Source organism: Mercenaria mercenaria, chromosome 7 (genome assembly GCF_021730395.1).
Source record: "Mercenaria mercenaria strain notata chromosome 7, MADL_Memer_1, whole genome shotgun sequence".
Lineage (NCBI taxonomy): Eukaryota > Metazoa > Mollusca > Bivalvia > Venerida > Veneridae > Mercenaria > Mercenaria mercenaria.
Genome location: NC_069367.1, coordinates 33,653,525 through 33,926,638, shown reverse-complemented (window position 1 = coordinate 33,926,638; position 273,114 = coordinate 33,653,525). Strand labels below are relative to the sequence as shown.

General features: G+C 34.2%; 11 protein-coding genes across 23 annotated transcripts; 7 read left to right on the top strand and 4 right to left on the bottom strand.

Moving 5' to 3' along the window:
• Window positions 1–2,642: 2,642 nt before the first annotated feature.
• On the top strand, window positions 2,643–3,323 carry LOC123555949 (tripartite motif-containing protein 16-like). Its single transcript, XM_045346536.2, has one exon. The coding sequence runs from the start codon at window positions 2,643–2,645 to the stop codon at window positions 3,321–3,323; it is 681 nt and encodes a 226-aa protein (XP_045202471.2).
• Window positions 3,324–11,056: 7,733 nt separating this feature from the next.
• On the top strand, window positions 11,057–11,968 carry LOC123555950 (uncharacterized). Its single transcript, XM_045346537.2, has one exon. The coding sequence runs from the start codon at window positions 11,057–11,059 to the stop codon at window positions 11,966–11,968; it is 912 nt and encodes a 303-aa protein (XP_045202472.2).
• Window positions 11,969–22,880: 10,912 nt separating this feature from the next.
• LOC123554459 (sperm axonemal maintenance protein CFAP97D1-like) lies at window positions 22,881–37,448 on the top strand. Of its 2 annotated transcripts, XM_045344631.2 has the most exons (8): window positions 22,881–23,101; window positions 24,119–24,199; window positions 29,011–29,129; window positions 30,967–31,156; window positions 32,303–32,401; window positions 33,547–33,606; window positions 33,939–34,061; window positions 36,248–36,386. In XM_045344631.2, exons 1-7 carry the CDS (start codon window positions 22,985–22,987, stop codon window positions 34,026–34,028), a joined length of 756 nt encoding a protein of 251 aa, XP_045200566.2. In that variant the 5' UTR covers window positions 22,881–22,984; the 3' UTR covers window positions 34,029–34,061; window positions 36,248–36,386. The 2 variants fall into 2 exon arrangements, with proteins under 2 accessions (XP_045200566.2, XP_045200568.2); XM_045344633.2 differs by lacking the exons at window positions 32,303–32,401; window positions 33,547–33,606; window positions 33,939–34,061 and having other exon boundaries at window positions 22,883–23,101; window positions 36,248–37,448.
• Window positions 37,449–46,963: 9,515 nt separating this feature from the next.
• On the bottom strand, window positions 46,964–56,728 carry LOC123554460 (A-kinase anchor protein 14-like). 3 transcript variants are annotated; one of them, XM_045344637.2, is made up of 6 exons: window positions 56,577–56,728; window positions 54,750–55,027; window positions 53,793–53,972; window positions 53,178–53,230; window positions 52,432–52,443; window positions 46,964–47,080 (listed from the first exon to the last, which is right to left on the bottom strand). In XM_045344637.2, the coding sequence occupies exons 2-6, from the start codon at window positions 55,011–55,013 to the stop codon at window positions 46,996–46,998; spliced, it is 594 nt and encodes a 197-aa protein (XP_045200572.2). In that variant the 5' UTR covers window positions 55,014–55,027; window positions 56,577–56,728; the 3' UTR covers window positions 46,964–46,995. The 3 variants fall into 3 exon arrangements, with proteins under 3 accessions (XP_045200572.2, XP_045200571.2, XP_045200573.2); XM_045344636.2 differs by lacking the exon at window positions 52,432–52,443 and adding an exon at window positions 50,200–50,217; XM_045344638.2 differs by lacking the exon at window positions 52,432–52,443.
• Window positions 56,729–56,815: 87 nt separating this feature from the next.
• LOC123554461 (cell division cycle protein 16 homolog) lies at window positions 56,816–74,587 on the top strand. Its single transcript, XM_053548079.1, has 17 exons — window positions 56,816–56,962; window positions 59,409–59,463; window positions 60,171–60,268; window positions 61,071–61,109; window positions 61,523–61,663; window positions 62,603–62,762; window positions 63,210–63,304; window positions 64,430–64,563; window positions 65,180–65,259; window positions 67,545–67,594; window positions 67,988–68,058; window positions 68,474–68,599; window positions 69,212–69,364; window positions 70,388–70,516; window positions 71,744–71,879; window positions 73,243–73,333; window positions 73,661–74,587. The coding sequence occupies exons 1-17, from the start codon at window positions 56,840–56,842 to the stop codon at window positions 73,861–73,863; spliced, it is 1,884 nt and encodes a 627-aa protein (XP_053404054.1). The 5' UTR covers window positions 56,816–56,839; the 3' UTR covers window positions 73,864–74,587.
• Window positions 74,588–89,755: 15,168 nt separating this feature from the next.
• On the bottom strand, window positions 89,756–93,345 carry LOC123554462 (toll-like receptor 4). Its single transcript, XM_053548078.1, has one exon. It carries the CDS (start codon window positions 93,218–93,220, stop codon window positions 90,677–90,679), a length of 2,544 nt encoding a protein of 847 aa, XP_053404053.1. The 5' UTR covers window positions 93,221–93,345; the 3' UTR covers window positions 89,756–90,676.
• Window positions 93,346–102,686: 9,341 nt separating this feature from the next.
• On the bottom strand, window positions 102,687–119,697 carry LOC123554463 (uncharacterized). Its single transcript, XM_053547093.1, has 3 exons — window positions 119,417–119,697; window positions 114,888–117,514; window positions 102,687–107,529 (listed from the first exon to the last, which is right to left on the bottom strand). The coding sequence occupies exons 2-3, from the start codon at window positions 117,441–117,443 to the stop codon at window positions 104,959–104,961; spliced, it is 5,127 nt and encodes a 1,708-aa protein (XP_053403068.1). The 5' UTR covers window positions 117,444–117,514; window positions 119,417–119,697; the 3' UTR covers window positions 102,687–104,958.
• A 6,950-nt stretch (window positions 119,698–126,647) lies between these two features.
• LOC123554464 (toll-like receptor 4) lies at window positions 126,648–138,053 on the bottom strand. 3 transcript variants are annotated; one of them, XM_045344640.2, is made up of 2 exons: window positions 137,913–138,053; window positions 126,648–130,797 (listed from the first exon to the last, which is right to left on the bottom strand). In XM_045344640.2, the coding sequence occupies exon 2, from the start codon at window positions 130,724–130,726 to the stop codon at window positions 128,162–128,164; it is 2,565 nt and encodes an 854-aa protein (XP_045200575.2). In that variant the 5' UTR covers window positions 130,727–130,797; window positions 137,913–138,053; the 3' UTR covers window positions 126,648–128,161. The 3 variants fall into 3 exon arrangements, with proteins under 3 accessions (XP_045200575.2, XP_045200577.2, XP_053404041.1); XM_045344642.2 differs by lacking the exon at window positions 137,913–138,053 and adding an exon at window positions 137,160–137,271; XM_053548066.1 differs by lacking the exon at window positions 137,913–138,053 and adding an exon at window positions 131,233–131,379.
• On the top strand, window positions 137,676–194,156 carry LOC123555951 (annulin-like). 6 transcript variants are annotated; one of them, XM_053548071.1, is made up of 19 exons: window positions 137,676–137,842; window positions 154,865–155,049; window positions 167,001–167,073; window positions 171,807–171,916; window positions 175,077–175,205; window positions 176,428–176,643; window positions 177,068–177,328; window positions 181,712–181,830; window positions 181,992–182,102; window positions 182,276–182,459; window positions 184,119–184,257; window positions 185,500–185,603; window positions 186,099–186,261; window positions 188,025–188,140; window positions 188,436–188,515; window positions 189,008–189,215; window positions 189,971–190,134; window positions 190,977–191,119; window positions 193,313–194,156. In XM_053548071.1, the coding sequence occupies exons 4-19, from the start codon at window positions 171,811–171,813 to the stop codon at window positions 193,452–193,454; spliced, it is 2,385 nt and encodes a 794-aa protein (XP_053404046.1). In that variant the 5' UTR covers window positions 137,676–137,842; window positions 154,865–155,049; window positions 167,001–167,073; window positions 171,807–171,810; the 3' UTR covers window positions 193,455–194,156. The 6 variants fall into 6 exon arrangements, with proteins under 6 accessions (XP_053404046.1, XP_053404045.1, XP_053404049.1 ...); XM_053548070.1 differs by lacking the exon at window positions 137,676–137,842 and adding an exon at window positions 151,942–152,178; XM_053548072.1 differs by lacking the exon at window positions 137,676–137,842 and adding an exon at window positions 152,548–152,783.
• A 7,883-nt stretch (window positions 194,157–202,039) lies between these two features.
• Window positions 202,040–225,610, top strand: LOC123554466 (annulin-like). Its single transcript, XM_045344643.2, has 16 exons — window positions 202,040–202,102; window positions 209,836–209,956; window positions 210,382–210,609; window positions 210,791–211,048; window positions 211,303–211,415; window positions 211,861–211,971; window positions 212,175–212,358; window positions 212,793–212,928; window positions 218,092–218,195; window positions 218,726–218,888; window positions 219,895–220,010; window positions 221,332–221,411; window positions 221,980–222,187; window positions 222,472–222,632; window positions 223,017–223,153; window positions 223,460–225,610. Exons 2-16 carry the CDS (start codon window positions 209,860–209,862, stop codon window positions 223,599–223,601), a joined length of 2,238 nt encoding a protein of 745 aa, XP_045200578.2. The 5' UTR covers window positions 202,040–202,102; window positions 209,836–209,859; the 3' UTR covers window positions 223,602–225,610.
• An 8,813-nt stretch (window positions 225,611–234,423) lies between these two features.
• On the top strand, window positions 234,424–270,468 carry LOC123554467 (hemocyte protein-glutamine gamma-glutamyltransferase-like). 3 transcript variants are annotated; one of them, XM_053548067.1, is made up of 16 exons: window positions 234,424–234,579; window positions 247,867–248,015; window positions 248,819–249,031; window positions 250,135–250,401; window positions 250,900–251,018; window positions 251,485–251,595; window positions 252,068–252,242; window positions 253,853–254,003; window positions 256,040–256,143; window positions 260,511–260,673; window positions 260,950–261,065; window positions 261,607–261,686; window positions 264,064–264,268; window positions 265,848–266,008; window positions 267,952–268,088; window positions 269,009–270,468. In XM_053548067.1, exons 1-16 carry the CDS (start codon window positions 234,455–234,457, stop codon window positions 269,148–269,150), a joined length of 2,418 nt encoding a protein of 805 aa, XP_053404042.1. In that variant the 5' UTR covers window positions 234,424–234,454; the 3' UTR covers window positions 269,151–270,468. The 3 variants fall into 3 exon arrangements, with proteins under 3 accessions (XP_053404042.1, XP_053404044.1, XP_053404043.1); XM_053548069.1 differs by lacking the exon at window positions 234,424–234,579 and adding an exon at window positions 236,417–236,438; XM_053548068.1 differs by lacking the exon at window positions 234,424–234,579 and adding an exon at window positions 243,323–243,471.
• The last annotated feature ends 2,646 nt before the right edge of the window (window positions 270,469–273,114 follow it).

Here is a 273,114-nt window from a genome sequence, read left to right as displayed (position 1 = left end):
GCTAACCCTAAATCATGGGTACACATAATATCGAAGTTATTTCATGCATGCTGTCTTAATATTTTCCACATAGTCTCCGGGTACTCACTAAAATGTAGACGCCTGTTGTAAGTTGGTTTCTTCATCATTCTGGACAGACCACCTGGTAATCGAGTGAGTTCTGATTATGTTTGTCCATTCGTTAAAGATCAAGCGGAGGCATGTCTCTGGTATAGCATAGCTTGGCACAATAAACTCAAATTTTGAAAAAAGGCAAGGCCAGGCCCAGCAATGCAAGGCCTGATTTTGCGAAAATTAACAAATACAGAAATTAATATTTCATTTCTCAGAAAGCTATGTATTGAAATATGTAATGACTGTAAACTGATTATAATCCAACACTGTACCATCTTGGTGTGTTTTAAAATTCCCTCACGTCAAACAGACAATGTTATGGGTCAGTCACACTACACCTTATAGCGTTAACGGACGTCCAACGTATAACAAAGTTTTCAATTCGTGTCCGTTCACATGCGTTTCTTTTCCGTTTCTCATGCGGCGCCTGCAGTCCTTGTCCGGCGATGTTCGTTCTATTCGGTGGAAGGTTTTGAGCGTGTTCAAAATTTGGAACGTACACCATCGGACAAAAATGTTCGTTAGATGTACGGTAGCAATGCGCTGGTATGCGTTTTGTTCGTTATTCGTGCGTTCCTTATTCTGTATTGGTCTGGTTCGCATCCGTTCTTATCCGATGGACCTGATTCACGGCCGGACTACTATCGGACATGCAACGGATGTAACGTATGTTCAACGGAAGTTCTATCAGTTTCTCATGCATTGCGCTTACTTTTTACGCGGTACAAGTCCGTTGCTAGTACGGTGATATTCATTAATTGAACGTTGTTCGTCCTTTTTACTACCCGACATGCAACGGATGTAACGTATGTTCAACGGACGATAACTGACAATACATCATTCGAACGTTCGAAGAACGTGTTGTCATTTTCCCATGCGTTTTGCTTACGTTTTACGTGTTGCAAGTCCGTTACTAGTGCGGTGATGTCTGTTCATGGAACGTTGTTCGTCCTGTATATGTGCGTTGATCTTGCGGTCATTGTGCGTTTTGTCCGCTTTACGTGCCCCATACAACGATCGCGAGAGCACCGAGCAGCAGCGTGGGATGCCTTTCATCACCGGATAACTTTCTGCTCGCAATTTTTCTATACGTTGGAGTCCGTTAACACTATACGGTGTAGTGTAACTGACACATTAACAGCTATTACTGGTCATTAGTATACAATAGGTATACAATATAAACATGCATCTCAGTGATTTTGGAAAATTATGTAATTAAATGAAATATTGCTGAAAATGTACCGAAACGTTTCCTGCAGTAATGCTGTGCCATAACTTTATAAATCAATTAACAAGCAGTAAATGCATGGACATAGGGACAGAGTAAGACTGCGTCAGTCCGATCTAAAGATAAATGACAATTGTTTACCCCTCTGCTGACAATGAATCCCTCTTGGATCAATATAGGAGTTAATATTTTGGGTCAGATTTACTACCAAAAGTGCAATATATTAAATCAGATAGACACTTTGGTTTACTGAATGAGAAATTAACTCGGGTCCAAGTGCCGCACTCTTGTAGCTCATGTGTCAAAGCTAAAAGGAAGGCAAGGTATGTTACCGTATTTTAGAAAGAAGTACATGTATCTGCAACTTCTAAAAGTGTCTTTGGACGAGTACCGCCACCCCCCCCCCCCCCACACACACACACATTCCCTGACCCTCTTTCCAAGTATATCAGTCTTAATATGATTATATGTCAGAAAGTCAGACCGTTTAGCTTACATATCAACGTTGAAACAAATATATTATACATTGTTCCGTTAGAACCATCGATATTTTTATTCTTGAACACCATACTTCGAAAGTTAAACTTAATTGTATAACAATCATACATGATAACTAATTCAAACGACTAAAATGATCATGAGAGATTCAGCAGAAAACGAAGAATCAGTGAGTCAGAATCATATCTTTCAGAGAGAAATTTAACAAAAATCATTTTGATACAGATAACTACAATTTTAACACTGATTGCTAACTAAGACTAGATTGAGATATTGCCCGAACGACGGTGTCTGTCATTTTTGAGAATTCGCAAAATGCGAATTGATAAATGTATTAGCTAAGTAAATCGCTCACATAAGTTAATTATCTAAAACATTTGTTTCAAACTGCACATGTGACATTATTATTCTGACATGAACTTCCGCAATTTGACCCCGCTAGGGTAGAAATATTTTGAAAGCAGTATAAAAATTCCTTCAAAACTGATACAGGGTAAATTAAGGAAAATAATTCATCATCACTAAAAAATGATTTCTAACAATACAAGTTACAGATAAAAATCATCTATCTTCTCAGTATCAGTTTAGACGCGGATACAAATATGTAAAAACCCTCCAAACAGCCTGCGTAAAATATTGATAGTGTAAACATATACGCATAGAAGTTACAGATATCTTAAAAACCGTCTAGACAACCTGTGTAAAATATAAATGGGTTATTCATATACATTTAGAAGGGTAGGAATATAGCTGAAGAATTTTACCATCAATCTACGTTTTAGTTTAGATTTGACAGGAAAAAATGACTGAAAATGACTTTTACTGTGATCTGTGCCTTAGGGAAGACCTTAAAAAACGGGGGATTGTATATTGCTATAATTGTTTAGAAATACTGTGTAAAGAATGTGAACGACATCATAAGAAAAACAAAGCGTCAATAAGCCATAAATTGATTGATATCAGCCGAGATGCCATTGAATGGAATACAACAGACTATGATTATTATGAACAACATTCGAAGTGTCTAAATCATGGATTGAAATATGTGAAATTTCTTTGTAAAACGCATGGCGAGTTTTGTTGTGAGAAATGCGCCAAAATAGAGGATAAGAAATGCAGACTTGTAGATGAAGTGGAACTAAATACTGAACTCAAAAAGACGTTAGAATATATGAAACAAACCGCAGACAAATTAATAGAGCACGAATCCAACTACCGAACCAAATTGGACGCGGAGAAAAAAGAAGCGCAAACGTGTTTAGAAAATCTAAAGGCGCATATTGACTATTCATATGAAAAAATTAAAAACAAAATTTTGACAGATATGTTAGCGCGACGGAGAGATCTGTCATCGGCCAGTTTGCTACAGACTGCTTCTGTAGAGAAGCTTAAAGCCGAGATCAGGAGCTCACGTGAGGTCGTTGAAGACGCTACGATTCAACACAAACTACCCTGTTTTCTTCTGCTCAGAGAAGTACAATAAGAACTACAAACGTATGAGGAAAAGCTGATCCAACATAAACAGAAAACCAGTTCAGTTACTGTCTCCGTGGTGGAAAGAGCATCAGTTCTAGATATGTATGAAGAGATCAACAAGTTTGTATGTATCGAAGATGATCCCGGGGAAAGAAGAGTTGTATGTGAAGAACAACTATTCATAGATGAATGGAAGATAGAAAAATGCTCTCCAAGATATTGCTTATGGATAAACAATTACCTTGTCGTTTCCATGCAAGAAGAACAGGCACTGAAATTGTTCAATGCTATGACCGGGACAATCATATCAACATATCAGTGTAACAGTCAACCCTGGGCAATGACTAAAATGGACAATTTAGGTTTTGCTGTTGCCTACCCATACAGGAAGACAATATCTACAATGACTGTTTTCAAACGTTATCTAAAAGATAATGATTCCCCAATACGAACATCTTTGGAAGTATGGGCATTGTCATATATGAAGACTGACAAGACTTTGCTTGCGGCATCAAGGGAAGGTGGGTTTGTCCAAAAATACAAAATCGACGGCGAAGATGCAGGAACAATTCAACTAGAGAGCGATGGTGACGGTATATATAACCTTACATATGACGACATTTCCGGATATTTGTACATTTCGTACAATACATCTAATAAAGTAGTCTGTGTTGACAAGACCGGTGCGGAAATCTTTCAGTACAGTCCGCCGAATATCAGAAATCCTTGGTCAGTTGTTCCAGATAAAGAGGACAATGTTTGTATAACATACTACAATGGAAACTGTATTCAGCAACTGAACAAGAAAGGTCGTCTTTTAAACGAAATTGTTCCATCAGACGGTGAAGAAATCGTACATCCTTTAGGCATGTGTTTCAATGAACGCAAAAACAGGTTTGCTTTGTTGTGTGCTAAATTAAAATGCATAAAAATATTCAAATTCTGACATACATGTAATCTATAAAAGCCAGTAAATTCAAAAACAGTTTCATTGGATGTATATGTTTATAGAAAGATGGCAATGACATCAAAAATGAGAGTTTTTAGATATCAGAAAATAGTTGATATTTTTCTTTAGAAGGCTCTGAAATTTAGTTAGTGACATATTATATGATACGGAAACACAAAAGAATACAATTTTTACCGTTCAAAAATGAAAAGGGTCAGAAACAGGGTACCGGAGGTAAACTGCATTAATTATAAAACATTTGATTTAACGACCGTGCAGTAGGTAATTCTCCTTGGTGTATTAGTCAAGATTGCCGGAAAGCTTCTACTTTCATGGCGGTCCTGGTTCGATTCCCGACTCGGCCATGCTTTTTGTCTTCATTTCTGTTGCAGTAATTTTGTTTACATGGCAACGTTTAGAAACAAATGGTGGTTCAATATTTTTAAAGACTGATTTTACTTTTATATCCGTATTCAGAAACAAATATTTCTTTACTTTTAGTATTTCGTTTATATTTTGTGCTTTTTTCTTTTTTTCTGTACAATTAACATTTGCTTCGCGAGCCTTCCCTTTTAAGCAACATCACCATGTAAATGATTTAGTCTACACAGTGTGTTGTAATCTGCTCTTTATGTATACCATAGTCGCTTATCATAATCATGAAGTTATTTGACAATTCATTGTTTTAAAACATTTGATATCCTTGTTCACATTTTGAGGTGCGTCCCTTTCATTACTTCTCTGGCGGCAGTAATCAGACATTATTTTAACATACTCGTACTGTATATATATTTAGCTTAATTGCAAGAAGCATGAAAGATCTGATTTTGTTATTGTGACAAACCGCTCATATAAATTACGTCTTTTTCTAATACATTTTAATTGAATTTTTTTTTATTTTCATCTGAAACAAATTACTCTTTTTTAATATATCATCCTTGTGTCTTTGGGTCAATTAATCTTTGAGACAATACATGGAAAAAACATTCAGTGTGAAAGAAAGTGGCCATAGCTTATTGTCAGACTCATTTGCTTTGATTATCATGACGATCATTTATTTCAATACCTGTATTATATTTATCAAGTTTATTGTTTGACATGTGAGTATATTAATTTGAAAAAAAAAGACAGCAGCACTTAACAATAAAATTATATATACTTTAATCCCTTTCATAATATCCAAACGTTATATATGTTCACTACCAGTTACCTGAGGTTAGTCTTTGATACGAATTATTTTTCATTAATCTTCACCCTGTTAAATGTCTAAAATGGACTGGTCTTTCTTTCAATTTGGGAAGTACCATTTATTTTTCAATTGGGTGTTTACTGGCTGAATAGCAAACAGTGCAGTCCATGATCGTGTTAACAGATAATTGTAATGAATATACCTTAGCAGTCCCGTCAAAACAAGAGTTTCTTTTTGTACTGTGATAAGATATGGAAATACATCACCTTGAAAAGATGATAAGTATTTTTCACAACAACAGAAAATTTGATTTTCAACCTTTCTCATTTCGTAATCGAAGTAACAACATTTATTCTAAAGTGGCACGGATACAGATAGGGATTGGCCTACTTGTTAAGATGTCCCATCCAGCTGTTGGTGATACGACGTCCTAAGAAAGACTAATTTCACACATGCACTTAGGGTCAGGGCCCACTTCTTTCCTCCGCCCCTGTCAACAGTTAACAAAATTTCTTCAGCATTTTAACACAAACTCGGCGTAGGTTACGACCATGAAGCATGTTTTGTTACAATTTCAGCATGTATTAAAAATGTATTTTTTACCATCAAATTTCTTAACGAGCAAGGAAAGACCGGTAAGAGTAAAATTGACACTTTGAATAAATAGTCGATTTAACTTTTAAGATAGCACTTGCCTATATGTTTTGGTCTGTAACCATTCCATCCAATGGCATTGGTCCTGACAACTTATATTCGAGTGTTGACAAGGAACCAATCTTTCTCTTTTTTTCTTAAAAGTTTATTTATAGTCGCGAACGGTTATCATTTAGGCGAATCCTCTATAAGTCTCATATTAATGTTACTATACCGGAGACGCTCCAGTTCCAGACAAGTCCCTGGTTGTTTAGCGTGCCAGATGTAAAACACCCATTCACGGGAACTCATGTACCCCTGGTTTCGTAGTCAGAGAAGGATACCATTGAACCACTGCGTTCGCTCTTCCATTTCTGTGCAAATGGATATCTGCAATATATTGGCTTATGAGCCGCGTATTAAACTTGTTTATCAACTTTTCGACTTCATTGAACTGGATGATTACAATATGAGTTAAGTTTGGTACCCAGTGTTCGTTAAGTGTTGTTAAATTGGGTACCGCGTGTCCGTTGGGCGTTGTTAAGTTGGGTACCCAGTGTTTGTTAGGTGTTGTTAAGTTTGGTTCCCAGTGTCCGTTAGGTGTTGTTAAGTTTGGTACCCAGTGTTCGTTAGGTGTTGTTAAGTTTGGTACCCAGGTTCGTAAGGTGTTACCTCACTTTGACTCAAATCCTCACGCACCGTCGGGTTGAGCGACCGACGCCTTGATCACTGGACCATCGATCCTTTCCGTAAATCAATTAGTGCAACGATATTTAAACTGAGGTGAAAAGAAAAACGAGTTTAAAGCTTTGTGAGTATATGTATGACATGCCATCAAAATAGAATATCGCACATACGTACGCGCGTTCTTACGCAATCTTTCATTTGATATGACCAGCGTGGGTGGTAGCCAAATACAGAAATGGACATAGTGCTTGTTATAGAGAACTTTGTATTTTCATTGGACCAAAGACCAGGCGGATCAATTTGGTAATCTGCTTGCATTCCCCGTGGTCTGGGCTTAACAAAGATAAAAACAAACGTTTCGTTAAACAGAAATTCACCGAACGAGCGAGGCGAGCGAATTATTATTTGTCTACCCCTCTGCTGCCAATAAATTCCTCTTGCATCAATATCGGAAATAATATTTTGGGTCAGAGTTTCTACCAAGAGTGCAATTTTAGATCTGATAGACAGATTGGTTTACTGAATGAGAAATCAAACCAGATCCAAGTTGTAGCTCCTGGTGTCAAAGCTAGAAGGAAAAGAAATGCATGCTATCGGTTTTTTGACAGAAGTATCTACGTCAACAACATACGAGTCCTATCGCAGATGATCGACCTCTGTCCCCTCAATTGAAGTTTCAGCTCTATATGATTGCTCTGACTCCTGGATGCTCAGTGCCTATACGCTATTACATGTAGCATTCAACTACCATATAGGTGTATTCTGCCTTGGCTGTACTTCGCCAATAAAACTGAACCGTCTTTAAGCCGGTAGTCTCCTACTATCTTAGTAGATTTCCAAACTCTGGGTCTCAGTCTCAGCTTTCCGATGCTCAGTCTATAGTTGCTATCTTCTATAGCATTAAACTACCATTGAGGTAGAACTCCTATGCGCTGGCCTATAACTCGAAACCTTGTTGAAATTCTGCAACTCTTCTTTAGTCTATGAACTCCAAACGACTTCTTATTAATAATTTATCCGCCCTAAAAGTGTACATGTAGTTGCAATAACTTCCTTATCAAGGTACTGGGATAAATTATTAGTCGAATCATCGATGTTTCTTCTTCAATCGCTGGATACAGAATGATCTTTCTGTCATCCATCTACCTATTTATACTTTTAGAACTTGTTTCTGATTGGTTAATATTTATACATAGTATTTTACAACGAGTACTCGCTCTAACAAATATCTGGTTCCCTTTAACTATCTTATATCGAGGGCTTGGCGCAAAACTATTGTATCTTGTTCTTTATTTATATACACTTACAATAGTTTTGCACCAAGCCCTCGATATGATATGATATGTGATGCTGGGTGGGATCCAGCTATCGATATAATGAACCCAAATCAGCCACAAAAGATCCAAATCCTATTATTAACAGCAATTCAACAATAAGTATAGCAATGATGGCATGAAAAGAGAGTCGGTTATTCTGACAAAGCACATGTATCAGGTAACTTTAATTTACCATAACGTTTTAGCAAGTTACTGTAATAGATTCAAGCATATTTTGAAACTTTTCCAAAAAATGGTTATGGTATTGAAATAAATAAAATGAACTGATTGCATGATCCTATTCGCTGTAATGTTGAAAAAACAAAACCTACATTTCCTGAAGGAACTTTGAATACATCAGAGACAGTATTTCTCCTATACTTCTCTCTGTTCTTCCGCCCTTCATTTACTTTTCTCTTTAATACAAAACACTGTTCTATTTTTCAAATTGTCTCTTCTGTCTTAAAATAAACGGAGACTTGTTTATGACCACTTCCCACCACGAGTATAATATAACCCTCTCTTATATTTACATACAAACCGTATTATCCGCTTAAGAAGAAGAATTCTGTAAGACATGTCTTTCATTCTTATCCTTTCTTTAATATCATGTTTATTTGTTGTAATTGTTTAAATGTATGTTATGAACTCTTGGGAATACATATGTTTAAACTAATTGAAAGAGTGTTCATGAGTTCCATGTAATTTGTAAGATATTTTCGTTAGAGTATTTGTTCAATGTTTACCTTCCCTTGCGCAATTTATTTCGATTTTAAGTTGAAAGTGAAACACGTTTTTTCTTAACCCTTACCATGCTAAACAAGATTGATTCTGCTTATGCGACCAATGTAGATCATGATCAGCCTGTACATCAGAGAAGTGTGATCATGATATGCACTATTCGCCATTCAGTCAGTATAAGCTTTGTTTGTTTCCCTTTTCAGAATATCTAATATACACTCTCGTGGTTCATAATTTGTAATTTGTTGTGAATACATACTCATGACAAGTAAAATTTTGATGCACAGCATCAAGTCGCTGGAGAACTTAATTGTGCCTAACACGGAGTGCATCAAGAGTTACTTGTGCTGCTTCAGACAATCTGTTATAAATCGTTTATCCTAGTTTGACGATGAAAGGCTGTAAAATGTCGCATCCTTCATGAAAGTTACCCCAAAACCCCTTACCATTTTCATCTTTTTTTCTTTGTTCACAAAAACCTAGCACCAGCATCTTCACGAATAACAACTGAAATGAACTGAAATCTACGACAGCATATATTTTGACATTTTCAAACAAATAATGCAAAAGATTTCTTGTAGCCGAAACATTTCGACAACGAAATGCCCATAGTTTGACAATAAAGTACTTGTAGTGGAAAATGTATAAACAATGCTTAAAACATTTGTTTTTCACAAATTAAATTTCGCAGTTATCTTTGTTCTGGCGCAGTTTCATTAAAGTTATAAAAATCGGATCACATGGTTTCAGTTTGCAGTTCTTATTAAGGTGATTAGCCGCAGGTCTCAGTACGTATAAAACATCATAAAGTGCTGGCAATCGTCAAAACAAGTGTAATATTTCATAGAAGTAGGATTTTATCAAATTATTACGGAAGAGCATTAGTGCCAAGTGCATTTTATTTATAATTAACTCGAAATTTCAAGATACCCACTCGAAATTTCGAGATAATTCGAGTAGAGTAAAGTAACTCAAAATTTCGAATTGATAACAGAATATTTTGATTTCGTATCATGCCATTTGATCTGCAAAATTTGAGCGTCTGTCCGTCTGTCAAAGGCCAAAAAATTAATGGATGACTTTTGACTCTTCGAAGTGGAATCATCTACACATGTAGCCACTTGGATATATTCTACCATACATCAATGTATTACCTATCCCATAGCCTTTAGGCCTACTCCAGATTTAAAACTATATACCTTCATTTACATGTATAGTATGTTCAGATGGTAGAGCTCAAATTAGGTCGAAAAACCTCCCAGATATGGTCAAAATAGTGAAATATTCTAAGTTAGAATACTTCCCGGTCACATTCTATGACCTCTCCTCAAAATCTAAATCTATCGAGGTACCCAATCTTGGCAAGACTTATTACTACACGTTCATGTAGGACATGTCTGTGTTTCCTCACCATATGGGCTCAAAGTAGGTAGGTCATCTTAAGTAATTATATGATGGATACACCAGGTACCTACTATACATCAACGTAAACTACTGTAGTTAGTAATTGATAACTCGAAATTTCGACATAATAACTCGAAATTTCAATTTGGTAAGCCAAAATTTCAATTTAGTAATTCAACTCAAAATTTCTGTATATTAACAAGATATATCGACTTAGTAACTCGAAATTTCGATTTAATAGATAACATACGCCTAGCACTAATGCTCTTCCGTAAATTATGCTATAACGCAATGAATTCAGAAAATGTGAACTTATTTCTTTCACTTGTTGTTTAGTGTTCTGGTTTGAAATGTCTATAATAAGATATTAATGGGATTTAGACGTACCATATTTTGAATCATATCTTACAGTTTTAAAGAGAAATTCAAACAAAAATTATTAAGACAGAGACGACTTCAAGTTAACTACAACTAGACGGACATATCACCCGAACAACGTTTCTAAGAACTTGCAAAAAACGAACTGATATATAATTTGTATTTAGCTGAATAACTGGCGCATATTTTACTTATCTATTTCATGTACATTTGTTTCAAACTGCATATTTGACAGTAGCATGCGACATAGTTATTATGACAGTAACTTCCGCAATCTGACCCCACTAAGGTAAAACTATTTAGAAATAAAAACCTGCTTAAGTGTAACTGTAGACAACCTGCGTAAAATGTTAGCTGTTAATTCATATTCGCTAGGAAGAGTCGGAATATAGCTGAAGAATTTGACCATTAATCTACGTTTTTGATAAGATTTGAGAGACAGAATGACTGAAAATGACTTTTACTGTGATCTGTGCCTTAGGGAAGACGTTAAAAAACGAGGGATTGTATATTGCTATAATTGTTTAGAAATACTGTGTAAAGAATGTGAACGACATCATAAGAAAAACAAAGCGTCAATAAGCCATAAATTGATTGATATCAGCCGAGATGCCATTGAATGGAATACAAAAGACTATGATTATTATGAGCGGCATTCGAAGTGTACAAAACATAGATTAAAATATGTGAAATTTCTTTGTAAAACGCACGATGAGTTCTGTTGTGAAAAGTGTGTCCAAACAGAGCATAAGAAATGCAAACTTGTAGACGAAGTGTATCTTAATGCTGAAATCAAACAGACGTTAGAAAATATGGAACAAACCGCAGACAAATTAATAAAGCATGAATCCAACTACCGATCTAAACTGGACGCGGAGGAAGAAGAAGGGCGATGGCGCTTAGAAAATCTAAAGGAGCATATTGACTATTCATACGAAAAATTTAAAAGCATTATTTTGACAGAAACGTTAGTGCGACGGAGATATTTGTCATCGGCCAGTTTGCTACAGACTGCTTCTGTAGAGAAGCTTAAAGCCGAGATCAGGAGCTCAAGTGAAGTCGTTGAAAACGCTACGATTCAAAACAAACTACCCAGTTTTCTTCTGCTCAGAGAAGTACAACAAGAACTACAAGAGTATGAGGAAAAGCTGATCCAATTTAAACGAAAAGCCAGTTCAGTTACTGTCCCTGTGGTGGAAACAGCATCAGTTCAAGATATATTTAAAGAGGTTGACAAGTTTGTACGTGTCGAAGAAACACCTCTGGAACCTACATGTTTTGAAATGTTGTTGCCCCATAATCCTCAAAAAGATACTGTAGAAAAAACACTGTATGTGAGAAAAGAATATCCATAAAGATCCATAAAGAAAGGGAAGCGCTCTTCAAGACATTTCTTATGAATAAACAACTACCTTGTCATTTCCATGCAAGAAGAACGGGCACTGAAATTGTTCAATGCTATGACCGGAACAATTATATCAACATATCAGTGCAACAGACAACCTTTGGCAATAACTAGAGTGGACAATTTACGTTTTGCTGTTGCTTTCCAGTACAGGAAGACAATAATTATATGCAATGACTGTTTTCAAACGATATCTAAAAGCTATAGGTTCACCAATGCAAACATCTTCAGAAGTATGGGCGTTGTCATACATGAAGAATGACAAGACTTTGCTTGCAGCATCAAGGAAATGTGGATTTGTCCAAAAATACGAAACTGATGGCAAAGATGCAGGAACAATTCAACTAAAGAGCGATGGTGATGGTATATATAACCTTACGTATGACGACATTTCCAGATATGTGTACATCTCTTATAATACATCTAATAAAATTGTCTGTATTGACAGGACCAGTGCGAAAATATTTCATTCCGAACATCAGAAATCCTTGGTCATTTGTATCAGATGAAGAAGAGAACGTTTGCATAACATACTTTAGTGGAAATTGTATTCAGCAACTGAACAAGGAAGGCTGTCTTTTAAAGAAAATTGTTCCATCGGATGGTAAAGAGATTGTAAAACCTTTAGGCCTGTGTTTTAATGAATGCAGAAACAGAGTTGCTTTGTTGTTCAGGGAAATTGGGATGCATACAAATATTCAAATTCTGACATACATGTAAACCACGAAAGAACTGTTGCATTGGCTTTATCTGTTTATGACATCAAGAAAAAAAGGGAAAGTTTTCAGATGTCAGAAAATAATTGCTATATTTCGTTAAAAGGCTCTGAAACTTAGTTATTGCATATGATATAATATTACAATATGATATGCAAACTCATAAAAATAATTTGTGTTTGCTAATTTTTCAACTGAAAAATGAAAAGCGTCGGAAAAAAGAGTACCGGAGGTAAACTGTCTTAATCGTAAAACTTTAACGACCATGCAGGAGGTATTACTCCATTGTCTTTTAGTCAAGAATGCTTGGAAGCCTCTATTGTCGCGGCGGTCCGGGTTCGATTCCAACATCGGTCATGCATTAATTTTCTTAATTTGGTATTTTGAAGATAGTTAAGAAATAAAAGGTCATATTCTAATGTTCGTAATATGACAAAATTTCAATTTTAAAGAAAGGTAATTTTAGCCAAAATCTTCAGTTCAGTGCCTTAAAAAAAGCAACATTGCTTAAAATTGTTCTTTTTTTAAAGCAGTTAAAACATTTTCAAAATCGGATTAAAATGAGAAAGTTATTAACATTTCAACTGATTGGTCATAATTGCAGTACATATATTCAAACTCTGAGATAAAATATAAAAAAGCAAGTACAAATGTATGTTCCGAAACTGTTTCGCTGTCTGTATTATTATGGATTCAATTGCGCTTATATGGTAAGGCGACATTTTGTATTAATTTTGTTTGCATGGTAACGTTAGACAAAATGGTGGTAGTTTTAAGACTGATTTTACTTATATTTCCGTATTCAGAAAAAAGTATTTCTTTACCTATTTTTTGCTATAGTTTTCATATACAATCAACTTTTGCTTCCCTTTTAAGCAACATCACCACGTAAATGTTTAGTCTGCCGTTGTTTTATAATCTGCTCTTTATGTATAATAATATAATAGTTGCTTATTATAATCATGAAGATATTTGACAATTAATTCTGTTTTAAAACATTTGACATTCTAGTTTATATATAGAGATGTGTCCCTTTCAATACATCTCTGAGGCAATAGTTAGTCATTATTTCAATTTTTTTTTCTGTATATATTAATAGTTTAGATTAATTGAAACAAGCTATAAAAACCTGATTTTGCTAGAGTGACAAGCCGCTCATATAAATTGCGTCTTTTTCTAATGCATTTAAAATTCAGAAATTGATTCTTTTATTTTCATCTGAAACAAGTTATTTTCTTTGAATATATCATTCTTTTGTCTTCGGTACTTTAATTACCTTTGAGGTATTACATGGAAGTAAAGAAAATTCTTTTTCTTTTTTTTTTAGTTTAAAAAACAGGGCAAATCTCATTGTCAGACTCATTTGCTTCTATTATCATGATGATCATTTATTCTAATACCTGTATTATATTTATAAAGTTTATTTCATGAAATGTGAGTTTGTAAATTTTAAGAAGAGAGAAACTGCATAATGTTATACTTTACAATGAAATTATATATACATTAATCCCTTTCACAATAGTCAAACGTTTTATATGTTTTTGACATGTATTAAAATCAGTTACCTGAGATTAGTCTTTATGAATTCTTTTTCTTCAACCTTCACCCTGTTAAATGTCTAAAATTGACTGGTCTTTTATTACCTGCGGCCGGTATATTGGAATGCAACAAGTAGTGTAGCACATTGGGACTGGGTGATTTCACGTGACTTTTTACCGATAAGCGATTGGCTTATTGCATTTATGGAACGCCGTTTTTGCAATATAGCTGGCACTCTATATGATATATAGAGAAATGTTTGTGACCTGAATTCCTCATTCATTATTTCATGTAATTTATTCAAACTTTCAACAATGATCAATATTGATACCTTGTTGTGCATAAGGGTTTTTGTGTTAATTGCTTTTCAATTTCCTGGATTAAGGTCCTGTGTTTTCAAATAAGTCCAGGTGAAGGCATGAATCACATTTGTGAAAACTCTGTAAAGTATTTCAATAGTCAAAGAATATGACCAGCTGAGGTAAAAGTTATGTTGTACATGGAAGGGAAATATAGTTATTTTTGCTCAAAACAGTAACTTTCATAATTAAGAAATACATATTTCATAGATCTACTTGTAAATCATGTAGAATAGAGTAATATTTCCTACATTAAAGCGTAATGGTATAATAAAAAAGAACAAATACGTTATTCACCCAAGTTACTGTCAATTTCTGGTCTGTATAACTTCTGGCCGAAGGAAATCTTTCGACTTGTTCAATTTGGGAAGTAACATTTATTTTTCAAAAGCATGTTTACTGACTGAATAGCGAACGGTGCAGACCATGATCTAGCAGTCCCGTCAAAACAAGTGTTTTTATGTAATGTGATAAGATATAGAAATGCATCACTTTGAAAAGATAATAAGTATTATATTACAAAAACAGGACATTTAAGGATTAACCTTTCACATTTCGTGCAGAAGAAGAAATACCGATGTTTTGTTTGTAAAACTGGATGCCTACGGGTAACATGTCGAGCCCGCCCTTTGTCCATATCTGTGACCTTTGAGATAGAGTCAGTGATTAAACATTCATGCAAAATATTATCAATATTCCTAAATGCAGGTCAAAGTTATGGGCCGGATAGGATCTAACATGACCTTTGACCTCCAACTGTGATCTTGAACTTTGAGATAATAACCTGGGGTTTGCGCAAGACACTCTGTCTCACAAAGGTTAACATTCATGCCAAATATGAACAAGATTTCTCAATGCATGTCAAAGTTATTGGCCGAACAAGATCTGACATGACTTTTGACCTCTAACTGTGACCTTGACTTTGAGACAGGAACCTGTGGTTTGCGCATGACACTCCGTCTCTCTGAGGTTAACATTCATGCCAAATATAAAAAAGATTGCTCCATGAATGTCAAAGTTATGGTCCGGACAGACAAATCCGGTCCGGGCGGACGCACGAACGCACGGACGCACGCACGCACGCACATAGATCTAACAGCCATTTGGACAACTATGCTTTGGCATCCGCAAGCGGGCTCGACAAAAATGAGTAAATTTTAAAAAATATATACACATAATTCTATTTTAAATCACAATATGTATTACAAATCGACACGGATACAGATAGGCATTGGCCTACTTGTTAAGATGTCCCATCCAGTTGCTGGTGATAATACGTCCCAAGAAAAACTAATTGCACACGTGCACTCAGGGTCAGGGCCAACCCCTTTTCTCTGCCCCTGTCAACAGTTAGCCAATGTTTTAATTAGCATTTTAACACAAAATGAGCATAGGTTACGATCATGGAGCATGTTTTGTTACAATTTCAGCATGTATTAAAAAATATACTTTTTACCATAAAATTTCTTAACAAGCAGGTAAAGACAGGTAAGTGTAAAATTAACACTTGGAACCAATAGTCGATTTAACTTTTAAGATATCACTTGCCTATTAGATCTGGTCTGAAACCATTCCATCAAATGACATTGGTCCTGACAACTGATATTCATTCGAGTTTCGATAAGGAACCAATAGCTTTCATAAATCTGTCCCTTTTTAGCTCACCTGAGCAATGCTCAGGTGAGTTTTTCTGATCTCTCGATATCCGGCGTCCGTCGTCTGTCGTCTGTCTGTCGTCCGTCAACATTTAGCTTGTGTATGCGATAGAGGCTGTATTTTTCAATTGATCTTCATGAATTTTGGTCAGAATGATTACCTTGATGAAATCTAGGCTGAGTTTGAAAATGGGTCATCTCGGGTCAAAAACTAGGTCACTAGGTCAAATAAAGGAAAAACCTTGTGTATGCGATAGAGGCTGTATTTTTCAATTGATCTTCATGAAATTTTGTCAGAATGATTGCCTTGATGAAATCTAGGCCGAATTCGAAAATGGGTTATCTGGGATCAAAAACTAGGTCATAAGGTCAAATCAAAGAAAAACCTTGTGTATGCGATAGAGGCTGTATTTTTCAATTGATCTTCATGAATTTTGGTCAGGATAATTACCTTCATGAAATCTAGGTTGAGTTCGAAAATGGGTTATCTGGGGTCAAAAACTAGGTCACTAGGTCAAATCAAGGAAAAACCTTGTGTATGCGATAGAGGCTGTATTTTTCAATTGAACTTCATGAAATTTTGTCAGATTGATTACCTTGATGAAATCTAGGTCGAATTCGAAAATGGGTCATCCGGGATCAAGAACTAGGTCACTAGGTCAAATCAAGGAAAATCCTTGTGTATGCGATAGAGGCTGTATTTTTCACTTTATCTTCATGAATTTTGGTCAGAATGATTACCTTGATGAAATCTAGGTCGAGTTTGAAAATGGGTTATCTGGGGTTAAAAAGTAGGTCACTAGGTCAAATCAAAGAAAACCCTTGTGTATGCGATAGAGGCTGTATTTTTCAACTGATCTTCATGAAATTTTGTCAGAATGATAACCTTGATGAAATCTAGATCAATTTTGAAAATGGATCATCTGGGGTCGAAAACTAGGTCACTAGGTCAAATCAAAGAAAAATGTTTTGTATGCGATAGAGGCTGTATTTTTTAATCGAGGTTGATGAAATTTAGTCAGAATGATTGTCTTGATCAAATCTAAGTCAAATTCGAATATAGGTCATCTTAGCTCAAAAACTAGGTCACTAGGTCAAATTGAAGAAAATGCTTGTTTACACTTAAGAGACCACATTTTTGATCGAATCTTAATGAAAATTGGTCAGAATATTTGTTTCCATGAAATCACTATGTCAAACATGTTTACACTGTTATGGTGTGTTTATCAGGTGAGCGACCTAGGGCCATCTTGGCCCTCTTGTTTCCATGGAACACGTCTGTGCTGTTTTTGTTTGGAAGTTTCTTTATAGTCGCAAACGGTTACCCTTTAGGAGAGTCCTCTAAAAGTCTCTTAGTAATGTTAATATTCAGGAGACACTCCAATCCCAGAAACTTCACTGGTTGTTTAGCGTGCCAGATGTAAAGCACCCATACACGGGAACTCGTGTACACCTGGTTTCGTAGTCAGAGAAGGTTACCACTGGACCACTGCGTTCGGTCTTCCATTTCTGTGCGAATACATATCTGCGTTATATAGGCTTATGAGCCGCGTATCAAACTTGATTATTAAGTTTTCAACTTCATTGAACTGGGTGATTACTACATGAGTTAAGATCGTTAGGTGTTACCTCACTTTGACTCAAACCCTCACGAACCTCCGGATGGAGCGACCGACGCCTTGATATCTAGAGCACCGACCCCTTTCGTAAATTAATTAGTGCTACAGTATTTTAAATTGAGGTAAAAAGAAATGACTGTTTTCAAACGATATCTGAAAAATATGTGTTCCCCAGTACGAACATCTTTGGAAGTATGGGCGTTGTCATACATGAAGACTGACAAGACTTTGCTTGCAGCACCAAGGATAGGTGAGTTTGTCCAAAAATACGAAATTGATGGCAAAGATGCAGGAACAATTCAACTAGAGAGCGATGGTGACGGTATATATTACCTTACATATCACAACATTTCTGGATATTACTCGTACCATACATCTAATAAAGTAGTCTGTGTTGACAAGACCGATGCGGAATATTTCAGTACAGTCCGCCAAATATCAGAAATCCTTGGTCAGTTATTCCAGATAGATGGGACAACGTTTGTATAACATACTACTATGGAAATTGTATTCAGCAACTGAACAAGACTGGTCGTCTTTTAAAGAAAATTGTTCCATCGGACGGTGAAGAGATCATACATCCTTTAGGCATGTGTTTCAATGAATGCAGAGACAGATTTGCTTTGTTGTGTGCGAACTTGGGATGCATACAAATATTCAAACTCTGACATAAACTATAAAAGCAAATATATTCAAAAACTGTTTCACTGCCTGTATTTGGATAGATTCAAATGCGCCTAAAGATAGAGTATGGCAACATTGTTTTTTTTTATGTTCATCTCTTTAAGGCACTGAAAACATTTTCAAAATCGGCTTAAAATGAAAAAGTTATAAACATTTCAAAAGTTTGGTCAACATTGCAGTAATTTTGTCAATCTGACGAAAGTACATCTCCATTTACACTACATTATGAAGATCAAGTACTTTAGTCAGACTGGTAATTTTGTTTGCATAGCAATGTGAGACAACATGGTGGTTTAATATCTTTTTAGAGACTGATTTTACTTATATTTCCTTATTCTGAAAACAAAAAAAAATCTTTACTTTTAGCTAGAATGAAAGAAATGACCATGTTTAATCTTTTAAACTAAAAAAAAACAACTACAGAAATTAATCCATATAAAAGCATTAGCTGAAACAGATAATGCAACCATCGTGTTAATGGCGTCATCAAAACTAAACTCACTATGCTTTCAGCCAAGTCGCCTTATCCTTTTCAGTAATCGTCGTTTGAAAAACGGCATTAAGCCCAAAACAAACAAGCAAACAAACAATAAACGTCGTACTTCAAAAATTATTTCTGTGTTACGAATGTCTGGACGACGGTTTTTATATACAATCAACATTTGCTTCGCGAGTCTTTCCTTTAACGCTGCACCACCATGTAAGTGGTTTAGTTTTCCCGTTGTGTTGTAATCTGCTCTTTATGTATATACCATTTTCACTAATCATAAACACGAATACATTTCATTTATGATATTTGACAATTCATTCTTTTTTTTTCAGTGACTTTGCATCTTATTTTGTTTCTATCATCATAATGATCATTTATTTTACATACATGTGTTATATTTTTGAAGTTTATGGTATGGAATATGAGTATGTGAATTTCAAAAAGAAAGCAAATGAATATAATTAAACTTCACAATAATATTATATATATACATTGTATACAGGTACTTTTAAGTTTAACAGCTTCCATAATATTCAAACGTTTTACATGTGTATGTTCACGTCACGTGATTAAAACCAGTTATCTAGGGTTAGTGTTTATGCGTGAAATCATTTTCTTTAATATTTACCCTACTAAATTTCTAAAATGGACTCGTCTATCATTCAATTTGGGAAGTACCATCTGTTTTTCAAAGGGGTGTTCACTGAAAATTTACTTATGCTGCGTTTACACTTAGCCACGATATCCACGATGTCCACGATTTAAAGAAAAGCTCGGAGCTCCACGATTTATTGCACGAATTTTGTATTACTACGCTTTCTTACGCTTTCTTACGCTCTCAGTACGTTTTGTTACTACCTGCAGCGTTTTATTACGAAACCAACACGATTCTAGTCGAGATCTTCCACGATTTCCATCACGTTCTCTCAAGTTCTCTTACGATTACCACGATATGCTATCACGCTTTGTCACGTTCTGTTTAGATCCCTCACGTTATCAAGTTTTGTTAAGCTCTCCTACGATTTATGGCCACGATTTGATCAAGACTGCCACGTTTTGAGCACGATTGGAGTATAAATAGGAGTTATGGGTCATCCTCTCATTTTCTCCAGAAATTCCAAAGAGGAACGAGCTATACATCAAAGAGCTGAACAAGATGCTGAATTTGCATTTTTCGTGTATGCCTATAATAGTTTCTCGTCGGCCGTAGCAACAAGGGAAGGAATAGGGCAGGATATAAAAGAGAGAAATGAGAAGAAGAAATAGAAAGCCCAAGACCTGGTGGGTGAGACCATGGTTAAGTGGCAACCGAGGGCACCGACTGGGACAATACTCTCAACTTTTCAACACAGAACTCGGCGTGAAGATGTTTGCTCCAACGTCAATATTATATAGGACGCCTCCAGATCTAGTCGAACTTGGAATCGTGTTTCCAAGTTCATCAAGATTCCCATACGATGGAGCATCAAGGTCTGATGCGCTACGTTAAGGTCTGTTAAGCTGCACTACGCTCTACAACGATTTCCACGTTCCATCACGCTCTCTCAAGATTTAAGATAAATCGGGATAATCGTGGCAAATTTTTTGACTGTCAAAAATTTTGTCACGATCCTTACGATCATCCCGATTCCACCAAGTTCTCTCAAGATCACCACGATTCGATCCCACGAGCCCCCACGCTCACCATGCTTCTCTCAAATCGTGGACATCGTGGACATCGTGGCTAAGTGTAAACGCAGCATTATACTGAATAGCGAACAGTGCAGACTATGATTAGCCTGCGCGGATGCGCAGGCTGATGGCCGCAAATAAAAAATCGGCGAAAGGTTAATAGATACATTGTAATTGTAATTGTTATAAATATACACTATCAGTCCCGTCAAAACAAGTGTTTTTATGTAATGTAATAAAATACAGATATATATTACATGAGAAGTTAAAAGGTATTATATTACAAAAACAGGAAATTTAATTTTCAACTTTTCGCATTTCGTGCAGAAGAAGAAACACCAAATACTTATTACAAATCGTCATGGATACAGATGGTAAGATGTCCCATCCAGTTGTTGGTGATCCCACGTCCCAAACAGACACGAATTTACACACATTTGGGTATGGGCTCAACCGCTTCATTCACATAGCCAATATCTTTTAGCATTATAACACGGACTGAGCTTATTACAATTTCAGCATGTTTTAATAATGCACTTTTTACCACCAATAAGCAGGATATGACAGGTAAGTGTAAAATTGACACTTGAAAACAATACTTGATTAAACTTTTTAACATTAGTCTGTGACCATTCCATCAAATGACATCGATCCTGACAACTGATATTCGAGTTTCGACAAGGAACCAATAACTTTCATAAATCAATCATTTTTTCTTCCGTGGAACACTTCTGTACTGTTTTTGTTTTTAACTTTATTTTAGTTACCCATATGGGTGACTCCTCCAGAAGACTGTTAGTTGTGATAGTGGGGAGGATAATTTAGGATACAGGGGACGCTACAGTTCCAGAAATCTCCCTGCGTGTTTAGCGTGCAAGGAGTAAAGCACCCAAAACACGGGACTTTTATTCCAGTGTTAGTAATTTTAGTTGGGGGAGCGCGGGGCTCGAGCTCGCAAACTCTGGTTTCGTAGTCAGACAGTGTTACAAATTGCTATCCACTTAGGTTTGTTTGTCTGTACGTTTATCTATAGCCGCCGCCAGTAACCAATACGGTCGACTCATCCAGAAGACTATTAATAACTTTAGTGGAAGGATAGTGCAAGATGCAGAAGACGCTCCAATTCCAGAAGCTCCTCTCGTTCTTTAGCGTGCCAGGTGTAAAGCACCCAAACACGGTACTCTTATCGCAATGTTAATATTTTTAGTTGGAAGAAGAGGGGGATGGGGGTCTCGAACTCGTATAGCCTTGGTTTCGTAGTCAAACAGGGTTACCACTAGATCACTGCGTGTGCTCTTCCACTTCTGTGCGAATGGCTATCTGCATTTTGTATGTTATAAGCAGACGGAGCCACACTGTCACTTAGCTTTCAACTTCATTGAACCGGATGATTACTACACGAGTTAACTATGGTACCCAGTTAATACGCGATGAAAAGCGTCCATTCAGTTCCCAGTGTCAGTTTAATACTTGCCAGACTTCTAATAGAGCATGGATGGTAAAAAGTCCATTTTTACACCTTAAATCGGCAGGGGCGGTGGATTGTTGGGCGGGGTATGTCCTGACCCCAAATCTGTCTGTGAATTTATAAGCAAAACTTAATTTATTCTAATCTATTTTACTACGCGCTCAGCAAAAGTGTTACGAGCACAGAACTTCTTCCAGCTAAGAGATCGTAGTGTTCGTGTATAATGTGTATGTTCTCCGAAGTCATTTTGTTTATGTGGCTACTCGATGTGTTGGATTAACTGTCTTCTTAATCGTATCGGCATACAATTTACGTGCAGCAAAGTCATCGTGAACCCATATCAGAATATATAATTGCAGTGATTCGCTCCTTTACAATTTCCTTTGTACTTAGTACCTTAGTATTACACTTGAAAATATGTATAATTAATAACTTGCGCAGTCAAATATCCTGTTTACATGCCTTTAAAGAAAAACAGGTTATGCATAAGTCACATATTAAAATCAAATAACATATTTTAAAATTCCAGACCGCACAGTAAATTATTTCACTCAGTACGCCCCTGTATCATTTTTGGCGGGAACGTTGCTTAGCGGACATTGACGAAACAATCCGATTTAGCTTCCGTATACACTCGGAACGTCGTTATGGAGATCCGTCGCGCTTGATCACGTGATTCAGTTACCTGTACAATAATATACACAGGTGTCTCGTTTATATTGATAGGAAAAAAAAAGGACAGTTGTGAATACAACTTCAGGAAATATGCATAGCCAAGGGAATACAAAGATGTTTCGCTCTTATCAGAGCATTTTACCGTCAACTAATAAACTTTTACAAATGAAATGGGACCAAACATACTACAAAGAACACCGCAGACTGGTAAGTTACCCCACCTACCGTATTGCTACTGTTTAGCTGTTCAAATATTTGCTGTTTATATTATTGAATACTTATGAGTTTATGATTATGTTGTGTTATCAAAGCAGTATTTAAAGTAGCAACGATAATATATGCATATAAATATATTTAAATTTGAGAACTTGTATATAATTTTGATTTAGATCAATTATTTTCAGTGACAAAATTCTCTGTTCAGTAATTTTGTCTGTCACCTCCTAATTAACATGGGATAGGACCAGCTAATTCATAGGTGTTATGTTCAGTCTCTGGCTGAGATATTTATAAAATGTTCCCTGTCACTTTCTGATGGGAAGACTTAATTAGGCCCATAATTAGGCCCATAAACAGTTTATAGAGAAACAGTCTTGTAGCAGAATAGGGTGCAATTTGAGCCACATTTAATCTGTTCAGTAAATATTTCTTTAATCTTATAACAAAGATTGAAGTGTTTAAGATGCCTGTTTGGTTTCTATTTTTATAAATCATTTATTATACTTTGGTCTTATTTAGTTTACATCAATTATATTAAAAGTGCTCACAATTTTATTAGTTACACTCAGTGACAGATTCCTGAATGTCAGACTTTGATTTTGGAAGTTCAGAGAAGGAATTGTAGATACCATTGTCAAATTCTGTGCGAACAATTGTCAGGGATTCAAACCCAACACTCCGATATATGTTTGGTTTAACATTCATTTCCTCAAACAAGTCAATTTTATGGGGAGTAGTTACTCCTAGCAAACCCCTGTAATCCAAACTCCCTGCTCTGCTTCTGTGCAGTCCTTCTAAAATAATTCAGCCTTTTCAGTGGTGGATGTGTCAGATAGGGGGTGCCTGAAGCAGAAAAATGGTCAAAATTAGATCAGAGGAATACCAAACCTAGAAATTGACAGTATTGTCAACTGCAAGACAGACCACATAATTTTTCTTTTATGTAAACATTCCTGTACAGAAACATATGTGTATATTTATGGAAAGTTTCTTTACAATGAACAGGTGAAGGAAGCCCAGCCAATGGTTGACACAAAGGCACCAGCAACATATATGCATCTTCATCTTAAACTCAAGAAATTGCAGGTACAGTTATTTTCACTTTTGTGAACATGTCCAAATAGAATATGGTATGTATATACACGTAGAAATCTTAAGACTAGTATATAGTTACACTGACATGTAAAGAATAATTAAATGCTTTTAGTCTTCTCAAAATTGATATAAAAAATATAGCCAATCATTCTATAATGAAGAGAAGGATCGAGCTGAATTCTGAAAAGGTAAGTGACGAAGAAATGAACAAGGAAACAATCTATTTCCTTTGATAGCGAATATAAATGGCTGGCGGAAAAAAACATACGTATTATAAATGAAATAACTTTTTTCACAACCCTCTGCATTATGGGTGTCATTTGGTATGATAAACTTTGAAATTATATACTGTAAAGTTTTTCATATGATCATATGAAGGTGCATTGATATAAAATTAAATGATATTTAGGTAAATTGGTCCTATTGAATATGTTCATAATGCGTAACTATTCAATCAATTAATAACATTCTATTAATCAAGGCCAAGTTATTTAAAAGAAATTTATTGGTCAATCAATGCCTGCATGAAGATTGTTTTATCAGATTATGTATTGATTGTTGGTCTAGAAAATGATCATCATGTCCTGAAAATCTTTAGATTCTTTGACAAATCAGTTTTGTTCATTAATACCTGGGTAGATGAATAGCAGCTAAATGTTTAAACTATTGGTGATAATTGAAATTTGTTGTTTGATCAATAAATTGCTTTTGACTTTATTGGAAAAACCACAGATCAGGTTAAACTCTTTTAAGTCATAAAAATAAAAAATCCATAGTACTTTAGATACATATCATTATCTAAGATAATTTATAACTTTTTTCTCTCTTGGATTTGTAAATAGTTTGACTGGCACATTCAATTAACAGCCATGAACTCCTAAAAAAACTGGAGAAATTATCGGGCAGTGAAAGATAACAGATCTACAGTTATTTAGATACATATCATTATTTAATGCAAATGGAAACTACAAAAATGAGATAGTGTTTATTACAGTTTTTGACGATGATAGTTTTCTTACATTTGAAATTTGTTTCGTCTGAAGTTTTTAAATCCCTTTCATTGATAGTGAAAACAAAAACTGAGAAATGAGCCGTGCCATGAGAAAACCAACATAGTGGGTTTGCGACCAGCATGGATCCAGACCAGCCTGCGCATCTGCGCAGTCTGGTCAGGATCCATGCTGTTCGCTTTTAAAGCCTATTGGAATTGGAGAAACAGTTAGCGAACAGCATGGATCCTGACCAGACTGCGCGGATGCGCAGGCTGGTCTGGATCCATGCTGGTCGCAAACCCATTATGTTGGTTTTTCTCATGGCACGGCTCAAATTCTTCCTTTGATATTTATTAAACTTACTCTAAGCTACAATTCTACCTATCATTGTTTGCAGTTGTTGATATCATTCATGTACAATATACAGTACGGTAAATGTCATGATAAGTTTTACAGCACAAATACTAAAACAACAACTTTTCTAGATGTAACATAAAAAGTCCATCCATATTATCAAAAAATAAAATAACTTATTAATGCAATCACTGATAAAACATTTCTGAATTTTAATCAGCTTATTTATAAATAAATTACCAACATTAACCCTTACTATGTTGGACATATCATTAATTGGTTCTGCCTTTGCGACCAGTGTAGATCATGATCAGCCTGCACATCTGTGCAGTCTGATCATGGTCTACACTGTTAGCTGAGTATTCAGTCAGTAAATTTTCAGTGAACACCCCTTCGAATGGTAAATGGTACTGCCCAAATTGAATGATGGACCAGTCCATTTTAGAAATTTAGCAGGCTAAAGGTTAAGTCATACTATTTTCTGCTGACTGGATAAATTCTTGTCTTACTTTATTGATGAATTAAGTATCTCAGCTGACATATCAATGTAAGCTTAATGCCAAGAATGTTTCCTAGGTGACATTTAAGTGTTACATTTAATTACTTAAGGTATTCAAAAGGTACAATATCTTGTGCTGGATTTAATAGAGACTTTAAAGCCCTTTTCAGGAAAATTTATGACTTCGATACTTTCTAAATGATTCTCAATTTTCAAATAAAGGCTTGATTTAAATCAATAAAACAAACATAAAACTTATTATATTGATTATTGGGGGTGATTTGAAGTACTAGAAAGTGTCTGGGTATTCAGATTTATCACCAAAGTGGAAAACTTTCATGATTCCATTATTTGTTGTTTGCACAATACATATCAGTTAATTCATTCATGCAGAAAGTTTATATGGGAAGCAATTATATATAGAAAGAAGGTTGATATATCTGGTCAAGTGCAGAGAACTATATAAAAAATGGCCTACTATTAAATTTATTTTTTGAGCCCACATGATATTTTTTTCACAGATAGTTTAGTTAATAAATTTCTTTCTGTATATTTATAAAAATCTAAATTAATTCCCATGGATGAGGGAATTGGGGAGGGACTGTTGACCATTTAAAGAAAGTTCAAGTGGAATTATGTGCATTTTTCTTGTAAAAATCCAGCTGAAATAGATGTGTGTGTAAAAAGGGTGGACAAAATTATAGTTTTTTACCCAATATACCAAACTCTTCCTGTTACCAAATCAGAATAATAATTTTCCAAATATGACTTTTCTTATTTTGACTGGGGCAATCATTTTAAGAAAAGTCAAACTGCATGCAAGAGTTGCTTCCCTTCAACTTCTTAAGGGAAATCACTGCCTAGAAGATTTAAGAAAAGAACTATTATTTTATTAGTCCAATTTCTTTATTTCTTTAGCATCAACTTCAAATACTTATGCGGCATTATCGTTAATTTAACACAATTTAAATGCACAGCAACAGAAAAAAGCTTTTATAAAACATTCAGCAAAAACACACTATGTGCAGTAAGATGGGCTATGGTAATGCCACTCTCAGAAATATCTATAATAACTTTAAATAACAACTAAATCTTTAACATCAACATAGTTATTATTTGGATTTGTAAGAACTAACTTTATAAAAGTTTGTTTTTGGAATCACTTGATTAAGTACACAGTCTCCTTATTCGAGTTTCTTTTACATCATAACGAAAGCCATTTAAAGAATTACACTTGTATAAAGTTGATGATTTTGATCGCCATTAAATGACATTTGGTAGGACAGTATTGATCAGAACAGTTTAAATATGTATTACAGCCATTACTTAAATTAAAAACCTTTTACCCTGCAGGAGGTGTCGTGTTTGTGGACTGTTCAAATAGATGACATTTTTACCAATACCTTCCTATCAAGCTATTCAATTATCCTCTATAATGGCATAATTTTGAAAGCCGTTTCGGGCCATTCAAGTGTTTGCATGCTATTTGTTATTGATATTTAAACGTCAGCATGTGATAAGAAAGAACATACCTATATCAATAAGAATATACTGTACTGATCAATTTTTGTTTTGTTTTTATTGGGTCATCATAGTACATGTACAGACATATATTGATTAAAAGATTTTTTAATTAAAACTTTGTAAAATCTAAAAGTAAATCATTTAAATTTCTTCTTCATAGTAACATACACTTTATAAAAGGCAGATTTGATACAGTAAGGATTTTTTTTATACAAACAAAAACTTCAATTTATTAAACAGATTATTATTTTTTTAAAGTCTGATATGCAGCAACTATCAAAAATACTGCTTAATCCCCACTATCCGAATTAACAACTTATTATTCAATTCGTTATCATTTTGGGTATATGTGTAGGTAGCAATGGCCAGATGAGGAGTGGGGTAAAACTAATGTCCTTTTTAAAATCTGTCATGCATTTTATTCTGTAGAAATACAACATACATTCACCAGTTTAAAGTTTCCTAAAGCATCCCTATAAAATACTGAAAAAAGAACATAAAGGAGTAAAATCCTTGAAAATTGTGTTCATTTGTAGTAAAATCCTTGAAAAATGTGCATTTGTAGTAAAATCCTTGAAAATCATTGTTTGTAGTAAAATCCTTGAAAATTGTATTCATTTGTAGTGAAATCCTTGAAAATCATATTTGTTTGTAGTAAAATCCTTGAAAATTGTATTCATTTGTAGTAAAATCCTTGAAAATTGTGTTCATTTGTAGTAAAATCCTTGGAAAAAGTGCATTTGTAGTGAAATCCTTGAAAATCATATTTGTTTGTAGTAAAATCCTTTAAAGTTGAATTTTATAAAATCTGTTATGGATTGTACTTTGTAGTTATCTTTTATGATTTAATAAAATATGTACTAATTAAGGTCAGTAAAAGCATCATGGAGACTTTTAAAAGGCTGATAAATTAGATTTTTACAGTGGCTTTTACAAGCCTTTCCCTCACTCTTACATTATTTGCAATATCTAATCAAACTTCTTTTGTGCAAAAAGGATATTGTCACATTTTTACCTGTCATCTAATTTAGTGGGCAAGTTTCTTGGTTTTGGTCAAAATGACTGTTTTGTAGGGATATGAATTTGTGGATTTCAACCTTTGAGGATGATTTAAAAATGAATGAGAATTTGTTTGGGATTTAATTTTGTGGATTGACAAAACCAAGAAATCAACAAAAATAAGTTCCCCACGAATATTTTGCAGTACCATTGAGTAGCTATAAGAATTATTGTACAAAACTGACGAAATGTCATGCGGTACTGTCGGTCTTTCGACAAGTTTGATCCATCACCCTTTCTTATAACAGACTGAAATGTAAAACTATACAAATGTAACATTTTGGAACTGGACTTATGTTTAATAAAGTATATATGTTAATTGAAATTAAAAATGTTGTTGCAGAAATGTTTATGTCGTATGCTTTATTTTACAGCTAGAGGAAGAAAGATTAGCTACTATAGAACGTGACAACCGTATATTGCTGGAAAAAATGTCTTATATAATGAGAACTAGGGGACGTGTAGATAATAGAAATAATTATGAATATAAGAGGTGAGTCTGTGTCATTCATTTACTGAGCATTCAAATATGGCCTGATTATTTTGTCAGTTAGACAAAGAAGGAAGTCAAGCATTGTATATTCTGAGATAAACAATGGTTGACACATGGACTGGTTAGAGAGTAACATCAGTTACGATGTCAACAGCCGCATGTTTGTCCAGTTCATTACTACTGCAAAGAATGAAGTTCAGCCTAATAGTTATCATCAGGTTTAACGAGCATGTTAGAATGAAAATAAACAATGCCTTTTTGTGACTAATTGTCTGATTTTTAATGGCTCATCATTCTTACTCAGGCTGATTATCTGGTGGTTCAATTCCTATGTATCTGAACTCTGAACCATGGTAAATCAGGTAATAAACAACATGATAGCCTTGATAATTGACCATATAACAGCATCAGAGAGGCATAAGCATAACATTGTACCAAAAGAGAACAATTCTGTTATTTGAAAAGACTTAAGGGATAATAAAATCAATATTTGTCTTGATGCCCTGAAACTGTTTATTTTGTCCACCGGTTCAGGGCAGCGACAGTGACATACTGTAATCAATGACAATACCTGTTATTGTAAGCTTTGATAATTGTTTAGATATTACTGTAATGGAGATCACAAATATTTGGAAACTGTATCAATATTTAATGCAGTAACTTTTATGAGACTTTTGAATGTATATAGGACTCATCCGTTATGTAAATTCATTGGAATAAGGCCACCTCATAATTGTGTAAAAAGAATAGAGTCATATATTGCCATGTACATTTGAATTATTGATACATTATCATTTTGAGAAATATCCATGAATTCTGAGACAGAAATATGCCTAAGTTATACAGTAGACTTTGGGAGTGCAGTGTTACTGCATGAAGGTGTAGTGCAAATTCCTTGATGCAGGTTTTAGCTTCTTTAAATATTATTTTATATCTATATTGCATTCTGATCTACATTTATAAAGTTAGTGTCTAGATTTGTTCTATATCAGTAATAATGAACTTTTTTTATGAACTGATGTTTTGGAGTAAGATTGAAATATCTTTCACCGTGTGAACATCATGCAGATGCATGTTTTCATGAGTTGCATAGAATATCAAAATTCTTGGGGTTCACGAGTGACAGATATTTTAATCTCCTCTTTCTATATCATTTCTGTATAAAGTGGTATTTTCTGAATTATACAAAGTCTACCCCATAACATTTGGTGTATATGACAATTTCACGCTCCAAATCATAACACCATACACAATGTAAATAATGAGAAAAAAAATTGATAGTTTTAGATTTTGTTAACATTTTCATAGTTTTAGATTCTGTTAACATTTTGATATGGTGGAATGCATATCTTTATGTTTTTGTAGTAATTACTGTAATTTATATGCTTCTATGGGTCTTTTTAGATGTATATTTTGGAAAGTATTATAGATTATTTATAATTCATGTTATTTCATGTTGAAATGTTACTATATATTGTTCAGTAACAGTGAAAATTCTACAGTGAAAATCCCAGTGAATAGTGACAAATTTAAACATGATCCACCATTATTTTCATTTAACTACAGAAAAACATGAAATAAAATGACATTATTTTAATTTAACTAGTAGTAGACAGAAAAACGTGAAATAAAATGGCATTATTTTATTTTAACCAGTAGTAGACAGAAAAACATGAAATAAAATGGCATCATATGTCAGATGTGAAATTTACAAGTCTGACTGGAAAAATATAAATATTTAAATTTGCTATAGTCAGCTTAACAAAGTTAAAAAAATTGTAGGTATTAAAAAATACATAATGTGCTTCTTTATCATTTTATATAATTTTGTTTACAGTCTCAACAGAGAAAAACGGCAACGTGAGCTGTTACGAGTAACAAAGGAGAACCAGGCAATATTGAAGCGCATAATGATGAGAAAGCCGGAATACAGCGCACACAAATGGCAGCGTGAATGGGAGGAAAATCAGACATTTATGGATAATATCTCACACTTCCCAAAGGACTGGTGGATAGAGGAGAAACAAGTAAGTATCTGGGGTACATGTATATACAGTGAAACTTTGTTCACTTGAACTCAGATAATTCATACAGCACCCTTTGCTCGGGTTCATTGTCACGTCCCGGCAAAATATGTATAAAATGTTTATTTTTCGATGGCTCAAACTACCAATAACTCGGAACAAATTTTGCCATTCGAGTTCGTGAGAACGAAGCTTGGCTGTACGTTGATATAGTAGTAAGAGAGTTTACATACCAAGGTAAATTTTATCTATGTGCATATGTATGTGTCTGACTCATATACATTGAAACATATGCTGTTAAATCAGATATTTTCATGAGGCTAAAAGTTTGCTACTATACATCTACACCCAAATGTGAAATGGTTAGTGTGGTAGGGAATTATGGGGATCCGGACAAAATCCCCTGCGGACAAAACCCCCTTCACTCATTTTTGCATAGACGGACAAAACCCACCATCTTTTTTACAAAGAGGACAAAACCCCCTTCGCTGAATTTTACAAGGCGGACAAAACCCCCTTTGTGTTTTTTACAAGGAGGACAAATCCCCCTTTGCGTTTTTTTGTCCCCCTTGTGAAAAAAACGAAGGGGATTTTGTCCTCATTGTTAAAAACATGAAGGGGTTTTTGTCCGCCTTGTAAAATTCAGTGAAGGGGATTTTGTCCTCTTTGTAAAATCGATGAAGGGGGTTTTGTCCACCTATGCAAAAATGAGCGAAGGGGGTTTTGTCCGCAGGGGATTTTGTCCTACACTCAGAATTATGATATGTTAATCCCTGCATTCATGGGAACCAGGGAACTTCTTTCAAGGAAAAAATAGGTAGTCCTTGTATAATTAACCTTTAGCCTGCTAAATTTCTGAAATGGACTGATCCATCATTGAATTTGGGCAGTACCATTTTTTATTCAAAGGGGTGTTCAATGAAAATGTTCTGACTGAATAGCGAACAGTGCAGACCATCGCAAAGGCAGAATCACTTGCCGGCAGCAGGCTAAAGGTTAAAAGGATGGTTTGGGTGAATTTTTTAGATATCATTTTTTTATCAGAGTTTTACCGAAATTGTAAGGTCTAGGTTTATATATAATGGTAACTTTTTGTTAAAGCTTGTAGATCGGTTGATTATTTTATTTTTAATCTGCTAAATTCTATAGAACACAACTATGAGCAGAACGTCTTTGAACCGATCAAAGACCTTCGCAAATGGTGATCGCCAGAGGACTATGTCAGTTGAAAACTCACCATACGGAAAGGTAGCGTTCAGTGTCCTTGACACACATTGTGAAAACACTCTTGCACAACTAATTGACAGCAAGAGAAAACTGTGTGTTGTGATAAACATATTTGTCTTCTTATTTGAAAAAAGTGTTTGTATTCACATTGATTTACACATTTCACCACATCTATAATGTCACATGTATTGTTACACTTTAATGTTTCACAAAAATGAAATTTGAAAAAGTCTGAGCTAATTTAATTTTGTTGACATAAAATTGCATAGTTTCAGGTCCAGATAGCACTTTTTTTTTCTTAGGGGACATGAATTTTGGAAGATTATTGGATCAAAGTAGCTGACCTTTTCCTGGTTTCTTCTTTTTCTAATTTGCTTTAGATAGAATTTACCTTTTTAAACAGAGGCAGTTAAAAAATCCTTTAAAAAACTGTTTCCCTGAATTATCTAATAATTAAATTAAAGTACCCACAAAGGACAATCAAAGTATTTAAAATTACGCACAGAATAGTATGCTGGTTTGTAAAATTAGAGTACTGTAAGTCTTTTTACATATACTATCTTTTTACTAATAAACCAGTCCACTTGAGTTTTTCCAACAGCTGGTGGTTAAAAGGTGCACACAGTTGTTTTTCTTTTGCATTCGCATTCAAACGTTAAGGTCATTTATTGGCATCTCTTGCTTAATTTATATCAGATTTCAATATTGTAGTAAGGACATTACCTCTGTTGAGGTGAAATTGTCAGCGGTTAGATTCATACATGTTAAGAAAGCACGGTTAACGGGTTTGCATTGCAGCATTTTTCAATTGTTTTATAGAACAGTGATGAATACTCTTCATGTGGGTATCATGGTTAAACAGTTTGTATTGCAGCACTCTTTCAAGTGTTTGGTGTGGCATGATTTTTTTCTAAGTTTTAAAAAAAAATTCAGTAAGATATTTTTACATATCGAAAAGTCATTTATATTTTACTCAGGTATTATCATTTTTATTGTAAAATACCAATTTCAGTGCTGCATAATGTTTGAGAATAAGTTATAATTACCTATGTATAATTACTTTTAATTGACTTAATTTAGAAAGACTTTTTAGAGTATAAAGGACATTTTACCATTTGTCAATTCTCATTCTTAACATTAATTATGTGAACTGCTGCAATTTTTAGCAACTTCCCGGTTTCTCAAGGGGAGGAACTCTGTATGATAGTGGACTAACAAGATCTCAGGTACTCTCCCTTTAAATCAAAAATTTAAATAGTATACCGTACATTATTTGGAAAAAAAGCAGTTTCTGACTGTCTTGAAATATATTAATACAGATTTAAAAGATGCTAGTCTTTAAAATGCATATTTGTAAACATTTAATTCAAGTATCAGGTGTTAAAGTAAAATTAAAGCTAATAATTATGCAATTGTAAGTGGTGCTATATGTTCTATAGAGCCTTAGTAGTAAGTTGGACTCAAATTTTAGAGATACTAAGTCTTTGAAATGATTTAGCTATTTTAAAAGAATTGCATGACTGTTGATTTTGAAAATTTGCATGATTATTGTTTTAAGAAATCTGGGAGTTCAAAGAAATCTAAAAGCGAGAAATCTCAGACCAAGGAAAAAGCAGAGAGTAACGAAGAAGGGGAAGAAACTGCATAACTTATATATCAGTTCATTATTTCATTGTGAAAGGTTTGAACATGCACCGTTTTCAGTCTTTAAAAGCCTCACCATAAGGAAAAGGGTGCACAGTGTAGCACTAAATCTCAGGCCAGAGAGAGAAGAGAGAGCATTTGCATACCTCCATGTTAGCACAGTAGACGCAAGCCTGCCAATGGTCTTTTCAAAACAATTTTTTTGTGTTTTACGTATGCTGGAAAACACTCCTATGTGCATTCTAGATAAAAAAAAATTGCATCCGACCCCACTAACATTTTAGTGTGACCTGTAAATATAAATTTTGGTAAAGCTACCCTCTGGAGAGTTAGGGAAGTAGCTTATTGGGACCTGTATATCAGTTCACTACTTAATTGTAAAAAATGTTTCAAACATGCACTTTTTTCAGTTTTAAAAACATCACTATGTGTTGAAGGTTGCACAAAAATTCCAGTACATGTGTATACTTTGAAAAAATATATAGAGCTGTTACGCATCATTTGAACTGAACTTCTGTTTTCAATATCATTTTATAAAGGCCTAAAATGAAAACTTGCATTCAAGGTGATACAAACTGACACTCAAAGTTTGGGTTTAAGAAAACTAAATATCTTCATTATGAAAGAAGTGTTTCTGAATTAGAAAAACAGAAACCGTTTTTCTGTTGACTCAACATAAACATTCTATAGGGTCTTTTTGAGTGATTATTTTGTCCGTGTTTCAATTTCATATACATGTTGCATATCAGTGATTGATGCACGTCACATACAAAAGGTGGGAAAAATTGCTATCATATTTCGATATATCATAATTATATAAAAGCCATTTCAGAATCTTTTTTCTTTTTCCAATTTTATTTCATCAGTCTCAGTTTGTACACACAAAAACATGAGTAAATTATAATCATATGAATATAATATTAATTTTTCCTTGTTCACAGCTGTGTTTCTTTTACAAAATACAGTTTCTAATACATTTTGTTTAGCCTGTGTTCAGACCCCATGTTTTGTTCAAGGGAGATAACTTCAGAGCCTACCAGTATTCAAATTTATTATAATTATGCCCCTTTTCTTCTCCAAAAACATTTGTTTATTTATTTATTTGGGTTTTATGGCGCACCAACACAGTATAGGTTATATGGCGCCAAACAGGACTACAAATTTTGGTTTCACATCTCATTTACATCGAAATAAAAACATGAGGTATGGAATCAAAATTTGCATACCTGCTGGAATCACAGAGTTACAGCAAAACCAAGTGCTAAGACCCTATAGGAGAGATCGTGTTTGTATACAAATCCTTTGTATTTTCTATTCTTAGCACTGATAAGACAGAGATCGGGTGGGCAGATGCCGAGCGTCCATGTTTTTTGTAAATAGTGATGTTTTTCTAACGGCTTAAACTTCCTTAAAACTCAAATTATATCAATAATTATTTGATCAATAGAAAGGTTATAAAACAAGCAATTTATTAATAACTTTTAATTATTATTTCGAAGTAAAATGGATTAATTATGAACGCTTAACTTACAGTGTTTTTCTAAAAGTTTTGAACATCGCTACGCCGCTATTAAAATCATATGTCATTTAAAATGGTAATTCATTTTAAAAAGATAATTGCATAAGAAAATATGAAAATCGTAAGCATTTCAAAACTTTTTGAATTTTCAAAATCCTTAAATAAACGAAAAAGTTATTAAAAATTAAAAATTCAGATCCCATACACAAACAATGTAAAAACAATTGTTTTGCCAACCACCAGATAAACAGGTGTTAATGCGTGACGTCACGGCGATCAGTCCTATTAGTCGCCTCTTACGATCATGCAAGGGTAAGGCAGTGGTTCCAATTCTTTTCATACATAGATCATCCCAGAACCACATGGGGCAAAACATAGATAATCAGAGAGAAATGATTAAAAAAAAAAGTAGAAAAAATTATCTAGTTGGTAACCAGACTACATTTTGATAAGAATTTAGTTTTTACCCAAAAAATGTGAAAGTCTTCAGTATCTTTAAAAGACACACATTTATTTGCAGTATTTTCCAGGTTATGGTTCCCAGTATATTTGTAGTGATAGCATATGATTGCACTGCCAGGGAAACCAGTAATAGAGCATTTTTACAATTTTATTTTGCCCAGGGAAAGTGTTCAGATTAAAAAAACAACACTAAAAAGCTGTTTTTTTATGCATGTAAACATGTATAATGATTTTTTTTCCAGGATGAGGGAAAAGGCAGTCCTGTACAAAAAGAAGAACAGAAACAAGCAGACGATAGACAACAAGAAGAGGAACCACAATCCCAAATTAAAGATCGTCAGGACGATGACCAGCAACAAGTAGAAAATGCCTGAAAAAACATGATAATAAACATTCTAGAACCAGTCTACTTCATTCTGTTGCGTCTGCTGTTGGTAAAATTACCGTAATTGTCAAATTAATTTTTACCTCATACTAAATGTAAAATAGAGGTGACCTTCCATGCAGATGAGTAGTTTGAACAAATAATTGTATATAAATATAAAACATAAATTATTCAAAATATTTGGCATCAGTTTTGGACGTTTCAAATCACTGCCTGACCTATACACATGCAAAGTTCCATGCTTTCAATTCGGGTTTTCATTCATGGCATTAGATCAATAACAGACATCCCTAAATTATGCTGTCTCAGCATTTTTTACTGTTCAGTGTTGTGATCATTTCTGATCTTTTTGGTCTGAAAATTGAATTCTGCTTAAGCTAGTGCTAGAGTGTTTAAGCATGTTGCAAAGAACAGACTTGGTAAAAAAAAGTATGTTTTTTTATCTTGGCTGCATTTTGTGCCATCAAAGGGCCTTCTTTATGAGTACGGTAATAGTGGTAAATTGGGCAACATTGGCACATTTTGGTCAACTTTTAAAATGTTTACGAGAAGTTGTTCTATAATTAAAACTTTTGGTATAATTCGATAATGCATGGAATTCACTGATTTCTGTTACTGGTCTTATACATGATTAACTCTTCATAAGGGCGTGGTTCACATTAATATAATATATTGAATTGAATGAATCCATGAAATGTAGGTTTAATAGGATAATAAAGGTGCTAATTCAATTGACTCAAAATAAGACAAAAACTGACCTGTTTTGAAATTATAATTCTATTATATAATTCATTGGATTTGAATAACAAATCTTATGTCAGGCAGAAAAGTTTAGGATGTGCTTTTTCATTACATCACATATAAAAAATTAATGAAATATGAAACTTGCTATATTACAATGTATATGAATCTCTACCAATTGCCAACCATTAGTTTTGGTATGAACAGAATCAAACCAATTCTGCTGGTTGCTCTCTATTCTTCCATAGAAATTTGGTTTTCTTATAGATCTGACCAAGAAGTTTTACTGTACTGAAAATTTACATTATATTTTTTTTTATATAAAATCAGTTCTCCAACATACCGTATTTGACTTAAAGCAATATTTAGGTGTAAATAGATCATTAATACTGAAATTGTAAGCTCGAGACATGTTAGCGAATCCCTTTTGATCTGATTATTAATGAACACGATCAAAGACATATTGATTTAGGTAGTTCTGCATGTTTGATAAGCTTGAAGTAATGGCATTACTAAACTTCTTTGATCCAGGTATTTAATATAGAATGATTCCTCGATTCAGTATACAGAAATGAAAATTGTTTCATGATTTAATGGCAACCCATGAGTAAATTTATTTAAACAGCAATGTTACTATCTTTCTAAAGAAAAAATATGATATCAAAATGTTTGACATGTTAAATAATTCTAAATGATGCCTTAAAATCAGTGTCTAATGTGCAAATCCCTTTAATCATGGGCAGATTTCTAAAAAAAAAGAAGCACACAGACCTATACATTTTATTTCACCTTATTATAGAACATAATGTTTATTTACAACTGTTAGGAGTTTCATTAAAATCTACATTGAAGTTTTAAGTGTATTCTAAAGTTTTGAAAACTCAGGATTGAATCAAATTCTACATTGATCTGAATGTGCAGAACTACCTTAAAGGTGAACATTACCAGTACCCTAGAAATAATTAAAGTAGCGGGTTGCTTGTACTTCATTGTAAATAATTTGAACATAAAGGTAACATAATGTTCTCAAACTGTTTACTAGAACATCTAGGTACTCTTTAAAATTTGGTGTTGTGTTATTTTTCAAACCTCACAGCCAAACATTTATATATACATATATGTCAAAATAATGGACGAATGCTTTCATACTTTGTTATTATCATTGTTACTGCATATAGATGTTATATCATTAAGGTGAAAATATATTATGTGTTTTTAATATTTCTTACATATGTCTAAATATATCAGTATTTCATTTTCTGTATTATTTTGATAGATCTGTTTATTTGTGATAGTGTATGTTTTACTTATTTGTTATGAGATTTACATGTTAAAGAGAAAATTTATCATTTTTTATTGAAGCCAATCATTCCTGTGGTACAAAATGGTCAATTGTGATAAATTCTGAAATGATACAGCTATTTTTGGTAGCATGCATACATGTTTACCTTAATCTGTATTAGGAGAGCTTAAGTTTATTTTTCTTTAATTTGCTGACTTTTCTTGCTCAATTACTATTAGCCAGTCCAATAGATGTAGTAACTTTTGTGATACAAGTCTTTTTTCAGCCTTTACCATCCCTTTGTCATCAATGACAGAAAAAAACATTTATCTTTAAGCCTGGCCTCATTGCTAATGAATAATGCTATTTTGCTTTAACAAGTTTAGAGAATTCCTTGTAGTAGAACATTGTTATTTAACTTACAGAGAGAGATCTGATGCACCCGTGAATGATCTGACCGGTATCTACATACTGTTTATTATAGAGCCTTTTATACAAACCAAAGAATCACTACACTGTTTCCAGTATTATTGTTACACACCTGTATTATTTTGTTTTTCACAGGAATAAATCTGACCAGATCATGTAATTGGCAGTGTATATACCTAAAAGGTTCTGTTATTGAAATTATATAATTTTATTCAAGCTTTTTTCAAGGTTTCAGCATTTCTGATTGTAAGCGGACATCACATTCTGGCCTGGTATATCTATACAGGATTAATAAATCCATACTTGTGTGATTATAATGGTCTGATATGGATTTTATAGTTTATTTAGTAATGTCTTTGCAATATAATTAAATCAGGAAATATTGTTGTACAAGGTAATCTGTAAGATATAAGATTTACATGGATCTTTTAATGGTATTTATATGGATTTTTAATGGTATTACTAGGTAAATGCTATGTATGTTGTCTCTCCTGATACGGACTTTGCAGAATAGCATGTTTTCAGATATCAAGAAAACACAATGTATCTAAATGAATTATGGTCAGATTTATTTCTGTGAAGTTTTTGAAATTGTAGAGTTATTATATTAAAGAGATATATATTTCCGTTTGTACATAATTATATTTATGTCCTATGAATTTAATTCTAAGTACTTTGCTTCAAAACCTTTCTAAAATACTAAATATGATCTGACAAAGAAGTAGTAACATATTAAATGAAGTTTTTCTATGTTTTATTTTAGTTTAATACCACTTTAGTTGCGTGCACATTTAAGACTGAAAGCATTTATTTTCAGAACTTAGAGCATATTGCTTATTTGTGTGTACCAAGTCACTAACAGTATAAGAATACATGTCAGTAATGTAAATATTGTTTCTTCTCTGTCATATAGCTAGATATTAGATATTGAAAAGTACATTGTAGATAGGAAAAGTAGATCTGAATTTAATCAAGCCTTACGAACAAAAAAAAATACATTTAGATGTGTTACTCTACTTTTGATGTTATCTGATGTCACAAGGGGCTGCAGGAGTCTCAAACTTATATTGATGATCTCAAAGTGGAAACTTCACATATATCTGTGCTACTGAAACTTTGTATCTATAAATTATTTGAAAAAAAAGAAAAAGTTGTTTAAAAATGTTAATTGCAAAATTTAGATTATATAGTTATGTGTAGTAGGTGCTTATTTACAGTCTAAAGATTTGAAAAATCATACTGTTGAATACCATATGAGCCGCGCCATGAGAAAACCAACATAGTGGCTTTGCGACCAGCATTGCGCATCTGCGCAGTCTGGTCAGGATCCATGCCGTTCCCTTTCAAAGCCTATTGCAATTAGAGAAACTGTGAGCAAACAGCATGGATCTTGAGCAGACTGCACGGATGCGCAGGCTGGTCTGGATCCATGCTGGTCGCAAAGCCACTATGTTGGTTTTCTCGTGGCATGCATGGCTCACATACATGTATATTTGGGTGGCAGTCCCTTGTGATTTGTATCATCAAACTTTACTGTGATCATATGCCTTTTTTTCATATTGAAGATGCATGTTTCCTTTCTCGATGTACCACTATTTTACATTGAATAAATTTTTATGGACTGAAAACTTATTTCTTTATCTCCTCCAACATGATGAAAAACCTTGCTTGTGTGTAAAATTCTTTCATGTGAGGAAGTCATCCATCTGGCTTACAGATGGGTGGTTATGCCCAGGTACCTAAATGTGGCTAAAATAATACCAAGAGGGGCACTCGAGGTCTTACTCCACCATCAAAAGCTTGAAAGTCGACATATGATCTCACCCGTGTCACAAAAATATGATAGAGGCCATAAAGGTTCACTACAGATCAGCTTAAGCAGTATGAACATTTGGGGGCATCCCTCGCAGAGTAGTTAGTGTAGCTGACTTGAAATCACTTGCCCCTCACCAATGTGGGTTCAAAACTTCACTTTGGTAGAGAATTCTCCATGAGAGAAAGCCATCAGGCTGGCTTACTGAATGTCGGTGGTTCAACCTTAAAGTGCCTGCCCACGCCTGAAATACTGCCCAAAGGGGCACCTCGAGTTTTCTTCCACCATCAAAAGCTGGAAATGTTGCCATATGACCTAAATTGTGTCTGCCCGACTCTTAAACCTAGCAAAAAGATATATATACTTAATGCAGAATCCATCTATCTATCACCAAAGACTTTTGCAAGCAATGGATTTTTACACTAACAAGCAAATTCAGTGAACTGATACCCCCCCACCCCCCGCCGAACGTGAAACAGGTTTCACCCTTGTAGAGGCATTCTCTGCCTATAAAAAGCACTGAGTACATGCAACTGAATTTCAGCTACTCATTATAAATTATTGATCAAAAACTACTTTTCTATACTTTGTATTTAGTGATAGTGACCATGCTACTTAAACTGAAACAAAAAAATCTATGAAAGCTACCTATTTACCAGGTTTGGTCTGCTTACATCATTCCTAACTGAAGTTATCGTTATAAAACCAATTTTCTATTTTTAGTAACAATATTGACCTTGACCTAAGCAACCCAAAATACATCTTAAACAATGGCCTGCATGCAAGCTTTCTAAATTCCAAGTCTGGACGTAATACTCTGTTCCTTACTGAAGTTATTGATTAGAAACAATTTTCTATTTTTATTAACAGTGACCTTGACCTTGACCCAAGTGTCCAGAACACATACCATACATCAGTTTCTAAGAAAGCTATGTGTTTTAAGCTTGGTCACAATATCCCATAGCCTAAATGGACCTTAGAATGACATCAAAGACTAATAATGGCCTATATAGTAAACTTATAATTACTAAGGACCATAACTCATGTGTTCCTGAAGCAATTTTACTGTATCTTGCAGGGCCACATTTCCTAATTACAGTTTACATTAGCATGATGTTTTATTGAAATCCTTCAAACCATGTCTGAGATATGACTTAGACAAATAGAAAATGCAATAAAAATGTTACTTATGTAATATTTATATAAGTACAAAGGACTTAAATGTTGCTATCTTCAAGTCATCTGTCTGAAACTTGCAAAACTGCATTTCCCTAGACCATTTAACATTTCTACCATATTTTATTGAAATCCATTCAACTTTGTCTAAGATAGGACCCTGGACGGACAGAAAAGGAACTTTTTATGTACTATATATATATATATATGTACAAAGGGCTATAAATCTTGCCTTCCTCTAGTAAGCCAAATACAACTTGCAGGGCCTTCCTTATAGCAGTTAAGATTTCCCCAATGTGCCCCCAGTTCTGAGGTACAAACAAGAGGGCCATGAAGGCCCTGTATTGCTCACCTGACCTACTGATCTAAAGATCATCAAGATTAACATTCTGACCAAGTTTCATAAATATATGGTCATAAATGTGATCTGTAAAGTGTTAACCAGCTTTTCCTTTGATTTGACCCGGTGCCCTAGTTTTTGACCCCACATGACCCAGATTCGAACTTGACCTAAAGATCATAAAAATTAACATTCTGACCAAGTTTCATGAAGATAGTCATAAATGTGGCCTCTAGAGTGTTGACAAGCTTTTCCTTTGATTTGACCTTGTGACCTAGTTTTTGACCCCATCTGACCCAGATTTGAACTTGACCTATAGATCATAAAGATCAACATTCTGACCAAGATTCATTAAGATATGGTCGTAAATGTGACCTCTACAGTGTTAACTAGCTTTTCCTTTGATTTGACCTGGTGACCTAGTTTTTGAAACTACATAACCCAAATTCAACCTGGACCTTGAGACCATCAAGATTAACATTCTGACCAAAATTCATGAAGATACAGTCATAAATGTGGCCTCTACAGTGTTGAAAAGCTTTTCCTTTGATTTGACCAGGTGAACTAGTTTTTGACCCCAGATGACCCAATATTAAGCTCGTCTAAGATTTTATTGAGAGTAATATTCTGACCAAGTTTCATTAAGATTGGGCTGAAATTATGACCTCTAGAGTGTTAACAAGCTTTTCCTTTGATTTGACCTGGTGACCTAGTTTTTGACCCCAGATGACCCAGTGTCGAATTCGTCCAAGATTTTATTGAGAGTAATATTCAAACCAAGTTTCATTAGGATTGAGCCAAAATTGTGACCTCTAGAGTGTTAACAAGCTTTTACTTCGATTTGACCTGGTGACATAGTTTTTGACCCCAGATGACCCTATATCGAACTCCCCCAAGATTTTATTGAGAGTAATATTCTGACCAAGTTTCATTAAGATTGGGCCAAAATTGTGACCTCTAGAGTGTTAACAAGATTTTCCTATGATTTGACCCGGGGACTTAGTTTTTGATCCCAGATGACCCAATATTAAATTCGTCCAATATTTTATTGAGATTAACATTCTGACCAAGTTTCATTAAGATTGGGCCAAAATTGTGACCTCTGGAGTGTTAACAAGCTTTTACTTTGATTTGACCTGGTGACCTAGTTTTTGACCCCCAGATGACCCAATATTAAACTCGTCCAAGATTTTATTGAGGGTAACATTCTGACCAAGTTTCATTAAGATTGGACCAAAATTGTGACCTCTAGAGTGTTAACAAGCTTTTCCTTTGATTTGACCTGGTGACCTAGTTTTTGACCCCAGATGACCCAATATCGAACTCGTCCAAGATTTTATTGAGGGTAACATTCTGACCAAGTTTCATTAAGATTGGGCCAAAATTGTGACCTCTAGAGTGTTAACAGTCAAATTGTTGACGATGGACGACAGACACAGGGCGATCACAAAAGCTCACCTTTGAGCACGAAGCTCAGGTGAGCTAAAAATCGAATAAAAACTATATATATAATTGCAAAGGGCCAAATCTTGTCTTCCTCCACCAATCTAAACGGAACTTCAGGAGCTGCATTGCCATAATATAATTACCAGTTAAAATTTCTATCATGTTTTATCAAAATCGTTCCAACCATGTTCAAGATATGACTCCAAATTGACAGAAAATGGAATAAAACACTATAATGTATGTACAAAGGACCGTAACTATTCTCCTACTCATGCAATCTGATCAAAACTTGCAGCGTGGCAGTTACAGCAGTTAAGATTTCTACCATGTTTTATTTAAATACATAGGTATGGTTTTGGACGGACGGACCATGCCAAATCATTTAATTTCGTGGTTTTGGTCAAAACAGCAATTTTGTGGGGAAATGAATTCATTGACTTAAACTTTTGAACATAAAATGAATGGGAATTTTATTTGTTTGTAACAGGGGATTGAATTTCGTGGATTGACTCAACCACAAAATCCACGAAAATTAGTCCCTCTGCCTATGGTGGGGGATAACAAGAGCTGTCTCATGACAGCATGCTTGAGTATTCAAAAGGATGTCAGTAAAATGGATTTTCTATCTAAAAATAGGTATACATGTATTGTCTAAATTCATGATTGTAAGAGTTATAGGTTTGATGCTGTAATCTTGTTCAATTGCACACAACATCCGTGTAATTTAGTTTGGACCAAGTAACTGTGTTAGTTTTGTAGATAGTAATCTTCAAGCAAAACTTTAACCTGCACTTTCCAAGTCAAGACAGGGGCATAACTTACAAAATACAATCAGAGTTTTGGGACATGCACCTTTCACAATTTTATCCACCACAACAATTTGTATAAAGTTTCAGTTCAATATCTGCATTATCTTTGGAGCAAAACTTTCAACTTAGATTTTCTGAAGTCCAAGAAAGGAGATAATTTTGTAACCTAACAGTATTTTTACCTAAAAGATAAGCGTGAAGTTTAAACCTTGTATCTGCAAGGTATTCTACTCTAAAAAACTTTAAGCAATATTTCTATGTTAAATAATGTAGACTTACGAATCTTGTCTGTTACGAAAATAAGTTTCAACTGATTATCTTCAGTAATAAAGAAGATTTTGAAATTTGTAAAAACTTAAAGTTAAAACGGGGCATATTTTATTCTGGAAATGTTGCAGGTTAGAGTTACTTCACTTGTCACATTAATGAACAAGTACGAGGGCTGTTCAAAAATAACATAGACTTTTGCTGTCAAATATGGCATACTGTGTAAATAGCAATGTAAAATATATCGTAATTTGCAATCTTTCTGTAATAATTTATGGTCATGCATTTTTTGTAACATTTTTGCTGATAGGCGAAGTGCGTCGGACGTTTTTATTACCATAGCTACACATAACCGGCACAGTCACTTTTTGATCTGTCATGATTTGAATTTGATCGCTGATGTTCACATTAACAGTATACTTGTTTGCCCAAAAATATGTCAAAGTGCAGCAGCACGTCAGGGAGGCATGCACCTAGAGTTACGATAATGGCGTAGTGTGGGAGGTAGAAGAAAACAATATTTTAAATGAGTATTACTGTTTATAATGCATGTAAAGTTGTCATCAACTCGCATAGATAATAAGACAGTTGCTTAGTTATGGAGACTTTTTGGCAAACAGCAACTGAAATTCATAAACTAAAGAAGCAGACGCCACAACAATATTCAGTCATCTGTGTCTTTATCTTCAAGTGGTACAAACAATTCTCAAATGATCCAGAATTGCTTAAAGACAGCGAAGATGGAGGGAGAAAACGGAAAATATGCGAATGGACGTTGACGCCAATGTATGATGCCTGGATTGAGTACCCTGTCCGAGATGCAGGTCATAAGTGTTCATACAGTTTTAGTATTCTAACCAAACAACTTACTATGACTTAAGTATTGCTCATGAAAATTTATAGATGAAACTTACAAATATGAATTAATGCAAACTTAATGAAATAATCACAATGAAGGCATGACGTTGTTAACGTCGTTGAAATATGATCGTCATGCGCCAGGTCTGTATAAATGACTGTTTACGAGGAAGTGTAACTCCTAATTGCATGGTCATAATCACGTCAAATTTGCAGTGCAGTTAGTAGAAAGATTGCAAATCATGATGGTATATTTCTTGTTTTGCTTCATTAAAGTATATAAAAACTGGAGAAAAAGTCTATGCTATTTTTGAAGGGCCCTCGTATATGTCTGTCATATATATGACTGTGTAGGTAACTTCAGTCAAGAGTCTCCGAATTCATAACATTGCAAGTTATTCAAACAATTTAGCAATGCATGTTTATAATGGAATAAAGTTTACAATCCTAATAGATTTACATGAAGCAAGCAAATCAATTACATAAAAATCTTTAGTCAGACAATTTCAGCATAGCCATATATGTACTTTGTTGTATAATGTATAAAACAAACACTGTATCAAAATATATTGAAATTTATTCAACTCAAGTTTGTTGTGTCTATAACAATAGAAGACAATTCTTTTCATCAACATTACTATTATTATATATTCAGGAAACAATCCTTATATTGTAAAGTTTAAAAAACTGATGCATTTTTAGCAGTAAATAACTTCATCAAAACAGACAAAAACAACACCCAATCGTTAGTAATTGACAACAATATTACAAAGCAAATGCTACAGCCTTTTTAATGCAATGTTTTCTGATGTTACAAAATTCAAAGCATTTATGCCATGAGTTTAAAACCAAAATACACACAGTTCTGGTTACTAAAAAGACTTCTTTTTTTTTAAAGTAAACAAATCCCTCTCTTAAAACAATTCAAGTTGGTAGAAAATGTCAACATCAATCATTTCTGAAACTATGATCAAACATCAGAAGTAAGTATAGCTGTTACATAATTTTAAACAAGAGCTGTCACTAAATGGTGACAAATGCCCCCGCAGCACCTTGACCTTTGACCTGGTGACCTTGACCTTTGACCCCAAAGTCAGTAGGGGTCGTGTACTCAATAAGTACTATCAGCATGTGAAGTCTGAAAGTCCTGGGTGCAGTGGTTCGTGAGTAAAGTGCCTTCATGCAAAATGTTAACGTGACGAACTAACGAACGGACGGACAGTTGAAAACTAATATGCCTCCCTTCGGGGGCATAAAAATGAAAGTAAAAAAAGAACACATAATTATGTATTCATTTTTTTTTCTAAATTTAATATATATATACAAGCTTGATGTAATAAATAAATAAATATCTTGTTCGTGTTAAAGATATTTTAACAGTAGGTGTAGAATAAGAAGTATCACATATTTCGTATATATTTTCAAGTCTATATCATCCTTTGCTTCAGAATGCCACTGCCTGCATCATCAAAACTTTGCTCTCAATAACGTCTTTGAGCCACTTCTCTCGGAATCTAGATTCCCCAGGTCTAAAAGATATAAAATACATGTTGTTATATTCCTGCATACATATTTCTCAAGAATTTCATTTAAAGTAAAAACACATATAAATTTTGTGTCCAGTAAAGAAATTAAAAATGTTTTAAAAAGAATTGTATAAGAAATCAATTTTGATAAAAACAGTGTTGGTCTACATCATTTTTGACATGCTTATGGAAGGACTGATGAAAGAAATATTCACAGTTCTAAAATTGAAAGTATTTTTTTTTTCAAACTGAACTTTGGTATAATTATATTCACAAGGAAAACATAACAAAACAAGAAGCTGCTTTCAATAAACGCTTGATGCCCCCGGTGGCATCCTTGTCGATACAAAGCAACCTAAGTCCAAAACGAGGTCAAGTTCAAGGTCAAACTGAGGTCAGGTGATGTATGAAGATGAGGAATGGTCACAGGTTACATCTGCATTAGTATCAAGTCATTCTAGTAAGGGGTATTGATGCTAGACAAAACGGTCCCATTTGGTTAACCAAGAGATGGCCCATATAAAGCAATCTAAGTCCAAAATGAGGTCAAGGTCAAGGTCAAACTGAGGTTAGGTGATGTGTGAAGATGAGGAATGGTCACAGGTTACATCTGCATTAGTATCAAGTCATTCTAGTAAGGGGTACTGATGCTAGACAAAACGGTCCCATTTAGTTAACCAAGAGATGGCCCATATAAAGCAATCCAAGTCCAAAATGAGGTCAAGGTCAAACTGAGGTCAGGTGATGTGTGAAAATGAGGAATGGTCACAGGTTACATCTGCGTTAGTATCAAGTCCTTCTAGTAAATGGTATTGATGCTAGACGAAACGGTCCCATTTGGTTAACCGGACGGACGGACGAACGAATGAACAAACGGACGAACGAACGAACAGACAGGACAATCACTATATACATCCCGCATCAGTAGATGCCGGGGGCATAAAAACTGGCACATGTCTATAATAAAATCTCTGCATAAATCATTTAAGCATACTGTACAATCATTACACTGTTAAGAGTAAGTATTGCCTTTCCACATCTTTTCATCCAATTTTTTAAACTCAATACAAAGCACAAAGTCTTGATTCTCACAAATTATTTTTCCTCCTTGCACATCTGTTTCACGTTGTTTTAATTCTTTGAAATACAACGAAACGTAGATAGTATGCATCATAAGAGCATTTACTAGAGGTTTTCCCAGTTTTGTTTGTGTTGTCTCCCTTTGTCTTATTACAACTTAAGACTTACTTGTTGCAACATAGTTAATATGACTGAGGTACCTGATCTACATTTATACATCATATCATTACTGTATGTATTTTAAAATTCTCTACAAATACTTTTAAGAAAACAAAACTATTCACTAATTCTAGATTTCAATCTATTCTATTACATTAACATTGTTATCAAAATGAATTTCGACTATGATGATGATGATGATGATATGATTTCATTTGTAATTGTACTCAAAGATTACAAAGATGTAAAATCACTTGAAACTAGTATCATTTTGATAATGGCCATTAATCTGAAACATTAATGAAAAGAAAAAAAAAACAGAGTGAAATCTACAGTCTTTAAACATTTGATCAGGTTCCAGAAAAGTCACAAATTAGCTATATAGCTAAATCTAGCCATATATAGCAAGAAATAGCTATAAAACTAATAACAATTGTTCAAAATAAGTCAATATCAAATATAAAACAGTTATTATCCCATTCAAATGGTTTATGAGACAAAAAGACAATTACAAAGAATGGAGATCTATGCAGTCTCAGTCTGAATACATGTTGTGAGTTTCTGTGGTAAGTCATTTTGTCTTATACTATGATGATTATCACAAGTGAAAAATTCAGTAATGATTTATCGCAAAATCCTGCTGCATTTATTGAAAATGTGACTACAAAGATCTTAATTTTGTGTTACTGTCTTTCATCTTAAAAACCATTTGGACGTGATTATGACCATTTTGCATTTTATTTTGACATATTTTGAACAATTTTTTATTGGTTTTATAGCTATTTCTAGCTAGCTAATTTGTGACTTTCTTGGGACCTGTTGATATCTCTTTGAATAAAAAAGTGTTATTCACTAACTACCAATAATTTGGCTATGTTAAAATAACAAAAAAGACAAACTAATGAATTACATATTTATATCACGAAGACAGCTAATATATGTAAAGCATTAAATATTGAAATGTCAAAATCAAAAATTGTTTCACAAGTTTTTGGTGCTAAATACTAAAAGCAGTATATTGTTTTAAATGTGATTTTTTTAAAATAAATATTACTGGTATTAACTCTCTATTTCTATTAAGAAAGTAAAATGTCAAAAGCGTTTGATGTTAAAATTAATATCATACAAATAAAGCTATTTCTATAAAGCGTGTTAATTAAATGACAAAAAAGCATTTAATGTTAAAAAATTTTCTAGCTATTTCTTAACAAAAGTACCAAATACGATAAGGCTATTATGAAGAAGAGAGTTCTTTGAAAAAAAGAACTACGTTAACAACTGAAGAATGCCGAGATAGCATAATTGAGCCGTGTCATGAGAAAACCAACATAGTGCATTTGTGACCAGCATGGATCCAGACCAGCCTGTGCATCCGCGCAGCCTGGTCAGTATCCATGCTGTTCGCTTTCAAAGCCTAATGCAATTAGAGAAACCATCAGTGAACAGCATGGATCCTGACCAGACTGCACGGATTCGCAGGCTGGTCTGGATCCATGCTGGTCGCAAATACACTATGTTGGTTTTCTCATGGTGCGGCTCATATAAGAATACATAGTTGTACAGAAATTGCCAACTGTCATGATGAGACCATTACCTTAAAAAGTTATTTAAAGTTTCTCACACATACTAGGCTTCCAAATGGCAAAAACAGATTTGTTTCAAATGTTTCTTTTTTTCTCCAGTTTTCTTAAGAAAATCTGAGGTTTCAGGTTCATAATAGCCTTAAAATAATAAGGTACTCAAAGCTGTGGACTCAACAGACAGAAAATACATGTTTGGTGTAAATAAATTGTCACTGAAAATAAATCTAGTTTTAGTAATATAGATCTAATGCTGATTTTTAACAGATATTTGATTACAAAAAAGAAAATATCTTGTCTTACTTTTGGTCTTCATTTGCGCTAAATAAATTCAGATGTATAAAGCAACTCTTATAAACAAATATTGAAAGCATTTGATCCCAGCTGAGAAAATGTAATTTCTACTGATCAGGTAGAGCTCTCATCCTACACATTTTTTAACCATGCTATCTCTCTGCATTAAGTATTTTGTTGGGTTTAATATCAATTTTTCCATAGCATTTCTGTTTTTGTTTGGCATTCAGGGAACATATATGTTTCTGGATTCTTTACCAATATAACCTGTACCCTGCCAGTATCTAATAACTTCCTCACATGAACCAGACAGTTAGAGGGGCCTCCGCGACCAAGTGGTTAAAGTCGCTGACTTTGAATCACTTGCCCCTCACAAATGTGGCTTTCAAGCCTCGCTCGGGGCGTTGAATTCTTCATGTCAGGGTGCCATCCAGCCATCTTATGGAAGGTCGGTTCTACCGAGGTGCCAACTAGTAATGAAATAATGCACAGAGGGGCACCTGGGGTTTTTGTCCACCATCAAAAGCTGGAAAATTGCCATATGACCTATAGTTGTGTTGGTGTGACTTTAAACCCAACTAACAGAGGATGAATGAGAATAGATGTTCTCTCCTCAGTCAATCATGATGTAAGATGTTTGCAGAATTTAAACCTACCAACTTCTCAATGGAAATCTTGCAGTCTACCCAGTTGAGCTAATAGGACAGGCTCACATTTGTACAACTGAATTTTTTCAACCAGAAATTAATGATGCAAGTTCTGAGACAAGTAAACTGACAGCCAAAGAAGTTTGGAAAAAGATTTTATAACATCAGCCGAGTACTGTAAAAGCAGAAATTTTCGCGAGGGTTTAATTTTCTTATATTCGCTAGGCCCTTCTTCTCGCGAAAATTAATCCTAACGTAAATATTCACCATTAGTATAATTCAAATTCAAGCTGGATACCATTATTACAATTTCGCGAATATTAAACCTCGCGAACATACTCAAAATTTCATGTTCACGAAATTCTGACCAAGCGAAAATATGTGCTTTTACAGTATTTACATTTGAGCTCTATCTATCATCTTTTTGCATTACTATATTATACAAAATCATTATACCATTAACTACCAATTACCATTTATCATATAAGTTGAACATATGTTAATATAGAACACATGTTTTACCTTTACAGAACAAACATAAAATAAACCCAAGAACACAATTATAGCTTTAAAAGTTTTAAAAACCAATCCAGTGTCTACACATAATTCTAACATGGCTCGATTTGATTTCCAGTTAAACAAAGAAGAAAATCAAGCTCTATATATTCTGCGATAAACAACGGTTGACGCGTGAGAGCATTATGACGTCAATTATGACGTCAAATTGCCGCATGACGTCTGATACATTACTCCTCGCGTAAATGAAGTCCAGCATAATATTTATTAAAATATATCTATAAGCATGTCAGAATGAAAACAATCAAGGCCTTCTTGTGATTTATCGTCTAATTTACCATGGTTCATCGTTCAGATGCTTCAGTATTTAACCACTCGGGCTAACGCCCTCGTGGTTCAATTCCTACGCATCTGAACTCTGAACCGTGGTAAATCAGACGATAAACCACTCGAAGACCTTGATTATTTGTTAAGTAAAAACTGAATGAAAAATTTTTGATGAAGGAGTGTCAAAGTCCCAAATACCTTGAAATGGAAAAGAAGCTTATTATGTTACGTTCTAATTTAAAGACTTTAACTTTTAAATATATGTACCTAGATAGGTATCATAATATAAATAAATTTCTATTAAATTAGCACTTTTATATAGTAAGATTTAACGACAAATCAACTAATATCTATCAAGAATGTTGCTAGCATCAAAATTTTAAACTTACAGATGATTTTCCTTGGTTTTGTGGTTGTACCAATCAACAAAATTAAGAACCAGTGAACAAAAAGTTTCATATAATCTTTTGTGTAAAATTTAAAAGCAAAAATCGGTGTCCCATGAAACAGCCACTTTTGTCAAAACTACAAAATTTCATGCAAGCGAAATTCAACAACTTTACAGCACCATACACATGTATTTTACAACTGTATTACAATAACCTGGTAGTATAACTCACAATGCACCAAAATACAACAAGTTAAGTTGAAACATCACTCCGACTGAAAATTATCTAGCCATACAAACATGTAATTTTAGCATATGAATGCAACACATAGTTATGTATCTTTTCCGATCATCCATACATACCCATTCCTAATCCTGAATCAGTTACAACAAAGTAATTGACTAAAGGTGCATTTTTGTACCCAATGAAATCAAAACGAAGTTCAAATGTAGTTGATTATTAACTAAATATTGACACCATTACAAGCAATGTGGTTATTCTTGGAATAATCTGACCACAGTAAAAAACATGGCAGAAAATGGCAAACCAGTAACTATAAAATTATCGTAAAGTTTTATTTTGGTTATAACACTAGGAAACTAATTGTAATGTTATTAATTACATTCACTGTTTAAAGTAAAGAAGTAGTTGTAACAATTTAATCAAGCACATTCTTATGTAATCATGTACTGGCCTTTTTTTAAATAAATGTACACCCATATTTCTTATGTATTAGAAATTCAAACTTTCTGATTGATACAAACATTTATTCATATACTGATCTCTCAAATTATCATGCTACTGGTTACTTAATAGCTGAATAACAGACTTCCTGAAACACATTATAATTTTAAAAGTTTAGAAAAGGACAAACAAAATGTTTATGGGGATATAACGATGTACCAACCTCTATATAATACATTATGAAGCTAGATTTTTTTCATCATTCAAAATTTGAACAACATCACCAATAAATGAAAGTCTAGTAGACTATATCTACAGTAATAATGACCAGAAACCTGAGGGCTGGAGAATCCCTTACCCTAGTGAATTAAAACATTTTTGACCCAAGTATGTAGTTACTTAGCTGAGCATGTTGGATTCTTACCTGTGAACTAATCTGTTTGTTTCAAAAACGTAAAAGACTTCAACTGGATGGGACTGAAATAACACAGGAAATTATATAAATAATGTGCAGTTATTTAAAGTGTATGAATATGACAACATAACAGTGTATGCAAACCATCATTACCAGACAAAATTTAAACTGAAACAAATTGAAGATTTAACTTTAATTTTAGTATATAAGGCATTCTCTTATCAAACTCTATATATACTTAAAAATATGATTTTCTTATAAAGTGTGTTTGATTCACTCGTCCTGTCAAGAAATACAACAAAAAGTATTGTACCAGGTACGCTTCTCTAAAATTAAAAATTTATATCAGAATCTTCTGCACTTAATGTTTGACTATTTGAAACAAAAAAGATTCATAGAAAATAGGAAATTTTAAAGTTCTTATTTGTTGCTTAAAATCATAACTGAAATTTAAAATTATCTAGTAAAATCTTAAATGACCTTGAGGAAGGTACATTTAATTAGTCTTTTACTTCCATGATCTAGGAAACACTGCAGATGTAACTTCTATTACAATGCTTTTTAATTGACTGATTGTTGTTGTTAAAAAATACAGATAAGACAATTTGCAAAAACAAAAAATACCTTTGGTTTTATCTTTGAGACTTGGAATGTGAAGTAGACGCAGGCAGTTGCCCTTGGTATAGGTTTTCTACGTGTTGGAACACTCCAGCGGACACGGAATCTGTGTCGTATATCAAACTCATGCTCGTCTTGACCCAGATAGTCAATGCAGTATAACCAACTATTGTCATATTTCCATGTCTGTAAAAGAAGGAATAAGTGCAATCTTTATTTTATTTAAATATTTAATATTTTCAAAAATTTTACTTACAGAAAATACATTTCATTTTCATAATATTATATATGTGATAGAATAAAAGATGCATTTGATTTGATCATATTTTGAGAGTCACAATTGAAAATGGCTTTATCCCTTACCACACTGGACATGACTGGTTCTGCCAAATGTTGCGACCAATGTAGATCATGATCAGCCTGCACATCTGTGCACTCTGATCATGATCTGCACTGTTGGCTATTCAGCCAGTATCTTTTTTGGTAAGCACCCCTTTTAATAGTTAATGGTACTGTCCAAATTGGAAGATGGACAAGTTCATTATAGAAATTTAGCAGGGTAAGGGTTATTTACAGTAATTACTGAAGTTGAGCGAGCAAATAATAGCCCAACAATCCTAAAGTCAATATCCTCCGTTAGTCTCTAATGGTATTTACAGTACAGTGGATTTCAGATAATTATTTGAATAACCTATTTGTCAGCACAAAATATTCAAATAACAGAAAAACATGATGTGATAACAAAGTTTTCATATTTCATCTGGTGATGAGGATATGGTAAACTAACTGTTACTGAAAAGAATGACAGCACAAATTGCTACAACAATTAAATTCATTCCATTAGACTTGAATGGGGAACTTGTCTTATAACACATAATTTCCCATAAGAAATTATGCTAGAAGTGTGTATCTTTTTTTTTTTCTTAATACAAATCTTAAAAGAAAAAATAAAGATTAGTTTACCTGAACAAATTCATCAATCTTCTTTTCAGCAAGCTGTACAGTGAAGTCACCAATGGACAACCAGACAATGTTATCAATAACATAATCATCTTCTCTAATTAATGTTGATTCTCTAGACATCTCACTAAATTTCAGAGATTCAAAAGTCCTTTCCTTCTCTGACATTATAGATACATTTGTTTCAAGTCTTTTTATAGCTGTTTCGATAACATCATCTACAAGTTTTTTTGCCTGTTCGGCATATACATCTGGATCGTTTTCCATGGTTATTGTTTATGCTGAAAATGAAAGATTTAAACAACTGTGTTAACTGTTAAAGCATCATAGTAGGCTAGAAAAAAAAATTGTTGAATTAAAGGAATTGCCTCCAGACTTATGAGTAATGAAATGTGTAATCTGATAGATTTTTCAAATCAATTAATTACTTTTCCATGGATATAACTGGACTGAATCAACACTTTTCAAGAAAGTATCATGAGTTTCAGTACTAGCTGCTGAGTACAGTGTAAATTTTATGCATTGGGACCAGTATTCATCTATGTTTAATGTCTTAAATTAGCCTTAGACTTTGAACCTCTACAAATTCTAATTGCCATAACTTCCTTTGATATAAATCTATACTGTGAAAACTTTGCAGAGACTTTGTTGAACATATCATATTTAAGCCAAGTTTAGTTAAAACCTATATAAAATTTACAAATAAACCAGAGCTCCAGATAAGATTTTAGGTTAAAGGGTATTTTACTCCCAGATATTTTTTCAAAAGGGTATTTTAGAATTTCTAAATGGTATTTCAGTCTTCAAACTCATTTAAAGGGTAATAATAATAACTGTTTGTTAGTTTATTTTTCCGGAACTCATGTGCTCCGCTGACGTGACTTTGTCGACCAAATTATGCTGTTTTCTTGAATATTTTTTGAGTCTTCATTTGGATAGTTTTAACATTTTGTTTACTGCATACACTACATCTTACAGTTAGACTACATCTTAATTTCAGTTACTGACCACTGCAGTCTATCAACAGCAAGTGATATTTTGACTGCAAGTGATATCTTTGACTTTCAATGTTTTTTTTTCAGAAACACCCACATGGTGCTTCGGCTTTTTCTCGGCTGTTTCAACAGTTACCCATAAAATGTCATAGATAACAGACAGAGCGATCTGACAGGCATTATCACACACTTTAATATTCTTGAAGAAGAAAATGGCATTTCTTTGCGATATTGTCAACGTTTGCTTTATGAGACGCCATTTTTGTTTGTTGTACTCGATTACAAAAAGGATGTGCTTGATTTACGATAAAACTGGATTACGCACTTTAATCCAGTAAAATACGTATCCCATTTTTTTCAATGCATACCAGTACGCGTAGGTTTTAATACTTATATTTTAAATGCGTTTTTCGTAAATTTCAAAACGTATTTACGCAAATACGCATCTTATCTGGACTTCTGTAAAAAAAAGTAGTTTTGTAACTTCCAAGTCAAAGTTTAAGACTTAAAATTAAAAGTTACATTGATGCATATGCCTTAAGGTGATTTGCAAAAGAACACCTCATAGACAAACACCTTTTATGATGGGCACAAAATCTGTCCCGTTCATTTATCGAAAAGATATTGATTTAGCAAATATTCAGAAAAATCATTTTTATATTTCTGTATCAATAATTGTTCTTAAACTTAAAAGAGCTGTCTTAAAAAAAATACTAAAAAAGAAAAGTTCTTGGGAATGATATTGTCCAAAAGTTTACCCAAAATTCGGCCAGACAGGGCTAATGATAATGATACTAATTGAAAATAGGTACTTGAAAATACAGTCCTGACTTACATATTTAAGATTATGTTTAAACTTTACAGTAGTCTATTTTGTTGTTGTTGTCAATTTCTTTCCATCTCGTCCACCATATTTATTTACTTCCGTTTCCATGAACCTTATTGTTTTAGACCAATCAAAATTTACGAAACATAATGATCATTACAGATTGGTTTCCCACTACGAATGGTGCTGAATGAAATGAGCAGAGAGCCAATAAATTCTACCAATGCTTGCCCATAGCACAATTTTAAGGGATTCGATTGGATAAAGTTTTGATGAAAACAAATATGGCGGGCGAAGGGGACCGGAATGAAAATCTTGATTTTACAACACCTCATTCGGCTTGTAATTTCAATCTAGCTCGTTTGAGAGAACGCGTAAAAGAATATATTGATAAGGTGCGAAGCAGTCAAATTATATAAAGTATTATTTCCTTTCCTCTATGTATAAATTTGCAACAACCGCCGGCACAGGTCAACGTCACACAACGACATGGTTAAATCAAAGCCTTCAGATGTCTAGTGGTTGCGGGTTTTGCTAGGTTTATTTTCATTTTAAATGCCAATCTATAAATATACATGTATAAGAAACAAATACTAATATGCCTTGATCTAAGATAAACTCTGCCTGACCTTACATGAACAGCTGGAAGTCAGTGAGGTAACCATGGGCTGGAATACATAATCATTGACAAGTCTTATAATATGAATTAAGCCTTTTAAGGCACTGCCTAGCATAGGGATTTATCTTTTATATATCTACTTACGAAGAAATATTCAACACTCAAAAGAAAGTGAAACTTCGCTCTAAACAGTGAAGTTTACATTTAGTGTCATCATACCTTTAACAGCGAATATCATACTTTGCAAAATTTATGGGAAGCCGTTTTGTACATAAACCGGAACCGGAAAACATCGAAAAAATTGTCTCAGTATATGCAGACAACAAAGACGAATAACTATATACGGACGTTACCGTCTTGGGGATTTTCATCCTCGGCGCTTCGCACCGTGGATAAATCCCCTATAATCTAAATGGCCAGTGTGAATGGAAAGAGGATGAATAAGAAATGCTTGATCATTGATAATTCATCCGCATTGTTCATGAATGGGACTACTTTGTGTAGCACATGAACAAATTCCTTTAGTTGTGATTTGGAATCAAATAAAGATGCTACATGATTGCCAGAAATACACTTAACTTTGTTTGCGGGATAAACCCGCAACCCAAAATGGCAAAAGGTCTAGGTGGCTGGCTCTATACATACCAGTGCTCGCGCTGCTAATCGACATTATCACCAAATGGCGAATATTTTATTAAAATCTTGATTAAAACGCAATTTTAGCGATAGAAAATGACGATTAATTTATAAAAATGCTTCAAAAAAAATATTGCAAAAAATTGTGACACCCGCCGAGGGCCTCTCGATTTCTGCAGTTTTGGGAAAACCATACTGCGTCCAAATTTAGCATCTCTTTTTCTGGGTTCTGACTGGTTCCCTGTCGCGGGCTCTTGTGATTTTGCACACGGTAACTCGGCAAATAGAAACCGGAAACGTAAACATTTATCACAAAAATTGGAGAAATATTTTGTTACAACTTCGTCTGCCAAAAAAATGAAAGTCAATAGTCAAAGCACAAAGAGCTCGCTTGTACGAGTCAGAAAGTTTCATGTTTTCAAACAGTCAGAAAGTTTCATGTTTTCTCACATGGCTTCGCATGGCATGATGGGCAGTCTTTTAGGCATTTCTGTTATCAATAAATATTTGACTGCCTTGCGGACGAACACAAGCAACAGTGTCGGAAGCTTATTTTTTGAAACAGCTACAATATTACACTTAATTATGTTTGCTTTTGTTACTACCTGTAGATTATTGTCCAAAATATTGAATTATTTGCAAGCTTAAATGTTGAAAATCTGGACAAGTAAGTTTTGACTGCGGACAAGTAGATTTTTAAGTCTCATTTATCCGTGGACATGTGAAAAATATTGGGATTTCCACACCCATGTCGCGGACTCGGATCTATCTTCTTTAAAGAGTTGGCTCTATTATAATTATTTATAATGATTTTGTTTACGTTACTCATGTAATAACTGATGCTTTTGACTCTAATTTTCTTCTTACTTTCGTCCCAAAAAGTAATGATCATTCTTGACCAGAATTCACAATGGGTCATGTCACATACTAAAATGGTATTTTCAGTGACATTTGAATTTAAACAACTGAAGATATGCATAAATGTGTGATTATTCTAAGCCTATGATAAACATGAATAATGATATTTGACAAAAAAAGTGTGTTTAAGTGTTTCATGAAAAAAAAAGGTTAAATTTTGTAAATACCCTGTTTTTTGTTTTTTATTGAAATGCGAAAGCGCATGGGTATAACGCGCGCGCCAAGTTTGTCTGTTAATTTTTTCAAAGAAACAATAAGCAATAGATAAGGTGTCGGCCACTCAGTCTAGGGGTCGTGGGTTCGAGCCCCGTTGGGGTCACGACCATGACCTCATATGACACCATAACTGGTTTTTCCAGGAAGTGGACACGAGAGTGGTTCCAGTAAGCTTTCACCAAACTGCACGGATGCGCAGGCTGGTCTGGATCCATGCTGGCCGCAAAGCCTCATGGCATGGCTCAGATACACTTACTGTTTTTCATACATTTTAAATTTTGACGTCTGTAGCAGGTTCCTTGCATACAAAGAACTTGCAAGTGTCAGTGGTGATGTGATTCATGGTCCAAAAATAAAATAATCTGTGTAATACAGGAGGGGTTTGAAAATAGGGTAGCTGATGATACTGTTTGTTTTTACCAAAAACATAGTATGGTTTTATATATTTACAGCATCACTATGACTCGGCATTGTTTTGGGCAGACAAATTGGTGTCACTGTCAAATGGTAAGTAACATTTTAGAGAGAAGTCATGTTTTCCTTTCCTAGTAGTCCTAGTATAGAGAAGTGGATATACAGTTCAGCCCTTTTTTTGTAAATTTGGGGAAGGGTACCAGGTCCCTTTTGGAGGGGAAATTTACGTCGCGAAATCATTGTTTGGAGGAATATATTTGCTGAAAAGTTGTTAAAATCAGGACTGAAAATCAAAACTAATTTCATTTTATTTTGCATGGGGAATTTTTGGCCAAGGTGGGGAAAAAAGTATACTTTTTAGATTGGGGAATGGGGCCGAATTTCGGCCCTAAAATCAGCATAAAAAAAGGCCTGCAGTTATACCTGCGAGAGTGATCACCTGCATTTTACAGCCACTTGCCTTATTAGCCAGGCAGCTTATGAAATAAATCATATAAGCAGGTATGACAGGCTTCGTGTTTGTTTTCATTGAAGCTAAGGTACAATAAAAAAAAAATTGACGTAGTTACCCTGCAAGAAATTTGCAAAAAAATCAAAAAGAAATATGAAAATAATCCAAGTGAATTTCCAAGTTTGTAGTTTATCTAGACCATAGCAAAATACATGGTGTAATGTCCTCCTGAATTATAACAAAGGAATATTAAAACTTTAGAAATGTAATAGTCATTGTTTTTGAAAAAAAAGAAATGAATTTATATTAAACAGATTTTAACAATACTACATGTATGTATGATTTTCAGGTGCTATGGAGGATGTATATTGGTATGCTCAGACCTTGTACAGTACTGGCCAGTACCATAGAGCTGCAAATTGTATTCTCAACAGAAAACTACACAAAGTAATGTAATTTTATATAGTGTACATGTATTTTGGTCAAATGGGGTAATGTTAATATGTTTGAGAAATTTAAAATATTCTTTGTATTTTCTGTTGAATCAGCTTGAATTCTAAAGCACTGGTGTGTTATGGCAAGGAAAGTTTCAATTTTGTAAGTAGCTATACTGAAAATTGCTTGTCACATGATCTTTTGTGGTATTCTGATGGACTAAATCACTTGCATTACAACACTGTGGGTGAAGAATTCTTTCTTGCTGAGAAACTATACAGCTGTCTTATTAAAGGTCGGAAGTTTTACGCATGTTCCTGCCCTGGAATATTGCTCAGAGGGACACCTGGGATCTTCCTCCATCAAAAGGCTGGAAAATTGCCATATGACCTAAACTGTGTCGATGTGACTTAAAATCCAACAGAACAAACAGACATAAGCCTGACATTCCTTATCTTGTAAAGATTAAATCAGGGTTTTTTTTCCCTTCATAATAGGGGCTGTTAATAAGCCCTTCTCCTCAGAAAATTTCTTTTAAATCATGCAGTTTTCCCCAAAAATTGACTTTACATCGGGTTTTTATTCTCCTTTGCCAAATACTGAGCGATTTTTTTCCCCAAATCACAGGCCTGGGCCCCTTCACCTCCTGGTAATAAACCGCTGTAAATGTTTCATTTTCAAACAAACTCGAGGTACAAATGTCTGTTAGTGTTACTACAGACTCAACATTTTTGTACAACTAGTCTGACACATTTTGTCTTGTCTGGCTTATATCTGGTGTTTGAAAATTTGTTTATAATATTTTCTTTTGTAGAGCCATACGTGTTGCAGATACCTAGCTGCCAAATGTCACGTAAGTATAAGTTTGTCATTGCACATGCTGTGATTCTCAAGTCAAAGTGTAATTTTGAGTAGAGGGTTTGGTGACATCCTTTTCACAGATTAAAAAAAGATATTTGTGATTCTACTTGGTTTTTGGGTCTATAGAATTGCACTCACAATTAAATCAATAAATGTCATTGTAACTGAAATGCATTATCTGTAAATTAGAAAAGGTTGAAAAAAGATGGGCTAGTTCATTCCACTTTGGTAACCCCTCCCCCCACTCTCTTCCACCACCTCCAAATTAAAAGGAATGGGAGGAAGGGTACAGATGTTGAGGGACATGGAGGTCGGGGATTTTTTTCCCATCATTCTGTAAAAGTGACTGTGTTATGTAAGCTATTACTACTATAAATGCCATAGAAATTTACTTTTTGTTTTCAGTATGAGTGCAAGGAGTACCAAGAAGCCCTGGCTATATTAGATTTTGTTGAACCATGTTCTATACAGCCGATCAACAAGAGAATGTCATTTAACATTAACCAAAGTATATCTGAACCAGAAACCTCAACTTCTAACAAAAGTGTAAGTAATTTGTCAAGTATTTGGGATGTAATAAGTGGCTATCCATGTGAGCAAATATGCTGTCATATATTTATTTGGGATGTATGGTAAAATTATGCCAGAAAATATGCGGCTATTATGTATTTGGAATACAATGAGCGGCTTCAACATGACATTAAATATGCTGTCATTTATTTAGCAGGATGCAGTGAGAATCAAGGATTCAAGGAGTGGCTAAACGAAGGCAGAAAATATGCTTTATTTATGTTTGTGGGATGCATTGAGAAAATATGCTGTCATTTATTCAGGGTGCAATGGGTGGCTACAAAATACCAGAAAATATGTAGTCATTTATATTATGTGGGATGCATTTAGTGGCTACAGCATGCCAGTAAATATGCTGTCCTTTATAAATGTGGAATGCAATCACTGGTAACCTTACCATAAAATATGCTGGCATTTATGTATTTTGATGCAGAGAGGGGTAATGCCATGCCAGAATTATGGATGTTTTTCAGAATAATGATGTGCTCTCTTTTCTCTCAATTTAACTTTAATTCAATTAAGTTTTAGAAAACACAGAGTCGGTGATACAAGATACTGTATCAACTTGTATGTTAAAGCCTGTTTTTTAAGCGCAGTATGTATAAATAGGTAATAAAAGTATTTGTCATATTATAAAATTGATCAGTAGGCAATATTTGTTAAGTAGCCTCAGACCTGTCATGCCAATTTTCTTGAACATTAGCATCCAAAATATTTTCTTTACCAAATGTGTGACAGTTTCGTTACAACAGAAAGTAGATATTGGTATTACAGCAGAGATGTCTTGGTGTATATTTTGATGCTTTCATTGAGCTGAAATTAGTGTAATGATTTAGCAGGTACTACATGTGTCAGTGTGTCATAGAAATCAATCATTCAATTAGTTATTGATATTACAATATATTTATCATGCAGATGGAAAGTTCTATGAATGTTCTACGAGGTCAGATCTACGAGGCAATGGATAACAGAACCCTTGCTATGGAATGTTTTAGAGAGGCTCTTAGACAAGATGTGTATTGTTATGAAGCTTTCGACCTTCTAGTCAATCATCATATGTTGTCAGCACAAGAAGGTATCTAACTCAACTTATGCTGGAAGTTTTCGAAATAATAATGTATAAATAAAACTTTATTGATTTTATGAAAATGCTTGATTTATGGCCCATGTCCTTTTTAGAGCATCCATTGGCGATTTGTAAAGGTTGCTGACTTTGGTACACTTGCCTGCCCATCCCCACTGATGTGGGTTCAAAACCTCACTTATTGTGTAGAACTCGTGTGAGGAAGCCATCCAGCTGGCTGCAGATGGTTAGTGGTTTTACCTCGGTGCCCGCACGTGCCTGAAATAATGCTTAGAGAGGCACCTTGGGTCTTGTTCCACCATCAAAAGCTGGAAAAACTTATCATATATATATATATAATTATATATATAGCATATATATATATATTATGGAGAACTTTTGACTGTATATAATATTTGATAAAAAAATGATATGAAGAAATTTGATCTCATGTTTCAGAGAGGGAGTTGATAGACAGTTTACCATTTAGCTTACAGTGTCCAGGTGAAGAGGAGGAATTAGTCAAATATCTTTATGAAAATAAACTTAAAAAGGTATGTTCTATTAAACATGTTAGCTTACTGTCATTCACTGTTTATTTCATTTTAGCCATTAGTTATACTAAATTTTAAGTATTTTTATAGATTGATGATCTGGCATCCTTTGCCAGCATCAAAATCTTTCTTATCATAAAGCACTTGACAGATCTTCACCAGACTTTGTCTCTAGAATCATGTTACGTTTCACTGCCCCACACACAGAAGTAACCAGGAATAAAAATAGAATTAAAAAGCCTTTATCTTTGTCAGATCTTAACCAAACTTTGTCAGTGCCAACCTTACCTATAACTCTCCTAATTAATTAGATAGTTTTATCACATATTTGACGTCACGGGAGTGTAATAAAGCCATGTAATAAAGCTTTGACATCGACAAAGTTTATAATGTAGTAGATGTTGATCAAATTGACTTGTTTATATAGTAAAAGAAAGTAAAATTGTTGATGTTTCGACAGGAAAGGCTGACGTGATAAAAAGAATATTACATTTGTGACTTTCCGCATTGAATTTATTAAACTCGTTGAATAAAATTGATAAAATGCTTTTCAGAGCCTCACATTTTATTATTTTATTCAACTCGTTTAATAAATTCAATATGAAAAGACACTCGTAATATCCTCTATCTACTGCACAGCTACACAGTTGCTCCAAGAAATAGAAAAGAGAAAGAACATTAAAATAACTTATTTATGAAAAGTATGATAAATCCTCGCAAAACTCAACCTGTGGGATCAGTTTGGACCTCTCAACCTACTTCATACAAGGGTCACTGCAGCTAAAAATTGAAAAAAATTAACCTTTTAAACAATATGTTCAGTCTAATGAACAGCTTTGTCAAATTCTACAACATTTGGTCTGTATTATCATGACATTAACCTCGGAAAATTGTTTTGCTTGACTGGACACATAGGTCAACCTATTTGAGTGATCAGTTTCAGTCATAGTTAGCCTTACTACTAGTAATAGTTATTATTATGTTATACCTATAAAAGTAGAATAAACATTCCAATCACATGATCGCTTTTTGTAATCCTCGTGTACTTTGTGCATTTACTTAACTTGATAATAAAGATTAATGTGGGCTGAGAATATATTATAAATATTAAATATTCTATTTCAGTATGACAGACCGCAGGAAGCTAAAGTACCAGAGAGTTTAGAGGTCCTCAGTGATAACCTAGACATTATATGTAATCTAGCAGAGAGATATTACTATAACTGTGATTTTAGGGAATGTTATAAACTTACTACAAGGTATATATACAGTGTCTTGTGAAACTGACATAGGACATGATACATTCCATTATTTTACTTATCATGTTGAGAAACTGTCGGTTTGTTACAGAAGGCTGTACCGTGATATATGATTACACATGTAGAACTGCTGAGCTATCTTCTGTTAGAGATTATTAAACAGCTGTTCTAACGTTACCTGATTTGTTTTCATTAGAAGACTCGAGGTGTGATTGCATTATCCAACAGAATCACTGTATGTCATATGTACGTCATGATAATGTTAAACGTCATGATATGGTGAAAGTCAGTAAGACATAAAGCAATTGTTAGATATGTCAAGAATGTAGATAGTAATCTTTGATGTTGACATTGTGTTAGGATCAAAGTAATGTATCCCAGAGATGTTTCTGAAATAAAATCATTGTTGTTCAGATGCATATTATTATATCACTTGGACTGCACCCTCATGATATTATTCCTTTACCTCTTAACTTGATTGATCTTTATTAAATAACAAATTATTTTTTATATGGGATATATTATTTTTTAAACATATGGCACTGAGGTCATTTTGTTATATTGATCAAACCATGGTGTGTTTTCAGGCTTTTTATAATTTACTTCCATATTTCAGAATTTTGAACACAGACCCATACAATAGTACATGTTTGCCGCTCCATATAGCTGTGATGGTAGAACTTAAGAAAGCTAACAGTACGTACACACATTCTGTTGATCTGAATAATTCTTTTAGTTATTGAAAGGAAATTGAGTTAACAATAGCTTTTTAAATGAGCCGTGCCATGAGAAAACCCAACATAGTGGCTTTGCGACCAGCATGGATCCAGACCAGCCTGCGCATCCGCGCAGTCTGGTCAGGCTCCATGCTGTTCGCTTTTAAAGCCTATTGGAATTGAAGAAACTGTTAGCGAACAGCATGGATCCTGACCAGACTGCGCGGATGCGCAGGCTGGTCTGGATCCATGCTGGTCGCAAAGCCACTATGTTGGTTTTCTCATGGCACGGCTCAAATTAAGAAACGTGTCTGTGCTATATTTGTATCATTTCAGTAAGTTGAGAAAAAAAATCAAAATGAAAGTCATTACTAGTATCTTACAAAATGTTTAAGTCTGATATTCAAAATTTTATATGATTTAGTGGAAAGTAAATAAGAACTGTGAAAATTATAGCAATTGTCAGACAGTATTTTAATCTCACATTCAAAGATTAGGTTTATAGCAAAGATATGCTATTAAATTCTTCAGGTAATCAAAAAAAAAAAAAAAAAATATACTTGTATATTACTTGAAATACATCTTAGACATAGTAGAAAGCTTATATGATACCACTGTTTTTAGCTCGACTATTCGAAGAATAAGTAGAGCTATCCTACTCACCACGGCGTCACACCCTGGTTAAGTTTTTCGTACCAGTCCACATTTTGACAAAGTCTTTTGAGATAAAGCTTTGAAACTTTCAACACTTGTTTACCATCACCATGTGCAGTTATAGGCAAGAGTACATAACTCTGTCAAGCATTTTGATTGAATTATGGCCCCTTTTGACTTAGAAATCTTGGTTAAGTTTTTCGTACCAATTCATATTTTGACAAAGTCTTTTGAGATAAAGCTTTGAAACTTTCAACACTTGTTTACCATCACCATGTCCAGTTGTAGGCAAGAGTACATAACTCCATCAAGCATTTTGGTTGAATTATTGCCCCTTTTTGACTTAGAAATCTTGGTTAAGTTTTTTGTACCAGTCTACATTTTGACAAAGTCTTTTGAGATAAAGCTTTGAAACTTTCAACACTTGTTTACCATCACCATGTGCAGTTGTAGGCAAGAGTACATAACTCCATCAAGCATTTTGGCTGAATTATGGCCCCTTCTGACTTAGAAATCTTGGTTAAGTTTTTCGTACAGTTGACATATGGCTTTGAAACTTTTATATCTTGTTCAGTATTATAGTCTCTATCAATAGGCAAGAGTACATAACTCTGTCGTCTTTTTTGGCTGAATTATGGCCCTTTTTGAACTTGGAAATTGGTTCTGTTTTCGTATATGTCCATGTTTTGTCAAGACTATTTGACATATGGCTTTTAAACTTTAAACACTTGTTTATCATTATGATTTCCATCTGTAGGCAAGAGTACATAACTCTGATGACAATTTTGGCAGAATTATGGCCCTTTTTGGACTTTGAAATTTTTGTCAAAACTATTTGAACTGTGGCTTTGAAACTTTTAACACTAGTATATCAACATGATTTCCATTTGTAGACAAGTGTACATAACTCTGTCAACTATTTTGACTGAATTATGTCCCTTTTTGGACTTGGAAATTAGTTAAATTTTTTATACAAGTCCATATTTTGCCTAACATATAACTTAACATATTTGCCATCATGGTCACACATTGCCATTTACTGCAAGACTAATCGAAATCCACAAATACAGGAACATTTTTTGTTTAATCCATTTTTTTCTTTTGTCTGAAAATCTATGGAAATATTTTGACCCCATTCTTCAATCAATTCTTTGAATAGTTGAGCGCGCTTTCATCCGACAGCTCTTGTTGTCATTATTCAATAACTGTTCATGTTGAAAAAAAGAGCAGTTTCAAGTGGTAAATGTTACACTTTGAATTATAATTCGTCTATTAAATAAACAAGGATTTTGCATGATCTATTGTCTGATTTACCATGATTCAAAGTTCAGAGGCAAGTTATATAATCCTTTGGAAGTTAGTCCAAGCAGTTTAATCTCTAGGCATGTAAATGGTGAACCATGATTTATTAGACAATAAACCACAAGAAGACCTTGTTTAGTCATTGAAATATGTTGTCATTATGGACACTGTGATGGTCTAACTGATGTGCACCACAAAACCATTGTTTATTGCAGAATATACAATGCTTTGTTTAAATGACAAACAAAATTGAGCCATTTTAGAATGTTTTTTTGTCCTGTTTCAATATCAGTATTTTCTCTTTTTCAGGTTTATTTTATCTAGCACATAAATTAGTAGATCTTTACCCAAACAAGCCAGTAAGTTATGATCAAATTCTTTTATTTTGAGATTTATTGACTATTGATCTTTCTTAATCTGTAATAAAGGATAAATTTCAGCTTTTAAGTAGTATTTTTTCCCTACTGATATTCTCATTTAGAAAGATAAGTTTAAATACAGTTGAATCTTGGTATCTCAGATTCCAAGGGATCAAGCCTTTTACCTTAAAATAAGCCAAATTCGAGTTGAAATGGTATTTTGTGCTTGTGTTTTTGGGACGGAACTTGAAATGTCTTTGAGATAGCCAGGATTTTCAGATAAGCGACTTCGAGATATGGAGTTTCAACTGATTAAATATTCCATTGAAAGATTGAACAAATTACTAGCATTTAATTTATGACACAGAATTGCCTGACACGTTATGTTTCCAGGTTTCATGGTTTGCAGTGGGATGCTACTATTTCCTGATAGACAAGAAAGATCCTGCACGTAGATATCTCAGGTAATTGGCATTCACTTAGTGAAGTTTTAGCAATATTGCATTGCACATTATGAAACAGTGAGTGTCCATTTGGAGGTGATGCATTGATTGGATGGTCTAAAAACCTTAGTTTGAGCATGGTCTTTCTTCATTTTTATTAGGTTGACAAGAATTGATTATTGTTTATAGAAGAAGGTGAATTTTTTTAAGACAAAAGTTATGTAAAAAGATGTATAGGTTGATAGGTTTGAGCAAGACAACTCTGAATTAAATCATTTTAGAATCAAATTCAGTATATTTGCTACTTTTTTAATACTTTTCAAACATTCAACATATTAAACTTTGTAGCAACATAATGCTGCATGTGATTGTCCTCCTTATGTAAATGATATTTAAAATTACCTGTGTTAGATTCTATATCTTGTTCTGTTTACAGTAAAGCAACAACTTTAGAAAGAACTTACGGACCAGCATGGCTGGCATTTGGCCATTCCTTCGCTACAGGAAATGAACATGATCAGGCAATGGCAGCTTACTTCACAGCAGCTCAGCTTATGAAAGGGTATGTTGACATTCAACTTACTAAAGCCGTTTAGAGGCTTATGTCATGAAATGCTCATCCCTGAGTTTCAGATGAAATTTGCCTCCTGTGTTAGAGTAATTGTTACCTATCTGGAAACAAGGATTATTCACTATTTTCAGACCAAACATTTTTTTGTATTGATATATCCACAAGGACCTCTGTGTATGAGTGGTTTTGATAGCTGAATTTGAATCACTTGTCCTTAACCTCTGCTTGTTTGAGACCAGCACAGGTTGTCATATATGAGGAAGCCATCCAGTTTGATTGTGGAAGGTTTGTGGTTCTACCTAGATGTCTGCCTTGCAATGAATAAAGCTGGAAGGGGCATTTTAGGTCTAAATTTGCCATTTAACGCTAGAAAATTGGCCAAATGACATTATCTGTGTCTATGTGAGTTTAGATCCAGTGAAATAAGCAAACTAATTTCTGGATTTACATAGTAAAGATTAATCACTGGTTTAGAGAACTGCAGTCTCAGAAGAAAAAAAATACATATTTATTGATTGAACACCTTTTTCTGAAAAAATCCATTAAATTTAACATATTTTTACAATGTATGTTGCCTTTAATAGCTTGTTTATATAACTACAGATGCCATCTTCCTGCGTTGTACATAGGCCTAGAGTATGGACTTACTAACAATCCTAAGTTGGCAGAGAGATTTTTCAGTCAGGCACTGAGTATAGCTCCGGAGGATCCATTTGTTTTGCATGAGATGGGTGTGATAGCCTACCAGAATGAAGAGTATGTTCTGATATTTCTTTTATTTTTGATAACAGTATAACCAAAATTAATTAGCAGTACATTATTCATCCCATTTCACATTTATGCCTATTCTTTCTTTTAAGATGATTGCCTGCTTGGCTCAATAAATAGACCACATCTGACACAAGATGGGGCCTCTATAGCCAAGTGGTTAAGGTTGCTAACTTCAAATCTTTTGTATAATTTTCCTGTAGGTTTAGAGACCTTGCTTTTTGGTATAGAATTCTTTCATGTGAGGAAGTCCTCCAGCTGGCTTATGGAAGGTCATTGGTTATACCAAGGTACCCACCCCTGCCTGAAATAATGCCCGGACATGGGTCTTCCTCCACCATCAAAAGTTGGAAAGTTGCCACAAGACATATAATTGTGTCTGTGCACTTTTAAACCGCAACAGAAAAAGCAAAAGACAAGAGTTACAACTGATAGTGTTTAGGTCCAGATCTTAGGTTTAAGTGGTTGTTAATAGAAGACAATACATATCAGGTCATTCATATTTCAAGACCACTGCATAGGGGGACTGAAGGACATATATTCAGTTGAAACTCAGTATATTGAACTGGCTTATTTCAAACTTCAGGCTTTCAAGTCAGAGTACTAGTACCTCATTTATGTATGTATTTTCACTCTTTCTGAGTCATATGAGACATACTGCAATGAACGCAAGCCCATGCATTGCAAGTATAGATATTAATGAAAACTATGAACAAAATGCTTTATAATTTGCTATGTACTCCCAAAATGTATATAAAAAATGTAAATGCCATGGTTACATGTGCATATGTCTGAGGCTACTGCAACACAATCAATATTTTAAAAAAACTCTGCACAAAGATCATTTTTTGTTGAATTTTTCTTGTTTCAGTGTAGGAATTCAAGATTCCAAATTTCACCCGTGTTAAACTGAACAAAAGAAACTTAATTTAAAAGATAGTTTAAGTTTGTGAGGTACATAGAGTGGTGTCCCTTTAATTTGTCATGAAAGTTTTGTTATGTAAATATTAGGTGGATCATGGCAGAAAAATACTTCAAGGATGCATTGGGGAGAATACAAGTGTGTGAAAGACAGACAAATGTACCAGAGAAATGGGAGCCTCTTCTTAATAACCTTGGACATACATGTAGAAAACTAAAGTAAGACATTTTTATGATTAATAAGCATTAAGCATTGTGTGAAAAAGAGAACTTGAAGAGTTACATATGTTTTATTTTATAAACTGACCATCAAGTGAAGTACTTATTTAAGGAAGTTGTCAAGTACTTTTTCTTTACGAAGGTTTCAGTTTTTGTGTGGGATTATAATTTTCACATTCATGGGAAATAATATGTGGTCGGCTGTAATCTTTAGTTGTATCTGCTTCGTATCTTCTAAACCCCTGGGAATATTTTCATAAAACTAGCATCCGTTATTTACCCCATTAAGAGGATGTGGAGAGCACACATCCCAGGTCACTAGATCCATGTTCAAACTCCACACTAAGGTCAAAGATGAAATGGCTTTGATTTGTGTCCACTCCATATTGTTTAAACAGCTTGAAAGATTTTCGTAAACATGTAGTCAATTGTTTGCCTCTTCATGGTTATGTGCAGAACACATGATCTGTGTCACTAAGTCCAAAGTCTTGGTCACACTTCGAGGTCAAAGATAAAATAACCGAAATTCTTGTCAGCTCTATATATTCTAAACTTCTGGGAAGATTTTCATAAAACTAGCATTATTTATTTATCCTGGCCAAATGATATGCAAAGAACACAATCCAGGTAACTAGGTACAAGGTTAAGGTCACAGTGGTCAAAGGTCAAAAAGCTTAACTTCATGTCCAATCTGTATCGTCTAAACCTCTTTGAAGATTTTCATAAAACTTGTTTCAGTTGTCTACTTCATCACAGTGACTTGCAGAGCACGTGACTGGGTCACTAAGGTAAAGATCAGGGCCGCACTTAGAGGTGAAAGACCAAGTAGCTTTAATTTGTGTGTTAGCTCCATATCTGTATATATTACCAGTATCAGGTGTTAGCCTCATCCAGACGACATGCAAAGTGCACAGCCCAGGTCACTAGGTCAAAGGTCAAGATCACAGCATTTTACTTAATCTGTTTCAAAGCGGCCACAGAGAGAGGGGGTGGGGGTGGGGGGGATTAATCACCGTTAGTGATAGCTCTAGTTTATTTTTAGTGCATTGCATTATTGAATCAAGTCTATTCAACATATTAATTCTTACAGCTTTCATCCGTCAAAAGTCTTACTGAAAGTTTTTCAGCAGTAAGTGATATATAGTATATAACTTCTATTAAATAATTTTCTTCACTATCATAGCATGCCTACCTATATTTCAAAGGCAATGTTTTCTTTTTATTTAGAAAGTATGATGAAGCATTAGAGTACCATCAGCAGGCTCGTACCTTAGACCCCCAGAGTCCATCTACATACTCTGCTATAGGTTATGTTTTTGCTTTAAGAGGAGATTCATTAGAAGCAGTGGATTATTTCCACAAGGTAAGTTTCAAATGAAATACAGAATTGATAATATGTGCTGTTAAGAAGATTGCATATTTTTTTCTAACAGTTTGAAGACATATTTTTAGCTATGACATCTGATTTTTTTGGGGGAAAAAGATGAGTTATTGTCATCACTTGATTGGCATTGGCGTTGCATGGTTAAGTTTCATGTTTAGGTCAGCTTTTCTCCTAAACTGTCAAAGCTATCACTTTGAAACTTGCAACACTTGTTTACCATCAATAGGTGACTCTATTCAGCAAGAAAGGTAACTCAATCCTGCTTTTTGCAAAAATTATGGCACCTTTTGGACTTAGAAAATATCAGGTTTCTTGGTTAAGTTTTATGTTTAGGTCAACTTTTCTCCTAAACTATCAAAGCTATTGCTTTAAAACTTGCCTCACTTCTTCAACATCAGTAGCTGACTCTGTACAGCAAGAAACATAACTCCATCCTGCTTTTTGCAAAAATTATGGCCCCTTCTGGACTTAGAAAATATCGGATTTCTTGGTCAAGTTTTGTGTTTAGGTAAACTTTTCTCCTTAACCGTCAAAGCTATTGCTTTAAAACTTGGAGCAGTTATTTGCCATTAAAATATGACTCTCCACAGCAAGTACCGGAACTCTACATTGCTTTTTTGCAAGAATTATGGCCCCTTTTGGACTTAGAAAATCATGGGTATGACATTATTTCTATTATACAGAAAAAAAATCAGATGGATGTCTGCACCTGCTAGGCGGTGCTCTTGTTTAAATGTACAATTACATGTTGTATAGGATGCATTTATCATTAGATAAACAGTCAGTCCTGCTTTTAGCAGTCAGAGTTACACAGTGTATGTTTTGGGCAGGTAACATGCTTAATTGTTGCTTCATAGAGGTGGTTGCTAAGGCAGTGAAACTACTGTGAAATCATTAATTTTATAGCCGTGGACTAATTAGTGTATTTTATGGTTGCATCAGTTGCTGAAATTTAATTCCAACAAAAAACTTACTATCAGTTTTGTCTTTTAAATTTAAAATCAAGAAATTTTCTTATGAAATGCTCTTATGAGCCAATAACCACAAAATTTTCTGCCCACAAAGTTAAATGGTGCTAAAACTAAAATATGACAAAGTAATAAAAAGCCTGACATATTTTATGGATTTTCGAAAACGACACTTTGCAGCTTCTTGGTGACGTGCATTGGGTCTATTATTTAAATTTTTGATATTCAGCTTTACATTTAAAGTTTCTCCATGCTTTTCATTTAAGGGGCTAAAATTTTCTGATTTGTTGCCCATATGCATCTATATGTGTAATACCTTTCTATGTTATGATTTCATTCTTTTGCAATAAATTGTTTGATTTCTCTTCCAACAGGCTCTAGCAATAAGACGAGATGATGCGTTTTCCACCACAATGTTGTCAAATCTTGTAGAATCTCTCATGTTAGAACTCTCCCCAGGAGAAGGTAAGTTTGGTGGCATTTATTTGGAAACTTTGTTGAGTTATGCATGTAACATCAGTTACATATACCTGTGCCATTTAAAATTTCATGTGTACACCAGGTGTCTTCTATGACACCCATTAAATCGGCATCAGGTTTTTTTTCATGAATTTCTTCTTTATTCAGCAAGAAGTAGATATGCCCAGATATAATATTTCATCATTATACAGATATCTAAGGATGGTAATAGGAATCTTTTGAAATCTGAAGATATTCTTTGTGGGCTTTGATGATAAGAAAATGTCTGTGTCATTAAGTTTTATTATTGTTTTGACTGACTTCTTATTTCAGACCTAGAAGACAGCCCTGTATTTATGGCCCCGACTGATGTACCAGTGTTCTCGATGGATGACCATAACGATTCCAAGGACCTACCTCCACCCCCGATTATGAGGCTGACCTCACAGCTAGATGATTCCTCAGTGGCGGAATCTTCGGCAGTAGAAAGCAGTAGTCTTATGATAGAAGAAGTAGAAATGGGGGACTGTGACTGATAAAGAATAAGTCTATAGATGCATAAACAATTACCACACAATTAGGAAATTGTGGAAATGAAATTAAATGAAATGGGTAGCATTGAAATGCTGTGATCTTATACCTTGAACCATGTATGTAAGAAAGACTAAATATATGATGCTACCAGTGGACATACTTGAAACAGGTGAAAGATCAGTTTGTATGGAACAATTTTGGACTGCCTTTTTATAGTGCTAAATTACTACAATGAACGTGTCCATTTTTCAATTTGGACGGTACCATTAACTGTTAAAAGGGGTGCATACCAAAAGGATACTGACTGAATGGCGAACAGTGCAAATCATGATCAGACTGCATGGATGTGCAGGCTGATCTTGATCTGCACTGATCGCAAAGGCAGAATCAGACGTGTTCAGCATGATAAGGGTTAAACTATTTATTTGAAGATAGCAAATGCCGATCTTTCTCCAGATGTTTTATTTATAGATATTTACTTCAAATGTAGAATGTGCTTACAAATGTATATAACTTAAAAAGTAAATGTGTATGTAGAGCTACTAGAGCTACATTCACAAGTAAATGTCATGCAGTAACAGTCGTTTGTTATAAAAACTTCCTTTTTTTAGTGGTAGTACGTATACTGAAGCTCTTTAAAAATGCAACACTTTCTTAATGTTCTGCTAAAAGTTATTGTGAATGTTTGATGCAAATTTCTTATATCAAAATAAACATAAAACCTATTGTGTATAATTTCTGGTGTTTAATTTTGAAATCATCATATGTAAATAATTTAAGGTTCATATCACAGTTTCCAGTGTGCCATAAATTCAGTGAGGTCAATAATTATTAGGTTATTAGCTTTGTATCGGGGAAATATGCACAAGTTCTGCTGCAGAAATATATACAACATTTTTATAACATTCGTATCTACAGGTATAAATGAATGTAAATATGAATTTCTTAAATAGCACCAATAAGATTGACAATACTGAACTAAATAAAAGAATTAATGCAACGACACACATTAAATTACGTCACACACCAGATATTAAATTCAGGCGTCAGTGTATGGAAAATGTACGCTGCTGGTTAGAATTTCATCAAAGTTAGTTTGTACTGTCCTGGTATTGGCCTCTTTAAGTTTGTACAAATGGTTCTGCTTTACTCAATTTTAGAGTTGGCTTGACCAAAAAGTATGAAACATTTCGAGCAACTTTTTCTATGAACCACTTGACGTATCTCCACCAAACTTGATCTGTAGCTTCATTGTATGGCCCTCTTAAAGGCACTGACCTCTAGATTTGGCTAAAAAATAATCATTCTTTTAAATTGAAGTTTGGTCATATTATGAACATTAGAATATGAATTTTTGTTTCTAAAATATTTAAAAATTCCAAATCAAGAAAAAAAGATGACCATGTCGGGAATCGAACCCCGGACCGCCACGGCAATAAAGACATTTTTTCATCGTCGTAACCAATAATGCTATAGCTGAAGTAGTGAATAATGACTTCAAAATATAGATATTTATAATTGAGACAGTTTACCTGGAGTAAAAGCGTGACAAACGCTTTTTGATTTTCATCGTAAAAGGTAGTAAGAACAGCAAATTCTCATGTGTTTCCTAGTGATGGGCCGACAATCGGCGACAATCGAATAATCGTCGGCGTTGCATTCATGAGCGCGATCGCCGACTTCAATTTTCCATGGCCGATTAATTACTTGGCACCATAAAATCGAAAATTTAGTTGTTTCTGACCATTTTAGCTCACCTGTCACATAGTGACAAGGTGAGCTTTTGTGATCACGCAGCGTCCGTCGTCCGTGCGAGCGTGCGTGCGTGCGTGCGTGCGTGCGTAAACTTTTGCTTGTGACCACTCTAGAGGTCACATTTTTCACAGGATCTTTATGAAAATTGGTCAGAATGTTCACCTTGATGATATCTAGGTCAAGTTCGAAACTGGGTCACGTGCGGTCAAAAACTAGGTCAGTAGGTCTAAAAATAGAAAAACCTTGTGACCTCTCTAGAGGCCATATATTTCAAAAGATCTTCATGAAAATTGGTCAAAATGTTTACCTTGATGATATCTAGGTCAGGTTCGAAACTGGGTCATGTGCCTTCAAAAACTAGGTCAGTAGGTCTAAAAATAGAAAAACCTTGTGACCTCTCTAGAGGCCATATATTTCACAAGATCTTCATGAAAATTGGTCAGAACGTTCACCTTGATGATATCTAGGTCAAGTTTGAAACTGGGTCACGTGCGTTCAAAAACTAGGTCAGTAGGTCTAAAAATAGAAAAACCTTGTGACCTCTCTGGAGGCCATATATTACATGAGATCTTCATGAAAATTGGTCAGAATGTTCACCTTGATGATATCTAGGTCAAGTTCGAAAGTGGGTCACGTGCCATCAAAAACTAGGTCAGTAGGTCAAATAATAGAAAAACCTTGTGACCTCTCTAAAGGCCATATTTTTCATGGGATCTGTATGAAATTTGGTCTGATTGTTCATCTTGATGATATCTAGGTCAAGTTCGAAACGGTCAGGTGCGGCCAAAAACTAGGTCAGTAGGTCTAAAAATAGAAAAACCTTGTGACCTTTCTAGAGGCCATACTTGTGAATGGATCTCCATAAAAATTGGTCAGAATGTTCATCTTGATGATATCTAGGTCAAGTTCGAAAGTGGGTCACGTGCCATCAAAAAGTAGGTCAGTAGGTCAAATAATGAAAAAACGTTGTGACCTTTCTAGAGGCCATATTTTTCATGGGATCTGTATGAAAGTTGGTCTGAATGTTTATCTTGATGATATATAGGTCAAGTTTGAAACTGGGTCACGTGCCATCAAAAAGTAGGTCAGTAGGTCAAATAATGAAAAAACGTTGTGACCTTTCTAGAGGCCATATTTTTCATGGGATCTGTATGAAAGTTGGTCTGAATGTTTATCTTGATGATATATAGGTCAAGTTTGAAACTGGGTCACGTGCCATAAAAAACTAGGTCAGTAGGTCAAATAATAAAAAAAACCTTGTGACCTCTCTAGGCCATACTTTTCATGGGATCTGTATGAAAGTTGGTCTGAATGTTCACTTGATGATATCTAGGTCAAGTTTGAAACTGGGTCAACTGCGTTCAAAAACTAGGTCAGTAGGTTTAAAATTAAAAAAATCTTTTGACCTCTCTAGAGGCCATATTTTTCAATTGATCTGAATGTTCACCTTGATGATATCTAGATCAGTTTCGAAACTGGGTCACGTGCTGTCAAAAACTAGGCCAGTAGGCATAAAAATAGAAAAACCTTGTGACCTCTCTAGAGGCCATATTTTACATGAGATCTTCATGAAAATTAGTGAGAATGTTCACCTTGATGATATCTAGGTAAAGTTCAAAACAGGGTCACGTACCTTCGAAAACTAGGTCAATAGGTCAAATAATAGAAAAACCTTGTGACCTCTCTAGAGACCATATTTTTCAATGGATCTTCATGAAAATTGGTCAGAATTTTTATCTTGATAATATCTAGGTCAAGTTCAAAACTGGGTCACATGAGCTCAAAAACTAGGTCACTATGTCAAATAATAGAAAAAACGACGTCATACTCAAAACTGGGTCATGTGGGAAGAGGTGAGCGATTCAGGACCATCATGGTCCTCTTGTTCTTTCTGCTATTTACGGTTCTTTGGGGCAATTACGCAAAGGGAAACTACTCTACGTAAAAATGGCTTCCTCCAAAGTCTCGAAGAAATTGAGGTCATCTGTGATCACCCAGATTTTGGGAGATTTATGGCTTTTCTCGGGAAAACCATCAACCTAAACTCTTTACATTAGTATGGCAGTATGCATAGCGTGCCGTCAGACTTACGCACGCATATAAGCAAAGGTATTTTCAAATTTTAATTTGTGGGATTGAAACTGTTCCAGTCGTTAACAAAGAATGAATAAATCGTTAATACATATACCTTTTTTGCTCCAAATATTTTTAATTTAATAATACAATATCACTGGATAAGTCCCTGATGAAATTAAGACGAGTACCTGATTTGAAGTTTACTATCTTCACAAATATTTTACTTTTATGATGTTAACTTTCTCGAGCTTAAGAAGGGATGCAATAGAACTAGGATATTTGATGTCTGTTTGGTTCATTTCTTAAGTAATGACATAAAACATACACTGTGAGGTGAATTTATAGATATGCAACTAGAGTAACTGATTATCCGATTATATCCGATTAATCGAATCGGTTGGCTTGTCCGATTATGCCGATTAATCGGTTGGCAAATCTAACCGATTTGCCCATCACTAGTGTTTCCCTAACGTAAAGTTTGTCAGTAATTAAGTTTTAAAGCCCTCTTAAGAAATATAGCATTTATTTCAAGATACCTAAAAAAAATTTATTTTTTGTTGTTGTCAGAGGATCTGGAGGCCAGTCGCTTTAAGTCTATTAATGTAGTTCTGCCTGATCCCTTTGAGGGGCTATTAAAGCTATCAAAAAGAAAAATCTTTAAAGTTTTTCTCATGATCCAGGTAATAGATCTTCTCCAAATCTTGTCGGTTACATCCTTGTGTGGACCTCTCATAAGTTGTATAAATAATTTAGCCTGACATCTTTTAGGGACAGCCGGAGCTTGAAAGAGAAAAAATTGCCTTACATGGATTTTCACTAAACTTGGGTCTACATCATATTTGGATTGTCTTTTTGTCAAGTTATTTCAGTGGTTCAGCTTGACTGCATTTAAGATGTGCCAATTCTAAAAAATCTTTGAAGGACTTCTTTAGGACTTTTAAACCACTTGATGGCTGTTCATCAAACTTTGTATGTAGCACCCATGGATGCAGTTTTCTCATCTTGTTCAAAGGGTTCTGCTTGACTGAATTTAGGGGACACCAAAGCCTCTAACAGAAAAAAAGAAAGATTTTCTTGTGATGAACCACTTGATGGATCTTTACCCAACTTGGACTGTAGCATCCTTAGATAAACGTTAAGATTGTTGACTTGGTTTTACTGGATTGCCCTTAGAGCATGCCAGATTGAAAAAGAAGTTTGTAAACAACTTGTTATAAAGTAGTGAGTGGATATTCACCAAACTTGTTATTACCATCCTAGCATGGAACTCTGAACTTTTTTGCTTAATTGTGCTTTAAAGTAGAAAAAGAAACCTTTAAATGACTTCTTATGAACTGCTTGATGGTATTCACCATAAAGTCTGCAGTATCCTTGTTTGAACCTTATTTAAGTTCGGTTACATAGGTCTGTTTGACTGCACTATGGAGCTTCCTGTGCTAAAATTAGTAAGAAGAACTTAATGACTTAACATTAACCCTGGATGGATGTTCATCAAACTTGATCAGAAGCAAGGTCCAAAGATACAGGTCATCTGAACGACTTAGGTCTCATGGCCTTCTAGTTTAGATTTGTCAGTTCCAATCACTGAAAACAGCAAGATAACTTCTGAAAATATGTGATACCTCAAGAGTATGAAAGTAGAATAAAATGCACATATCCATGAGCTAGTTGATTATATGTAATGAAATATTCTTGTAAATAAATTTTATTATTTGAAGGGGTGTTTACTGACAGAATAGCAAACAGTGTAGACCATGATCAGCCTGCACAGATGCGCAGGCTGATCTTGGTCTGCACTGGTGGCAAAGGCAGAATCACTTGCAGCCAGCAGGCTAAAGGTTTACATAAAATACATGGGTGTAAACAGAAAATATTTATATCTGATTTTGTGAATGAGACTGTGATAAGGGTTTTGTAAACAGATGACAGGTAGATAATCTGACATTTTAATGTGTATATAAATATACATACAATATATCCTGCGTGCGATAACACAATTCCTGATAGGGTAGTCCAATGGCAGTTTAAAAATCAATTTACCAAAAACTGGCGGCCTGAATTTGTAATAATTTCACTAAAATGTTTCTTACCCTTTACCAAAATTTGGTAAATTGTTCTGGTTTCTTAATGACCATTTCCACCAGATGGCATGGCCATTTTTCCCTTTAGGTTTATAGTGAAAAGATCAAAAACCTTCATTTCAGAAACAGCATGCATGATTTTAAAATACTGCCACAATAGGATTGTTAAGATTATTCCAGTTTCCTAAAAAATTATGGCTGCCAAAGTCAATAGCTCCTGCAGTTTCGATGTAATTGAAATGAAACTTGGTATACTTAATCCACATGAAATGACATGCACATATTTTTGGAACTTCAATGCCTGATAATACACTCTTAATTTCAAACCTAAAACATTTCTGTTACAAGAAAATATAACATAATATTGTATTTTTATGTCAATGTACATGTAACCATAAGGAGTTACGGCCCATTTGAGGACTTTATTTATTATTCTGTAATCCATTTTAATGGGTCATGTGTGATAAAATGTTGATATCAGTCTTGTTGAGGCTGAAACCATATGAAGGTATACAAAGTTTATATACATAATCCTATTGATTGCCAGTGTTGCTGTTGACAGAACGTTTTGCTCTGAATGGCAATTAAGCTTTTTATCCCCCGACAATTTAGTTAGAGGGATGTAGTTTTGGTGTTGTCAGTCTTTCTGTCCGTCTGAAGCCATATCTAGGAAGTGGTTGGGAATATTTAAAAAAAACTTCATATATATGTTCATCACTATGAGGTTATGCGGCCCGTCAAGTTTCAGTCAGATTGCCCAAGTAACACCAGAGTTATGGCCCTTAGAAGTTTCTAGTGTTAACTATATAGGGTACTATGAATAGTAACTTCAGAGTTATTGCCCTTTAGTTGTTTAAAAGTCCACAAACTTACCATTTGGTAGAATCTCAATAAACTTCTTTCATTATTTTCCATGAACATTTATTATAAACATGTGAAGTTGTGTACCCACACCTGGTCACCCCATTGCCTTGGTCACACCACCTCCCCCTCCCATCCCCACCCCCCACCCCCACTTCAAAAAAAAAAAATTCATTCCTTATTTTAGATTTTTTTCAAACCTTCCGTGAATATTTATGAACATGCAAAGTTGTACCGTTCCCCCACCTCGCTCCTCCACCCAGTCACGCCCACCAACCTGATTGATCGTGCATCCCTTCCCCCTCCAAACTTTTTTTTTTTCATTTTTAATTTTCCATCAATAGTTATAATCAACATGTGAAGTTTTGTACTCCACCCGCTCACCCTGCGCCCCCCCCCGCCCCCGCCGCGCCCCCCCCCCCCCCCTGTATTTTCTGTATTTTCAAACCTTTAACATGTGAAGTTGTAATCACACCACCCACCCAGCTGCCAGCCATGTTCAAGATATCTTACTTGATTGTGCTCTCTCTTAAGGACATCTGTTCTTTTAAGTTCAAATGTACATGTTAAACAGCAACACTTGGTGCCAAACTCGAAGACATAATTTCGTTCTAGTTACACTTCAAGCTCACATTTCAAATAACTCCATTTAATTCTAAAAGCCAAGCTTATTACAGTAAACATATTCCATTCAAAATAATTTCTTTGGTCAGGATCAACGTAACATAGATTTATTACGTACACTTTAAACATTTGTTTTCTATTAAATTGATTTTGACAAATGAAATTATTTTTTGGCCATTCCTCATCGCAAACCCTTTTGGCGGGGGATACCAATTCATCGAATTTGCTTGTTTATCCTGGGGTAGCGTTTATTTCTGCAAATTTGAAAATGACAAAAAAGATGTATATGTTTGCTAATGGGTACCAGTCAATATCAGGATTATATTACCATTATACAATAAACACAAAGACTTGTACCCACGATAAACATAGACATGGTATTAAATGTAAGTTGAGCCTTTTTAGCTCCCCTGAGCCAAAGGCTCATGGTGAGCTTTTGTGACTGCTCAATGTCCATCGTGTGTCGTCCGTTGTGCGACGCTGTCAACATTTTCTAAAGAAATCTTTTTCTTGAAAACCACTGAGCAGAATTACACCAAACTTCACAGGAATGATCCTTTGGTGGTCCCCTTTCAAAATTTTCAAAGAATTTAATTCCATGCAGAACTCTGGTTGTCATGGCAACCGAAAGGAAAAGGTTTCAAAATCTTCTTGTCTAAAACTGCAAGGCATAGAACCTTGGTATTTGGCATGTGAGATCATCTTATGGTCCTCTATCAAAATTGGTCAAATTGTACCCCTGGGGTGAAAAAAGGCCCCGCCCCGGGGGTCACAAGTTTTACATAGACTTATATTGTAAAAAACTTTAAAAATCTTCTTGTCTAAAACCACAGGACCTAGGCCTTTGATATTTTGTATGTAGCATTGCCTCGTGGTCCTCTACCAAAATTATTCAAATTACGCCCCTGTGGTGAAAAGAGGCCCTGCCCCGGGGGAGGGGGTCTCAAGTTTTACATAGACTTACACAGGAAAAAAACTTTAAAAATCTTCTTGCCTTAAACTGCAAAACCTAGGCTTTTGATATTAAGTATGTTGCCTTTCCTAGTATTTCTCTACCAAAAATGTTCTAATTATGTCCCTAGGGTGAAAAGAGACCCTGCCCTGGGGGTACCAAGTTTAACATAGACTTATATAGGAAAAAAAATAAAGATCTTGTCTGAAAGTTCAAGGCCTGGGCCTTTGATATTTGGTATGTAGCATTGCCTGGTAGATCTCTAACAAGTTTGTTCAAATTGTGCCCCTGGGGTGAAAAGAGGCCCCGCCCCGGGGGTCACTTGTTATAATTATGAGTTAAAAAGGAAAGAATACTTCAAAAATTATCAGATCATGTTTCCTAGACTGTTTAATTATAACTACCTGATGACCCCAAGCGATTAGGGATCGCTTGACTGTGACCTTGACCTACTGACCTACTTTCTTGTTTTTTAAGATACAGCCTTGAAATTTGGATGACACATCGATATTATCAGTTTTGCACACCGATATTAAAACTGACTTTCAGTTAACATAAATGTGACCTACTGACCTACCTTCTTAATATTTTAGCATCAGTTAGCTATTTGAAACATGTGGCTTATATTACTCAGGTGAGCGATTCAGGGTCATCATGACCCTCTTGTTTTATACATTGGTCAGAATTCATCTACATACAAAGTCAAGTCTCATCCTGTTTATACTAAAGACATACTTATGTGTTTTCAGAATTGTCCTATGATCTTGGAATGCAAATTACAGCTTTGTCAGAGTTTCAGCTCATTAAAATATTAAACTTTTGAAAATTTGTATTCTCAAAATATTTCTGAAGTATATATTTTTCTTTAATACATACCAGCTTTAGGCAAACTAGAATAAAATTGAACTTTGTCTCTATACAATGTTTACCAATTCAATTTTCCTTTGGAGTATTGTTATATCTGCTTCTATTTCAAGTTTGTGTGAAGAAGACCTTAGTTTAGCAAGGGAATTTCTAAATTTCATTCGATCTACGTAATTCAGATGTGACTCCTGAATAAAGTGATACTTATACTAATGGTACCATATACAGTTCTGACATGTCTGAATTTTTGATAGTATTGATCTTTTAAATGTTATGCAAATTGTGTTTTAAATACATTTAGGGGTGGTGTTATAACAGCTGTACAATTCGCCTTGTATCAGAATGAAAGGTGTATCTTTCTGTTCAATGAACTGCTAATAATTGTCTATATGATAGATATCTCAATATTTGAACATACACTTGATCATGCTTAGAAAATCATATCATCTGGAGGTCTTATTTAAGTTGTCAAATTAGCTGGAATGAACTTGTGGTCTTATACTGTACACCAATAAACTGTTTCACAGGAACAAAGAAGTTGGGTGTTGTATTGATAGAGGGAGGAAAGTTCTGGTATATTGCTTTTTCTCTGACTGTTTGATCAGCTGTTCCCATTTTAAGATCTTTAAAGATTTTATTTAAGTTTTAAACAATACTATGCTATATATAATTCTGAGGGTCTCTAAAGGTAGTAGTGGGAACTTGCAAAATTTTCAAAATACCCTTTATTGTAAAAAAGAGATTTTGATGGGGTATTTTCCAGTGTAAGTTTCAGCCATATCGGGTTTCAAACAGCTTGTTTGTGAATGGACGGTTATAAAACTTAGCATAAAAACTATATGAAACACTTGTGTCATTTCGAAATGAATAATCAGAATTTAAATTTGGCCAAAGATTTATGTGACAGAAATTAAAACTTAGGGAAAGTTATGGGGGTTTATTTTGCGGAAAATTTGATATTATGCCCCACTTTGAAGAAGAGCAATATATTGTTAGGCTCATTGTCAGTCTGTCGGTCCATAAGTTGGTAGATCATTTAGTATCCGATCAATAATTAGAGAATGCTTTGTCCCGTAATGATCAAACTGTGGTCAGTAGATGATCCATTTTATTTGGGGTCAGCAGGTCAAGGACACAGTGACCTTTTGGCTTAAGACAGTTTCAGCTTAATTACTAATTAAAGAACAGTTTACGCCTACAGTCATCAAAGTTTATGGGATGATTGTCCATGGTCAGCAGATGGTCCCTATGTTTTTTTGGTGTCAGTAGATAAAAGGTAATATTGACATCAAGACTGAAAACGGTTTCTGCACAGTAATTAAAAAACATTGACCTACAGTTGTCAAAGTTAATAGGTGATTGCCAGTTAAGAGTTCTTGACCTATAATGTTTTGAGGTCAGTAGGTCAAAGGTAAAGCTCACAGTGACCTTGAGACTGAAAACGGTTTGCTTTAAATAACTTGAAGCCTATAGCCTACAGTTTTCAGACTTCACAGGAAGATTGCCTGTGGGCAGTAGGTGACCCGTATTGACTGCCTTGATGGTCAGTAAGTGAGAGGTGAAGGTTGAAAATGATTTCTGCTGTATAATTAAAATCAAAGAAGGTTTTGGCTGTTAGTCTTCATAGGATGATTGCCTGTAGCGTCTAGATCTGAGGACATCAGTTGAAAGGCCAAGGTTACAGAATACAGAATTACAAACAAACGGCCGTAACAGGGGACTCTACTGCTTGCATATAATTACTACGGTATAATGTACTACCGTATTTTATCTACATGTCCACTTAAGTGAGCAGACTTCCTTTTCTGTATTTAAACCAATGAAATTCATTTTGTTAAGTAATAAGCACTTCAAATTATCGCAAAATAATCTTTTTGGAAGATCAATTTTCCTTGTTGGTACTGAAACCAGTTTAATATGATACATTACAGGAATGATGTAATATCTGCAGAGATGAGAACCTGAATTTTCCTTGTTTTATTTCCGGAAGTATTCATACCAGTTTGATATTATACTTCACAGGGGGTGATTTGATATCGGTAGAGATGCGCATGGTAACATTACAAGAACAAGCCGATCTACACAAGTAAAATAATTTACAAGTATACAACTCTAAATGCGATGTATTTCATAAATTTCAATAACGGTGAAACAGTTGTAATAAACAGTTTTAGAGTTCCATTACGAATGCATATAAAACTATGTTTAATCCTTTTAATTATCAGTTACATTGGCATAATACTCCAGTGCTGGTTAAAGTAAACAGGATAACCAAACTTAAAGATTAATCAACTCGACACCTCTAAAGTCCATGGCTTAACCGAACCTAGTCTGACTCCGATCTGGTCTCCATATACCAAAAAACAGCCGGGTCCTAAGAGAAATAGCCTGACTTTGTCTCGTATCTAACGTCACTGAAAAACTAACGTGTGATAAACAGAATATTACATTTGTGACTCTGTATAGAATTTATTAAACTCGAATAAAATTGATAAAATGCTCGAGCCTCGCATTTTATTATTTTATTCAACTCGTTTAATAAATTCAATATGAAAAGACACTCCTGTAATATCCTTTCTATATATAACTAAAATGACACGAGCTTGATATTTGGCACATAGTCTCCTGACATCTCCTTATTTACAAAATTACAAATGAACTGCTTGCATTTTCCAAGGTTAATCTCATTTCAGCAGCCAAAACCTATTATAAATAAAGGTTTATATAGTGCCGAGTCATACGCTGTTCTTTCCAACTTCATAGCAGTGATACACTACTACTTTTCCTTTCCTATACAATATATGGCCTGAATCTCTGATACTTCACTTATCAGGCTATTATGGGGTTTAGGCCTCTAAAACTGGTAGATAGATAGTTAATACACCAGCAACTTTTCATCCAGCTACAATAATATTTTCCCGCCTTTTCATTAACCATTGACACAGTAAGTGACAGTTGCCTGAATAGTCTCAAGTACTTAAATCATATCTACATTTATTTGAAATCAGGATGTTAGAAGACCGATTTTCCTTGTATTTGCGACAGTATTCAAACCAATTGTGTATACATGTATACACCACATGTAAAAAAGATGTGTGGCTAATTCACTTTTGCAACGTTTACAAAATTCCGAAATCACAAAATAATTGATATATTATGAGTGTTATACTAGTATACAAAAGTGCAGCCAAAGTCCTATTTTTTCTTCAAACTTACTGTGTGACTGAAGCATTGGAAATCCTTGAGACAGACTGACCGACATAATAGCTAATCACTTTTTCTTCTTACACTTAGTAGTACTTGGTGAAATTAAAAAAACCAAGAAGGCCGTGATGGCGCTAAAACACTTAACCTCCCTGATATTTTGACATTGGATATATTTCTTGCGAAAGGTAACACTGTGTTTAGTATGAAAACTTTTCAACCTAAAATATTAAAATATTTAAAAATGGGTCAAATCAGGGGCATCCATAAAATGTAGTAATATCTTACCTTCAGGTCTTGCACTTTGGAAAGGAATTTCATAAAAATTTTACGTATGTTACTCTATACATAACACGGACCCCTGCTGCGGCCCGAAAATTGGTACCAGGAATGACTTGTAAAAACTTGGTTAAGGACCACTATACAATGATGATATAAACTATTTCACCTCGAAGACTTTCACTTTTCAGAAGTTTTTAAGCTGGTGTTGCAGATTGTATTACCTTTCATGTTCAGACTTGATCAAACCGAGTCTGCTATTACTTTGCATGGTTGCTTTCTATACCTCCAAAGTTTATTCTTATAGGTTTTATTAACTATCACAACAACATTATGTAAGCCTCCCTGTAATTGGACGCAGTGTTACTATATTTTCTGGTTCTTTGAGATAGTTTACTATAATACAATTCCACGTCAGCCGGTGCCGGCAGGACCTGAGTGGTGTTGCACACTTCAATACCTCTCGTGAACAGTTTACCCATCTGATATTGGCACATATACTAGAAAGCAGAAAATACAATGAACGGAAAGGCTAAACTGTCAGTTACGTAGAAAATGCAGAAAAAAATAAATGAGACTATCCGTATAAAATATAGAAAACCTTGGAATTAAGCATATTGCTAACTCCAGTCCCTCAAAATATTTACCCTTTAATGACAGAAACGTACTTTTCCATCCGTATTTTTATTAACTGGGGGTGGGGGATGATGGTGCTTTTGCACAATGTACCAATAATCACCGGAGTAATAAAAACCAAGGATAAATATCAAACAGGGAAAACCGCGTTCCAAAAACGCAGCCTCCCCAAACACCAACCCAGCACGTGGACGTGCACACGATCAACACACACACACTATCACACAAAGCTAAGCTAACACACTAGGACAAAACGAAAAAATAAAGGAACACAGTGGGGTACCGCCTTGAAACGGTCAGTGGCAAAAGCACCAATGGGGAGCTTAAACCAGTTTATGGTGCACCTTACCTCACTCTTACCACCACCATGTTCCAAAGTCACAGTACAGTGTAAATAAATGTTATCCCAGCCAGGTGAAAACCTAACATACACAATGGCTACAGAAGGCGTGTTATGTAAAACAAAAAAAATGCTCTTTTCGGTTGCACTGTCTCCATGACATATATTGCCCCTGTATAATTGTTATGGCAATTTCTGTTATGTATTTTCATTTTCGTTCGTTTTTACAAGGCAAAATCAAATCATTTTGTCAGGGTTTTTTTTTTTTTTGTAAAAAACGAAATAAAAAAAAGTCTCTCATTACCTAAGTGGAAAAAAGTGTGTTACATGTCACTTTAGGGGCACCGTAGTTTCACATGAAAGATCAAAATAACTTTCACTCATGAATGTCATATTTTACATACATAGCACGTTCAAAGAAACAGACAGTGAAAATACAGTTACACTATCCGCGATATGTGCCCTCGCCTATCACCAATAACTTTACAAACCTTCAACTTCTGTACTATCTCAAATATGGTTTCTAAGAAATAAAAAGATTATTTGTGACAATTGTTCTTGTAAATGGCCTTTTCTAATTTGTACGCAACACAAAGCAGTTGACATGACATGACTCATGGACAGACTCAATCAAACCGAGTTTGCTATTATTCTTTTTGGGTTGCATTCTATGCTTCAAAGGGATCGTTTTACAGATTTTATTATAATATTATTTATGATCCCATTACAGATAGTCCTGTTTGAAATGTAATACTTGAGTTATAATTTGCTAACCCCTTGCAGTGGAGTACTAACTTCTTAGACAATCGTCTTCAAGCCATGATCCTGATATGTGTACGTCCAGAGCCCATAATCTCTAGGGGTCCACGCGTGTTCCTGCTCTTCCTTACATATATAAATGATCCCAAATTCAGTCTAAATTAGACTATATGCAGGGAACACAGCAACAGGCATGCCATTTTCCTCTTTCGAAAAATCAATTACCTTAAAATTCAACAAAAGTGGCAGTTTGACTGGGATATTGTATTCAATCCACCCGTTCCCCCAACTATCAAGTAACCAAGTTGGAAGAAGGAGATATCATATCCCCTCACAATAGTTCCTGCACAATTAGCTACAAGAATCTGTTAACTCATAAATTTATACATTGGCATGTATCCAGCGGTCTCGTGTGAGACGTTTAAATTAATGGATCAAGCAAACTCCAGGATTCTGTCACAGAGACATAAAGGTCGACTCAAGACCGAGTCGGATTCGAGCTGATATATCTCCAAAATCGGGGCCCCATAAACCCAGATAGAGGCGGGTCGTAAGACATGTTATGTGCATCTAGCGTCACATTACAAATTTGGATATTATCCTAAAATGTCTCGGACTAGATCTTTAGCATGTAATCTCCGGACGTTTCCAGATCTGCAGAATTACAAATGAAATTGTATTATTTCATTAGTCCAATATCCCCAACCACAGATTACTGATTATTGCTTATCCCGCCCTACGTCTACAGCACACCACCTGATACGCCCTTCCTTCCAACCCATACAGTTATGCATAGACTTCAATGCTAATACTTTTCATTCCCGAATGTATTTCTATTATCAGCCATTTGTAGATCCCTCGAAAGGTTTGGAAAGTAACGGCGGATTGACAGTTTAACCCTTAGCCTGCTGGCGGCAAGTGACTCTGCCTTTGCTGCCAGTGCAGACCAAAATCAGCCTGCACATTCGTGCAGTCTGATCATGGTCTGCAATGTTCGCTATTCAATCAGTAAATTTTCATTGAACACCCCTTCGAATAATAAATAGTATTACCCAAATTGAATGATGGGCCATTCAGTTTTAGAAATTTAGCGTGCTTCAATTATATTTTCTCCGCATTCTCGTTGTACCGGATCTATCTTCTAGCCTGTTGGCAGCATCAGCTCTCGTATATCGCCAACTCACTAATAAAATTTTGATTTTTAATAATTTATGAGATCCGTTTAACATTGTAAATTTTAAATTATTTGCACATGTCTGATGTGACTTAATGTTTTTTTTTTTTTTTTTTTTTTTTTTTTTTAATATTTAAGCCTTCGGGTGCTTGTTTATTCAAGCCGGTCAAAATATTTTACTAATTAAGTACCGTCTTTCTTTTATAAATGTCATGTTGACAAATCAAAAGTAGATACAAAGTGATCTACAATCGAGGTATGAGGAATATTTTGTTACATTGAAACTAAAATATTACAGCTATGAATAACTAGAAATAATGTTCGGAAACTGGTCCAACGAGAGATCGTATCCTACAAATAAGTAGATTTCCTTATACAATTCAATGAGTTAGATCTACACGTACAGTGGCCTGAACACTCTTAGGCACTTAATATCATATATAATTACATTTGAAATCAGGATGTTAGAAGAACGATTTTCCTTGTTATATTTCCGACATTCAAATCAAGTGTGTGGCTCATTCACAAAATTTAAAAATCCTTTTTGAATAGTATACTGAAGTGCAGCCAAATTCCTTCTATTTTGCGTCAAACTTTTAATGTGTGACAGAGGCACTTGAACGTTTTTGTATGTCCGTAATTAATTAATACAAAAATAATGATTTCGTTGCTTTTATTTTTATCTATTCTTATATTTCTATCTGTTCTTATAACTGGTTATAGTACCGAGTGAATTTGTAAAAAAATCAAGAGGGTTGTGCTGGCGCTAGCAGCTAAGACACTCGCCTAACTTCCCTGGATGGATTGGGTTGAGTTGGAGACTGTGGGTGTCCATGCAGTTAAAAGCAAAATGTGTGTATCATTTTATTTAAGTTGTATACATGTGAGTATGAGATTTCAACTGCTTTGATAAAATACTCGCTGTTAGATGGAAGGCTAATAAAAAATCTGTTATGTAACATGAATTAAAAACGATTATGATATTTGCAGCAAGGAAAAAAAAAGAGCTAACCCACCAGTTTTTGTTTTGACGAATTTGGTGGTTCATTGGTGATAAATTGTTACTTTTTGTAACGATAATGTATGTTGGTGTATTATGAAAATATGACTGACAGTCAACCTGCTATGACAGCGTAGCAATGAAACAAGGCAGTTAATGAAAATTTTGCTACCTTGCTACAAGATTTTAATACAATATAAAAAGCGCTGTTTAATGTCTAAGGCAAAGCCATTGCTCCAATTGTTCATTAAATGCATCTATAGTACGGTGATAATTTTCCGAAGACGGAAAACAAAGTACGTCTTTAGATTTGACTTTTGAGCGTATGAAAGACCGTATCTCTGGTGTCATATATATTTTGGAAAGGTCACCAATTACAACTGGCAGAATCACATTCCGTTTTGAGTAGATACCCTCATATGCAGCTATATTAAACTCAAAAGTGTTCCAGTACTCTTTGCAATATGATGGCGTCAACAATACAACAACTTTGCGACTTTTTCTAATTGTTTCTGGAATTACACGGTACAGTTTATCATAACCATCAAATTGTTCACGTATTTTTAAGGTATAGCCCCTTTCTTCGAAGAACGGATATATTTTGTCTGTAATTGCTTTGTGTAATGTGATATCATCTGTGACGTCATAGTGTTGTTCATATGAAATGTAAGCGTCTATTTCCAGTAGAGCTTGTTCTTGATCGTCCGGATGATGATACGGATCGATTTTTACCCTGCCTATGTACCAAAGGTAACGCAGTTGCCACCGTTTATGATAAAGCAATGCCACAAGAGATAGCACAAGTAACAAACCTATGAAACCTGTCACACATGACGTCATCACAATCCATGAAGTGCATTCATATTTCAATTGATCTCGTATAAATTCAAGTCCCGACAAACTTACTAAAGTCTCATTTATATACAAACAATAAAGTTTGTCTTTTTGAATAATGTTTACCTTAGTAGTTGCCAGCCAGTTGACGAAATCTTGATTATTACACATGCAAGATAAAATATTTCCTGATAAATCCAGGTCAATCTTTCCAGTAGATGCAATTTGATCAAGGGCAAGCATGTTCTCACTTGAAATGTACTCTACTGAGTTATTAGACAAATCTAATTTCCTTAGTTTAGTCAATGGTCTCAACAAGAAACTGATATTCTTCACTGAGTTTTCGGCTAACGACAGACTTTGTAAATTTGTTAGGTTGTGAAATAGCTTATAAGGCAGATCTTTTATCGCATTACTTCTAAGATCCAGTACTTCCAGTTTCTTCTGACTTGAAAATGTTAGCCCTTCGTGGTCCCTGTTCAAAGATTCACCTATCTGAGTATTTTGTAAAAGGAGGGTCTTCAGATTCCCCATATCAACAAAAGTGTTAGGACTAAAATAGGAGAATCTATTGAAAGAGAGGTTAAAAAACTGTAGATCTTTTAGACCATACCAAGGCCCTAGAAATGCTATAAGCATACAGCAGGATGCATCCAGATGTTGTAATCTGTTTGGTCCAAATATTAAAGACGGCACCGGGTACTCTAACTTTATATTATTCATAAAGATGGTTCTTACATTTTCCGGTAGATACACGGGTTTATCATCTCCTACTGTGTTCTTCAAGATTTGTAATAAAGAATTTGCCTGCAGCTTTCTGTTCCGAAACGCAGCTATGCCCATTCTATTGTGGTATTGATAGCTTACGTCGAACACTTCTAAACGGTTAAGTCTTCTTAAGTACTTAAGAAAGTTCCCAGAGTCAAGTTTGTTTTCTTTCAATGAAATATACTGAAGAGATTTTGGGAGATTATCTACACACCTGGGGTGTATGTAATTGATTTTATTCCAGCCCAAGTCCAGGGTTTTCAATGAAGTATTTGTGAGACCTTTAAACATACCTTCTGCCAGTCGTATGAAATCAGAGTGCTGCCTACACCAGTTATTGAACCGGATAGTTTCTATATTTGTTTCATTTAGCCCAACTGTAGCGTTTTCTACAGAACATAAGTGCCGGTTGTCTTCAATAATCAAGGTCGACAGGTTAAGCAAGCCCCGGAAGACGTTTGGCGCGAATTTTTCGATACTGCACCCGTCCAAATGCAGGTAATATAGAGGAGTTTGTCTGAATGGTTCAAAAGTATTTTCCGTTAGAACTGGCAAATTACAAAAACCATTCTCATCATTTATATACAATGTTTCCAGATTTCTCAACTTTGAAAATCCTGTCCCAAAATCTACATTTGGTATACCATCTAGATGAAGATATTGCAGACTGGTAGCAACTGACACAGCTTTGTCTGGATACGAACAGACAGACGTATGAACATTACAGTTGCCTTGCAGATACAACCGCCGGAGATTGCGTAATGGTTTAAACACATCGTCTGCGTAAGACTCACTACCATTTAGGTTATTGTGATTTAATGACAAATTCCCAAGCTGTGTCAATCCACTGAAAACTCCACTGTTTAGGTATCCAATTCTATTATAATCCAGTCTTAATGATTGTAATGAAGAAAATCTTCCAAATATTCCAGGTAGAATATCACTTATACTGTTATTGAATAGGTTAAGTTCCCTAGTGTTGTTAGGCACACAATTAAATATTTCGGATATATTTGTCAGACCCAGTCCAGAGCAGTCAGCAGAAAGTTTTTGAACATCCATTTTACACGCACACTGTAGAAATAATTGTCCTCTAGTAAAATGAATAAAGTTAATGATGAAACAAACAAAAAGTACTCTTGGCCGAGACATATTGTTTGGAAACACTTAATCCGTAAAACAGTAAGTATTAATATATAACACCTGTCTCTCTCACTCGACTTTAGATGCAGCGAACTGAAAAACAAAACAGAATCTAATATACATATACATCTGTATTATAAATAGAACGGCAGCTGAATGAAGTTTGCACGCTATATCGATCACTGGCGGAGCGGTAAAGTGTTCATCATATGACAATTAACGTACATGTGGTCCAGACCTGTCGTGTTTCATAGAACTGAGATTGCCTATGACTTCATTTTTGTACATATCTTTTATAGTTTAACTAGTCTAAACATCCAATTCTTAACCTAAGGCTTTCAAATGTTTGACGCAATTGCAAGGTTACATTAATCCGAAAAGAGGATCTTTTACTTGTCGTTATTAGTTATGTATAACTATAAATAGGTTATCACTAATTGACCTTCAAATGAGTTACGTTAGTGTTTTCGCTTCGCTACGCTTCGTTATTTTCATAAGGTCAATACGTGTTCTATAACATAGACATAACCTGCAAACTTACGCAAACTCTTGTTTCATAGAATTATTACAACACTTTATTACGCGACACCCTTAAATACCTTAAAAAAAGAACTGAAAGAACAATCTTTTATGGGACCTATTACTTTACATAGACTATGAACCAAATTGAAGTATCATAATCGTCTAAGCTTGTTTTGATATGTATGAGCTGTTTTGGGTTTATTCTCCGCGCTGAGTATTTGTGATGGCTTTTTGTAAGTGCAGTTTATGTCGTAAAGACCGATTTTTTTCCTTTCGATTTGCAAAATTTCAGATTTTTTTTTGATATCTGATCTGACCCATAATAATGACATAAGATTTAACACAAACGAGAAAAATAAGTCTTTTAATTTAGTTCCACTACGAAAAAGAGAAGCAGGAAAAAATCAAAGTGCAGAAAAGAAAGCAATTTGTATAGGACATCACTTTAAAAATTCCTTTCGTTTTCAGTTTGATGAATGTGCCAAAAAGAAGGTCGCCTTTTTCGTGTGTAATATTTTTTTTTATATTTTATTTTAAATATGGATTTATTATATTGTAGGCATTGTTATTTGCCACATTTATTTCATATGATGGGAGTGCGTTTAGGCCTTTTATTCCAGCCGAAAATCCGGATACTGCTTTGAAACATGCATGTAAAGTTTAATTTATGCTATTTTTAAACCCCCTTTATTGTGAGTTTTATAATACTACTGTTTCTGTATAAGCATTTGTTAAGGATTGTTGTCCATTTAAAGATTGTTGTATGTTGTATATCATGTTGTTAATATGTCGTTTGTAACTCACTATGCGACTCTTTTAAAGGTAAAGGCTACATCATCTTAATATATGCATGGCTATGCTCATTTCTCTTTCGGTAATCAACACCAAACTTACTGCACATTACGTACGACTGGAACAAACATCCAAAAACAGTGTCTTATTTTTTCAGTTTTATACTTTGATTATTTTACTTTTTTTTTAAGTTTAAGTATTTTATGTGTTTAATGTTTGTTATGCATGATTATAGTCAAATCTTTTACAAATGTCACCTAACAATAAGGCAAAAACTGGTCTTTGAACCAAGGTTTCTTACATGCTGCTTTAGCAATATCAGAACAATGGTCTTTCTTGAGAGGTGGCTGATTGCGCAACATTGACTGTTTGTCCTTCCAAAATACATTTGATCAGCATATGACTGTATTTAGTGGTAAAGGTACTGTTTAGTCAATATTCATTGCTGCGTATTCATAATTAAGCTGTTCTCCTAAGGAGGAGGAAAAGATTTAGCAAAAACAACAATACCCTCTAATAAATGCACCAACGTAATCGTCAACATAACACTTAAGTTATAATTTTTTTGTTATTTTAAACTGAGTTTCACATCCATGATGTTTGTTGTGTTTCATTCATTGTACATCGGCATTAATGCTCCCGCACTGAGAGTACGCACGCATTGAATGTACACTTCTATTAAACCTATGTTAAACCTAACCCAAACTTTAGTTAGTATGTTGTACACTCAATATGTACATACATCCAACAGGGGTGATTTAACTTGAAAGTATTATGTAGAGCCCACATTTATCATAATAATGGTCTTGATAACATCTGAGCTAAGTCTGAAACTCAGTCATTTCGAATGACTGTATGCAATACATTTCATTCCATATACCGAAACTAAGAGGTCAATTGCGCATATGGCTCATAATCATCATGATCTGTTTGCCTACAACAAAGACACCAGTATCATTATATCATCTCCCTGTTCTATCAGTACTACGTACACTGCTTTGTTTGGCACGGAGTTTCCTTTTGCTGCATCTAAGATGCAGCAACTTTCATACTTGTTTTCCTTTAGTGATAAGTTAGCAATTCGCGAATAAAGCTACGAATATTTATGTGTTATCTACCTAACGAAAAAGCATTTAAATGTTTCTTTATAAAGCTATTTTCTTTATCGCAACAACACATTAAACGAATGATCAGTATAATGACGGAAAGCTACCTTTCAGCAGGGTAAAGCTGAGTTTTTTTAGTTTAATTGCTTATGTAAATATAACATAAATTGAATTATTATACCTCCTATAAATTTGCCTGCATAAAATGCATATGTCATATCAGGTAAATTATTTCGTTACCTCTTTAATCATTATCCACCTCGAAAAGTCAGGGATAAAGTTTTGGCGTTACCCGGCATGCGTCCGTCCACCCTCCTGCAGTCATTTCTATACATTGGGTGTAGAATGTTTGTATTCACTCATATCAGCTTCCATGCAAGCTTTTTTTTAAGATGCAGTATAATTTTTTACAGAGTTATAACCCATTATTTGAATAAAAATATCATAGACTCCACCAATTAATAATTTCTGCTCTAAGATCTATAAAAAATCTGCAATTAATTTCTATCACGTGACACATTGAACTGCACGTAACATGTGCGATTGTTGTTTTGTTTGTGTCATATCAACATGTTCAAATTTTATTGCAATTTTCGGCAAATCCTTGCCTTTGGCAATACATATAAATCATAATATATACATCACTTGAAATTTGACATACATACAAATCACGTCTGTAATGCAAAAATAGTGTAAATGTAATATTACGATTCTAAAATTGTTCCTATAACACCAGATCTTAATGCAAATGCTTTATTTATAAATTTACATAATTTCAATATTTTACCTTTATTTTTCGTTGACATTATATGGCAGAACTTATTCAATGTTGGAAAAGATGCAGATTTTATAAATTATTTTCTTAGCTCTGAATATAAAGGGCAGCATAATAATAAGTGGTATTCCGATTCAACGTTCTTTTGCGTACACATTTTACAAAGTCAATCATTTCTGCTCGTCCCTGTGTATCTTCCTGTTTCGATTTCTAAAGTATGAGAACACAGTCTAAAGCAAGACATCTGTTTACGTAAATTGTCATTCTTAACAATGTTGAGATGTTTCTCGAAGCAAAATTGTGTCTTAAATTTCTTGTAATAATCAAGTTTTGGCATATTTTCAATATTGTCGTGCCACTCTTGTAAAAATTAGTCTCTTAGTCGTTGTTTAAATAACTTTTCATAATTGATATTGACAACAAAATTATCTAAAATGTATGGAAAACCCATATTCCTTCTAACTGTATGAATACATTTGGCCCGACATTTATCATTACCATTGATGCATTGATCTAAATATATATCATAAACCGGCGACTGCAGATTCATAACAATTTTATTCCAAAACTTTAATGCCTTGCACAAAACAGACAACGGAAATCTCCCTGATTCTCCATAAACTGCAATATTTGGGGTTTGCTTTTTAATACCTAATACATATTTATAGAATCTAATCTGAAGCTTACCAATGTCTTTAAGTTTATATATACCCCAAACCTCAGATCCATACAGCAGGATAGGAGCAATCATCGTATCAAAAAGGTATAATTTTGTTTTAACATCAAGTTTAACTCTATCAAATAATGCTAAAAGATTGTGATAGGCCCTGAGACCTTGATCTGAGAGAGTTTTAGCTGCTTCAACGAAGCTACCTGTATAAGAAAAGTTCACACCTAGATAAGTAAAATCATATTTTTCTACTACTTGTCCTTTTATAGTTATAATAAAATTTTGGGCTGATTTACGTTTCTCAAAAACACACACTTTAGTCTTATCAACATTTATCTTGAGACCATATTTTGATGAATATTCATAAATACTATCTACTTGCGCCTGCAAACTTACAGGATCAGTCGTAAACAGAACGATATCGTCAGCAAAAAGTAACAAATATTTGGATAATAACTCCAGGTCAGTATTTGACATTTTGTAAAGATCCATACATTGTTCAATATCATTTAAAAATAGGATAAAAAGCAAGGGAGATAATGACTCTCCCTGTTTCAAACCAACAGTTACCTCAAAAAGTCTGATAAATTCATATTTGCATTTAGTTTAACACAAGACAATACAGATGAATAAATAGATTTTATCATAGTCATTATTTTACAGCTGACACCATTTTCAATCAATTTAATCCATAAAGCATCTCTAATGACTGTATCAAATGCCTTTTCATAGTCAATGAAAATGCAGTAATGTTTAGATTTGTTAGCTGAAACCTTTTGAGTAAGAGAATGCATGAAGAATGTAAATAGCGTCAGCTGTAGATCTTGAGTCTCTAAAACCAAACTGTACATCATTAAAAACTCTCTCTGATTCACACCATTTATTAATTCTATTACGAAGTATTAAAGAACGATGATGGTTAGATTTAACAGGTACGTTTTTATTTATTTTATATAAAAATCACTCTGGAAGCGCGCCATCTTGTCGTATTCGAAATAACTATTCATGCTTGAAATAACTTACACGAAAAACCTGTTTTGCTGTGTGCCGATAGATGGTTATTAAGAATAGAGAAATTAAATTTGTTTTGCATACATATGAAAGTCTGCAGAAACCCGGTGGATTTTTGATCACCGAGATATACAACGTATATTACTCTATATACATTTAATTGTTATATCTGTGACATATTTTCACGCGGTGTAACATTTAACTGAATTGCCTAATAATCCCTATTTTCTTTTTGGTATTCATACATAGCGATCAATCACAAATACCGTGTTTTTTTTAATGAATGAGCTGGGACCTCCATCTGATTTGGATGTTTTGCCCCAATCGTTACTTTGAAAAACCGGATCAGTAACGTATGCTCTCGGATCAAATAGAGCGGTTTTGGTAAGAAAATTATCTTTTCCAGTAATTTAGAAATTATTGTCAGAGACGGCATATAGCGCAAGATGTGCTCTGAATATTATGGTATACTCTTTGCTATTTGTTTTCCAGAAAATTTAAGCACTTTTCTCAAATACTTCTGGAAACCATGCCAAAATAGCAGGTAAACAATGCCATGACTCAGAAATGCAGTACACTTTCAATGGAAGATTATGTGAAGTGTGTATTGAATAGTTTGACCTTATCTTTGTTGTAGAAGTAATTAGGTTAACCGTTTATAGATCAAATATCATTAATATTTTTACTCTTATTTCTGAGAAACAATATATGGTTAATTATTGTTGTGTACCACTTTGTAATGGGTTTGGAGGATTCTATTTTCCAAAGAACAAGGCATTAAAAGACAAATGGAGGGAAGCTGCGAAGAAAGGAGGGCAAATTATGGGATCTGTCAAAACATAGCTGTTTGCTTCAGTTCTACGGCGACTTAATGCTCTGCATCAAATTTTTATTTGTTTATCTATCAGAAACTGCGATAAGTATTGTCTCCTGATAACGTTCTAGTCTAAACAGCAAATGATTTTTTTACTTAATCATTCTTCTAATGAAACCCCGTGTATTACTATTGATTTAAGGGCAAGAATTCGGTCGAAATGTTTTGGACAGAAAAGGCATGCATGATCTAAATCCTGTTGTCGATATTTTCTATATAAAGTAAAAAAAAATATGTACAGATAGTTTACCCCATTTTAAATTATAAGCACGATGGCGAGAAGCTATTTTCGATAGATTTTTCCTGAGATCAAAATTAAAATGCTGTGACTCGGAACTACTTTTCATACAACAGTGTAATTTTATTTCTCACTTTAGCACACCTATTAATGCGTTTCTACCAAAATGTCATAAACATTCGCAATATACACGCACGTATACCTTTAAGGATTCCTCAAGTAAGAACTTGTTCCCAGTAACGTGACTATTCTTAGATGGTTCTCACCCTTGTGGTTTTACCTCCTTTAGACTAGTATGTAAATTTTCCTTTTACAGTCTAAAAGTAAGGCAAAAGCTTTTGTGTCCTTGGCGACAATCACAGACTTTTCTCTACGAACTTTATTCAATAGTAAAACTCGACAGTATCTAAACTGAAGAACAGTGTGGAATGCTTTTTTTTATTACAACCAGTATAATTGTATACCTTAAGAAACAGTACTGATTCCAAGTTCTTATGTAAGTTGAAGCCGTCCTGTTTGTTCTAATTTCATCTATTCAATTTTCATTTACTTCAATTTAGTAGCAACATATGGTGACGTGACTCTTACCAGAGTGGAGCATTAAACTTAAACATTGTTTTGATCATGTTGTTCTCTGTGTTGTCACTACCTATCACTGTTTTGATGAATAAATAAAGGAATGTTTCCCTTGTAAATTGATGAAAACGAACACAGAAGAAAACTCAGAAGCTCCTATATTACTGTATTTTCGCTCATCTTGTGTCTCATGCGTTACTGACCAGCACGGTCATGAATCGCCTTATATTTGCCTTCTAAGAAATATAATTCGTCATTTATAATAGAACATGTTACAGGAATATGTCTGTGATATCGTGGAAATGGTAATTTAGTGTTTTTGCCCAATAAATAATGCTGAAATAATGCCTTTTCTGAGTCGTGGCATTGTTTACCTGCTATTTTCGCATGGGTTTCCAAAGTAATTGAGAAAAGTGCTTAGATTTGCTGGAAAATGAACAGCAACAAGTATTTCATAATACTATGAGCACATCTTGCGCTATATGTCCTCCTTGACAAAAATTCTAAATAATAGAAAAATATAATTTTCTTACCCCAAATCACCAAATCCGCCCCATTTGATCCGAGATCATGCGTTACTAATCCGGTTTTTCAAAGTAACGATTGGATACGGTGATTCTGGAACTTATGAGCTTCACCAAAGATCGGTCATCAATAAGTGTACTGTGAGGCGAACCACAAGACGTAATGAATTTGGAAGATTTGCTCGCCCATACGGTTAGACTTACAAAGCCGAGTTGAGATTAAGAAATCTGTATTAATGTTTAGTTTTTTCTTCAAACTGACACTGACATTTTTCAAAAAAACATTTTCTCTTGGGCTCATAAAATGTTAACTATTTTGCAGGAAGTTAATTATTGTCTTTAAATTGCATCCTGAGCATAGCTTTTACATATAAATAAACTCTTCGACACTTTTACGCTCTAAACATATTTCATTTTACTCAGATATACGTTGTTTACATTTTGAATATCATACAACCTCTCCTATTGATCTGGTAATTGTAAGAGTACATATCAACAAGCACATCAATATTCAGTCTGTGAAGGCCATTATAGGGAATCTATGGGTCAACCAAGAGGTATGTTACATTACGAACACATTTGCAATGATTTCCAATTTCATGGTTTATTAACCTGACAGAATTCTGCCTGATTCTGATCGCATGTGTCCAGTCGTTAGATCAGGGATAAGAGATATTGTAATTTTATTTTCAGAAAGTGCTATTAAAGAGGATTATATGGCAGAGATATGAGCCGCGCCATGAGAAAACCAACATAGTGGGTTTGCGACCAGCATGGATCCAGACCAGTATCCATGCTGTTCGCTTTCAAAGCCTATAGCAATTACAGAAACCGTTAGCGAACAGCGCGGATGCGCAGGCTGGTCTGGATCAATGCTGGCCGCAAAGCCACTATGTTGGTTTTCCCATGACACGGCTCATATTTGTTTTAAAGGACTCTAACGGCTGATGACAGTCTATCGTACGGTTTGCTTATCTATTATACTATATTATTATCTGAAAGTGATTTGAAATATACATACTAAGATGATATGTCCATTGACAAAATTTAATAGAAGTATTTAATGTTATCCGTAAAGTTAAACTGCTAGACTGTGTTTTTCAGTACTGATTTATAGATACATGTACACATTTAACACTTATAACATAAGATCATAAGTTTACTTTAATCATCATTTATGCTTTACTGATCACGGCGTATTAGTATTAAATGCGTATGCAAGATTGAACTGGAGCAGCTACTGTATCTTTCCTCTCTCCCCAAACTAAGATTACTGACATGTTTACGTTGTCGCGTATGTTTAAAAATCAGCTTAAATATGCTTACATTTGTACATTCATACAATAAGAAAGTTAACATAAACCACTGTTAAGATCATAAAATGTTTATCAAAAGTATTAATTTTACTTCGGTTTGAATGATATTACACTACGTTTATTGCGGACGTTATTCTAAAATCATAAACAAGAATGATGACTTCGGTAGACCTTAGTTGCGCACTATTTCTGATTTCTTTTTTTTTTTTTTTTTGGTAAATCGTTCCACTTTTTAACTTTAATGTGTCCGAATATAGGACATAAAATTTTACTGGTACATCCGTTTGACTGAAAATACATCCGTCTATTTCTCTGAAACTTTTTCGCAATTGAACAGACGTGTAGTATGCATATATGTAATGATGATGTACATACTGATTTGCTTCAGTTCCGGTGAGAAATTTACATGTATTTTTGGCCTTCTTTTCTTGCACTTTCCTCCGCCAACTATACTGATTTTTGGTGTGCATGTATATGTGCATTGAACATCTACAAATACAGTCTATATTGTTTCCCGTCCGGAGGCCTCAAAAGATAATAGGTAAGGGTAGATTTCTCGGAAGCACAGAGCACCAAAAACACAGCCACAGAGCCACGCATTTTCATAGTAGCCTTACAACAAAAAGAAGCTGTAATGGAAAAATATTTCAGACGGGTTGCTTCAAACATCCAACAAGTACATATAAATTTATGCTAAATATAGATGGAGGAGAAGGAAATGGTAATGGGCAAAATAGGGCCGGGGGGGGGGGGGGTGCGAAATAGGGCACATTAGCGTATTAGAATACCGTTTGATTACGTTTTCCTCCATATGTGACTTCGGCATTCTCCGATTGTTTCGGAAACCAGTGCTCGTGAGAATTATATTTACTACCGAAGAATGCCGAAGAAAGACGAAATCGTACGGAAATTTGCGATTTTAATTACGGGTCCACTACCATAACCCATTAGTAGTACGTGAAATTGGTATAACAACAAAAAATAATTGAATAATTCACACAATTTCCTTTTAAAAGAGGAATTTGGAATATATCAAAGTATAACAACCAAAAATGTCGACAACATATTATATTTTTTATCCCTTTTATTCTATTTTATCTAATTGTTCAAGTTCTCATAAATTTGCAAATAGTTTCAATATTGATATAAAATAGCAGACGATATCATTGATTGTTTATTATTAACTCTCTTTACGGCTCTAACTGTATGAAATGATGTGCAATATTGAAAATAGTGCTTTTTCTAACAATGAAGTTATGCATAAGTTCTGAATGGACAGTTACTTTGTTTTTAACATAAACTTAAGTTTTTAGTCTTATTTGTTTCATTTGTTTTCATTTTTTGCTGATATGACTACAGAACTAGGTGGACGTATACAATAAGAGTAACATTACAACAGTATCTTAATCAACAGTGATGCATGGGGTCTTGCGCATTTTTCAATGCCGGATCACTTAAGCACCAGAACCTTGAAGAATCCAGGCTTTGCAAAGTGAGAAAACGCCCCTAAAGATTCAGCCTGGGCTGAATACAACAGTGTTGGTCAAGGGACTGTCCTTTTAATTAACCCACTACAGCACCGGGGTGGAATTTTAGTGTTACTACATAAGAGAACTTTTTGGACAGTGATGTTATATTTGACAGTTTAGTTCGTCATTTTTTTATACTTAAAATAAATATTTTCTTTTGGTATCAACAAAATAGATATATTTTTAAACTTAAAGGCAATTGATATTATACGTACGCCACCGTCAAAACCCTAGTCCTCGTGACGCTGGTTGTCTTCATTGAGTCATTTTACCGACGGTGTACTTTTGTGACGTCACCGACGCAGATACGTTTTTCCGCCATAGTACACAAATAAATGTGTTGAATATATATTTAAATTCTTTCAATGTACCTAGGACACAGTGAAAGCATAAAGAAACAACAAATATGACTACTCTGCTAATAATGTTGATGTAACTTCTTTGAATTAAGAAGACATTGTTACGTCTACGAGTAACAATTGCTTAAACAACAACAACAACAACAATAACCGGCAACGTATTACAAAGACAAAATTTATTTTGAAAAGCAACAAATAAGATACATTGAAAATGTTAACTAGCTGTAAAATCCAATTATAATATACAAGAATAGTGCTGGTCAAATTTTTATCAGAATTTTTTTCAAAATTTCTCACACAGAATTCAAAATATCCAAAGATTATAAGTCCTCTCTTTAAAGATATTTTTTATCAACAATCGTTATGTAAAGGTTAAATGTCCAAACTGGTAATATTTTGTTACTAGGAAATAAAGGATTTTATTATTAAGATCCGTCTTAGATGCTGCCCAGTTCTGAGACAGCTTCTATTTAAAGCACCATGGAAGGTTCTAGCACTGTCATGTATCACCAAGGATAAATAGAAGATTCTGGAAATAATCAAGAATAACATAGAATTCTAAACATTGTTAACACCTTATATATCAGAAGTTGTGACGGAACCGTCTGAAAAACCATATAATGTCTCAAAATTAAGACAGGCTTTCAGTAGGCAATGATATAAATACTGAAAAATGCACATAATAACATTTATTTGCACAGCCCTTTTGAGCATTTGTACTTTAATGTTTCCTTCGACCCCCCTTATCCCCCGTAATTTCTCGGCAACAAGGTTTTACAAGTCATTTTACATTCGTTACATGACGTAAGCGCTTGCAGTAAAACATTGTCCATTATTGTTCTGGAAAGTATTTTTTTCGTTTTTTTTTTCTTTACAGGGAGGGTTATTGAATATATAAAAAATAACCATGGTTTTCAGTCTTCTTTAGATTTCACTCCTACATCACTCCGCGAGGCGTGCAACCTCTTCGCTGTATAAAAACTACTTGTTTAGGTCACTCGCTTAGGTCAGTCTTCTTCTTAACGTTATTCATTTGCTTCCATATTTCCTTCATCTCTTTGCATAAAAGACATATTTAAACAGAAATAATAATAATAATGGCAGAACCATATTGTAATGTTTAAGCACTCCAAATCGATTATACACAATGCAGAACAATTCACTTGGGCTACGTCAAAACTGGTCCGAACTGCCCAAATTTTATCATTTTTCACAATAAGATAACACTATTTTTGAAATAACAGGCTAGTCAAGTTTTAATAATTATTTATGACTGAAAATCTTTCTTACGCTCACAGTTGATTTGCAATTTTGTTAATAAAATGGATATATAGAACTAGATTTAATTGATATATCCCTTCTACATCAGAGAGTTCGTCCATTTTCATAAACTTCATGACTCGTCGGCGCCGTCATTTTCGGAAACTTATCTATCATTCATTTTATTTACACTTATCATCTATTTCTTATCACATTTTCTACCTGTTCATTAAATGCAGCGATATCATTTTCAGACGAAGGAAAGCGGAGCACCTCGTTTGATTTGATTTTTGAGCGTATGAAAGAACGTATCTCTGGCGTCAAATGTTTCTCAGATACGTCACCAAGCAAAACTGGTATTATAACATTTCGCTTCGTGTAAATACCCTCATATGCAGCTATGTTAAATTCAAATGTATTCCAGTAATCTTCGCAATACGAGGGTGTTAGAAATACAATAACTTTGCGGCTCTTTCTTACAGCCTGTGGAATGACATGATATAACTTCTCGGTACCGTCAAACTCCTCGCGTATATTTAAAGTATATCCCCTTTCATCAAAAAATGGGTATAATTTTTCGGTTATCACTTGATGCAGAGAGACGTCATCTGTTAAGTCATAGTGCTGTTCATAAGAAATGTAAGCGTCAATTTTAAGAAGTACTTGTTCTTGATCTTGCGGATGGTGGTACGGATCGATCTTTACCCTGCCAATATACCAAAGGTAACGGAGTTGCCATCGTCTATAGTAGATTAATGCCACAAGAGATAGCACCAGCAACAAGCATATGAATCCTATCACACATGACGTCATCACAATCCAAGACGTACATTCATACTTTAGTTGCTCTCGTATAAATTCAAGTTCCGTTAAACTAACTAAAGTCATGTTTATGTAGAGACAATGGAGTTTGTCTTTTTGAATAATGTTAACCTTAGTTGTCGCAAGCCAGGTGACGAAAACTTGATTTCTGCACATACAATTAAGATTATTTCCAGATAAATACAGGTCTATCTTTCGATTGGTTGCCATTTGGTCTAGAAAAGCCATGTTCTGTTCAGAAATGAACCCTATATCATTATCTGACAAATCTAGGTGGCGTAGTTTAGTCATTGACTTTAACATGAAGCTAACATTCTTAAGTGAATTATCCCCTAACGAAAGATATCTTAAGTTAATCTGATTTTTAAATATATTGTATGGTAAATCTTTAATGATGCTACTTCTGAGATCTAACACTCTTAGTTTTCTCAAGCTCGAAAATGTAACACCATTGATATCTCGGTAAAGAGATTTACCAATCTCAGTGTGTTGAAGAAAAAGGGATGTAAGATTCCCCAAGTCAATTAGAGACTTCGGATGGAAAAAACTAAATTTATTGTGCGAGATGTCCAAAACTTGAAGATCTGTAAGACCATACGAAGGCCCCAAAAATGCCCATAACATGCAATTAGAGCCATTGAGATACCTTAATTTATTTGGTGCAAATGTCGCTGAAGGGACGGGATATCCCAGATGTATATTATTCATGTATAACGTTTGAAGGTTTCTTGGTAACTGCAGGCGGTTGTCACCACCTGTGTAGTTTTTGTTTGGTGCTTTTATTGTCGACTGCAATTCAATGATATTTCGGTACAATCCACTGACCCCTGTTTCTCTCCTAGCCCTTTTATTGGTTTTCATTGCCGCTTGAAAATGACTTTGAAAACTTACGTCAAGAGTGTTCAAATTATCAAATCGTGATATTTTTTTGAGAAACTCAGCGTTCCCGATACTATTTTCCTTCAATGAGAAATATTCTAGTGACTTTGGAAGGTTTTCAATTGCGCTAGGATCGATATAATAAATATAATTCCACCCTAAATCCAGAACTCTGAGTGAGGTGTTTGTAAGACCTTTGAAATTGTTTTCTGCAAGAATCGTAAAGAATGGGGGGCGCCTACACCATTTATTGAATCTTATAGTTTGAATGTTTGTTTCATTTAATCCAACAGTTGCATTCTCCAGACTGTCAACGCAGAGCTTTTTGTTTCCCGTAATAATCAAAGACGTTAGGTTGTGCAAAGAACGAAAGGTGTTAGGCGCTAGCTTTGTTATTTCACATGACTCAAGTTGTAAATTTGAAATAGGCGTGTGTCTAAAAGAATTAAATGTATTTTCTGTGAGAACTGGTATATGACAGTAACCATTATCACCACTTAAATATAATGAATTAAGATTTTTCAGCTTTGCAAACCCTGCACCAAACTCTTGATTTGGTATACCATCTATGCTTAGGTATTCCAGTGTCGTAGCAGCCGAGAGAGCTTTGTCCGGGTACAGACAGACAGACGTATGAACATCACAGTTGCCTTGCAGATACAGACGCCGGAGATTACGAAGCGGTTTAAACACATCGTCTGCGTAAGAATCATTGTGTTTGAGTAAGTTATAACTTAACGACAAATATTCCAGCTTTGACAAACCACCGAAGGAATCATTTTGTAAATGCTCAATAGTGTTATGATCCAAATTTAACATCCGTAGACCTTCCAAATGTGTGAGTATTTCCGGAGGAATAGAACTTATTTTGTTATAGCTCAAGATAAGTTTCCTAATATGTTTCGGCATACAACTCAAAATTTCTGAAATGCTTGCGAGTCCTAATGCCGAACAATCAGCAATAAGTTCCTTTTCATGAAGTTTGCATGAACATTCTTGTGGTGTAGTTCCTGCTACTGAATGAAAAATGATCAAGCACAGCCACTTCAGGTTTTCCATCATTTGCTAGTTTTAATTTAACGTATGTGTCCTGTTCAGTTCCTTTGATTTTTTCCCAATGATCAGGACACCTGAAAAGATGCAAAATTAATTTCAATTTAGTGAGACATGTTTTAACAACGTTTGATTAACAAACCTTTTCCAGGGCATGTCAGAAATGGTAAACGTTTGTTTTGTTTGTTTGTTTTGGGTTTAACGCTGTTTTTCAACAGTATTTCAGTCATATAACGGCGGGCAGTTAACCTAACCAGTGTTCCTGGATTCTGTACCAGTACAAACCTGTTCTCTGCAAGTAGCTGTCAACTTCCCCACATGAATTATCAGAGGTTGAGGACGAATAATTTCAGACACAATGTCTTTTATCAAATCGTCACGGAGAACATACGCCCCACCCGAGGATCGACTCTGCGATCAGTAGACCAACGCTCTGCCTACTGAGCTAAGCGGGCGGGCGAAGTGGTAAACGTGACATGTATTAAAAGTGCATGTGTGTAACGAATTAAGTAAATCAGCCTCTCAGGCGTTTCCGCTTATACTTAGCTTTCAGTTTCATACATTTTACATATTTAGACAGTGAACATTTCGAAAATGAAACCTCTGATTTCGGATAAATACTCTCAATTAATTTTACAGATGGCTTGTGTTTAATCAGTTTAAGTAGACTACTGAAATTCCCCGAATTAAGAGCTGTTGCTCTAACGACCTATACTGTCCACGTTGATACATTTTAAGGTCACTTTTTACAATGGAAATTTTATTTTGAAGCTCAAATCTATATTTGTCAAATATTTCTTTCCTCCATTTTTGTGACACACTCTTTTAAGAAGAGAAAACTGTAGAGCTTTAACGGGCTTTATAAACCTTCAGGCATTATACATGTAACATCGAAACCACAGGTCCAGGCATGAAGATACGTTCATGTTTCTCCTGATATGCCGAGTACTTGGCCTCAATAGCTACATAATGCTATGTTGTATAACGCTTCATGGAAAAAAATGTTTTTGTTAAAAGTTTTATCTTTTTCAATATATTTGGAAATCAATACATTTTGAAATGGTCCTTTGAAATTCTGAATAGGTAAGACACTCTGATCAAGGTCCGAATATCTACAAACAGATAAAATCGAATAGTATGTTTAATGTCCAATCAAGGTGTTGGTTCATAGCTAGGGTGACCCCCACCACCATCCCCTGTACCCATTTCTTACAATATTCCTTACTTGTGGGAATGCAAAAATGGTACACAATCATGTCCAACTTTCATTACTTATTACAGGTGATGTGACATCCATGTTACATCTGAGCCGTACGTGTGTGTTATACAGAAGCCGTAGACTCTTTCGAAGCATTGAGTTGCACATCGGGCCACAGCCGCACATGCACTGCTTCAAATATCGATCAGTAAAAAAAATTCAATTATACTCGTATAAAAATATCAAAACTGGGAAAATGTGTGAAGGTGGAAGGGTTAGCAAAAGGTGGGAGAGGCATATATATAACATATATGTACAGTCAGCAATCAAAACTATTGACCCTCTGTTCTCGGATCCTCGGGCCGCACTTTTTGCTATTGATCTGAAAGTCATTCGATAAATGTCTGCTACTTTATTTTCGGAAAGTTTGATTGGTTCTATGAAAATTTAGGATTTTATCTTTTGACTAGAAATTACGGTATGAAAGTTCTGATTTTTGTCCTTAAATGTGTCTGATTATGTGTATATAATTTAGATCTAATTGAAATAATTTGTCGCTGATTGTCGATGAGATGAATATTAAGTGTTTTCTTTATAAATTCAACTGACTGATAAAGGCTAGAAAAATAAACACCGAGCATTATCATTTTCATGTAACATCTTATCATTTCTGGTAAGACATTGAACTTTACTTATATCCGCATGTATTCTGCACATCTGCATTAATTGTTTAATAACAATAACATATCACATGTAGCAACATTCATCACTTCCTATTTGTTGCACTAAACTTAAATGTTATGATGCTACAATTAAACACCTTAAAGCAGTCCATACATTTAGAAATGATATCTAAACTTGCGTCTTTGTCCCCTGATTTAAAGAAATCTCCCTACACTTTAATTGATTTTTTATGTAAAAACAGTCAGTATTGACTTATTTTTGTGTTAAAATAACCTGAAAAAATGCGATGTTATTTTTTAAACAGCCTGGCAACTGGCAACAAAGTTTCCTTATACATGTACATGTATATACAATTAATGCATTTACTAAGATACTTATTTTATGTATTATTTCGGCCTATGTGTTTCGCTAGGATGAAGTATTTGGATGGTAATTTATTATTCTAACATTCAGTATATATATGTTATTTTTTGTTTATACAGTTTAAAATATACCTAACAGTAATAATGAAAAGAAATGTACATACCTTATGATAAAAAGCCTTTGTACACTTTCAGCGTTGTAAACACATATAGCGGTATAAGAAATGTACGTTTAATATACGTTTCATATCTGGTATGAAAGCAACATACAATGAAATATGTTACTCGACTAATGAGTTTATATTTATAGCGTATCATGAATATGTATAGGCATACGACACGCATCAGTGAAGAGCAGTAAAAAGTGTCCATGTCCTTGGATTCAGTGTTGTTATATTTTCTGGTCCTTTGGGATCACGGAGTCAATTCAACATATGTGTAATAGAGTTCCGCTTAAGCCGGTGCAAGGGGGCGTGAGAGATGTTGCACATTTCATTACCTCTCATGAACAGACTCTATCAAACCGAGTCTGCTATTATTCTTCTTGATTGCATTCTTTGCTTCCATAGGATCTTCTTACAGATTTTATTATGCTTTAATAAAGGTCATTTCATTTTTCGGAGGGGTATGCTTTATTAGGGACTGAGAGGTTTTCAGTGAAATAAGATGTCATTAAGGTTGCTAAACCACCTGAATATCAAGGGTAACCAAAGCGTGCACACTATTAGGATATTTCACAATTTGACACTAGTTATTTTTATTTTTTGAAGTACTTACAGGTAAAGTCTCATGTACAGTAGGGCTACAATTTTCACATGATATAAAGTAAAGACGATGTCCAAAATCACGTTAAAACTTATCACGTACATGCACTTATACGAACACTGGTTCTTTTATTTCATAAACTTGGGATGTTAAAAATTGAGGGTAGATTCAAACAGCTGAGACTAAATCATGATCACAATTATTGTACAAGGAGAATTAATTTCATTTTTTTCTTTGTTCCTTCCGTTGACTCTGCAGCAGCCACGACATTTTACTAAATGAACATTTTAACATGAAATTCACTACCTGAATCAATGCAGCCCATAGGTAATCACACTACGTTTATGAAAGAAGTTAAGAGGCATTTTTTAAATGCTTATGACAGTTAAATTATTGCTCGTCATCTGGTTTGTGTGATAAATTATATGTAATATTTTGATATAACTGAAATCCATCTGTGATATTCTTTTTTGGTCAAAAACATGTGTGATTTTTGCAGGTGTATTTTTTGATAGACTAGTAGGGAAATGTAATAAATATATTTAAGTATTGAAAGTATTCATAACATATTTTTCTTAAAAGTATTCTTTTATAATCTGAAGTATTATAGATTTAGGAAAGTGTTTTAGTTGCTTTGAATATAGTTCTGATCATTTCCCCTTTTTTTTCTTTAGTAGTGTGAAGGACCCCATTGGAATTAAGTCGCTAAGCCTTCTTTGAATTTCTTTTCAAAATATACTGATAAAGTACTTTTGATTTTCACTGTTGGTTATTTTAAAGCAGAGATAAGAAATAGGATTTTATTATTCTGTGATTGTTTCTGTGATGTTTAAATTACAAGTCTTATCTATTTTATTTATTTTTAAATGCAGGGTAATATATCTTTTTAATTATTGAAAATGTGTGTATTGTATAAATTACTATGAAATGGACATGTTTGCCAAATAAACCTATAACTATAAAATTAACTACGTAACTTATACTTTGAGTATTATGAAATCTACTTCACGTTACACCAAACAGTCACTTGATTTGTATTTGTCATGAACGGTATTTAGCAAAAACGCTTTAAGTTGAAATAAGTTATTACGCGAAAAACCATAGCTTTCGTATATCAATCAAATATTTTCAATGTTATTTTGAGATATTGTCTTTCAAAGACAAAACTTCCAACGGGAAAAAACACTTTCCCTAGGAATCCTATGTGAGCGATATTTTCAGATTGAAAAAAAAATCGATCCGAGTTTATGAAAGGCAAAATACTTTGAAATGTTTAGTTCAAGTAATAAATCATCGTTTTCTGCGTTTACAAAGCTAATTTTATTACGTATCTTGCAAATATTAAAGAACTAGCAATCTCCCATGGGAATCCCCGTAAAAGTTAAAACGTTTAAAAACGTGTCTAAAAATCAGTACATTCGACTTATTTCTACATCAGAAGTAAAATGTCCCTTAGTTTTGATAAGACGATTGAAAAAACTGATTTATATCAGCCTCACTGTAAAAATGTTCATTAAATTCTAAATTTTAGGAAAGACTTAGTTTTATGTCAACATTCAGTAAGCTAGATACATGAATGTAAACGTATTTCTAAATTTTTAAGTAAGTCAAAATTTGTAAAAATGGCTTTAAACTATGCATAATGATAAATAAAAATGATAATAAAAAAAGACACTGTTTCACAGATGTTATTCGAAATAAATGTCAAGGTCTAGTACGTAGCTTTCGTTATGAATAAATAAGAAATAGCCATTGTCCATCAATATAATTGTATTAAAATTCAAAATAAACTTGCACACAATAGCAAAAATTGATGCGTTTCCGGACTTCAAAATTTAACGAAAATTACTTTTTACACTACCTTCATGGTAAAGACCTTATGACTTGATATATTCTGTTTCAAATTAAACGGGTGTTCCGTTCTCCCGGTGAATGAAAGATTTTTGCTTTACGTGTAACTGACACTTCTAACCCTTATCTTACTAAATTTCTATAATGAACTCGTCCATCTTTCAATTTGGACAGTACCATTAACTGTTAAAAGGGGTGCTTACCAAAAAGATACTAACTGAATGGCGGACAGTGCAGATCATGATCAGACTGCACGGATGAAATTATGCATAAATTCTAAATGGACAGTTACTTCATTTGTTTTTAACATAAAATTAAAAGCAGCGTATATGATTCTTTGCGTTTTCTTTTGATAATTACATACTTTTATGATGGCGGGAATGCTTGCTTTAAACGGGATATCTAATATAAAGTCAAAATATTGTAATGATTGTGTGCGTGTCTCCGTTTGATACCCAAAAACATTTTACCGTTTATAATGAGTTTTTACTTTTATTGGTTTCAATTATTATCAATTTTATCTGATATGACAATAGAAAGAGGTGGAGGTATACAATAAGAGGAACATTAAAAAGTACCTTTATCAACAGTATTGCATCCGCTCTTGCGTATTTTTCAAGGCCGGATCACAACTTAAGCACCAGCACTATGAAGAAACCAGGCTTTTCAAAATGAGAAAACACCCCTTGGGATCCAACCTGGCAAAATTCACCTGAGCCGAATACAGCAATGTAGGTCAATGTACTATACTAGTAACCTACTACAGGACCAGGGTGTACTTTAATTGTTACTACATAAGGAAACTTTTAGGACAGTACGTGATGCTATTTTTGACACCTTAATTCGTCATTATTTTCTACTAAAAAAACCAGAATTCTTACCAATTAGAATTTTCTTTTGGTTTCAGTAGAATAAATACTTTTGTGACGCCACTGGCACAAGTACGTTTTACGGCGATAATACACAAAATAACGCTACGTTCAATACTTCATAAATAATTTTAATGTATACACCTAGGACACGACAAACGCATAAAGTAACAACAATTATGACTACTCTGCCAATAATGTTGATGTAACTTCCTTGAATTAAGAAGACATTGCTACATCTAAGAGTAACAATTGCTTGTTGCATAAAACACTAAAGGTAATAATAGTAATAATAATAATAATAAAAACAACAACAACAACCAACAACGTTTTACAATAACAAAATTACAATAACAAAATTTATTTTGAAAAGTAACAATTAAGATACCTTGGAAATGTTAACTAGCTGTAACATCCACACCATCAAATGTTAAATGTTAGTATTTTGTTACAATGAAATATATGAAAGTTTTTCATTAAGATCTTACTTAGGTTCTGGGATTTAAAGCATCACGAAAGGTTCCAGCACTATCATCACCAAGAATAAAAGAAGATTCTGGAAAATTCCAGAATATCACAGACGTTGAAACAATGTTAACACTCTGTTTATCAGTATTTGTGATGGAACCTTCCGGAAAACCATAGAATGTAAATACATGATGTCTCAAAACTAAGACAGGCTTTACAGTAAGCAATGAATCATCAGTATTGAAAAATGTACATAACAACATTTATTAGCTTAGCTCTTTTGAGCATTTACACTTTAATATCTTCTTAGATCCACTCACTAGCCCCCACCTACCAATTTCTCGGGAACAACGTTTTAAAAGTCATGTCACACAATTTTTCGGTACATGACGTAAACAACGCTAGTGGTAAAACCTTGACTGTTATTGTTTTGTAAAGTATTTTTTTTCTTTACAGGGAAGTTTCATGAATATATAATAAATAACTTTGGTTTCTTAAATCTTCATTACATTTTGCTTATACATGTATGTATCATTTAGACCAGACGTCTACACACTGCTACTTTACTCTGCGAGACGTGTAACCTCTTCGCCGCATTCTTGAAGTCATCATGTGCTTCCTTAGCATCCCTGTTTCATCCAACGTTTTGTATAATAGACATATTAAAATCGAAATAATAATTGTCAGAACCATGTTGAAATACATAAACACTCCAAATCGGTTATACACTGCATAGAACAATTTTCTCGAAAAACTATAAGGTGACAAGACTCGTTCGTTTACAGAATCAGTCACAATGTTAAATCGATAAGTCTGAACAGAAAAAGTCTGATCAAAAAGTGTTCCAAACAGCTGCTTTTTTGTATTTTTCATAATTAGATAACTCTCTGAGTCCGCTGCTTTTTATGTTAAAGCTGACGACAAGTCAAGTTTTAATAATTCTTTTTGATTGAAAACCTTTTTTTACGCGCAGAGGTGTGACAAGAATGGCAATTTTGTTAATGGAATAGATACTTAGCGCCAGATTTATTTTTCTTGATATATCCCTTCTACGTCAGAGAGTTCGTCCATGACATTTTTGTCGGCAAAAACATCATTAACATCATGATTCGTCGGCGCCGTCATTAGTCGGAACTTATCTATCATTCGTTTTATTTACATTTATAATCTATTTCTTATCATATTTTCTAGCTGTTCATTAAATGCAGCGATATCATTTTCAGACGAAGGAAAGCGGAGCACCTCGTTTGATTTGATTTTTGAGCGTATGAAAGAACGTATCTCTGGCATCAAATGTTTCTCAGATACGTCACCAAGCAAAACTGGTATTATAACATTTCGCTTCGTGTAAATACCCTCATATGCAGCTATGTTAAATTCAAATGTATTCCAGTAATCTTCGCAATACGAGGGTGTTAGAAATACAATAACTTTGCGGCTCTTTCTTACAGCTTGTGGGATGACATGATATAACTTCTCATTACCGTCAAACTCCTCGCGTATATTTAAAGTATATCCCCTTTCTTCAAAAAATGGGTATAATTTATCGGTTATCACTTGATGCAGAGAGACGTCATCTGTGAAGTCGTAGTGCTGCTCATAAGAAATGTAAGCGTCTATTTTTAGAAGTATATGTTGTTGATCGTGAGGATGATGGTAGGGGTCGATTTTTACCCTGCCTATGTACCAAAGGTAACGCAGTTGCCACCGTTTATAGTAAAGCAATGCCACGAGAGAGAGCACTAACAAGAAGCCTATACATCCTATCACACATGACGTCATTACAATCCATGACGTACATTCATATTTTAGTTGCTCTCGTATAAATTCAAGTCTCGATAAACTAACTAAAGTCTCGTTTATGTATAAACAATAAAGTTTGTCTTTATGAATAATGTTAACCTTAGTTGTCACCAGCCAGTGAACAAAGACTTGATTGTTGCATTTACAATTAAGATTATTCCCAGATAAATCAAAGTCTATCTTCCGATTAGTTGCAATTCGGTCTAGGAAAGCCATGTTCTGTTCAGAAACGAACCCTATTTCGTTATCAGACAAATCCAGGTGGCGTAGCTTAGTCATCGACTTTAACATGAAGCTAACATTCTTAAGTGAATTATCCCTTAACGAAAGATATCTTAAATTAATCTGATTTTTAAATATATTGTATGGTAAATCTTTAATGATGCTATTACTGAGATCTAACACTCTTAGTTTTCTCAAGCTCGAAAATGTAACACCATTGATATCTCGGTAAAGGGATTTACCAATCTCAGTGTGTTGAAGAAATAGGGATGTAAGATTCCCCATGTCAATTAGAGACTTCTGATGGAAAAAACTAAATTTATTGTTCGAGATGTCCAAAACTTGAAGATCTTTAAGGCCATACCAAGGCCCGAAAAATGCCCATAACATGCAACTAGAAGCATTGAGATACCTTAATTTATTCGATGCAAATATCACTAAAGGGACAGGATATCCCAGATGTATATTATTCATGTATAACGTTTGAAGGTTTCTTGGTAACTGTATGCGATTGTCATCATCTGTGTAGTTTTTGTGCGGTGCTTTTATTGTCGACTGTAATTTTATGATGTTTCGGTACAATCCACCGACAGCTGTTTCTCTTCTAGCCCTTTCTACTGTTTTTATTTCTGCTTGAAAATGATTTTGAAAACTTCCGTCAAACGTGTTCAAGTTATCAAATCTTGATAATTTCAGGAGAAATTCAGCGTTCCCGATATCATTTTCCTTCAATGATAAATATTCTAGTGACGTTGGAAGGTTTTCAACAACACTAGGATCGACGTAAATAATATTATTCCATCCTAAATCCAGAATTCTGAGTGATGTGTTTGTAAGACCTTTGAAATTGTCTTCTGCTAGTATTGGATAGAACGGTGGGGGTGTACACCAATAATTGAATCTTATAGTTTGAATGTTTGTTTCATTTAATCCAACAGTTGCATTTTCAATACTGTCAGCGCAGAGCTTCTTGTTTCTCGTAATTATCAAGGACGTTAGGTTGTGCAAAGAACGAAAGGTGTTAGGCGCTAGCTTTGTTATTTCACATGACGCAAGTTGTAAATTTGAAATAGGCGTGTGTTTGAATACATCAAATGTATTTTCTGTGAGAACTGGTATATGACAGTAACCATTATCGTCACTTAAATATAATGAATTCAGATTGTTTAGCTTTGAAAACCCTTTACCAAACTCATGATTGGGTATACCATCTATGCTAAGGTATTCCAGAGTGGTAGCAGCCGAGAGAGCTTTGTCCGGGTACAGACAGACAGACGTATGAACATTACAGTTGCCTTGCAGATACAGACGCCGGAGATTACGAAGCGGTTCAAACACATCGTCTGCGAAAGAATCCTTGTGTCTGAGTAAGTTATAACTTAAAGACAAATATTCCAGCTTTGACAAACCACCGAAGGAATCATTTTGTAAATGCTCAATAGTGTTATGATCCAAATTTAACTCCCGTAGACCTTCCCAGGGTGTAAGTATTTCCGGAGGAATAGAACTTATTTTGTTATAGCTCAAGATAAGTGTTCTAATATATTTTGGCACACAACTCAAAATTTCTGAAATGCTTGTGAGCCCCAATGCCGAACAGTCGGCCGTAAGTTCCTTATCGTGAAGCTTGCATGGACATTCTTGTGGTGGTGTTCCTGCTACTGAATGAAAAATGATCAAGCACAGCCACTTCAGGTTTCCCATTATTTACTCGTTTTGATTTAACGTATGCGCCCTGTTCAGTTCCTTTGATTTTTTCCCCATGTTCAGGACACCTGAAAAGATGCAAAATAGATTTCAATTTAGTGAGACATGTTTAAGCAACTTTTGACTAACCAAGCACGTATCATGTATTAAAAGTGTGTGTGAGGAATGAAGGAAATCAGTCTCTCTCGCATTTCCGCTTATACTTAGCTTTCAGTTTCATACATTTTACATATTTAGATTGTTAACATTTCGAAAATGAAACCTCTAATTTCGGATAAATGCTCTTAATTAATTTTTAAGATGGCTTGTGTTTAATCAGTTAAAGTAAACAACTGAAATTAATTTCCTCGAATTAAGAGCCGTTGCACTAATGACCTATACGGTCCACGTTGCCACATTTCAGGGTCACTTTTTTACCGTGAAAACTTCTTAAAACTTAAACCTAGGATTTATGTCAATATTTATTGATCTTTCTTTCCACGACACCTGTTTTTACACTCTGTCAAGAAGTGAAAAATGTATAGCCCGAACGGGCGTGACTATCCTTCTGGCATTATGCATGTAACATCGGAGCCACAGCGTCATGCATCTTAGATGCAGGGCTTTTATGTTTCTCCTGATATGCCAATTACTTGGTCCCAAGAGCTACATAATGCAAAGTTGTATAACACTTCATTGTTTTCGCTAAAAGTTTCTATCTTTTTCAATATATTTAAAATCAATACATCTTGAAATGGTCCTTGAAAATTCTAAACGGGTAAGCCACCCTTATCATAGTTCGTTAGCCACAAAAAGATTAAAGCGAATAGTATGTTTAATCTCCAATCAAGGTGTTGATTCATAGCTAGGGTGACCGCAATACAATGTTCTCTGCTTGCGGCAATGCAAAGATGATACACAGTCATGTCCTACTTTCATTACAAATTGCAGGAGATGCTACATCTATGTTACGTGTGTGTTATACAGAAACCGTAGACTCTTTCGAAGCATTGAATTACACTATACGCAGCTAGAGCCACGCATCATCAATCAGGAAAGGCCCATCTCGATTATATAGAAATATCAAAAATGGGATATGGTGAAAATAGGTGGAGGTGGAAGGGTTAGCAAAAGGTAGAGAGAGGCATATACTTAACATATATGTAACAGTCAATAGTCAAAACAGTTGGCCCTCAGTCCTTGAATCTTCGGGTCGTAGTTTTGGCTAATAATCTGCAAGTCATTCGATAAAAGTCTGCTACTTGTTTTCGGAAAGTTTGATTGGTTCTATAAAAATTTAGGATTTTGACTTTCGACTAGAAATTGCGAATGAAAGTTTTGATTTGTATCCTAAAATGTGTCTGATTTTGTGTATTTGATTTAGATCTAATCAAACTAATTTGTCGATGATTGTCGATGAGATGAATATGAAGTATTTTTTATAAATTTAACTGATAAAATTAGAAAAATAAACGCCGATCATAATCATTTTCATGTAACATCTTATTATTTCCGGTAAGACATTGAACTTTACTATATCCACATGTATACTGCACTTCAAACTTTGGCACTGCATTAATTGTTTAATAACATTAACATAATTAACATATCACATGTATTCAACACTTCCTATTTGTTGCACTTAACTTAAATGTTGTGATGCTACAGTGATTTAAAGAAATCTCCCTACACTTTTTGTTTTGTAAAAACAATCAGTATTGACTTATTTTTGTGTTAAAATAACCTGAAAAAAATGCGATGTTAGTATTTCAACAGCCTGGCAACTGGCAACAAAATTTACTTATATATACAGTTAATGCATTTCAGATTTAATAAGATCCTTCAAATTTTAGCCTGTTTAGTTCATGTATATATTTCGGTCTATGTGTTTTGCTAGATTGTAATTTATTATAATCTAACATTCATGAAGTTTATTTGTCTATACAGTTTAAAATAGACCTAAAAGTAATAATGAAAAGAAATGTACATACCTTATGATAAAAAGCCTATGTACACTTTCAGCGTTGTAAACTAGAAATGTACGTCTAATATACGTTTTACATTGTATATCTCGTATAAAATCAACATACAATGAAATATGCATGAGGAAGATTTGACCTCATGACCGATATTGCAGAAAATCGATATCAGGGGAGACAACAGCTATATGGTATTGGTAACAGGTGACCAGTATTGCGATGTCGATATTTATTGCCTCCGGGTATTGTCACCTGGATGTTTATTTCAATATCAAGTGTTATAAAAGAGAAGGTTTTCCATAAGATAATTAAACAAGCTTAAAGAAATGTCACTTGAGTTACAAAGGGATTTTTCATTAGAAATAAAACATGTCATTTTTACCAAAAGAACATTTAATATGTAATTTTCTGAATCATAGCATTATAGACTTGCTATTTCATAATAATTAAATTAAATTTTTATACCCAGTATAACATATCTATAAGTAATAAAAACTATATTTTCTAATAAAAATCATATTTTCTAATACACATTTTGTGTATTTATTGTTCCTTTTTTCTAAGTTTTATTTTAATACCTAATTCATCCAATTTCTGTTTGATATCATTTACTGGCAATTCATTAGCATCACACATAGAAATGACCGTTTTCTGGTACGAACAGTGTGCTTCTTTAATGTCACATCCATTTTTAAGTCACAAAAATACATGTATAAGTTGTTGTTGTTTTTTTTTTTTTTTTTTTTTTTTTTTTTAAACAGTTGTAGGCTTTGAATTTTTTACTCTGAAATGTTTGAATATTATACGTATATCAATTCAGTAATTCTTAACATATTGGCAAAATAGGAAATTTAATGAATCGAAAATTATGGTATGTTTGTAAAATAAAAAAAAATAGTGGCAATCAGCGTGGTACAGGTATTTTGCCGTATTGAAGCAGACATTACTCATTTTAATATAACTACACATGTTTCACTAATATATGAAAACTGTTTGCAAAATAAAAAATATGCAAAAGATTAAAATGGCATGATAATTATATCTTGCAATTACTAAAAAAAAAAAGAAATACCTGTAATTCATAACGCAGTTATAGCCTTATCAGTGTTGTAAACGTCTGTGTTGTTTTAACGCTCCTTATTTAGAGGTAATTAGCAAGGTTTTATTACAGGTCCAATAAAAAATGATTTACGCGTGATGCATACAACATTTTATTACTTCTATAAACTATCATTCAATAAGATTACAGTATACAAATGGGGTTCATGTAAAATTATCTACAATAAATGATGAAAGTAAGTTAATCACGACGACTTTTATGATTACTGAAAAGATCATGAAACCAGGTAAAATTTTCACGAAAACAAAAATAATTATTAAGTTTAAACCTGAAGTAAAAATCAATTCTGTTTTAAATGCAGATAGTTTATTTACACTGCAAAAACATTCTTGTACACAAAAATACTCCGGACATGTTTTCCACCTTTAATTTGATCAAGGCGGACCTTGTATTTATTTACTAAAATTTATTAATGTATGTGCTATTTGATGACACAACTGAAAGACTTCGTTCTGTTTTACCTTTCTGTACTCTAACTGAGTAGAACAAATACCGACAGTTTGCATTTGTGATCCAAGGGCCGATAGAAAAACTTTCTGTTTTAATGTTTAATTGACATAATTGGCATAATTGAAACTGATATTTAAATGTATATGAAATACGGTGAAAACAACAACATAAGAAGAAATGGGCATCTCTTTCTTTTTAGAACTGAAATATTCATTACATTATTTAATTGAATTTCGTATGTTGTTAATTTGTGATATTAACACAAAATGAATTACTCTCGAAGTAAAATTACATTAAATAAAACTTACACGAAAAAAACATTAAAACACAAATTAACTAAATTGATTAAATCATTACTTTTTATCACAATACCGCATGTTCACGCGGCAGAATAATATCGTCTGCATATGACACTACAACAACTTCGCGCTGAAGTTAATTTTTCTTCCAAATTAGTGGAAATAAACCGTCTGAGAACGAATCACAAAAATGAAATAAATATCAATCAAAAGATAATTTCAATGAGAGTAGGAAATGACTTGCACCTAAGCTTTCATATCAATGGTTTTATACAAAAAATTGCTTTTAAGAAAAGCATGCATGAGATTTTTACACATTTTATATGGAAAATAGAAGGGAAAAATGACGAAATGATGGCATTAAATATTATGTTAGGAACGAATCAAAAATAAAGATAAAATTTTATTTAAAAATAACATGTGATGAATCAAATGTTGAACTTTGGTAATATTTTTGCACCTAAGGTTTCTTATTTTTAGTAATTTTGTTATTAAGTAAAATGTGTACATGCCCTTCTTATTTCTATATAGAAAATCTGACCGCTATCGATTATTGGCCGGAGGAATATTCTTCGGTATGTTACTGCAGTAATGAGTTTATATTTATAGCGTATCATGAATATTTATAGGCATACAACACGCACCAGTGAAGAGCAGTAAAAAGTCTCCCCGTCCTTGAATTCAGTGTTGTTATATTTTCTGGTCCTTTGGGGTCATGGAGTCAATTCAACATATGTGTAATAGAGTTCTGCTTAAGCCGATGTTAGGGGGCGTGAGAGGTGTTGCATATTTCATTACCTCTTATGAACAGACTCGATCAAACCGAGTCTGCTATTATTCTTCTTGCTTGCATCCTTTGCTTCGATTGGCTCTTTTTACAGATTTTATCATGTTTTAATCAATGTCATTTCATTTTTCGGAGGGTTTTGCTTTTTTTGACAGGTTCTTAGTGAAATAAGGTTGCTAAACCACCTGAATATCAAGGGTAACCAAAGCGTGTACACTATCAGGAGATTTCACAATGTGACACTAGTTATTTTTATTTTTTGAAATATTTACATGTAAAGTCTCATGTACAGTAGGGCTACAATTTCCACATGATATAAAGTACAGACGATGTCCAAAATCACGTTAAAACTTATCACGTACATACACTTATACGAACACTGGTTCTTTTATTTCATAAACTTGGGATGTTAAAAATTGAGGGTAGATTCAAACAGCTGAGACTAAATCATGATCACAGTTATTGTACAAGGAGAATTAATTTCATTTTTTTTTTGTTCCTTCCGTTGACTCTGCAGCAACCACGACATTTTACTAAATGAACATTTTAACATGAAATTCACTACCTGAATCAATGCAGCCCACAGGTAATCACACGACGTTTATGAAAGAAGTTAAGAGGCATTTCTTAAATGCTTATGACAGTTAAATTATTGCTCGTCATCTGGTTTGTGTGATAAATTATATGTAATATTTCGATGTAACTGAAATCCATCTGTGATATTCTTTTTTGGTCAAAAACATGTGTGATTTTTGCAGGGATTTGAGATGTATTTTTTGATAGACTAGTAGGAAAATGTAATAAATATATTTAAGTATTGAAAGTATTCATGACATATTTTTCTTAAAAGTATTTTTTTATAATCTGAAGTATTAAAAAATTAACTACGTAACTTATACTTTGGGTATTATGAAATCTACTTCACGTTACACCAAACAGTCACTTGATTTGTATTTGTCATGAACGGTATTTAGCAAAAACGCTTTAAGTTGAAATAAGTTATTACGCGAAAAACCATAGCTTTCGTATATCAATCAAATATTTTCAATGTTATTTTGAGATATTGTCTTTCAAAGACAAAACTTCCAACGGGAAAAAACGCTTTCCCTAGGAATCCTATGTGAGCGATATTTTCAGATTGCAAAAAAATCGATCCGAGTTTATGAAAGGCAAAATACTTTGAAATGTTTAGTTCAAGTAATAAACCATCGTTTCCTGCGTTTACAAAGCTAATTTTATTACATATCTTGCAAATATTAAAGAACTAGCAAACTCCCATGGGAATCCCCGTAAAAGTTAAAACGTTTAAAAACGTGTCTAAAAATCAGTACATTCGACTTATTTCTACATCAGAAGTAAAATATGTCCCTTAGGTTTGATAAGACGATTGATAAAACTGATTTATATCAGCCTCACTGTAAAAATGTTCATTAAATTCAAAATTTTAGGAAAGACTTAGTTTTATGTCAACATTCAGTAAGCTAGATACATGAATGTAAACGTATTTCTAAATTTTTAAGTAAGTCAAAATTTGTAAAAATGGCTTTAAACTATGCATAATGATAAATAAAAATGATAATAAAAAAAGACACTGTTTCACAGATGTTATTCGAAATAAATGTCAAGGTCTAGTACGTAGCTTTCGTTATGAATAATTAAGAAATAGCCATTGTCCATCAATATAATTCTATTAAAATTCAAAATAAACTTGCACACAATAGCAAAAATTGATGCGTTCCCGGACTTCAAAATTTAACGAAAATTACTTTTTACACTACCTTCATGGTAAAGACCTTATGCCTTGATATATTCTATTTCAAATTAAACGGGTGTTCCGTTCTCCCGGTGAATGAAAGAGTTTTGCTTTACGTGTAACTGACACTTCTAACCCTTATCTTACTAAATTTCTATAATGAACTCGTCCATCTTTCAATTTTGACAGTACCATTAACTGTTAAAAGGGGTGCTTACCAAAAATATTCTGACTGAATGGCGGACAGTGCAGATCATGATCAGACTGCACGGATGAAATTATACATAAATTCTAAATGGACAGTTACTTCATTTGTTTTTAACATAAAATTAAAAGCAGCGTATATGATTCTTTGCGTTTTCTTTGATAATGACATACTTTTATGATGGCGGGAATGCTTGCTTTAAACGGGATATCTAATATAAAGTCAAAATATTGTAATGATTGTGTGCGTGTCTCCGTTCGATACCCAAAAACATTTTACCGTTTATAACGAGGTTTTACTTTTATTGGTTTCAATTATTGTCAATTTTATCTGATGTGACAATAGAGAGAGGTGGAGGTACACAATAAGAGGAACATTAAAAAGTACCTTTATCAACAGTATTGCATCCGCTCTTGCGTATTTTTCAAGGCCGGATCACAACTTAAGCACCAGCACTATGAAGAAACCAGGCTTTTCAAAATTAGAAAACACCCCTTGGGATCCAACCTGGCAAAATTCACCTGAGCCGAATACAGCAATGTAGGTCAAGGTAATATACTAATAACCTATTGCAGGACCAGGGTGTACTTTTATTGTTACATAAGGAAACTTTTAGAACAGTATGTGGTGTTATTTTTGACACCTTAATTCGTCATTATTTTCTACTTAAAAAATCAGAATTCTTACCAATTAGAATTTTCTTTTGGTTTCAGTAGAATAAATAATTTTGTGACGCCACTGGCACAAGTACGTTTTACGGCGATAATACACAAAATAACGCTACGTTCAATACTTCATAAATAATTTTAATGTTTACACCTAGGACACGAAAAACGCATAAAGTAACAACAATTATGACTACTCTGCCAATAATGTTGATGTAACTTCCTTGAATTAAGAAGACATTGCTACATCTAAGAGTAACAATTCTTGTTGCATAAACACTAAAGGTAATAATAATAATAATAATAATAATAATAAAAACAATAACAACAACCAACAATGTTTTACAGTAACAAAATTACAATTATAACAAAATTTATTTTGAAAAGTAACAATTAAGGCCATACTAAATTGATTTGTCGTTCGTCAGAACTACCGCATCAATGATTTTATTCCCGAGAAAAAGAAAAAAAAAATTCACCCGCCCGCACGTACGTAAAAATCTCCGAATTTTTTTTCCTGATTACGCGGTCCGGAATGATAACAGCAAAACAGGTTTTATCGCTGTTTTAATGCGTACAAGTGATATTGATCGGAATTCATGCTTTCGAATTATGATGTTGTTCATCATTTGTTTCAAATCTGGAGTGTCTGTGCTAATGCCACACTTGGCCTTCGATGTGCCGGTAGGTGATGAAGTAGTCACGTTCTACGATTGTTCAATACAGAATACAGTTTAAAGAACAGAGCCCGACTTGTAAGACGTGCACGGGAATTCAATTAAAAGTATTTGGATTAAACATAGAAATATTGTTCAGATAAAGTTTTCAAACTATTTGTTATCAGTTGTTTAGTTCAATATGTTAGATCTAGAGCCAAAGCCAAGTGATTTCTTTTAAAAAAAAGTTTGTTCACAGATCCTGACTGATCCATCACATTAAATTTCTCGGGCCCAAATCATTTTGAACGTAACTTCTTTAGTACGGCAGTCAGATATTCTATCAAAATGCATATATTCAATTTAAAAAAATGTTTAGCTTTTCAAATAAGTAGTGTAGATATAAAGATAATTTCTGTCGTATTGTAACCCCAATTTTCCCTGTTTGTATATTAATAAATTAATTGGCTGTGAATTGATTGAAAGAAAGAAACTGAAAAAAAACAGGCCTTTCCAACTCAAAATTTCTTGGTCAATCAAAGCACAACAAATAACACTTTTAAGAGTGGCCATATTGGGATCATTTTTGTCCGTCTGTTATCATTTTTGACTGAAATTAACCTCTACCGCAAAAACTTAAGCTAGCCTGATCTGTTAAGAAATTATTCCAGTGGGATTCGAACAATGTCGAAGCATTTGTGTGCCCAGCTCCGTTTGGTCTCATTGGTCAAATTATTTATTACTTTCCCCTCACCTCTACCGTTTGGAGTATATTAATAAATTAATTGGCTGTGAATTGATTGAAAGAAAGAAACTGAAAAAAACAGGCCTTTCCAACTTAAAATTTCTTGGTCAATCAAAGCACAACAAATGACACTTTTAAGAGTGGCCGTATTGGGATCATTTTTGTCCGTCTGTTATCATTTTTGACTGAAATTAACCTCTACCACAAAAACTTAAGCTAGCCTGATCTGTTAAGAAATTATTCCAGTGGGATTCGAACAATGTCGAAGCATTTGTGTGCCCAACTCCGTTTGGTCTCATTGGTCAAGTTATTTATTACTTTCCCCTCACCTCTACCGTTTGGAGTTTCACTAGGGGCACACAGTTGCTCATGTCGAAGCCATCTTTAGAACTGGGTTTCAGAAGATATGTTATTCCACTTGGGTGCCCGTTTTGTCTTAAATATTCCTCATCTTCTGTCGTTAAATGGGCACGCCTTCAGATTAATGTAGAACAATCAAAATTAAAAATAAGACACTCATCCCTTAGTAATTATAAATACAAAATAAAAACAAATTGATTCAGTGAGTTTTGGCATGAATTTATTTGCAAAACCATTCATGTAGTCTTTAAAACATATAGAAAAGCTATATACAGTGTAAGTCACACTGTAAATGTTTGATTTCTGTGTTATTCTTAAAGAAATGTTTACTTCATGTATAAACATAACTGGTTATGCCTCCTTTTAGGGTCCAAGCTGAAAAAAAAACTCGCTCGCTCCATGTAAAATCTACTCGCCTTTGAAAAGATCAAAATTGAGAAGAAAAAAAAAATTCGCTCGCTTGCACCCATTTTGTTTTGAAAATTTTTCCGAAGAACTATTAATCAATTTGGTATGGCCTAAGATACCTTGAAAATGTTAACTAGCTGTAACATCCACACCATCAAATGTTAAATGTCCAAACTGTTAGTATTTTGTTACAATGAAATATATGAACGTTTTTCATCTTACTTAGGTTTTGGGATTCAAAGCATCACGAAAGGTGCCAGCACTATCATCACTAAGAATAAAAGAAGATTCTGGAAAAATCCAGAATATCACAGACGTTGAAACAATGTTAACACTCTGTTTATCAGTATTTGTGATGGAACCTTCCGGAAAACCATAGAATGTAAATACATGATGTCTCAAAACTAAGAGAGGCTTTACAGTAAGCAATGAATCATCAGTACTGAAAAATGTACATAACATAATGTACCCACCAATTTCTCGGGAACAACGTTTTAAAAGTCATATGTCACACATTCTTTCGGTACATGACGTAAACCACGCTAGTGGTAAAACCTTGACTGTTATTCTGTAAAGTATTTTTTTTTCTTTACAGGGAAGTTTCATGAATATATAATAAATAACTTTGGTTTCTAAAATCTTCATTACATTTTGCTTATACATGTATGTATCATTTAGACCAGACGTCTACACACTGCTACTTTACTCTGCGAGGCGTGTAACCTCTTCGCCACATTCTTGCATTCTTGAAGTCTTCCTGTGCTTCCTTAGTATCCCTATTTAATCCAACGTTTTGTTTAATAGACATATTAAAATCGAAATAATAATTGTCAGAACCATGTTGAAATATATAAACACTCCAAATCGGTTATACACTGCATAGAAAAATTTTGTCGAAAAACTATAAGGTGACAAGACTCGTTCGTTTACAGAATCAGTCACAATGTTAAATCGATAAGTCTGAACAGAAAAAGTCTCATCAAAAAGTGTTCTAAACAGCTAATTTTCTGTATTTTTCCTAATAAGATAACTCTCTGAGCACGCTGCTTTTTATGTTAAAGCTGACGACAAGTCAAGGTTTATTAATTCATTTTGATTGAAAAACTTTTTTACGCGCAGAGGTGTGATAAGAATGCAAATTTTGTTAATGGAATAGATATTTAGCGCCAGATTTATTTTTCTTGATATATCCCTTCTAAGTCAGAGAGTTCTTCCATGACATTTTTGTCGGCAAAAACATCATGAACATCATGATTAGTCGGCGCCGTCATTAGTCGGAACTTTAGTCTATCATTCGTTTTATTTACACTTATAATCTATTTCTTATCATATTTTCTAGCTGTTCATTAAACGCAGCGATATCATTTTCAGACGAAGGAAAGCGAAGCACCTCGTTTGATTTTATTTTTGAGCGTATGAAAGAACGTATCTCTGGCATCAAATGTTTCTCAGATACGTCACCAAGCAAAACTGGTATTATAATATTTCGCTTCGTGTAAATACCCTCATATGCAGCTATATTAAATTCAAATGTATTCCAGTAATCTTCGCAATACGAGGGTGTTAGAAATACAACAACTTTGCGGCTCTTTCTTACAGCTTGTGGGATGACATGATATAACTTCTCATTACCGTCAAACTCCTCGCGTATATTTAAAGTATATCCCCTTTCTTCAAAAAATGGGTACAATTTATCAGTTATCACTTGATGCAGAGAGACGTCATCTGTGAAGTCGTAGTGCTGCTCATAAGAAATGTAAGCGTCTATTTTTAGAATTATATGTTCTTGATCGTGAGGATGATGGTAGGGGTCGATTTTTACCCTGCCTATGTACCAAAGGTAACGCAGTTGCCACCGTTTATAGTAAAGCAATGCCACGAGAGATAGTACTAGCAACAAGCCTATAAATCCTATCACACATGACGTCATCACAATCCATGACGTACATTCATATTTTAGTTGCTCTCGTATAAATTCAAGTCTCGATAAACTAACTAAAGTCTCGTTTATGTATAAGCAAGAAAGGTTATCTTTTTGAATAATGTTTACCCTAGTGGTCGCCAACCAGTTGACAAAGACTTGATTGTTGCACATACAATTAAGATTGTTCCCAGATAAATCGAGGTCTATCTTCCGATTAGTTGCGATCTGGTCTAGGAAAGCCATGTTCTGTTCAGAAATGAACCCTATTTCGTTATCAGATAAATCCAGGTGGCGTAGTTTAGTCATCGACTTTAACAAGAAGCTAACATTCTTAACTGAATTATCCCCTAACGAAAGATATCTTAAGTCAATCTGATTTTTAAATATACTGTATGGTAAATCTTTAATGATGCTACTTCTGAGATCTAACACTCTTAGTTTTCTCAAGCTCGAAAATGTAACACCATTGACATCTCGGTAAAGGGATTTACCAATCTCAGTATGTTGAAGAAATAGGGATGTAAGATTCCCCATGTCAATTAGAGACTTTTGATGGAAAAAACTAAATTTATTGTTTGAGATGTCCAAAATTTGAAGATCTTTTAGGCCATACCAAGGCCCGAAAAATGCCAATAACATACAACTAGAGGCATTGAGATACCTTAATTTATTCGGTGCAAATGTCACTGAAGGGACAGGATATTCCAGATGTATATTATTCATGTATAACGTTTGAAGATTTCTTGGTAACTGCAGGCGGTTGTCTGTGTAGGTTTTGTGCGGTGATTTTATTGCCGACTGTAATTTTATGATTTTTCGGTACAATCCACCGACAGCTGTTTCTCCTCTAGCCCTTTCTAATGTTTTTATTTCCGCTTGAAAATAATTCTGAAAGCTTCCGTCAAGTGTGTTCAAGTTATAAAGTCTTGATAATTTAAGGAGAAACTGAGCGTTCCCGATACTATTTTGTTTCAATGAGAAATATTCTAGTGACGTAGGAAGGTTTTCAATAACGCTAGGATCGACGTGAATGATATAATTCCATCCTAAATCCAGAACTCTGAGTGAGGTGTTTGTAAGACCTCTGAAATTGTTTTCTGCAAGTATTGGATAGAACGGAGGGTGCCTACACCAATAATTGAATCTCATAGTTTGAATATTTGTTTCATTTAATCCAACAGTTGCATTTTCAATACTGTCAGCGCAGAGCTTCCTGTTTCTCGTAATGATCAAGTACGTTAGGTTGTGCAAAGAACGAAAGACGTTGGGCGCTAGCTTTGTTATTTCACATGACTCAAGTTGTAAATTTGAAATAGGCGTGTGTTTGAATACATCAAATGTATTTTCTGTGAGAACTGGTATATGACAGTAACCATTATCGTCACTTAAATATAATGAATTAAGATTTTTTAGCTTTGAAAACCCTTTACCAAACTCATGATTTGGTATACCATCTATGCTAAGGTATTCCAGAGTAGTAGCAGCTGATAGAGCTTTGTCTGGGTACAGACAGACAGACGTATGGACATTACAGTTGCCTTGCAAATACAGACGCCGGAGATTACGAAGCGGTTTAAACACATCGTCTGCGTAAGAATCGTTGTGTCTGAGTAAGTTATAACTTAACGACAAATATTCCAGCTTTGACAAACCACTGAAGGAATCATTTTGTAAATGCTCAATAATGTTATGTTCCAAATTTAACTCCCGTAGATCTTCCAAAAGTGTGAGCATTTCCGGAGGAATAGAATTTATTTTGTTATAACTCAAGATAAGTTTTCTAACAGTATTCGGTACACAGTTGAAAATTTCTGAAATGCTTGTGAGCCCCAATGCCGAACAATCGGCCGTAAGTTCCTTATCGTGAAGTTTGCACGAACATTCTTGTGGTGGCGTTCCTGCTACTGAATGAAAAATGATCAAGCACAGCCACTTCAGGTTACCCATCATTTACTCGTTTTGATTTAACGTATGTGTCCTGTTGCAGTTCCCTTGATATTTTTTCTCATTGATCAGGAAACCTGAAAAGATGCAAAAGTTATTTCAATTTAGTAAGACATGTTTTTAACAACTTTTTACTAACCAAACTTTTTCCAGTGTATGCCTAAAGTGATAAACGCATCATGTAATAGTATTAAACGTGCACGCGTGGAATGAAGGACGTGCTCATCTTCTCTCGCGTTTCCGCTTATACTTTATACAATTAAAGATTTCAGTTTCATACATTTTACATATTTTCGAAAATGAAACCTCTGATTTCGGATAAATACTCTCAATTAATTTATAAAATGGTTTGCATTTAATCAGTTAAAGTACTGAAATTCCCCGAATTAAGAACTATTGCTCTAACGACCTATACTGTCCGCGTTGCCACATTTTAGGTCACTTTTTTACTGTGGAAACTTTTTAAAAATTAAACCTAGATTTTATGTCAATATTTATCAAATCTTTCTTACCACGACTCCTGTGTCACACACTGTTAAGAAGAGAAAACTGTATATAGTATACGGCCATTTGTAATCCCGCTCGAGAGTAGTTGAGAAATATAGCCACATATACCAAATTATTCCTTGGTCTAAGACAGAAACAATACGTATGTATCTCTTCTGACAATCTGACTAAAGTACTTGATCTTCTAAACGAAGATCTGAGAATGACCCATTCACATTCGTCTTCTGTATATTTTGGATTTTCAATATTGCTATTTTTATTTTCGTACATCTATTTTTATTTGAACCAATCAGACGACTTGTTCGAATGTGAAAAAGTAAGAAAAATTTACAGTCAGTCCAGGGCTCGAACTCGGGACCCCTCGCTTACAGAGCAATGTCTACGACTGAGTAACGGCTATCTGACAGCTGCGATATAAAATTGTATTCAAATAAACCAAGTTTTTTTTAGCTTGCAGAATGTGTAAGTAGCTTTTGATGCTAGCGAAGGGTCGTCGATAACAGGCTATAATAGCTGTGTTCAGATCTAGCGTATAGAGATGTACTTTGTCAGATTGCTCTCTGAGGACACTGATCGGATTGACGTATCATAAGGCACGATTACAAATAGTACTTTGAATAATGTCTGAAAAATGAGTCATATGCTTATATCGGATACATGTTATTAACAGCAATGGGATTCAAATATTTACGGAAAATGATATATTTATTTATTTTAACTGTTAATTTGTCCCCTCCCCTTAATTTACAAGGATTTTACAGTCGCTTCTGTCTCTGATTAATTATTTGACTTTCTAGGTGTTGAATTGAAAAAAAGATATTTTCAAAAGTTACAAGATAAACATACAATAAGGAAATATTGTTACCATATCCTTTATAAGTACTAGAAGAAAGAATTTAACGAATGCTGTCAAATCAATGTCGGAAAAGTAGTTGTCTATTGTATTAAAGATTATTGCATATTACATGCATTGTTGCAAATCATTTTGATTAGATTTAAGTTCAAGACGATTGCCAGTAGAAGTTTAACATACTTTTTACTTAAGAAAGGTTTAATTCTGAAGGCTTTAATTTCTCAGATTATGGTTAAATATATTCATTCAACTTGAATCAACATTGTAAGTGTTTACTAATTCGTCTTCAGCTTCGCGAATAACAAGGTATCTACAAAAAGGTATTATTTATTACCTGCATTAAACGTTTAAGTTTATAGGACTTTCGTAATTACGTTCAGCTATGCGGAAGGGGGCATCAGGGCAGGGATAATCATTTCATTTCTTTCCTTCATCATTCTTTCTCTACAACTGAAAATATTTCTCAACAGATCCGATTTGTTATATATTCTGATTCATGTTAATGCAACGCATCTTTAAATCGTAACACTGCAACTAGCATGTATATGTTAGAACATGATAAATACATTAACAAAGTAAAGCCTATAGACAGAAAGCTCAAAACGTAAAATAAAGGCACGTGGTGCGGCAACGCCTTGAAACGGTCAGTTGCAAAACAACGCTGTTTTGCGTAAAATAGTAGTTTGGCAACAATGCTCACACTTTATATCCCACCATATTCCAATGTTATAGAACAGTATACATAAAATAGAATTCCGCTGGTGGTAAAGGGCGTGAGGGTATTTCACCTTTCTAAACCTCTCATGAACAAATTTAGTCAAACTAATTATTTTATTATTTTGATTAGTCGAGTTCTATACTTTCAAGGGATCTTCTTAAAACTATAAACAAACCATTTGCGCATAATGTTCTCCATGCCGCTACAGAAAGCAGAGCAACAGCAGAACATTATTAAGGATCCAACGAATCAGAAAAGTAGAAATATAGCAGCTCAGTACAGGTGGCTTTTAAGAACTACCTATCATGGCGTCGTCCACCTCTTTCGTTAGATACGATCAAAGAGGAAAGTGTAGCATCCACATGACAAAGGACTGAACACCAAATATGCAATATATCTCGAAATAATAGGGTCAGAACCGCAAATGATAAAACATTTCATCATTTTATCAAATATATTTAGGAAAATTTCTATTGACTTTGATAAATAACTACGTTTTTGATACACTTAGTAACAGAAGTGTTTTTAAATTGCTATTAAAACACACACAAGTCTGAATTGCGATAGCGACATTTAGTAGTTGATAAAAGCAGTATTTCTGCAAAAGGACATATTGATAACATTCACTGAAATCTTGAAAGTCGCTCTTGCAAGTATATGACGATTATATAAAGGTAAAGGAAAAGGTATTTAGTAAACGGCACATATAACCGACAGACAACATGACCTACAGCTATTATGACAAACAGCATAGCTAGTAACAGATACTTACCTGCGCTGATATATTGCAAAAAGAGTATGAGGGGAACATCCCCATACCCCATCTAAATAGAGAAATAGTCTTTCTTTCTTTCATTTCTTCTACTTTTTGTGTTATTGTTAAATCACATGAATTGTAAATTATCCATCATACTTGTCATTATAATTATATTCAATTAAATTGTTTCTTAAGACTATATTCATTATTCCGGTACAACTAAGAGTTCAAGTATTTGCACAAATTATTTTGTCCGCAAAGGAGAAGAATTATATAAAACTAAGAGTCTTTCATTCTTATCCTTTCCTACTTATCATGTTCAAACTATGATGTATATATTTCATTTGTACATGTATTACTGGGAATAAAATGTGTTTAAATTAAATATAGAACAAACTTGAGTAAATGAACTTTGAAGTGAAAATCAATTTTAAATATTGAGATTTGTCAATCCCTAGCGATGCAGTATTGTAGTCTTTGATTTGTTAGTTTCATCAAGTAACTACACCTCCCTGGCATAAATGTCAACTATTCGAGCAACAACTGATTGTCCGTGTTTGAAAACATCATCAAGAATGCGTGAATTATTGTTGATATAGTAACCACACCTGACTGTGTATAACGTTTTCTAAATCATACGACATGCTAGGCAGAAGTAGTTCTCATGGATTACGTATTACTTCTCGAAAAACCGGACATCAATGTCGTTCAATAAAGAGAGGGTTTGACAAACTGCCTGCTAGGTTCACATGGCCATTTTTACCAATATTACAAGCGGAAAAGGCTTAACTGAAATTAAATGCACAAAAAATACGTTATATTAAAGCAGTTCCTTTGTCATTCATTAGATTATTTGGTAAATAGGTATAAAGAGTTAAGGAATCATATGAAACGACGGAACAGCACACCCTGTAATTGTTGGATTTTAATTTTTCTGGGAATGTTTTTCCAGAGTTTGCATATACCTTGTCGCAATATCTTTTCACGTGGGGTAAAATATCAGTTCGACATGAAGTTATACGATTAAATAAATTAGTAGTGGTACACGTGTAAGAGGTTAAATTATCTATGAAACGAGCTTAATGTGATTGTATATGCAGTTAACGAATCCAACATAATATTGCTGATCATATATGCGAACTTTGAAAATACAAACTTCAGGGATGTGATTAGTGACCAAATCCTGTTCACTGAAAGGACTCAAGACGTAGATTTTAGTATTATAAATTTCCTTATGAAAAACGTAAATATACTGTAGGCGTTAAACGACATCATAGAGTCCACCTAGTATGCTGGACTAAAACATTCATATAGAAATCTTCTGATGATTCCTTTCGCAGATGTCTTTAACTCAGGTTTATGGGGAAGTATATGTTACTTGATTGGATTTATCAATTTTAATAGGAGAAACTGCACTATAAAAAATAGTTTACGTTTTAAGCTGTTAATCCATTAGAAACAGCATTCTTAAAATTGCACAAAGTAACAGATTTTTTCCTATTGATTTTGAGTTCTGACCACAGTGTCGGTACATTAAGCTAATCTGACACACTCATACAGATAACAAGGGTATATAGATACTTATAATTATGCTATTTGACTATGGAAGTGATAGATTATCATACTATTTCTATTTATATTTGAACATAATATGCTCACTTAATATCGTTATTTAGTCGTTATCGTCATTTTCTGATATTTATGGATATTTTTTTTTCATTTTAAGCAAAATGAATTCCATCTTTTTTCATAAAAGTATTTAATCTGCTAGAATAAACATTACCTTCACTAAATATATCATTTTTACAATCACAACATAGTTTTCAAAGACGTTGTCACCTGTAATTATTCAGCAACCTTAGATTCTTATTTACTCTTTAGCCGCCATATTTATGACGTCATAACTTTTTCCAGTCGCGTGTCTGGAAAGAGATACATGGGAATTTACGACAACTCACTTCAATCTACAATGTGGTATAGGTCTCTATATTTCTCAATGTTTTTCTGACGGCGGCCCACATTCCCACAAATTGACATGTACTTATAGCCAAACGGGCGTGACTATCCTTCTGGCATTATGCATGTAACATCGGAGCCACAGGGTCATGCATCTTAGAGCTACATAATGGGAAATTGTATAACACTTCATGAAATTGTTTTCACTAAAAGTTCTGTATCTTTTTCAATATATTTAAAATCAATACATTTTGAATTGGTCCTTTGAATGTCTAAATAGGTAAGGCACCCTGATCATAGTCCGAATATCTACAAAAAGATAAAATCGAATAGTATGTTTAATCTCCCATCAAGGTGTTGATTCATAGCTAGGGTGGCCGCCACCCCAACCCCCTGTACTCATTTCTTAAAATATCGCCTGCTTGTGGGAATGCAAAGATGGTACAAAATCATGTCCTACTTTCATTACAAATTGCAGGTGATGTTACATTCTAGCATGAAACTGCTGTTCTTGTCACTTTTTAGGGGTGTTTTTACAGGAGAGAAAACGTGTGTTAACAGAGAAATTCTCGCGCTCGCATGCTGTTATAACACCTTTTATATATGCGCGTTCCGTGGCAAAGCGTAAACGTCACTTGGCCCCAAAACGGATAATTCAAAACGAAAAGACCTCAACGTAAAAAATTCATTTATCAGTTTTTACGCGTTTTATGCTAGAATAGCGTAAGCGCATGTTTATTTCGTGTTACAACATCTGCAGAATCCCTCGGGATACGTTGGTACCTTCGCCCTAACGGGCTCGGGCACCAACCAATCCCTCGGGATTCTGCAGATGTTATAACACGAAAAAACATGCGTTGTCCCTACATCCATGTTACATCCGAGCCGTACGTGTGTGTTATACAGAAGCAGTAAGCTCTTTCGAAGCACTGAGTTACACTATACGTAGCTAGAGCCGCACATCATAAAGCAGGAAAGGCACTGTTTATAAAAAAATATCCATCAGTAAGTAAATTTCAATTAAATAAAAATATTAAAACTGGGACATGGTGAAAATGGGTGAGGTGGAAGGGTAAGAAAAAGGTGGGGAGAGGCATATACATAACGTATATGTACAGTCAGCAATCAAAACAATTGACCCTCGGTTCTCGAATCCTCAGGCCGTAGTTTTGGCTATTGATCTGCAAGTCATTCGATAAGTGTCTGCTACTTTTTGTTCGGAAAGTTTGATTGGTTCTATGAAAATTTAGGATTTTAACTTTCGACCAGAAATTGCTGTATGGGTTGATTTTTATCCTAAAATGTGTGTAATTATGTGTATTTAATTTAGATCTAATCGAAGTAATTTGAGCCGTGCCTTGGGAAAACCAACATAGTGGGTTTGCGACCAGCATGGATCCAGACCAGCCTGCGCATCCACGCAGTCTGGTCAGGATCCATGCTGTTCGCTTTCAAAGCATATTGCAATGACAGAAACCATTAGAGAACAGCATGGATCCTGACCAGACTGCGCGAATGCGCAGGCTGGTCTGGATCCATGCTGGTCCCAAACCCACTATGTTGGTTTTCTCATGGCACGGCTCATTTGTCGATGAGATGAATATTAAGTGTTTCCTTTTAGATTCAATGGAAGTTGGCAGTTAATTACGGAGAACAGGTTTGTACTGGTACAGAATCCAGGAATTCTTGATAGGTTAACTGCCCGCCGTTACATGACTGAAATTCTGTTGAAAAACGGCGTTAAACCCAAAACAAACAAACAAACAAACAAACAAAAACTGATACAGGCTTGAAAAATAAACGCCGAACAAAATCACATTCAATTAACATTTTATTATTTCCGGTAAGACACTGATTTTTACTATATCCACAAACATACTGCACTTAAAAGTTGGCAGCTGCATTAATTGTTTAATAACATTAACATATCATATTTAGCAACATTCATCACTTCCTATTTGTTGCTTTTAACTTAAGTGCTATGTTGCTACAATAAAATAACTTCGTTTAAACCACGCCCTTAAAATAATATCTTAACTGCCTCCCTCTCCCCATATTGAAAGAAATCTTCCTACAGTTAAACTGAAACTTTATTGTTAGACTTATATTTGTGTTAAAATGACCTCAAAACTTGTGATGATACTTCCACAGCCTGTCAAATTGATATTAAGATACTTATATATACACTAAATTAATTTCGGATTTAATAAGACACGAGTTTGTGTCCATAAGCTGTAAATCTTAACCAGTTAGTTCATGTATATATTATTATGGTCTATGTGTTTTCGCTAGGAATAGTATTCGGATTGTAAACTATTATTCTTACATTCAGTAAGTTACTTTTGCTTATATACGATTAAAAACAAATGGAACAGTTATAATGAAAATAAAAGGTACATACCTTATGATAAAAGCCTATGTACTCTTTCAGGTTTGTAACACATAACGGTATATGAAATGTATGTTTAATACACATATATCTCGTATAACATCTACATACATCGTAACACGTTACTAGACCAGTTTATATTTAAAGTGTATTTTGTTTATGTCTGGGCGTACGATACGCATCGGTAAAATCACTTTCAAATGTTTAAGGGGCAAATAGTTAAAAAGTTTCGTCTTCTTGTATACATTCAGGACTTATCATATAATGCTAAGATAATGTGTACATATCAGTAATACTTCTTCCTGATATGTAAAATTAAAAAAGTTAATTATGCGTACAACAATTGATAAAGCATTAACCTCAAAAGAAAGGGAAAGAAAAACCGAAGAAAAACAGGAAACACCAAAATACAGGAATTCATTTGACAAAGAAACGTTCCGGGGGTATAGCCTATCCATTTGCCTCTTTCAATATGTTTTATGTTAAAAATGATAATTGTCGTTTGGGAAAAAAAATCAGAACAAATACAAAATGACCGTTTTAGGTGCTAGCAGCGAACTGCTAAATACGGTAGAGGACTTAATAGCACGCAACACAGTACAAATACAATATTAGACTAATAAAATCACCATCACTGGAGATAGAATTGGGCGAAAAAAATCTTAGTTCGCAGTGTTATATGCTTATTGCTATACACGACATTGAGCCGTGCCATGAGAAAACCAACATAGTGGGTTTGCGACCAGCATGGATTCAGACCAGCCTGCGCATCCGCGCAGTCTAGTCAGGATCCGTGCTGTTCGCTAACGGCTTCTCTAATTGCTATAGGTTTTGAAAGCGAACAGCATGGATCCTGACCAGACTGCGCGGATGCGCAGGCTGGTCTGGATCCATGCTGGTCGCATACCCACTATGTTGGTTTTCTCATGGCACGGTTTTTTTGACTTTCTATGTGAGATTACGAAAGCGATATGGCTTTCGGACAAACCAGAGTTTTTAACAAGTCTCGATGTGAGTTACCGGAGCTTGCCCATAAATATTTTATAAAACAGGGTTATTGTGACTTAGATAATATTGACATATTCGAAAGCATGTTGTACACTGCAGGGAATAATGACATATGAATGTCCGAAGTGAGTAATTTTGATAGTTCTAATCGCTGTGTACTTGAGGTGTGATATATTCTGCCTACAATTATTATAGAAATTATATTGACTAGATTTTTATTTGAGTATGGATAGCTTGAAGGAAATAAATAAAATACTCCATTTCAACAGGCTAATTTCATTATTGGCTAAAATATATTATTTTTCTGGACAAAAAAAAGAAAACAACAACACAACAACAACAAACAAACTAGAAATTACATTGAGCAAGCACATAGCGCATAGTACGAATATAAATTTTACCAAAATAACTATTTATCTTTTATACATTCATTTTTTCTCTGAAATACTGAACATTAAATAATAATCTGGAATATAAAATGTAACATGTTACTATAACAGTCAGTTGAGTTCATTTGTATTCAAATTCTCGGAAATTGCTTCCTTTGATTTTAGAACAAAACATTAAACGTATCTGAAAACAAAATCACATTTGTTCACATCAAGAAAATCTTCTTTTCAAAAGACAATGAAACAAGCACACTCGACAAAAACACGCCGGGTCCACCACAACTATATTCCAGAACCCCTATTAAATCATTAACAACCAGTTGGGCATCACAATTCTAGTCATTTTACTAGTCTTATTAAAACAAATTCATAAGAAATTTAAAGTCATACAGTCATACAATTCTAATATTCGTACATGCAGGAAGAATTCGAGATTTCTCTACACTACTAACAGACGCACAAACACTGAGTCAACGCCAATGTCCATATGCCAATATGTTATACTGCCAAGGACTTGTCATTGAGTTTCATAGATGTAGGGTAAAACAACAAGCGTCTGATACACGTTTTGATAGTCTCGCATTGGCATAACTAGGTTGTTGACCGGTCGGTCTTTTATCGTCAGTCCACTCACGGGAACTCTTTCGAAAATTTACACGTATCATGAGTATGCCTGTCACAAAAATCTTCAGTTTAGTTTAATCATATATATATATATATATATATATATATATATATATATATATATATATATATATATGGATCTCACGTATGGGAAAGTCAACTGTTCTGAATTTAATTATATCCCTTAATGCAAACTATCTCTATATATTCAGTGTATCCTCCAGATCTTGTTCACTTTCAAAAAGAGAAACTATAGCTTCTCTGGTCCCAAACAGTTAAAAAGACTAAAATGTCATTACTGATTTGTGAGACATGAAAACAGAGATTTGAGTATATATATGCAAAAAGTTGAACCAGTACGAATGTGTAATACAATTCGGGTTCGTATATAAAGCAGCGTCGAAACTAATCTTATTGGGTTAGTGGACTTGCTGTGGCATGTGCGTGTTCGTTTGTATGCTAGGCGCTTTGCCGTAATTGGTCTGGTATATTGTGGTGGTGATTTAGTTCGTATACATATTCTATTCACATACACACAACAAGCATACATAAATTCAATGTAAATATACAAATGGGTTGGGCAAGAAGTTATAACCACATTATCGGGGACCCTCCCCTAAAAAGCAGACTATATGTTATTCAAAAATACTGACGTTATGTGATATATGTGAACAATCACTTATCATATCAAGAACAGAAAAAAATGGACATAAAAAGAATCGTACAGAAAAGCAAAAACAATTATATTAAAATACGAGAAAAATAGATACATTTGCCGCTGATCAGTTACAGACACCACCTCCCCTGTCCAACGTATTTTCTGTGTTTAAATTGTAGCAGTGGTCCATTCTATCTTGATGTATAACATTAAAATACAGAAAACTAGACAATAAAATTGTACAAAAGTTATCAAAATCTTTGAGTTTTCTTTATATAAAAATCTTCAACAGGTCTTCTCTCAAAGTCTTGTAGGTATCAAATTATGAATCAGAACGACATCACTTTACTGTTTCTACAGTTCATTGATATAGTGCAACCATCCAGTATTTCTCTTAATAATATGTGGACTTTGAGAATATTTTGCCTGTTCTGACCAGGTACTGATTGTAGGTTCTACCTAAAAGAATTAAATATAATTGTCGCATTTATACTTAAAACAATAGGCAAAATCGAATACCGTTTAACAGTATACGCAAAACTATGCGCTTACAAATTCTTTCACTTTTTTAGAAGATATGTTACAGGATATATCTTTGTTTGCATACAGGTCGGAATACGAAGCCCGATTTTTGATATCCTATTCCAAAAATAAAATAACACAAAGAAAAAGAAATTTACCTATTTTTCGTGCGCAGATCGTCAACCGAAGTGCCGCAATTCCGTTGAAACGGAGCACCGATGATGCTCGAACTGCGCGATTAGCAGCCGGGATATTGTGTTTCCCTTTCTCTCCAAAACATAATATGAACCAATCAAAAGTTTGTTTTATAGATTTAACATATAACGTTTTTTTTTTGTCTTTTATATTAGTGTAATTATTTTCAAAAAGTTTTTTCTGCTATAAATATATGGATATATGACCCCAATATGTGTTTACGTCTTTATGCAATGCGCAATGAAATGTGGAGCCTACTTCTTTAATTAGCTGACAAACTCTTTCCCTCGTTACACGAAAAAATGATGTGTCTATATCTCAGATACATGCTACTATATATTTTCCATAGCCTGCCTTGTCTTATTGTATCGTGAACCAGTGGCTGGTTATTAAAGATGCCCAGTTTGAATCTGACTTGTATTGTGTTAATGATTAGTGACCCAATGGCAGATTATTAATAATGTTCAATTTTAGTCAAACTAGACTTACAAAGTCTGTTGAGATCAAATAATCTGTAATAATATTAATTTCTTCATACTGACTGATATTTTCTCAGTAAAAAACATCTTCTCTGTAGGCTCATCTCAACGTTAGAGACTGAGGCAAGAGATATTGTAAAAAATTTCAGAAAGTGGTATCAGAGAGGATCGATTTTATGGCCAAGTGCTTTACATTTAATGACTCTAACGACTGATGCCAGTCTAGAGTTAAACCTGTATTGCGTTAATGCTTCGTGAACCAATGAAGTTCAATTTTAATCAGACTTGCTTTGCGTTAATGCTTCGCGAACCAATGAATGGTTATTGATGATGTTTAGTTTGAATCTGACTGTATTGCGCTAGTAATAATTTAGTGTATTAATTTTGACATGCTTTATAAAGACAAAGAGTCTTCAGTGTCTGGGCAGTTTCAACCACCTGACCCGCACCACTTTGGATTAAAGATCCCCAAAGTATATAATTGTGTTGTTAAAGTTAAACTCATTTATAGCCACTAGTGGTAACCTATGTTGGCGACTCCGCTAGAGGGCTGTTACTTACACTATTATAGGATATTTCAAGATAAAGAATACGCTTCAAATCCCGAAGCATCTCTGGAATTTTAGCGTTCTAGTTGTAAGAAAATCTATCTCCAAAATGTAGTAATTTTAGACGGAAGAGTGGGTGCTCGTACTCATAATCCCAAGTTTTACAGCACCCGGTCTAAACGAAAAGATACGTCTGTTTTAATCAAAATCATTTCTTTTTTCTGAGGGTGTGTCTTACCAGGGAGAGAGAGAGCCAGAGAGAGAGAGAGAGAGAGAGAGAGAGAGAGAGAGGGATTTGGGGAAGGGAGCTCTCAGTGAATCAAGGTTTAACCATCTGAAACAAGGTTAACCAAAGCGTGAATGCTATTAGGAGATTTCACAACGTGAAACCAGTTATTTTTTATTTTGTTTAAATACTTATATGTAAAGTCGCTTGTACAATAGGTCTACAATTTTCACATGATATAAAGACGATGGCAAAAATCACGTTAAAACTTATCACGTACATACACTTATCCGAACACAAGTTCCTTATACTTTTATTTCATTAAATTTACTAAATCACTTTTACTTTGAGTATTATGAAATCTGCTTCACATTTCACCAAACATTCACCTGATTTGTATTTGTCACGAACAATATTTGGCAAAAGTGTTTTAACTGAAATAAGTTATTAAACGAAAAATCATAGCTAACGTTTTCAATGTTGTTTTTTTTGAGATATTGTCTTTCGAAGACAAAACATCCAACGGGAAAAAAACGCCTTCCCTAGGAAAACGTCTGTTTCCTTCCTATGTGAGCGATATTTTCTGATTGTAAAAATTCGATGCGAGTTTATGATAGGCAAAATACTTTAAAATGTTTAGTTCAAGTTATAAGTCATCGTTTTCAGCGTTTACAAATACATTTTTATTACGTATCTTGCAAATAGTTAAAGAACTAGCAGTTTCCCATGGGAATTCAGAGAGAAGTGTCAATTTTATCCATGGGGAGAATTTTCTATGTGCATCCTATGGTAATAGTCCGTCATGGGATATGTTTCCAGTAGGAAGGATTTGCCATTGGAAAATAAGAGAAATTGTGAACAATTACCAATTTAGTTTAGCCTTGCAGTCGAGGATTTAGTTGTTATATAATATAATTGTCAAGTTAAAACATTTAAAATGATTGTCAAGTTAAAACATTTAAAAACGTGTCTAAAAATCATTACATTCAGCTTATTTCTACATCAAAAGTAAAATATACCCTAAGTTATCAGTTTTATGACTAATTTACCTTCGATTATTTTCTAACATTCTTGAAACTGTTTGAAAAAGTTTAGCTATACCCCTAATTTCTATAAAACGGGTACCGACTCTTCTCCTTTCAAATGTTGTCATTCATTCAAGAGCTTTATATTTATAAGTCGAACCTTCATTCGAAATTTCTACCAATATCGTATGCAATCAAAATCAAGCAGACTAAACCCTGTGACTCTGGATATTGCAAGGCGTTCAGATCTACTACCAGTATATTGTTGAAACTGCGGCAGCGTAGTAAATGTTTATTCACATTTTCTCTGTATGTTGATGGAAAAAGCAACAGTGCAAGTCACAACGGCGTGCAAACTCAAGGTATTAATGATAAAATGTTACAGTTTCTTTTGTAAATTTTGGCAATGTTATTCATAATTTTCCTTAGTTTTGATAAGATTTTTGAAAGAACTGATTTATATAAACCTTACTCCTAAAATGTTCACTAATGTCAAAATTTTAAGGAAGTCTTAGTTTTATGTCGAAATTCAGTAAGCTAGATACATGGATATAAAACACATTTTCTAAATTTCTAAATATGTCAAAATTTGCAAAAATGGCTTTTAACTATGCAGAATGTCCTTGAGATGAGTTTATAGTGTTCTGAAATTTAGACTTTATTACTGCTGCTAACAGAATGTTTTTCGGATTTGGAAATGCTTCGTGGTAATAAAGACGAGATGAAAATTACATCGTCCCATCATGTTGGTGAATTTTTTTTATACGAAAATCTGTTTTAAAAAAGACTGTTTCACAAATATTATTCGAAACAAATCTCTAGGTTTAGTACGTAGATTTCATTATAAATAAATAAAATATACATTGGCCATCAATATAATATTGAGCTCCATTAAAAGTTATAATAAACTTGCACAAAATAGCAAAAATAATGAGTTTTTGGATTTCAAAATTTGACAAAAGCTACTTTTTACACTACCTTCATGGTAAACATCTTATGGCTTGATATATTCTAAATAATTCTAACTTTTCTCATTTCATAAAAAAACGGCTGTTCTGTTCTCAGTACCTAGGGCTCTCGGTGTATAAAAGATAGTTGCTGCATTTGTAACTGACTTACGCGTATATAGACTAGTTAAATCGTGTCTTATTTTTTTGATCGTTTAAAATCTTTTGATTGAAATCGTAAATGTGAAAAAGCATATTATGTGACTATTTCCGGGAAATATAAAACGCACCCAAGCAAATAATAACAGACTTTGAAAGTTTTTTAAACTGTCTTGACACACACCTCGATGTTTTGTTCTCGTTTGGCGCTACATTTTCCTGTTCAGTTCCATGAAAGACAGTTTTTTAAAGCCCTCTAGAAGAAAGATTTTACATGTGTACATGAATATTTTGCTATTTAAGAAATATTTTCACACGTGCATTTTTATATTTTATATTTCGCATATCTTTGCTTTTAACATGTGTAAGGAATTCACTTACTGGGGCTCACATTGACGAATACTTTCCTGTAACTTTTGAACATGGTTTCTTGTTTATTTGACATCACTTAAGGTGGAAACAGTAACTACTGAGTCCATGACATTGATCTATACTGATGATATAACAGCAATTGAATATGATCTTTGTATTGTTTTGATAAATAAGAAGTATATACATTGTAGTTTCTTACTGAAATCCACGGATGGGGTAAGATACTGATTATTTCCAGCCCGCCCGCTTAGTTCAATAGGGAGAGCGCAGATCTACGGAACTCGGGGTCGTGAGTTCGAGCCCTGGGTTAGGCGTATGTTCTCCGTGACGATTTGATAAAATACATTGTGTCTGAAATCATTCGTCCTCCACCTCTGATGAGGGGAAGTTGGCAGTTACTTGCGGAGAACAGGTTTGTACTGGTACAGACCCCAGAAACACTGGTAGGTTAACTGCCCGCCGTTACATAACTGAAATACCGTTAAATACGGCGTTAAACCCAAAACAAACAAACAAAACTGATTATTTCCCTTTACGTGGCTTCAATGGAAACAGATTGTTTCAAATCAAGGGGAATAACCACTCTTGTCGTATAAACTTAAGGGGACGCATACTTTGAAATTAGAAAAAAGTGGGTGGGGTATGATAAAATTTACCTGCGAAAAAGTACAAGGTTTTGGTACATGAAATGGATACTGTTTCAACTGTTATAAGTACACAAAGGGTTGCTCACTAAAATAAAAATGAGAAAAACTGAAACAAGAAAGTTATTGTTGAATTACATAAGACTTCTTGTGTACATTAAAAGTCAACAATTAATACTATTTTGTGCGAAAATAATAGTGCTTCACCTTGTCCAAACATTTATCAATCTCCTACAGATTCTAATTTAAAGAAAAAAAGTGAAATAAGTTCACTGTCTTGCTTTTCATTTTGCATATGTAAACTAAAACACATTATTTAGTTTGTTTACAAAGTAGAGCTTAAGAAAAGATACGGTGGTCAAGGAAAACTAAAAACTAAACGAGTATATTCCCCTTATTACATTAAACATTTATCGTTACAGAAGTCGAGCGGCTTACAATAAGGGCCTAGAAATGTTGCCATTATTAATTTTCAACGATGGTATTCATGAACTACAATGCACTTAAATATCAAAATACATTCAATAAATTTTTGAAAATGTATTGTCTTAAAAATCCCTAAAATATGGTATGAAATTTGGTTGAGAGGTCCAATCAATGTGTACATGTGCAAAAGTAACATTCTAATCTTGTTCACAAAACTTACTAATACACAGCAGGAATGTCAATGATCAAAACTAGAGGAATATAAAGTTATCCTCACTTTAATGTCATTTCTAATTTGTCCTTGAATTCTCCACCATACTTTTCATATCTCTGTTTGCACGAGTTGCACGAGAATGCTGCCATTCACGTAAAAAACGGTTGTAAACGCAATATCATCTAAACGTAATTAATGGATTATGCAGTTCAAGATAAATTTTATCTCATAACGTAATGAACAAGTATAATGTTACAACAACAACTATACTTACACTGATGTAAGTAGCAGTCGGTTTATAAGTGACTTTATTGATTCATTTTGTGTTTTGTTATTGTTGTCAAAAAGTATAACGGAAGTGCCTCACAACTGAAACGGACACCAGTTTGATGCGCAAAGTAGTCCACTGTAAGTAATATTTTTTGATAAATGTCCACAGAATTTAATAATTTTCTAATATTAAAGACGAATATCTGAATAGGATACATTATTTGATAAGAAATTGTAATCAGCGACATGTTTTTTTTTTAAAAAATCATACACGTGCTGACACCTAAGTTGTCTCCCGTTGTTTATTAGAGTAACCTTTCGTCCGGCGCAGTAATACATTTCGCAGTGAATCGCCGAGAAGTCGTGGGAAAATTAAAAACCATGTAAATAAACTAAAATTAACCACAATTTCAAGATGAATTTCAAGTGATGGACATTATGCATTTAACCCGCCTGACCTGTGTAGCATCTTAGATATCTGTTCTAAGGTATTCATTGTGTAGAATGTCATGTTATGCCCTTGCAATGCTAATCCCACTCTGATTTTTTTGTTTACATTTTTTTAACAATGAGAAATATGGCGTCCATCCCTGAAATGACGTGGCGTAAATTTTTACATGTTTAAGCAAACCTGGTGTGTTAGAAAGAAAATTTCATCCCTTCAACATTATTTGTAACACTGTTATTGTAAAAGACCTGTTTTTTCCTTATACAAAAGCTTAATATTTTGTGTTGAATGTACTTTCACAAAGACCTCTGTTTTCCTATTACATTCATAATACCACATCCTTATCCACAAAGTACTGAATATTACAGGTGTCCATCAGTATTATATCAGTTTAGGAATATGTTTTTTATCTTTCCACCATCGATTTCTTGAATATGCACCCCTTCCTCATTTCTGTATGAACTGTGGATGTAGCAATATGCGTCCCCTTAAATTTCTTATGTTTCACATGCTTTCAAATGTTTCATAAACTTCGTGTAAAGACACCATATGAATATTCTTATGAGCTTTTCTTTCACACATTGTATTGAAATAAAGCCTTCCCGCCGTGCTTCTATTCTAATTGTTAATATTTCTTTTTGATGTATTGCATGTTTATACAAATGGCCCCTGTGAGGTGACGATGAATTAGTAAATTACAGCTTCAAATGTCGAATCCATTCACCTGTCTTTAATCTTGAAATAAAATTGTAGTAGCAAGGATTATGGCCAATACATAACACGAAACATGTACACTGATTTCTAGTGTTGACATTTTAAACTCTTTCGTCATTTCACCCAAAAATAATTGTACTAATATTTCATTTATTAAAATACCAATTACCTGTCTCTATATTTTGCCAAACCTAATAAATAAATAATTGAAACCAAACCATGTGAAACCCCACGCACTGAATCATAGTCTACATGTTATATTCGTAAATTGTATAATTTGGAAAAAAAAAACCCAAATATACAACAACAAAAAAAAAAGAAGAAACAAAACCCTGTGAAACCCCACGCACTGAATCATAGTCTATCTTCATGTCATATTCTTAAATTGTATAATTGAAAAAAAAAAAAAAAAAAAAAAAAAAAAAAAAAAAAAAACAAAACAATCATAGTTTTTATTTTCATTCCTATCCATAAGTACTTATATACACGTGAAATTGATATTTTTTTCTTCTAAATTCAGTGGAATTTTCGGAAAACACAGGAGTGTTAAAGCAATATTTGTATGTTGCATCAATTTACATTTTAGGAATATATGACAAATATACTTCTTAATTAAGAAATACTTTTGCGAAAAGGATTTAGAGTTACACAGGATAATGTCAATCAATGACTGATTTACGTGATGAATCATTGAGATTACAATCAAATGAGCTGCGCCATGGGAAAACCAACATAGTGCATTTGCGACCAGCATGGATCCAGACCAGCAGGAGCACCCGCGCAGTCTGGTCAGGATCCATGCTGTTCGCTAACGGTTTCTCTAATTGCAATAGGCTTTGAAAGGGAACAGCATGGATCCTGACCAGACTGCGCGGATGCGCAGCCTGGTCTGGATCCATGCTGGTCACAAATGCACTATGTTGGTTTTCTCAGGGTGCGGCTCAAATATAAATAATTTCTTAATACGGCAGAGGTATCCTGCACCCTTAATTATGTAAAATGATAGATTGTTAACGTATGTTTATCATTATACCAATTTCATCTGTTGATTCAATTGAAACGACTACTTTTCGAATAATACAACACCTCATTATTATCGGTGAAAAGAAGATAAAATAGTCTATCTATTTGTAGACATAACCGAACTGTCTTTTAAATAGTTCACCGTCAGGGGAGATAATTACTTTGAGAAACATAGTCAAATTAAGCAATAATAGTGGAAAATATTAAAATTACAATAACAAGAGGTATATCAGTTAGCTGACGACAGGAAGTGTGTCGATATGCATAGGAAATGAATGAGTCACAAAACAACAGTATAAGGGGATGTAATTTGGTAACTAGTGCAGATAAGTTACGATTTTAAACGAGTTGAAACATCCTTAATATATCAAGTTAAACTTAATCTCCAGCTTCAAATTTATTTTGAGCAAGATTATGCTTAAAAATTTAGTGGAAATTTTGGAGAGGGGTATGTTGTTTTGGGGTTGGGGTGGGAAGGGGAGGGGTGAGAAACATTTAAAACCAGAGCAATGTTTCTTTCATATTCAGTCTAACAAAGGTCTATTATAAATGATATCAAATTACAATCGTAACAGCAATTCAGGATTCTTGAAAATTCATGTTGTAGCTGTATAGATACTGTCTAAATTAAATGACATGTACAAGTAAAGATAAAGTAAGATAAAAATACACAAAGGGAAGATCAATTTGTAATTATTCAAAAGAAAGTTTGAGCTCTTGCTACTTTAGTACATAAATATCCTAAAATGCACATGTGTAAGTACAAGCTGTCTTGGAAATAGGTTTTGTAATTGAAATGGCCATGTCTCATAACATGCATATCTATACAGTGTATGCAAGCTCATTTGAGCCGCACCATGAGAAAACCAACATAGTGTATTTGTGACCAGCATGGATCTAGACCAGCCTGCGCATCCGCGCAGTCTGGTCAGGATCCATGCTGTTCGCTTTCAAAGTCTATTGCAATTAGAGAAACCGTTAGCGGAAGCGCAGGCTGGTCTGGATCCATGCTGGTCGCAAATGCACTATGTTGGTTTTCCCATGGCGCGGCTCATTTAAATGCAATGACTTTCTGCAAGCTACAGCCTAGTCCCTCGAGAACTGTTGCTAGAGTTCAAAAACTGGCAATGCTAAACATATGCCTTAATATGATACGCAAATTCATTTCAAAGTGATACATTTCTATTACGTTTACATTCCAGAGCCCTGGAAAACTGTAACAGAAGGTATCCGAACAATTATTTCATTATTTACTAACATTTTTATCATAATTTCAATAGCAGGGTACAGTTATGCCCTGACAAGGTGTGCCAGTCCGGGATGGATAAGATTTTTTAAAAACTTTTGAAAAGGAATTATCCCTACAAATATGTAAATGTATTGCGCAATGCATAAAAATTAATTATGTCAAATATCAGAGGACCTCAAGTCGTAACCCTTACAGGTACATTCACGTGCTGGTAATGTGAGGATGATATATAGCTGTTATTTTGGGAGAACTCTCTATTGTTAGACAGTCAGGATGTATCGCTTTTCTGGTCAAGGGTTATATTAGTAGTACACAATACACAATATTATGTAAACGGTTATATCTGCTTAACTGGGCAAGATATATGACTAATTATAACAGAAATAAATATTCAGAAATTATATTTCTGCAAGTTTTTGACAAATCCCTTGAAAACTGTAGGATGATATATCCGGACAAAGTTTTTGGACGGACGGGCAAAGCGACAGAAGGACGACGCGGCAACTATATTGTCCCTAACCCTAAAATTGCATATTCAAAATAATCGACAATATTGTCTCGGTATTCAGTACCTTAACCGATTAGTTGAACTTCGGTACTGTGATAAACTTTCACCTACTTTAACAAAAACCCTGTTTCAAGAGACGCAGTTTTATTTTCCCTCTGTAGATAACTTTTTATGTAATAATTCTTTCGCCTTATGCTTTATACCTTTAGTTCATCAACTTTGCATACCTGTACATAGGGTAACCGCCGATTTTACACTTCGGTGGATCTACGGTTAAGATATTAACCCTTAGCCTGCTGGCGGCAAGTGATTCTGCCTTTGCGAACAGTGCAGACCAAGATCAGCCTGCATATCCGTGCAGTCTGATCATGGTCTGCACTGTTCGCTATTCAGTCAGTAAATTTTCAGTGAACACCCCTTCGAATAATAAATGGTATTGTCCAAATTGAATGATGGACCATTCCATTTGAGAAATTTAGCAGGGTAAGGGTTAAGGGAATGGTATATGAAACATGATACAGATTTGATGTTATACAATGATCAAATGCATTTGACGCATTATCTATAAATAAAACACGAGTTTCTCTTGATATAACATTATGCATGTAGCAATAAATACGTAATCCTCTTAGCTCACGGTACCCAATCGATTTAAGTCTTTAAATTTTATCACTCTCCCCCTTTTTAGATTCAGGCTAATATACAAGCAGAAAGGCATGTATCAACCGTGTTTGCAGTGTTCGTATATTTCTTCTATACGTTATATAAAACACTTTGCACATGACCTCGCCAGTTTTAATATTTTGTAAACATACCTTTTAATACAAGGAAGGTAATACGGTCCTTGCGCGACATGTCGTCACAGCCATACATATATGCAAAGACAATAGAAGGAAGTGCATTCAAGTACAGATAAAAAGCTACATAATCGAACAACAGAAAAAATGACGATCATTAGATAATACATGTCACTCATTTCTTTTTCGCAAGAAATATTAAAATGAAATTGTAGGACATGTGTGCGCATATTCAACGAAACGCTTTCATATTTTTGTAAACACTTTTGTTTTTCATAATGATATTCATTTACGCGCATTTCAGAGTTAGATCGAAATAATCCTGCGATGTACATGTAATACACTATAGTGTTTGGTGGATTATTCTATCTACCGATAGATTTTTTTTTTGATTATTGGAATACTATTCTGTTGTCAAAAATTAATGCAAAGATTCTATTTCGGCCTTTTTTTAAAATAAAATGTCAATAATTTAAGCGTCTTTATCAAAACTATTAACACGCATATATAGGAGATCGCTTATGTAAACACCAGCACTTAAAAATAAACAAGCATTTATATTATTGCGGACCATAAAAATCTTTAGGTAGTCATCAGCTAACAAAAGAAAAATTCATTTTAACATTGTTTAATAACATAATTTCGCTCAAGAAAGAGAGATCAAAGATGTTTACAATATTATTTAGTTTTTACTTTGGAGAGATGCTGCATACATGTGTTGCGTTTTAAAACGTGCAGTATTTACATATAAATCGATACTGTGTTTCGTATGGTAGGCACATACTTTATTCATTGTGTGAAAGGAAACTATATACAGCGGATAGACGTTGCAGGTAACATTGCATGTTTTTTATTTATTTTAACTTTGTGCAAGTTTTCATGTACAAGCGAATATATTCATTTATTTATTCAAACTAGAGATTCTTTCAGGTGGAATATTACAAACTATTTATTAATTCACATATGTCTTTGCCTTAACCTACATCAATTTACTTTGTAATTTGTATTGATTCTCATGAGCTGTTTTCATATCCTTGGATAGTTATTTCAATATCATATGCTCGTCACCCGATTGACTTCCTCATACGGTCACTTTATCTGGTTTGTGGTGTAACATTTCATATTTTCTTTTGTTAAGGTAATTCTGGACGTTTAATAGGAGGCAGTAAACAGTTCTCAGCTGTCAAATTTACAAATAAGAGGCAATTTACGGATTGAAGTGCATATTTGAAATTCAAAATAATAATAATTGCTAGAATTGAAGTTTCATTGGCTAGAATTGAGTTTCACTTATTTAAAAAAATTAGTTGAGTAGCCTTGATGTTGATATTATTACGTAATGACCTGCAGATGCGAATACATGCCTCCACTGAGCTAGCTTAACGTGGAGTTGTCATTTTAGCAGGAGCCTCAGGAAAACTGGAATAGTGAAAAAACGGTACGGATGGCACATATATTTGAGCTTATTTTCAGATTTTACTGTGTTACCGGAGTATGAAACCGTGTAGCAGTTGGGGCTATCATTTGCAGTTAATTTTCTACAGTGATTCTGGGTAGAAAGTCATGTACATCATAGCTAAACATCACAGTGCAGATAATTATCTTCAAATAGACACCATTTAGTGTCTTGGGATAGACAAATTAGCATGTAGTGGTATTTTGTGAAACGTTACTTATATTAAGACGGTGACATACGGTGCTCATGCATGTGTTTGTAGCTTTCTGGAGCAGGTCCAGCACAGCACCAGTGACTTAACATTGCCATAAAATTCAGCCAGCTTGGCAGCTGAACATATCTAGATACTAAAAGCATGATTGAGACCTCATTTTTGTATGCAAGGGGCCTTTAATGAAAAAATAATATTACTAGTGAATTTCGGTACTCGTTCCTGGTAGAATTTTTGCATACATGATCTATTCCAGTTGTCAAAATTTTCAACAGCATATGTTGGATATGTATGAAATTGGGTTTCTTTTGGTCTGAATTGATTAAATTACAAAATAAACAGCAAATGTCATACTATTGGGATCATTTCTGTCTCTCTTAAGGAGGCAGTTTTCAGCTGTTAGTGTCGAATTGGCCAAGGTCAAATTTACAAATAAGAAGCAGTTTACGGATTGAAGTGCATATTTGAACTTCAAAATAACAATAACTGCTAGAATTGAAGTTTCATTGGCTAGAATTGTGTTTCACTTATCTAAAAAATTCAGTTGAGTAGCCTTGATGTTGATATTATTACGTAATGACTTGCAGATGCGAATACATGCCTGCGCTGAGCTAGCTTAAAGCGGAGTTGTCATTTTAGCAGGGGCTTCAGGAAAACTGAAATAGTGAAAAAACGGTACGGATGGCACATATATTTGAGCTTATTTTCAGATTTTACAGTGTTACCGGAGAATGAAACCGTGTAGCAGTTGGGGCTATCATTTGCAGTTAATTTTCTACAGAGATTTTGGGTAGAAAGTCATGTACATCATAGCTAAACATCACAGTGCAGATAATTATCTTCAAATAGACACCATTTAGTGTCTTGGGATAGACAAATTAGCATGTAGTGGTATTTTGTGAAACGTTACTTAAATTAAGACGGTGACATACGGTGCTCATGCATGTGTTTGTAGCTTTCTGGAGCAGGTTCAGCACAGCACCAGTGACTTAACATTGCCATAAAATTCAGCCAGCTTGGCAGTTGAACATATCTAGATACTAAAAGCATGATTGAGACCTCATTTTTGTATGCAAGGGGCCTTTAATGAAACAATAATATTACTAGTGAATTTCGGTACTCGTTCCTGGTAGAATTTTTGCATACATGATCTATTCCAGTTGTCAAAATTTTCAACAGCATATGTTGGATATGTATGAAATTGGGTTTCTTTTGGTCTGAATTGATTAAATTACAAAATAAACAGCAAATGTCATACTATTGGGATCATTTTTGTCTCTCTTAAGGAGGCAGTTTTCAGCTGTTAGTGTCGAATTGGCCAAGGTCAAATTTACAAATAAGAGGCAGTTTACGGATTGAAGTGCATATTTGAACTTCAAAATAATAATAACTGCTAGAATTGAAGTTTCATTGGCTAGAATTGTGTTTCACTTATCTAAAAAATTTAGTTGAGTAGCCTTGATGTTGATATTATTACGTAATGACTTGCAGATGCGAATACATGCCTGCGCTGAGCTAGCTTAACGTGGAGTTGTCATTTTAGCAGGGGCTTCAGGAAAACTGAAATAGTGAAAAAACGGTACGGATGGCACATATATTTGAGCTTATTTTCTGATTTTACAGTGTTATCGAAGTACGAAACCGTGTAGCAGTTGGGGCTATCATTTGCAGTGAATTTTCTACAGCGATTTGAAAATTGGCAAATTTGGCTTTTTTTTTCATCAGTTTCCGCGACCGGGAGAGCACAAAATTCAGGTCTTGTAAAAAGAAAACTAGATATTAGGGATGTATTGCAGATAGTTTGTAACGATAGACATACAATCATGTTAATGTTGCAATATCTTTATTTCAGGTGTGTGGTTACAAACTTTTGTGTGAGGTTTTGAAAGTTGGGTAGGCGGCTCTAGGCCGAGAAGCTCTGAAAACTGTTTACTGCCTCCATAAACCGGAAGTGACGTCATTTATCCGGAAAACGTAGAATAAAGCCTGGATTCGGCGTACGGAAATAAAAATCCTTTTATGAATCAGTGACAACCTGTGAGTAAATTTATTACAATGGCACTGTTACTATCTTTTTAAGTTAAAATATGATCTTAAAACATCTGACAGGTTAAATAATTAAAAAAAATGTCTTAAAATTAGCGTGAAATGTGGTTCACTTTGATCATTGTCAAATATCTCAAAATAAGCGTATGGACCTATACATTTTATTTCACCACATTATAGGCCATATGTTTATTAACAGCTGTGCCAAGTTTCATTAAAATCTACATTGTAGAAAAAATACTATTCACGAAACTATTATGAAAGTTTTGATTTTACCATAGACTCCAATTATGAAAAATGCGTGAGGTCCAAATTTTCCAAATCAGTCTAGCAATAAAAAACCAAGCACACGACCCTATGATTTTTATTTGCTGAAATTTCTAAGTATATTTTAAAGTTTTGAAAAAGTTGAAAGTTTAATCAAAATAAAATTCGATGCGAACGTGCAGAAAGAATACTAGAAATGTTCTCTTACCGCACTCACCAAAATAGACCCCATGAAATAGATAAAATAAAACAATATACACGAATGTAAACTTTATTTGTTTCAATATCATAAGGTGCATACAATAACAACAGTATTGAAAGATCTTGTATATCATGGTAGTGTATTTACTTATATACATATAAAAATATAACAAATTATGCCATCACGCCATTCTGGATTTAATAATAAATTAATAAATAAATTATGCAATGAAATGAATTGACGGAAAAGCTTATTATCAACAATCCGAATCATTTCAGTCAAATTTGCATGTGCATTTGACATTTATTTCTAATTCGCATGAGGTACCCCTTTTATTATATCTTTGACATCTTTAGAAATCGTTTCATTGGTTATACTACTTTTTACAACGATCTTCAATGCAGAGTCATATGGGACAACCAGCAAAACTGAAACGTTGTCTTTTTCGCAAGATATTGGCTATTAACTCCATAAAAGATATAAAAAGTTCTTCGAGTTGTCATATCTAAGCCAACACAAAATAAACCAAACTCTAACTCGCAAATACTCATACAAAGACTATGCAAAATAAAAAGAAGTTCTCAGAGGTCATACATAGCCCATACATAATATATAAAACTCACAGAGATGTCATACGTTGCCCATACAATATATACAAAGCTCACAGAGATGTCATACGTTGCCCATACAAAATATACAAAGCTCACAGAGATGTCATACATAGCCCATATAAAATATACAAAGCTCTCAGAGATGTCATACATAGCCTATACATAATATACAAAGCTCACAGAGATGTCATACATAGCCTATACATAATATACAAAGCTCACAGAGATGTCATACATAGTCATACATAATAACAACTCACAGAGAGTATACTATCCATACAAAATATACAAGCTCTCAGAGATGTCATACATAGTCCATACGTAATATACAAAGCTCACAGAGATGGCAACATAGCCCATACATAATATACAAAGCTCACAGAGATGGCATACATAGCCCATACATAATATACAAAGCTCACAGAGATGTCATACATAGTCCATACAAAATATACAAAGCTCTCAGAGATGTCATACATAGTCCATACATAATATACAAAGCTCACAGAGATGGCATACATAGCCCATACAAAATATACAAAGCTCTCAGAGATGGCATACATAGTCTATACATAATATACAAAGCTCACAGAGATGGCATACATAGCCCATACATAATATACAAAGCTCTCAGAGATGTCATACATAGTCCATACAAAATATACAAAGCTCTCAGAGATGTCATACATAGTCTATACATAACATACAAAGCTCACAGAGATGGTATGCATAGCCCATACATAATATACAAAGCTCACAGAGATGTCATACATAGCCCATACATTATATATAAAACTCACAGAGATGGCATACAAAGCCCATACAAAATGTACAAAGCTCACAGAGATGTCATACACACATAGTCCATACAAAATATACAAAGCTCACAGAGATGTCATACACACATAGTCCATACAAAACATACAAAGCTCACAGAGATGTCATACATAGTCTAAACATAATATACAAAGCTCACAGAGATGTCATACATAGTCCATACATAATATACAAAGCTCACTGAGATGTCGTACATAGTCGATACAAAATATACAAAGCTCACAGAGATGTCATACATAATCTATACATAATATACAAAGCTCACAGAGATCTCAAACATAGTCGTTACATAATATACAAAGCTCACAGAGATGTCATACATAGCCTATACATAATAAAAAAAGCTCTCAGAGATGTCATACATAGTCCATACATAATATACAAGCTCACAGTGATGGCATACATAGCCCATACAAAATATACAAAACTCACAGAGATGTCATACATAGTCTATACATAATATACAAAGCTCACAGAGATGACATACATAGCCCATACAAAATATACAAAGCTCTCAGAGATGTCATACATAGTCTATACATAATATACAAAGCTCTCAGAGATGGCATACATAGCCCATACATAATATACAAAGCTCACGGAGATGGCATACATAGCCCATACATAATATATAAAACTCACAGAGATGTCATACGTAGTCTATACATAATATACAAAGCTCACAGAGATGTCATACATAGCCCATACATAATATATAAAACTCACAGAGATGGCATACATAGCCCATACAAAATATACAAAGCTCACAGAGTTGTCATACACACATAGTCCATACAAAATATACAAAGCTCACAAAGATGTCATACATAGTCTATACATAATATACAAAGCTCACAGAGATGTCATACATAGTCCATACATAATATACAAAGATCACAGAGATGTCATACATAGCCTATACATAATAAACAAAGCTGTCAGAGATGTCATACGTAGTCCATACAAAATATACAAAGCTCACAGAAATGTCATGATGTCATACATAGCCCATACATAATATTCAAAGCTCAGAGAGATGTCATACATAGCCAAAACAAAATATACAAAACTCAAAGAGATGTCATACATAGCCTATACATAATAAACAAAGCTCACAGACATGACATACATAGCATATACATAATATACAAAGCTCACAGAGATGGCGTACATAGCCCATACATAATATACAAATCTCACAGAGATGTCATTCATAGTCTGTACATAATATTCAAAGCTCACAGAGATGGCATAAATAGCCCATACAAAATATCCAAAGCTCACAGAGATGTCGTACATAATATACAAAGCTCACAGAGATGTCATACATAGTTCATACATAATATACAGAGCTCACAGAGATGTCATACATAGTCTGTACATAATATACAAAGGTCACAGAGATGTCAAACATAGTCCATACATAATATACAAAGCTCACAGAGATGTCATACATAGCCCATACATAATAAACAGAGCTCACAGGGATGTCATACATATTCTATACATAATATACAAAGCTCACAGAGATGTCATACATAGCCTATACATAATATACAAAGCTCTCAGAGATGTCATACATAGCCTATACATAATATACAAAGCTCTCAGAGATGTGATACATAGCCTATACTAAATATACAATGCTCACGGAGATGTCATACATAGCCTATACAAAATATACAAAGCTCACGGAGATGTCGTGCATAGCCTATACAAAATATACAAACTCACGGAGATGTCATGCATAGCCTATGTAAAATATTCAAAGCTCAAGGAGCTGTCATACATAGCCTATACATAATATACAAAACTCACAGAGATGTCATACATAGCCTATACGTAATATACAAAGCTCTCAGAGATGTGATACATAGCCTATACTAAATATACAATGCTCACGGAGATGTCATACATAGCCTATACAAAATATACAAAGCTCACGGAAATGTCATACATATCCTATACATAATATACAAAGCTCACAGTGATGTCATACATAGTCTGTACATAATATACAAAGCTCACAGAGATGTCATACATAGCCTATACATGATATACAAAGCTCTCAGAAATGTCATACATAGCCTATACATAATATTCAAAGCTCACATCTCTTTCATAATATACAAAGCATACTGAGATATCATACGTAGCCTAAACAAAGTATACAAAACTCAGACAGATGTCATACATATCCTATACAAAATATACAAAACTCAAAGAGATGTCATACATAGCCTATACATAATATACAAAGCTCACAGAGATGTCATACATAGCCTATACATAAGATACAAAGCTCACAGAGATGTCATACATAGCCTATACATAATATACAAAGCTCACAGAGATGTCATACTTAGCCCATACATAATATAGGGATATACAGGACATACGGTATACAAAAGCTCTAAAAAATGTCATTTATGACCAGTACAATGTTATCAGAGCTATCATCATAGCCTTCACAAAGTATACAAATTGAATTTTCACGGAGCTGTCTTTCATAGTCTGTTCAAAATAATCAAACCATTTAGAGCTGCCATACATAGCATATATAAAAGATACAAAGTTCTTGAAGCTATCGCACATAGCCTACACAATGTTTAAAAAAAGAGTTGCTTTATATAGCCGATGAAAATATACAAAGATCTTAGAGCTGTCGCACAAAATATTCAAACTTCTCAGGACTGTCATTCATAGCCAGTCCCAGTTAATGGTTAGACGTCCAGCGTCCAAAGTCCTATGTTGAATATTTCACTTTAACATATTGTCCTCTGAAACAACTTGTCAGAATTACACCCTCCGTCGGTAGCATCCTAACAAGGACCTCTCTCAAATTTGTTTTAATGGTTTTGCTTGGTCCCTTTTAGAGGTCGCAAAAATAGGAAACAGGACTTTTTCCCATGACCCGCTTGATAGATCTTCAGCAAACTGTGTCTGTATCATTCTTGTATGAATCTCTCTGTAGTTTAATGAAATGGGTTTGCTTGGCCCCGTTCAGGGGCTGCGAGAGGTAAAAATAGAAGAATTAAACAACTACTTCTTATGAATCTTTTCATGGGTCACAACAAAAGAGAAACAGTTGTGTTGTCACATGTCAGAAGTTGCGGTCGTGGCTCATGCCAACGACCCCTTATTTGAGCGGCCTATACTCTAATCCCAAACACTCACACGTCCTTTAGAATGTAAAACAAGTAAATTGAAATGTTGAGCAATATACATTGATGAGAAAAAAACAACCCACCTCGATAACATAACAAAGCAATGCCACCAGTTGGGGACTAATCAGTTAGTATTAGTAACTCGTAATAACCAGTTACTAGTACCTTTTAGGAGCTCGTAATAACCAGATAGTAATCAGTTACTAGTAGTATCTCGTAATAACCAGGTATTTACTCGTACTAACCAGGTTGTTAGTGGTTACTACTGAATAGTAAATGGTAATACTCTATTACCAGATGGTAACTCGAAATTACAAGGCAGTAACTCGTAATAACTAGATAGTTACTAGTAATTAGCAGTTACTAAATTACTTGGTCAGTTACTGGATATTAGCAATTACTGTCCAGGAGAGCTCATTTACTAACCGATGATAACCATTAACAAGTTAAAATGCTAAACCGGTCTTTCTAAACTTATTCAATAACGTGTTCCATATTCACAAATCAAGGCCATCAACTTAACATACATTTTGTAACCTCACAGCTGTTGTATTGGCTGTCTAGGTTTAAGATATACGTAGTATAATTACATACATATTTATTGCTACATAAAGATCATACGCATTTCATGTTGTGTGAAAGTTCCTACTTATATTATGTTATATTAAAGTTCAAAAGACTTGCATCATACGCATTTCTTGTGATATGAAAGATCATACGTATTTGATAAATTATTTTGCAAGTAATTACTTCAACTAATACAATGTGTTTCTTTTAGGGCAAAATATGTTATTCTGTTTAGCCAATGGTACACAGTATCAATAGGTTGGGAGGCAAGTAAGGGCTACTATACAGTTATCCCTGACAATTTTTTCTATGGTACCAAATAGTTTAGTAGGTCCTACTAAGTGAAACCCTTGAACTGTGTTTGATTTCACAGTTTCCATGACAACCATTCACTATTCGAAACGAAAACTATGGATATGACAAGTAGTTTTACACCGTTTTGATGATAAAACCAAAATTTATGAACTAATTTGCATTTTTGTAAATATTGATGAGAATGTTTCAATATCACAAAATTTTGATTAAAAATAAATATTTCCTACGGTTTTTTTTGTTCCTTAAATAAATCCGTAGCAGAAAATTTGTTGAAAAGTAACCTTTTCTTAGTTCTAAGTCAATTTTAATGTATAAGACAGCTTAAGTCTGTCATTCAGTGTGCAGAGAAGTCATTTTTTTTTTTAAATTTCATAAATAGGTGTGCATTAAGTAAATATACAAAGTCCGCCCAGTTAGCTAAGTAGGGAGTGGGAATATTTATGGACCGTGTGGTCGTTACCTGTATATCCCGGCAAGGCATGTGTTTGACGGGTTGATTTTAAAGAAGATATTGTGTCCGACGTAATTTAATCTCCACATTTGAATCATCTGGAGAAGGTGGCAGTAACTTGCGGAGCACAGGTTAGTACTGGTACATAGTCCAGGAACACTGGTTAGATAACATGTCCGACGTTACTTAGCCCTTGCCCTGCTAAATTTCTATAATGAACTTGTCCAGCTTTAAATTTGGACAGTACCATTAAATTTACCAAAAAGATAATGACTGAATGGCGAACAAAGCAGATCTTGATAAGACTGCACGGAGGTGCAGGCTGATCATGATCTACACTAGTCGCAAAGGCAGAATCAATCGTGTCCAGCATGATAAGGGTTAATTGAAGTATTATTACAAAGCGGCGCTAAACCAAAACTAACAAACAAATTGAGATATACATGAATTTTATGTAAGAACTTTTGATTTAAAACTCTTAAATTTTACTAGGTTGTCAAAATATTATCTGTTAGTAATAGAAAACCAATAAATAAAAATATCTATATCTTAACATGCAAGCTGACTACTTACACAATACTTGACAATACACACATGCCATTTTACATGTATTTTTAATCTCATAACTTTATGAAGAGAGACGGACAGTCTTTCTCTTTAAGAATATTGCATATGAAAAATTCATACGGTATCCAGCTCCTTAACCGTCCATCCGTAATATGACCTTTCACCTACTTGAACAAGTTACGCTATATTTCAGTTTTCTTCAATATTTCAAATAACGCTTATCATCTACTTAACATATTTAGTGCAAATCTTCAGTTGTTGTCATTGAACTTCAAAGTAGTGTAATAATATGTCATTTAGATATTATCTGAACAATTTAACTACAATAAAACACGTTGAAAGCACTCAGCATGAAAATGTGTAGTCCCTGTGATGTACAAAACAGTTTACAAAACATTTACTTGTAGTTAGTTCTTTGTGTTGTTTTTCTCATTTTGCCTCATTTAAGATTGAAGTAAATAAATAAGCTACAAGAATTTGTATGTAATTCTTTCTTTGTGTTGTTTTTCTCCTTTCGCCTCATTTAACTTTAACATAATAAACAAGCTACAAGAATTTATTAGGAAACATCAGGGTCCAAGTTAAGGACACTGTTTAGATGTTGCTGATCTCCGTCAGGATCACACAGTGCTAACTACAGGCACAGTATGTATATGCATGATGCTTTGCTTGTGACAGGATCCCAATGATTCATCCAATTTGACATGACAGATGAATGTTCCACCAACAGCAAAATACTTCTTTAACCATCAAAGCATATGACCAATAATTGTGTCTGCAAGACCTTAAACACAACAAATATAAAACAAACATATTTATTCTAACACGACCAGCAAAATAACCTACATACATGTAGAGCAAAATCTGTCTCGGGTTATTCTGCAATAAACCACTCGAGTGCAGTGACGTCATCCGATACAGGTGCGTAGTACGGTCGTAAAAAGTAGTTACTATATTTTCTAATACTTTTGACACTAGTATGTCGTGTTAGAATCGAAATAATAAGTTCCCAAGTGTGATTTATCGTAGAATAACCCGACTTTTTCGTTCTTATACGAAACAATATATCACTCAGGCCTACGGCCTTCGTGATATATTCATACGCATAAGAACTCAAAACTCGGGTTATTCTACGATAAACCACGTTTGGGAACTTATTATTTCTTAAATAAAACAACTCTAACATCATCCTGGTCCGATATGATGTTGAATTTGCATAATTTATTAGGTCATTTGAGACAAAAAATTATTTGAAATAATTTATCTTAGAATTTATTTATTTATTTATTTGGGTTTTACGGCGCACCAACACAGTATAGGTTATATGGCGCCAAACAGGACTACAAATTTTGGTTCCACATCTCATTTACATCGAAATAAAAACATGAGGTATGGAATCAAAATTTGCATACCTGCTGGGATCACAGAGTTACTGCAAAACCAAGTGTTAAGACCCTATTAGTCGCCTCTTACGATCATGCAAGGGTAAGGCAGTAGTTCCTATTCTTTTCATACACAGATCGTCCCAGAACCACATGGGGCAAATACATTTAGAAAACTTTTCAAGAGAAACACATTTTTCATTTTTTCTTAATAAGGCATCCTTGACTGCTTTTCTTTTAAATTGCAGTGGATAATTACATTATGAAACAGAACAGTTTCGAGCTGAAATCTGGTCAAATTTGTAATGTACTTTCAGTGCAAAGTTGTTCCAGGTGAAATATATATGTTATACAACTCTAATTTAGTTTAACTAATATAAATTTATGATAAGATTTTACCAACAAATTAATGAAAAAGATGCTATGTCAAGCAATGTGAAAAATATATGTCACTGAACATTGTTTCCCACTCAGAAATATCGGCAACATCGATTTCCTGAAAATGCAAAACTGTCCTAAATTTTCCAGGTTTTACATTTGTACAACAAACATTATTTAAACTTAATTTGAAACGATATAGTATATCATTGCATCGGAAATGGTCGCTTTGTAAAATTTGACCCTTAAATTCAAACTTAAAACTTGAAAGGTGAATCTGGAGTATCTGTGCTTGTGGCGTTGTTACGAACACATATGAGCCGTGCCATGGGAAAACCAACATAGTGGGTTGGCGACCAGCATGGATCCAGACCAGCCTGCGCATCCGCGCAGTCTGGTCAGGATCCATGTTGTTCGCTAACAGTTTCTCCAATTCCAATAGGCTTTAAAAGCGAACAGCATGGATCCTGACCAGACTGCGCGGATGCGCAGGCTGGTCTGGATCCATGCTGGTCGCAAACCCACTATGTTGGTTTTCCCATGGCACGGCTCATATGTTTATAACACATTAACATCCTATCCAAGCATATCAAGCCTTAGGAGGTTGACCAAAAGAAGTCTTTCACAGTGCTCTGACATAAATGTAGCAAATTATAAATTGTCGACAGAAGCTAACAGGCAGTATCTTCCACATATGATACACATATAGTTTATATACATTCTCTAGAATAAGTGTTCAATTTTTAAGTAAAATAAACTAAGAAGGAACTGTCAGTAAGCTATTACAGTGACAATAACACGAATACACAATCAGTTCCAATCTCTGAAATTATATCCTGACATCATATTGACATTACATTTTTTTATTATGACAATGACAATAAAAATGCCAACATAGCTTTAAAAATAAATCATATTGAAAGAGGCCAATAATTGCGAACTGTTTGATGACTGAAATAAATTCGATAAGCAAATCCTTCCGAAGCCGAAAAATAATTCGTTTTGATTTAGTCAGTTCATTGAGTGGCAAAGTATTATGTAACACCCCTTGCACACCCTACCACTGGTTTAAAAGAAGCTGAGTGTTCATTTATATATTACTACTTGATTTAGGTACAGAAAAACAAAATAAAATCTAATTTGAATAATGACTTTCACACTTAGGACCAGCTTTCTATTTTCATTAGAAAAAACAGTTACAACGGGAAATGGCAATAGTATATCAAATAAATTTAAAAAATGCAATAAATTGATTCTTTCCCGTCTGTTGTAGCTCCTTATGTTTCACTAAAACATCATCATAGTACTTCAGATTTACTGAAAGAACTAATGCAATCATTAAAAAGAAATAGTAGTCTATTTTCAGTTATCATATTCAAGAAGAAATTCTGAATATTTTTAAAGAAAATTTCAGCCTCTTGTGAACCAAATAAGAGTAAAAAACAAATTATTTTCAATGAATGTACATGCTTTTCCCACTGTTGTGTAAGTCATATCTCAGACCGTTGTGATATGTTTTTCTCAACATCATAAATTGATAATATCCATTACCTTGAGTCTTACAAACTTAAATTGCATTTTTATGCCCCAACATTTAGCAGCGTTGTTGCTGTCCGTACTCTTGTGTGTTTAACTCCTCAAACACTATTGAAAGGATATGCTTGAAAGTTTCACAGGTGAGGGACCTTGATGTGAAGATGACTTTAAATAATGGACTTTTAATGTGGCTATTTTTCTAAAATTATGGTACTTTATTAATTTCACAAAATAGGCCATTGTGGAGAAATTTTGTGTGTTCACTTTCTATACACTATTCAAAGTAAATCAGATGCAGAACCTTATCTGGATACAATTGCTAACATCCTTCAAGAAGATGGTCTGTACTAAAAACTAAGCTATTTAGAGGATGGCGCAGTATTTTGGGGCATCCATGGCTTATGGACATAAGTCTAAATTTATTTTTCATTTTGTCATAAATTGAACGTCAATAGTTTGAAATTTATTTTGTTCTATACCTTTGTCCAAAATATCATTATACATGATTGAGTTTTGTAACTCTCATTTTACATTCCAAATTATCTTAAAGTATACATTATTTATAAATGTTGAAAAATAGAAACGTAAAAGACCTGCAAGGTGCAAAATATTTTTATAGAAAGTGTATTATTGTCTCTAAAATAAGTTCTTGCTCCTCCTCATAAAACCAGAAATAATTATATATATATTATCTTTGATTTAAAATGATAGTCTTAAAAATTATCTAAAGTAGTTTTCACCCGAGCAATTTATTTCAAAAGATGTGCAAAATTTGTTTACTACGATATATAATCTGAATATTACTTCTTTAATTTTAGACTTGAAACATTTCTTATAATTTATGTTACTTCGAACATAAATCATTTAAGATTGTTCATTGCTAAACTGTTCCAAGTGACACATGTCTCCAAGGTAATAAAAACTGTAAAAAGATCCGTTTGAAGCAAAGAATGCAACCAAGTCGGTTTAATTGAGAATGTACATGAGAGGTACTGAAATGTGCAACACCTTTCGTGCCCCCTAGCACCGGTTTAAGCGGAACTCTATAACATATGTTGAATGGACTCCATGATCCCAAAGGACCAGAAAATATAACAATACTGAATCAAGACCTTGTAAGTTTCTTGTCTTTTCTAATTAAAACATAAAAGTACGTTTAATTATTATTACTGTTTCAAATTGAAAGCCATGAAAATTCTGAAAATTTATTTTAAAAGACTAAATACGCTTTGTGCATCGGCCAGGCTGTGCAAAACTTTATCATAATAAAAGACTCATTTTTAAAGAAAATCCTGAAAATTGCATTTCTTAATTAAATACATATTCAAAATATTGTTTTGTTTTTGATCTAGGATATGATTAAGAAAATACACACATTGTGCATGAGGATTATACTTGGAACTAAAACAAAACTTACAAATATTGATTTTTGTAGTACATGCACATATTAAATATGGAAAATTTTATGCAAAAGAGTGATTAAAAATGTCACTTGAAAATTTTTCTCTCAAGCACCTCATTACTTTGAAGAGATGGTTTAGTAATACATTTTCTCAAAACCCACGAAAAAAGACACAAATACTGGGTTTATTCAAGGTCACGTGTTGCGTTTTTTTTTCAGATTTAAGTGTAATAATAATTATACATAATTTGCTTTTGTAGGGTGGACACAAACAGTTTCATTCACCGTGTATGAAATACCGAATAAAGAGAAAATAACGGATATACGCTGCAGGTAACATCTTAAAATTTGTTATTTTTATTAATTTTGAGCAACACTCTGGTAAGTACATTTACGCCTGTTTTAAACTTTGGGTACTGTTTATTATATACTTTCTGTTGAAATATTGAAAAATACTAATAAATTTTAATACGCATTTTTACTTAATTATTTGCATTGCATTAATATGCATGTGTTTTAATTACAGGGAATATATATTTTCTGTTGTTGTTTTTTTTTTCGCTGATTTTTCCGAAACTGTTTTCGTAATCGTTGAAAGTGATTTTGCTTTCTCAAGTTTAAAGACAAAAATTCACCTTAATAGCAAAATAAACCATTTTTCTGTCACCTATAAGTTCCAACGACCGCAACCCTATGGCCATTCTATCTGTCATATGTACAAGCATTTGACATTTTGATAATTAAGAGACTTCACTTACCAAAGCTGACGCCAGGAAATGAATTCAGCAAAAAGTATAGACGAATGAGAGATGTCGGTGGTATTGTGTGTTGCGAATTGTACATATATGTACATGTTGAAATGAAACAAGTCACACCATCACGCGATCCCGGGTTTTACTGCATATTGAAACAAAATTGTGAAATTAAAGAATTTGAAAGCAATGACATAAATAACAACGACTCATGCAGTCAAAAAATTATTTTGAAATAAACTTTTGCAAGTGCATACAGCACATATTGTACGTATTTGTTATTTGCAACGGTATCCAACTCCTTAACAATCACACGAGTTCAAACACCTAGATGTATCATGTTACGCAAAATTTTATTTATCCTCAATGATTTTTATAACAACTCTATAAATAACTTAACATACAAAGACACTCCACTTACCACATTTTAAACGAAATGTTTGAAAGATCATACCCATTTGATGTATCAGCCACAAATGAAATTTCTCTTTTGACATAACATTATCTTTTGGGAAAAAGAAGTACCACACAATAACTTGCGAAGCATTATATTCTTTGCATTATTTCGCCCTGAACCAAGAAAATCTGCAAGCTACAAAAAGTGTACTTACCTTGTATGCATACAATTCTTTGCAACATTCGAAGACTTTCCCTACAGGTTATAACACCACGCCGGGAAAGGTAAATTACAACGTCAGTAGACACAGTTGATACAGTGCCGCTCCATGTAGCCCCGTTGTTTCAATTAAAAGTATTCATTGTACATTTTATTCTATGAGATAAAAAATCCTTTTGAAGTGAGAAAGCTAATATTCATTGATACCGGAAAAAAGATAATACATAAGTATGAATTTTTTGGTTTTTCTTTTGAATTTAAAAAGCGTTTTTACGGTTCATAGTGGAATACTGATGTGCATAAATAGTATTCATTTCATGATATTCTATGCTCATATTGCATTAAAATATTATTAGATATTACCTTTAAATGTAGGACATCCTCATAAAATATATATTAAATTACAGTAAAAAGATAAAGAATATGTATGACATGATTATAATGAAAATATCGAAATATAGAATAACAATGATAAACATACAGTCGAATATCGAATAATAATGATGATGTTTTAACTAACAATATCGAAATGTAGAATAACAATAAAAAATAGACTCTACATTAACAATAACGAAATATCGAATACAAATAATGACTTTTATAATAAGAATAATGAAACGTTTCAAAACAATAATGAATACACAACAACAAAACGAAGAAATGTAGAAAAAAATCACGGCTTTTGCAATAAAAATAACCAATAAATGAATAGCAATAATAAGCATACAATAACAAAACGAAATGTAGAATAACAGTCACGACTTTTGCAATAAACATAACGAAACATTAAATAGCAATAACAAACACACAATATAGAATATATAGAATAACAATAACGACTGTTGCAATAGAATAATTAAACATTGAATAGCAAAATGAACAAGCAAAAATATTAACGAAATATAGAATAACCATCACGACTTTTACCATAGGAGTAACGCAGTACTAAATATGAATATAAAGTATAAGCGATAAGCATCTCACAGAGTTTAAATTGGAAAACATATCTCATTTTCGCTTTAATTCTGTTCATTCTCCACTTTGTATGATGAATTAAGGATTAAGTTAATAACTTCTAAATACATCTTCTTTTTCAGCTCAGCACATTTGTATTGCTCTGATGGAATTATGTCTCTATTTTGTATTGCAAAAGTTTTCCATATGTGTTGTCAGAATATTAGCCAATTTCATTGTATGCGTGACCTCTAAAATTGTATTATGTAAATCATGTTTAACAATGTACCTGTAGTGTACTCGTTAATAAACTTTCTGTTCTGTTCTGTTCTGATAAAAAGAAAAACGATATATAGAATGATAATAGCAAAGTTTACAATATAAATAACAAAACATTGACGAACAAAAACGAAAACATAATAATATCAGGTAGGTATAATTTTTACACGACTTGGATATAATTTAGCAACGTTTAACAGGCCATGCTAAAGAACAGTTGTTTTCTTTAATTTCAATGCTACATGTATAAGGTTTAAAGCATGTCTGGATCGAATGTCTAAAAGTAATAAATATGTGCATTTCATATGACCTACACTGACTATATTGAGCGCACCAGTGACTTTATTTGGTTCAAGGTTATGCAAGCGTTTCAGTATATTATATCGATATTTGCATGCTTCGTCGGGTAAACATAAATAACTTCGTTCATTTTGCGTGCAATACCCAAGAAAGGAACACATAAAATATAGGAATATATGTTCAGGTTACATTACTTTTGTTATTTTAACCTTTTGTATTTTATGTATATACATGTAGGCGTATATACCAATTAAGTTAATTTTATCTAATATTATTGCCAACCTGGGAAAAGTAATACATGTATTAATATATGGCGTAGCCCGAGGATGGTATCACATTACTTAGGCTTAGCCCGTGGTTTTATTTTTACCTTTTTTCAGGTCAATAAACCCTCATATATTGGCCTTTGGCGTAGGTTGATTTAACTTGGTATACCCAGGTCGCTGACAGATCGAATAATTAATAGCGCAGATTGGTTATTTTAGAGTTATTTAAAGAATGTCAATTTATTTATTTTCAACAATAAAAAACATATTTCGTGTATTGTTGATAAAAGCTGTGGATGTAAATAAAAAGAAATACTGACTGGTGTCATTAGCTCTACACTAAATCGCACTTGTTTAGCAATCATTATAGTTCTTCTCATCGTCAACAACCCTAAGACTACCAAAATTTGTTTTTAATTGTACACTCTATATAGACACTGCACTATTTCTATTTTACCAGTGTCCGAAGCCAAAAACTGTTATTGTAAGGAATGATGCAAGGGAATAGAATCCAGCCACAGTAAATAATGGCTTGACCGGCCCCATTTTCATCTAGTTTGAGACCAACCACATGCGTCTTTTTCGTGTCCGCAAACAAGCGAAACTCAACCTTACAAAAACACTCGTGATGCATATTCTTCTGACCTCTCTCAAATAGCATACGCATCTATCATTTTCATATTTCTTCTCATATAGTGTATTATTATATATGGCTCATCAATATTTAGCATCAACTGTTTTCCTTGAAACCGCATCCAAGGGACATTTACCCCTATACTGCTAAAACAAACTTTAGTTCCTCACCCCTGTTGTATATACTGGTACTTGGAAATAAGATATGAACTTAAAGAGCTAAAGAACGGGGAACCTAGAATTCACTACAGTAACATAAAAAGACATAAAAGTAGAAAACAAACAGCAGATTGAACTTTTTCTGGTAGTTTCCATTGATTATTGATTTTTCTTTAAATAAGCTAGTCGTCATCATTTGTGTTTGGTCGCTTAGTAATCATGAAAATACGCTGTGGTATTCAGTCACCTTAATTTATATTTTAAACCACAAAACGCAAAATCTATGATCCCTTTTAGCAGCAGAAGGGCAAATAATTAACAACGAACAAGTTGATTAAAATAATTTTTATAAATGGTGTGATAAGAGTATGAATCTGCAGAAGATTAGAAGATGCATATAGTGGCTGATTTCTGCCTTTTCGTGTTTTTGTGTCTTCAGTGCTAAGGCGAAGATACGAGGACATACAAGGTTGACAAACTGCCGAGTTGTCGTGTCTTTGTGTCCTGGTGTGCTAGGGGTGGAGACAAGAGGATACAACAAAGACATGAAATTGCAGAAATCAGCCACTATAGATGCATGTGTAATTCATGATCGCAAAAGTAATACATATTTCTCTAGCAAGTTCTGTTAACAGAAATTCGAAATTGTAGTAAACACATAATATATATAAGTTTTTCAGTGGTTCTTAATTTAACTGGATCGTATGTAAATATAATTCACTACGACACTGACGTTAAAGGTGAATTTATTTCATACTATTTAATCTACATAAATGTTTATTTTATACTCACTGTCCTGTGGTTTTCTTCGCTCCTGAATAAAAATAGAAGTGCCAAGGCGTCTGATACTGTTTGTTTTGAGTTTACAAATAATTGTTATATTATAACGAAAATATTAACCTGATCTTAAGACTATGCAAAATATTGAAACGCATATGTACAGAGTCTGTCTTCGTTCATTGGCTTTTTTATAGATTAAATTTGCACAAAAATTTGCAGTTGCTTGGTTGCTCGCTAAGTGTAACGTAAATTACTTACTGAAGTTACCAGTTAGGTAAAAATAAATCCATTACTCTTCCTCATAGACATAAACGTCGTGTTTTTCAGTTAAATGCCATTACGTGCACTGATACGTGGCGCAAGATACAGTGCCTATTTATACTCAACGTGCCGGGGAAAGTGTCGTACTCAGCTACGCATTAAGAGGCATTATACAGGTACAAATGAGTGCTAAATGGAGCATTTTTTATTTATACACCACCAAAATCACTCTAGCCTTGTCCCACCCAGCCCGTCTCACGTTCCACCCTCTATGGATCCATTGTATACATGTATCGTATTACTAGTATTACACTTTGACCTTCCAGGTCCCACAAATCCGACATTTGCTTTGACAAAATTATCTGTCTTTTTTCGCTTGAAAGATTCCAAATAATTGACATTTCTTTCTATTTCCGAAAACTATTAATGCATTTGATTGTAATTTCAAACATATATATGAGATCGTTATATAAGGTTACACACCAATGATTTACCTTTTTGATTTAGAAAATATGTTTATTTGAAACAAGCGGAAGTATTGTATTGAAACCTCAAAACAGGTTGAATGGATCATGTATCAGGTCAAATGACCCTGACTTTTGTTTTGACGGAAATATTTCATTTTGAAAATGCCCAAAAATGATATTTTAATATTTCTTAATCCTATTCATGCAGATGTTGGTTTACCCGAAACTATCTTCCATAACTGCCTTTTGTTCTGACAAATTCATTTCCCATTTTCACTTAGAAAATGCAGCATTTTTTTTTGTCTTCTATAAACAAATATCTAAAACCAATAAAGGTATTGCATGGAACATTGAAACAGGATGTAAGGCTCATAAGGCAAGCTCGTGTGTCCCATAATTCTGACGTTTACTTTAACAAAATTACTTGTCTTTTTGGGCCTTGAAAATGTCGTTAAAGTGCCATTTCCTTTAGTAAAACCAACACTTCTTCACACAATGTTACATCTCGCGTCATGTTCCATTTGAATTTACTATCCCTTTATGACTTCCAAGTAGGCTATTGGCTAAATTATAGTTTTTGAATTTCTCAGAGACCTAAATGTCCTGAAAATGCCAGTTTCTCTATTTAAACCTTTGCATCTTACAGTATTGGATATTAACGGAATATACTATAACACACACCTCAAGTCAAGTTCTTTATGAACCATATGATTTATTTTGGTCCCTCCTTTGGGACTCTCAAGGTGGTTATTGACAGACCAATACAAGTATTTCATTGAAATTTAACATAAACCTTTGGCTCATGAGGAAGTTGGGAAAAAAAAGTCCCAAAACTGTTTCTGCTTTTTCATACAAAACTGTCCCACATTCTGATTATATATTATATTTCACAGTTTTGATATTTAAGAGAATGACTTTAAATCCTCTGAAGGAAATTTAGTGCACAAAGTGAAGAGGAACTGAAAGAAACAATTGCCATGTAGCTCTATGGGCTACGCACATGAATATTACCTTGACCAGGACTGGAAGCGTGATTCACACGTCTAAATTTACCTCTCTGAGTATTTCTCAGGAGAACTGTTACTTAATTAGGTAGAAGCACATGACTTGCAGGTTACACAAAACAAGGTTACACACAGACGTGCGGGGAGAGTTTTTAGGGTTTTGAGGATGGGCTAGACTAAGGCAGTTAAAGACTATTAGAGTTATGGAAGTTATTTGATTCCAGAAACGAACCTGGGATATTATAAATTAAATGCAATTATGTATATTAAAATAGAGTTACAGACAAAACATAACTCGTTATTTATCTATACGCCATTACAACATGTAAAGTGCTACATGTAGTAAATGTTTCTGCCATAAATAGTAATAAAGTCGCCAGTCTTTTTGCACAGTTTTTAAATTTAAGGAATAAATTTATTTTTACTAAAAGTAATTTGATATGACTAAACACTGTGAAAGGCAATATCTGATTTTTATATAGACATGTCTCCCTTTCCAGTTGTATTTAATGTTTGATATAACTTGATGCAGTGATACATAAAATAACCATAAATCTGCCCTGACTACTGAGAATGTTTTCACCCTTTTGTACTTCAAGGCAGTAAGTTTGAACCATTATAAGAGATTTGATGATGTGACTTTACACATTTAATTATTACACTGAACCTAAAGGAAGAACGGAAGAACAGAACAACTGTAAATCTGTCATGATTGTTTATTGCATTTTTGTTGTTGTTGTGTAAAAAAAAACTTTTTTCTATCAAATCCTTTTCAAACAGGGCTTTAGTGGGGGTATGAATCACATTTAGTGAAAGCTTGAAAGCTCTAGTTGAAAACTCAAATATTACCATTTTCAGTTGTATTTTTGCCAATCTAGATTCAGTATTATTGAAAAAATCAAAGCCTTGAGATGTCTGGTGGTTGCGGGTTTTGCTAGAGTTATTTTCATTTTAAATACCAATCTATAAATATACATGTATAAGAAACAAATACTAATGTGCCTCATATCTAAGATAAACTCTGCCTGACCGTACATGAACAGCTGGAAGTCAGTGATGTAACCATGGGCTGGAATACCTACTCATTGACAGATCTTATATAATCTAAACGGCCAGTGTGAATGGATAGAGGATGAATAAGAACTGCTTGATCATTGATAATTCATCCGCATTGTTCATGAATAGGACTACTTTGTGTAGCACATGAACATCCTTTGGATGTGATTTGGAATCAAATAAATATGCTACATGAGTGTCAGAAATACACTTAACTTTGGTAGCGGGATAAACCCGCAACCAAAAATAACAATAAAGTACACTCTGTATTTTCACAGTAAAAATATTAAAAAGTCATCGAACTTGACAAAAGTTCACCCAGAAACGATGTCTTTGCGATGCATACTGCCTTAGAATAACTTTAAACTACGGAAAAGGGACATAAGAAAAAAGGAAAAACATTCCATAGATGCACAGAGAGTATAATGAGATTATATTTTAGTGCGTTGCCACGATAAAGCATCTCCACTAATATGTGTGTGTTTTTTTTTTATATTTTCGGAAGTAAGACTGATGCGTTATATTGGGAGCATATATTCCTTCCTGTGGCAGGAAGGAATGCGTCCCTCAGTGTGTAGGTTTAAGAGGTGATACAACTTGAGATTCTATGTCAGGGGAAGACAGAGAACAGAAAATAACGAGATGCTTTGTCGTTGGAAAGGCAAAAGGATGTTCCCTACTGAGTAAAGAAAAATGTTGCATTGATAAAAAACGGTTTGTAGAAAACAAAATGTAAAATTTATACTCATTTGCACTCGTACTAAATCTGTTTAGTAAAACTTGCAAGGTTCTAAACGTCTCTATTTTAGTGTTTGGAATGGAGCACGGTACTGAAGGAGGTAGCAGCCTTGACAATGATAACAAACTGACATTATACGAGAGAAATTTAATGCCTGATTGGCGAATAGTAAATTATGATCCAAAGACAGGGACTAACGGTGAGAAATATTTCAACCCTTTTCCTGTATACTTTCTATAATGAACTTCTATCTTACTGTTTGGACAGAATCATTTACTGTTAAAAGGAATACTTACCAAAAGATATGGACTGAATGGCGAACAGTGTGGATCTTGATCAGACTGCATGGATGTACAGGCTGATCATGATCTACACTGGTTGCAAAGGCAGAATCATGCGTGTCCAACATGTTAAGAGTCGAACATTATGCGTTTTGACAAGACAAAAGTTATTTCTACATTTTAAAATTGTTAATTTGCCATTTAATACATGGATTTTTAGACAATTATGGCCAGTGACTTCAACGGATAATGCTGTGAGGGTACGAGTACTGTTTAGCTGCTTAAGCGGGAATCTAATTTTAAAGTTTTACTGGAAGTAGGAAAATAAAGGGAAAAGATAGAACGAGAAAATCCTTCGGGTACCAGTTAAATTTGAGTACCGGCATCCACAAATGTTACAATATATATAGCTGTGATATTTTACTACAGGTCCAGGTAATGGTTTTGCAACTGTGTATGTTGTAGTCATGCTCAGCCGTAAATCAGTTATAAATTTCAGTTATTTCTCATACAGCCATGCCTTACCTGTAGGCTTGATTTCTAACAACATATTCATCTGCAGAGTAGCAACGGATCTTTTGAGCAATGTTAACAATCATAATTGAGCCGCGCCATGAGACAACCAACATAGTGGCTTTGCGACCAGCATGTATCCAGACCAGCCTGCGCATCCGCGGTTTCTCTAATTACAATAGGCTTTGAAAGCGAACAGCATGGATACTGGCCATACTGCGCGGATGCGCAGGCTGGTCTGGATCCATGCTGGTCGCAAAGCCACTATGTTGGTTTTCTCATGGCGCGGCTCATATTATGAATACATACACAACACATGTATCTAACTTATTTAGCAGCCATTAATCATGGCCTCTTTGACGTGTCAGTTTTGTCAATATATTACAATTACAATTTCTTTCTTTCTAAAAATTAATGCTCGTAATAAAATATATCCATAAAAGAACATTCATATATAGACTCTTCCAGGAGATCAGTGTAACAGACTACATTCATATAGTATATCACTGTTAAACGCTGTACAGAATGGCCGTGTAGTGCAGTTAGACAAGACACAAGCATTTGAACATAATAAGTAATAGCGATATTAACTGAGGAACAGTTGTACACTTAAATATTCTTTTGCAGTACCCAGCAAAGAACTTGCGGTAACAAATGTTGACCTGAAGATCCATGAAAACACGACCGCCCATAATACTGCAGAATACGACATCGCTAAAGCTGGTGTCTATGATGATATTGAACAACTTGTTGTCAGACGTGGACAAGAGTTTGGAATGACGATAGAATTCAATAGACCGTGTGATATAACAAAAGATGACTTAAGAATTATCTTAGAATTCGGTAAGAAGTTTGAAATTCATTTTTTGAATATTGGCCATTTTTGAATAACATACTTTTAATTCATACAATAAAATAACAATATGGAGTGCATAAGATGCTTTTCGTAAAACAGACTTGTTTTATAATTATACAGTGTTGGATATTTTCGCATTCTTTCTATTACGCGATTTGAAAAATAACAGTCATATTTCCGATGTACATAGTTCGTGCTTCGTAGGTGGCTATGCTTCTCGGTGAAATGCTACTAAATTTTAAATTCATAGTTTTAAATTTGCGAGCGGTATTCGTATTGAATATTAGCGAAAATGAAACCGCCGTGAATATTATTTTTCTACAGTACTAGAGAAAATAAAGTTAACGCAGTAATAATCAGAAAGATGATGCATGTTTAACACTGATACCTTGTTGATATCTTATCTCTCAGGAGCAAATCCAAGACCATCAAAAGGGAGCCGTGTTGATTTAAAACCGTCAGAAAAAGAGCTTCAGCCTAACGAATGGGGGGCCTTTATCAAATCCAAGGATGGTAATCGGTTAAACGTAGTTATTTTGACTCCACCAAACTGCCCAGCTGCTAAATGGGTACTGAAAATTGATGTTGTGAAACAGAAGGACAGCGAAAAGACCCTTTACAGATACGTGCACACTGATCCATTGTATATTCTATTCAATCCTTGGTGCAAAGGTAAAGTTCTTTTAACAGCAGAAAAGTATAATTCCCTTTGTTTCTTTGGCATAATTAAGAATTTATATACTTTATTTCGTTCTCTGTCTTTAATTATGCCCCCCTTCGAAGAAGGAGGGGTATATTGCTTTGCAGATGTCGGTCGGTCTGTTGGTCGGTCGGAATGTAGACCAATCCGTTTCCGGATGATAACTCAAGAACGCTTGGGCCTAGGATCATGGAAGTTGATAGGGAGGTTGGTCATCACCAGCAGACGACCCCTATTGATTTTGAGGTCTGTATGTCAAAGGTCAAGGTCACAGTGACCCTGAATAGTAAAACGGTTTCCGGATAATAACTATAGAACACTTGGGCCTAAGATCATGAAAGTTGATAGGGAGGTTGGTCATGACCAGCAGATGACTCCTATTGATTTTGAGGTCAGTATGTTAAAGGTCAAGGTCACTATGACCCTGAACAGTTAAATGGTTTCCGGATGATAACTCAAGAACGTTTAGGTCTAGGGTCACGAAAGTTGATAGGGAGGTTGATCATGACCAGCAGATGACCCCTATTGATTTTAAGGTCAGTATGTCAAAGGTCAAGGTCACAGTGACCAGGAACAGTAAAATGGTTTCCGGGCAATAACTCAAGAACGCTTGGGCCTAGTGTCAGGAAAATTGATAGTTAGGTTGGCCATGACCAGCAGATGACCCCTATTGATTTTGAGGTCAGTATGTTAAAGGTCAAGGTCACTGTGACCCTGAACAGTTAAACGGTTTCCGGATGATAACTCAAGAACGTTTAGGCCTAGGGTCACGAAAGTTGATAGGGAGGTTGGTCATGACCAGCAGATGACTCCTATTGATTTTGAGGTCAGTATGTCAAAGGTTAAGGTCACAGTGACCAGGAACAGTAAAACGGTTTCCGGGCAATAACTCAAGACGCTTGGGCCTAGTGTCAGGAAAATTGATAGTTAGGTTGGCCATGACCAGCAGATGACCCCTTTTGATTTTGAGGTCATTAGGTCAAAGGTCAAGGTCACATTTGCCAGGAACAGTTAAACGGTTTCTGATCTTCTTGTCCAAAACCATACGGCCTAGGGCTCTAATATTTGGTATGTAGCAAAATCTAGTGGTCCTCTACCAAGATTGTTCAGATTACTTCCCTGGGGTCAAATATGGCTCCACCCCGGGGGTCACATGGTTTATATAGACTTATACAGATCAGCTCAAGCGGAAAACCCACTTTCCGTTTTTCCTCGAAGGAAAAATCTTGCATAGGGAGGAATTCCTCCGAGTACTGCCTAATTCTGACTCGGAGTACCGACTGTTATAGTTTTATTACTTTAGCGGAATTTCGTCGAGTCACTCCGAGAAATTACTTGACGGAACTCCGAGTCGAAATTATACAGGTAACACTATAATGATTTCCGGTATTTTATGGCCACTCCGCGCGGCTCCGAGTCTGTAATAAACAATAAATCGGTCATTTCGAGTGCCGCGAGATGATTTGACGGAACTTCGAGGCAGTATTTCCTTACTTAGACGGATTGTTTTTGTGAATTTGTATATTGAAATAGTTTCTGCATTTCTTAGATTAAGAAGTATATTTGTGTATAAAAAACTAAATTAATAATCATACGAAATTAAACAAACTTCCAAATCACCGCCGTTAAAGTCAAGTCATTTGTTAAATTTTGATATTTACATAATTTCTGACATTGCAAATTGAATTTAGGAAAAAAGTCGTGTAATTATTTATGCACTAAATTAAGAATAATTTATTAATAGATTAACGTTAAAATAACACCCGCTAAAAGTAAATTGTTTAGTATGATATTCAAAATAAATGCAAATTAGATGTAGAAGTAAATTTATGTAGAATGGACTAAATTATTAATCATATATAATTTAACAAAGTTTCAAATGAGCGCCGTTAAAGGAAACTGCTTTGTTAAATTTTGATATAGAAATAATTTCTGACTTTGCGAATTTATTTTAGAAATAAAGTCAAGAAAATGCACTAAATTATGAATAATTTATAACTAGATAAACTTTTAGAAACCGCCCGCTAGAAAAGTAAAATGTTGAGTATTAAGAATTATATAAAACAAAACACAATTTCAAATAACTGCCGTTAAAAAATAGTTATTTGTTAGATATTTTATTGAAAAAGTTTCTGACAGTGCAAATTAGATTTAGAAATAAATTGATGTAAAATGCACTAAATTAGAAACTGTATAAGACTAGATAAACGTTAAGATAATGACCGTGAAAGAAAAGTGACCTCTATTAATTAATGAAAAGTATAGGAGAAATGATTAATTTTCATGATGAAAATGGTCTTTCTTTTATTCATTTGGAAAGGAATTATAAATAGGATAAAATACTACTGCCGTATCCAATCAAAAACTGATGAAATATCATAAGTAAACAGAAAAGTTTGGTTTGTTTAAAGTACGATAAAAAATACTTCAGTATTATTTTTATTTACAAATTCTGTGTTATTTCGCTTATCACTATGTAAAATATAATCACCCTGCTCCGAGTGAATCTGTTCTCGAAGTTACTCGAAGGCCCATTTAAATTTGTATAGGTAATTAATTATTCGTCTCGGAGTCACATGAAGGAATTCCGTCAAGTGACTCGAAAACAAAAGAAACCAATACAGGTGTGTATTCCGCTAATTGGATTTCATCTCGAGTCACTTCGAGAATTTCCTTCGAGTGACTTCGCATAAATCCTCGGAGTCAGATAGCGAAATTCCTTGACGGAAAATGGCTGACTCGAAGAAACTTCGAGTCGGAGCCTTGGTACTCGTTTTGGCCATCCTCCGAGGATCGAGTAGAATGGGTTTTCCGCGTGAGCTGATCTGTATAGGAAAAAACTTTGAAAAACCTCTTGTCCAAAACCATAGGGCATAGGGCTTTGATATTTTGTATGTGACATCATCTAGTGGTCCTCTACTAAGATTGTTCAAATTATTCCCCTAGGGTCAAATATGGCTCCACCCTGGGGGTCACATGGTTTACATAGACTTAGTGAAAAACTTTGAAAATCTTCTTGTCCAAACCACAAAGACTATGGCTTTGATATTTTGTAATGTAGCATCATCTAGTGGTTCTCTACCAGGTTTGTTCAAATTATCCCTCTAGGATCAAATATGGCCCCGCCCCAGGGGTCACATGGTCATATAGACTTATATAGGGAAAATCTTCATGTCCATAACTTACATCATTCAAATTTGGACCATATGTATAGTTTTGAGTGGCAAGATGAACCTTGACATGAGTTGACCTTGATATTGACCTAGTGACCTACTTTCACATTTCTGTAGCTACAGCCTTCAAATTTGGACCACATGCATAGGTTTGTGTACTGAAAAAAACTTTGACCTTGTTATTGACCTAGTGACCTACTTTCACATTTTTGAAGGTACAGGCTTCAAATTTGGACCACATGCATAGTTTTTGTTCCAAAATAAAATTTGACCTTGATTTTGACCTAGTGACCTACTTTCACATTTCTCAAGCTACAGACTTCAAATTTGAACCACAAGCATAGTTTTGTGTACTGAAATGAACTTTGATCTTGAGATTGACCTAGTGACTTACTTTCACATTTCTGAAGGTACAGGCTTCAAATTTGGACCACATGTATAGTTTTGTGTTCCGAAATAAAATTTTACCTTGATTTTGACTTTCACATTTCTGAAGCTACAGACTTCAAATTTGGACCACATGCAGATTTTTGTGTTCTGAATTGAAATTTGACATTGATTTTTACCTATTACCTACTTTCACATTTCTCAGGCTACAGCCTCCAAATTTGAAGCACATGCATAGGTCTGTCTACCGAAATAAATTTTTACCTTGAAATTGATCTAGTGACCTTCTTTCACATTTCTCAAGCCACAGCTTTCAAATTTGGACCACATACACATTGTTTTGTACCAAAATTAAATTTGACCTTGATTTTGACCTTGAGCTAGTCTTGAAATTTGGAACATTCAAATATGGCTCAGTGGATGGTGCCAAGATCACTCTGTGATCTCTTGTTAGGTTAATAGGTTAAAGGTCAAGGTCAGATTAAACCAGAATGGTAGAACTTTTGTTTACAGTGAGCATATAATTTATGTTCCTTATGCAATTACTGAATGCATCAAGGGGGGCATTTCGTGTTCGACGAGCTCTTGTTAAGTATAAAACTACAATTCTTGAAGAAAATCCATTGATATGAATGAGTAATGTAACGTGTATGAGTGAGTATGTTTTGCTCTTTTTCAGTAACTCAAAATTTATTAACAGAACCTTACGTATCTATGCAACAATTTAAACCTTGCTACAAAATTAGAATGTATTTCCTCTAAATTCAGAAGATAGGTTTTATAAACGTATTTCAGATGATCATGTATACATGGAGGATGACGAGCTTAGAAAAGAGTATGTAATGAACGAAAATGGTGAAATCTATGTAGGAAGTTACCGGAGTATAAGACCTCGTAATTGGGAATTCGCTCAGGTAAGAGTTTGTCTGTCTTTTAGGCATCGTTTTGAAAAAATTAAAAACATATTTGACTTTCATGATATTTTTACACACTAGGAAAAATGCTTTAAAATACGTTTCTATAACAATGCTCAATTCTATGTATTATTTATATTTCTGATGTTTTGATATTTCAGTTCAGTGGGAATGTACTGGAATGTGTTATGTATCTTCTGGATGACGTCTCTAAAATCAAAGATAATTTCCGAGGAGATCCAGTGAAAATTACAAGAGAAATGTCTAGCTTGGTAAATGTATAAGAAATAAAAAAAAACAGAAATTGAGCCTGTAATTATTGTCAAATTTACATTTAATTTGCCTTCAGATGAAAGAAGTAAGTTGTTTTCGATATTGTGTGGCAGTTAAAGTTTACAACGACAGAAACGTTTTTTCTTCTTTTGATATTTGATTATTTACGTAGGTTAATAGCTGTGATAACTCGGGTGTCCTAGCTGGCAAATGGGCAAGCAAAGAAGAGCATTACAGTGCTGGAAAAGTTCCATGGTACTGGACCGGAAGTGCCGAGATTTTGGATCAATATTTAAAGAACAAGAAACCAGTGAAATATGGACAATGTTGGGTATTTTCTGGAGTTTTGACAACAGGTAAACAACCCTCTGTGAGTTGGTGGCCATAAAGCCGCCGTCGACTAAACATCCTTGTCCTTTTAACTCTTTGTACAATATAATGGCCAACTATGAAGTTTATTCGTAACACGTAACTGTCATTATCCTATCTCTTATCAAGACATACTTGATGTACCTTCAGAATGGAAGTTATATGTAAGTTATATCAACTTGAATTAACTATGGCAGACAATGAGATGAATTTGGAAGGCCACAAGATTTAATTAGTATAAAGACAGCTTACCTTTTTTGTTTACATTAAATGCTAACCACTTTGTGATTACGCTGACTTCAAATCACTTGCCCCTCGTCGATGTGGGTTCGAGCCTCACTCGGGGCTTTGAATTCTTCATATGAGGAAGCCATCCAGCTGGCTTACAGAAGGTCGGTGGTTCTACCCAGGTGCCCGCTCGTGATGAAATAATGCACGGAGGGGCACCTGGGGTCTTCCTCCACCATTAAAGCTGGAAAGCCGCCATATGACCTATCATGTGTCGGTGCGACGTTAAATCCAGTCAAAACAAAAACAAACAAAAAATTTGTGATTACTGAATATGACTCAAACTTAACATTTTATATATAGTAATATGTAGAAACAAACAAAAGTTGGTAAGAATAACGGATTTAAAAATGGAACCTTAAAACTAAAATCCTTTGAAAGCATAAAACGGAAACAAAAGTCTGTTAATTAGAGGTAAGCAAAATGATGAAATGTCCGTAGCACCGCCTTAAGCGGTTTATTTATAAATGTTTTATACCATACCATTTTCTTACCTGCATATTACCAAATAACCGGTTGTTCATTGACCGTTAATTAAAATTCATTTCCTATGTAACATTACTGACACAAATATATAAAGAATGCATATATCTATGTCAGTGTTACGGACAAAAATCTTGTGTATTTACTGAATGAAAAATAATTAATTGCAAATAAGTAAATGTCACGTGAAATCGGTATTTTAAACCAAGTACAATATGCACAAATATTGTTTATATCGTGGGAGAAAAAATACTTTCTGGTCATATTTAGATATGACACCAAGCAAAGTATATTTACAACTTGACATGGATGCCGCTTTTAGCATAGAGGACATTTGTAGAGTTGATTTTATACGTAACAGGTAAAGAAGAAGGAAATGTTGATCAGTCAACAGAAACTACCATTTGATACAAGAATATCACATTTGTGCCTTTCCACAATTGAATATATTGAATATATTGAAATTCTCGACAGATCTTTGGGTCGTGTTATTTTATTCAACTCGTTTAATATATTCCATGTGAAAAGTCCAGACCTAATGAGCCTCCGTGGCCGAGTGGCTATGGTCGCTGACTTCAAAACACTTGCCCATTACCGATCCTCGCTCGGGGCGTTGAATTCTTCATGTTAGGAAACCATCCAGCTGGCTGGCTTACAGAAGGCAGTAGTTCTGCCTAGATGTCCACCCCTGACGAAATAATGCACGAAGGGGCACCTGGGGTCTTTCTCAACCACCAACAGCTTGCAAGTTGCCATATGACATATAATTTTATTAGTGTGACATTAAAGCAAACAAAAGAAGAAAAACAAAGATAAGATCATAAATACACAGCTTAGCTGGTATTTAATAAATATATTTTATTTATATATTACAGTATGCAGATCCCTAGGTATACCAGCAAGAAGTGTGACCAACTTTGCATCAGCACACGATACTGATGGTAGTATAACCATAGATAAACACTTCAACAGTAAAGGGGAAGAAATTGAGGAGTTAAATTCAGATTCTGTTTGGTATAAAATTATAAGCTTCCTACCCGATTATAGACATATTCCGTTTTTGAGTGAACCCCTAACAAGATTATTTAAATATTTGATATTTGTCTAGAACACTTGGCCACGTGTCGTTATACCGGTATGTTAATAGTAGGTAGAAGCAGCTGACCTAATTTTGAAATAATATTACTCAAACTTTTCCAACTGCTCATAAAACATTTTGATAATAGGGCGTTGTTACTTTACAACAATAGAATGAGTCACAGCAATGTTCTTTAGGTGGTCCTTGACCAAAATCAAGGCACCTTGGTTATCTATAATCATGGCCGCAAGGGATAGGGCTAGTTTTCTCTATGTAGCTGTAAGTTTTTTCTCTTAATCTGAAATCCCTGATTTAAAGATAATTTGACAGAAGTGTTTCTTAATGACAGTCAGAGTTATCGCCTGTTATAATGTGATCAATTAAAAGCCTCGGCGACTTTGTACTTGTACATATATATAAACTGATATAGTAGCATGTGAGTGCGCTTATTCTCTGTCTGTATAGATACACGGTCCTGTCTCTGCGTTATCTGGACAGTATCACAGATCTGATAAGAATGGTAACATTAGTTTCAATAAGTCTATATGGGGCCTTCGTGGACGTATGATGAAGTTCGCTGACTCCGAATCACATTACTTTTACCGCTTTGGTTTCGAAACCTCGCTTGAAGCCTAGTTTTTTTCATGTGAGTGAGAAGTTCAGGCAGAAAGTTCGATGACTCTACTCAAGTGCTCGATCAAAATGCACGGAAGGGCACCAGTGTTCTTTCTCCAACACGAAAAACTGATAGCTGCCATATTTATAGGTTATTAGCTTTGAATCGGGGAATATGCACGAGTTTTGCAGCGGAAATATTGCGCGACTTTAGGAGCGTAGTATTCTTCCGCTGAAGAACGAGTGCATATTTCCCGATGCAAAGATAATAACCTTTTTATTACATACGTATAAAACGTATAAATGTAATGTAAATATTTTATGAATATGTTCAATAGCCTGAATAAGATTGAAAATACTTAACTAAATAAAAGAATTAATGCAACGACACATTAAATTACGTCACGCACCCGATATGAAATTGAGGCGTCAGTGTATGGAAAAATATTGGTTTCCGGTATCATTGTAACTTAACGAGGAATAGAAACGAGTATGTAATAAAACCCGTTATTTCGTCAATGTGACCTTAACAAAAGAGAAGAAAAAACATTTTTATTTTCAAGGAATTTTCATGTATGGAATGACGCCTGGATGGCTCGTCCTGATTTACCACTAGGTTATGGTGGCTGGCAGGCAATTGATGCTACACCACAGGAGGAAAGTATGGGTAGGTTTCATTTTTTATTATTGAGGAAATTGCGAGCAGTAAGAAAGACCTGAATGAAAATGTTCTTCTAAACGTCACAATGTTTTAAATGTTACTGCTAATATAAGACTCTTATTGGATACAAAATATTGTATTATTATGTTATGATTTGTTCAAAGTATGACATTACTTCATTGTCGGCGCATTGAATTAAACAGTTTAGCACTTACTCTGTACATGTATGTAGGAGTGTGTGATCGGGTAGTTCTTATTGCACACGATGTCATTGACAAGAATTTTACTATTCTAAATAATCTAAACATGAAAATTAACATAATACTTATTAGTGAAACACGAGTATTCTTTGTTGAATTTACTTGTTAGCACTTCCAGATGTTTGACTTATAAATGCGAAATAAGATTGAAATAAGGATTTGTATTTTATCTTGGTGTAAAATAAATGTTCTGTTATAACATTCAGTCAGAGTTTGTAACTAAAATGCTCAAATATTTCAGGAGTGTACCGCATGGGACCGATGCCAATAAAGGCCATAAAGCGCGGGGATTTGAATAACCAATATGACGGACCCTTTGTGTTTTCCGAAGTGAATGGCGACAGACTGACCTGGTATCCAAATGACGAGGGAATTATGACGATAACGGAAATAAACAAACACAGGCAAGTATTTATAAAGGAATGTTTAGACTCACCTAATAAAATAATAAAATAATAAAATAGAAGGTGACCTTACTAAGTATATCATATTTTATTTCAACGAGAACTATCTTCTTATTTAAATATGAGATATAATTAGCAACGGACAAAAGCTCCCATCCCTTTAATGTCTTATATGACCCAAGAGTCGTAGTGAGCTACTAGGTCAGGTGGATGATCCGTTGTCCGTCGTCTATTGTCCAGAATTTGGTTTCAACGACTTCTTTTCATGAACCGCCTATAGAACTTGGTATGAAGATAAATGCAAGAAATCTCATTCTTGCATACCAGACGGGGATTTCCGGTATTTTTACCGGTGCTGAAAAATCCGTCTTACAACCCGGGGTGTAAGATGACTCTCATGCTGTAAATGACGTACATATTTATGTAGATTTATGTTGTAATTTATATTTTATTTCAAAAAACGGAATAAAAATCCAATAACTTGACAGTACCTCTTTGTTCCTGATATTTCTCGATTAAAAAAAACGTTATTTTATCAAAAATTCCTAATGTTACGCTGCAACTGATAAAACAAAACCAGAACTAAACTGAACGCACACACACACACACACACACACACACACACACACACACACACACACACACACACACATATATAAACCGATGTTGCTCTCTACAGACCTGGAGTGGTCGTTTGCATCTTCACACGCATTTAGTGTATAATATTTATAATATACTGACTAAAGATTAAGGTTAATATACAGTAAAGATGGTTGAATCTGGTATATTCCGGAGTCTGTAATAAACCGCATGCGCTCCAGGTCTATTTTTAGTCATCGTCTATATAAACAACAAGGACAAAGCACATAGTGGGGCACCGCCTTAGAACGGCCTGGGCAAAGACATCACTGATAAGTTTAAACGGGTTATTTGCGAGAAAACACTCACTCATTATACAGACCATGTTCCAAAGTTGAGGACAATGTAAATTAAAGTTATCTCCTCCAGGTGAATCCCTAAGTTACGTATTGGTAATCATGATATGCACACACACACACGCACGCGCACGCGCACGCGCACGCACACGCACGCACGCACGCACACACACACACACACACACACACAACATGCTGGTATAATAATATGATACATAAAGTCAAGTTTATTTTAAAAGTACACACTCATTGTGGTGAAATAGTGGTAATGTGAGCCCGAAACCTCACTTGTGGTGTAGTTTTATTATTTTGATTTCATTATTGAATGCACATTAAAACGTTTAATTTCCGAAACGGCTAAAATTTACAATTGAAATTAACGAAGAAGATTGATAATTGATAATAAATACAAACTTAAATGTCATATCTCAAAACTTGAAAACATAGGACAATGAGCAAGGATGAAGATCAAATAAAAACGAACGCAACTCTCTATAAACGCAGCCATACAAGAGTGTATATATGTTTGATCACCCCTTACAGGTGTGGGTTCGAAGCCTCGCTTAGGGTATAGAATTCTTCATGTGGGGAAGCCATTCAGCTGGCTTTCGGAAGGTCTAAACTCGCCCATACCGGAAACAATGCCCGGAGCGCCACCTACGTCAGAAGCTGGGAAAATCGTCATAAGACATAAATTGTGTCGGAGTGGCTCTTACCATCCATCCACCACCACCCGCAATCTACTCCAAAAAAGGAGACATTTTCACGCCATCAAATAATAAGCATGACTTGAATATCATTCCCTCTAATATTAATTCGCCTTTTCAGCATTGGGAAGCGTATCAGTACAAAGATAGCGGAAGGTAGAACACCTGCTGCTAGTTGGGCCAATAGGTTTTGCCCAAACAGGGAAGATATAACACAAGAGTACAAGTTTGAGGATGGTATGTCACATAAGTTATTTTTCCATTCTACAGAAAAATATTTAATGGCAAAATATTTATTGATTTATTTGACCGCATTTTATACATTTTCACTATTTTTTTATTTTTTATTTTATGTTTGATATCTTAAGTAATGTACAAGATTTCCTTTTCATTAGCTATGCATTCTTATTGTACAGTCAAATCTATATGAAGTTCGTTTAAAATCATAGAATGAAACCAAGCAAAAAATAGTTAGCATTTACGATAAGGCAAAATTAACGTTTTATTTCATACGTATATGACTTAAATTCAGGTAGTCCCGAGGAAAGAGAAGCTATAAAACGAGCCCATATGCATTCATCTAGAAAAGGGATATACGAAGATAAGAAATGGGTAAAACAGTTTTATAACCTATGTATATCTTGCAAACTTGATATTAGTTAATGAATTTTCACTGGTGCTTAAAACTTCCGTCCTACAGTACAGGATAGCTCGCATGCTTGAATGACATCTTACGTGTGGATGGGAGTATTATTTTAACAAAAAATCTGATAAAAACATATTATTTATATCGAATACTCGTACCTTGATAGTTCGTGTTTGCTCCTTAAAGTATATTTCTCAATTCAGAAAATAGAACTTTTTAACCTTAAGCCTGCAGGCGGCAAGTGATTCTGCCTTTGCGATCAGTGCAGACCAGCTCGTATGATCAAATACGTGAAAACACTGTATTAAATGTTCTCTCGGTAAAATATATATTGTCAAGTAAGATGCTATTGCAGTGGAGAACAGAACACTGCAGTTATTCTTTAAGCTATCTGTAGGAGAGTTTTGGCGATCAAACTCGGCAATTGTCATTGTATGCAAGACGTTCATGTTTTTCAGGATACTTCGTTCGAGCTGGATCTCAATCGTGAAATAATGATTGGCCAGCCCTTTCAGCTGAATCTAAAAATCAAGAACATGAGCGACAAGAACAAGACTGTTTCCGGCACTACAATTGTGAAGAGCACTGATTATAGAGGAGAAGTGAACTCGACAATCCTTTATCGGTTCCTGACAGGAGGAGACACCGTTCTGACGCCAAAAGAAGGTGTGCCAACATCTACTGAAAAATGAATAAGTTTCAGAGTATTGCTATCAGAATAAAATATGTAACAACACTTTTGGACATCAATTAGCTCTCTTTTTCAACATATATTTTCAGTTAGATCACTTTTTTTGCAATTCCGATCACTCCACATTTTAAACAACAAACACATAGAGAATATATGTTTGAGTGTAAGTTTGAAATATCTCCCAACAAATGACTTTCAGATGCAATATTTCAACAAGTTGTGCAGGGACAATTGTAATTTTTTAATTTGTTGTCTCTAGAGGAAAGATATTTCTTCCTACCTTTTTGTCTTTTCAATAAGTTTAACCAAATTAGAACATTTTTTTCCTGCGAAACGTCACGCAATTTTGCCCAGACAAACGCGACGTATCAATGCTAATATTGGGGAAAAATTGAGATATGTAGTTTTCTTTACAATTTAATACGATGTTGGCGCATTTTTTATGTATATATATATACTTTATTTTTATTGATGTAAAGTTTGGAAAGAATTTCTTTTATTCCTTCGCGTTCAAGTGATTTTAGCAGTGACATTTTAAGACATTATCCATGGTTATATTTAGATAAGTCCCCTAAAAGCATGAAATAAATTTCTGACACCCCAAACGTGATGTTTTACAGACATTGCACTGTACCATGAAAAAAAATATAAGCAAACGCATAAAAAAGTTATTTTGTAAAGCTCAAACTCCTCAAACGCAATAATAGATGTGGATATTATTCTTTTGCAGAGAAGCTCATAAGTTACGATATGCCGTTTGAGGACTACTTTTATAGGTTGGCTCTTGATGAATGCTTTCTTAAGATAACCTGTTTATGTACAGTAAAAGAAACACATCAGATCTTTTCCGCTATTGAAGAAATGGAGCTTACCAAGCCGAAGCTTACAACCAAGGTACTTGTTAGAATAGATTAATGTCACATAGACAGTTTTAAAATCTGTAAGAAGATTCTTTGGAAACATGAAACGCAATTAAGCAAGAAAAAAATAGTAGACTCGGTTTGACTCTGTTCACAATAGGGAATGGAATTTGCAGCAGCTCTTACGCCCCACTAGCACCGACTATAGCGGGATCTTATCATAGTAAAATTTAAGGTATTCCATGGCCCCAAAGGACCAGAAAGTATAACAACACTGAATTCAAGTAAGGGTAGACATTTCACAGCCGCTGCGACACTTAAGACTGCGGAATACATGTTTCTATAAAGTCGTATAGATACTGTCAAACTATTATGGTAGATGAAGACCCCAGTATGTCTCCAAGCTATATTTTTTCACAGACGAAAAGTTTAGTTGATTTAGTATTTCGGCGACTTTAACAACTTTTTAACAGAGATCCCAAGACTATCAACGGAAATGTTGCTAATCTGGTACATTTATTAAGACTTTAGCGGACTACAGTTAAGAGCTAGCTATTGCATCAGAATTTCTATGTTGAGTTTAAAATAACAGTAGTGTATGTAACTTTGTTGTAAAGAACAAACAACCAGACCAATGCTCAATTAGTTCATAATTTGTATGTTTTACCACTAATTCTCCCGCATTTAGTGTACGCACGCATTGAATGTACACTATCAAACCTGTGTTAAACCTAACCCTAAGCTTTGTTAGTATATTGTACATTAAATGCGTGCGTACGTCCAATAGGGGCGATTTAATGTTGGCGTATACAGTATATTGGAAGCATTAGTTGCCCCTAAACATTATATAAAGCGGAGAAATATGTATTTTTACAGGTATTGACGGACGGGAAAGTTAGTGTAGGACAGAAGTTTACAGTAGTAACCACCTTCGAGAACCCTCTTCCAATTCCCTTGACCGAATGTGAACTGAAAGTAAATGGTCCAGGGCTTCGTTTACCTGTGATCTACGCTCCTGAGTGAGTTATTAACAATTTTTTGTATAAAGGAAAGCTCTTTTTAATTATTGGAATATCCATGTAGATAACCTAGATCTGTGTAACATGTATTAACAAAAGTTTAAAGATGATTTCTCCTTACCTTTATGCATTCTAGTGATAAACTGGCTATTTAAAAGCACACATTGTTATTCAAGATGAACTCTTAATACTCACTACTTTTAACAGAATAGCTTGAGATCAAACTGTAGAGATTGTACCTAAAATTTTAGATTATGAAAAACAATTTAAAAAATAATGCTGGTTGCTGATATGTAACATCTAAGACTGAATATAATATTTAAGTCATGATTTGATCATTTTGAAGCATATTATTTAACTTCTTATTTAATTTCCATGTAGCTGCTCTTGCAGATAGTCCTACCTATCAAGTCATTGGTAAATATTTAATCCCCAATTATACCAGGAGAACTTATCTCAATGCAAAAAAGGTGTCAAATACTCGATTATTGTGTGACGTCAGAAAATGTTTTAAGTCTAATAAAATAAATTCAGATCCACTATTTAAGCTGAAATTTAAATATAATGTTATTTGTACCATATCACAAATCATATGTAACAAGAGTGCTAGAATGTCACAATATACGCCCGTCACAGCAAATTTCTTTACACTAGCACCTGTATTTGCAAATGGAATTTTAATTTTGTGGTAGTAATTATTGTAATTCTTTTGTTTTCCTAAATTCACGTAAAAACAACTTACCAGGTAGAGATACCTTAAAATACACTTAAAATTTTAAAGTAACATCTATGTTGTACCACAGAAAAGTGGTCTTGGTTTTTCCCTACGGTCAATTATAAAAAAAAATACAATATAAGTTATTTATAATAGTAACAACTAAGGGAAGTTAATCTTTAAAAAAAAAAATACCCCCCCCGCCCCCCCACCAAAAAAAATTGTAAGTCAACACAAAAATCCTTACCAGGTAGAGATAGGTCAAAATACACCTCAGAATTGGATGTAACATGCATGTTGTACTACAGAAAAGTGGTCTCGATTTTTCCCTACGATTAGTAATGAAAAAGTTACAATACAAACTATTTAAAGTAGAACAAATGGAAGTAATTCTGAAGAAGGGACCTGTGCATGACACTTCGTCTCATGATGGTGTACAATTGTGCCAAGTTACATCAAAATCCCTCCATGCATGAAGAAGAAATGCTTCGGACAAAGTCATTCTTGTATCTGACCTTTGGCCTCTAAGTGTGACATTGACCTTAGACCTAGGTACCTGATTCTTGCGCAAGACACTCCATCTCGTGGTGGTGAACATTTGTGCCCAGTTATATCAAAATCCCTCCATGCATGAAGAAGAAATGCTCCGGACAATGTTTTCATTCTTGTATCCTTTGACCTCTAAGTGTGACCTTGACCTTAGACCTAGGGACCTGGTTCTTGCGCATGACACTCCGTCTTATGATGATGAACAGTTGTGCCAAGTTACATCAAAATTCCTCCATGCATGAATAAGATATGCTCCGGACAAAGTCATTCTTGAATCTGACCTTTGATCTGTAAGTGTGACCTTGACCTTAGACCTAGGGACCTGTTTCTTGCGCATGACACTCCATCTTATGATGGTGTACAATTGTGTCAAGTTTCATCAAAATCCTCCCATGCATGAAGAAGATATGCTCCGGACAAAGTCATTCTTGAATTTGACCTTTGACCTCAAAGTGTGACCTTGACCTTAGACCTAGGGACCTGGTTCTTGCGCATGGCACTCCGTCTCATGATGGTGCTCCGGATGGTGCCAAGTTTCATAAAAATCCCTCCATGCATGAAGAAGAAATGCTCCGGACAAAGTCTGCGGACGCCGCCCACCAGGGGCGTTCCCATAATACGTCCCGTTTTTCAAACGGGAGTATAAAAACTTAAGTATTTAACACGAAAATTGATATTACAATGAAATGACTTATCACTAAGTTTTTAACCATACATTTACTTCATTATTCCTATTAACTTGTGTCATGCAGGTGTACAGGTAAATGCAGGATAGGATTAACATTGGTGTCATTGATTGATCTCTAGTACTGTCTGATCAAAGTGATATATTTGATACGACTGGTAAATGCGCGAACTTCTTTCAATGAACCTGAATTTAATAACTTAAAGTTATGCTCTCAATATCTTATATTTCAATTGATTTTCAGTGATGTGTTGGAAGGAGGAACATTCAAATATGAGTTTGAATTAACCCCTGTGAAGTCAGGCAAGAAAAACGTCATGGTGACCTTTAATTCGAAGGAACTTCACTCGATCGAAGGTTCACACAAAATGGAAATATCTGCATAACTGATAACGGGAGTGTGTACCTCCACAAACTTGGAAGCATGCATATAAAGAAATGTCAACATATCATATACAGCTTTGTTAATACATTTATCTTGTTAAGAAATATTCATTTTATGTGTCAAATAATCATATATATGCTGAGGCTTATTGTCTAAACGTTTATGCAGTTTAAAGAGACAGTGCCGATATTAATATCTAACTGATATTAGTATCATCAAAGGAAACGCATTTGGCTTCTAAATAGTGTTATTGTTATGTAGACATCAAAGTACAATTTCTGTATATTTAATTTTCTGCATAAAAATACATCTATTGTGGCTACAACTACATGTTGCTTCAGTACAATGACAAATGACAATCATCGTTATATCAATGAACATATATTTTGGACCCAAAACTTGTGTCACTGGGTCATTTTGTGTTAGGCTCATATGATGGGTCTTTATTAATTGACTGGGTGTTATTTTTAAAGTCATGTAAATGTAGCCAGTATCTTTTTAAATGTTCTTAAACTTAATCGTATCTGAAAGCTTCTATGAAGGGTTTTAAATATACATAATATATATTCTTTTTAAAAAGAGGTGGTTCGAAATGTCATACAGATTGATTTTTCCATTCGCAATGCAACTGTTTTAATAGCTGGATGACTTCTACTTTTTGTCTTTTGTAATGGTTTTAACGAATAAACTCTTTATTACCAAATTTGTTTACTTATATTCTATACACCTTTCAAAAAGTGTATATCGGTTAACTCATTTCGGCTTGACGGTCGGTCCAACTGTCTGTAGGTCCATTTTGTTCTGACAGATCAAGTTGAATGCTCTGAATTTCTGGAATTAAACGTCACAAGATGATTGCTTTACGTTCAATAAATTGCTCTATATGTGCTTGGTAGCAACAGGCCAAACAATTAAGACCAAAATGTCCTTAATACTTATAATGGTTTCCAGCAATAACTAGAGAATGCGTAGGCCATTATTCAAAGGTCATTGTCATGGTGAAGTTAGGCTCACAATAGTGTAAGATTAGTAACTTGAAATAACTCAAACCGTCAGACATCAATGGTTGATTGCCAAGGGCAACTGCAATCAAACGTACAGGACGATTTCAAGTAGTCAGTAAATCACTCACTTTGTTATCGGTAGATCAAAGGCCAGGGTCACATAACTTTGAGGCTGAAAACGGCTGGGCTTTCGGCAGTCTAAGTTCATAGGTAATGTTCCTGTTGTCAGTTCTTTTTCCTACTTTAACTTTAGTCACAGGTTAGTCTCAAAGCTTTATTTTATATTGAAAATCTGTAAGGAGATCGCCTGAGAGTATGCAATCTGTAGAATGCAAAAAAGGCAAAATGATAGCCGACACGACATATTTGTGTCTGTTCGTAAGAGGTAATGAAAAGTGCAACAAACATCACATACCCTGGAACCTGAATTGATAACAGAACTAAGTCCATGTACTATGGGCTAGGCTAGTTTGAACGGCCTTCGCGTGGGAGCTAAAGCCTGCTGATGTAAAGTGTTGTCGAATATTAAGAAAATTCTGTAAACAAAGCCAAATAATATCAGAGTGGATTTAATTGAATCATTTCCACCTAACAACCCCATACGACCGGTTTAAGTGGAAATTTGTCTTTCAACAACATTAAACGAACTCTTATAAACCAAAAAGATGAAAACTAATTGCAGCATTGAATCCTGGCAGCAGGAACAGAAATAATTGCAACACTGTGTCCAAATACGAGGAACAGATATAATAGCAACACTGTGTCCAAATACGAGGAACAGATATAATAGCAAAACTGGGTCAAAATGCGAGGAACAGATATAATAGCAAAACTGGGTCCAAATACGAGGAATAGATATAACAGCAACACTGGGTCCAAATACGAGGAACAGATGTAACAGCAACACTGGGTCCAAATACGTGGAACAGATATAACAGCAAAACTGGGTCCAAATACGAGGAACAGATTTAACAGCAACACTGGGTCAAAATACGAGGAACATATATAACAGCAATACTGCGTCCAAATACGAGGAACAGATATAACAGCAACACCGGGTCCAAATACGAGGAACAGATATAACAGCAACACTGGGTCCAAATACGTGGAACAGATATAATAGCAAAACTGGGTCCAAACACGAGGAACAGATTTAACAGCAATCTTGGGTTAAAATACGAGGAACATATATAACAGCAATACTGGGTCCAAATACGAGGAACAGATATAACAGCAACACTGGGTCCAAATACGAGGAACAGATATAACAGCAACATTGGGTCCAAATACGAGGAACAGTTATAACAGCAACACTGTGTCCAAATACGAGGAACAGATATAATAGCAACACTGTGTCCAAATACGTGGAACAGATATAACAGCAACACTGTGTCCAAATACGAGGAACAGATATAACAGCAACACTGTGTCCAAATACGTGGAACAGATATAACAGCAACACTGTGTACACATACGAGGAACAGATTTAATTACAAAACTGTGGCCAAATACGAGGAACAGATATAACAGCAACACTGTGTCCAATTACGAGGAACAGATATAATAGCAAAACTGTTTCCAAATACAAGGAACAGATATAAAAGCAACACTGGGTCCAAATACGAGGAACAGATATAATAGCAACACTGTGTCCAAATACGAGGAACAGATATAATTCAAAACTGTGTCCAAATACAAGGAACAGATATAATAGCAAAACTGTGTCCAAATACGAGGAACAGATATAATAGCAACACTGGATCCAAATACGAGGAACAGATATAATAGCAAAACTGGGTCCAAATACAAGGAACAGATATAATAGCAACACTGGGTCCAAATAAGAGGAACAGATATAATAGCAACACTGGGTCCAAATACGGGGAACAGATTTAACAGCAACACTGTGTCCAAATACGAGGAACAGATATAATAGTAACACTGGGTCCAATACGGGGAACAGATTTAACAGCAACACTGTGTCCAAATACGAGGAACAGATATAATAGCAACATTGTGTCCAAATACAAGGAACAGATATAACAGCAACACTGGGTCCAAATACGATGAATAGATATAAAAGCAAAACTGGGTCCAAATACGGGGAACAGATATAATAGCAAAACTGGGTCCAAATACGAGGAACAGTTTTAACAGCAATATTGCGTCCAAATACGAGGAACAGATATAACAGCAACTCTGTGTCCAAATACAATTAACAGATATAACAGCAACACTGGGTCCAAATACGAGGAACAGATATAATAGCCACATTGTGTCCAAATTCAAGGAACAGATATAACAGCAACACTGGGTCCAAATACGTGGAACAGATATAACAGCAACACTAGGTCCAAATACGGGAAACAGATATAATAGCAAAACTGGGTCCAAATACGTGGAACAGATATAATAGCCACATTGTGTCCAAATACAAGGAACAGATATAACAGCAACACTGGGTCCAAATACGATGAATAGATATAAATGCAAAACTGGGTCCAAATACGAGGAACAGATATAATAGCAAAACTGGGTCCAACTACGAGGAACAGATTTAACAGCAAAACTGGGTCCAAATATGACGAACAAATATAATATCAACTATGAGTTCAAATACGAGGAAAAGAAATAATAGCAACACTGGGTTCAAGACTGTTTTAACAGCATTGAAGCATTAAAGCATACCTAGCAGAAAAATAGCCTTCTTAGATAGATAGATAGATAGATTTCGGTAAGGAGTGCACATACATGGACAATTAAAAACAACATGTATAGTAATTACAACATAATAACATAATGCATACATGAAATTAAAAATAGCCATGACAGGCACACCGTCACCTAGGATTACACAAAAAAGAGAAAAACTCTTATTTCCATTGTGGTCCTTTGTGTTGTGGCATGACATAGAGAGGCATAACAGAGTTTACAGAATTATGTGACTAGATGGAAATTGAAGTATGTGACTAGATGGAAATTACACAGCTATATCAAATAAAGAATTATGTGACTAGATGGAAATTGCACAACTATATCAAAAAGTAAAATGCGAGCTTAAATTAAAATGTACATACATCGAAGGCCATAAGAATAGTTATTAAAACACATTAAATAGTTATTAAAACACATTAAAGTAATTATGCTAAACTGTCTAGTAAATAATTCTTTACTAACGTTTTAAAAACAGGCAATTTCTCAGTCTGTGCTATACTAGCAGGCAACTTATTCCATAGAGAAATACCAGAAAAGAAAAAGTACTTTAACCCAAAACCTTTGACCTTTGGAACAGCAAAATCACCTTTGTGACTTAACCTTGTCCTATATGAATGAACAGTATCCTGTGGGATAAAATTGTCTCCCATGTAGTCCGGGGCTAACCCATTTTTTATCTTAAAAACATGACAAAGGATGATCTGGTCTACACGTTTGTTGACTGGTAACCAGTTGAGCGATTTAAAGTGCTCTGGGCCAATGTGCGACCTAGCATCAAGGTCCAGAACAAACATCATTAACTTATTCTGTGTGGTTTGGAGCCTGGATTTAAGTAACTGAGTCAGACTATGGTACCATATAGAACAGGCGTGATTAGTTTATAGGAAGCATGATGTCGTTAATCAAATTTATAAGAACATCCTAGTGGATCATAGAATGCAATAAAACACAGGACTGGATTGATTTAGAGTGTATAAGAGGTTATGAAAAGTCTAACATTTATAACGACACTCTAGCATAGGCTTCATCGGAACTGTCTCATGCAGTAATATTGAATGAACCTCATGATCAAAAGGACCAGAAAAAACAACACTGAAAAATACAAAACAGTTGCACATATACCATTACATGAATTGTGCCGAATGGTGGTTAAGGTCGCTGACTTAAATCACTTGCCCCTCACCGATGTGGGTTAGAGTCTCACGCGGGGCTTTGAATTCTTCATGTGAGGAGGAAGCCATCCAGTTGGCTTACAGAAGGTCGGCGGTTCTACCCAGGAACCGCCTGTGACGAAATAATGCACGGAGAGACATCTTGGGTCTTCCTCCACCAGCAAAGTTGGAAAGTCGCCTTATGACCTAAATTGTGTCGGTGTGACGTTAAAACCAACAAAACAAACAAAAAAAAAACCTGACTTGTGACAGTGAAAAAGTCGGATTTTTATTTTATATTAAATTTCTATATGAAACTTTTAGATTATTTCTGAATAGAAGATTAATATTTCAAAAACGGAACAGAAAGGATCACTTTTGGTTTTGAGCAATCCCATTTATTTACGCATAAAAAATATAAAGATAATGGTATGTGGTAAATGAAACTTCTAAAACTCATATTTACTGACAAAATATTTCAGAATTCATTCAAAGATCGTCCATAGGGAAGTAGATATAATAATTCATTAAAAATCACTCTTTTATTGAATTTTCGGCCACTTGGCCTTTATCAAAACATGAAAAGTCATTGATACAGCTATGTAACATCCATTTTATAATACTTGTTTTGTCTCAATGACGTGACGTCATTTCCTGTAAACACGACGTCAAAAGACGTAACGTCACTTCCCGTATTATTTCACATGTGTCTGTCACTCAGTTTATGTGTTATATTTAACATTGCAACCATGTGGAAATTTCGTTGCAAGCTTCTTCATCCATTTCTCCTCTATGATCTGTCTGTAAAGGCGGCCTTCATGGTAAAACTTTTGCAGTACAACCACCTGCAAGTCCCTTTCAGTATGACCTATAAAATGACGATTAATATGCTTGTCAACCTGCTGTGTGATACCACGCAAATGTTCACTTATTCTTTCTTTCAGACTCCTCTCAGTTTTCCCAACATATACTGTTTTATTGCACGGTTTGCATAGTAATCCATACACTAGATTGGTATCATACTGTCTGGTATGTGTGTCTCTTTGTGGTGTCAGCTACCTCCCCTTTAAATATCAGTAGGCAAATGTGGCAGGAACATATATCAGGAGAAGATCTAAAAGCTCTGTTAGTTTTGCCATGTACCAATACATCACGAATGTTTTTATCTCTTCTGAAGGCTAACAGCTGTGGTTCCTGGAAGACAGTTCTCATACGTTCTGAATTATAGAGTACTTTTTGATGTTTTCGCAGGATGTTTCGTATATCTGGTAACATTTTGGAATAGGTCAGCACTAATGGGACCCTCTTTTCTTCTGGTTCAGTCTTCTTTTTTGTTTTTAATAATTCCTGCCTGTCTAATCTATCGACCCGTTGCAGCTGTTTTTCAAGTTCTCTACTACTATATCCTCTTTTACTTAGCCGTTGTTTCAGTTCTCCTCTGTGTTTGATATAGTCGGGTTCTTTTTCACAAATTCTTTTTATTCTTATACCTAGGCCATAGGCCAATGCCTTCTTGGTATGTGCCGGATGACATGAAGTTTTCTGCTTATAGAGCTGTTTGTCTGATGGTTTCCTGTACAATTCAGTATAGATATTACCATTCTCTAAACTAACCAGCGTGTCTAAAAATTCCAATTTTTGATGACTCCATCTCAGTTCAACTTTTATGTTCTGGTGAATATTATTTGCAAATTCACTAAATTGCTTCAGCTTTTCAATGCCACCTGTCCAACACAATTTAAAAATGGACAAACGTTGCATAGATGGTGTGGGTTTGGTGAAGGGGGTATTGCGATACAAGAACTAATAGGGCTTTTGTGCAACGATGAGAGATGTGTAGCTACTTAGACATGCAGAATGTGCACATGCATATGCAATTCAATCCCTTCAAGTGTTAGGTTATTCGCGTCGAATAAAACAATTTCCCTCACACTACCGTCTATATATAATGTTACTACCAACGTCTCTGAAAAGGGTTCAACGGTAGGACGGGACAGGTATCTTCATATTCATACACCTCAAGTGTCTGTGTGTCGTCCACGTTTTATATTGATGCAGCTTAATTTCACTGAATCTGATATGTAATAATATACAATTCATGTTACAAAATGCGTTTTATGATCGTCACCTATGCTCAATACATGGTAAAATGCTAAAAAATATTCGCTAAACTTAACCAGAGGCGGCGGAGAGTTGGGGGTCCTGACCCCAAGTGTCTGTGGAAAATTCAGCATTCTTTTAAAGCGTTAATATATCTTTCTGTAAAATCCGGAAAATGCCGAAATCGCAAAAAGGGAAAACATAATTACGGGTCCGCTAGTTTAACAGCAGACGGATATGTGTGACTGTAGACATGGTTACGACCACCTCGTCGAAACTTCTTCGTTTATTTTCGTGCGTCATTCACTGACTCCTAACAGTTAAATAAAATAACCAAGACATGGTGGCCCTAATATATTTCCGTAATATAATCACTCACTGTCAGATTCTTCTGAATCTAAGAAAGTTAAATATACTGGATCATCTTTCCTGTTTACATTGTATTTGTAGCAGAAAATTACATTTAATGATAATACTAGTAACTGATGCAAGCCCCCTCGAAAACTCACTATATAAGTTTTGTATGATGAACTTTGATTGGAATTTGTCATGACTTTTAATGAAGTTTATAGAAATATTGCATAAGTAATGAAATCTTTATAGAAACTGTCCTCTTTAAATTGTCCTTTGTATAAAGAATTGTAAAAAATAATTTCATTTAGTATTACCTCAATATTTTATTTACCTTTTACCCGCTTTTTCTATTCACTACAATTCTGATGCTGAATATACACGTTTTTGACACCAAAAATATGTAACGAAATACTGTTATGATAACAGTTGTAACATGAATCAATCTTAGCTGTTTAATTGATACATGATTTGAGAATTAATGTCCTACTAACACAAGTAGATCTAAAAGAAAGTGTAAAAATGGAAAAAAGGCTAGCTTTCATTTAAATAATAAAAAAATGAAATTCATGTAAAAGCTCTCCAATCGTTTTTAATACTTAAAATTCGAAAAAAAAAACATTAATCGAACGGTATTCAACCTCCTTAATCTCTTTATGCTTACATTAAGGCTATCAGATTACCAAAGGGGTAAGATCGAATATGATTTAAATGCATATGAATAAAGCAGCACTTGAGCTCTTTCAATGTCAACACTCGATACATATATCCCATTTAACAACATTTTTGTTGACAGTTCTTATTGTAATATAGCCGTTTTTGTAGCTTTAAAGGACGGTACCACGTTCTATTTTAGACCATAAGCAAGTCATAATTGTTGATCAAGTAAGAATTATGACACTGAATGCATGACACCACTAGTTTTATTTAGTAAAAATCAAATATGTATATCCTATTATTTCAAACGATTTATTTTCTCATAACTTCAATGATTATACTATATCTTCCTTGTTAAAATGAAGTTGTTTGAAATTTGGACTCCGTTTTGTTTTACTGTTCATGTAGCTGCATAATAAAATTACGGGATTTCTTAAACGGACTGTTCCATCATTCAATTTCGGCAGTACCAATTAATATACAAAGGGGTGCTCACTGAAAATTTACTTACTAAATAGCGAACAGTGTAGACCATGACCAGGCTGATCTTGGTTAGCAATGTGTATAATCGATTTTTTTCCATTGAGCAACGGCTAGGTGCACAGTTTTGTTCACGCCGCGGCCAACACCCAAGGAATGAAAATATATCAGATATCGGCTAGACTTTTCAGGTAATAATTTAAATGTTACATTTTTTTTTATTTTTAGCAGTACACTGTAATGTATCTTTCATCCCAGGTCTCTATTAGATGTCCAGTAAGACTATCAATTCATAAAGAATAATTATGTTTTTACAAACTTTGTTGATAAAAGAAGATTATAAATTTTAGAAAAATAGAAAAAAGAGACCTCTGTGGGAAAAACAAAGAAACAATCTTTAGTCCGTAGCTTTAACCACTACGCCAATGAAACAGTTGAAAAGCTTCATTTATGTATGTAAATCCTAAAATGCATTTCATTTGTGTTAAGGAGCTGCCAATTTTCTATACACGTCATCGTGACTGTGTTGAAACTTTTTCTTCTGTTTTTTTCCTCCGTTTTTAAGGTAAAACAAGTCTTTGTTTTACAACATACATAATTCATTTCGAATAGGAGATCGATAACCTAACCATTTTATATATCTGAAATTTAAATTCACTGCTACAGAAACCTGTTTGACAGACAAAAATAAACAACTGTTTATGATAATTATACATTTCTTTTACAACTTGTATCCAAAGTGTACATAAAATCTGATATATCATAATTTATCATAAAATCTTTGGACAGTTTGGAAGCAAAGAACGCAACCAAACAAAAATGAGCCGCGCCATGAGAAAACCAACATAGTGCATTTGCGACCAGCATGGATCCAGACCAGCCTGCGAATCCGCGCAGTCTGGTCAGGATTCATGCTGTTCGCTTTCAAACCCTATTGTAATTAGAGAAACTGTTAGCGAACAGCATGGATCCTGACCAGACTGCACGGATGCGCAGGCTGGTCTGGACCCATGATGATCGCAAACGTACTATGTTGGTTTTCTCATGGCGCGGCTCAAATTTAGCAGACTATAGGTTTGATTGAACCTATTCATTGGAGGCAGTGAGATGTGCGGCCCACTAACGCACCATAAAACTGGTTTAAGTAGAAGTCTGTTATATGCATACATCAAATGGATTGAAGGACTAGAAAATATAAAAACAAAACCGAGCAAAATATACCACACATAAGATTCTTAACCTTTAGCAAGCGAAATTTCTAAAATGGATTGATCCATCATTCAATTTGGACAGTACCGCTTATTATTCAAAAGGGTGTTCACTGAAAATTTACTGACTGATTAGCGGCTAGTGTAGACCATGATTAGCCTGCACGGATGTGCAGGTTGATCTTGGTCTGCACTGGTCGCAAAGGCAGATTCACTTGCCGTCAGCAGGCTAAAGGTTAAAAATCAACATGACATGCAGAGACGTGGTTATAAAGAAACTCAACTCTAGGTTAAACAAAAATATCAATGCATTATGTAATATTATGCGGTGCAGATATTTGTCTCTATGTTGACAAATGATCTAATAAAGAAATGGTATCCAATCAAATGAATACAACATTCACCTACTTGTACAAGTGAGGTCGCCAAATTTTATGTATCAAATTGCATAGCCTGTTATTTATTATTGTTATAGCATTATGAAAATAATCGTTTCGTACGCCCGATATTTTTTAACCTTTAAGGGGTTTATATACCCGTAATCATCAAATTGAAATACTTTATTGCGACGTTAGATTTTCTGTTATTTTGAAAGACGTAGGTCTATATAGATAGTACAATTCTGAATACATCATAAGTTGCAAATAATAAGTTTATAATGGAAAGAGTTTCTCTCGACGTGGTTACATCTGTATTATTGTTGAAAATAAATTATTTCATTTCGTATTTATACAAGTTTAGAGCTGTCGACCTATTGTCCATGCCTTCTTGCTATTTGTTTTACGTAAGTGCACGATGTTCACGATGTTTACATTAATAGCGAACGTATCATTTCGCACGTCAAGTTTCGTTTCAAAGCAAACTGGTTATGTTGATTTGCCGCCAGATTGCGTGAGCTATATAACGGGTGTTAATATATAATTTCATATTTACTGTAGCCGAAAAATAAGACAGAATGATGAGACTTGGACATGCTTACAGAGGATAATCGAACAAAAGTTTTAAAAATGTTTTCAATGACATTGTGATTCCTCCAGTTTATAAATGTAATTGATTACCTTATCAGTAAAATAATGACTAATTATATTTACTTTTGATTACTTTATAATTTTAAACTTAATAAAACCACATGTAATCTGTAAGGAACAGAAACGACCTTTAATGTTTCCGGTAATTATAAATTATTAATTATAAACAAGCTTTAACAAAATAAGAGTGACATTCATTAAACTCCTGTTAGCAGAAATATTCAATATGAAACCGTATTCACAAAAAACACGTCTAATTATAACTAAGCGTCAGTTTATATAGGTTATATAGAGATTTTCAGCTTACTTCGACGCGTACTGCGGACCACGGACTGCGAACTTACTATAGGGGTTTTCTCAAACTGTATATACGTTTTTTATGCAAAACTGAACAGCGCCATATTTAGCATGTAATACGTACTATCCGAGAAAAGACAGTTATAAGATATATTAATATCCTTTGTATTGTATATATGAATTACCGATTTACATGTATTTCGTCTTACAAGCATTCTTAACAGCGCGGGCGCATTTAAAAAATATCGTTTAATCTTTTATATCTTTTTTATTAATGTATCTACTCAAATCTTTCGGCTACCGTATTTATAAACAAGACACCGCAAACTTATTCTTTTTATCCCCCACCCTTCGAAGAAGGAGAGGGGTATATTGTTTTGCAGATGTCGGTCGGTCTGTCGGTCGATCGGTCGGGCGGAATGTAGACCAATCCGTTTCCGGATGATAACTCAAGAACGCTTTGGCCTAGGATCATGAACGTTTAAAGAAAGGTTGGTCATTACCAGCAAATGACCCCTATTGATTTTGAGATCTGTATGTTAAAGGTCAAGGTCAAAGTGACCCTGAATAGTTAAACAGTTTTCGGATGATGACTCAAGAACGCTTGGCCCTAGGATCATGAAAGTTGATAGGGAGGTTGGTCATAATCAAGAGATGACCCCTATCAATTTTGAGGTCAGTATGTCAAAGATCAAGGTGACCCTGAACAGTTAAACGGTTTCCAGATGATAACTCAAGATTGCTTGGGCCTAGGATCGTTAAAGTTAATAGGGAGGTTGGTCATCACAAGCAGATGACCCCTATTGATTTTGAGATCAGTAGGTCAAAGGTCAAGGTCACAGTGACCAGGAACAGTAAAACGGTTTCCGGAATGCTTGGGCCTATAACGCTTGGGCCTATTATACGCTACTGAATTAATTCAGTTTTCCCGGCCACGTTATCAGGATATAAAAGATGGCTACTTAATAAGTTTTTAAACCATATACCGTGAGTTTTCATGAGTTTAAATCTTTGTCCAAGTTTCCCACAGCCGAGTATCTACACATACCATATGTATGCATGTGTTCGAAAAGGTACCCGACTAAAAAGGCTTTGTCAATAATGATAAAGGCTAGTCTCAACTGCTGAGCTGGTTGTTTCAAATGACCACACAGAATTGCTCAAATGGTGTCAAAAATGTAATTTCGTTGACAATTCTATGCATACACTGGCCATAAAACATTTTTTAATATGATATGAATTTGACCTTGGACACTTCCCGTGCCTAATGTTCACAAAACAATTTTTGGTCTCCGCTTGGTTTTAGATCGACATATTGACAGCCAGTTTTGATAGTACTTAAAGATTTTATTCCTGTTGAAACTGATAATCCATACTAAGTAGACACTTTAAGATAGTAAATTTAAAACAACCTTTGTTACATGCAATTCTGATATCAGATTATGAAAATAAGAAGAGGCTATTTCCTTTGTTTATTTCAAAACATGCTGATACACGACTAATTGAGCATGTTTTAGCTAAAAAATGGTAATGTATTGGATCACGTTTCGACGGGGTTGAAAGATACATGTATGAGAACTTCCTGTATGTTTAGACAAAGTGTGAAGTAAATCATTCAAGATATTTCAGTAAAACTTCTATTTTATCGAACATTAGATACAATTATCAAAATTAATGAAAAACATTAACCTTTTTCGTATAGAAGTCTACGAGAACACGGTATTGATACTGTGCAACAAAAATTAAACGGGCTTTCATTTCATTCAGAATGCTTTATCATTTTTTTTTCACAATAATATTTTGTACCGCATTTTTTTTATTTTGTTGCTAGGAAAAACTAGTCTAGGAATTGTATGGACGGACACATATTAAAACCAGGAATCGCCGTTATCTTCAAATCCATGTTTCAAGTTATATTTTTAATGCATGAACATATTAAGCTAAGGTATTGTAGTACAGTTGGTTTGAAACTTCACATGTCATGTCGTTCGATTCGCGCGGAGGTTAAGTAACGCCAGAAATGTCTCAAAATATAGAAACAAAATGTTAAAGCATACGGATAATTGAAGATCCTGCTTAACGCAAGTAAAATGCAACAGAGTATTTAGATGACATCTGCATATTGCTGTTAAATGTTTTAATTGTAGCCTGTTCACTATCCATATATTTTCAAACGTAGGTATTGCATAATAGCAGATAATTATATCACAATACACTAATTTGTACAATGAAGGCAAAAGTTACTACACATATCGGTAAAAGAATCATATATACCCTAAGTATGTTTTCTTTTTTTGCGAACCTTTAAATATTTTGAGAAAACCCCTACTGTAAGTACGCAGTCCGCTGTCCGCAGTCCGCGTCAAAGTAAGTTGAAAATCTCTATTATAACCTATATAAACTGACGCTTAGTTATAATTAGACTACCGACTGAGCTAACCGGCTATCTGACACATCTGAAAAATCCAGGCTAAATATAGATTTGAAAAATGTTGTAAGTTAAGCTCTGACTTTTAACTTATAAGTTAAACCGTCTTACAGTTCGCCATTAAATTTAATACATACAAATGGAACAATTCTATTGGCAGAGCAACTTGGGCCAAACTGACTAAAGTACTTGATCTTCTAAACGAAGATGATTCAGATCTGAGAATGACCCATTCACATTCGTCTTCTGTATATTTTGGATTTCCAATATTGCTATTTTTATTTTCCGCAAATCTATTTTTATTTGAACCAATCAGACGACTTGTTCGAATGTCAAAGAGTAAGAAAAATGTGCAGTCAGTCCGGGCCTTGAACCCGGAACCCCTCGCTTACAGAGCAAGTGCCCTACCGACTGAGCTAACCGGCTATCTGACACATCTGAAAAATCCAGGCTAAATATAGATTTGAAAAATGTTGTAAGTTAAGCTCTGATTGGCTAGCGACGAGGCTATCAATAGCTCGTCTTCAGATCCTAAGCGTAGCGTAATAGGAGATGTACTTTAGTCAGATTGAACTTGGGCGGACTGTAAGACGAAGTAGACGGTGGTTATGATAGTTATTTTAAATGGGTTAGGAGACTTGATCAAATATGCAGGTAAATCTCGAGTAAAATCTAATTGGTCATGACATTGCCGACTTGGAAATTGTATTATAATAAATAATTTGCTGGCATATACTTTCCTAAGTGGGGAGTCAACTGGTAATGGCATTCCTTCTAATCCAGATGAAAAACAATTTCTCAAACATCTCAACATTTTTTCGTATCAAAAAACATTCTTGTGTGATAAAAGAATTGTAGAATAAAATTATTTTCATATTTTCCACATATTGTGCGCTATATTCTGAATGTTCTGCAAACATGTTTTTACACTGTGTATATTCCCGTATTTTTTGTTTTTAAAAATCCTTTACTATTATTTTTTCAAAAAATGCCATAAACTTTCATGTTTTATGTTTATTATTTGAAATGTTTTGTAAAATTGTTATTGTTGTTTTGTTCATATAGTAACTGACAGTGATAAGATGATACATAAACGAGATGAATTCCTTTGTAATATAGGCTGAGCCGTGCCATGAGAAAACCAACATAGTGGGTATGCGGCCAGCATGGATCCAGACCAGCCTGCGCATCCGCGCAGTCAGGTCAGGCTCTATGCTGTTCGCTTTTAAAGCCTATTGGAATTGGAGAAACTGTTAGCGAACAGCATGGATCCTGACCAGACTGCGCGGATGTGCAGGCTGGTCTGGATCCATGCTGGTCGCATACCCACTATGTTGGTTTTCCCATGGCATGGCTCAGGCTTTAGTTTTGGCGATAATGTATTGCATGAATTATTGAACGACGACAATGACACAAAGTTTCAGAAGCTTATTGGTAGACTCTTGTTATCAATTACTTGTAAAAAACGTTTAAAAGCATTTTTTAAGAATTGCCATTCGGTACGTTGTTTCATGTATGCATTTTGCCGCAAAGATGATTGATTTATAAAACAATTTGACAAGTATATGGCCAAATGCATTATTGCATCATGCATATGTATTCTGTAGTGAATTGTGAACATGTTTGATATAAGTTTTACATTTTTGCTTTCTCTATACATGTATATAAAAAGATAGTTGATATCAAACGAAAACCATAATACTTCTTTTACAATTCATATTGTTTGTGTACATTTGTTTGCTACATTGTTATATTTATTCTCATCTGTAATCTATGTTGTGGTTGAAACTCATGTATATCACTGAAAAGTGGAAATAAAGAGTATGTACAGTCTGTAAGCATGTAAAAATGTAAAAAGAATATCATAGGCCTTCCTGATGAAATCGGTTACATTGATGTTACATGTAACCGTAAATTGTATGTTCTAACACAAATATTATGATTACAGATGATTGCGATTAATAATTACAATTACTGATTTGGTAATTACATTTACTGATTTGGTAATTACAGTTACTGATTTGGTAATTGCAATTACTGATTGCATTTATCCCATGTCTGTCCGTTACACATTAAAGGTGATAATATCTTTTATTTAGCTATTCATTTATTTATTAGTCCCCTACCGGTGGAAAATCGGATGGGACTGTAGAAATGCCCTCGGTCCGTCCGTATGTACGAGCAAACGAAAGTACATTTGTTGGGTACCGAGGACAATAGATAACGGTAAATGCTATTCATTCCGCAATGATTATTGGGTACTTTCTGTCGCTTGTTTGGTACATTGCAACAAAAGAATTAACCCAAAAAGGTCTGTTCGTAAAATCGTCAGTCTGTCTGTCCGCAAATCTGGATCCTGCAGTTACTCAAAAACTCTTCAATCTAGGTTCATAAAACTTGGTCTGTGAATAGAGGGCAATATGAAAACTATGCACGTACATGATTATGCTAGTAGATCATGTGTCAATGTCACTATTGTAGGCCAAGTAAAAATTATTTTCCATAACTTTTTATATGCATTGATAGATTATCCTAGTGCTACACACAAACTTTCCCCATAAATAGTTGTTGGTCAAAGGTCAAGGCCACAATAAAAATTAAAGTAAAAATAGTTTTTGTTCCTTAGCTTCTAAGTGCCTTGAAGCATTTTATATACACTCAACTGCATGTTCCTCATTACCATATTATGTCATGTTTGTGTTTCTTGCTTGACCGATGCCTATTAATCAGATTAAGTTACCATTGAAGATCAAGTATAAAACTTATATATAAATTCTTATATAAATAGATTTTAAATATCCCAAAACATACTTGAGTCAATGATACATAAACTTTATCTAAACTGAATTCTGTGATGAAAAGTATTTCTGTATGAAAATACTGTACTTTTTAACCTTTTTATCAGTTTGGATCAGAAAAGTATTCTATATTTGCTAAAAAGCATACATTTCTACATTTTAAAGTTGTTGTGAATAACAGACTTTAAAATGGATGGAAGCATGGACGGGATGACAGAATATGAGAAATATTTGCAATTCTGGGAGATGATATTGTATGGCCCCGGCTTTTCGGACAATACTAATTGTGAGTACAATCCTTACATATTTTAAAAATTGTTATCAAAGGATATTTAAAAGATCGACCTTTGAATTTGTAAGACGGAAATCGACTCGACTGTTTGTCACCTTAATATTTGTAAATTGATAGCCTGCAAGTTCCACATGAGTATGTATAAATCTGAAATATGTTTGTTTAGTCTTAAATTTTGAGAGCTCCGAGAATTTCAGCATGTCTGCTACGTCGCAACCTCTTGCCATTTTAACTGTAAACATTTTAAATACCTGATAAAGGTATATATAATGTATTTTCTAACCATTTAATCGATAAGGAATCTTCAAAAGTTTTGTCCTCAAAAATTTATCAAAAAATATTTCTCTGGTGCAGAATACACGCATGTGTACCATATCATTTATGGCTAAATAACAATTCGACATTATTTTTTTTTAAAGTGCCAACTGAAGACAAAGACGATGGTCTGAAGGTATCTGAAGTAGATCTAGACATCAAAGCAAATATAGCTGCCCATCATACCGACAAATTTGACATCGCAGTAGCTGGAGTTTACGATGACACTGAACTGCTCGTTGTCAGACGTGGACAAGTGTTTAATATGAAGATACAATTCAACAGACCATATGATAAAACAAAAGATGACCTAAAATTCATCTTTGAATTTGGTAAGACGGCCAATGGAGCATTTAATACCTGCATTTTATACATGCATAGCTTATTCACATTTTTTTATAAACATCCCTATCATAATCAAAGCATTGTTTTTTGAAATGATTGTGATGTAAGATTGTGTTCTGTAGAATATTAAGAGAAATTTTAAAAAACTATGCTACAATTGTTTTGCAGGAAAAAAGCCATTGCCATCAAAGCAGACTCGTCAAGAGTTAATGCTGTCAGACGAAGATCTTCCTGGCAAATGGGGGGCTGTTATTAAATCAAAAGTTGGCAACTGGCTCAACATAGCTGTTTTTACTCCGCCTGACTGCGCAGTTGCTAAATGGTCATTGAAAATCGACGTTGTAAAACGCAAGGACAACAAAGTGACAGTTCATAGATACCAACACAGCGATCCTTTGTATATTCTATTTAATCCTTGGTGCAAAGGTAAACTCTATTTACAACAGGAAAAATAACTTTCCAGGACTTTTAAAAATATATTTACTTTTATTTTGTTCTATGTCTTAAAGAGTCCTTAAGTGTAGTATATATTCTTTTATAGAACTTATATTTTGTGTTGAGTATCATCTGATGTATGAGTAAGCATCATGCCAAAAGATCTTTGTCAGTGTGAAAGTATTGCATAAATTAATTTAACTTACAGATACACAAAAAGGGTTTTCATTCTTAACACTTTTCAGATGACCAGGTTTACATGAGTAAGGATCTTGAAGAGTACGTGTTGGAAGATACTGGGGAAATATACTGTGGTAGCTACAACTATATTCAAGCTCGTAAGTGGAAGTTTGGACAGGTAAGAGATTGTCTTTAATCAGAATTATTAAAGATAAAATATTAAGTTAGAGAGCTATGCATCGCAAAGTACGCCCGCAATAAAAAAAGACGCTGAGAATGGAAAGATATAGAAGACGGTTCGCAGCAAGTAAATTTTAAATGTATGCAAATTACAAAAAAAAAAATGAGCAAGTGGTAGAGAAATGGGTGAGATGTTCGGGGAAGTGAAATAGCAAGGCTAAGTGTTCACTAGCGAAAGCCACGCTCCAAAAATTGTAAATATGTATTTAAGGTATTTGTGATCAATTTAAGCACAGTAATTAAAATTAGACTTTATCTACACTCAATTTATTCTATATTTGAGACTTACATTTTGTATATTTCAATTATGTTGTAATTAAAACTGCTGATATTAACGTACCATATAATTAACTGACTGGTATCCATTCCACACGACATTTCAGTTCAATGGAAATGTGCTGGATTGTGCTATGTATCTTCTGGATGACGTCTCTAAAATCAAAGATCATGTCCGTGGAGATCCAGTGAAAGTTACAAGGGAAATATCTAGCTTGGTAAATGTATAAGTAATTGGACAACAGTAATAATTGTTCATTATAATATACACCTTAATGTTACCTGTGAGCTGTATAAATAAATCTCTCAAAATACAAAATGAAAACAAATCATAAAAATTTGTTTGAAACATTACCTTGCTTCGAAGAACTTATAGTCAGTTTTTACATTCTGTGACACCTAGTGTTTAGTATACTTTCAGGTTAATAGCTTTGATAACTCGGGCGTCCTAGCGGGCAACTGGTCTTCGGAAGCGGATGATTATGCCGATGGTAAGGTTCCCTGGCACTGGACCGGAAGTGTCGAGATTTTGAAACAGTATTTAAAAACCAAAAGACCAGTGAAGTATGGACAGTGCTGGGTTTTCTCTGGAATTGTGACAACAGGTATTAAAACATAAATGAAGCATATTGTTATTTATCTGTTGCTGAAAGAAATTATCACTGTTTTTGTATGTATGGGCATGTAATGCTATGTTATTTAAGCCTTATAATGATAAGTAAAACATAGTAAAACGTAAATGGATATTCTCGTAAGATCAGTATTTGCTTTGATAAGAATCTTTATTTGAGCCGTGCCATGAGAAAACCAACATAGTGGGTATGCGATCAGCATGGATCCAGACCAGCCTGCGCATCCGCGCAGTCTGGTCAGGATCCATGCTGTTCGCTTTTAAAGCCTATTGGAATTGGAGAAACTGTTAGCGAACAGCATGGAGCCTGACCAGACTGCGCGGATGCGCAGGCTGGTCTGGATCCATGCTGGTCGCAAAGCCACTATGTTGGTTTTCTCATGGCGCGGCTCATTTCATATTCGACAGTATGTAGAGCTCTAGGTATACCAGCAAGAAGTGTGACCAATTTTGAATCAGCTCACGGTACTGACGGTAGTATAACCATAGATACACATTTTGACAGAGCCGGTGACGAAATGGAAAAGTACAATGATTCCGTTTGGTAAAGAACCCTGTTTTCTAGTAGATTTCCAGATTGCTTTATTATATCGTTATACGTTTGCCTATAATTGGTGTGTATGCATGTACTTTAAACACTATGCACACGGCTGTATGAGCATGCGTGTGTCTGTGAACTCAGTCTAACGGTATTTGATCGTTCTCATATTAGAAACAACTTTACCAAATTCAACTTAAAAAGCACGTCAGTTATTGTGGTATTTTCAGAAATGATTTTAGCCATCGGTTTTAATTGTCGAAAAACTATACATGTACAGACAAAATTACAATTGGACGGTTAACCGTTGGGATCTGAACTCGGTAAATAAGTTTTCCTAATAACCCTGTAATAGGAGATGCTAGGATGCGCCAACTTTTTTACGGATTATTAAGAGTTTTTGTTCGTCGGCGATGCAGATGTATAAAGAAACACTCAATGGTCGTATTACTCAGTTTAAACATATTTTATTGCTTATAATACATGTATTTATATCATTACATCAACATATGGATATTAACAATCGATTGAATTATAGCAATAGGGTCGGACCACAAGTTCTGCCAACATTAGTAAACGGCCCTTCCCTCGAAAATTAACTATTGCATAAAATTAATTACTTTTACGAAATAAACAATTATAACATGTATTACAAAAGTTTGAATGAAGAAAAGACCAAAGTATGACTGAAACTAAAATAGAAAAAAAAAGTAGCTAGTTTAGTGTTATATATCATGTTGATATTGCTATTTTTCATCATGGATCTGTTTCCCAGAAGCTAGGCAAGGGCAGGAGTAACTGTATTCGTTTGCGATAAGTTGAGGTTTGATTAATAATCAATATCAAATGTTAGGTACTGGTAGAAATTACAAGTCAAAGATATTCTCACTGAAAACGATTAGAATTGATGATAAATTTATGCACCGCCAAAGTAATTATTGTATTGGTTTCGTCTGAGTACATGTCAGATCCAAATAATAGCAGTGTGTCATTTAAAGGATGAAAAGTTCTGGTTTCGTGAAATAGGTCGATTCTTTGTTCTCTAAATTTCATACACTGAAAGAAATAATGTTCAGCATTCTCGATGGGATACCCACAGTCACAACTGGGATTATCTCTTAAATGATTCCTGTATAAATCATTATTCAGATTACTGCATCGGTTTCTTAACCTTGCATGTAATATTGAGGGCAGTCTTTTACCAATCACAAAGTGTTTGGGGATTGTTGGTGCTTTGAACAAATCTTTTAGCCTTGATTTAAATATATTAAGGGATTCAGAATTTCTAATATTTATATCAAGTGAATTCCATAGATCGGTAGATGACGGTATAAATGAGTTACTATAAATCTGAGTTCTTCGAGCTATTGTTACATAGTTATCATTGTTTCTCAAAGGGTAATTAGATATCTCTGCTACAACAGGAGGAAAAATATTTGACAAGAATTCAGGGAGTAGACTATTTTTAGCTTTATAAACTGTAATAAGCTTTTGAATATTTCGTCTGTCCTCTAAGGAGACCCATCCTATTTCTTGAACTAAATTTTGTATTGAGACAGACCTGGTTAATCCCGTAACTATACGCGCCGCTTCATATTGTAATTTTTCTAAGGATTGTTTTTGTTGAACAGTGCATCCATCCCAAACGATAGATGCATACTCTAATATAGGTCTCATATATGAAATATAAATTTGATTTAGAGTAGATCTTTTTAACTTGAATTTTAGTGCTCTCATAGAACTCAAAACTTTCGATGCAGACTTTTCTATGTGGCTAATATGCTCGTGCCATTTAAGATCGGACGATAAAGTTAAACCTAAATGTTTATGAAAATCAACATAATCTAGTAAAATACCATTAAAATAAAGAGATGGCTTTACTTGTAGATTAGAAAAAAACATTACTTCAGTTTTGTTAGGATTAAAATCAACTAACCACTGTTTGGACCACTGGAAAATTGTGGTTAGATCACTATTTAATACAGATTCTATGTAATTCACATCATAAGAAGTTACAGCTAAGGAGCTGTCATCTGCAAACAAACGGGTAATGCTTAAATGATTTTCAGCTATGTCGTTTACATAGATTAAAAAAAGTAGAGGTCCAAGGACCGAGCCCTGTGGAACGCCAGCATTTAGTGGGAGTATTCTCGAGGTTTCACTACCAACAAAGACAGACTGTTTGCGGTTCAAAAGATAACTCTCAAACCAACTAAGTAGAATATCATCTAGGCCGTATTGCTTAAGTTTAAAAAGAAGACCACGGTGCCAAACTCTATCAAATGCCTTAGATATATCACAGAAATCAATGCAAGTTGATTTTCTCTCGTCAAAAGATTCACATAGTTGGTGATACATATCTACTAGCTGAAAGACAGTTGAATGACCAGGTAAAAAGCCAGATTGTAGGGAATAAATCAAATTATTGGAGTATAAATGGTTATAGATACGTTTAAAAATTACTCTTTCCATGACTTTTCCGACAAACTTATTAAGGAAATAGGTCTGTAATTCGATGGATTATTTTTTATTCCTTTTTTGAAAAGGGGCATTACTTTAGCAAGTTTCCAAGCACTGGGATAAACACCTTCATGAACAGATCTGTTAAATATGATACTAAGAGGTTTTGCAACTGTTAAACGTGTTTCTTTAAGTAACCTATGACTTATATGGTCCGGACCTACAGCTTTATTAGTTAATAATGAAGATATAATGTCAGCAATTTCACTTTCAGTTATAGGAGATATATGTAAGGTAGAATTTGTTTTTAACATAAAGTTAGGTAAATGTGCATTAGAATCATCAACTCTTGACACAGAGGAAAAATACTCATTAAAACAGTTTGCCTTTTCGTTATCAGTGGTATAGTAAATATCATCTCCATTATTTTCGACAACTAATGTTGGTATATTATTGTTGCTAGCACTACTATTGTTTTTAATAAGCGTTTTTACTGTTTTCCAATAAAACTTCGGACTGGTCGATTTTGTTTCCTCCAAAGAAAATTCTAAATTGTTATAAAAACTTTCCTTAGCATGATGCTTTAAGTTGTTTACCTTGTTTCTAATGCGCTTAAAAGAATTCCAATCAGATACACTATTAGTCTGCAGAGCTTTTTTCTTTAAACGGTCACGTTTTCTTGAAGCTCTGCGAATTTCGGAATCATACCATGGTCTATCATGTGGTCTTATTGTAACAAGAGATGTCGGAATACATTGTTTAGCTAATTCGATAAAAACGTTTGTAAAAGATTCACATGCCACATCTATCGAATTCGAATTTAAAAATGACCAGTCATTACTTTGAATCAAATTATTAAGTTCATCAAAATTACCGCGATTATAGTTCCAAACCTTTCGTTTATACGCTATAGGTATATAATTAGGGTGTTTTATATATGCATAAGTTCCAAAATGGTCACTTATTTCTGCCGGAGTTAAAAAGACACCGGAGTTGTAAACTTCAATAGTATTAGAAATAGCAATAGGATCAATAAGGGTCGATGAATGATTTGAAATTCTTGTTGGTTCTTTAATTATGTTATGTAAATCATTGATTAGAAGAATATCTTTAAATTTGTGATTGTTGATGTTCAGTTGGTCCTCATTTATATCTCCTACTAACATTAATCTATCACACATATCAAGAGCTTTTTCTAAGGAATTGTTCAGTTTTATCCAGAAGTCTATAGATGCATGAGGTTGTCTGTACAAATTACAAATGAGATATTTCGTATGTTTAGTTTTTAACTCTACCCATAGCGAATCTTTCAAAATGTTCTCAAGTTCATGTATACGTTTTGAAATAAGATTGTCTGATATATACATAAGTAAACCCCCGGAGTGACACGAAACATCTTTACGGTTAATTGTTGAATGAAAATCTAGACTGATACTGTCATTGCTTACATTTTCATCTAGATGACTTTCAGTAAAACATATAACATCGAAATCGAGCCAGTTGTTTTTTATGTAGCTTAATTTATGTCTTATGCTCCTTACGTTTTGACTATAAATCGATAGACAGTTACGATCAGATTCACTTCCCGGGCCTGGATTTAATTCAATATTACCACTTAAAATTAATAATAAAAGAATAACAGATATGACTTCTAAATTCAAAGTAGTTTCACAAGAGAGCAATAAAGAGCAAAAGACTGCATCCTGAAAACATTTTACAAGAGCAATCGGGAACAGTTGTCTCCCTTTAATCGTATCAACTAAAATACTGCAATAATGTTTCAAATTTTCAAATAACAGCGCGAGACATAACAAAAGGAAATGTACTATTTCACGTAATGGACAATAATGAAAGTACATAGACTTTTTAAACCTCTGTAAACCGTTGTAAAAAGATCCAATGGCTGCCCTCCAGGCATCTAGGGAATTACCCATTGTCATAAACAAATAACACAGACAATTTCGTTAAGGTCAGCCACTGGTAAACAGCTCTAGTAAAATGACAGTTGTAAAAACCCCATACCCGTGTGTAACCCAGTCCCAGAAAAACAGATCCAAACCGTAAAATGAAATATAAAAATGTAAGAAGAAGAACATACATCTTCATCATTAATCTAGCTAAGATGTGGAAAAATGAACATATTTACGAAACATTTTATACAAATATATACACGTGATGGTCGTATTAGCATCTGCATACATGAGAGATTATCAGTCGTCTGCAGCGGACTGCTGGATAGCATGTATACATAATATTTATGTCCATTAGACTGGTGTTGATATTGCATTCTAACATGGCTCAATTTGGTTGTCAGTTAAACAAAGAAGAATTTCAAGCTCTACATATACTGTGATAAACAACGGTTGACGCGCGGACCGGTTGGAGAGCATAATAACGTCAATTTTGACGTCAAATTGCCGGTTCGTTATTCCTCGGGTAAAATGAAGTCTAGCATAATATTTATCAAAATATTCAATGAGCATGTAAGAATGAAAAACATCAAGGCATTCTAATTTACCACAGTACATCGTTCAGATGGTTCAATATTTAACCAGTCGGGCTAACGCACTTGTGTTCAATTCCTCCGCATCTTAACTTTTAACCGTGATAAATTAGACGACAAACCACTCGAAGGCCTTGATTATCTATTAATTTTATCGCACCTAGCGTAGTCATTACAAATATGAATTCTTTACCGTTATTTTAAAGGAATTTTCATGTTTGGAATGACGTCTGGATGGCTCGTCCTAATTTACCGACAGGTTATGACGGATGGCAGGCTATTGATGCCACACCACAGGAAGAAAGTGGGGGTATGTTTTGATTTGTTAGTAAAGCATGGAATGTTAGAAAGAAAAGTCTTAGTGTAAATTATTTATCCATTCATCACAATTTTTTTCAACTGCTTTGAAATTTGTTAAAATGTACAAGAAGACCAAACGACCGTGATATGACATTGAAGTGAAAAGACAGCAAGGAAGCTTTTTTAATCATTTAATTGTTTTTGTTTGTTTGTTTGTTTGTTTGTTTTTCTGTATGTAAAATGATATCCTTCTGCAAAATGAAAAGGTAAAAGAATATGGCAGAGTGTACTGATGAAAAAGCATGAAGCTGACGTAAAACCTTTGAACATAAATATTTAACGTGTTAAACTACATTTGTGCTATTATTTGTGAGATTTTTTACATCGCAGCCGTAAATGATCATACTGAAAATAGTTTAGAAATGGCAAGAAAAAAGAAAACTAAATAATCTTTAAAGATTTTCTATCATTGAAGTTCTCAAATAACTTTTTATGTGTTACTTTTCTTTTTGGATACAACTGTGTTGCTTACTGTTTTAGGTGTTCACTGCATGGGACCGATGTCTGTAAAAGCCATCAAGGAAGGTAATATGAATTTGCCACATGATGGACCATTTGTTTTTGCCGAAGTTAACGCAGACAAAGTGACCTGGCGTCCAAACAAAAATGGAAATATGAGTGTAGTTGAAATAAACAAGCACAGGTAAATTTTGCAGTAAATGTTAGATATCTGTAGAAAAATATTGTTTCTACAATGTAAAATTTAACTAAACCATTTTTTCTCTCAAAATTTCATTGTATCCTAAGGAAATGTGGCTAATACAAATAGGGTAGTGTACTTGGCTGAAAGTGGGGGTATGTTTACCGTTATATTAAACTGATTTGAAAATATTGGTTCTCCGGTCAAATTTCACAATGGGCCTCTATGGGAAAAGATGCATCTTTGATGACATTTTAGTGTAAAAATATGTTCCAGAAAGAGTTCAATGAAACTGTTCATACTTACTAATTTAGCTATTTTCAATCGTATGACTTAATAAAATGTATAGATCATTGTGCTTAATTTTTCATAATTTGCCAAGTATTAGGTTAAGTTCTTACATTTCTGCTTATTCAGTACAATTATTTTGAATTATTTTACATCAAAGCAAACATAATCAACAGTAAAAGCTTTTTCTTAAAACGTATTTGCGTATTTGGTTCCAAGGCTAACATAAACCGTTAATTATTATGCATCATCATTGGCGGGTTCTTACTTTCATTCCACATATTGCAAAAAGCATAATAAATAAATTTCATTTATTAAGTTATTTGAAGAAAAAAAACACATCCTATTACCGTTACATTAAACACAGATATCTTTATCTTATCAAAGTGTAACTGAGAGGCCAACGCGAAAGGGAATGTGTCTACATATTCTATAAACTACATGACTGTTTTCATGAAATAATGCCTTCAGATAACTGCGAGTTTTACGTATTTACAATTTAACTTCCGAAAATAAATAAATTTGTATGCCGAATTAAGTATGGTAAATACTATGAAAATAATCTAATAATCATAGATCTAGAATATCTTTGTTCTATTCTTTTATTTTTATACCATTGTAAAAATAAGGGTCTTATTCTTCTGAAAAAAAAAAGAATCATCATCATTGATTGAAATAACAGTCTCTTGGTCTGACATTAATGCTTCATCTTATTTTTCAGTGTTGGAAAATGCATCAGTACAAAAACACCGCTCGGAAGAACACCAGTTGAAAGTTACGCGAGCAGATATTGCCCGAACAGGGAAGATATAACAAATGAGTACAAGTTTCAGGAAGGTTTGTCATAAAAATATATTCTACATTCTACTGACAAACAGTATAAAAGTAATACAATGGCCACTAAACGCAGTGTTTTTTGTTTTGTTTACTTTTACCTGATGTGGTTGATACATCTTTATTCTTTTAGATAACTTGGGTAAGAGGTGTTCAATGTCCGTCAGTTGGTTTTCCGTTCGTTGTCGTGCATCGTCACTGCTTTTACTGTTATTACTCTTGATTTTGCAATTTTAGCATAGTGTCGATGATATCTGGTCAGTTTGAAACTGGGTCGCCATTGATCAAAACGTAGGATACTAGATAAAATAATAGAACATTGTTGATACTTTAAAAACCACATTCTCTTATAAACTAATCAGGTTTTCCAGATGGTTCAAGTTTGAAGATCATTACTATTGGGTCAAAAACTAGGCCACTGTGTAAAATCATGGAGTCTTGTAAACTCTCCAGAGGCCACAGTTGTACCAGACATACATACATTTAGTCAGAATAGCTGGCTTCATGGAAACTTGATTAAGTCTTCAAAACTTGGTCATCTGATGTAATAAAAAGCTAGGTCAATAGGTCAAATTTTATAACAAGAGGGCAATTTTGAAAGATGACTATGATAATGAAAAGAAAGAGGTTTTTTTGTTGGTGGTGGGTGGGGGGGGGGGGTGTAACCGTGATGAGGGGAGGGGAGGGGAGGGGAGTAGGAGTGCATGATCGGGGTGGGGGGCGACTTGGTGGAGGAGCGATGTGTGATGACGATACAACTTTGCATGTTGATAACTATTCATGGAAGGTTTAAGGTTTAAAAAAAACCTAGGGGACAATTTGAACAATCTTGGTAGAGGACCATTAGATGATGCTACATTCCAAATATCAAAAAACCTAGGCCCTGTGGTTTTGTACAAGAAAATTTTCAAATGTTTTCCCTATATAAGTCTATGTAAACCATGTGAAATTGGCCTAGTGGTTTAGGAGGAGATGTTGTTTAAAGGAAAGTGTGGACTGACGACGGACGCCAGACGGACGGACGCCGGGCGATGAGCGACCACAATACATTTGTAGCTCACCCTGAGCACTTTGTCTCTCAACGGTCAGTGGCAAGAACACCTCTGAGGAGCTAAAACAGGTTTATGGTGCGCGTCAACAGTGGTGATCAGTCAAGCTATAAGTCTTTCGTGACTTTTTTTAAGTTTCAAATTAAGTTGATACTTCATGCTTTTAAAAGATAACTTTATACTAACTTTTATCTTCACTTTCTGTTGGCGGTGTTTTGTTTTTCGACAAAGACAAAAAGGTAGGTAAATCTGAATTATTTATAACCTCAATTCAGGTAGTCAGGAAGAGCGTCAAGCAGTAAAACGAGCCAATTTGCGATCAACCAAAGATAACGTGTACGACGAAAAAAAATGGGTAAATTTTATTTTACAATTTATATCTTTCCTCATTAAGAAGTTTGAGACTACCTGGACGAGATTAAAAAACATGTGTTTTGTATAATTTTTCTTTTTATATGCCTTTACATATCCTTATTTCACAAATAAGAACGAACTGACAGAAATCAAATTTTTGTATTTCACTAAGGATATTACTGTTTTATTTAATATTTATAACCAGATGAATTAAACGCTCTTTATTCCAGGGTAGTATGTAGCGATTTCTGATTCAATACCGGGTTATCGTAAAAGAAGCTTGATCTAGGATATTTTCAACTCGAGAGGATTGTTTGCACCTGTCCCTTTTATCAATGCCTGTGCTTAGTAAAATTCACAAGCGCAAAATACAACATTCCAGATCAACCTATTTTCAAAACAACCCTTTTGTTGAGCTAAGCATCATTCGGTTTAAAATTTACACAACTTTAGGGAATACTTTAAGTAAAAAGAAAGCGCCTGATGTCTTCTTCATATCATCTTCACAACAAACTTTTCCGTTCATATATCTGTCATGCCATAACAGTTGAACTACCAATATTTTTCAGGATGTTGTGTTTAGCCTGGACTTCAAACAAACGTCTATTGGCGAGACAGTTAATGTTTGTATGAAAATCAAGAATAACAGTAGCAGTGATAGAACTGTTTTTGGATCTACAACGCTGACTAGCATTGATTACAGAGGAAAACTCCACAAGCAAATCGATAGAAACAGGATCATAGAATGGATGCCCACAGTTCTGAAGGCGGAAACAGGTAAGTAATTGCAACAAATACTTACAAATGAATCGGCTTCAGTGTGGTCAAAAGGAATAATTGTGTAATATACACGAATGTTAGTACCACCCTAGAACACATTACTATCTTACTTAAACAGATAATTGATGGTAACCAACGTATCTGAATTAAAAAGTAACTAATTTCATTCTTCCAAAGGTATTACCGTACAAATGGATGCACTGTATGATATAATGAAACACTAAAAAAATGTTTTTAGTACCATACTCAAACACTGCAATATGTTTGGATAATTTTTCCAGAAATGAGTGTAACTTTGGATGTTCCTTTTGAAAAATACTTTGAGAAGTTGGTTGATGAATGTTTTCTTAAGACATCCTGCTTGTATGAGGTACAGGAAACAAACCAGATCTTTACAACGATGGAAGTTATGGAGCTTGCAAAGACGACCCTTTCCATCAAGGTAAATGATATTTTCTAATAAAACATCAACTGCATGATAATGTCATGTGGCAACTATCTATTCTTATAGCCAGAGATCCTATACATAATTAAATTCTATAAATCTTGTCGAATTATTTAACTTTTTCTTACATTTCATGATATTTTGCTGATGTTTTGCTGATATAACCCGGGCTAAATGTGTAAGCTTAAATGTTTAATTAAAATATATGAAATAAAAAGTAAAATTGTTTGAAATATCTCATATCCCACAATTACAATACTGCACCTGAAAGAAAATTCATTCTTTCACTAAAACAAACTAATATCCTCTATATAGTGGCTGCATTTTGCATGCCTTAGTACTGAATATTAATAGATTGGATACATATGAACATTGATACAGGCGCCCGAGAAAGGGTATATCCGAAAGAAGTTTACGGTAGTGGCTACCTTCAAAAATCCTCTACCAGTAACATTGACCGAATGTGAACTTACTGTAGAAGGACCAGGACTTCAAGAAGCAGCCACCTACCCTCAGAAGTAAGATATATTGCTAGTTAACAAATACCTTTTAGACTAAATGAAAGCTATTTTATTGAATTCTACAACGTTCAGAGATCACCCTTAATGCTTTTTCTTATTCATGTAATAATCTGTCAATTTAAACAAGCAGAAATTTCTGCGACTTCTAGTATTTCTATTAACATGATTTAATTATATATATTTATGATACTTGCTACTAAAATCGATTAGTTCAGACCTGAGTGTTTGTACAACGGAGTATACTTATGTTTTATACGTAACGGTTGTGTTTTGATAATTCCTGATTGTCAAATGTCTTTCCAGAGATGTGTCAGCAAACGCCACATTCACAGGCACGTTTGCCTTAACCCCAGAAAAGGTACACGAAAAGGAAATCATAGTGAAATTTAACGCGAAAGAGCTTCACTCAGTTGAAGGCAAGCACGATATGGAAATATCTAAATAACCAGATTACGTGCCTCCACAAACCTTAAAAGCATACAAATGAAATAAGAAGCGTGTGTTTCTTTAATTTTATGAAATATACGTTTTTATCTGTTTGAAGTGATTTCATGTACATAATGGATATTGATGATATGAACTATTGTTCCAGTTTAAACAAACAGTGCACACAGTGGGTTTCTAATGCGTTTTACAGGAACCAGTTTCATCAATTTTCTTGATAGTAAATAAAACCAATTTGTAATGTTTTGGACATGAAATAGAAATTATGTCCATTAAACAAATTCAAAGAAAATAACCATCAACATTGTTAGTTTAAGTTAATTCAATCTTTTTCAAAATTTGTTCTAGACTATTGCTCTTATTTTCCGATACAAATGGCAGATATGATCAGCTTTAAGAACGTATTTAAATTGACATTTCAAATTTTGTTTTGTATGTTTTATTCTCTGGTGATAGGCATTTTTACGCTTGAAATATGTTTTTTGACACATTTGTCAGAAAACACCTTTAATGACATTTTTTTCTTATATTTTTGAGATTTGTGTGTATTCATCATTTGTTTTTCCGCTATTGTTTTATCAAGGAAACTTTTCATGCTTTATATATATATATATATTACTGTTTTCCGTTTTACATTTAAGACCATGTATTGCAACTTCCATTTCTTTATTCAGTGTTACATAAAACATAATTATGTGGTGTAGCAACCATGACCTTAGCTTTAGGTGACTGTATACGTTATATCTCTAATCCCTCACCGATGTGAGTTCGAGACTCGCTTGTAGCGAAGAATTCTTCATGTGAGAAAGCCAAGGTCGATGGTTCTATCCAGGTGCCCGCCCTTATTGAAATAATGCCTGGAGGTGTCCCCTGAGGTTTTCACCCAACATCAAAAGATCGAATGTCGCCATATGACCTATAACTAAGTCGATGTTACGATAAACCCATCAACAATATATAAGCTACACTCTGATGATAGTAATAAATAATGTATTGGTTGAAGGTGGCTTTTAAACAATTCGCTTCCATTTGAATTCGCTCAAAAGATATGTTTTTTACTAAAGCTAAATATAACATGGTGGTTCAAGAAACTGACAAAATTCCATTATTTTCCTATTTGCAAAGTAACTGCCTTTCTAACTGAATGCCTTCTACTTTTACCTTTTAACTTTGTAATGACTTAACAATAAACTCTTCGTGAAAAAAGTTGAATTATTTCTGTGCACCCATATTTTTCAATGATTAGGTTTTATATTTATTTGTACTTCCAGCTGTCATTAAACACCAATCATTAACTAAATAGCGCTTTGGTATGAAGCCTCACAAGATAATTGCCTAATGGAAAGTAGATAACCCACATCGTTTTCGTTGTCAACCTGTAAAATATCGAGATCATTTTAATATTGAAAATGATTTCCTATCAATAACATAGAGAACGCGTATGCAGTTCAAAGGAAATCTATGTGGAGAGTACATGCCACTTCGTAGGACGGTTGATTTACCCGGTTTAGTTTAATTGTATCCCATTAATCTAGGATAAGTAAGTCAGAGGTCAAGACCTTCGGCTGACAAAATATATTAATATCAGCTTCAGAGAAATATGATTCGGCTGAGAAAAGATACGTTTCCTGCGAGACTGGTTTTTTTTCAAAGGGTCATGTGCGCGGTACTTACTCCTTGGTGTTCATCTTTGCAAGGAGCACACCACCAACAACGATCCTATAGGAATTAGACATTAGACCTGCAGAGTCTAATATTATTCCCGATGATAGCGTTCAGAGCTTATATCAGTGTATGCCATCAGCCATTCGTGACTTATATGTATTAATAAAACAAGGCTAAACATACCAAAATATTGATTTTCTAATATTTGATGAAAAATACATAAATCTTAAGACGCAAGCTTTGGACGTTAATTGGTCTTGTAATTAAACCTTACACATGTAATTTTAACATTTGAGCCGCGCCATGGGAAAACCAACATAGTGGCTTTGCGACCAGCATGGATCCAGACCAGCCTGCGCATCCGCGCAGTCTGGTCAGGATCCATGCTGTTCGCTAACAGTTTCTCCAATTCTACATGGTGTGTACTTGTGATGTTGGACCTGTCGGCTGCATTCGACACCATTGACCATAACACCCTTCTTCACAGACTCAAATTTAATTTTGGATTCGCCGATAAACCCCTTCAATGGGTGGCATCATATCTAACAGACCGCTTCCAAACAGTATGCATCGATGGCAAACTCTCTGAACCAGTCCTTATGAAATTCAGTGTTCCTCAAGGATCTGTTCTAGGCCCAAAATTCTACACGATGTACACAAAGCCAATCGGGTCCATCTGTAGAAACCACGGTCTAAACCACCACTTTTATGCAGATGACTCCCAACTCTATCTATCGTTTAAACCAGTTGACCAAGCATCAAAGGCAGCCACAATCACACGAGTTGAACAATGCCTAAAAGAAATCATCTCATGGATGAATTCAAACATGTTAAAATTGAATGCAGACAAAACTGAAGTAATTCTTTTTTCGAGTCAAAAACACTCCAAACATGTTGAAAATCTAGAGCTGAAAGTTGGCGAATCGAGCATTAGACCATCAAAAACTGTTCGAAACCTTGGTGCTACGCTTGATTCGAACATGCACATGGACCATCATGTTAATTCTGTGACTCGAACATGCTACGGCCAAATACGACACGTTGGTCATATTCGACCATATTTGACAACTGAAGCCACAAAAACCCTGATAAACTCGCTTGTGACCTCACGATTAGATTACTGCAATGCTCTTTTGTACGGTGTGCCAAAATCAACAACGAGCAAACTGCAAAATGTCCAAAACACAGCTGCACGTCTTATTACGAAAACAACCCGTTTTGAACATATAACACCAATCCTTAAAGATCTTCATTGGCTTCAAATACAAGATAGAATCAAATACAAAATTCTCATTCAAACATTCAAGGCCTTGCATGGACAGTCGCCGGTGTATATGAGAGACTTACTGGAGGTGTACGTGCCAACTAGAAATCTGAGGTCAGCAAATGCAGCAACAACCCTTGTGCCACAAAAAAGTCGACTGGTTATCTACGGGGATAGAAGTTTCAGGGTTGCCGCCGCAAAACTATGGAACTCTCTCCCTGACAATCTCAGAAAAGATTCATCACTTAATTCATTCAAAAGAGCTCTCAAAACACACCTTTTCAAAATGTTCTACAACACATAGATACCAACTGTGACTGTTTCTACTCATAATAAATATGCCATTGTTATTTTTGTAATACAGAACTACAGCAGGTCATTCGTCGCTGACGAAGATCTCTTAATTGTACAATTCATCATGTAATTAACTAAATTGACAATCCATCTTTTATTTCATCATGTCACATTTTAAGGGTTATGACGTTCTATATGTGTGTTTTTCGCAAGACTTGAGTTTCACTTGAAATGTGTGGTATTTCTATCTAAAACAGTACATGATGGCACCATTTACCGGGAGGCTGAACCACTACATGCAGCCCGTCTGGGCGTACCAGATGTTTAAAGCACTGGTATTGGCAATAGTGGTAAAACGACCTCAGGGGTGGGGGTTGCGGTCATGGCTGTTTGTTGCAATAAGGCTGTAAATATTATCATTGTTCATTTATGATATTGTTGTAATAACTATTATTTTTATTATTATGTACAACGCCATTGAAAATATCATTATAAAAAAGACGTTTAATCAGATTGTTCAGTTTCAGTTTTGTGATTGTATATGTCATGTTTTGTTATTTTCCTACATATCTGCGATGTGTCACATGTTTAATTGTAAAGCGCCTTTGAACGTATATTACATATGAAAAGGGCGCTCAACAAATCTGGTATAATATATATATAATATATAATTCCAATAGGCTTTAAAAGCGAACAGCATGGAGCCTGACCAGACTGCGCGGATGCGCAGGCTGGTCTGGATCCATGCTGGTCGCAAACCCACTATGTTGGTTTTCCCATGGCACGGCTCATTTATTAGGGTTTCATACCAGTAACATAAAATCATCTATCATTTTTGTTCTCATTGACCGCTATTATACATGATTAAACACTGTATTCCTCTTGGTTATGAAGATTGTATATCATGCATTTGATTTCATAGTAATTAGGAATTCGGAATTTAGGAAAGGTATTTTTTCTCTATTACAGTAAAATAAAAAAAGTAATAATATGCAAAAATGTCGTTATTCTACTATTACCTTTTATTCCTCAGCAATGGAAGCACATACTACTTCTTTGTGCTAAACGTTTTGTAACATACTATTTTTATTACAGAAGTATAAAAAAAAGATTTCAGTCTTTACTTTCAGTATGTTTTAAATTTCGTTTGAAATACATGTAATTAGCGTCTCATTTAAATAATAAAACTTAGATTAATAAGAGGTAATCAAATGTGAAATGAAACAACCCTGCAATAACGATTGGGCTAAATGACCCCAAAGCACCAGAAATACTAACAGCACTCGAGTCCAAGTCAGATAAAAAAATGCTCCAAAGAAACAGTTGTAGCTGAATGCGGAAAAGATTAATAGAGACGACTTTTATGCTCTTTTATTGCTACAACTACAATAAATGAATGAAACAGCTTCTTAAACATTTATCTTTTAAAAGATATCCTGGGCTTTTTTTTTCACGAAAATGTTCTTATTATTAGATATTAACTGTAAATATGGAAAATACTCAATATTTGTATTTTACTTGGCCAGCAGTGTATGTAGAGCAACAATTACTTCTTTTAATGTGGTAACAGTCAATTGTTATTAAAGCTGCGAAAATTCAACATTTAACAAATGTGTTCTGTTTTAACATAGCACACAATACTGTTTATACACCAAAACATGCTTATTTTATATTTACATAAATACTGTGTAGTAATTGCTCATTTTTGTTCAAGTATGAAATTTGGTCATAAACAACTTTAAGCATATATTGTCATCGAGGCGGACGAAATTTGCCAGCTTCTATCTGATATTGAAATGGCCAATTTTGTACCGAGTATCCTTAATAACAATAATTTTTGCAGCCAAGACAACTTCAAATATTTGACCATCACTGGATTTAAGACAATATTGTATTTGTTATAAATCCTGTCGAAGAAATCGTTAGGTTGAATCACACCCCCTCTAAATCTATATCTACGATTAACACATGTGAGCAGAGGTTTATGGCCATGGTCTTTTGACAGTAATAAGTTAATAATTTCTTACCGAGAAATGTATCAGATACTAGATATAATTTAGGCACTGTAACTAAAAATACAAACTTCAAGTAGGAACTATCTATTTCAGATATATGTATAGCTAACTGCATCAAAGTATGTAGACTGAAAAAAATATTTCAGCTATCATTTTCGGAAAAAGAGTTATTTGAGCTGAAAAAAAATGATCCTGGGTAAAATATTTGGAAAAACTGGAGACAACACCGCTATGACTTTACTGTAGGCTTAGGTGGCTATTGACCTAGTACCCCATGCAAACCATGTACTTTTTACCTCTACGCAGGAAAAAAGCATGCTTAATTATGCATAATTGCCCTGAATAGAAAATTATGTAAAGATCAAATAAGTTAATGCTCTGGGAAAAGTGTGACATTTCTGTGGTGAAATTTGTCAACAAACAGACGATTATTTTGAAAAAGTCAAAACCCACAGAATTTCACAAGGTAAAATATACTGAAAAGGTTACTGCTGGAAAGAGAACAATCTCTTCTATCAATATATATACGTCAAAGTATGGGAAAACATCTAGAAATATGAGAAAATCAAAGAAATCAATTTCAGGACAGTTCAATGCACGACTGTCTTATCATGCATAGCATTTAACATAGATAGGTTGCTTTTCCATTGCACTGGTATAACATGGACAAGATTAGGATTAAGAAACGGTGTTCACTCAACAATTTCACTATATAAACGGATTGTTTCCCTTGTGTAAAGAAGGCTTAGTGTAAGTCTCTAGATATATCTAGTACAGTTTTAAATTTACTGATAGCACGCGTTCTGTGTTTCTCATATCTTGACTCTAACACCGACAACATTATTATATGTACCATCAAAGGGTCGAATTGTAGGCTAACTGTTGATACTACGGCTGACGACTTACTTTAAATGTTGTTGTCTGCAGTGGGTGCAACGTTTTGGCAAATTCATTCAGAGAAACCTTTTATATCACTAAATAATTTATTGCAACAGGGTTCCCGATTCATGAAATGCGAAAAGCTTTTACGAAATATCATGGATCATCTGAACTTTTGATTAATTGTTTCGCAATTTTAATAGGGGCTTCCACACATCGGATTCTATGGAGTTACCAGTAAAATAGCACAACACCAATTTAAATTTGTTGTTAATAAGCACATATAAGAGACAACATCGTTTTAAAGCGCACTGAACAGTCCCTATTCGACGGTTCGAGTCAAATCTTTCCTATCTTCTTCCAAAAAATTCAAACATTTCAGTAATACGCAGCATCCTTGAATTAGTTGAAAGAACATTTAGGTGTAATTCAACATCAAGAATAAACTTTATTCAAACGGTTTACTGTAACCTTAATGCAAAATATGAAAGGTTATTAAAGTATGCCCTTGTCATAAAACTAGGTGTGGCAAAGATTACTTCAGTTACAATAAACAGCCTAGACCTTCAAATATTTTATGCATGATAAACAATATAATAAATATGACGAAAATAGACCCTCGGTGGTTGGTAAAATTGCAAATCAACTGACATATCAGCATAACACCGCTTTTGGCATAAACATTCATCTGCTGCACAGTCACAAAAGAAGCCTATCCCGTACATAATTTACGATTGTAACGAGATCTGGTATAACCACAACATAATAATACTTTTGAAAATGAGCTAGTGTAAGACATGACATAAATTTTACGTATTATTCAATTGCGCTATTAGATTTGCAAATCAGATATAGTTAGCAGGAGAGAGGGTCATTAATGCTCAAGTTATATTTTTACAATAATATAAAGAACATATATGCGCGTAATTAATATTGATATTATTTATAACATAGCTACAGTGAATTATATACATTTATTACATGTAAAAGAAACAATATTATTTTTTATACAAATAGGTGATCAACATATACGTCTTATTTGTTTTCTTGAGACCTCCGTTGCCAAGTGGTTAAGGTCGCTGACTTGAAATCACTCGCCTCTTACCGATGTGGGTTCGAGCCTACCTCACTCGGGGCGTTGAATTCTTCATATAAGAAAGCCATTAAGCTGGCTTACGAAAGGTCGTGGTTCTACACAAGTGCCCGCTCGTGATGAAATAATGCACGAAGGGGCACTTGCGGTCTTCCTCCACCATCAAAGCTGGAAAATCGCAATATGACTATTGTGTCGGTGCGACGTTAAATTTACGAAATATATTTGTTTTCTAAGGTCAATTGTAGAACAAATAACTGTAACTTAGTCCATGAGAATTGCGAACAACTTTATTTAGAGGAAAAATTTTAAATCAAAAGTCATGCTTTCTATGTGAGATAACACTTTTGGTGTTTATTTGAACGAACGGAGAATAGCATTTTGATAGTGTGTTCGAAATACAATGTATATTACAATAAAGGATGTAATAGATGCAGATCAAACAATATAACGAGGTATCAAAATGTTCAGATAAATAATTCACGAATATTCACAAATACAATAAGGTATATTAATGTACAGACAAAGATTTTATTATTTAACATACAAATTCGACATAATCTTATACATGTAACTTGATCTATTCAATCTTTAAAATTGGACAATTTCGTTTCACGTCTGATCAGTATGGTGCATGGGTCATGCCGCTATTTTTATGTTACCACAAATATACTATCTTATATCAAAAGTGAAAACAATGGCTATTTAAAGCTTCAGTAATCGTATCGTATTAATAATATACAATAGAGGCTGAATCCAACATTTAAACACTGCTATTGCTATTTTCGTACAAGTGTCCGCTTGAGGGATTCTTCGGAAAAATAAAATAATAACAGATAAAAAATTGACGTTCATAACTATGATTTACGTCAACGATGACGTCGAATAAGGTGGAAATATGAATCAGTGTGCTATATAGACATACAATAGATGTATGTCTAGGTTTCAAAATATCATAGAATATATAAACACATTTATTTGATCTAAAACATATCACATAACACAGACGGTTAAACAGTGCGTTTAAATTTTCTACTCAATCATCGGTCGTCATGGTATTTCTTTTATAAAAATAGTATAACATATATGATATTAATAGAAACATTTAATAAAAGAATGAAATCTTTCCTACAGACGTCCCAATTTAATTTTTTCCACATAAAGGAACCCCACAGTTATCTGGCCATAATGCCAGGATTTGTCATTCAGCTACGGTTCTGCTATTGAAAATGTACATTGTTTGACAAGAAGTATTTAACGAAATAAGGTTATGGGCTGGTGAAACATAAAGAATTAGAAGCTACCATTTGTACCATTTAAATGCATTTGTATTTAATTACTAGATTTTACAAGAAACATTTTAAGAATAGATGAAAGGTAAGTCTAAAATATTTTGAAAAGGTTAAAGCTCTCAACCTTCTATTTAAGCAATAACAAGTGATTTTTGGAAGGAAAGCTGATATCTATTTTGCACATTAGTAATCGAAATGGTAATATTTGAACGGTATTCAATTTCCTTAACTCGCGAAATAACCTTGTATCAATTGAGTAGCGTATTATGTTTCAGAGATTTTTTTTTATTTTAAAACAAATCGCAAGGTAGACGACATTTTGCACAACAGAGTTTTGAAAGTAGCCTACATTCTTCTGAACTCTGGCCAAAACTGAGGTTCAAATTAAATGTTCAATGCGGGGTATGTTTTGTGTGTCAACTAGAGACATAATACAATTAGAATATATATCTCTAAAATTTAACACTATTTTGGGACAATTTATGGTTCCTTTAAAGGTGGTTAGTCAATCATTAGCAACACTTTTTTTCATTTTCTATCCTATATATTTTGTTACAGATTTATTTAAAGCAAACTAGGACCGATTGCAAAGAGTTAGTTCCCTTGTAGAAATGCATGTGATTTTTTTAAAACAGAATTCTGTAATTTCCTCAAGACCTTTAATGTGAAATTATTTAAAAAGCTGGGAAGTTATTTTTTTTCAACAAAATTCATCGTTTCAAATTTAGTCTCTGTAAACAGTTTTTTTAGGTTTAGATTCGAATTTTCAACAGTATTTCAGTTATGTAACGGCGGGCAGTTAACCAGTGGCTCTGGATTCTGTACTAATTTGTTCTTCGCAAGTTACTGCTTACCTTTCCACGTGAATTATAGGTGAAGGGCTAAAGGTTTTAGACACATCACCCAAGGAGAACAAACGCCTCCCCCGGGTATCGATTTCCTGACCCTTCCCCAATAGATCTGCGCATTCCCAATTGAGGTCAGCGGGCGTGCTGTTTTACATTTAAATTACCGCTAAACATATATAAATATTCATTTCCTATTTATAAAAACTTGATAACAAAGGTTATAATACCTTTTTGTAAATATGCTTTATTGACAGCTAAACAAAGTTATACAAAAATGCATCGATAATGGCTTTGTGATAGTGCCAAATGAATGCATATAACATTACATGCAACCAAAAAACAAATCCGATAGACGAAAAACAACTGCTGAGCATGTACATCATAAATATATATCCGAGATGTATTCAATATAAGACTAGATCTGTAACCATCACAAGCACATCCTTACAGTCTTCGATAAACCTGTTAGTAAGATTAATTTCATAATCCTAATTGTCTAGGGATTTTTTTTCATTTGCATAATAACATTTTGAACTGAACGACTTTCTGGTTTTCCATGATACAATGTTGCTAAAGGGTTTTCCCCTGGACACGTACAGCTAAAGAGCCTACGTGAGAGTTACATTATGGATTGTTGAAAATCTTTCTACAAGTAAATATAAGGTGACTGACAGAAACAATACGATTAAAGAATTGTTGTAAATGTCAATGTGCCAAACACCGTATCTCCACAGTGCTCTTTTATGTTTAAAAACTAATTCTTAATAAAATGACAACAACATACCTCTGAAATAATCATCATCTAGCAAAATAATTAATTAATTATTAATTACTTAATAAAAAATCTTCTTAGAGTGGTGCAAAAGAAAATGCGTGCTGTTTTAGAGAACGAAATGCATGTTTCTGTCAAAGCTAATAGACAAATATAAAGCAAACATGAAAGTGAAACATGTCATTTGCATGCACAAAAATAGGGTTATCATGACTGTTTCTTTATCTGCACTGTGGATTTTACTGGGCCTGGATCTCACGAGGCGCTTGTGATTCGTTCTGGCAAAATCCACGAGAGCCGAAAGCATCTTTGCATGTCAATGCACTGTTTTAGTTACCCTTTTATTACAAACATATACCTAATTGCAATGTTATATCTGTCAAAAAAAAATACTATAAATTTAGATAAATAAGACTGAAAACTTGTTTGAAACGGTGTTTTGACTCATGGAATGTCGACTATGCCATTTTCGATTGAATATGATATTGTATTCGTTAGTGGAATGCTTTCTTATTTGAGACAGAAAATTCGTAGGTATATAATACATATTATGATTTAGTTGAGAAAACGCTTCCATAGACCTAGTGATTGTTTTACACATAACGTCGTTATGAAATATGAATTTGCACACGTTTACCTTTACCCAGGGGTTTAATTTTCTAACATGACGCTTAATCAGTATACCCAAAAAGGTAATAATACATTTGCAATATTTATAAAAAGACACTCCTAATGCAATGCATGTGCGTGCGCTTTTATGTAATCGATATACTAGATTTGAGCGGCAACAGTTTTGTTCAATCCGCGACTAAGGCTCAAGGAAGGAAGACGTACGAGATATCGGATATAATTTCCAGGTTTACCATTTTCTATTTTACAATATTTAAGCAATTGTAGATGTGTAAAATATATTAAAATATTGTTCAAATTGAGGTTCGATGAATATTTACAAATCCTAATTGCTGGTAACGGATAACTGAAGCAAATTTCCGCTGTATTTTTTCACTACAGTTTTTAATTTCGGTTGGCCTACTATACGATGTGTTTTTGACTTGTTTGCTGTGCCCACTTCCAGGAAATACATTCTAACATGTTCATTTTTTGTCACAGGCAGTAACTAAAATAGAAATTCAAAATTTTGTCTCTTTGCTATGTTCAAATTACATATTCAGCTGTTTGTCATTTTTTAATTATTTTTTCAATTCAGTTTCCGTGCCAACAAGCTCAGACTATAATAGGCCTACCACGTAACTTATATTTCAACAATATGGCAATGTAACAATTATTTCATTGAAGCGGAGGTAGATTTGAATGTTTGTTTTATGGTTCGATTAACATTTTTGCGAACAAGATGCGTGCGCTGAAACCAACAAATCATAATTTAAACAGACATATTGTAAGCACACCAAAAGTGTATATATCTTTGAGCGACGTAAAGCGGTTTAAGCTTTAAAAAATATGCTACGAAAAAATATTTATTGACGTTTAAAACATGGAGGTAATATATATTACCTCCATGTTCAAAAGTAGGATAAATATTTTTTTTTCATTATTATTAATTAATTAATTAATATTTATTTATTTCCATTTTGCAGTTGTTTACATCATAATTCAGACCAACCTTATCAAATTTAATACATCTTTGTCTAGTGTGTTGTGATAAGATATCTCACCATATCAGACTGTGTCCTTGGGTTATGAAATATATCAATCAAATTTCGTAATTGGATACGTTAGGATATAACGCTAAAAGTACGCTTGCACAAACTGCAAAATACTACATTTTGTATTTGCAAACGAAGGTCATCTAAAGTACTCGAGATATATTCTATAAATTATATTATCCATAGATTTTCTTGGTAAGTTTGTCTTCCTTACACCTGTTTCTAGGTTTATCCTCGACGATTATTTACTGAACATATCTATACTTACCTGCCATTTGTTATAATGCCAGTATCTTTAAAAGTACTGAAAGTACCTTCTTGAAATTTAGCGTACACATGTTAAGATATGGTGTTGATAACAATTCAACAAAACTTAACAAGGACGTCATATAAATTTACTCATTTTACTACTTTAACCCATATTTGAAAAGTTACAAAAATATGCTATTGATCAACGTTATGACGAAATTAGTAACAGCAAAAACAAAATAACGCCGTTACCATACCCTATCGAAAAAATTCATATGATATTTAACTATTTTCTTGCAAAAGATCAAAATCAACACTTTTATAAATGGTATTCATATGTTTTCTAAAAACATAAACAAAACTTTTCGTGACTTTCAACAAACGGGGCGTGTAGTTAAATGAGCGAAATAATATATTTGCTTCACTTTATACTTTAGAAACTTGGAATATGTTTCTTACAGCTTCTTGATCTAAATGAATGCTTGATCTAAATAAAAACGTGCAACCAGATCTTTTATAATTATTAGCAACATAATAGTTTAGCCTTTCTGTTTAGTATAGATGTTGGGTTGGTGATCATGACATTACAGCATATATCAATGTGCGAAGGCAGAACAGAGAAGACCAATAAAAACAACTGTCTGACTCATAAAAGACAAGTCCAGCTACATTGTACATTGCAATTGATATTATGCATTTGCGTGCGCATACATATAATTTATTACTAGTTCCCAGGTATTAAACGGATATTAACCACGTGGCAAAGATAGGAGGAAAACAAAGATATCGGATATATTTTTCAGGTTATCATTTCAATTGTAAAATTAACTTTATAGGCGGCAGTACGTCATTCATTTTTCATTGTCTTTCTAACCGAAGGAAGATGTTCGTAAAATATATCAAATGTTAGTTTTATTGTTTGAAAAAAACATTTTTTTAACATTTTAATGAACCAAATATTTGCACAGATGTGTTTAAATAAAAAAATCAAGTTTGAACAAAGAAGATTCTTTTTTTCCAAAGTTCATTTGAGCCGCACCATGAGAAAACCAAAATAGTGCATTTGCGACCAGCATAGATCCAGACCAGCCTGCGCATTCGCGCAGTCTGGTCAGGACCCATGCTGTTCGCTTTCAAAGCCTATTGCAATTAAAGAAACCGTTAGCGAACAGCATGGAATAATCAATGTCTATGTAAAAATGTTAAAAAAAAAATACCCTCCCCCAACCCCCGTGCAAAGAAACCTATTCTTCAATTACAACACTTCTATAAAAGAGACAAATCACCTAAAGATACAATAAGGTATAAACGTGTAATTTTTGGCGATTAATAAGAGGTTAATATGCGGCTCCGGTGTGCCTTCTGGCCATAAAGGCACACCAAGTGTTATAATAGCCCGAGGGCTTTAGCCCGAGGGCCATTATGATACAAGGTGTGCCATTGTGGCCAGAAGGCACACCGGAAGCATTTATTGACCTTTTTATTATATACCCGAGACCTCCAAATCCTTTATATTCCCAAGATGTCTAAGGATGTTATACCACGCTTAATTTCCATCATAACATGGCATGTATTATTTATTTTGAAATTTGCGATAAAAAGCATATACATTCATTATTAATGAAACGTGACAAGGTGTTACTAAATAAATTAGCAGTTCTAAGAGATTCGATAATATAGTCCAGTCAGTTGTATATTAAATTTTAATTACTCACAATTCACAAGTGGTGTAAATTTATTTGAATCTCCGCTCCTCTACGACATTTCTTGGGAATTCCTCCACTTTTTTTAAGGTCCGATTTCGTTTCCGATTTTGTATTATCATTTTTTCATGCTTTCAGCAAACTGATGTGTGTTCAATTCATTATTTATATCCTGTAAAAGTCCATCTAAATTCAGTAACCGATCCGACTCGCTCGCCGGCCATTTTGGCGTTGCTGAATGACGTCGACGCCAGAACGCGCAGACGTTCCGGTTACCCGGGCCATTATGATTATGGCGCGTGAGGCGCACTGCGCCATTATGGATTCGTCAACAGAGGCCTTAATGACCATTTTTAACGGCTTTTTGTTACTATTTATAGTTAGGTATATAATAAAATTTTCATAATTTTAGGAAAAAAGTAAATTTTATGAGTAGTACTGCAATGTTACAAACACTAAGGAATTTTAGATGTGAAAATTTTGAGTGAAATCCAGCTTAAGCATATTAAGCCTGCTGGAGAAAATTCATAAACAAATAGTAGGGGTAATATTTGTAGTAGTAGTAGTAGTATGTGTGTGTTTGTGTGTTTGGGTTTAACGTCTTTTTCAACAATTTTTCAGTCAAATAAACGACGGGTAGTAGTAGCAGCAGTAGAAGTAGTAGTGGTAATGGTAGTAGTGGTGGTGGTGATAGTAGTAGTAGTAGTAGCAAGGTTGGTCTAATCACTTGAAATTCCCGACTTTACTATCAGACAAAAACAATACCACGAAGTTCCAATCATGTCCTTTCAAAATTAAGGACTGCTTTGAAAAATATGCAGTAGTTACTTAAAATGTATTAAAATGCCAAAGCAAGTAATTTAGCGATAAAAAATTCATAATTTTAGAGAAAAGGAAAATATTATGAGTAGTACTGCAATGTTACAAACACTAAGGAATTTTAGATGTGAAAATTTCAAATGAAATACAGCTTAAGTATAATAAGCTTGCTGGGGCAAATTCATAAACAAATAATAAGGGTGATATTAATAGTAGTAGTAGTAGTAGCAGCAGCAGCAACAGCAGTAGTAGTAACGTTGGTCTAAACATTTGTCTTAGAAAGTAGTTCCAATCATATCCCAATTATCTCAATAATTAAAAAATAAACTGAATCAGAAATGTTTTGACTGGTAAAACAACAACATTTTTATCGGTTATGGTTGATGGCCATTTTATCTTTTATAAATATCGCACAATAGTGTGTCAATATCCCGTCATTAACGGTCACCGGTTACACAGTAAAATGGACAGTTCTTTGTGTCTTTGAAACAATTATGTTCTAACGTTTCAGATATATGGCTTATTGTTTTTATGTCTTTGATACTGTATCTTTTAGGCCAAATCATTATTTTTTCAATTATAATAATAAATCTCATTATAACTTTCCGGCCCTGATTAAGTTCTTATTGTTAGGGAACTGTTAAGGATCTTTTTTTGGCACCAATCACGTTCAAGATTGTGTCCACCGCAGACGTACATTTTGTTTTAAAATATAGATGAAGCCAGTATTTCTCTTTCTGATATGTACAGTCTTTAAAGTTATTATGGAAAACTGTAGCCTCGTCCTGTGCCTTCTTCATAATTTCACTATTGACAGACCAAAGACAGGAATGATTTAACAATCCTCTCATATATTCAGCACTTACGGTCACAACATAAATTAACAACCACCGTTTACTGCACAAGAGCTTTTTACCACTTGCAAGCCAAAGGTAATGAAGTAAAGGGAGATATTACGCTTATGTGTTGTAGTAATGAAACTTAGTTTTCAAGTAAAGGCAAGAAAACAAGCTAGATAGCCAAAGAATGCTTGGACAGGTTATATATAATTAAGTACAGATAATCAGTTTGAATCAAAGCTGACGAATAGATGACATAAGAATATCGGTACATTTCAAATGCATGCTGAGCCTGTTTAATTGATCCTGTGTTGGAAGATAAAAGAAACAAAATAACTATTTACTAACGGTGACCAATCAACTTAATCGCCAATAATTTCGCTAAAGTACAACATTCACCTACTTGTATCAAACGAGGTCGTCATATTTAGGTGCAGCTATTCTTTGCGACGATATATTTTATGACATTGCTAAAAATAAAATTACCAATAATTGTTTTGTATTATGTACTGCAGACGACCATTCATACACCAAGGATATCTTTTCAACTGATATTTCACAGCTCTTTGTGCGTTATTCAACTTTTCGTACTCTGTTGCCCTTCAGTTATGTAATACTGTATAGGTGTTATGCACTTCAAAAATATGACAATCTTAAAACACCATAAAGGTGGTCAGCTATAGTTTGGTCAAGTGACAGATTTGTACAGAACTGTAACATTTGATTATTTACCTTTAATTGTGAGTTTGCATTAGCGCTTAATACACATTGGACTTTCACTGGCAGTGCTTTTTAAAATTTAATTTTTCGTATACCTAGTTGTCCAACCAAGATTTAAGTATCAATTTGACAAACATACTTTGCCTTTGGAGTGATAGAAGTATATAACACTAATACTAAACACAAAAAAATGCATGTTTGAAAAATTATGATTACCTCTCTTTATCTTTCTCTGTTGCGCAGCCAAGATAGATTGAAAATAAATGAATTTACAAACTAGACACATTTTAAAATCTTAATTCCAATATATTATCAAGTTCACATCTAAAACTAGAAATTACATTGAAATGAAAAAAAATCTTCAGCTTTTTAAATAGTTTCATACGAAGATGGGAAAGGGTTTTTTTTAGCAAAAAATAAAAAATAAAAATATCAGTAAAACACACATTTGTAATAGGGATCTACCATTATTTAGCTGTTGTTTGTTGTTTTGTTTGTTTGTTTGTTTTGTTCATTTAGTAAATCTCTTTCAAAAGTGAGTGACCACCATGAAACAAATTATTAATCACTAATTTCAAACAAATTTTCAACTGTTTTATGAAATATACAAGCTCATTAAAAACTAAGAACTTTCCTATACCCAGCCAATCGTGTGAAAACAGTTTTTATTTATTTATTTATTTATTTTTTATTATTTTTTTTATTGTTTTTTTTTTTGTTCATTTGGTAAATCTCTTTCAAAAGTGAGTGACCACCATGAAACAAATTATTAATCACTAATTTCAAACAAATCTTCAACTGTTTTATGAAATATACAAGTTCATTAAAAGCTAAGCACTTTCCTATACTTAGCCAGTCGTGTGAAAACTGGAGGGACAAATTACAATTACTGTTGATCATTCCAATGTACATGTAATTTCGCCATACCAGATCCTTTAAGGCCGGCTTGCAATTGAAAATATAATATACATGTACAATTATATAAAGGAATATGTTAATTAGTCTCATATACCATTGGAACACACAAGAAATAAACTTATTTATGCATTTGTTACCTGTTGAAGGTTGCAGGACATTAACAATTAAACAGAGGATGTGATGGAACAATTAGGTACACAATTTTGCGAACATTTCTTGTTTAGAATACAACTATATTTTAACTTGAAAACTGTGTCAATCTCATTTTAATGTGTCAAATACCATATCGTTTTGTTAAGTTACTTTTGGTAAAACTGCATTTATTCTCTCATGGTATTTTGTTATGGTTTTATCTTCCTTAAAGTCAGTTTCAACCACATAGAAATATTGAAATAGAATAAGTGTAAATAGCAGCTTCATTTTACATTTGCACACGGTAAATAGCAAAATATTATTCCTGAGAGTCCTTTTTTACCTGTTTACATAAAGCTGTCTAGTATTTGTATTCAACTTATCCCGACACCACCAACAGGGCATATGTCGGCCTTGCATTCTCATTTGTCAGACAGAGGTCATTTGAAATAACCATTAATAATAATGATAATAATAATAATTACAGTATTTAAAGAGGATAACATATTAGCATTTATATTCCCTCTTTCAATACTTCAAGGACCTGAAATTTCATACAGTACAAGGATCATATTACTTTCCTTGTTCATTGACATGCCATCCCAAAGATATATAATGAAATCATCACAACCGTGAAAATCTGAATAAATTTTAGGTTTAAATTCAATGTCTGTGTAGCAGAATTCTGCCGCCGATGCAAAGGAGCGTGATGGATGTAGCACGTTTCATTACCTGTCACGAACAGATCCTATCAAACCGAACCTGCTGTATTTTTTCTCGATTTCGTTCAAAGTTTTCGAAGGCTCTCCTTATATATTCTATTATTCAGCAAGTTTAAACATAAGCATGTAGGCGGTGACCGAAGTAAAATACTTACTGACAATTTATATCTAATGATTACAGTCTCTTACAGTCTTCCAATGTGTTCAATGTTGCATTTTTTAAAGGTAAACTCTTTTTAACGGCGGCTTCTGAATTGAAAACGAGCCGTGACACATGCACAAGCTTTAATTGAAAACGTTTATTTGATATATTAATAGAAAGTAGAAACGAATTCGCAGGCTCCAACATCCAAACAAACACACGTATCTCATAGGACGGTATGGCGTATATCATAGCCAGCCAAGCAATGTTAAGTGAGGAATTTTATGCAATTAGGGTCATATGATTTGAAGTGTATTGGACACCGCGGGTGACAAATTATACAGTCCTGTTATAGATTAATTATCTTTACTTCCTGTCACTTCTGTCTAACTTCGGCACAGAAGTTGGCATAAGAAGCAAGACAACTGGTTGGTATATGTGAAAAGAAGTTGCTTGTTCAAAAGTGATAACACTGAAGATATGACCCCAACCATCCTTACATTTTAGTTACCACTAAGTTATGATAATTATATGACTAACAGATTAAAAATAATTTCCGTTGCGTGTTTAAGGTATCATATAGTCAACTGAAAGAGAAAATTTACTAGCTCTACTCTTTTTCCTGTTTATGTTATTGTTATTATTTAATGTCCACAGATGTCAAGTTTTTATCCTAGATCTGTGTAAAGTGACAAGACACTGTTTTAGTTGAATCACCTTATATTGTAACTATTGTGACATTGAACTGCCTCTTGTTCACGAATTTGACGACTTTGAACACAAACTCAACTCGTTTGTGAGCGTGGTTTTAATATCAGAAATGTTTTGACGAGACTGTAGAAGTTCAATATTTTCAGTGTTTTAAAGACCGTTGGAACAGATGGTCGTTAAAGAGAGTGCCTGGATGGTATAATGACCTGTTTAGTATAAAAAATAGAGTTATCTGCCACTGAAAACGTCATTTCCTCCGAAAATGCCGTTTTTAAGGGCCAATAACTCTTTTTCAATACTGGTGACCTATGACTTTTATTGAATATTTTTGTTTCTTAGATGAATGTCCTTCAATATCCAAAGTTTGAAGAAATGCTGTTATTGGGAAACATTTCGCCCATCTCATATACAGAAACTGTAGCGAACGCCTTTAACATTGTTTATAAGTGTTCAAATTTGTATCAAATTTTGTTTTTTAACATGCATTCTATAGATTTGAAGCAAACAAAATCCTTGAATGCGGTTGTGGTATAATATTATCTTGCCCAAAAGGAAACCAATTTTTGATAAAAGGTTATACTACCCAAGAGTTATGCAATGCGTCGAACTTCACCTTATATTAAAATGCGTTGTAACTTTACCTTATCTGCAATGATAATGAGAATAGAAGTATATTCATTTGCATTCAACGACAGAACAAACAAACAACCCAGACCCGTCTAGGACAAGGGTCATTCAATATTCAATTTCAATGCAATAATTCCCAATGCCATATTCGCAGGTTTTTACAGACATGACAGTGGTGTGATAAGTTCTTCACTTTTTTCATGATTTCCTGTTGCATTTTACTATTAATGTTAGAATTGCGTACTCGGACCTAATATATATGTAACACAAAATTATATATATATTTTTCTGAAGATACGACCTGCAATGTTTAGGATATATCAAATATCTAAAAATACGAAGGTAAATTTATTGAATAACCCTCTCAACATAGAGCATGTGCGTGCGTAGTTTTATAATCGATCGCTTGCCTTGAGCTTTTAAACAGGTAGAGACATAGTTTTGTTTGCTCCGCCGTCAAGACCAAAGGAAGGAAACTATAAGAAATCGGATATACTTTTCAGGTTATAATCTAAATTTTACAATTTGTTTTTATTTCTTCTTTACTGTTTTAATACGCAAAAATGTGAAATTTGTTTCACTTCAGCGAATGTAGGTTTGCGTAAAATATTTTAAATTAATATTAATCTTTATTAGTATTTTAATTTATGTCGTGTTTGGCGAGCTGTGGTTTTCCATTTTTTCTATTTGATTATCACAGCACCGTTGTCAGTGCCGTGTGGCGGCTGTAAAAGGTCTCCCCGTACTTTCAATCAGAGCTGTTACATTTCGATCTCTTCAGATCGTTCAGCACGACATTAACGTTGTGTTAGTGTAATGTTTAATTTTGTGGTTCCAATTCTCCGGCTTTAACATCTTCGGGTACTGTTTTATCACCCCTAGGCTATGTTGCCTGCTTTTTAAGTTTGTCTTTTGGCAGTTTCTGTGATATGCAGGCTCCATAACCTCATATTCCCTCTCTTAATTCCAGTTTGTTTAGTTTTACCGACTGTTTTCTCGTTCAGGGCAAACCTATTATTTCTACTGGGGACAATATCCCTCTTTTTCATGGAATTGCACTCTGTGTATCATTGAAGGGTCCATGTACACAACCTTATGAAGAATACACCTACGGGTGTCCTCTAAATTTTATGTCGGTGTAAATGTTGAGTTCTGCTCAACCCGAGACAAAATGGCGTGGACGATAGCTTGCATTTCCACTACCGTACATGAACAGGCTCAGTTAAACCGAGCCTGCAACATTTTCATTTATGTCGTGTTAGACATTCTATGGTTTTCCATTTTTTCTATTGTTTTACTGATTAACATTTTTTTCTGAACAAGGTATTGGTACAAAAATCAACAGGTCAAAGATTCAACAGAAATATGGTAAGAAAGGTATCCAAATTGATTACTTATAACATATATTTAACTATAATGAGAAAAAAAACATCTGATTTTAACAGGTTTTATAGGAACTGTCTATAAACGACGTATGCTATGATTCATGTTGTGTGATATCTCGCCAAACCAAAATTTGGCCTTTGTTAAGCGTTAAATCTTGATGTATCAAGTTACAAAATCGTTATTTTTCCTCATTACACTTCAAAACAACTATAAATAATGATGAAGTATTGGTTTCGCATTGTGTTCTGCAGATCATTTGCAGATGAGATCATTTACATATATACAACTTTTATTTTAATAACATACATTCTGTAACCTCAAGCAGTTTTACTTTAGCTGTTGTCATTGAACTTCAAAGCGTTTTCTTCCTTATTCATCTTTCTAAATTCAGTTAGAGAGATAATCGTCCGCTTTGCATGTCACCAAGAGAACAAAAACGAAAAATTGACTACTGTATACGATAAATAGAAGCCAATCTTTCATTTCTTGTTCCCTGACTCATGTAGTCTGTTGTGTGATATTTTAACTGAAGAACCAGAAGGAGCTAATATGTTAGATGTGTGCAGGTTATCCGAAATCTATCTGTCCGTATACCGTTAACTTATACAAGAACATCTGAAACCACACTAGCTGGAACTGAGATATGCGGTATCATCATCCAAAGGACCTGTATTGACTGCAAATAATGATCCTGGGGGTCTATACAGAAATAAACCACACAAGAAGACAGGTCAATTGAGCCCTAGATATAGCTGGACCTCTTGTAAATTGTACTGACAGTGCTAACTTAAGCCACATTCGAGTCCACAAAAATGACTTACATATGGACACCAAACGTTAACTATACAGAGCTATTATTTCATAAACGTGTGTGAAGATTAGTTAGGCAAATGTTGTAAAAGTGTTGAGGTTATATAACAAAACACACAGTGCTAAACAATTCTTCGTGTTCTTCCTTGGTCAAACGCAGTATGTGTGATAACTATTACCTAATATGATAAATGAGACTTCGTGAAGGTTGTTGCCGCATCATAATGCTATGAATTATTTCAATTTGTGCTACAAAACGAAGCATATTAATAGTTTTTAAGCTAACAACAAAGCATGTTAAAGTGCTATTTGAAAATGTATTAACAAAACACAAGGATACTTAGATCTGGGTTCAACTTAACTTTATAGATGGAAATAACCATATCAGTACAGTATAAGTGCTATGTCGACGTTGCCAGAAAAAAGATCTTACTGACTGACAATATTCTTATGGTATCCTTCCACCTTAATTGGCAGTAACCTTACGGTATCAAATCACCTTAATTAACAGTAATTGTACGACATTCACCTACTTGTATCACCCGAGGTCGTCAAGTTGTGGTGTATCTATTTATAGTATTTCTAAAAATAACAAATGCACATATTACTGCAAACACCCAGTCACACATCGAAGCTACCTTCTCAAGTTACTTGATAGCGTTTAGAATATTCAAATATGCGTATTCACCAAAATTGAGTGGGTGTTTTGCACTTCAAAAGCATTATGAATTAGAAATTAGTTAAACCGTCATTCACTATTGTGCCAATTTTGCCAATTTATTAAAACCTACTGAAAGTAATTTTATCAAATAAGCATAGTTTTAGGAGAGCATGTTGTTCAAGAAATATTAAATAATAAATATGGAATTACGCAAAGATATATTTATTACGTTTTTGATATTTATCACTCCGACTGAAAAATATATTTGATATATTCACTGTAAAATTATCTGATATATTTTACTTTTATGTAATTCACTAATAAATATGTTATTCAATAATTTCATTTTGTATTTTCTACAACGTAAATAGCGAATTTAATCGTTTTAAACATATATAGTCCCACGAGGTCCTTCCTTTCGACTTGAGACCTTTCTCGTTTTTATATTCAGCTCTTACCGCGACATCAGTTAACGCGTTACGACAATATAACAATAATACACTTTTCTCAAGGGCCTGTTGTTTCAAAACTACAAGCATCATATTACATTCCTTGCGCATTAAAATGCGCCCGTGACAGAAGATGTAAAAATACCATTACAACCATACAAACATGCGCAAACTTAAGAAATAAGTCTCTATATGGGTATAAAATACATATGCATATTTGAACCGTGTGGACGCCGAATACCCCCTAGTGTAGTTTAAAGACAACTAGATTTCATTCCAACATGTGCAATACTAAACCGCGATAAATATTTTACACATTGTTTTGTTTCTATTGCATTTTTCTATTGCATTCTTTGAATGATAAAAAGAACTGTCAGATCACAGCGGCTTTCGGTATACCCAACACTCCAACATTAAAAACGGAATCCATTGTTGAAAACATAACGTTACGCATTCATTCCTTTGATAGCAGGAGAAGAGCATCACTTTTTCCTTTATTACAGCTTTATTATTTACTGATTTTGTTAATTTCCTACTTGCTGTTTGCTATCAATTCCTTCATATTTAATAATGTCCGTTAAAAAAAAAGATCCTTTATAATATTTGAAAACCGCCATAATACCACACATCCCTGCTATAGTTGACATAGTAATATGTGCATATAATTATGTATTTGCATAAACAGGTTTTTGATGCTATCAATTATATGTAAAAAAAACCCTGAAATTATTATGATTTTGTAAAGCTAACAGGCGGATGGCTCTACAATTCCTATTATTCCAGAAACAAGGAGTAATAAAAGGGGTTACTCATGGTGCCTCAACTCAACATTTCCACATGCTAAAAGTACAAAAAAAAACAATTAGGAGACATCCGCAGATGTGTTCATATGGCGATGCACATGGAACCTTCAATGCTACTACACTAATGTGTCCCCAAATAAAATAATGGATTCGCCCTAAACGAGAAAACAATGAGCAGAACTAAACAAACTGGAATTTAGAAAGGGTATCAGAGGTTATAAAGCCTGCATATCACAGGAACTGCCAAAAGACAAAATTAAAAAGCAGGCACCATATCCAAGGGGTGATTAAACAATACCCAAAGCTATGAAAGCGGGAGTATTGGAACCACCCACGCCGAAATGTTCATGCTGAGAAACTAAACAGTACCAGTAACACGACATAAAAGTCGTGCTGAACGATCTAAGAAGATCGAAATAAAATATAACAGCCCTGATTGAATGTACGGGAATACTTTTTACGGCCGCCACACGGCACAAACAACGCTGCTGTGATAATAAAATAGAAAAAGTGGAAACTTCACAGGTCGCTCAACACAACAAAAACGAAAATGTTGCAGGCTCGGTTTGATTGAGCCTGTTCATGGACGGTAGTGGAAATGCATGCTACCGTCCACGCCCTCTAACCCCGGATTGAGCAGAACTCAACATTTACACATGCTAAAAGTACAAAAAAACAATTTAGACACATCCGCAGATGTGTTCCAAAGTCCCATATAATGACATTATGCAAGAGATAATATTCAAATATCAAATTCATTCCTACTTTTTGTATGTTTTGTACTCATAGAATGTCTTGTTGTACTGGAAGATCGAAGTGGCTTGATGAATATATGTCGGAAGAGTATATAAACTACTTCTTCACCTTTTATTACTATGACCCAGAAGTTGAGGAAGAAAAAGTACCAAAATCTGCTGATAAGAAAGAAACAGCAGACGGTGAGTACTGAATGATTTCGTGATATTATTGGCATTATGAAATTCATGATGAAAATGATAATAATTACACATTTACAGAAACGTGTGTACTAGTTTCCTATATATCTTTTTCACATCAGAAATGGCGCGGTTATATATTTTGGCGCAATATTTAAAACAACATGTTTAACAGAGTTTATAGTATATTCGGCCCTTTGATATTTACCATTTATTCAAAGAATAATTTCTGCTAGTTTAAAATTACAAAACAAAAATTGATAAAATTACACAAATAATAAATAGACAGAAACTGTTTAAAGGTGCCCTAATTTTGCGCGTATTCTTGTCACTTTTTAAACCAGTTCGTCCTTGTTCTGAATTTTTTTAAAACCTGAATTGAATTTATCTTTAATTCTGAAAGTCTGAAATGTTTCGAATTAATTATGCAGTCATGTTCCTCAATTAACAAGTGATATTATTCAGGTAAGCTCTTGATTTACCTTTTGAGATTAATTTCAATTAATTTTGATTTATTTGATTTTCATGTTAAATGCTGAAATTTATTCGTGTATTCGAGCAAAAAAATAACAATATTCTATATAATTATTTTCTCTTTTTATAAGAATCATAAACAACAATAGTTGTCTGAAATGGAAGCTTTTCAAATCTTGCTTGACTAAACAACGGCCATATCAGGTTCCCCCCTTCCAGAGCAAAAGCCCATAAAATGAAGTTATTTTAAGTTATTGCATTGTTTATGTGTCGGATCTAAATATCATCTACGATTTAGTTTTATTTTTGAAGTATCTTTTGTTCATCTTAAGATGCTGGGGTTCTTAAGGTAGCTAAACTTGACCTAAATGTCGAGACAAATACACCTGCTCATCATACCGATGAGTTTGACATCACCAACCCAAATGCGTATGACAAGACAAAGCAACTTGTGGTTAGACGTGGCCAAGAATTCACGTTTACAGTGAAGTTCAACAGAGCGTATGATGATAAGAAGGATGACTTGCGCTTGATATTTGAATTCGGTAAGTAGATTAACTAACTAAAGTTACATATATGATTAAGCAAAAGCTGTCTGGGCCAGTGCATATGCGCATGCGCATGAACGCAGTGATAAAATAAAGGCCCTATTTATTTTTCGGATATAAGCCATTTAGACATGGTTCAAGGTTACACATGTTCATACTAACAAACAAATCTAAGTTGTACATAAATCGTATGAAACGTGTACACAATTTAATTTGTTTCTATGATAAATACTAAAAATAATGGCATTGCCAAAATTTTTTAAAACATCGTAAGCGATATGTACTTAGAATTTATGAATTACATTTTTTTCTCTCTTTTTTTCGGTAAGTAGCGACCATAAGGTTATCAGAGTTATGGTTTTTAAATAAGTCAGACTTGCTTTTTCTATACCGTTAGCAAAAAGCAGTTCACGTTTCTTGTGTAATCTTTGTTGACATCGTAAGTTAAATATGGTACACACTGCTTGAAGATCTGTCATGGCTATTGTTGTTGTAGAAATATAAGAATGTTATATTGTCAATAAATCTTCACGAAACTTGCAGAGATGTGTTTTAAATATTTCATACAAATATGATATGGGGAACGATTGCTTTGATTACGTTGGAATCATACACCTCGAATATATCCCAACCACTGCTTTTCACATTGCTAACATATGACAGGCATAATTTCTTGAGCAATCTTCATATATATCACATTATCTACATACATATAAGATCGCAAGATCAAAGAACAATTCGGTAATTGTCACGATTGATCATATATAGCTAGAGTTACAGCCATTTATTTAGTAAAAATACTATTGTTCTCTAGGGGTGTGAATATATTAAAACATAATTTACTAGCCTGTGAAAGCATTTGGTTGAATGATATTTCTCGTAACTGTCAAAATTGATCCAATATAGCTAGAGTTACAGTCATTTATTTAGTAAATTACTTTTGTTCCCACTGAGGATGAATATATTAAAACTTAAATAACTAGCCTGTAAAAGCACTTGGTTGAATGATATTGCACCAGTTTGCTTTCAAAGGTATGAAATAAAATGAAATGCAAACATAAGTCGAACTTACTTTAACAACTAGAAACCATTTATCATAGGAAAAAAGCCATCTGAGGCCAAGGGAAGTAAAGTGGAGTTCATTCTGTCAGCCAAAGACGTTCCGAAGGAATGGGGAGCGTACATCAAACCTAAAGCTGGATCCAAGGAAGAGCTTACAGTCGTTGTGACGATTCCACCAACATGTGCTGTTGGGAAGTGGAGCCTGAAAATAGATGTTGTGAAAACGAAAGACAAAGGCAAAACGGCTGTCTTCAGATACACTCACAAGGATCCTATTTACATTCTTTTCAATCCCTGGTGTAAAGGTAATTCTAAAACTGAGTAAATTACTATCAATTACAATTTAATCAACAACCTGGTTAGTAAATAGATTAATATCAATTTAATGTGGCTGTTTTAGAAAAAAGAGTTTCTCCTATAACACCCGAAAGATGTTATAAGCCATTTTATAGTATAACAAGGCATATCTCCGGACCCAGTTGGTAATATGAGCCGTGCCATGAGAAAACCAACATAGCGGGTTTGCGACCAGCATGGATCCAGACCAGCCTGCGCATCCGCGCAGTCTAGTCAGGATCCATGCTGTTCGCTAACAGTTTCTCTTATGGCAATAGGCCTTGAAAACGAACAGCATGGATCCTGACTAGACTGCGCGGATGCGCATGCTGGTCTGGATCCATGCTGGTCGCCAACCCACTATGTTGGTTTTCTCATGGCACGGCTCATATGAATTCTCCAGTGTCGACTACGTAAATGTTTGTATGTCTGTTTGAAACTAAATCAAGACATTTTGAATGATAAAGATGACCAGGTGTATATGGAGGATGAAAAACTGACTAAAGAATACGTGCTCAACGAGAAAGGAAAAATATACAGAGGAAGTACCAGACGGATATCTCCATGTCCATGGAACTTTGGGCAGGTACTGTATTCTTTAGCACAATTGATCGAACTGGTTAATGCAATAATATATCTTGAAATGAAATCATTTTCAGTATAGCTATGTAATTTTTTTTTTGCGGGGAATTCCAACGCTGTATCATTCAGCATCTTAGAAAACACAGCAGATGTGTATGTAAGGAGAAAAATATAGAACATTGTTTACAGCTCTAGGTACTTTAACTGTTAAACAATTGTAATATCAAATTATAAAATAGTGTTAAGATTTCTAAATAAATCATCATGACCTCAGTAATTATATATTTTGTCTGTGAAGAAGTCTTCTAAAAATATTATTTGTTTCTCCAAAAATGTCGAAATCGTAAAATTATATATTTTGTTAATTGTATTAGCTACAAATTTATACATCATTTTGAAAGAAGTAAGAAAACAATATCAGCATTTGAAATAACACTACACACTTATTTTCTTCTTTCTTTCTTTTCTAGTTCGCTGGTAATGTCTTGAACTGTGTTAATTATCTCTTAGACGAGAAATCCAATATGACTTGCGTCGCTCGCGGAGACCCTGTTAAGGTCGCTCGGAAAATCACCAGTTTGGTAAGCTTATTTGAGTGTCCAACATTTTTCAATAATCTACGAACGTATTTTACTTCTACTGCCCGCGTATCCTCCACATATACATTTGCCGCCGTCGTTGGGACGCCGTTTGCTCGCGAATAAATTGCGAGACAAGTCGCCTTGGGTAACGACTCTTTAATTAAATTTTGCGTGAACGACGGTTTCTGCAGTTTTGTCAAAATTGTTAGAAATTCATTTTCACATTTTTATTAGCAACACTTTTAATTAAACTTTAATTTTTGACTTTAATAACGTATAATATTCTTGCTGTCTTTGGTGTTAAATCAGTAAAAATATATAAAATTTCAGTCTTTTTTTTCTTCATCGTATTCATTGATTGGATTCAATAACACTAATAGAGAATACAGTGTGAAAACATATTTTAATGTATGTCACCAGTGATACCGTGGTAGAATACGGTGTGAAAATTTATTTAGAAATATGTATTCAGGTAAACAGTTGTGACAATAACGGTGTTTTAACTGGCAATTGGAGTGGTGAGTATGATGATGGGACATCCCCACTTGAATGGACCGGAAGTGTTGCGATTTTAGAAGAGTACTTTAACACAAAGGCACCTGTACAGTTTGGGCAGTGTTGGGTCTTTTCTGGTGTCGTTACAACTGGCAAGTAACAACAAATTATTATCTGATTTTTTATGAAATGATTGTATTAGAGTGAAATAAATTTGGTTCAGTTAAAACACTTTTGAAAGATACTGATTGGAAAGAAAATATGTTTGTTCTACGTGTAAGATCAAATATCGTTCACCTGCTAATAGAGATGTACACGCGTAAACCGATGTGAAGATGGAAAGTGGATTAGAGACAAAAAGGAAGGACCTTCTCATAGTTCAAAGTTTTTAGATACTATTTCGGGCACTTAAGCATTAGGTCACGTTTGCTTTAGGTCACATATGATCGCCCTTTGTCCGTCTGGTCGTCCACTGTCAGTCTTCATTATCAAGTGGCATGTTAACTCTCTAGAAGTTACAGTTTGGGCCAATTTTAAAGACATTTGATCAGAATGTTGTTGTTTTTGTTGGTTTTTTTTCCAAAAAATCTCAGTAAAATTGAAATTGATACTAGATCATATGGCGTCAAAATGAGGCCACTAGACTGCATTGTAAATATTAGAAAGCATTGGACACCTTTTCTACATGAAAATTGTCAGAATGTATTTATATGACATCTAAGACAAGTAGTTCGAAACTGGGTCACCTGTGTTAGAAAACCAGGCCACTGCGTCAACTCATAGAAAACCATTATTAACTCACCCTTTTTGCCCTTTTCGACTCGAGTATTTTCAATGCGAGCGCTGTTATCGCCTAATCAACCGAACAATACCTCTTTTTAAAGGCAAGCTCTTTCTTTCAATGATACTCTCTAATGACATATTTGCAAAAATTTCGTTTGCAGATTTCCAGTTATAATTGTTGTTTCTTTGTTAAAAGAATCTGCATTATATACCAGTAATACGCTTTAAATCGTTTTGTTAAAGATATATTTGACCCAAAATCATTATTAGAAAAAAATCATTTTACCTGTGTAAACAAAACAATCTATGTCTGTATGTGTAAACAGCACTGAGTGTTCGGTTTAAAATGGCACATATCTTATACACATATAGCTATGCACAGTAAAAAATGTTGTTTTTTGGGGTTTTTTTTTGTTTGTGTTGGGTTTAACGCCGTTTTTTAACAGTATTTCAGTCATGTAACGGCGGGCAGTTAACCTAACCAGTGTTCCTGGATTCTGTACCAGTACAAACCTGTTCTCCGCAAGTAACTGCCAACTTCCCCACATGAATCAGTGGTGGAGGACTAATGATTTCAGACACAATGTCGTTTATCAAATAGTCACGGAGAACATACGCCCTGCCCGAGGATCGAACTCACGACCCCGCGATCCGTAGACCAATGCTCTACCTACTGAGCTAAGCGGGCGGACAACAAAAGTAAAAAATGTGTACCACCACTAAACACTGGGAGTTTTTGTAAAACTTTACCATCATACATGACATTTGAATAGAACTAATGTAGCTCTACAAACATAGTTAGTTAATATATTTAGTCAAGTTAAATTAATTTGATTAGGAGTGTCTACATTTAAAGTTAATATCCAAGAATTAACAAATTTAGTGAAAGATGCGTATTGGATATCTTCAAACACATTCGGTAGTTTACATGGTTCTTATTGTTACCTGAATATTCTAATTTCTGTAAACGTATGTGCAGTATGCAGAGCTCTTGGTATACCAGCAAGAAGTATCACCAATTTTGCCTCCGCCCACGATACAGATGGAAGTATGACCATAGATAGCATATGTCGAAAGTCTGATGATGGAAGTTTGGAGCAAGACGAGTGGGAGACCACTGACTCTGTATGGTAAACAATCTTTAAATTATCTTTGTGATTCTTAAAGAAAAGATTTTAAGGTTAGTTTCACTAATTCGTCGTTGTTACATAGAATCTCATAAGGTTGTTTTCATCAATTTGTCGTGTTGACAAATAAAATCTCGTGAGGTTATATTCACTTATTCGTTGATGTACGTTAAATAGAATCTCAATAGGATATTTTATCTAATTTGTCGCTGTCACATAATTGCTCTGAAAGGTTAAAAAAAAGATATCGGATGTAGTTTTCAACAGAAAATCAATATTAATTGTGTTTAAACATTAACATACGTGCAAAAATATTCTCTTATAACCTTAGTTCAACAGAAAACGAAATATGCAAAAATGTAGCCCATCCCAAAAAAAAAAGGGTTGCTATGAAAGGTAATGAGGAAAGATCGTTTGTATTTTTCAACAGAAATTTTATAATAATTGTAAATAAACAATATCCTCTTATAACCTTGGTTCAACAGAATGCAATCCCTCCTGTTTTTTTATGCGGACGACTTGGATCATTTTTACCTTACTAAGCAACTAGTTATTGACATAGAAAATTGTCATCAAAAACGTTCCCAGTAATGCTGCATTAAGTTTCATTTGTAATGGTCATTAACCCTTACCCTGCTAAATTTCTATAATGAACTTGTCCATCTTTCAATTTTGATAGTACCATTGACTGTTAAAAGGGGGTGTTTACCAAAAAGACACTGACTGAATGGCGAACAGTGCAGATCATGATCTACACTGGCCGCAAAGGCAGAATCAATCGTGTCGAGCATGATAAGGTTTAATATCGGAAATAATTACTGAAGATTCAGGAAGGCTAAACTGACCCAGTACGAATTAATACATATAATACGTATCAAGCCTGGACTTGCCGTCTAGTTTGATAGGAATTTTTTCAATAAAAAAACCCAGAAAAGGTGCTAAATTATTTTAAATAGTACCTTTCATGGACAGATCCAATTAAACCGAGTCTGTTTTTATTTTGCAGAGGTATCTTCTTGCATATTTATGTCTCCCACATAAAATGGGGGAGAGCATATTGGTTTTGCCTTTGCCGTCCGTTTGTCCGTCCGCATTAAGCTTGTCCGGCTTTCACAGGTCAAACTGCTGGCCGGATTTTAACGTAACTTCTCAGGAGTGATCAGTACCAACCCTAGTTTTGCATATCGTCGACTTGTTCCGCTTCGCTGTACAAAATGGCCGCCAGAGCTAAAAATAGAAAAATCTTGTCCGGCTTTCACAGGTCAAACTGCTGGCTGGATTTCAACGAAACTTCACAGGAGTGATCAGTACAAACCCTAATTGTGCATATCAAACTACTAGTGGATTTCGATGAAACTTCACAGGAGTGATCAGTACCAAGCCTAGTTGTGCATATTGCCGTCACGTTCTGCTTACTGCATAAAATGGCCACCAGAGATAAAACAATTAGAAAAATCTTGTCCGGCTTTCACAGGTCAAACTGCTGGACAGATTTCGGCGAAATATCACAGGAGTGATTAGTACCAAGCCTAGTTTTGCTTATCGCCGACATGTTCCGCTTCGCTGCACAAAATTGGCCACCAGAGCTAAAGGTATACATAGGGGAGACATATGTTTTTGTGCCAAAACCACCTTCTAGTTTATTATTTATAAACAATGAGTAAAATATACATGAGCATGTGTATACTTTATTAAATGTCATTCATATTTACTTCATGATTTCAGATTATTTTTTTCTAAAATAGAAACAGTATCACATTGTAGCAGGTTTGGTAAGGCAAAACTAAATTAAAACAATTAATTTGTTATAATACAGAGAAACAGGAGGAAATAAATATTTTATGATAGCCTTTTCTCGATTTTAATTAATTTCATAAATTCAAGATTCATTGATACGAGTACACAATTTTGTTTTCTTCGTTTCCGAACACTTAAGCAAAATGAAACTTCTTTCTTATTTCCGTTTATGATATTTTTGTACGATTTTTTTTTTGAAATCATTTAAAGTTTTGACGCCATTGTTGTACGCCTTTTCTAAGGAATTTTCATGTTTGGAATGAAGTTTGGATGGCACGCCCAGAACTGCCCAAAGGCTATGGTGGTTGGCAAGCAATTGATGCTACCCCTCAAGAAACAAGCGATGGTAGGTAAAATTATGTCAACAAGAAACCGCTTTTATAATGTGACAGTAAATCCGTTAATTTGTTTTACAAAAATGTTTCAATAATGAATTTATCAGAAAAAGAAACAGCTATATGAAACTGAAATAATTCTTCCATCTATCACAATGAACACGCTAAAGGCTATTACCATTCAATATTTGAATTTGATGATGTCTTTAAAGTATTAGCCCTGGCACCCGCTCAGTCCACCACTTATGTATGTGACTGCACACAAAGCAAACCAATTAAGACAAACATTCTGTGGCAGTAAGTTTTTATTAACAATCGCATAAAAAAACTTTAGTAGGGCAAAAATCAAGGTTTTTTTTATAGAATTTATGGAACTTTAGATAGTTTAGTTTATCTGGCATTATTTTAAACTTAATGCAAGAACAGGGAGATTTTGTGTGATATAAATAGTACTTATTTTTATTAAACCAGCTATGAAATAGGCTATTATACTAACTCACAAAGGATTTAAGGTTGAGAATTGGACCTTGAGAAACAAAGCAAAAACAACATCAAAACATAGAAAGAAAGAGTTGTTTGACATGAAAATTAAACAGCATGTAAAACATGTATATTACTTTATGAAACAAGTGTCAGTAGACTGATATAAACATTGAATTCCGGAAAAGGACTACCTAAAGGGGCTCCACTTCCGGACAAACAACTTTTTCCGATTATTTTAAGTACAAATGGCATTCATTTTCAAAGGAAGACAATTTTTTCCGATTATTTTAAGTAATCGTCGACAAAAAGTTGTTTCCCTTTGAATATGAATGTCATTTGTAAAGAAATAAAGATAAACAATAGCTGAAAACTGTGTTCCACCTTATTATGTGAAATTTCACCACTCGTACGCTATTGCAAATGCATCAAAACGAACGTGTGTAACAGTTCTTTGAAAATGGTGAGTTTTTAAAGGCGTTTGACTGTCCGGAAGTGGGGCCCATATAGGCAGTCATTTTCTGGAATTTACATGCTGTTCAATTTTCATGTCAAACAAATCTTTTTTTCTATGATTTGGTGTTGTTTGATTTTTGTTTCTCAAGGCCTACTTCGTAACCTTAACTTTGCATCTCAGTATAAAAATGGTATAATACAATAGCGAAAGTATTTTGCTTGTTCCCCTAAATCAGTGTATGACAAGAGGCACATGTACATTTGACGAGGAGTGTTCGATATGAATTGCTTATTGTCCTCTAGCTCAATATCCACGTGGGGCACGATAAAAACCAGTACCTACCTGTATAGGGTTATTCAATACCTACACAACGGTGTATAAATGTACATGTTAGACTAAGTGTAAGACATAAAATTTGCCATTTGAATACTTATTTATTTATTTTGTTGGGTTTAACGTCGCACCGACACAATTTAGGTCATATGGCGACTTTCCAGCTTTAATGGTGGAGGAAGACCCCCATTTGAATACACGCAATCATTGACCACTGAAGTAAAAATGGTTGGTGGAGCGTCCACAAGAAAAATGAAGTACGGGCTTACATCAAAGCTCGCTCAAAACTTGGTTGTTCTTTGAAGCAGCTGATGACTGAACTTTCTACTGCTTATGGACCTTCTTGTGTGTCTTATGACACAGTTCGGCGGTGGAAAAAGAAATTTGAGTCTGGTGTAGAGTCCATCAAAAATGCACCGAAATCAGGTAGGCCAAAATCTGCATCTCGTAAAGAAATCGTTCCCAAAATAAAGGAAATCATTGAAGGAGATGGCAGATTTACAGTTCGTGATATTGCACGAAAGGCAGGCATATCACTATCAACGGTTCACCTTATTTTGAAGAAGCATTTGAAAGTCGGAAAGATTTCTGCTAGATGGGTGCCACATCTGTTGACTGATGAGCAAAAGAGGCAACGGGTTAAAGTGGCCAAAAAGCTGCTTCAAATGTTTCCAAAATATGACAAAAAGCAGTTTGCCAATGTCGTCACAGGTGATGAAACCTGGGTCCATTATTTTGAGCCCGTCAGAAAGGTTAGCAATAAGATCTGGGCCACTAAACACAGCAAACGCCCAATAATTGCCAAACGTTCTTTGAGTGCAAAAAAGGTTTTGTATGCAATCTTCTTCTCTGGTGAAGGAGTCGCAATAAAAGTGCCGGTGAAAAAGGGAAAAAGCATCACCGGAAAGTACTACAAAGACGTAGTACTGAAGAAACTGAAAAAGTAATTTCAGAAACGACGCCCTGCCACTGGTTTTAAACATGTCCGTCTTCAACATGACAATACCCCCGCTCATACCTCCGCAATAGTTACGGCGTTTTTGAAGAAAGAAAAAGTAACTGTTTTGCCTCACCCCCCGTATTCCCCAGACCTTGCCCCATGTGATTTCTTTTTGTTTCCGAAATTGAAATCATTCCTTGCTGGGCGGAAATACCAGTCCCGACAGGCACTTGGATCTGCCATTCATCAGTACCTTATTATTGTGCCCAAATCAGCGTACCGTGACGCCTTCAAGAAGTGGATACATCGGCTGAAACTTTGCATTTCTAGCCACGGGGAGTACTTCGAGGGCATGAAATGAGCCCTTTTGGGCTAACTTGAAATTTGAAGTCTCCAGATAGAAATAAGCAATTCGTTTCGAACATCCCTCGTATACAGTAAAACCTGCTTTAGTCGTCACTTCTATTAAGCAGCCAACCTGTCTCAAGCACCCAGTGTCTCATTTCCTAAAATGGTCATTCATTCTATAAATTACCTGCATTAAGCAGCCACCTACTGTAAGCAGCCACTTTTTCCCACTCCCTTGTTTGGCTGCTTAAGACAGGTTTTACTGTAATTGAAAATATCCTCTAATTGATATACAAAGGATAATCTCGTTCAAAGTTGCTTTTCATACAAAGGCAGCCACCCAGGGCGCCAATTTAGAGAGAGGGATTTTAGATACAAGCATGTCTGACTAACGTTTTGAACTTGTCAGACAACCTTGTTTTTTAACGGCCGAGTGCATGTCATCGATACACGTGAAAGCCTCCTTCGTAGGAAGAACAAGAACTAGCCTCCAAGTTGGGTTGGAGACAGTCGAGAACATCCCAGAATACTCTGGCGTGCTATCACTAGACCATCGATTAACAGTTGGAAATAATGTAAAATATTTCAATTACTATATTGAGCGACAAGCCATCTGATACCAAGAATCTAGACAAACTTGATAAAAGGAAATTCAAACAAAATGTGCGAGACAATATGTCACCCTTCTTTTCGCTCCTAGCTGGCTCAAAAATGTTATAGTTGTATACGACTTGGCTACATGGCTGTATGAGGGGGTGGGTCGGATGACAAAATGATTTATGTTGTTCATTTATGGGTTTAATAATAATGTTCAAAGATATGATTCCATTACTATAGATAAATCTGAAAATATAAAACAAGAAATGGTAAATATAAACAAGAAATAATGGAACATCGTCTGGCAGATGATAGCTGTCAAAAAGGTAAACATACGAGCATTACAATAGGTGTGGTGGCGCGTAACTGACCGCCCTCGACACAGTAATTTAAAACTCGTAATAATTCATTAAATACATGAAATATCAATACAGAATTTCAGATACAACAAAACAGTATCAAAATATAAACGTTTTCATAACATTGAACCTTTATGAGTGACCAGCTCGTGATTGGTTAAAATAAGTCACATGCATAAATATTAGTAAGGATCTTTAATAAAGGGGCGATGATTTATTTCCCTTGGACTATATATAGATATTGGAGGAACTTGGCAAAAGGACGTACACAACACCAGATAGGACATTAACGGGGAAAATGAAATAAAATAACTAAAACATTAAAGGATGTACATGTACCGCTATTTTACCCTATGACAAATACACAAAGTTTTACAATATATGAATAGTTCAATATGGAAGAACTAAAATGAACGATCCAAATGAGGGAAATATCTTTACACTTATAATGAAAGCAAAACTCCAACATATGCTCTGTCTAACATGTAAGTCTAGTTTAAACAGCTAATGATAACGGCGGTGTACAATTTAAAAAACATCTCATCAGTTTTAGTTTATACAGAATTCATTTTAGGTCGATTGTGAATGAAGTTCTGCAATTTATATTAATCATTCCTGATGGAATCCATCGCCACGAGGATGTGAGGGAAAAGGCCAGTTTCCCTTTTTATGCTGAGCGCCAAGCAAGGGAGCTACTGGTACTATTTTTTCACGGCTTTGGTATGACGCGGCCGGGGATCGAACCCACAACCTCCCGCACTCGAAGCGGACGCTTTACCACTAGGCTATCGAGGCGGTTTAAATGTTTACGTGTATGTTGTAAATATAAGGGATAATCTTTAAATAATACATTCTTTTATGCAGGTTTATACTGTATGGGACCATTTCCGCTGAATGCTTGCAAACGCGGTGAAGTTTATTTTCCACATGATGGACCGTTCTTATTTGCTGAAGTAAATGCTGACCGAGCAACTTGGTTGAAAACTACTGACGGCAAAATGGAACTGATAGGATTGAGGAAGGGCAGGTAGGTGTCAATTCAAGCAAACTCGTAAAATATGCCGTTTCTATCTTTAAAAGTTTAGTTTATTTTTCGGTTTTAAGCCACACCGACAGATTCATGTCATATGGTGACTTGTCATCGTAGGTGGATAAGATAGAGGCCCCTGTAATCTGGATTGAGCCACCGACCTTCCGCATAGTATACATATTTTTATTTCCAGTACAGTTTGATAATACTTATATCAGAATTTCAGTCAAATTAACACAGTATCACTCAATACTATATGGATTACATTTATAGTGTCGGGAAGTACATCAGTACTAAACGAGCGTTTGGAAGAGCCTCGTTTCGGGAGTATGGTATAAGTGGTGACCTTGACAGAGAAGATGTAACATGCAACTACAAGTTTCCAGAAGGTTCTTTTACAATTTCTTCTTATTTGTCACAGCATTCTATAAATATATATATATATGTATTTCCCATATATTATAGAACTAAGTCGTCATATATATACATATTTACATGTATTGCATGAAAACTTTAGAGTTTCCAAATGCCTGTTATATTTGAATTATTAAAAATTTCTGTATTCAAATTCAATTCAATCTTTTATAGCTCTATAAATGTTCTGTTTGTTAGACGCAAAAACTTCTAAGGTCATGCCATTATCTTGGGTGGTCTTATATGTTCGAAGTGGTTTCCATTGGAATCATTTTTCAGTAGACAAGGTATAGATTGAAAAAAAAATTATGACCAAATAAAACTTTAAGACGAAGAAAAAAATATGGATCAATGAAATTTGCAACACCGATTTAAGCGCTGTGAAATGCGATTCTCATATCTTTCTTTATTTGCGAAAGAAAATTGAAAGCTGAGAATTTTGTTTCTAAAAATAATTTGTTGAATATGCTTCAACAAATAACTCATTGTTTCATCTAAAACTTAATGGAAAATCAGGTTCGACTGAGGAGAGGGCTGCTGTCCACCAGGCAAATCAATCGTCAACCAAAAAAGATGTTTATCAAACCGGATCAAAGGTAAGAATTAGCTGACATTTCCAAGATCAAAGTTAAGAAAATTACTGTTCGATTCACCTTTCCAGTAAGAAGACTTTTATTTCAATTCTCTTCAGATATAAGACAATTCCGTATGAATGGTAACAGTTATTCTAAACTCTTTGATATATCTTGAATACTTCTTAATCTGTAGTGACATGTATAGGTATTTTTGTCCCTCATTTCGTTTGTGTGTGTTTGGCACCTACAGTTGTTGCCCTTTTCCGTCTGACCTTCAAATTTGTCTCGTGCATATCTCAAAAAGTAGAATCTATTTGACCCAAAGTCATCAAACCTCACAGATTTGTCATTCAACATGTGAAGACGTCCACCTGATGTTTTAATTTGGATTTAACACCAGAGTTATATGGTCTTAGTAAAACATATGTGTAAAAAGTACCTTAGTTTTTTATGTTTTTTTTTTTTACGTGTGTGTGTGTGTGTGTGTGTGTGTGTGTGTTCAAATATTTTATCAGTCATATAAACGACGCTGTCTACTTGTATCAATGAGCACAATGCCCAACTTTATAGTGCAGCCTCACTGATTTCGCAAGAGACCAGAGTTATGGCCCTTGACGTAGTCAAAACTGTGCATTATGTGCATAAGAGTTTGTGTCACCATGTATCTCAAAAAGCACGTGACCTGCAGTCATACAGACTAGAGGACTGTTAAATAGCATGTATTGTCCACCTGCTGTTCTGTTATGGGATATTCCTCATCCAGACCACAGTCATGGTCCTTGACTTGGTTGAAATACACATGAAGTGCTTTAGAAGTTTATGTTGCATTTCTCTTAAAAATGTCACCTAGTGTCGTGATACCATGTACAGTGGCAGGAAAGTGGAGCCCTAGAATTATATGGACACACGTTTAGTTTTTTTGTATATCAGCCATCATTTTAGACACAAAAAAGATGGGTTTCAAAATTTGGACATCATTTGTAGATGTGTTTTAATAAACTTTCAAAGGTTTCTTAATTTTTGAAACAGATATTATTGTCTTGAGGCCTAGAAGGGAAAATAGGTCAAACATTAATAAAGATGTCTTAAATATCCAAACAATCCTTCTACCACGCATGGAGAATTTAGAACGATGTAAAACTTATACCTGAAGCTTGCATAATAAAACTGCGATCCACGAAAACCCCATGCTACAGATTTTATGAAACAAACAGATGACAAACCAAACAATCTTTAGTTGAAAATTTAAATTATTTTGGTCAGGGTCTAAGCAGACGAAGATGAATATTTATGAATATTCTTAAAAAGGAATGCCAGTGAAAAACACTTATTTTATTCTTCTCGGACTGAGAATGGAAATTGACATGTTACGCTCATCTATCTGCCCTTTAGGAAAATTGAGAACAAATATATTTTTATTTCTTTCTACATTGTCTTTGATTTTGTAGAAAAGCTTTTAATGATGTACTCCAAATCAGTCAATTGAAATTTAAGCAGTCAAGAAAGAATTTACACGTTCGTAACGGGGGCTACAAGACATTATTAGTGGGAACGTTCATTACAAGACGAAGCACGCACAAATTAACACGTGCTTTTAAAATTTAAAATCATTGAAACACAACCTTTTCACCTTTGCGATCATAGAAATAATTTTTAAGTTACCGATCAAGTGCAGAACTGATTTCTGAAGGGAATCCTTCAAGATAAAGACAATGGAATAACATACCATTCTGCCAAACGGGTCCTACCTTCAAAAGAAGCTCCAGCCACAATCTACACAACAAGCAGGTTGGGTTCACTAGGGTTAGAAATCACACTTGTACGAACATTTATTAATCTTGTCTTTTTCTTTCGTACATTAATCAAAATGTTCTGTTTCGTTTTGTTCTGTTACATCGAATGATAATCGATGTCGATAAACTGTTATATGCTTAAGACTAATAAATAAATGTTCTGTTCTGTTCTGATAATCAAGCACGAAAATTTAAGAGTACGACTTTTTCATTTTGATTTACTATAACAGATGAAAATATAGCACGGACAATTTATAGCAACATTTGTTTCATTTTCTTTTTAATAACGGATGAAAATATATTACGAACATTTATTAGTACTTTCTAACCGTTTTGAATTGTATTACGGACGATAATAAAGAATGGATTCATTTTTCAGAGAAAGTCACAGTAAACCGAAGCAGCAATGCTACTGTTTCCTTTGAAAAAAAGAAGTTGCACGCGCTTGATCATTTAATTTTGTAATAGTTATATTGACATTGGAAGTAACATTTACATATAAACATATTGCTTCTACAAAAACATGCCTTTCTGCTTACTTATCAGTGAAGAACTTGCAAGGTAAATAACGTTTATAAAGTTGTGTCCTTTACAAATAATTTCAGGATGTTGACTTTGAGATATGTTGTGACCACGATGATACATACGTCGGCCAAACATTAAAGCTGTGCCTCAAAGTGACAAACACTAGTAGCGAAAAACGTACAGTTTCTGGAACTATGAAAGTGACAGTCATGTTTTACACAGGAGTCCCTGATAAAGCCATACATAAGAAAAAAGTCAGCAGCACTGCATTGAATGGCAAAGAGAGTAAGAGTTTATATTGTAAACGATAAATTTCATTGATCACTATATATCTAGGTCATTCTATAAGAAAACCAGTATAAGGGACATAATATAATATTTGCATAATTCTTGCAGAATAAAAAGGTTAGAATACTGGATTGTCTTTCGTGTGTTCATACAAAACATAGCTATAACATAGTTTAATCTACGATATCGTACAAAGAAATGTTACCATTGTTGTCATGACAATCACAATTCAAAAACACCAATGCACCACGATAGTTTCTATTTTAAATGTTTCCACAATAGTTTCTTTTTTTGTGGTCGGCCTATTTGCAATGTGTTGATCCGAGTATGCGTCATGCTCAATGAGTCCACAGAGTCTACTTATACCCGATAATATTTTATTGCAGCTATGTACATTGTATATGAAAGGAATGCCCAGCTGCTAAGTTAGCATACGTGAAAAGTGATAAAATATAAGAAACGTTATAAAATTCAATTATTGCCTTTTAGTGATGTCATTAAATAGGTGTTTTATTTGATGAGAGATTATATTGACCAATGAGAACTCATTTATTTATAGTTTATAAAGAATGAAAGTTATAAGCTATATATCGAAAATATGCGCGAAATCTGCAGCGGAAATATTGCGCGACTTTAGGAGTGCCATATTATTTCGCTAAAGAACGAATGCATATTTCTCGATGCAACGTTAATGACCTTTTGTATTACATATGTTTCTACACAGTCATGTAAATATTGTATGAATTTGTTCAATAGCCTGAATAGAATTGACAAAACTGATGCAAATAAAAATTAACGCGTCTACTCACACAATAAAATGACTTCATGCACTCGATATGAAATTCACACGTTTATATGGAAAATATTGACGTTTTCGGTTCTATTGTAACTTTATGCAGAGTGAAAAGGAGTATGTAATGATTTTCTATATTTGCAAGTAGGTTTCATATTGGTCCTTTGACGTCATTTTAATGTGTGTCGTCTCTTTAGAATGAAGGTACGTTGATATGACGTCAGTGCTGACTCGTACCTTAGCAAGTTGTTGATGAGAATTCTAGCCCACATCAGTATATGTATTTGGTTCGGCCTACGAGTCGATATGATTTGTTTTATTTGAAATAACATGAATACATTTGCACCAGACCAATGGAAAAAACAATAGCATAAATCATTGACATGTTTATATTGCTTGCATCTAGTACACACGAACTTACTTAGTTTTTGATATCCTCTGATCTCGCAATTAATTACTTTTGGTTTCATATTTAAGTTCAGATTAGGCCGGAACATTTGGATATGAGATATGTAGCATGATAAGTTTCAATTGAACGAAGTATTCTACTAGTTTGCTCACCTGCATTCTATGTTTCAAATTAAATGTCTTTCCGATCAAAACTATTGCCCGAGGTCCAAGGTTAGTTATTGCATGACGTCAGAAAAACTAGTTCATTTTCGTCTTCGAAATTTTTACTGCAACAAAGCAAAGTTTAGTATTGAACTATATACTGACCAATAGCTAAAACAATGGATCTTTGAAGTATAAGGAGTTGTGTATTTCTTTTTTTATTAACTTTAGCTACAAGCATCGAAATTGAAGTACCGCCGAGCGAGTACCTGAACAAACTGAAGGATCACTGCATGCTGCGTCTAGACTGTATGTTTATGGTGAAAGAGACAAATCAGATTTTTACTGACACAGATGATTTCAGGCTGCGAAAGCCTCACTTGGATATTGAAGTAAAACACGTTTTTTTTTTCTTTTCGAAACATTAAATTGGATATGATGATAACAAAGATTTGCTTAAAATATGTAAGAGAGTGGCAGATATTTGGTTTTATCATGTTTAATATAAAATAAAGGCAAAACTATTTTTATGGCATTTTTTTGTAAATACAAGAGTTATGTTAAAGATTTAAATATTACATATCATGACACTTTTGATTTATCCTGACAATGTACTTCAAGACATAATAACACAATACCAAGTTTAATTAGAATCGAACTTAGATGATATATTAAATGTTATTACTCAAAAGAAAATGCATACGTTTACAAGTATTTTGACCCTGCTTGAAATTAATGTGTTGATAGCATTGCTAACTATGTGCATTAAAATCGGGTGTGTTTTGATATGTTATTCTTATAACTGTAGAACATTAGTAAAGAGTTCTTTCGAATCCCCCTGACTTTGACCTTGAAGACTGACATACGGACTTTTGAAACCTTTGTACTCTTAAAGATGTTATCTATACTTCTGTTGTTTTGTTTTGGACGAAGGGTAACGTAGTTATGACTGTACAAAAATGCAGTATTTCATGACCTAATTGACTGCTGACCTTGACCTGTAATATCAGTTAGAACTTCTTCAAGTTTAAACAGAAAAGTACTTGAGTGGTAACAAACCTTCGGCAGATAGAAGATTATCGCTGCTCGACAGACGACCAGTGTGAAAGAACTATCTACAGACAACAGACAATCACCCTACGAAAATTGGTTGTTAAAACACTCTCTGGTTATCTACAAAACCAACATGTAGGCTAAACAATTTTGGACTTGATCATAAACCTTCTGACTCTAATATTAAAATGATTTTTTATTGACAAAAGAAAACAATTCTATAAGATGAAATGGACATTAACTCGAAGTATGCTCAAGTTATATAGCTCAAACTATTTCAGTTTCTACGCCACTGTAACCTTAGTCTTTAATACTCTTACTCAAAAATACAAAAACAGTAGGTCCATTTAATGACCGCATGAAAAATGCTTTAAAATTTGTCACCCCAACATCCTCCAGATATTGATCAAGAAACGTTTTCAAACCCAAAGGTAACTGTAAATTTTACTACAACTTTAAGCCCTAAATATAAGGGGTCAGAATACTATCTTTCCCTGATGTTTAGCCTCTGAGCCATTAGACATAAACTTTCGTATCTTATAAATCAGAAATAGTCGAATCCCAAAGTCACTTTGATATTAACACCGGGCCTTATCACAAGCAAAAGTATAAATGTCATAAAAACATGCTTATGATTTAATATTGGGTTTGCAGGCAGTATGCCCAAGCATTCTTTGCATATCTTTTTCGGTCTCTGTGTCACTGGAACTTTAGCCAACTTTTCCCAAAACGAAAGGAGCAATCTACAGACCAGCCAGTCACCCTTTGAAACGTAATCTAGTTACTGACCGAAATCCAAATGGTCTACCAGACCGACACGAATGAAGTAAAGAGCCCTTTTCTTCGACGGATAATTAGCATAGCACAGATTACTATCTGATACTGATCTGTTCAAGAGTTGTTTAGAAACACATTTAGGTGTTACCTATTTATGATTGTAATGTTATGAATCATTGCCCGACTATTTATTTGTGATTGTTTGTTGTTTTTCTGAGTTAAAGTCATATGAACTCGGTGAATATGATATGGCGATTTTCCAGCTTTTGACGCTAAAGGACTAGATCCAATGGATTATTTCGCAGGAATCTATTTAGAATTATCGACCTAGATCTAGAAGTCACAGAGCTGTAGAGGCAATTTCTATGAAGCCAGCGACCTTACACACACCCACACGGTCATGTAATCTTAGAGTATTTTGTGCAAGTATCTATCTCTCTTAAAATTTGTCGGTCACCTGTTTTTGTTCATATGTTTTGTTTCCATGATATCTTGTTAACTTCAGGTGCCAGAAACTGGAAAAGTCGGGAAGAAATTCAACGTCAAAGTGTCCTTTAAGAATCCGCTCCCATGTACCTTGACCAAATGTATATTGGTAGTTGAAGGACCAGGGCACCAGAAACCCGTCACTCTTAAAGAACCGTAAGATTTCTATAATATTAATTCTTTTGATAACCATTGCACTGATAGACACGTAACCTACAAAGACAGGAAGTGTAAGGCTGTTTGTTACGTAAGTGCTGATTTTAAAATGTCTCAATAGCAAGTTAGATGAATATCAAAAGTTGAAAATACATATTTGATAATTGAGCCACGCCATGAGAAAACCAAATAGTGGCTTTGCGACCAGCATGGATCCAGACTAGCCTGCGCGTCCGCGCAGTCTAGTTAGGATCCATACTGTGCGCATTCAAAGACTTTTGCAATTACAGAAACTGTTAGCGAACAGCATGGATCCTGACCAGACTGCGCGGATGCACAGGCTGGTCTGGATCCAAGCTTGTCGCAAAGCCACTATTTTGGTTTTCCCATGGCACGGCTCATATACTTTTTAGCTAAATGACGTCAGCAGCTACAGTTTGGTATTTTACATAGTCAATAATATTCAAGTTGCATATTTTTTTTTGTTATAATACTAGATAACAATCGTTATATTCTAGGAAAAAAATATGTGATCATTTATTTTACATTTGTTACCAATATGAATTTCTAAAATTCAAAGTTATTATTCTCCATCAGCACATTACAAGGTAAAAAGATGTTTGTAATTATTACATATATGCGTAATATACAAGAGGGTATTGAAAAATATATTATTCAAAATTTCCTTTGTGTTTAATACTTCAAAATTATTCACAATGTCAAAAAAAGAAATACTAACACATATGTAAAATTAGAATTCTGTACATTATTTTCAAAATCAATATACAGTCGACACTCGATATCTTGAACTTTAAAGTCTTGTCCGAAAAACACGTGCACATAATATCATTTTAGGTCGAATTGCGGTTATCTCAAAGTAAATTCTTTGATTTCGAGCTGTATTTTATTTTCTATTACAGGGATGTTCCGAAAGATGGGAAATTCGAAAAAACTCTTGAGATGACCCCTGTAAAACCTGGCGAGAAACAAATAATTGTTTCCTTTAACTGTGCTCAATTGGAAGCCGTCAATGTTGCTGACACAATAGACGTAACAAAATAAAACAGAGAACTTTAAAACAAGATAAATTTGAAAAACTGTGTTTTCTTATCAGCCCTCATTTTTTTGTACGAAACAGAGAGTTTATAGACTTGAAAGTTAACATTTCCCTTGTAAAACACGCTTGATAACCAAAGACGATACAGCTTTTATTATTTACCTGTCTGTCCAACAGGAAATAGAAAAACATTTTTTTTTTTTGCTGTAAATTTAGGTTTCATAACTCGGATTAGATAGTTGCATTTCAGACGACTGATGTTGTATTTGGACTGTGACTACTGATTGCACTAAGTTTGATTTATTTCAGTTATACTTAAGATACTGTGATTAAGAAATAATATACCCCAATACAGAGATTTGTCGTTGAATAAAGCTAATATTTGAAGTAAAAATGTGAAGGAATTTTACACAGCCCGATTGATATAATAATTCGCATCTAAATGCAAAAATGGTTTAATTGAAGAGCAAATATCTGTTTCAGATATATCACTTCATTTCTATGTATCAAGGATGAATATGTGCGTCCTTGACGACATCAATCAGGTATTTGCTTAATTTGTATGGGTTTCTTTTCTAATGCACTGATATAATGTTTGACACTAATTAATGTGAAGTACAAACAGTGGTTTGTTCCATAATAACACATTATTTTTTGTCTTATTTTTTTAAAAATAGGACTATAAATCGGGTCGTGTTAGAATCTTAAATAAAACAAATATAAAGTACGCTTGGTTGTCGGTGGGTTAATGTCAGCTGGGATATGTCAATTTATCAAATTAAACGAAATCGTGAATAGCCGTTGCCCCTTTCTAGAATTATTTCAGGATTGTATTAACTTACTGCTAGTCTGTTTTGTGAATAATTATAGTTTTAACGTTTAATTGTGTTTAAAAGGGATAATCTGAGGTCGAGGAAAATGGATTAAACACACTCATTTTTTTTCTCAAGGCCACAATTACTAATTTCTTGAGTATACAAAATGGCTGATGTTTTGACCGCAAAAGAACTGCAGGCATAAAGAATTGTTTACATCTGGAAAGGAATAACATACGAAATACTTTCATTTTTCTTTCATGTGTTTTTTCTAAGATGTCAATGAAATGATTATATATTGGATATAATGTAATCTTGATATGTTATGTAATCCTTTTTACTCTATACCTTTTTCTATGTTTGAAGGGGTTGGTTCTTTTGTATTTTTGCTTCCTGTGTGTTTTATTGATATATTGTATTAAACCATCATTTTACTGTTATGCTTATGATCTGAATACTTCTCAGCATTTTTTCCTTTCGTTTGAATAAACTATCTTCTAACTTCTAATACCTCCCTTATGTTTTAGTATTCCCCTTATAATATCAGCAAAAAGTTTTATTTTTCAGCCCTATTTCAAACAACATATTGTAGAATTTGACAGGATCCTACTACACAAAATTAAAGTGCAACTTGTGTTAAATCGTATGTGAATTTGCTGCAAAATTTATAAACTGCATTCTTACATGTGAATGAAATTGTTAGTATAAACTGCTTATTTCCAATAATTTGATTAATCACATTTAAGCAACAATTACTAGTACTTTTCGTGTAAATTATTTATCTGTGGAACAAAAACATCCATAGCATAGTGTTAAATTCCTATTGAAAATGTATGTCTTACTATTTTTGTATAAAATTTAAAATGAAATAATTTTAAAAGCTGGGTATTTCTTTAAATTGCAATATAATATCCAGTTTTACTGTTGCATTTGATAGATATTTTGATATTTAAGTAATTTCAAATAAAAGACAAGTTTTAAAATTGTCTAACGTCTAAATTCATCCATTTCAAATCTATCTCGGTTGCACCACTAAGATAGGATAAGGGAGGTAATAAATTTTTTAAAACTGACATTTATATTGAATGCCAGCTAAATATATATACGTTAGTGCAAATATTGACAAAATATGGTACAAATATGGTTTTATATTTATAACAGTCCTTAGGCAAAGTATGTTCAATAAATTTATATTTGTGCAACCAGGATGGGACAATCAAAATACCACCATCGAAATTCTAAGCAATATTAAGCACCAAGTATATATAATCTGATATTAAAGTTTCAAACAAATGCATTACATTGCCATTACATTAACCAGTTTTAAACTTTAGTCTGCTAAATTTCTTAAATGGACTGGTCCATCATTCAATTGGTGCATACCATTTATCATTCGAAGCGGTGTGCACTGCAAATTTATTGACTGATTAGCGAACAGAGCAGGCTGATCTTGGTCTGCACTGGTCGCAAAGGCGGACTCACTTGCCGCCAGCAGGCTAAAGATTAAAAATGAAATTAGACTTCAACGATTAGTTTAAACCATATTATTAGTGAATGAGTACCAAGATTCGTTACATTTTATACTCCGGTTAAATTGTAGATTTAATAAGCTATGAGTTCATGCTAAATCTTCTAACGTTATAACTACATATCTTTTTTAAAAGAGCGCCATTATACATTTATAAATTCGCGAAGTGTTAAAAAAACAAAGATGCATATCCAGCCTAACCACTCAGCCTCCCCAAATTGCAACTCACAGCACACGCAGATGTGCACACTACCATTAAACACGCACACGCACACAAGTAAAGGAACACAGTAACGGGGCACCGCCTTGGAGCGGTCAGTGGCAAAAACACCACTTGGGAGATAAACTGGTTTATGGTGCGCACCTAACCTCACTTTTACCCCCACCCAATCATGTTCCAAAGACACGGGACAGTGTGAATAAAAGTAATCCCCGCTAGACTAAGTTACATACGGGTAGATTTCTAAAATATGGGAAAAGCCATAATGATCACCGTTGATCAAATACATTGACGTGTTTATAAAAAGAGTACATTCAAATGTAAATACATTTTGTACAAAGATATAGCCTTGCCAATAAAAATAAATATACCTGTTACATTGAATAATAAAAAAACAACAACAAAAAACATATAATTCGTTTTACCAAACAACTTGAGGAAGAATTTAATATTGATTTCTACAGCTGGTATTTTTTTAAATTTATATAATTGCCCTCTCCTCTTTCTCCCGCCGAAACAAAAGATCGAAGAGAGAAAGTTTTGTTACTACCCGTAAAAGCACTCAAATAGTGGCATAATTATACTAAAATACAAGAAAAGCAAGTTCTCGTGTACGGTTATGCAAGTTAACCCACACTTTAACGTGCAAAAAAATATATTGCCAGTGTATTAAACTTCACGTGATAACATTTGTACAACCACAGTTCAGTGTTTCAATTAAAAAAAAACTTACATTTTTAAGTACAAGTAAAATCAATTCTGTATAACTTCTGACCTTCCAAAAGCCATTATAATGACAGTTTTGGAAATAAAATGTTTGATTTCATTTTGACTCATTTTGAGTGTCATCAGACAATATGGAAATTACTGAATTTGCAATTTTTCACTTGCAACTGTTCTTATCAAAACAGTAATAATACAAGTTTAGACATGCTTTTTGTTGTAATATCGCGGCCAGGACCTAGTATATGCGTAACACAAAAACATCCTGGTGAAACATTTATCCCATATGCTTTACAGGATATTGAGTCAGTTGCAGTATTAACTGAATGACCCTCGAACCTTGACTGAAGACGTCAAAAGAAGACATTTCTAAATCACAGAGAGTGGAAAATGGTATTATAGGACGTAAGGGCAAACGAAGAAAGTCTGACTAAAACGCAATTACTTAAGAAATGAAATGATTTTTTTTTTCGGTTTCATGCGAAATAAACAACAGAAAAGGATTGGCAAATTAAACATGAATCGCGCTAGCAAAATGATCTCTTTTTTTATATTTACATTATATTTCCTTTTACATTTGTAAACAAAATAATATTATAACATGCACATATTTTGTGGCATTTAACATTAAAATCTGCTTCCCGACCATTCTGTTCACCAGACGGAACAAATGCGACGTCATA

Excerpts from the sequence above, each read along its gene's own strand:
- LOC123555949 (XM_045346536.2), top strand. The coding sequence starts at position 2,643 with ATGACTGAAAATGACTTTTACTGTGATCTGTGCCTTAGGGAAGACCTT.
- LOC123554459 (XM_045344631.2), top strand. The coding sequence starts at position 22,985 with ATGCATAGCCAAGGGAATACAAAGATGTTTCGCTCTTATCAGAGCATT. Across the intron at positions 29,130-30,966 it reads AATAATTATGAATATAAGAG|TCTCAACAGAGAAAAACGGC; the intron begins GTGAGTCTGTGT and ends TTTTGTTTACAG. Across the intron at positions 33,607-33,938 it reads GTGGACTAACAAGATCTCAG|AAATCTGGGAGTTCAAAGAA; the intron begins GTACTCTCCCTT and ends TATTGTTTTAAG.
- LOC123554463 (XM_053547093.1), bottom strand. The coding sequence starts at position 117,443 with ATGGGAAACCTGAAGTGGCTGTGCTTGATCATTTTTCATTCAGTAGCA. Across the intron at positions 107,530-114,887 it reads AGCTAGAAAATATGATAAGA|CAAATGATGGAAAACCTGAA; the intron begins AATAGATTATAA and ends AATTAAAACTAG.
- LOC123554467 (XM_053548067.1), top strand. The coding sequence starts at position 234,455 with ATGCAATGCATGTGCGTGCGCTTTTATGTAATCGATATACTAGATTTG. Across the intron at positions 248,016-248,818 it reads TAAGAAAGAAACAGCAGACG|ATGCTGGGGTTCTTAAGGTA; the intron begins GTGAGTACTGAA and ends GTTCATCTTAAG. Across the intron at positions 261,066-261,606 it reads CAACTACAAGTTTCCAGAAG|GTTCGACTGAGGAGAGGGCT; the intron begins GTTCTTTTACAA and ends ATGGAAAATCAG.
- LOC123554462 (XM_053548078.1), bottom strand. The coding sequence starts at position 93,220 with ATGTCTCGGCCAAGAGTACTTTTTGTTTGTTTCATCATTAACTTTATT.
- LOC123554466 (XM_045344643.2), top strand. The coding sequence starts at position 209,860 with ATGGATGGAAGCATGGACGGGATGACAGAATATGAGAAATATTTGCAA. Across the intron at positions 211,416-211,860 it reads GTAAGTGGAAGTTTGGACAG|TTCAATGGAAATGTGCTGGA; the intron begins GTAAGAGATTGT and ends ACGACATTTCAG. Across the intron at positions 222,633-223,016 it reads AGACGACCCTTTCCATCAAG|GCGCCCGAGAAAGGGTATAT; the intron begins GTAAATGATATT and ends ACATTGATACAG.
- LOC123554464 (XM_045344640.2), bottom strand. The coding sequence starts at position 130,726 with ATGATGGGTAACCTGAAGTGGCTGTGCTTGATCATTTTTCATTCAGTA.
- LOC123554461 (XM_053548079.1), top strand. The coding sequence starts at position 56,840 with ATGAAAACAAATATGGCGGGCGAAGGGGACCGGAATGAAAATCTTGAT. Across the intron at positions 59,464-60,170 it reads ATTGGTGTCACTGTCAAATG|GTGCTATGGAGGATGTATAT; the intron begins GTAAGTAACATT and ends TATGATTTTCAG. Across the intron at positions 61,664-62,602 it reads CCTCAACTTCTAACAAAAGT|ATGGAAAGTTCTATGAATGT; the intron begins GTAAGTAATTTG and ends TTTATCATGCAG.
- LOC123555951 (XM_053548071.1), top strand. The coding sequence starts at position 171,811 with ATGCCATTACGTGCACTGATACGTGGCGCAAGATACAGTGCCTATTTA. Across the intron at positions 189,216-189,970 it reads CGTTCTGACGCCAAAAGAAG|AGAAGCTCATAAGTTACGAT; the intron begins GTGTGCCAACAT and ends ATTCTTTTGCAG. Across the intron at positions 190,135-190,976 it reads AGCCGAAGCTTACAACCAAG|GTATTGACGGACGGGAAAGT; the intron begins GTACTTGTTAGA and ends GTATTTTTACAG.
- LOC123554460 (XM_045344636.2), bottom strand. The coding sequence starts at position 55,013 with ATGGAAAACGATCCAGATGTATATGCCGAACAGGCAAAAAAACTTGTA. Across the intron at positions 53,973-54,749 it reads AGATTGATGAATTTGTTCAG|ACATGGAAATATGACAATAG; the intron begins GTAAACTAATCT and ends CTTCTTTTACAG. Across the intron at positions 53,231-53,792 it reads TCTCAAAGATAAAACCAAAG|TCCCATCCAGTTGAAGTCTT; the intron begins GTATTTTTTGTT and ends GTGTTATTTCAG.
- LOC123555950 (XM_045346537.2), top strand. The coding sequence starts at position 11,057 with ATGACTGAAAATGACTTTTACTGTGATCTGTGCCTTAGGGAAGACGTT.